Here is a 288,358-nt window from a genome sequence, read left to right on the forward strand (position 1 = left end):
TATCCGGGCAATTACCCCCGGAGGGCAATTACCCCCCGGCCAAATACTGGTTAGTGGTAAGGTAAGAGTAAAGATTAGGGTTAGGGTTAGGGTTAGGTTTAGGGTTAGGAGTTTGGGTTAGGGTTAGGGTTAGATTCAGGATTAGAATTAGGATTAGGGCCAGGGGAAGGGTGCGGGGTAATTGCCCAGGGGGTAATTGTCCTAGACCCCCTTGGATATAATAGATTTCAAAAATGAGCCCAGTTCGCTCAAATATGAGAAAACAAGAGAGAGAGAGAGAAAAAAAAAAAAAAGAACTAAAAGATCCCGCTAACCAATAATATTCCGGAAGGATTTCACGGAATACGCACATCTCGTTCAACGAAATTCACTTCACTGTCAGCGTCAAGTACGATATAGCAAGATGAGCTCACATCAGTCATTCTACATCCTTGTTTTACTCGCGAAACCGCGCCTATATGAAAAAAAAAAAACATCTTAAAGGACAAAAAATATATATATGATAAGATCCTTTTATATGCTTTTAGTGTTCTTAGTACGCTGTAATTGACATACTGCAAGTGTCTCAGGAGATTCCACGCATTCTGGAAGTGGGAGGGTCTACAAGTTTTCAGCCAACCGCGCGACCTCATAAACAGCTACGTTGGATTCGAGGATGGTGTGTAATGGAATCAGTCTTTCGTCGCCCGGCATTCCGCTGCTTATACGACGAGCACGTCAAGTGCTCTTGACTTTGAGAAGGTTCATGTATTCTACACAACTGTTATCATCCCCTAATGTATAGCAGTCTCTCCTCAACACAATTGCAAATCTAGTCCTTTTTTTTTGTATATCAATGAAGTGTCAGATCGCAAATACCAGTGAATGACGTGCATATTATGACCTTCTGGGTGATGACGATGAAATCTTGGCAAATGTAAATTGAGAATGACAGTGATTCGCAGAACATGTGAAGTAGAGATAGATCTGTGAAATTGGTCCATTGAATTTTGTCGACTTCGTGAATATATATATATATATATATATATATTTGTAATTCCAAGCACCACCGCGGAGTTATGTTTATTACAGTCGGGGCCGGCTGGGGGCTGCAGCTCCCTAATTCCCCTAGTTTGCAGGCACAAACCCTTGTTGGTCGTAAAGGAGTCTGCGCCAAGACTACTACATGCACCACTTTGGCACTGTCCCATAGGCCCTGTGTTGAAGCTTCTCCTTGTTGGGAGAGGCTGCAGTCAAGGAGCTTCATGAAGCTCCTTGCTGCAGTGTAGTGGTGCGTGTATTAGTCTTGGCGCATGCAGACTCCTATACGACCAACAAGGGTTTGTGCCTGCAAACTATAATTCCCCCACCCCCAACACCACACACACACACACACACCCACACCCACACCCACACACACACACACACACACACACAGTCACACACACATTTTCGGCTCTTCAGAAGCATAAATCGAAACAAAATGGGGGGGGGGGAGTCGAAAAAACAAACAAACAGCACAGCCAATTATTTCTCAATGCTTCCATCCGGAGATTCTGTTCTGTGCACACACACACACACACACACACACACACACACACACACACCATCATCAGGGGTGGATCCAGGAATTCCGCAAAGGAGGGGCGCAAGAAATATTTCTGGTGCCACTTCCGGGTTTCATCGGCTGACAAGCATTTTTATCTTTTGTTTCAATAGAAATAAAAGGGTGGGGCATGCCCGGGGTGCCCCCCCCCCCCCCCATAAGCCACTGCATTTACATTATTTATCAAAATTTGAATAAGTACTTTAAAAAAATTTCTAATGTGACCTCTGCTCATGGTTACAATGTAACATTATACACCAACAAAAGAGTAACCCCCTTTCTAAGAAAAGGTTTTGTGCCCAAATCACTCTGCAATCCCTCCCCTACCCCCACCCCACACACTTTAAAAAAAAATTCCATGGCCTCTGCTCATCGTAAGGATGTAACATCACACACTCAACAAAATACTTCTGGATCAAAATGACATAACTTTTCATTCAGAGAAAGATGTTGAGCACAATATTCATCTTGGCAGTAGTATTGGAGTATTCTAATTTACAAACTTGTGAGTGAAACTCAAAATCATCTTGTGAGTAATGAACTTGAGTGAGCTTGCACATTGACGACAAAATGGTCACTTTTCAAAAGTCACAGCAGTCATAATTATTTTGGGGTCGGTGAATTTTGAAGTGCTGTTGTTCTATTATCATCCGTCCTTTGACCCCCTCACACCTATCCTGACATTTTCATGTGTTTCTATAGTTATAGGTTATAACACTTTCAGGGAAAATGACTGTGTTTGACCCTCCTATTTGACTGCAAAATCCTTTTAGTTTCCTGAAAGAATTAACATCAGATATTGTGACCACCATTGTGACAGCACAATGAGCACATGGTGTGTGAACACTGAGGGAGTCATTGTGTTGTGGTTGAGCGAAGCAAGAAATGTTGAAATAAACTATTAATGTATAGTAATTAGTATTTGGGTTCAAACAACAGGTGATAAAACAACAACAGCATTTAAACATGTACCAGACACAGAATGTTTCACAGACCACCGAAAACGAACTTCTGTGACTTTGAAAAGTGAGCATTTTTCTTTAAAGGGATGGTATATAGGCCTTATGATATTGGTTGAGGTGAGGATCTTGCTTTAAACTTTCTGCGAGATACTTAGAAACCACTTTATGAATTGTTTAAGAGCATTCAATTGAAAAAAGAATTCAAAGTTTATATGATGAAAATCAGTTTTGAAATGGCTGAGATATCCAAAAACGAAGTAAAACAAAGTGATCCTAATCAAAGGTGGGCATGGGTCCCACCTTTTATTAGGATTGCTTTGTTTTGGATATCTCAGCCATTTCACAACCCATTTCATTTTCTTTTAGAATGAATTATATGCTCTTTCATATTTCATAAGATGTTTCTTATCATTATCTCCACAAAAAAAAATAATGATAAAAGAGTTGGAAACTTGATGCCCCATCTTAACCCACAATCTCAACTGAACTACCATGACTGTACCATCCCTTTAATGTGTCCTCACTCATGACTACACAGATCACTCTTATTTTCACACAAAAGTTAGTCAATAAGTGTAAAATTGCCCCTGTCGAATTATTTTGCTCAAACTGTATATTCCTTGAAGAGTTATGCCATTTTGATTGAGAGGGAATTACCTTTTTGTAGTCTATAAGCAAATGTTTGATGTCTAACAAGGAAAAGTAGAAATTACGCGGTGCGTAAAATATGTCCCCGCCGGAAGTAGCATTTAGTAGCAAAATGTACAATATCGGTAAAAAATCAAGGTCAAAGGTCACAATTCTGTGTAGAAGTTTTGAAGCCCTCACCTAGTGCCATCACAAAAAGCAAACGGAATCGAAATCGGGTTAGAAATGGCAAAGGAGTAGCATTTTGTAGCCAATGTACAATGTAGGTCAAAAATCAAGGTCAAAGGTCAAAGAAGTCAAAGGTCAAAATTCTGTGTAGAAGTTTTGAAGCCCTCACCTAGTGCCATCACAAAAAGCAAACGGAATCGAAATCGGGTTAGAAATGGCGAAGGAGTAGCATTTTGTAGCCAATGTACAATATAGGTCAAAAATCAAGGTCAAAGGTCAAAGAAGTCAAAGGTCAAAATTCTGTGTAGAAGTTTTGAAGCCCTCACCTAGTGCCATCACATAAAGAAAACAGAATCGAAATCGGGTTAGAAATGGCAAAGGAGTAGCATTTTGTAGCCAATGTACAATATAGGTCAAAAATCAAGGTCAAAGGTCAAAGAAGTCAAGGGTCAAAATTCTGTGTAGAAGTTTTGAAGCCCTCACCTACAGACTGTAGTGCCATCACATAAAGCAAACGGAAATGAAATTGGGTTAGAAATGGCAAAGGAGTAGCATTTTGTAGCAAAATGTACAATGCAGGTCAAAAATCAAGGTCAAAGGTCAAAGAAGTCAAAGGTCAAAATTCTGTGTAGAAGTTTTGAAGCCCTCACCTAGTGCCATCACATAAAGCAAACGGAATCGAAATCGGGTAACAAATGGCGAAGGAGTAGCATTTTGTAGCCAATGTACAATATAGGTCAAAAATCAAGGTCAAAGGTCAAAGAAGTCAAAGGTCAAAATTCTGTGTAGAAGTTTTGAAGCCCTCACCTAGTGCCATCACAAAAAGCAAACGGAATCGAAATCGGGTTAGAAATGGCGAAGGAGTAGCATTTTAAAGCAAAATGTACAATATAGGTCAAAGGTCAAGGTCAAAGGTCACAACTGAAATTCTGTGTAGAAGTTTCAAAGCTCCCATGTAGTGCTATCATATAAAGCAAACAGAATCAAAATTGGCTCATAAATGACAGAGAAGTAGCAAATTGAACATTTTGATCACACACGGACGCACAGACAGACGGACGGACAGACAGACGGACGGACGGACACACGGACACACACACGTACGGAGCCCGTTTCATAGTCCCCTGCTCGAACTCGTTCGGCGGGGACAAAAAAAAGAAGAGAAGTTATAAGTATAGCCAGATGTAAATGAATAGTCAATACTCTAATGTGTTAATGCTATCATTAATAATCACCTCCAATTTCGATCTTATATACAATGTCATACCTCTCTGTAAAACAATGCAGTCCAAAAATAAACGCTTTGTGAGATATCGCAGAGGTGATTATGTTATAATAAAAAAAGTCTATTTATACTGCTGGTTCGTATCTCATTGCAATGTATACGTGTCTGCTGCTATACAGTGTACCAGCAACCCTACCATTTTTTTTAAAGACAAGCGTCCATTTGAGATAATGATATAAGATATTGAATATCATCACTGTTGTCTTGTATACCAGGTAACGATGTATCCTAGACTATACAGTAAAACACAAAAGCTTTTGGCATAAAGGATCTTTGGAAAAGTTGAAGTGGCGAGATCACAGAAGGTATTCAGCAACTTTACCACTCATATACAGGCATAATGTGAAATTAATAATGAGAGGGCATTATTTTATACACTTGATATAGATCATGATGGGTAATTTGTTGCAGCAACATTAGTCCCAAATATACAGCTCCTATATGAAGCTGTGTCACCGATATGTCATTGTAATGATAGCAATGACATTTAACATGATTTGTGACTTGTTCCCTGCATGCATGGTTTCTATATTTTTGTCTTTTTTACTGGGGGTGGGGGTATAGTTAATGTCGAGTGACATAATTTCAACAACCTTGTCACAATGTTGAAAATGGTATTAATCTGGTTGTGTGGTTAGATATGGCAATCTACAGGAGCAACTCCTTTGCAGTATGAGGCTTGTTTTCATGATTGATTTGGGAAAAGCGATTTGGCAGGGAGAAGGATCATAAATCCAGTTCAAGGATATCGAGGAAATCATACCGAATATTGTAGCATTACACTGTTAGGAAAATAAGCCAACAAAAAAAACAACTAAATCGGAATCTTGTGCTTTGTCAATGGTCCGTAATGTGTTTATGGGTGTGTGATCTTTGTGTGTAAACCTGTGTGTGTTCAAGATTTTATTGAGCGATTTCTTACTAACAAAAGGCCATTAGGTCAAATTCAGCAGAGACTCGAAGAATGATAGGCATACCTATACAACAATTTGTTAGAACCAAATGAATGGATAAGGGTACTTTATGGGGTAAAAATCTAGACAGCATGCAGACATGACAAAAATAATGTTTTTCCACGGCATATTCACATTCAAGGGTTTGAATCATAAAGTGACTTAACAGGTGCGAGAGGTTTTGGTATTGCTGCATGGGCTCTGGGTATTGTGGACAGGATATGATGCAACCCCATCCTACAAAGCGCCTCATAAAACTCACATACCGGAAATATGCAAAGTCAGACAAGTAGACACTGTGATGACACTCCTGTGCAGCAATATAGGATGGGATGTCCCTTTTTCCAGGTAGTTTTAGTTTTAGTTTTTTCTTCCTTTCAGTCTGTTTTCAGTTGCTAATTTCAAAAGCATGTGATTCATTTCTTTGGAATAAGTCTGTGCATTTCATTAAAGACTCTTGGCACTCCTACTGCATTGAATATGTTTTTTCCCCTTTGTAACCTGATTTCATCCATATCAAAATGACATTGATAGTGTGTCAAAATTGATAATTTCTGTGACGTCATGTAATCAATTGACAGATACAAGTCATAATGTTTGACACAGACATACAAACACGCACACCCTCACGCATGCACATTCACACACTCTTATAATGACATGGACCCTCACATACACACACACACACACACACACACAGACACACACACACACACAACTGTTTTATCCCTGCTTTGAGTTTTCAGTCATGCACTCGGTTGATGGGAAATGGCCTTCTTATCTTGTCAAAAATGCATTTTCATCTAGCAAACTTAATCACGATCACTCAATTACTTACTTATTGCATACAGCAGGTATCAGTTCTTGGCACAAAATGGCAATAGATTGTTTTTCATATATAAAGATTATACTTGGCATCATTTGCAATGAATGAGACACACAGGTACAGACACAGACACAAAGATCTATGCATATTCCAATACAAATTCAGCCGGTTAAGAATTACATTGCAGATTAAAATTGACATAGGGTATAATACGCATACACAATTAAACAGAAACAAACATGAACACCTATAGTAGAATGTATCTTAGTTGTACTTCATTAAACAAAGTCTATATTGATCAACATTCTATAAGGAAAGCATGGTCAATTGCTGAATGAAGATTTTACATTGAAAACGAAATAAAAACTGTATGAATGGAGTATAGGCGCCAATGCAAAATAAAGTTGTACAAACTTCGACAAGAAAAGCTACTTAAGTTTAAAAGTTATATTCTTGCAAGATACCGCTAAAAGCATAAAAAATCATGGATTCCTGTTTCATGGCTTGTTCTATAGACATCACTTCATTTTCAGTCCAAAGTAAAAAAAAAAAAACTTTAATCAGTGGCAAATGAATAAATAAGTAAACAGATAAATGAACAAATATATGAATAAATAAATGCATACATACATAAATAAAATGAAATGAAATAAATAAACATATATATATATATATATATAAATGAATACATGAATAAATAAACAAATACAGGAAAGAAAGAGAGTTTCACATGAACTTCCTCCATAGCATATTTTTAGGGATAAGTTGGGATGCCAGTATTTCCCACAGTACACAATAAGAAATGTTCTTATATGTTTCATCAGATGAATGAAACAAGAGACCCGCGGGTCTAGTGCTCACCTGAGTATTGCAAGTTCACCTTTCACGCAGTCACTAATGTAAATTATTCACAGCTCTACTAAAATTTGGCCAGGCATTCTCAAGTAGAAGATGAAAATGTACAATATGGGCCCATATTTTTTAAGATTCCTTAATTTGGGGGGATTGGGGCCCCCTGGGGCCCTCTGGGTGGGGCATGGTGCCCAGTTTGATAAATTGAGATCCTGACCCCCTAGGGATGCTACCTGCCAAGTTTGGTGAAAATGGGTCATGGGGTTCTCAAGAAGAAGATGAAAATGTACAATTCAGGCCCCCATTTGGACCTTCCCAACCACCCCCCCCCCCCCAAGAGGGGCACCCCTGGATCTGCTATGAACAAACTGGAAACTACAGTCATTAATGTACTCACTCATAGTATTATCTTAGCTCTATAACTTCTGATACTAGAGAAGATTTTTAAAGATTCCTTCATTTTGGGGGGTTTGGGCACCCCTGGGGCCCCCTGGGTGGGGCATGGTGTCCATTTTAACAAATTGAGATCCTAACCCCCTAGGAATGCTACCTGCCAAGTTTGGTGAAAATGGGTCATGGGGTTCTCAAGAAGAAGATGAAAATGTAGGCCTACAATTTAGGCCCCATTAGGACCCCTCCCCTGGGTCCCAAGGGGGGCAACCCTGATTCTGCCATGTACAAACTTGAAACTACAGTCATCAATGTACTAACTCATAGTATTAACTTAGCTCTATCACTTCTGGTTTTAGAGAAGAAGATTTTTAGAGATTCCTTAGTTTTGGGGGGATTGGGCCCCCCTGGGGGCCCCCTGGGTGGGGCATGGTGCCCATTTTAACAAATTGAGTTCCTAACCCCCTAGGGATGCTACCTGCCAAGTTTGATGAAAATCGGTCTTGGGGTTTTCAAGAAGAAGATGAAAATGTAAAAAGTTTATGCACGACGGACGACGCACGACGGACGCCGGACGAAGGGCGATCGCAATAGCTCACTTGAGCCTTTGGCTCAGGTGAGCTAATGAAGCCTACAAGAACACCTTCTCCACAGGGATGCCAAGTTCAAAAAAATTTTATGAGTGAGATTTTCATGACTCGGCATCTCGGCATGCGAATGTGTGCGCGAGCGAGGGTGTGGGAGGGGTTTTTCCCCCCTGTGGCCTCCCACGGTAGGGAGCTTTTTCAATTTTTAGCTCTTAATGGTGTGATCAGGTGCATACTTAAGTGACTAGTTTTTACTTATTTTGAAAGACAAAAGGGAAATATACCTTCATTTGCAACTATCACTTTAATCTTTTGAGCTATGCTCATTATTATAGGCCCAAGTTGCAGACTTCGCCGGATGCATGAGAAAAATGGGTGCCATGCGTGAGATCGTGAGATGGCCCCTAAATGCTTGAGTCTCACGCAGAATGTGTGAGACTTGGTAGCTCTGTCTCCATGTTCCTGGGTTGGCAATTGCTATGAAGAATGATATAGATATCATTCAATGTCCAGGGCAAACCTTGAAATAGCCACTCACCACAGAGCAGAAGCAGTACCTATACTCCATCAGTGCACTTGTTTCCATGACAACCTAGCATTGTTTTACCAGAGTCAGGAAGCATGTGCTGTGTGCTCTGTAGACAGAAATATAGTGACCTTCACACCTCCATCAATATACCAATCATTTCTTATCTCAACTTCCTAGGGTAGTCTATTTCCTTGAGGGTATGAGGGTATGTTGGGATATATATTAAAAGAAAGAAAGAGAGAGAGATAGGGATAGAAAGCCAGGGAGCAAAGCAGTGTGTGTGTGTGTCTGTGTGTGTGTGTGTGTGTGTGTGTGTGTGTGTGTGTGTGTGTGTGTGTGTGATGGAGAGATATTATGTTGTGTACATTTATTTTGTATACAATGTATATTTGAATATACCTGCACATTATTTTGTTTACCTGAACATTCAATTAGAACGATTCAAGTGTATTCCTTGACAGGAGATTCTATGTTCCATATGTTAAGTGGAATCTATAGCAATGAATGAAATCGCAATCAAACATACTTTTTTCTTTTTCTTTTTTCTTTCTTTTTTTTTTTTTTGGGGGGGGGGGGGGAGTATGTGTATGTGTGTGTGTGTGTGCATGCTGCAAATCGGGGAAAAGTTAATGCCAGCTACAAGGTATAGGTATTTTCCATTCAATCATGCAGACAGGTAGTTCCTGTACTTGTTGATCCTTTTCCAGGTACCGCGGAGGGAAGAGAGACAAGCACTTGTGACAGGCATTGGAACAGCTGGTTATCTTCCACTAGGACCAACCTCAAAGTGCAACCAAGGAGGTATAGGCCTACTCATCTCGGACTGCCTTGGTGCAGGGACTCTTCCTGCCTGGTCTGGAATTATGAAGTACAAATAGATTGGTAGAAATTTTCCTCAAAATCAGCTTTAAAAATTAGGTTTTTCTGATTCCAAACCATCATGTTTTCAATGAACAGAATATTTGACATGAAAAGTAATCATGAATTCTATGATTGGCTCGGGATCAATATCACTATATTTTATGGATCGAAGTATGCGAAACTTTAATTCCAGAACATCCTTACTTGAGGACAAGCATTGAAGAAAACTTTGTTTATTTGATATTGCTGTTCTTTTTACAAAAGGAAGCCAACTGTGAACATTGTGTAGAATTGCACTTTCCCCTTTTTAGCTGCATGCTGCCTGCCTGCTGGAGGTGACAGCAACCATATACCACAGAAGCATATGAGCTTGCTACTGCAGCCCACCTTCTTCATTTCCCCCTTAAAAATTCCTTTTTCTGGAGGCAACAAACTGTGTCATAAAACCACAAAGGCTGTATATAATTCAACCATGGACCCTGCATGCACACCACCTAATCCTCGCAGGCTAGCGGCAAGGTGTCACAGAACTCAATCACATCCCACCCCCCTGATCACACCCTACCCCCACTAAAAATAGAAGGAAAAAAAAAAGAAAGAAAAAAGGTCACCATCATGCACACTTTCGATCTCTGCTTCCATATCCCTTGGGGACTCCGCTGTGGGTTCAAAGAGTACAGAGAAGTCAAGCAGACACGCCCCATAGCAAGCTGCATGGAATACCCAGCAGGAGTGTTACATTACACGGTGACTGCATGGTACACACATATATACACACAAACATATACACATATACACATATATACTACAATTCACATGTACACACCACGTATACACACATACTATCCACACACATACACACACAACATGGTGGCCTGTACTTTATCGGAAGAAGAAGAGTCAGACAGATTAATATAATACAAATACACAAGGTTGTATTGGCCTATACATACACTAACACACACAGATACATGCACAATCATACACTTACATTATATACCTCAACACACATCTACAGCTGTATCACCATACTTGTACCCACAGAGATAGGTTAATATGCCTGCTGCTGTTTTCAATTCTTTTTTTTTTTTTTTACAGACAAGTCAAGGAAAAATCCTTGAACTGCACAAGTGCATACATAACCCCTGTCTGCGCAGCTACCGTAGTAGAACAAAATGTACTGACATGCTAGTATACAATGTGTACACTGGGAGCCGTGAAATGATCGTGAGATGGCCATTGACGAAATGCAAAACATACGATCCAAAGCATACATGCACATCCTCAATTCACAAATACATGTAAGCTTATACATATTCATACATTGGTCCATAATAATACATATGCATTTCACTTCTAGCCCCCCCCCCCCCCCCCCCCCCCCTAATTGAGGAAGACAAAACATATTGGAAAAAAACAAGACTTGTCCACTCAACTAAGACTGTCAAAATCACTGGGGCCCAACAAAGCCCTGGTCTTCTGTTGCAGGACTAGAGGATTAGTATAGAACTGATTTTTTTAAGTAGCTAAACCTGAACGTCTTTCTCACAGTTCAAGAACTCTGCATTGTGTATGGGAAGGACTGGCTATGGTGAGCCTCTAGTCTGCAAATTGAGCCGGACAAAACATACTGGAAAAAAAAAAACCAAGACTTGTCCACTAAACTAAGACTGTTAAAATCACTGGGCCCAACAAAGCCCTGGTCTTGTGTTGCAGGACTAGAGGCTTAGTATAGAACTGATTTTTTAAGTAGCTAAACCTGAATGTCTTTCTCACAGTTCAAGAACTCTGCATCATGTATGGGAAGGACTGGCTATGGTGAGCCTCTTGTCTGCCTATCAGAGAACATGCTGTGACAATAACTGTGAAGCTTGACTATGTGTAAAATGTTTTACACAGTGGAAACATGTTATAAAGAGCTCTGACATAACAAACAGCCTTGGTGGTTTTGCAGGTTCCAACCCTTTAAATTTCTTTGCTTTTATACCCTGATATTGTAGTTAAAAAACTGATAATACATGGCAATCAATTGTCATGGTACTTTAATACATCCTTGTTTAATATAACCATGGCATAGTAGGTCCATGTTATAAGGTTTCCCTGCACCCCATATTGAGGCAACTATGCAAAAACTCTTCAAAAATCACTTTTTTTTTCTTTTTTCTTTTTTGCAAAGAGTTATCATGTATGGGATGATCGGTGAGATATATGACATATACACAGCACACACGCACACACAATGCACAAAAGTACTGAATCACTGCAAAAAAAAAAAAGCATGACATAAGTAAATGCATGTGGGGTAAGCAGCATTTGAACCATACAATGTACCTGTTCAATTTAGACATATCAAACACCAGCCATCACACCAGCTATAAAGCACCACACAGTTTGGTAGGAGTTCAGTGCGACTGCTTAATGGCACTCCAATTTATTACATTCAGTGTTGTCATTTGATATCTACCTATTGGACAGCACAAGTTCAATGCCAATCTTAAAGAAAGGAAAAAAAATGACTTCTTAAACAACTTACAATTTTCGTTTACACTAGATTGATAGGTAAGCACATAGTACTTTCATGCTGCCATATACATTGTCACTATACCAACAAAAAATAAAGATCTTTGGGGACCTACTTTGAAGGGGTGATTTGTAAGGATATACACCAAACAGTTCATTCATTGTACATGTCAATAAATCCACAAAAGCCACATGCTAATAGTTGCCTACAACGATTCCATACATTCACTCGCAGGCAAAATCATTTCTTGTGTTGTTCTTTTCCCATTCCAAATCGCCAGTGCTCTGCCTCTTCGACACAGAGAGTTATACATTAAGACACTAGTATAATATTTAATTCACAGTGTTCTGCCATTGAATGCAAGAACCAGATACCAATGGCAATAATGGACCAATTTATGACGACTCTATCATGGCTGCATTAATTACCTGCACTCACTTGGGAACACTACGCTATAGATATATCTGGTTTATCTTAATTTTTCAAACATATACAATGTACAAGGCTACATTCATGGCAGCAAAGAACAAAGAACAAAAACTAAACGAGCAAGAAATAAGCAAAGTATGGTGTAGGAAGTCCATTTCACAGATTCAAGTCACAAATGAAGTACAGTACTTGTTGGTAGGTCTCACAGCAGAAACATTTATTGGTGGTGTGTAAATTCTTTATGGTACCTTAATACGTACACTCATACAGCATATCCTCCGGCAGCAAACTATTTGTGCCTGAAGAATCCTCACATCTCCACTGAGGTGTTCAAAATTCTGACTTGCAATGGTCAATTTCTTTCTCAATGCATGCTCTCTGTTACATTCTTAATTCCGTTCATCGGACACAACTCGGGCAGTCAAGAAATCATATTGCATTTGCATTCGTCTCCTGACCCTTTGCTCTGCAACAATAATGTTATATGCATACCTGCATCTATGAGTGTGTACTGGTACATAATATTAGTGGTGTACAATGTACCAATGTATTCTGTATGATCTATAACACACATGACTTCAATAGGGATCCGCACACTGTTGTAGCTTGTGACTTTCCGAGCATCTAACATTGATACACATACTTGAAATTTCATTTCAAATGAATGAAAAATTAATTGATTCCACAAATGCTGTTTGGAAACAAATGAAACAAACAAATAAACAGGAAACGATTGTCCAGCACGACCTGGAAGCACAGGAAATTTCAGGAACAAGTAGAGACCCTTATCTACATCTACTACACAGCACCAGATACTTCAATCACCAACAATCAATGTCATAAAACACTCTGCATTTAAAAGTTTGGGCTACATTGCCATCAGTAGAAATCCCTACAGATTGATGAGACCACAGTCTCTGTATTTAGTATGTAGACTATATCCATGTCAAGTGACAAATACTAGTACATGTAGTTTTAACTGTATTCAATTTCCGTGTAATTTTGCCTTGAACAAACTTCATGCAATTCATGGATCATGTGTACATGCTTATACCAAGTAAATCTTAATTCTTCATTTAAGCCTCAGTGCTACAATTCAAACAGTGTTACTTCAAGGCATCTTTACTAGACATTGTTGAATTCCTCTGCATACTATGTATCATTATGTGTAAACCCAGACTGTAAATCCAACCTCTCCCATACACAGTACAGTACACATGGATGCTACAACAAGTTCACTAGCAATCTCCGTACAGATTGATGTTTATACATGTATACAGTATGTGAGCCACTATAATATTATTTCACAGAGTACTTATAACTTGCCTTCTACATCACAATGTGTACAGATTTCCATTGGGTAGCTCCATGAACAATACACACATACTTATAATAGCAGGTTTATTCATGAAAAAACAAAAAACAAAAAGAATAGGTATTTTACTGTAAATAGACACTCATACACATGTACAATGTATGTCAGGTAGATGATACAGCAACAATTATTCTTTAGTACTTTCTCGACATTTCAAAATGAGCTGTGATGTGCTTGACAATTACACCAAGATTCTCATACATGTACTTGACAGCACGAACTTTGTCAGCCTGCCCGGAAAAATTGAAAATTTAGTGTGTTTCTACGAGTGTGGCTTGATGGCAAATTTGGACAGAAATCAAAATTGGTCCCTGTGATTTTGCATACTTGGCAGGGTGCCTAATTTTGCCTTAACATGCCATCCACCGAGTGTATATGAAACCATGTTCCATTGAAGTACCACTTTCAGAACAGAAACCAATTTAAAAGCAATCTCCATTAACTATGAATAAAATGCATCAACGGCACAGAACTACATGATTGAAAAACGCAACTACAAAAAAGTGAAGAGCTTATGACTCTTTGACCACAGAACGGAAAAAGAGACAGTTTTATAATCTCAACAATCCCTCTCAACACAGGTATATTCCCTTCTTAGTACATAAAAAGATATGAAACATGTATTGCATGATTACATTTTAGGAAAGAGAAAATGCAGGCAAATCATTTGCTAAGACCTTCAGTCATGTCTATATAAACTCCATTACGAGATGTACAGAAAAGGGTAACTGAAATGAAGTTAGCTTGGAAGTTCCATTGTCATTATTGACCTTCACTTTTACTTGTAATACAATGTATATATATTAATATATACTTTTTTTTCTTTTTTTGAGGGGGAGGGTAATTTCACATTAACTTTGCTTGTGTCATTGTCCTACAGCAACGAACTTTAAATGGAATGGAAACAGTAGAATCACTGGTAAACTTGTGTGCATATGATAAAGACATGTTTTCTGTATTCCACACTTAAAATACATCGTAACTATAAATGTCTTCGAGAGAGTGAACTGCTTCTTTGCAATCATCACAATAAAGTGAGAGCAGCACACATCACATATTTTCTCCGCTTTTTTTTCCATATAGGGTTTTGAACTTAGAATGAGATGTGCTGAGCTGGTTTTCAAGGATGATATGCCCCAATGTGATTACTGCACGGGTAGTGTGCATTGAGCAAAATAGAAATGCTCCAACCCATATATTCTTGCCCATTTGCGCAGTTCAAAGACAAGTTCACGGTCCCTGCCATACCCTGACATGCACCATTCCACTCTTTGCTATAAGCACTGGGTTTAATACACACAGCCTTTTTTTTTTTTTTTTAATACCGTAGTCGCAAGGCAGTGGAGTTTCTTACCGCATTGCCAGGCCTGCCCTATATCTACGTGCAACTGTACCGCAAGTACACTGTATCTTCACATCACTGCTCTTTTGGCATACGTATGGCGAAGATTGCAGCAATCATATTTGTCTTGTCTGATCAAGTGCTTGGCTTTCATTCATTCAGCTCCGATGTCCCGCCATGTAATTGTTACAATACCAGTCATCATTAACCAATGCCTAATCACTCCTTACATGTAGACATACATTTGTATTTACCTAACCCTCCTATGACCAAAACAAGTACTGAGTACCTTCAACACTGCCAAGAAAAGAAAGTCATAAAACAGATAAAAATATCTCTATTCATATATCTATGTGGTAAAAAGTTCACTAAGCAGACATGAAATCTATTTTCTATTTTCATTTACATTGTGGAAACAAATAGTCCCAATTACAGATTCAGCACAGAATGCATGATCTACTGTACCGGGTACATATTCTTTGTGTTTTCTCTTTCTTGCCAAACTTTAGTTATTTTATAACAGGATATTGCGCACGCATGCTTATCTTACCAATAGCTCGGTGGCATAGAAATGATCAATGTTACAAAAATGCACCTCGTCAAAATGAGATCACAAGATCAAAAGAGAGTCTCACAGTCTACCAGGAGTGCCATGTCAGGAATGAGGAAAGGGCGGGGGAGGTGCTCGTGACAAATGTGGGTACTGGTAGACAGAACAGTAGAAGAGACTATACAAAATAAGCCATTTCTGGGGGCCTGTGCTGAACCGATTCCTCTAACCATCTCCCTTTCCCTCATCGTCCCGACATTTCTGCAGCGTGCAAAGACAAGCAAACTAGTGACATGACTGGTTCTCTCTAAACCAGTGAGAAACACCTCGCCTGATAAGCATTAGGTACCGGAAGCAGATCGCGCAAACTGGTCCCTCAAACAGCAGCAGCAGCAACAGTAATTTGCCAAATATTGTACACTAACAACTTCATACATTTGAACAACCTTCACTCGACCAAATCTACCACATTACACAATATCATCTCAGAATTTCCGCCTTCAAATCACCCCAAAGAATTTCGGGAATTAACTTATTTGGTAGAACATATATACATTGTACTGCTCGCAAATAGAAAATATGGGATACACATAATATTTCATAATCATTATCACAAACTTTTAACCTTAAAAAGTGGGCACACCACTGAAGCCTCGCTTGGACGGGGGCACTAAATGCGACGGCAGTTCTGCTGGGAGTTCATGGCCCTCCAGCTTGACGTTGATCAAGTGCATGGCCAGGGCAAACTCCTCCCGGTCGAATTTACCATCCCGATCCACATCAGCCAGCGTCCATATCCGTTTCAGCATGGTGTTGGGGAGCTTGGACTTGACCATTTCCGGCTTGGCCACCGTCCCCGAGATCTTGCCATCGATGGGGCCCAGTGAGTCGAAGATGGCGGCGTACTTATCCATGTTGTCTTGCACCACCCACTCCTGAATCTCGTTCTTGCCGAAGTCGGCCCCCTCGCCGTAGCCCGTGTGGAAGGGACCCTGCTCCTCGACGAAAGCCCCGCCCCTGACCAGCTTGGTCTTGTCGATGGCCTCCTCCGTGGGAATCATCTGCATGAGGCGGGTCATGTCGTGGGCCAGCATGTTGTCCACTTTCTCGATCATGCGCGGCTTCAGCGCATGGAATTTGGTGAAGTCCAGATCCTTGAGGACTTCTCGCATGCGTGCCAGGGAAGGGAAATCCCCAGGAGAGATCTGGTAGGTGCGCTCAACCTCTTTGTACACCTCGGGCAGGTTGTTGATCAATTCCTTCTTCTTGGAATCCTTGCCAAACATGGATGGCATGTCACGCTTCAGAATGCTGATGATGTATGCATGCACCTGCATGTTATGAAGACAAAACAAGAAGAGGGAAATAAATGATTTACAAGTTTACTGATGGCTTTGAGGAAACATCAAAAATACAATGATGTATATTATGCTCCATTTGCAATGTTTTTACTTCACAATCATTACTTAACACTGAATTTCACCCCAAATACGTACCAACACATGTACACATTGATGCACATGTATGGGCTCCGTGAATGCAGTAATGTCAGTAGAACACATCAGTAAAATTTGAGAAAAATCAGAGAATCCATTCAAAAGTTATTAATTTCGAAAGTTTTGAGTAAATAAATGTGCCATCATCACTGGATAAGATGGCTGTAACAATGAAGTGATGTCACAGTAGAAGAACATCGTAGAAAAATTATAAAGAGAATTCTACAATGTACATATTTCATTCTTTCTTGCATAATATAATTAAAGAGCTCACGATTAACCAATGACATACAAGTTGTACGCCAGTAATAAACCAAGGGAGCATATGAGATATGTACATGTACTGCTCGTAACAACTAACATTTTGTAGAAATCTCTTTATTATCTTAATATTCTGATATACTGACATTTGATGTACACAAGCTGTCATATCAAAACAAACATCGACACGTATTAAGAGATATAAAGCATTTCCTTCATCACTGGAGGAGGAGGCGAGACCATTGTATATTAGGCCCCCCCAAAAAAAGTTCAATAATTGCTACTGCTGTATCGAAGGGGATTTTGTCCTGACATGAGGATGCCCTACAAATAAGAAACAAATAAGTTAATATTTTTGGTGAAATCACAGAAATATCGGGAGCGCATGACGAATCAGAGCCTGCGTTATTATGATCTATCACTGCCTCAAATGGCACAACCCAATTGGTACACAGCCCTGACTGAGCAAAAGTGTTACTACAATTTACAATGCTACAAAATTATCCTGTAAATTACAGTGTACATGTTTAACAGTTCAAGTTTATCTTGGCTTTTGTTTTTTTAATGTCTCTCTCTTTTCTCACTGCACTGCGACATTTAAGTTGGGACTGGGAAAACCTGGTCTCGGCTATCAATCAATTGATAACAATAATATTAATGATACTACTGCAACTAAAATCATACTGCTACTTTCAACTCATAACCTGAAATGTTTGTTGTCGCCCCATGCACTCTCCGCCATACTGTATCAACATTACCTCTCCTTATGCATCTGTACCATTTTAGACGAAAGATGAAGAATTGGGGGGGGGGGGGGGAGGGGCATAATTAGCCTCAGACCTGAAAGTCAGAGCAAGGTCACTGTCAACCCAAAAGCAATAGCTGGCTAGATTATCAATGATGTAGCTTGCACATACGAGCAGACTTTCCAAGCTTTACATTTTTTTTTTTGCTTGTTTTTTGTCAGAAAACACCGAGGATGATTGATGATGTCTCTGTCCATTGATGACATCCTACATGTACCTAAAACAAATTTCCACAAAATCTGTCTAAGATTGTCATACAGTTGTATGTGGCTGTCAGTGTGCACACCTCAAATGTGACCTAAATGCCGCTGAATCCATAGTATTTGTGGGGTACAATCATAACAATGAGATTTACTTATTCTTGTAGTCAGTAGCTTCAGCATACTTGGTAATCACCATTCACATTAGAATACTGCATCACAGCATACACGTAAATGACATGATGAACTAACAAATAGAATCAAAACATGACCGTTGCACATTTTGTAGTTTATTCACTGATCCAGACATTAGCATTGCACCAAACTACTACCAAGGTACTTGTTTAGGCTCTTGTTCAAGTTTGTAGTTCTAGATACAGGGAAGAAGAAATAATAAAATAAGCCAATTTCCTGCAATCAGGGCAATTCCCCTAGGTCCTACAGGGAACCTCTGTCCCTGTGAGATTCCTATCACTCAGAGTGATTAAAAAAAAAAAAGTTTAATTTCACTTGATCATTTTAAAGAAACAGGTAGAAACACACACACACACACACACACACACAAATTCATGTAACAAGCACGAGGAACAGGAATAGTGGCATGACAAGCAGCATGCATTCGTAACTGGACCTGGAATTTGGTTCCAGTGGGCTCCAGATAGACTCTCAGATTCTTGTGCATGTGTATACTGTATGTGTGTGTGTGTGTGTGTGTGTGTGTGTGTGTGTGTGTGTTTATGAACATTTTGATTACTTCACAAAGGACTTGAATTCAATGCCTTTAAATTATTCAAATTCTTAAAGGTCCCGTTTACCTTTGGGAGCAGTGATTAAAAAAATGTTAAAGATATCACAATTAATGCATACATGTATGTACTTTGTAGGTCAGTTGTATCACAAAACATCCCACCATATAACATTTTCGCAATAAAGCCTAAAGCATAAGTAGATATCACTATTTTTCTCAATAAACCATAACTGTAGACGGATTTGTCTGGAAACATTTTCATTATAACTAGAATATTGTTCACATTTTTTAAACATGTAATGTATGTATCTAACAATTTACTTAACATCAATTACACTATGTAGTTCAAATCTTTACACTGGTTGTTTCTATCCCTATTGTTGTAACTCACATTTTACAACTATTTTGAAGCACTAATGCCGGATTTTTGCTTCATCTGCAAATAGTAAATTATGCCTTTAAGAGGACAATGCAACTATACTAATGGAGAGACTTTACAACTAGAATTTTATACCCTACCATTAAATAAATTGTAAATGCATAATATTCTTCAAAGTATGAAATACATGTAGTTCGTTATACCCAATACTGTACGAGCTGAAATTTTCACGGTGGTTTTATTTTCGCGAATTCCGCGAATTGCCTTTGAACTGCAAAAATAACAACACGCGAAAATATTCAACGCGCAAATAACTACGCCGAGTTAGACCCTTGCAACTGCGAAATTAACAACACGTGAAAATGTCCTCCAAGTAGCAATTCGCGAAAATATCTGTACGCGAAAATTTCAGCTCGTACAGTATAAAATCATTTGGTTCAACAACAACCCCAGAGTGAACTGCAGTAGAAGGGGCATTGACTATGTAAAAGACAAATAAAGAATGATTTCAATAACACTTTCTGACAGTTTCTTCACTGGGAACCAGATGGCCCATATGTACAGTTTGATTGCAAGACAAGTACAATTTGTGTCATGGGTTTTTTTTTTTCCAACTATCTCTTCCGTCTACACCTACAGGGTATATGTAAACCTTAATATCATTTGTCGGGCTGGCGACAGTACTATTTCCTGTGACATAGAATACATGTATACACTTGTACTCACATCACAGCCTGCTCACAGGTTTTGGGGGAACTCACAAGGCGAAAAATGTTGCACACATTTTCTCTTCCTTCTATAGTCATATCAATACACATGTATCAATACATTACATCTTTATGTATCATGTTTTCAGGTAGGATATAAAATAATAAATTTATAAAAAGACAAGATGATACCTCAATTTCACCCACTAACTGAACCAAGGAGCTATCATGTACAGTACATGAATTGCCGTAAACCCCGTACACAGATTAAATAGCATCAGATTGAAATACAAGTAGAATACTCTTCTCTCTCACTTCCGACACTAAAACCATGGAGCTACTATGAAAAACAGTCCCACCACACTCTCATGAAAAACAAGGATACAGAAGAAAAAAAAAAAGAGGAAAAAAGGGGTCAGTTCAAGGCAATAAAATTGTAGTCTTGGAGGACACTCTTCTTCCCAAGAGGCAACGTGAGACTATTGGCTACAGGAACTCATTGCTGGAATTTGGCAATGAGTCAGCACTTGACTATTCTATTTTGATCCATGTGGCACAGAGACGTCAGCACATGGGCGAGAGTCACCGGGTTGTGAAGTGCTTGTGTTGAGATATAAAGATGTGGGATATCCAAGAACTGATTGCGCGGTGAGCAAAGTTCATGATACATATTGTTCATAATAATGTATGATGTGCCTCCCCATCTATGCAGTAGCAAAATATCTAGTGTATTAGGTCATGAGAGCATTTTCTCGGTACACACCAGAGATTATTATTGAATATGACAATAGCCTGTAAATATGGCTACCACTAAATGCAGTCACGCATTATACAATCCAACAGGCAAAGTCCACTTCATGGCACACTACAATGCAAAATGCAATTCAAATGTTCATGTATTATCTTGCAAGTTAGTGGAAGAAATACTGTATTGATTACTGTAAATATTTACTGAATACTGATTCACTAGATGGGAGGAAATGTTTTCTCTGGTCAAACTAAAATAGAAAAACAAAGCCTTTGTGAGATCTGAAGATTCTCACAATAGACACACCAAAGGAAAATTTAGGAAGATTCCAGTTTGGTACTACAGCCGTAGTATTCTCATTGATAATCATATTGTGATCTAGCCTGTAACTATGGACCTACAATGTTGTAGGTCCATGCATTAAACTGTCTACAAAAAGGAACAGTGAAACCAGTTAGCCAACACCACATTCCATTTTGCTTACAATGTTGTATGACAGTAAGGCTGCGTTCATGCGAAACTAGAATTGCGTTTCTAAACACGTTTAGTCGCTAAACGTGTTTGGTTGCGTTGCGTTCATGCGATTTTTCCATTTAAACGCGTTTCAAAACGCCGATCTGAAACGCGGAAAATAGGGCGTTTTGAATCATGATTCAGCCAGAATCACGATCGCAGAAACCGCATGAACGCAACCGTGATTTCAATCATGATTCTATGACGTCATTGTGCGTTGTGCGCATGCGTGTCTCGAGGGGTATCCCACAGCTTCTTGCTCTGTTCGCGTGCTTGTGTACGTCTTATGAATCGTGTGTTTTGGTACCATACTTGCACTTATTTGTTTACATCAACGCCATACACCGATTCTATGCTAGTATCTAACGTTAGCTGTTTAATATAATAATACATGTAACTAGAGATTGTAATTTGTCATCACTGACAAATTAAGGTGATCCGATTTTTTTTAATCAATGATTCGAGTCTTGATAGTGCAAAGTCTCAGCTACAACATAAAATCTGAGAGAAATTCACCGAAGCATAAGTAAGATAGTGCTCGATAAAGAGAGTCATGTCAATTTTCACACCTAAAAAATTCCCTCCCATAGAGATAATACGTCATAGCGAAGATAGAAAAAGAAGTACATATGACCTTTGACCCCACTTTGCACAGACAAGATGGCATCTGAGCAAAAAGTGATTATTTTATGAAATGATCCCTGTAACATGGTCTTTACGTGTGCAAAATATGGGAAAGATAAGACATGTATTCACCAAGATACAGGATGAAACATCTATGACCTTTGACCCTAATTTACATACCCAAGATGGCGTCTGATCAAGTAGTTGTTATCTTATGAAATAATGTACGTGACATGAACTAAACATGTGCAAAATATGGTGGTGATAGGGTATGTTTTTCTTGAGTTATTGCACATAAAGTTGTAAAAAGAAAGAAATATTACAATACATCGAAGATAAGCTTTAATTTCAACCAAGTTTTTTCACGTGATCCCGACAACGTATGAAAAAACGAAGGGCACACTTACGATAGCCCTAGGTCTCAGCTACAACATATTAAAATCTTAGAGAAATTCACCGAAGCATAAGTGAGCTAGTGATCGATAAAGATAGTCATGTCAATTTTCATTTCCATAAAAATTGCACTCCCATAGAGATTACACGTAAACTGGTCAAATTTGACAAGGTTACCTTCAATCCATTTTTTTTGAGGTGATGTCGTCATCTAATCAAAATTATGTGATTATATTTATGAAAGAACATTTCATAAGCTACAACATATTGAAATTTGGGTGAAAATTGGCTAAGGATAAGTGAGATACGCTCGAGTAAACTTGAAATTTGATGACGTCATTTTGAAAATTTACTCTTTTTACTTTATTAAGAAATTTGATATCTTTTAATCATTTTGTCAGCATAGCCAGCCCATGAAATGACATGTACAACTCATTAGCTTTTAGAATATGTCAAGAAAATGGGGGGTCGCCGTCCATCCTGACGAGTAAAATCCGATTTAAAATTGGCGGTTTTTTGGCATAGTTGCACTGTGTATCCCCATTGACGCACGCGCGGAATTTTGAATTTGACGGGCCCGTATGACGTCATATTGAATCGGATCGACTTGAAACTTGGTAGAAATATTCCTTGACATTTTGGACATCCGATCCGTGTGAAAAAATTGAAAATTTCTATTTCATATTAGCTGTGCGTGCGAATATGTGCGCGCGCGTACGCGTCCGTCCAATTTTTTCAATTTTTCAAAAAATGCTCCAAATGGTCTGAAACGTGTGCAAAAAAATTTTGAGCTCGATTTGAGCATACAAATATTTCAACGCGCGCGTACGCGCGCGTTTTGAGATAAAAATGAATTTTGAGAATATGGGTAGAATTCCCTTGACTTGAAATATATGTGACGTAAATTTCATTGAAATATTCCATTCCATTAATGAGATATGCATGAAAATGTGTTTTCATATAATGACGTCATAGTGACGTCACGGTCGACTGTTCACTATGATTTTACTTGCGCTGTCGTCTTTGCGACATAATACATATATGGTATAAGTTTGACATTGAGAGGCAATGCACTTTCTGAGCTAACCTCTGCACAACTTTTGAGGAGAAATAAAGAAAGAAACAAAGAAAGAAGAAAGATTCAGTACAGATACAGAAGGTGATCCGAGAGGATACTCGGATCACCTAATTACTCTCCGATTGAGTTGATAAAAGTAATGCCTGCAGCGCTGTGTCTACCTAGGGAAACGATTGGAGAGACGAAGAATTAGGATTATTCCCTTCTGTGGGCAGAGCCTGAATTCCACACCTTAGTACTGGAAAGTATTCACTGAAATTAAAACGTAAAGGCCTATAATAACTGACTGATCAGTTGGCATAAGGAGGTCTGGCTCGAGTTGCAGAAACTGCGCAGTGCGCTGCGCAATGGCAAAGGATGAGCAGAGCCAGAATCAGCATTGCGAAAGCCCGCATGAACGCTCTTCCGCTGAGACCGTGATTTGAAACGCCGTTTTGAATCATGATTCATGTTTGTGATTCTGGCTATGAAATTCGCATGAACGCGGCCTAAATGTCAAGTCCATCACTTTGTTAAGCTTACACTGTACAACTGAGTTATGTGCAGATGTATAAATTTAACAGTTTCAAAACTATACTACCCATTGTAAGTCCTTGAGGAAAAAAAGTGCCCTAGTCTGATGATTGATACAGGTCTGGCAGACCTCCTATATTACAGGAAACAAAACTCCAAAAGGGCGTAGTGCAAAGCAGCATATTGATGCATGTGCATGTGCAGAAAGCGTTATAATACCGGTACGTGTTTGATCGGTTTTGAAATGTCTCAGCTGTGCTGGGAAATGGAGTGAGCAACCTTCTCACAACCTTCTCAAGCGACTTCCTGCCTGAGTTGGTTGGAAAAACAGAGGGCCAGGGGTATTAGAATGAAGGTTTCTCAAGATGGTACTGTGCATGGCAAATTCACAAGTAATTTGCATAATTTATGCTAATGTCTGAATCAATGATACTTTGTTATGGTGGGGAAGCAGAGGAAGATGGAGGCAAAAATCTAAGTTTTTACCTGAGCAATGAAGTAAAATTGTCATGAATTGCAACATGCAGACTGTAATCTTCATTAAAAAGTCATTAATGCCACTAACATACTGATTCAACAAACTTGTGTGCTTGATTCTTTTTCTACATATATTTCATACAAAAGCAATTTTGATGAGACAAAGCCATCCTACATTTGTATGACCTCCCCTTCCTTTCATCATGGACCTACAGTAGGTCTATGCTTTCATCAAATACCAGGAGTCAAAGAGCACCTCATGCACACACACACACACACACACACACATGAAGACATCACATTAAATTCCAGAATAGAGTAAATGTACCGGTAACCATATCTTCGCTTGATAGCCATGTACATTTTACTACACACAGTGTCACTGTATGCAATATGGGACATGTGCAATGTACAAGAAGTGCACTCAGCCGAGAATGTACCTGGGATATACAGTATCAGGCATGAGATACATAATAAAAACTGAACCTGTGGCCATTTGTTTATTAATCACCAAATGGTTGATGGTTGGGATCAAATGCTTGCATACAGACAGGATTGCCCGCACTTGTTGAGGAGATGTGACATATTATTATGGTAATGACAATTACCAGTTTACAACTTAAAGGCCAGTCTCTAGGCAGAGGTGTCGGGTATCAACCCCCAATACTACAATCTACCACTAACTCATACTGACATGCATGTATCATGTGACATCAACATCAATCTCATTAAACATAAGAACCTGTAAGCATTTACAATGTACAATGTATAGTATACATTGTATTGCTTGAAATAATGGCTTTGGGAAAATGAAATTAAAATTGTTTACAAGTTTTGGCCTCCTTGAATCAATACTAATTATGATTCAATTATGTTTGATGTTCATCTCTGCTTGCCATGGTGCTAAGAAATGACAGTTAAACAAATACTGCACATGCCATATTATCACAATGATGACTCTCTACCTTTTTTTAATAGTGAAACAGTGTTCAATCTTGCCTGTATTCCTCATTTTCCTTTCTTCGTTTTGTCTCTTTTTTCCCTTTCTTTTCACTTGACTGATTTGGATGAATAAATCTTCTTTCAATGACATTGGGCATTCAACCAAGCACAAGGGTACATTGTAATACAAAAGTGTATAATATGTGCTTGCATGTATGCACACACAACAACTCACTTGGTCTGCCAAAGATTTTTCATCTCCAGCATCTGATATGCCTTTGTACACACTTACAATGAGAAATATTTTCACACCTCCACACACAAGCAACATGAACAGCAAGTACTATTGCATGTTCACACCTTGCTTTCTAACACAATCAACACCCAGACCTAAGTGTATAATCCTTAAAGAGTCTAACAATCCACTGGTGACTGGTAATTGAGTTCTTGTACACATGATGACTCACAGTCTGTCTTTCATTCTTTCTTCTTCCATCTACATGTATATCTTAACTTGCCCTCAGGCTTACATTCTCAGGATGTTGAAGCAATATCCAGTGAATTACCTTGAATTTACCTTGAAGTGCCACACCTCCATCTTCACGTAGATAGATTGCAAGTGTGGCAGGGTTTAGGGAGCTTTTTAGCCCATTAATAACCCAATTTAGACAATTTCATTTTGAAGGTGAGGAGTGTCTGTGACTGGATGACATCTTCTGGGAGTTCATTCCAGCTGTCTACCACTCGTTGGCTGTAGAAGTGTTTTCTTACGTCCAGTCTAGGACCTTCTAGGACAGGTCTTTGCAAGTTTCTGGGAATGTCCTCGGGTACCTTGATATATTGTTTTCTGGAAGATGGAATTTGGGTCGATGTTGTCTAACTGTGTTATGATGCGGTACGCTTGAATGAGGTCGCCCCTCTTCCTTCTGACTTCCAGAGTGTTAAGGTTGAGTCTTCTGAGTCTGATTTCATAAGGTAGATCTTTTAGGTTGGGGATGAGTTTAGTGGCCCTAGCCTGCACTTTCTCCAGTGTTTTCTTGTCTTTCTCTAGGTATGGACACCAGGCCTGCATACAGTAATCCAAGTGTGGTCTGACAAATGATTTGTAGAGTTTTAGGATAACTTCTCGACTTCTGCATTGAAAGCTTCTTTTGAACATTCCCTGGACTCTGTTTGCTTTTTTTTGCGGCTGCTGCACACTGGGTGGAGACTTTGAGGGATTGGTGTATCAGTACTCCAAGGTCTTTTTCCTCTGGTGTTACTCTTAATGTGGCATTCCCCATGTGGTAGGTGTGATGTGGGTTGTGGTATCCCACATGCATCACTCCACACTTGTCAGCATTATACCTCATTTGCCACCTTCCAGCCCATGAGTGGAGTTAAGTTTTACACTACAGTCCTACAAGGTCATGGAACATGGTACAGCTGTCAGGGATCAGGGGGGTGGGAGAATATCATTCATATCAGAAACCCAGGGATTCTTTAGACAGTTCTACTCCTGTCTCATTCCTGCTTGCATGTGGAAATTCTGGACAAATCATGTTACCCAGTACATCAATAATGGATGGATATCCGGATATGAGACCTTGTTGAACAAATTCTGATCGCGATGTTGAGTATTACTGTCATTTCAGAGTCAGACCCCAACCAAATGCAAAATGTCAATGTAAAATGTCTGAAGAATTGAGTGTGTGTGTGTGGGGGGGGGGGGGGGGGGATGCCTACTACTGTACACAGTACAGTAGTAGGCAAACCAGACCTAAATTGAAGTTGAACCTACCCTACAAGTCCTTACTAAAACGATAGATTTGCTGATGAAATCGATAGTAAATTTTATACAAACCTTTGCCAGTCTTGCTCTCTTGATGAGATCATTCAGCTTCCTCAGAGCTGCATTCCGGGGAAGACTCTGCAGGTCCTTGAACAGGTCCATCTCCTCTGCCTCAAACAGCGCTCTGTTCATGTCATAATGAAGCTGCCTGTCCCAGAACGAGCCGATGTAAACTCTGGATACCTCTGGTGTGTTGATCACTTTACCGAGGGACCACATGAGAGCCCCATACACCCTCATCAACTGCTGATGATCTACCATATCTGACTTGTTCAGGACGATGCGGATCTTGTCATCTTGGCCTTTTAGTGCCTCAATGGCTCTCCTGAATTCATCAGAAATGTCCAGTTTATGTGCATCAAAGAGGAGAATGATCCTGTCCGCGCGCTCTGCGAACCATTGCAAGACGGCTACAAAATCGTAGCCACGATCAAGCCTCTGCTTCTCTCCAGATAAGATGCCAGGAGTGTCGATGATGGTGATGCTATCCAGCACTGGGCAATTGGTCAAAGAGCACTGGAATCGATTGAGGAATGCATTTCCAAATTTTTCCATCTTCCGAAATTGCCGCTTGGGATCAACGACCAGCGCATTTCCTGGTATGACCTGGTCAGCCTCCCCTTTCATGACGGCGATAAATCGATCTGTCGTCGGCTCTGGACCAACCCTCATTCCGGGGAAATCTTGTTCTAACAGATATCTAATGAAGGTGGTCTTACCTGTCGAATACTGCCCCACTAGGAGGATCAGGGGTTTGGCCGTAAAATCGGCCTCATCGAGAGACGGTGAGTGGAAATCATGAAACCGGTATTCATCTTCTAGAGGAAATATTATCTTCCTGTACAAGTCTTTCAGCCCGTCTACGACATTGCTGAAAACCTGCGGCTGCTTGCGCCGGTTTTCGTCCTTGTTAAGCCAGCTGAACATCTCGATCCTGATCAAGCAGTCTCACACAGGGGGAAAATAACAATTTAAAGTTGCGATGGCACCAAACTGACTGTGATAATACCGTTGTGATGTGATTAATGCCGAAGTATCGTGCTCATCATCAACTAAAACGTCCTCATTGCGGGATTCGCCTTGTGAAGAGAGTACGCCGATGCCGAGTACCCGTACCCGTGACGTGTAGGCCTTGTACCACTACCTACGTACTATCACTGTATGTAGTAAAACTAGCGCTCAGCTCAACGGAGTGTTAGCAGCTGCACAGCGGATCATTCGATGTTCTAGCTGGCAGTGGAGTTCGCGATCGCGTGGCGGTGTCATATCTCCGCCGCTGGATGGCGCCGGCGAGGGCTTCGCACACACATTATACATGTACACGGAACAGGCATTTCGTGTGACACACCTACAAGGTGTACGCTGGGCCAATGTCAACGAGAGTGCACAGCTTACTGAAAAGGCATCATCTCCAGTTGTGTGGACACCAGCGAAAGGTCGCGCAGGCGCACCGTTTAGCCAGTAGCCACGAGATGAACTCAGTCGAGTCACAAGAAAAGGGCGGTGTATCGGAAAAGTGTATGACCTCTTCCTGACACGAGAAAGCCTATAATATTGACATACTAAATGACAGTTATTTGACCTAAAGTTTGTCTACACAGAAAAAAAAATACTGCACTGATGCCTACATGCAGCATTTTACCGTAATTAGTGTCGCTTGATACCAAAACTTCTCGATAAGCAATACACAACAATATTACATAATCATAAAAAAAGAAGATGAATTATGTTCTTTCTCGTTTCTCACTTTTTATGTGATTTGCGCTGTTACTTGGAATAAATCTAGTTACCATGACAGTATCTTGCCATATGTTTTCAGTTATCCTACCTGCTGTAAAACAACTTATTGTAACTGGAAGTTGGAATATAAAAAAACATATAATTTGATATTTTTGTGATATTATTAATTATGTGGGAGATGCGTTAGATAGTAGTAGACTTTTACAGTCTCTGCATGACGAGAATCTTGGTTTCTGGGTGTTGACTTTGATTTTTTTAATGGAAACAAACTTGTCTTAGAAAAAATTAGAATATATTTAGTGCACTAGCTGCTGAGTTTCTTGTTTTCTCCAGATTGAATTCCGTTGTGTCTGCTCAATGCTATATGGGGATCGGCTGTATCATCAAAACAAACAATTAAACTTTAAAAAACCGACGAATTACTATATACAAGACAGTATGCAGTGCCATGTATTGACTGACGTATTAACCTACAATTCAAAGAGACTTGGTAGAAAGCTGAATATCAATTATCGATTTGAATCAAGGATCCATGGATTCCCCGGACAATGTTATTGGCAGCAATTCTATCACCTCAAACATTAGCACTGATTAATTCCTTTCGTGCCAATGACTCAAATGTGCACAAATTTTGCACACAAACTTATGAAGAGGTAATTAATGTGACATGCAGAGGGTTAAACACAAGACATAAATACAACCACATTAGATCTCTCACTCTCCCTCCCTCCCCCTCCCCTCTCTCTCTCTCTCCATCTATATATATACTTGTAATCAAATTGTGGAGTTTTATCACAAACGAGATAACTTCATTCTTGTTAATTTGATTTAATTGATATCAAAGCTGCTAAAAACAAAGGAAATTATTTTAAAACAGATGATGTGATATTCTTAATCATAAAACTTCGAGAATATTCCTTGCTATGTAATCAGTGAGGTTTCACTGGAGAAGTTTAATTTAGCTCTATATCTCATGATGGATTTAATCTAAAATGTTTGAATTCCGTTTTGCTATCAAACTCTTCAGAATTATATTAAGCAAAATATATACACCAAGAGCCGCTGTATTTGAAATGATGGGTTCCGAGGTGACAAAAAAAAAAAAATCGATACTAGCTTTGGTTTTTGTTTGCATAATGTAATATTATGCAGCACAGACGATCATGTAGTATATAACCGCCCGCATGCAGTGGACGTGACAAATCAGGAAACATGAGTTCATTCATGAAGAATATGAATATACGCGTTTATTATCATTATAATGCCCCGTTATATAAGTTCGGGTAGACGCCCTTGTTTCTGAACACCATTATACGTCTTCATTCTCCACCCCCCCCCCCCCCCCCCCTCCACCCCTTTTCGGCCTGCCCATGCAATTAACGGACATTCTCTGTTATTGTCCTCCGAAATCCCGCCAGGCCTTGTATGACTTCTATAACATCAGTCTCTCGTCTCCCTGGTTACGTTTAGGATCTGTGTATACGCCAGTTCAGAGTTAGCTCATGTGCACATCATCGGGTACAATCTAACGGCCTTCCTTCTTATGGTTAGGAACTTCAATCGTTTTCAAAGCGACATTTTCAAGTCCATATAATAGGCTTGTCCGACGTAACAATAAATGGAATTCATCAGTCACGTTCAAACAAAGGATGACTTGCGCCCCATGGTGACCAGAATGATCTTAACACTTGGCATGCTTGGGAAAGCAGCTATACCATCCAAGTAACTGGTAATCCGTGATTGCGTTTGCTCCATAGGGATATGAGTATAGATTGAAGATACAACTATACTTTCATATTGTGTAAGTTACGCTTGTTTACAGTCCCTTGCAACGTTTGGGTTACCCTAAATTCAATTGTTGAAAAGACTATAAAATACATTTTCCGATAATGTGTCCAAATTTCGATGTCGGAATGAGAAAAGATTTAAAAAAAATTAAGAAAACGAATGAAAGAAGAGGTATATTCATTTTTGTCCATTACTCACAGTACTGGATAAAGGACAAACAAACATAATACATGTCTCTGTGACTATACACTTTAAGTTTGGAAGACTGTGATAATTCACACAAAGCTGACTGAAATTAATAAAAAAAAACAATGTGTATTTTAAGAAAATTCAAGTTGAAGTTTCACGCCCTCAAACCTCATTTCGTTTAGTCAACAATGTATGTCAACGAAAAGAATAAAACATCAAGAGAGGAAAAACTCTGGGAGCCATAATCCAATTCATCATTCCGCCTGACTCACGGAATGTGGCATCAACCATCTAATCTCTTTGCTCACGGTCTTCCAAGTCCACACCACCACCAGCAGCCTGTGCGGAGACGGGAGGGAGAAAGTCATCTCACTGCTCTCGGATCAGTAATCTCTCAATAGCGCCATCTTCTGTTTCATGCGTGTTAGCGTTTCGTATGTTTGGATGAAATCTGCGTTTCGTGGGGCGAAAATGTCGGCGAATAAAGGTAACCTTCCTGTACAGTCATATTTCATTTATGATAAGTGGTGGCGTGTTTACTTTGCTCATACCAATTAAGGTCTGATTGTTAGGTTTTGGGGGGGTTTTGGGGTGTTTTTTAGCATGTGAAATAGCTGGATTGGTCTTCATCATTGATGCATCATTGACGAGAAGCTCTCGCCTTGTACAGTCCCACACGTTAATTTCAAAGTTATCATTCAGTCACTGCACTGTAGATCTCAGGCCCCATTTCATAAAAGCCTTCATAAAAAGTAGATACATTTGTATGATACTGATGGCAACTCTTGCTGAAATGGCAATTGTCATAGTAATGACAAGAATCCAGCTTCCTGATTGGCTGTTGCTATTGGAAGTTGCCATTCCAGCAAGACTAAGAGTTGCCATCCTAACATATTTTTAATTTTATGACTTTTATGAGGCCTCTGTCTCTGATTTTCTAACAGTTAAATCTAACGTTACAACATTTTTCTTGTTGTTTCTTCTTCCAGCTAAGTAAATACAGGCCGCCACGCCCTTTATGTATTATCGTAATTTACTTGTGCTTATCAAATGCCCAAATGAAAAGTGCAAATGGAAAAAAAAAATCCACTACAATTCAAATTCTATGTGCTGCTATAATAACGTTAGGTGTTAAAAAGACAGGAGCTATATGAAGCGGCTAACGTTAAATTTTATAAAAATTTTAGATTCTAAATCTAACACTCTAACTACAGTTCAACTTCTTGCAAAACTTAGACTACTTGAAAAGACTCTAAAATTACTAAGAGCTGCTAGACTAGGTATACTCTAGACATTCTAAATTTCTAGTCTAGATCTAACCTACGTGCATGGGAGCCGGGAGTACGATGGAAAATATATTCAATGCAGCAGCCCAACAAATTTGGTACCAATGGATTTATTTCGTCTCAGCAATACATCAACATGGTCATGGTAGCACAAGATCTCGAACAAAGATGTAGTATGACCCTGAGAAGAAATACATGTACTTTCAGTCAAAGAGTGGTCGACTCTTGATTTGAAACAGTCTCCCTTCATCGGTAATCGTAGCTCCTTCACTTAATACTTTCAAGTCGAGGTTGGACAAGCACTGGTCCTCCCTACACCAATCTCTTCCCTAAAGATGTATAGTCTAGTCCATTCACCCACATGCACGTACACCAAGTTTTAGGTAGGATCATGTACGACCCATAGGAACGACCGGAAGTCTCAACAGGACTACCTACTACCTCCATATACTGATGATGATAATGATGATGATGATGATGATGATGATGATGATGATAATGATGAATGGAAAGCTTGTCAAGGAAAGAAACACAGTGCCCTGGTCTAATAGTGATAGGGATTTTGTTTAAATCAGCTGTAGAGTTTTCTAATTATTTTATTTTACCAGTACTAGAAGAACTTAGATGTTTCACTCTTCAGATAAATTTGCAGCAGAGTCCAAGGACAAGTAGACATGATACCTTCTGACACATTTTGATAGAATGTAACACAAAGCTTACCAAAAGTAGAAATTTTGTAAACAAGATTACCCTACAGAGTGATCAAGACACTATAGTTTCAGTTGAGTTGCATGTCAAAAAGTATATTAATGTTGAAATATTACTACTGGTTGCCCAATTTTCTGCTCATGCTAATGCTAAAAACATTCATCCCACTTCTGCTGTAAATTATGTCCTGTCCTGCTTCGTGCTTCCACAGAAATGTCAGAGTGGATCAGGTTTTTCACAGCGGCTGGCATTCCCCCAGGTCCCGCTGCCAAGTATGCCGTGGTGTTCCTGGATAACCGCATCCAAAAGAGTATGCTGATGGACCTGACCAAAGAGTACCTCAAGGAGATGGGCATTGGGATCATGGGAGACGTCATTGCCATCCTCAAGTATGCAAAGACAGCTCACGTGATGGTAAGTCATTGTAAACGGGGACAGACTGATGGGAAAATAATATATAACTTACTTGTAGAGCATGTACCCCTTACATAGAATTTGCATCTCATAACTTTCTTATAGAATATATGTACCCCTTACATTGCATCTGAGGCTTTTTCATCTGTTCCATGATAGTAGACTGAAATGAATGTGACAGTATGCTATTTCGGTTTGAACAGTTGCTCCTGATCGAAAGGTCACAAAATCCAGCATTGGAGGGATTTACAGTACTGACTCTCTCAGGCCCCAAAGCATTTTTACTAATGACATTTGATGAGAATCTTGCTGACATCAAAATTGTTTGTTTCTGTTAGTGCCAAGCGCTGGTAATGAAACATTTTCAGAAGTGAAGGACAGGGGCATAGAAAAGAAGGGAAGAAAATCTTTTATAGCGTATGCAGCAGGTAATTTCATGTACATGTATATGCATGGGTATGCTTTATGTGATTTGTCATATTTCGTTTCTACTTCAGTACGAGAACGAGAAGCCTGCCATTACATCACTCTCCACTGATCCGGATGCAAAAGTGGAAGTAAAGCGACAGACGACACGTAAGAAGAATGTGAAATCACATTGACTGATTCATTACTTCTGTATAAAAGATGTCCTTAATTGCGTTAGATGACTTTTGAGTCAGAAGATTTGTAGGTTGCAAGTTTTGAAGTACAAAATATGCTGTATGTGTGCTGACTTGCTGTGGATAAAGAGGACATAAATGAGATACATTGATGAAAGTCAATTGTTTATTGGCTAGGCTAAGAAGTACGAATAGCAATTATCCAGGGTAATTTTTTAAAGTCAATGTAATGTGTCGATACACTGTATGATTCTCGCTGTTTTAATGTTTGCAAATAGATATTAATGAAATTAAATTTCACAAAATATTGCCAGACATAACACAAATCAGCTGTTTTGTTGTCTCCAATGTGGAAAATCGTTAACCTTTTTATTGAAAATGAATGATACTTCTTTCTCATTTGCTCCTTGTGGGCTACTCTTGAAGATGAATTCAACCACTCATGTAAATTATCATTAAGACCCATTTCACATAATTAACTCACAAAATACCATGGCATATAAAGTACTGTATTGTCTTTGTGCCATGAAAAACTGTCATTAGGTGATGTACATAAGAATGATGGCAACTTTATAGTCAGTTTTGCTCTTGTTTCATTAAATAAAACCCCAAAACACCTATTTTCAGTGCTGGTTGTTGGATATTTCATTGAAAAAAAAAATCATACTTCACTGTTTCTAATACTGTCAGTAATTTTATTCATATAATGCTATAATGTGTATTGGATGTCATGTGCTGTGAGTGACAAGCTGATATATTTACTGTTCACAGCTGGTAGCAGAATGCTGGAACATTACATGAGGAAAGAAGGCATCATGGAAAGTAGCAGTTCAAAGGTCACAGTCTCGCCTTCAATGGCAGTGAGACTTGGAGCAGTGCCGACAGGAGGTGAATACAAAAATACAGAAAAAAAGAGTGATTTCCTGAGGTTTATTGTGCATGTTGATTAACTATTTGTAGTAATTTCAAGGAGCATACAAATTGTAGAATCTGTCGAGTCGTATTACACTATTGTCACATTATTGAGTGATGTGACAATTGGTAAGGATGGACGTACCAGTTACTCTTTTCATCTCTTTAATCAGGTGTAGACAAAGTACTGTGGTAGTTGTATCTCCCAAGAAGGTACGTTCAGCTTTCTTTGAAAATGGGAACATCACAGCAGTATATATCTTCTATTCTACTTTTACTATCTTGCAATACACACACACACACACACACCCACACACACACGCACACACAAAACGATCAAATACATATAATGAAGTTATCTAATACAACCTGTAGCAAACTATACTTGTTAAACTTGTCACACCTTAAGCGATCAGTCAAAATGCATACTACTAAATGTGAATCCTATAACATCCAAGCTTGAGTGAAGTGATTGGAAAACACTCCATTAAAACCCATTGTCCCAAATTTCACAAAGGTACCATAGTTTAAATCAAATCTATGTTTAAAATTAAGTCCATGGACTAAAAAAAATCACTAAATAGGCATACCTTTCATGTGTCTGTGTCGGCAAGCGCTCATTGTTTTATGTCTGCTAGTGTGCACTATAATAAGTCACGTTGATTTTGGCAGTGTAAAAAAAAAAAAAAAAAAAAAAAAAAACCGACACAATCCATGGACTAAATTTAAACTACCTTTGTGAATTTGGACCACAAAGTCCCAGAAAACATAGTTCTGTGGTTAGGCCTTATAACTTTTATCACAATTTTTCTATTCCTTCCTAGTGCGAATAAAGCTAAAGTGAAGAATTTTCTTGTCTGAGATCTTTGTTGTACATATCAAATAAATATCCAGATTCTCTTTTGTTGCTAAATTAATAATTGATTCTTAGATTGGAAACACATTTTGGAAGGCTTGACAGCCTGTTTTGCTCTCTCAATTTAGCAAACTTTGTGTATTATATTTCTTCCTGATTATGTCTAGATTGCATGTATTTTACCAGTACCATCTGATATTTTATTTGTAGAAAGTAATGCAATAAAATTCGTAGGTGCTAATTGAATGATGATAGGATGAGAAATCCTCCAGCAAAATCCCCTCCCCCCCCCTCCCGCCCCAGGGCTTGATGGGTTAATTTCCTGCTTTGCCCGCAAACAGGAGCCAAGAAGGGGTCGGTGGGGCTGGCGGACACTGCTGAGGTCGTGCCCATCAAGCGACCCCGCATGGTGAAGCCAGAAGAGGAGGGCAAGTATATCGTCAGCATGCCCAAGGGCAGCACGCCCAGGACGCAGAAGATTCTGGAGCAGAAGCGCCAGCAGCAGCAGGAGCCGCTGCCGCAGCCGCAAACACCACCACAGGGCATCCAAGGTGATGATGGTGTCGGCACTGATGTTGGTGTTGGTGTTGGTGTTGAGGATGATGATGATGTGATGATGATCATGATCATGATCTTGGTTGTAATAGTCGGAAGCGGCAATGGAAGTAGTTTAAGTGACTGCAGTATTGTAACCACTCTTACCACTGCTGCCACCACTACTAGTGATCAAGATGATGATACTGATCATAACGATGTTGATGAAATGATGATTATGATAATGATGAAAATGATAATGGTAACGTTATAGCAATGATAAAAGAGAAGGTTATTATTATCCCACCCTCTCTATCTTTCTCATTATGAATTTTTTTTTTGTAGTTGGTACAGCATATCATGATTATGACTATATTATAACTGATGAATGACAGTGACTGAATGACAGTGATTGAATGACAGTGATTACAGTGTGATTTAAACCAAACATACATACAGAATATGAGGCAATCACATTCATTTGATATCCTTTACTTTTGTGCATAGTTATCAAAGCTAGGCCCTGTTATTTGAAGAGTTATAATTGATTATGTAGTTGATTTCTATTTTAAGTCTATGGCAGCATGCGTGGTGAAGAAATTTATAGTCAATTATATCTTTTGATAAAACGGGGCCCTAGTGTCACCAACAGGTAGGATATTTATTCATTCCACTTTAAATGGTTACAAGTACATTTAGGCATCAAATTGTGGATTGTTTTGTGGCATGTGTAGTACTTCATTTGGGATGCATAAACCAGTCATCAGAGAAAAACCAGTACAGCTGATGCTTCTGTGCTTTCTACCCAGTCTTATGAGTAACCTCCCATTGTCTTTTGCAGTTTATTTAAGGGATGTCTCTTTTGTGTGCATTTCTGTAATGGTTTAATATAGTGTGAAACCACTGTTCTGTTTGACCCATGAGTGAGCAACTTGGTATGGAATAGACCTTATACTTTTTTTTTCTTTTTTTCATTGTCATGCCGTGAATATGATTTTGATGTTTTTCTTTCTTTTTCTCCATTGACCAGGGTCTGTTGATGAGAAGAAATCCTCAGTGTTTGCACGGCTGGGCTCAGGAAACAGTCCCACACCCACACAATCGACTTCAAAGCAGGTAAGAGCTTCATCATCCCTAGTGCATCATTTCTGTCAGTCATACAAAGCAAAGTATGGAGGGAGGGGTAAGAAATATCAATGTACTGATCTTAAAATGTGGTAAAGATTATCCCTTGCAGACAATTTTTTTTTTAATACAATAGACACAGAATATGTTTGATTGGCAAAGAGTACCCTATATCACTAGAAAATAAGTTTGAGACCCATCAGGCATTTGCAAGTTCATGTTTACATAGCATATACCATCAGTGCAGGCAAAAATCGTAAACAACAGTGTTGATTATTAGAGATTTTTCTGTGTCATTTCTATCAACATGGCAGTGATGTGCAAAAATAATGGTTGTATCTCTACTCTTCTTCCTGTTAACATGCTTGCTACTTGCTATAACATTGCAGTACTTGTTTATATACCTCACTGTTGCACCGTTCCGATAAAGAAAACAAGACCATGATCATAGTATGTAATTTCACTTTTGAGCGATGACGGAGGAAAGAAATTCACTATCTTGTCTCATTCAGTTGTGTTGATATGTCATCAATCAAAAAATAAATCTGATGACTTTCATTGTTTATATCTGATGGGCTTGTGCTCATTATAATTTCAGGAAGGTCTCTTAAGTAATGCTTTAATCTCACAATCAGGCTGCCAGTTCCCCCTCTGTTTTCAACCGACTGGGAGGTCAACGGCAACGCAGTCTATCTGATGGTAGTGATGGCGGGTCAGTGGTGGAGTACCAGGGTGTTTTGAAGACCCTGTCGTCACCAGACGCTCAGACCACCACGCTGAAGACGTCCACAGCCAAACTGGTCAAACCTACGTCAGTGAAGGTCACCCTTGGTGCTCTGCGGAAGTCGGCGCCAAGTCCTGCTGTAACCCTGAAGTCAAGGACAAAGAGCAGTACACCAGGTGCCGGTAGTATTGGCAGCCCACCTCAGAGTCTCATGGCAAGGTTGGGCGCACCTGTCAACAAGACAAAAGGTGCCATGGGAACTGCAGTCGGTACCAAGCAGAAAGTAACTGTGACAATAGGTGGTGCAAAGAGGCTGAATCCGGGTGCCCCAAAGCAAACTGTGATGGACCGGCTTGGGGTGCAGAAAGCGGAGGTCTCCACAACAACTCACATGGATGCTGTTGGTGTCAAGTCCAAGGTGCTTGATCGGCTTGGCAGCAGTGACCTTGCAGTCTCTGGCAAAGGAACCACCTCTGCTGGCACCGGAAAGCCTGCCATAAAGCGATCGATGCAGGTCAGGCTGGGTGCACCCGCCGCAGCTACGGCTAGCAGCAACCTGGCACAAGAAACCAGCACCATGAAACAAACGGTGACTGTAACCCTAGGTGGGCGGCCGGGCTCCATGAAGAACAGGCTTACACTACAGACACCTCAAAAAGTTGCGCCAAGTCCTAGAGTTGGATCTCGCGCCACTCCCACAGAAGGGTCGAGGCTCCTGAAGAGGCTGGGCACGTCGCCCATGGCCTCGTCAATTCCGACAAAGAAATCAAGTGTCCAAGACAGACTGGGAGTCATGAAGGCAGAAGTGTCCTCCACCACTCCAAGTGTGACAGTGACCCTCGGAGGTGGCGCTTTAAAGAAGATGCCGACAACAGCTGCAGCTGGTGGACCATCCAAGACAAACGTCTTTAGCAGACTGGGATCTTAGACTTGACATGTGCCTTAGCAAAAATTGTTATCAACAAGAAAAATATGTGAATTGGAAAAAAATACAGTGAATATAGGTAATCAGTTTATGAATCATCGTTCTCTGCTTACATTCTTGGAATTGGTAGAGACTGGTTTTTAAAATGTCTGCACTCATATGTACATGAAAATATGATGTAATGACCCACAAGAATTTGAAGCTTTGCCAAACATAGAGAATTTTTGTTTCAATTGCTGGTCTCCCAGATCTTCATGCATATCTCCTGTTAATTTGACAGACCTATTACTTTGGTTTTTTTTGATCACCTAATATTGCCATTGCAGTTCTAATTTTTGCATGTGTATAAATTTGTCTTGTAGCATTGTATATTTCAGATGGAATATTTATATATGTTATGTATTGCTCTCATTTGAAGTCATTTGTATTACAGCATTCACATTTTTCTGTTTCTTAGATGAAATGGCATTTTTCTGTATCAATCTCTATTTGGAGCAAATCAGCCATTACAATTCATAGCATTGTAAGGTTGTTTTTTTTTTCTTTATGAACCTCTCTTTTTTCGAAACATACTAGTATTTGAATTTGCAGTGGTCTCATATTTTAGTTTTAAAGTGATAAGCTGCAGATATATTTTACACCCTTGGTGTGACAGTGCATTTTGTTAGTGTACTGCCATGACAGGCATCCATTGGAGACCCTGCCACATTTCTATATTGCATTTTTAATGCAGACTTTGCATGAAACACAATATTTAACAACTATTTCATGTCATAGAAAAGACAATTGTAAATCAAAATACACAAACAGATATTGAGTTCTGTTTTAAAGTTTGCTTTATTTGTAAGAGATCTCATTTTCCGTAGGATTGGTGAAAACATTGATTTTGAGGAGTAAAGGAATGAAAAGGTCTGTGAAAACAATGAATGAGATATATCACGTGTTGCATATATATTTATGATTCCCATGTGGTTTTTAGTCCTTGCTTATCACAGTCTTCGGGCTTTTATTTCCATACTCTTGATGGCACATTATCATCATTGCTGTGTAAAATACCTTGATGGGGGGGGGGGGGGGGGAATATTTGTATTGTCACTGTACTAGTCATTGACAGATTACTAATGTGGATACTTTTAAGGTTTTTCTGCTAGCTTGGTGTCTGTGTTCTCAGGAATGATATAATTCAAAGCATGTGCGTATTCATACCCAGGGATATGCATATCACATGGCTTCCTTTAAAAAAAAAAAAAAAAGCCAAAATGCTTCTGCCTCACAGTATACTCTTAACGTATGTGTACACATATTCAAAAGGTTTTTACTCTGCATTTTGAGGGGAATTTATGCCAAGAAGAAAGTTACATTGTGCTGCTCATGGTGAAACAAAAGCAGTCCAAATTTTTTGCAGCATACAATTGTAGGGGGAAACAAACAAACAAAAGTTTTTGACATTCCAATGTCATCTCGTTGTTTTCTGAGTCTCTTTTTATAATAGTTAACAAATGGTCACAATACCATCATCCCTTACCTAACAGTAATTTACTTAATGCTTGAATAATGTTAAAATCATGACAACTTGATGTAGCCAACGTAAGTTGAAAAGTACTGTCATCAAATATTCATTAAAAAAGGTGTCAGCTCAATCATAATCATTTGATGGCCAGCAACTTCTTGCCTTGACTATACTTGCTTTCTTGTGTCATGTTGCCTTGTTTGACTGAGAAAAGAAAAGAAAAATGCGACGATTGGCTGTGCTTTCTTACAAATGTCCCCCTAAAGTATATCAAGGCTTTAGATTAGCAACATCATTACTATGTACATGTACTCTTTAGCAAGGTTTCCTTTTTTCTTTTCTTTTTTTCTTTTTTTTTTTACAATGAAGTCACAATACTAGGAAATGTGATTCTGGGATGAATAGTTGTAAGAAGCTGAGGATTCTGATTTATCTATTTTTTCTCACAGAATAGACTTGAAATGGAAAAAAACATCAACTCAAATACAAATACATCAGGGCCACCATTGTCTCAAATCATTGTCAAAAAGCTCTTGTCTTTCTGCATGTGTTGTGGGAAATTTCAATTGAGGTAATTCCTTGGGATATATCTTGCCTAACTAGCCTGTACCTCATTTCCTGTTGTATCACATACAAGTTGCTGTTGAAAAATAAGCTGAAAATCAAGAACTAAACTGAAATAAGAAAATATTTAAAACACTTTCATGAAAGGGACATTTCATCTCGATGTTCTGTTACTTTGTACGAAAACAGAAAGATCAGTGAAATAGATGAACTAAAATTTTTGGAAAAATCTGACACATAAAAAAGTTAGGACACGTAGGACCAACTAGGTATACATTTCTATATGGTCTATGAACAGAAGTCTTTCTGTGATCCAATCTACACCACCGCCACCTGATTACGTGCATCTCAGTGAGTACATTCAGACAATGATTGTGTAATCGTACATCGTCACTGACAAGAGAACCATTTCCTTCACTTCAGTCTTATGTGGCCGAGGTGCCTTTTCAGACTCAACTACCCTTGAATAAACACCAACTTCTGTGTGCATTTTAAGTTCGCGCATCTTGGCTCGTGAAATTTGCGAAATCAAAATGCACGGAACATTCCTCATTTTACAGTACACTGTCTTTAGCAAAAACATAAAATACATGTACTGTACAATATGTATGCATGCTTGTCATGATATCCCAACACTTGCAATGACAGTCAAACACACACACACACACACACACACACACACACACACTCACACACACAAAAACATGTTTTTGAAGCATAGAAGAATAGAGTAACAAAGTGTGATGTTATCACCATTCATCGCCATGGAAACTGTTTCCAAACAACCTCACCTGGCCTGATGCTAACCATGCTCACATCTAATTCCAACAAAGCAGTATAAACAGATGATTCGGATATCATCACTTTGGTACTCTGTACTAACTCTAATAAGTGTTACATCCAGTGCACACATAGCTGTGTATAAAAGAAATGAACATGTGTCATTGAGATGACATCTACATGGCAAAAATGAAATACCAGGCAAAAGACATAACAAGGAGGCATGATTTAAGGTTTGCGATGAGTAATCCCCAAGATCCTTAAAAAAAAAAAAAAAAACTTCACTTTTGGTATTTGACAGGAACAAAAGACCCCAATAAACAGTTTTGATGTTACTGTAGTAAAAGATATTATTTTTATTTATTAAAAAGTGTGATCCTCACATCAACATGCTTGTTACACTGATGCACGAGACCAATAAGGCATATGTCACTGTGCAATCTCAAAGTATTGGTGTTTTATCTACTTTTTTTTTTTAACTTTTAAGGTATCAATGCACAAAGTACACATAGCTGAAATACATGTAGTGCACTATTGAAAGTATGCTCATTCTCAACAGCTTGGCCATGAAGTCAGCTGAACAGACCCTTTCTGTTACGGATGAAAGGTTTCATGGGATGGCCAGTGCTAAAGATAAGGATTAGTAGGGTTATAACCAATTCTTCCAGGGCTTCCAGGAAAAAAAAAACTGAAACAAATCAAAGCACACACACAAAAAAATAATCATAAAAAAGAGAACAACAGATGTAACTTCAAGGAGCATACAGTGAAAACATCTTGAGTACACAACATGTCGCACCCCATTTCATGAGTATCTGTATCAGCACTACAATAACATATAGACTACACACCCTTCATATCATGGTACTCTTGAACCTGTATTGGTGTTACAATGGTGTACAGACTATTACACCCTTCATCTCATGATACTCTTGAACCTGTATTAGTGTTACAATGGTGTACATATAACATCCTTCATCTCATTGTACACTTGTACCTGTATTAGTGCTACAATAGTGTACAGACTATAACATCCTACATGGTACTCTTGAACCTGTATTAGTGTTACAATGGTGTACAGACTATTACACCTTTCATCTCATGATACTCTTGAACCTGTATTAGTGTTACAATGGTGTACAGACTATAATATCCTTCATCTCATTGTACACTTGTACCTGTATCAGTGCTACCATAGTGTACAGATTATTACATCCTTCATCTCATGGTACTCTTGAGCCTGTATTAGTGTTACAATGGTGTACAGACTATTACACCCTTCATCTCGTGGTACACTTGTATCTGTACTGATGTTACAATGGTGTAGAGACTATCATACCTTTCATCTCATGGTACACTAGTACCTGTATCAGTGTTACAATGGTGTACAGACTATTACAACCTTCATCTCATGGTACCTGCGCCAGTGTGACAATCACGTATTGTAACACTGTCTTTTGTTGTGCCTGTATTTTGTGTCAAATACAACCAGTCAATGTCACTTTTAGGTGAAAGGAATGCGCCACACAAAGTTACACAGTAAATCAAAGCAAACAAGTGACTTTAAAGGAGACTCACGAAAACACTTGGCTTGTTAGAAGAAATTGTATACATATATATATATGTGTGTGTGTGTGTGTAATCGTACATCAAGTACTATTCTAACTTATTTATGAGCTTTGTTAGAAATTGGCTTTGATTTAAAAGAGAGTGCTATATCTTAGACAAGTAAATGTGCTGTTAAAGACGATGGATAAGAAATAACCAAAACGGGACTGCGTAGCTATCAAACAGGTGTTAAATGAGAGAGAAGTGACTATCCTGTAGATGTTGCTGTCACTCGAAGATTACAGTTATCAACCTGCTAGGAAATCATGACACGTATTTGTTCATTTGGCGCAGTCAGTCTGGCAAAAGATAGAGAAGTGGGTAAGATTGCGAAGTTTCAGTTTCTAGCAGTCACACTTGAAGATTGCGATCTCAAACTTCTCAATCTTTTGCCAGTCTGACCGCGCCTGTTGATCTTTATCTCCAACATACACACTGGCATACCAGTTTAACACATGCAAATATTAAAGTAAAAATCTGTTAGAATTGCCTTTCCACTGTGCCATCACTCTCAAAAATCTTATACAACATAATTGCCTTGGTCACTAAACTCCAAACTTGCAAAGGCTACAGCGCATCAACTCCACAAACTCATGCCTGAATATAAAAATGAATGAGCTTTATTCATCAAGGGTAACGCTTCTATATTTGCATGATGAAAACTTACAGTAAATACATGCAGGCAAATTGTCATTAAATTTTGTTATGATACTCTAAAATAAACAAGACTAACAAAGTGACCACATAAACAAAGACAGATTACTTTGCACTGAATTCTAAAATCAAGAGCTCTTTTAAATGTCAGATTATGGAATATACTTATCAAAAATACAGATACATTAAAAAAATTCAACAATCACAATTTCTAAAATCGGACTCACAGAAAAAGTATTTTCGACATGAACACGGCAGCCTGCGTGTGGAATTAAGAGTAACATGGTGCACATATCAGTGAGGACAAAACATGAATAGAAATGTTCAAATAGACACAAGTACTTAAATCACATGTAATGTTTTCATCATGGGAAGAAACGCTTACTGGTATACTAGACAAAATTGATACAGTCATGCTGACAAGAAAACTGAATTAAAACTCCTTTGCCTGTTTCACATCAAAATCCAAGGTAATTTCAATATAATGAAATAACAGAGGAACAATATCATACTGCTAGTTTACCATTAATGCAATATAGCACATTCTGTAGTGGAATATTCGCAACATTATGAATGAAATAGAACATGACAGAACAACATTTTTGTTGTGATTTAGCACATGACTTTATGTGACCAAGTAGTATAGCTAGAAGCTAAGTCGCACAAGATGACCATAGCTTTGGCAAAGAAACTCCCTCTTATTAAAGTCATACGACCCATTTCGGTATGCACATTGTATTTTGACTGAAAAAACAAACAAACATAGAGCAGACACTGCTTGCTAATTAATAGATTATGCAATCAATACATATCCTTACATAAAATTTGATGGACCAGCCATTATGTCACAAAGAAACTAGAAATGTCGCTACGGCGACTGGTGTATGCCTCCGCCATAATGCATGGTTCTCCTAATAGGTCTTTAGTACAATGTCTTGACAATGTGTGATGACAGTTTCACACAATTGGCAAAATATTAAAATGACAGGTTTGCCACAAATGTGCTGAATGTTCACTTTCCTAGAACTAGGTTCAATTGGATGAATGATTAAAACGTCAGAGTGCAGGTATTTGGGGGAACTTATGATTTTTACTTGACTTTTGACCCTTTTATAAGTTTATGCATTGAGTAATTTTCAAGGTATTGAGAAAAAGTATAATTTCAGTATCAAATGGTAAAATAGTATTATCTAAACCTGGCCTTTGACCTTTGACCTCACAGTTCCAAAGAGAATCACTGTTAGGTAGAACATGCATAAATATGTAAGTTTCATGATAATACCTTGAGTTACTTTTGAGATATGGAGGAAGAAGTGCAATTTAGCACTTTCACTTGACCTTTGACCTTTTGGCAAGAAACTTCCCACAGAATACATATTGGGTTATACATGCATACATCAAGTTTAAAAAAAATCCTTCAGGCATTGCATAAATATAAGGAAAGTAGTGATATTTTGAGGAGTTGACCTTGACCTTTGACCCATGACCCCCAACTTCCCTAGATAATCACTGCCCATCGGTACATGCATATATACTAAGTTCCATGAAGATACCTTGAACCATTTGCGAGATATGGAGAAAAACATGAAATTTCAACCTTTTTTTCCACAAAATAACCTGTGACCTTTGGCCTTTGACCCCGTGACCCTAAAATCCAAACAAAGTATCATCCCCCCAGGATATACCCTCATACCAAGTTTGATACAAAGCCACCTCACGGTTCTTGAGATATCGACAAAAACAAAACGGGACGGACGTACAGACGTACAACGGACAGACGTAGGGACATACGGACGTACAGACATACGGACGTACGGACGGAAAGACGACCCAAAAACATAATGCCTCCGGCCACTTCGTTGGCGGAGGCATAAAAACATGATAAAACCATAACTGACTTGCCTACGATCGCATACTATAGAAACTCCTAAAAAGGACTAGCAATGAAAGATTACTTTTAACCAATGACATTGCTATCACATTCAATATTGAATTTAACAAATTTTGCATCTGATTTTGGTCCAAACATAACACCATGTACAATGTATCTTATAATCTAGTAATATCTTCTGGGTATGTTCTCTCTCACACCTCCCTGGTACACCTTTGTGCAGATGGGGAGGGGAGGGGAGGGGGAAAGAAATTTGTTCTGAATAGACATACAGGCAAACACATGCCTGAGATGTGGTGGGTCAAGGGACATACAAACATTGGAGTTGAAGAGATAAAGTTGGCATGAAGTTGTAAATCAGGTTACATACTTTGTACGTTTTTCCCAAAGCTGGTCAAACCATACTCTGATCATTCCTGTGGGGACATTTTTATCTTGTGACTTTGACCTTGATTATAATTCACGACGAGCTGTTCACTGACAACCCACCATTCTTCATTAAGATTCATCGAAGCAGACAACACAGATATAGCGATAGAATCGTTAATGACATATTTCTCAGCCTTCTGTACCTTCCAGTGAGCTGAGTCGTCAGGATGTTTTTTCACAAATTTGCAACACAAGCCAGTACTATACATCCATATGACACAACAACTGAATCAAATCTGAATTAGAATTTCATCTTAACTTTTACAAACAAATGAACAAATGAAAATAAAGTATAACAAATGTCCACAGAAGCTATGCCATATCAATGTTTGATCCCCTGGCATATGTTCTGACACTAAAATCATGATTATACAAAGCAGATCAACTCTCAATTTGGCAAAACAACATGTCTAGATGGATGAAGAATGCTTCCAATGAACAGGAGTAATGCGCTACATGCGTATACTGAAGATGCAATACCAGTATCAAAGATATTGCAAATATGTCCATCATATTTTCTCACACAATTAGGCGAGACATTATATCATACACATAAATTTGTATGCCATTTGACTTCAAAATTTCACATATTTTTTTTTTCTCTCTCTCTTTCCTCAAAAGCAGTAGTGTTCGCCAACAATTGGGGCGGGTCACCTCACAATGACAATTCCATAATAAAACATATCATATTTTCATGATACACTAACAAAATTAAGAAAAATTCACATTAATATTTCTGTCTAATAGTACAACTATGATGCAATTTACGAACTGAAATTGATCAAAAAGGAAGTCTGCATAAACACCACTTGGTTCTCACTGCCAGATTAACACAATCCACATCAAAATGCAATCAGCAAAACACTCGCATAAAACTCTTGAGGCAATTGGCAGGAACAGGCAATGCGGGGCTGCCATCCATAGAGAAATGTGGGTCCCAAAACTTTGATTTTTTAATACAGAACTTCACTCTCCCCAATATGCATGTCTTTGAATATGCAAACATCTTTAATATGCATATATAGGCATCAGTGGTTCAAGGAGAGCTGCCACAAATGAAAAGGTTGCCCAGATATGGCAAGACGGGAGACAGCAAACTGGGCAACTGAGCTGATGCATCGTGGGTTATCATGGGATACAGTTGTTTTGCAAATCCTGCTGTTTGATTGGTGCAGTGGATGATTGCTTGTTTCATATGGCTTGGGATTCACAATGAATGAAGTACAAAGCACTCACAGCTTCAAGAAAGCCTATACTTAAAAAGCTTATTTATCCAGCCATCATGCGTACTAATTCACACTCATATGATTTTCACAATGCTTACATTCCTACAAACAAAGCACACCGACGAACAGGCATGAGTGGGACTATGTTCAACTGTGATTCCACGACACAGGACAGGCAAACGTAGTTGGCACAGATATCTCATCTTTACATGTCCTTGTTGAATCTTTACATGTCCTTGTTGAATGCACATTTGTCAAAATGATTTATGAAATGTAAACAATTCTAAATGCTCATTTTACTCTCAACACTTTTGACAGGTAGACCTGTATTGCTTTTTCTATCACAATTGTTGTGGTATTTAGCAATTACCATAGTTCCTACAAAAATATGTTCAAGATCATGTTATTCTGGAATGTTGAAGACAAGACAATTTATAGACTACCTAAATAATTTTGTGTATTGCTTTTTTTTTTACTCTGCACACATACACAGATCAACAAGAAAAAAGTTTGGGCACACAAACAGACAATTTGCTGACAAACCTAGCAGAAATACTTACACTTTTATTGCATATAAAAATAAAATGAATTGGAACATGTATTCATGGTCATTATTTGTGCTTATTACTGACCCTTAAAAATTGATATGCATCTTCATATTATGACACCTAATTTTTTTTTCAAAGTTAAACATAGATATGACTGATGGACTTAATTAGCAGTGGCTACCCTTGACAAAATCCATTCAGCAGCTTGCATTCATGCCTTTATGTCCTTTGAATAGGCCTCAACTGCATTTTTTTGTGTGTGTGCAACTGATTGACAAATTGCCCTATATCGACGTAAATAAGCACATTGATGAAGGGCAATTTGTCAATCAGTTGCATTTAAAACATCTCAATGAAAGAATTTCATGAATTTGCGTTTTTTTTTTTCTCTCTCTCATGCGTCTCTTGCATGCTAATCGTTCCAAACGAGGACTGCAGAGTGATCATAATGGACCAATGAGACGGGACAAAACATTTGGTCTCATACTGGTCACTGCTTTGTGATTACTGTACACACGGTATATCAGGTAGTGGGGTTTTAATTTTTGGAAATTTGTGAGTTGGCTGATACTCGCGAAACACAATGCGCTGTACAACAGTGTCCAAGGTGGGGAAACTCACGAACCTTTTTCCTTCAAAGGGATGATACTCTTTTTTCATTCAGGCACTCATGAAATTGTTTCACATGTCCCACTTTGCAAAATATCATACTCACAAAATATGTGGAATATACAGCAGTAAGTCAACCATCAATATGTTCATTTGGCCACTATTGCAAAAGCCCCTGGTGGCTATTCCACAACTGGCATTACTACTAAAGTGGCATATCTCAAAAAATAGAAGTATGTAACATGACAGGTTGATTTTTCATTCATCTCATTTCCACCTGTGACTCTGATATTCTCATATTGTGCCAGAGGTGAGTGACTAAAACAAAAGGAACTCTACCAGGCCTTTAATAAACCCTTGGCTTCTGACAGCCTAAGACAACCTTTTAATTCACATGCTAGAATATTGTCACGTAAGAATTCCGTGTTGTGTTTTCGTGAGCTCCTTTGCTTGTGTGAGGCATCTGTACGCGAGCGCCCTGACTGTGGTCAGAGGTCATGCCACAGGCATGTGTGTAGTGGAGAAGAGAAAAAAAGTCTCTTTGACCGGTGACCTAAAACTGATAAGTATACATTGTCTCATTTCTGTGACAAATATAACCCTGACCCTTGCAAAAGGTCATCAGGAATCATTTATAGACAATGTTGCAACAGTGCACGCCCCTTATAACGAACATAGTAATTACAAAGCAAAAATTCAGGTCCCCAAATTATCACTTACAGATATAGCTTTATGTACTTTACTTTTCAGCTATACTTAAATTTCAATATAACAAAAGAAAACTGGTGGTCGTACGAACTTTATTATAATGGGAGTGCACTGTATCTGTACCTAGCTTGACTGAATAATAGTTCATGTTTTAGAGTAATAACAAACAAGACATCTCAGATATTAAACTTAACCACTGACCTTAACCAGTTCTTCAAAAAATGAAAAACATCTGAACCACGAGCATACGATATCCTTACAGTGTATTCATTGAATGCGTCTTGACATAGTGTGCAAAATGCAAGATATCCAGAATTAAAGGCTGACCTTTGACCTCATGACCCCCCCTTTATATATTTTCACGAGACCATCCAAACACAACCCTCACTCCATTTGGCGACCTTGAGTCACTCTCATGAATTGGCAGCTGCAAGAAGTGAATGCACACAGGCGGACAAACCAACTTCACCCACGTCAGAATTTGGCAGACACTTGATATCAGAAGGAAAGAGGTCGAACACATTTGCTAAATCTAGATCAAGAAGCTTTGAACTCTGCAAACAGCAATACTAAAATATGATCTTATGAAAATACAGCACGTGCATACATGCATACAAATACCATTCACAAGAAATATTCTACAAGGCATCCATCTGAGAAGTTATACACTGAGGTCTCTATCATGCTCTACAGCTGAAAGAATTCTTCCACTGAATTTTCACATCTGTTGTTATCTTTTTCTGTCATTATCATTCTCTTTTTTTTAATCATGAAAATACTTGGTGAAGGACAATGGCAAGCAAATAAATTATTTCTTCTGGTTTTTTTTTTCCTCTAAAGACAAAGAGTATGTACATGCAAGAAGTCCAATTTCCTGAGTCTAGCCCTGTCATAAGTATCCAGCCGCTGCTGTCGACTCTGGCTGCCTGTTACCGTTGGACAGGAGTTTCTGGAAATCATCGACAATGCTGATGCTGCTCGATAGTCTGTGCGAGGGAACAGATGGAAAAAAAAAACAAACACAAAATAACCTTTGTCAAACAACAGAATGAAATTAAACATTAACATGTACTAAGATTTATTTGCTTTCTACTCATGGTCAACAATTCAGACAAGAAAAAATAATATCATGAACATTTATTTTTATATACTATACATATGTACAGTACGAATACATTATGTTCATATACTTTTATACTTATATACATGGATATACTTCCATATATCCATATATACTGCATAAGCTGTTATTTTCGCGAGGGTTTAATTTTCGCAAATCTTGTGAATCACTGTTGGACCACAAATTTAACAACGCACAAAATGTCGCCACATGCTAGTTTACTAGTGCACTTAGAATAGCCTGGGTGTCAAATCGTGAAAACAACATTTCACAAAAATGTGCATGACCTGCTCATTCGTGAAAACAACATCTTATACAGTGTGTGGCAAAAGAACACAGAATAATCTTACTTACAATCATATGTTGAATTGCCGAATAAACAATAATAACAATGACAACAACAACAACAACAACAATAGTAACAAGGAAAAGTAGAAATTACGCGGTGCGTAATATATGTCCCCGCCGGAAGTAGCATTTAGTAGCAAAATGTACAATATAGGTAAAACGATCAAGGTCAAAGGTCAAAATTCTATGTACAGGTTTTGAAGCCCTCACCTAGTGCCATCACATAAAGCAAACGGAATCGAAATCGGGTTAGAAATGGCGAAGGAGTAGCATTTTGTAGCCAATGTACAATATAGGTAAAAAATCAAGGTCAAAGGTCAAAGAAGTCAAAGGTCAAAATTCTATGTACAAGTTTTGAAGCCCTCACCTAGTGCCATCACATAAAGCAAACGGAATCAAAATCGGGTTAGAAATGGCGAAGGAGTAGCATTTGGTAGCAAAATCTACAATACAGGTCAAAAATCAAGGTCAGAGGTCAAAGAAGTCAAAGGTCAAAATTCTGTGTAGAAGTTTTGAAGCCCTCACCTAGTGCCATCACTTAAAGCAAACGGAATTGAAATCGGGTTACAAATGGCGAAGGAGTAGCATTTTGTAGCAAAATGTACAATATAGGTCAAAAATCAAGGTCAAAGGTCAAAGAAGTCAAAGGTCAAAATTCTGTGTAGAAGTTTTGAAGCCCTCACCTAGTGCCATCATATAAAGCAAACGGAATCAAAATCGGGTTAGAAATGGCGAAGGAGTAGCATTTTGAAGCAAAATGTACAATATAGGTCAAAGGTCAAGGTCAAAGGTCACAACTGAAATTCTGTATAGAAGTTTCAAAGCTCCCATGTAGTGCTATCATATAAAGCAAACAGAATCAAAATCGGGTTAGAAATGGCGAAGGAGTAGCATTTTGAACATTTTGATCACACACGGACGCACGGACGGACAGACGGACACACAGACACACGGACACATGGACACACACACGTATGGAGCCTGTTTCATAGTCCCCTGCTCGAACTCGTTCGGCGGGGACAATAATAACAATAATAACAATAAAAATAATAATAACAGTATTAATAATAATCAATGATAATGATAATAATAATAACAAATTATTTCTTCTTTCTTTTATCATAATAACTGAAACACTTGGCCTTGCTCCCATAAAAAAAAAAGTCATGTCAATAGTGGGTCTGAGTGAGAAAGCATATGTCTTTCCTCATCAACACTCACTTGCCGAATCCATTGAAAAGGGCCACGATCTCTCCTCTGTTGAGTGTCAGCTTGGATGACCCAGTGCCCCCTTGCTCAGTGAAGAGAATCTTCAGTGCGGTGCCCAGGCCTCGAATCTTTTAAGGGGAGAAAACCCGACAAGTGAGATGGTCACTGTGACGACAAACAAATAATGCTTGTTTCAGACTTATTACAGACAAATAATGCTTGTTACATAGTTATTACAGATGTAAGAGTCACTACAGACAAACAAGGAAAAGTAGAAATTACGCGGTGCGTAATATATGTCCCCGCTGGAAGTAGCATTTAGTAGCAAAATGTACAATATATAAAAAGATCAAGGTCAAAGGTCAAAGAAGTCAAAGGTCAAAATTCTATGTACAAGTTTTGAAGCCCTCACCTAGTGCCATCACATAAAGCAAACGGAATCGAAATCGGGTTAGAAATGGCGAAGGAGTAGCATTTTGTAGCCAATGTACAATATAGGTAAAAAATCAAGGTCAAAGGTCAAAGAAGTCAAAGGTCAAAATTCTGTGTACAAGTTTTGAAGCCCTCACCTAGTGCCATCACATAAAGCAAACGGAATCGAAATCGGGTTACAAATGGCGAAGGAGTAGCATTTGGTAGCAAAATGTACAATACAGGTCAAAAATCAAGGTCAGAGGTCAAAGAAGTCAAAGGTCAAAATTCTGTGTAGAAGTTTTGAAGCCCTCACCTAGTGCCATCACTTAAAGCAAACAGAATTGAAATCGGGTTACAAATGGCGAAGGAGTAGCATTTTGTAGCAAAATGTACAATATAGGTCAAAAATCAAGGTCAAAGGTCAAAGAAGTCAAAGGTCAAAATTCTGTGTAGAAGTTTTGAAGCCCTCACCTTGTGCCATCACATAAAACAAACGGAATCAAAATTGGGTTAGAAATGGCGAAGGAGTAGCATTTTGTAGGCAATGTACAATATAGGTCAAAAATCAAGGTCAAAGGTCAAAGAAGTCAAAGGTCAAAATTCTGTGTAGAAGTTTTGAAGCCCTCACCTAGTGCCATCATATAAAGCAAACGGAATCAAAATTGGGTTAGAAATGGCGAAGGAGTAGCATTTTGAAGCAAAATGTACAATATAGGTCAAAGGTCAAGGTCAAAGGTCACAACTGAAATTCTGTATAGAAGTTTCAAAGCTCCCATGTAGTGCTATCATATAAAGCAAACAGAATCAAAATCGGGTTAGAAATGGCGAAGGAGTAGCATTTTGAACATTTTGATCACACACGGACGCACAGACGGACGGACGCACAGACGGACAGACGGACAGACGGACACACACACGTACGGAGCCCATTTCATAGTCCCCTGCTCGAACTCGTTCAGCGGGGACAATAATGCTTGTTACAGACTTATTACAGACAGATGAGTTATTACAGACAAATAATACTTGTTACAGACTTATTAGACAGAAGAATTATTACAGACAAATAATGCTTGTTACAGAGTTATTACAGGCATCTGATCTTCCCTTCTCACGCCAGCGTGCAGTTGGAGGTTTAGCATCTCTCAATTCTCAATTTTCCCAAACATGACTCAAAGACATTGGTCATTGATTGGGGGGGGGGGGGGAGGAGGGGTGAAGTGTGATAAGAGCAGGGAGCAATGTCACGGTTTTAAAAGCAATTAGTGTAAATTAGGCAAAGATCTGTAAACAGTCCTATGAAACAAATTTGCCCAATCAATTACACACACATCTTCACCATCATAGAACCTTTATATCTTTAAGGAGTAAGAAAAGAAATAATAAAAGGGTGTTCTGGAAACTATTAGTCCTTTCTTAGCATAAGCATCCATATGTGTCTGCACCTGCAGAATAAAGTATGTAATGTACGACAAAGTGCCACATTTTTGTTTTTATATAAAAGCACACGAATCCAACCCAAATGGCTACTACACCAACGTGGAGAAACAAAGTTAATCAACCTGCTATATCAGAACTTACCTGAAGCTTGCCCCACAGCTTGCACTTGTCACATCCAACACAGTCCATGATTCTCGAGATATTCCTGAAATGGGTGCGGAACTCCTCCTGCAGGAATAAGCAAGAGGTCACAGGGGAATTCCCGCACATCATTCGTTACAGGGGCAACAACACCAACAACTTGCAAAATAGACTGGAGCAATTGACTGCAGTGTATGGTGTCTTCCGCTGTCTTCACATTTGATCACCATTGTCTGCACGCAAGTGTCATTCATCATTTATATTGAAATGAAGGTCTCTAATCTTGATTTTTGACCTGAAAAACTGACCTTTAGCCCTTGCACAAAGAGATTTTTTTTCTGATTCATTTTCATTAATTGAGAGGGGGTGTGCATTCTGATCTTGAGGGATTTCATCCAAATTCGGAGAGCACATTTAACACAGATATCAAATGTATTACCATTATGATCAGGATGTGGGAATTGAGACTGGAATTATCAATGATAAAAACAGCAACAATATGCATTGATATAGCACATAATAATCTAAAAGAGTCTCCAGTACGCCTGAGGTCCTGGTGGGAGATGCTTGGGGTTTGAGTCTCTTGATGTTTGAGAACATGACCACTGGTGGATGTTGGATCTGCCCTACCTTGAGCTGCAATGCCTGCTGCTGGTCACCCTGGAACATGGCGCTCTCATTAAAGTGGTCCGGGAAGGCCACGGCAATTTTCAGGATGGTCTTCACGATCCTCTGCACCTCCTGGTCCTCGACCGGCTCACCTGGTTTGCAAGACGTCCGAAAAACATAAGAAATCTAAATTGAATCCAACATTCTGTTGCACTTAAGAGTGATGATGACAAATATGACAATAATAATGATAATGATGACGATGATGATGATGATGATGATGACGATGACGACGATGATGATGATGATGATGATGATGGTGACGATGATGAAGATGGCAGTCATGACGATGATGATGGCTTTCAGGCAGAATCTTGGTAGTCTAGTGGATATAACGCCTGTCTAACAATCAGAAGGCTATGGGTTTGTATCCCACCTGAGTATGTACGCCTATAATCTTTATCATGGCTACTACTCAATCACTGAATATTCTGTGTTCATTTACGTTGATGAAAAGCAATTTGTCAATCAGCTGCAATAAAAATGATTTGATGCAAGAATCACTGAATTGGATGATGATGTTAAGCAAAAATTAAGATGACAGCAGAATGGGTTTCTCACATCAAAGATGATGAATTACCTGTGTAAAAGGCCTCTTCCTGTAGAACAGGGGCAGCCTTAGCAATGGCCTTGAGAACAACCAGGTAAGTGAAGTAGAGATTCTTGAGCCTGATCGGGCCTTCACCGTCCGTTGTTTCGGGGTCAAAGCGCTGCTGGAACTCCTCCAGGTTTGGTCCCCACTTCTCTGCACCAAACATTCCCTCTGAAAAAAACAACAACAAACAAACAAACACATCAAAACAAATATACACAGTAAAACCTGTCTATAGTGGCCACCCACCCGAGAAAAAAAAAGTGGCCGTGGTGGGTGGCCACTATAGACAGGGTCATTAACATGGCTTTTCTCTAGGGGAAATTATCTTTAGTGGTCGCATACAGCTGGTGGTCTCTATAGACAGTGAAACTATAGACAGGTTTAACAATATAATGATATGAAATTAAGCACAATCATCATTACCTTGGTGCATAACTTCATTTGTAAGGCAAGATACTACACAGTATTTATTTATACACAGATTAAAAAAAGAAAAGAAAAATGAAGGTATGAAGTATGATTCACGCAGGGAAGCTGTACCTGGTGGAAACAGAGGCATGGACCTGTGTTGAATTAAAAAGCCTGACACGTGGAAGCACAGGCTCTCTTCAGACTACTTGAAAGAGCCCTGAGGGCATGCAGTACTTTAGGTAGTTAAGTGTCAGCATGCCATGTGCACACCACATGTATTACCCAGGTAAACAGGGGGCAGACTGATAGAGATTGGGTGAGGAACAGAGGATTATCCAAACATTTCAAGACGCACAGAGTTCTGCATGCATCCACATCTTCTTCCTACAGTGGTATGTTTCTTATTACAGTATCACCTCAAATGAGTCGCATCCAGCTTACATATTAATAATCTTGCTAAATGCAATAAATCAAACAGTAAAATTCTTTCTTTGGAGTTTACTCTTACGGCATGTTACAAATCAAGTCTGAAGATATGGTTCTCCTTTAATACAGTATCACTTGATGAGTCGCATCCAATTTATATGTAAATAATCTTCCTAAATGCTTGTCATGCTGCGACACAAAACTGGACAAACGTGCAGCAGACCGTGAGGCAACCATGACAACATGTGCACTGAATGCGGCAGACTGTGACAAAACTTGAAAGGACTGTGACATGCCAGGAATACATGTTTCCACCCATTACAGCCTGCCTATAACTTTTGTTTTGGATTATTACGCACCATCACGTTTTGTTGTGTTCACGCTGTTTTAGTACCGCCCACTAGGTTTCTCATCCCCACTGTGACTGCCGTGGCAATTTTTTGCCTGTTTAAAAATTTCACCCAGCATCCATGGCTTCAAGACTTGTTATGTTTGCTCAAGTCAACACATATCCTCATGTTGTCTCAAGTCTAACCCATTTTACCCATGGTGGCCTGACACGCGATTGCTGTGGTTGCTGGGAATATGACGTAAACCTAGCATAACTGAATCATACGAATCAGTGTGGAAGACGGTCAACGTCAATTGTTCCTATGACAACATGTTATCAATGTTCAGTCTAGTCAGAGGAAACTTACTCCCTTGACTTTACAATTTTGTTTTCACAATCTAATTTAGAAAAGATTGGGGGGGGGGGGAAGGAGGAGTAAACAGTGCTCTACTATGGATCAAAGCTCTCTCTGTGAACCCCACAATCTGAAAGGAGGCAGAGAGAGAGACAGATTCGACATTTGGATGAAATGTGAGCAATTTGACTTAATTCTCACCTGAGAGGAGGTACTTGGCACAGAGGTGGATGTTGATGCTGCTGTGGAGTCCAGAGATGAGACGATAGAAGACCCTCTTCTCCAAACACATATCTATCAGTAGCAAAAGGACACAAGACCATCTTCCTTACAACTGTTAAACACAGCATCTGTTCTTTTGCAATAACTGAAACCCCTGGCCCAGTTCTAATATGACCCATCCGTCACAGACTTCTTCTGAACCATGTTTCTTCTAAAGATTCAAGAAAATTCTATTAATGAGTCTGACTTTGTGTTTTAAAAAATAAAACTAAACAAAAACAACTAGAAATGTCGCTTTGGCGACTGGTATGCCTCCGCCATAATGCATGATTTTCCCAATAGGTCTAGATAGTACATGTGGACAATGTGTGATTACATTTTCACAAATTGGCAAAATATTGAAATGACAAGTTTGTCACAAATGTGTTGAATGTTCACCTTCCTTGACCTAGGTTTAATTGGATGAATAGGAGAGCATGTATCTAGGGATCTAAGGACTTTAACTTGACTTTGACCCATTCATACATTTAGGCATTGAGTAATTTTCAAGGTACAGGTGTGGAGAAAAAGTGCAATTTCTGAATTGAATAGTAAATTGTTACCATTTTCATCTGTTCCTTGACCCTAAAATTCATAAGATAATCACTTTCAGGTAGAACATGCATAATATGTACTATGTTTCAAGATAACTTGAGCCACTTCCGAGATATGGAGGAAAAAGTTAGTTCAGCACTTTCACTTGATCTTTGACCTTTTGACCTTTGAGGCAAAAAAAGAAGGAAAAAAAAAACTTTCCAGAGAATTTCTATTAGGTTACACATGTATGCATACACCAAGTGTAAAAAAAATAATAACCCTGCTGGCATTGCATGATAGGAGGGAAATAGTAAAATTTTGAAGTGTTGCACTTGACCTTTGACCCCTGACCTTCGACCCCATGAACCCTACATTCTCTAGATAATCACTTCCAGTCAGTATATGTATATACTATGTTCCATGAAGATACCTTGAACAATTTTCCAAGGTATGGAGAAAAAAAAAAAGAAGTTTTAATATCTTTACTTGACCTTTTGACCTTTGACCTTTGACCTCATGACCCAAACTTTCACCAGAGAATCTTAATTGGGTAATACATGTATACACTAAGTTTCAAGAAAATATCTTCAGGCATTCAATAGATATGGTAGAAATAGTGAAATTTTATGTATTTGACCCTGACCTTTTGACCTTTGACCTTTGACCTCATGACCCAAACTTTCACCAGAGAATCTTAATTGGGTAATACATGTATACACTAATTTCAAGAAAATATCTTCAGGCATTCAATAGATATGGTGGAAATAGTGAAATTTTACGTATTTGACCTTGACCTTTTGACCTTTGACCTTGAGCATGTGCACCCAAAAGTTGATAGGCACAACTTCACCCCCTAATACACATACATGCCAAGTTTCATTAGGATACCTCAACAGGTTTTGATAGTTACCTTGTCCACAAAATTCATGACGGACGGACGGAAGGACGGACGGACGGACGGACGGACGGACAACCCGAAAACATAATGCCTCCGGCACCACTTCGTGGCGGAGGCATAAAAACAGAACAAAACAAAATAAAATCTCCATAATTTTGTAAAGAAGAACTTGAACTCCATTGGAGATAGTCATAGCAAAAAGTGACAAAATTATAATCATGACTATTACAACTATAGTGGTGAGAAAATTCTCAAGTATTCATTTTCTTTTTAGAAGAAGAACTATACCAAACTTTGGCTGGTGTTTCAGTGGAGATCAATTATCAATACCCCTGTTCCACCTTGGCAATGTCTATCATACTTCAAAAGTCAGACAAATCAAGTCCCGTCACAAAAGAATGCGAGGCATTCTAACAGTGTATCTTTGCCTATCTGGTTGAAGTAAAACAGCACAGAGACAAACTTTGTGCCAGAGCAAATATTATCAAATAGGAAAAGGGTTTGCAGACGACTGCTGCTCAACTGTATGCATATTATGTATGCATCTGGAGTCTTTACACCACAGAAAGTCATCACCATCAAAATATTTCCTCAATGGAACAGCAAAGTCAGCTAGTATTTTTAAAACAGAGCACAAAAACCTGACAAGAAGTGCCAAATGGCGCACTCTTTCTTCCTGCCATTTGTCCTGATAAATAGGCCTATGTGCCTGCTAATCAGATGATGCAAGTGAAAAGAAAATGTATTTGATTATGTTTCTGAAAAGAAACAAAAAATAAAAGAGACAACATCTCATCACTGAACAATCCTCCCATCTCCATCCCCCTCCCCTAATCCCTTTCTGCTTCCCGCACAAACAACATTCTCGGATAACCAACTTCTGGCATGCATTCACAATTTGAGAATAGACTCTTGGATCAGCTACCATGAATGCGGTTTGAAAAGAAAAAGTACGTATAGTAGCAATGCACAATTTGTTTTTTTCTTTTAACATTCATGAATCAAACTTCTCCATCTATGACTCAAACAAACACAAAGAGAACTGCATGAATAGTATACAAGGGAACAACTAAAGACTAAACAATTCAATCTCCACTTTAATAATACAATCAAATACAATATCAAAAATTTGAGCAAACAAACACAATAAACTGGAACTACAGATGTACGAGAAGAACATAATGCCTCTATCACCCTCTGGGATGGAGGCATACAAATAAAAATGAACAGGTAACAAAATTAAATATCTAGGTTGTTTTTTTTTAGTACACGTAGGAGCAGAGAGAGAAGTTGACAATATGAGCAATAAAGCAAAAACAATCAAGTTGCAAAACATTAATGACAAATATATTAATCTATTCATGCATAAGGGGTGTCTCATATTTGCTTAATTGTCATTGTATGTTTCAGATGCCAGAGTACAGGCACAGTCACACTGGCAAAAGATCAAGAAGTTTGGCGGGGGTGGCGTATGGAGGAAAATATCCTTAGTTGGAGTGGGAAGTTTTGAGAAAAGTTTCGTGCAAAGTTTCACAGGAAGTTTGCAGTCACACTGGCAAAACTTCGAGATCTTAAAGATCGCCATCTTAAACTTCTCGATCTTATGCCAGTCTGCCCATGCCTTATGTGACCGTGCATCACAAAACCATCAAAAAGTCACCAGATATAGATTTTTAGTTTAGGGCACATTCTGAAAGAGCACACCTTTTGCCGTAATATGACATATAACTCCATATAAATGGACTTAAATAACCATCTCAATAATGAAAAGAAATTACACCCTCTGGAAAAGTGCTTCCTGAGAAAAAGGACTTTGAAGATCAGCAAAAGAGACAATTTTCCATTCCTTCATGACCCCAAATTTTGGAATTATATGGAAGAGAGTCACAATGGTGCAAATACAAAAAAAAAGTAAAGATTGACTAGATTGACCAATTTATCTATTGAGTCCTCCAGTTAACTTCTGTCATGTGACTTTTTGTTAGTTTTGTGATACACAGTCACGTATTTACTTTGAAAACCTGCCAATATCACATTTTTAATTGTTCAACTTGTAAATAGCCTGTACCTCCTAATAAACACAAAAACAAACTATTGTAATTGTCAACTCAGTAAGTTTATCATCACCAATGTCGTGTGAACTGTGCCTTTTAAGACTTGAGTGTGACAAGCACTATTTGATTATCATTGCATGGTGAACATTAATAAGCTCTCCAATAAGTTACCATGCTTTTAAATACCTTGCATTTAGTTAAATATGCTCCCCTACAACTGGCTCTACTATGTATACATATCATTTAAGGAAACATTAATGCGAGTGAGAAAGTTGATTTTTTTAAATGTAAACAGTGCAGTACAAAATTGATAGAAGATAAACGTTGTGAAAGGAATTTGTCAAACAGGAAGTTGCAATCACAGGAGTATCATTTAACCATTTGATATGGTCAATTACAGGTCTAGTAAAAACAACAAACAAAAACAAAAGCAAACAGCCATCTTGGTTGTGGGACTGCAACATCATTTGAATGGTACTTCTCATTTGCTGTTTGTTTGTTGCTTGTTTGTTTGTTTGTTTGTTTGCAAACTTGTCTAAACTAAAGTAGTCCTACACGAGGACACAAAGTGAGGAAAGGCTTGTAACCAAGATATCAATGGTAAAGTGCAAGTTTTAAATGCTAGATTACATGAAAGACTGGCGGTCTGTCTAACCTTGGTCCTAAATTCACTCTGTTTCTGCTATACAATCTACACATTATTGTTTTGTCCCTTTATTATATTACAACCTGCATTCAACATAAAACCACTCCTTCTGGGGCATATCAACTCTTCAAATCTGGCATGTATGTGCAGCATTTAAAGCGGAATCTTGTATATAAGACAAATACTCCAGTCTGGAGGATTCAAAGCATTAAAGGCACATCTCACTGCAGAACTGTTGTAATATCATCACTGAAGTTGCAAAAATACTTCGCAAAGAAAGCAATATGTCCAAGATTTATGCCGTTCCAAGGTAGAAACAAGACAACATAATCTCCACCTGCTCATTGAGCTAAGCAATAAAAATTTGTAATTCAGACAAATGAAAAAGCAGAAAAAGAGTCACAAATACTGAACCATATGAAATAAATTGTACACCTTACATGTACTGTGTGCACTTGTTTTATTGGCTGAGCAATCACAGTTACCAAGGTACTCTTGCTGACAGCAAAAAGACTCAAATCTTCAATTTCTTCACTGCCACCATTCATTCAAAATATCACTAATCTTTACTTTCTATACACCAAATGAAGTTTTCATCGAACAGCAGCGAACTAAAAGTGCCGTGATCTCTAATTAGGAACATAATGCACCCTAATGAGCCTAACTTCCATTTGCTCTTTAGCATGTGCAAATTATATTCTTTTTAACATGCAATATACACATGACTTCTCACAGATTCTTGGTATATAAAATCATGCAAAGTAAGCATAACATAGATCAGAAATATGTGAAATTCAAAGACTGAAAAAAAAAAGAAGAAGAAGCAGAGTTCGATCGAATTGATAACTGATTTTGAAACAGGAATGCCGGAATGTGACATGAACGTTACCTTTCAGGAACCGTGACGCTGAGATGGATTGTTTAACGGAAAATTTGGACAAAGTCATGGATGTCATGTGGTAAACAGAAACAGCATAAAAAGAAATAAAAATAAAGGAGGTATTACTTGTCTTGAAAGATGCACATGTTGGTGTTTTTGTGTGAGTGTGTGTGTGTGTGTGGCTCTATGCCAGACATCATTCGTGCTAAATACTGCACTATGCAACATTGAGTCTACATTGTAGCTTTCATTCTAATAAATAGCAAGATGTCAATGATGAATTATTAATAAGAACAGATGTATTATTGCATCTACTGCGAGGGAAAATTGTACGTCATAATTTCTCAGCTAACAAAAGTTACTAAGACTTCTTCCTCTTGAGCATCTTTTTTAAAATTTTGTTTAATAGAACTTTATGCACCAGGACTGCTGCTCAAGCTTCTTCTAGGCTGTCGCTGTTGATTTACTGGGCACCATTTCATGAAAATTGTCAGCCCTGACAAGTTGTCAGTTTTGGACAATCACCATGGTGACAGTCTGACAAGAGAGCTTTTCAGCCAATCAAAACTAAGGATTTTACTGAAGTTGTCAGAAACTGACAACTTGTCGGGCCTGACAACTTTCATGAAACGGTGCCCAGGCGTGCAAAGAGGATATTTTGGTCACAGTGTATCAACATTGGTAAGAGTGTGAAAACTTTACACCTACATACATTGTACCTCCAGCATTGATTTCTGTGATTTTGGTTTTAAGAGCATTTATGTCTCTGTTGGAAATTCTAATTTGGTACCACACCTAGATTTCATCTTTAACATAAAGATACTCAAATGACGTTTGATCATTCTGAGCAAATGTCGTGCGGAAGTCCATCTACAATTTTGGAATCTTTCCAGAATTTCTCAAACCAACCCATGTCCTCTCTCTTAATTTAAATAATGCCTTCACAAAAAAAAAAAAAATGATTTTAAAATGATGAAAGCAGAATTTCTATGAAAACTCATTTCATGTACGATTTCAGTGAATACACACTCCAAGAAAATTTCCCACTATCCTTGTCTGCAAACTGAATAGACAGCTGGGTGAAGCAACCAGACTAATCAATGAGTGATTGACATGGATGCGCTTTGTAAAAGCCATTTGATGAGTTTGCCAACACCTACCCCCCCCCCAAAAAAAAAAAGAAAAAAAGAAAAAATTGCTGATTGAATGATAACTGACAGCATATCTTTTTAGCATTACTGACATCTGAACATCTCTTGCATTGCAGCTGCTGTTTCTTTAATCTCCCCTTATTCAATGAGGATATCTCTCAGTTTGGAGGTCAACTGACATGGAATCTTTATAAAATTACAGACATAAAAAAGGGTGATTTTTCTGAAGATAACACCAGAAAAAATTGTCAAAATTTGATCTCAGTCCAGCAATCACACAGAGCATAAACTCTCCAAAAAGATTCACGCTCTTAATAAAGGAAATGATGAGGCACATGCATTGCAATGTTATTTGAATCGTAATGGGAATACCCGTTATTCTACATGCAAGAAATTTTAAAAAGTATGTTCTGTTTAGTTTGTGCTGTAAAATGGTATCTTATTCTGACTGCGAGGACACAAAAATCTAAAAAGATGGTCATGCACTGTAATGTGGTTCTGATGTAATATTTCTGGGGTTTCCATTACCTCTGTCTGTTTTTTTGTTTTTTTTTGTAGAGGGAGAGGAGTGAAAAGCAAAATTTTGAACATTAATCCATAATCTCATGATTGCAAATCAGATTTTTGATTCATTCATGAAATCTGAACGGCCTCCAAAAACTCTTAAGCTCCCCTATTGCATCTGCAGTACACATAAGGCATGGCTCGACACTAACTTTTTTGTTTGGTGGCCCGATGGGGCCACCAAAATCCTAAATTTCAAATTTTTGGTGGCCCGAGAGAAAAATTCGGTGTCCCCCCCAAAAAAACAATAAAAAACATTAAAAGTCCTTTTTTTTTTAAATGAGTCAAATATTTAAGTTTTATTATAGTAAGAATTAGAAGTTAGACATATCTACTCATAAATAAACTTCAACAAACTTGCAACACTCACTCTCAGGCACTCATTCAGTCCTTTTCATACATCCTTTAAACAAATTTAACTGCTAATTTTCGGCGCAAAAAGTTACGAATTTATTGACATACTTTTCAAAAAATTTTGGTGGCCCGCCACCAAATTTGCCCTTTTTAAAAATTTGGTGGCCCGACTTTCATTTTTGGTGGCCCCGGGCCACCGGGCCACCGTTAGTGTCAAGCCCTGCATAAGGCATCTCTGCTGACTGACAGTTATTCAAGACAAAACTGTAGAAACTGCAACAAGACACATCATTTGATAGATGCTTCGGGGATCCTCTTAAATAATTCAAGAATATAAAGGTCATCCATTTGGACTTGGCTGCATGATCAACACCAGATGCGTAATTGTTCATTCCTTCTGCTTTTGAATCTTGTGAATTAATTTTGTGGAAGTACGAAAAATACTACTGCTCCAATCGACTGAAAATCTGAGCTAGGGAGTTGAGTAAAGCCCATAATGTAGTATAAATACGAATTTCACCCAATAATGACCAAAGATGTACGGTATACACCATACATTTAGCGAGTCTTATGTCTCACTAACCACGACTTTCCCAGCTATGTTGCAAGTGGTTAAATTCACAATCATGGAGTACAGTTAGGACTGGAGAAATGTACATATGCATGTCACATTTGTGTTGGGATCCGAGTTGATATTTGCGCATGTTGTTAAATTTGCAAATACATGTAGCAGCCAAGTGGTGGACATATTTTCACAACATTTTTTTAATATTTTTTTCATTTTTTACAAACATAACACCAGAGAGTCTCCGTTAGGAGCCCCACCTTCTGTTATTGGCTCTGACTAGTGTCGAATGTGCACATAATGCCCTCCACGTTCCCCTACATCAGTCCACTAATTATTACAGGGACTTACCTTTCAGTGTCTTGTTGTTCAGGAACTTGTCATAGCTGCTCGTGTGGGAGTCTGGAATATCGGGTCTGTGGCATCGGAAAGATGAACGAGATTTAGATTTAATGATACGATTACATTAGTAACAAAACTAGAACTTCATAGTTTAAAATGTGCTTATACAATGTTACAAGACTGGCAATAAAGAAGCAACTGTCACTATTGAGACACAGTCGGTGCTCTCTTCAATAGGAAGTAATGTATAGGTCTACAATAGATATACATGAATTGCTCAGGTACCATCTTATAATCAAAAGTTTCATAGCATTCCGTTGATGTCATGTTGTAGATAATTAAACATGTTCTCCTCTGCTCAGAGTGACATTCTGTTACACTGAAGTGAGAAAAGCATATTGGCCTGAATTCACGAAGGTGGTTCAAATTTAGACCACAGACTAAAATCAGCGTGAAATGGCGTACCTTTGACATACCCGTATTAACGCACGTTTGTTGCTGGACGTCTGTTGGCAAACACATTCTGTAGACCGTATTTACACAGAAGAAATTGGCATAAACCATGGTTTAAATTTAAACCACCTTTGTGAAATCGGGCTTAAGGGTTTCACGCACAAGATGTAAGTAGCCTACACACATGCACAATTTGGGAGGCCATTAATAACTGTATCAGCCATTTCACACTTGCGGAGGTCCAAGAACTCACTTGAAGCAGTTTTCGTTGTAGATGCTGCTCCATATCCGATGTGGAGAGCTCCCCTTGTAGCCTGTGTATCTTTCCGGGTTCAGCAAAAGGTCCACGTACTCCAAGTCACCAGAGTGCTCATCTGCAGATGATAGAGTGGTATGGTCAACCCTCATACAAAACAAGGCACATTTGTTTTCAAAAGCTGCTGACATCAGCAATGCAGTCCTTTCCTCATCCAGATATTGAGATTATTTCCAAACAGCTTTGTAAAGGTTTTCACAGCCTGCTTGCTGAAGTATTACACTACTGTACAACTGGTATTTACATGGATAATGGATCACCATAAAACTATAACCCAATCCTCGCATATTTTACAGAGAACAATTATCTAAACAGAATTTTGAGAGTGATGACTTCTACTTAGAATGTATTTTATAGGAAGGAACAGAAATGTAGATGTGTTCTTTGTAACTGAGAGTAACAGTCAACATGGCACCATCATGCTACAAATGTTATATCACATGAACCCAAATTCACTATGCTGTAAACATCCATATTTTCACAGGATTAATTTTTCTTGCTGAGCGGCTAAAAGACATATTTGCGGATTTTTAATTCGCACTGCACAATTGTCACCCCATTTTGAATATGCAGAGAAATTGTGAAGATATTTTTGTGAGTTTCGGAAATCACGCTAGCCAAAAGAAGAGCGAAATGAATGAAAATTAATGCACTGCGAAAATTTGTGAGTCTACAGTGGCCTCAATTCAAGTTGGGTTCATAAAGGCCTTAACACGTCAGGCTAGAGTACATTTATTATAGGATATCTGTTGGCCTTTGTGATAGGTCATGTGCATTTATGCAGTCAAATTTTGCACGATCCATGGACTCTATAAATTAAAACTACCTCATCTTCTCATCGTGAATCAATTGTCAAGAGCCAAACATTTTCTTCTTTCTATGAGTATGCGTAGCTGCCGTACCAACCTTCTTGTTCACAAAACTGGAGTTGGGCGTCGTCGTGTTCCCTCCAGGTCTCAAAGGCCATCAGGTTCTCTCGGCTGATGGTGGTATCCAGGGCACCCAACCTGTCCTCCTCCTCCTTCTCATCCTCACAAGTCTCCTCCTCCCCATCTTGCTGCTCGTTGCTGTCCGGAGTTTCATTGCCGGCCCTATTGGCGTCTTTCCCATACTGAAAACGTGGCAGAGACCATGGTTCCAACAACATGTATGAACTTGACCAACCTTACAAGGATTTGGATCTGAAGGTGGCAATCGTGATTATGTTGACAATATGCCTGGTGCCACAATCTTGCCAAATTTAGAGACTGCTAGCATCATTCATGTGTATCATTCACTTGAATACACATGCACACAAATATACAGTATTCATGTTGATGAATGACAATAGCAGTAGGGAACAGGATGCAAATGCAGAAGACCTATAGAAACCCAATCCTTCATTGAAAGAATTTGCTTGCAAAAGTAGATCGATTTTGCCGAACCTGGTGCAATCTGTGATTTCTAATCCCCAAAGTAAATGTTAGAGCAATGAAACTACCCTTGGTACAGAATAGGAATGATCCAATTTCCCAATTTTTCCTAGAATGCTTTCTTTCTTTGCTTTCTTTGCTAAAATCATATTTCAAAACAATCACATCAACAAGTGATGGAAAGTACAGTGTACCTTGATTGCAGACAATGTGATGATATATTTGGTAGCTGGTAGAAATGTTGAAAAGAAACTCTGCTGTGTTTCCACAATGTCATTAAAAAAACAGGCTTTCTTATTACAACATGTGCACAAAATGAATATAATAATCAAAGTTCACCTTGTCTTCCGTATTTTCATCTTTCAGGCCACATGGTAGATCATCCTAGTAGTGACACAAGGGTGAAAATCAAGTCAAAATGTCTTTAAAAAAAAATAAAGACAGCATCATCAAAATGAAGTATGTTAAATGATAACATTTAGAATGTCTGCTTACATGACACAGTTTACTGTATGTGCGTATATTTTACAAGGTTTTTATTTTTGAGAATTTCATGAGTCTGGAGCTATTCGTGAATTTAAAAACAAGCAAAACATTAACTCTAATCCCTGATATGAATGTGACATGCACACATATATTTCTCCATTCAGTACTGTACTACACAACCGCATATTTAACCATTCAAGAAATTGTTGGGAAATCTCGATTTGCAAAAAATTACACTCGCTAAATATACGGTGACTACAGTACACTACTACTTACAAATGAAGCTTCTTTTCAGAAAATCAGCCCCATTACCTAAGTACAACATGAAATGATCAAACTGCAAAAGAAATTTAAAAAAGAAAAGAAATGCAAACTAAAAATCCTACTTTATAAAGTTACGGTTTAATCAAACTACATTTCTGCAAGGATATACCCATTAATGAAAGGAAACTAAATAACATAAAAATATTCACTATTTCAAAGTAATGTCATGCATAAACATATTTGCATTTTTTTAATTTGATGTAGAAAAAAAATCTTGGTAGACTGTCCTGGTGCTAGACATATAATATGCATCCAATGATTGTTTCATACTGTAATGGGTTGTCAGCTAAAATGTATGAGAGACTAGAAAATAATTTATTTCTCAAAGGGCTTTTTATACATTCACTAAAATATCTATGAACCTGATTGTGACTTGCCAAGGATCTGTATTCAGGTGTCCCTATGAAACTATAAACCAGCATGTTTTCCCTATGAACTCTGAGGTATGGATAGGTTACACTTGACAGGAAAATTAGAGTGTTTGATTTCTGCAGTAAGAATGGATGATACGTCTAGAAAATTTGTGGAACTTGAACTTCAGATTACCCATACATGTTATAAATTGGGAAGCTTTGCAGCATTTAATAACACAGTCTGCACTATACTGTACTTCTGATGCATTACACCAATTTTGGAAATTTTTAGTCATATTTCTCAGTGACACAAGTTAAACAAAATGCAGAATTAATACTGCAATACCACTCAATTACTTGCACCACTTCTTCCTCATCTTCCTCTTCTTTTTCTACTTTTTTCTTCTAAATCAGGTATCAAAATCAGGATACAGTCTATATACAGGTGGCGCTTTTATGCCGATTGCCTGGTAAGTGGCATACTGCACAGTCAACATCTTCCCAACATTCCGTATTTCACTTAATCAACATTGTATATCTATCATCATCTTCAAGTTGATGAATAACTAAATCAAGTGCCAGAGATGACTAGAGAATACCACTCGTGATAAGCTCTGCTGGTCAGAGAGATGCAGTCACCGAGATCACGCACGCATCACTCACCGGTGAGCAGGGACACACGTGGCAGCCTTTGAGAGCGCACCGACTGTCGTCCGCCCAGAACGGACAGGGCCGCTTGAGATTCACCTATAATGTGTGTATAAACATGAGCATTATGCAAGGGTTAAATTGGAAGCACAGACCATATGCTTACAGAGCACTTAAAACACAAGGCAGGCACAGTATTGCCACTTGTCCATCGAACATGACATGCATCAAAGAGCTCTCAGTAATATCTAATTGCATGTCAAGAGAAGGAAGAACAGACCTCATTCTTCTTTCAAATTATACAGTAAGCTCTTGGCAGAAAATCAGCTTCTGGACTCTTAAAGGTCAAGCACTGTAAGGGTATACCCTATTCTGTATCAAATGAATTGTCTTTTATACCTATGTTAACTCAGGGTTAGTGACATATACCATCATCTATTCAACACATGAATTTTAAACATGATACTATACTGTTAACAACTGAATTATACACTGTTTCATAATTTTACTTTTCTTAATCAAAGTACCTAGTGCTGTAAACACACCATATGTTCCCATGCATTTTAATTTCGTGAATTTAAAGCATTGAATGGCAGTGAAAATTTCAAGCTGCCATAAAGGCCGTTGGCTCTAATTCGCAAAAATTTAATGCTGCAAAAATATCTTGCTTTACAGCAACAATAACAATGTGCATCAAGATTATCAAATGGCTGCAACTAGTTTGCAGCACTGAAGCCGTCTGTTGAAACAATGCAAATGTGGAAAATTACCTTTAACAGTTTCCTCAGGATATTATGGTAGATAACTCACTATATGAAATGGTCCTAAATCCACTTTTTCTCTCTGATTCTGTTTACTCTTTATTGATCTTTGGACCTCACTTCAATAAGCAAGTATGTTGTAAATAAATTAGATGCCATAAAGCCACAGAGCTTGTGATGGAAGATTATAACATTTGGTCTTGCATTGAAATCTTGCACCTGTGCTTGTTTTGGCACACGAGAGCAGCCGACTCAATTACCAAGACTTCCAACTGTGCACACTTGATTACCCTTGCTTGCCAATATTGCTCCATCATGCTCTTATTAAAGATACAACTGGGTTTCTGGAAGTTGTCCTCCTCAATACACTAAATAAAAATCAAACAGAACAAAAGTGACATTTCTCTCACTTTGCGATGGTGTTACAGAAGAGACATTAACAAAATAACTGCCATTCTTTTTAAAGGCTTGGTTGTAACAATTTGAGTAAAACACAACATGATATAATCTAAATTGTCTATCATCCAAAGTAGATGCCTTTTCTTTCTTTTGCTTTAGTTTGGTTCAATTGCAGCTGATCCACAATCAAACTTCAACAAAAATAATTTTACAGCCCTTGGGGAAAAAAAATTCAACTGGCAACCCCCCTCTGCCCCCTATCATCAATACCGTGCAAAGATGCTATGCACAGCACAGCTTACCTTGAAGAATTTGAAGTAATTTCTAGTCAGCAGGCTGTTGAGGGGAGGATACAACCTCAAGTTGTTGAATTCACTGACAGACTCCACTTTGCAGCTGCAATCGTCCACAAGTCCATTCAGCTGTGGTAGAGAGATCAAAACTTCATGATTTGCTCTGCTATTACACCAGGGCTATGAATTCAAAGTTCTAGTTTAGTACACTTGCCCAATGAACTGGGGCAAATGAATTTATTTATCTAAAGAAAATAACCTGAAGACAGAAAGGAATAAAAGTGGTATGCCTCCACTATATCACATTATTTTCTCAGTAGGTCTAGAGTAGGTAACACACATCTGAACAATGCGTGACAACAGATCTACATGACTGGACAGAACACTGACTCTCGAACTTTGACCCAGTTGGACCACATTCTCCCCTTAGAATCACTGCAAGGTAATGCATGTACATGTATACACCAAACCCAATCAAATGTAAAGTGAGTCATTTCCAATGTATGGAGAAAATAATGAAATTTCAACAGTACATTTTTAATCATGAATGTGTTTTTAGCATTTAAACCTGACCATTGACACAATGACCCATAACTTCCCAAGAGAATCATGTAGGGTAATACATGCATATATGTCCTAAGTTTCATGAAGACACCTTGAGCCATTCCTCCTAAGACTTGGAAATGAATGAAAAAAAGTGTAATTTTAGAATTTCACTTGACCTTTGACCCCATGAACCAAAACTGCCCTAGAGAATCTTTATTTGGTAATTCATGCATACATTGTACTCTGCAAGAACACAAACTAAAATTGGGAAAAAACCTCAACTTCCAGCCAGTGATACAATTTCCTTCAAAATTACATCATTAGGGTGCAATTCATGAGCAAATTTTTGATTGCTTATGACTAGGTATCTCATACTCAGATGATATAAGGAAATGGAATTTCATATAGTAAAACTACTTAACTCAGTTTTCAAAGACACTTCGAAACAGTTATCAGTAATGATGTGTGTGCCAATTACACTACAGCAGTCCCACTATCTCTGTACTAAGCTAATACCGTATCTTGCTTACATATCAGTTAATACACTGCACTATCAAGCAGGGAGCGGCAAGGCAACTTGAATGCTGGCAAAAGATTACAGTTGGGCAAGGAAAATGTAGAATTTATATCTTTTCATGCATGTTCAGAACTATAATACAACATCTGCAGTAATTATTACTTAACCCTTTCTTTGATGATCTGCCTTGTTGGATTTTGCTGTCTTCCTTTGTTTGCTAAATTTACAAGCTCAATTTTCCATAAAGATGATTATTTCCACACCCCAAATTCCTGGGCCTGCCACAAAATTACCATTTTCAGTTTGAAACATTCCCATCATGATACTGATGTTTGAAGATTATAGAAATACTTAATGGTACCTGTAATGGAGATCATATACTAAATGTTCATATACTGTACATACATCATACATGTCAAAACAGCTGTACTTGTACTGGTATGCAAATATGGAAAGAGTTTGTTGACTTCTTGATGTACTGTAATGCATCAACAAGTCATTGGAGTAAGATGAAATGTTTTGGAGGAAATGAGACAAACAACCATCCCAGATGGTCAAATATCACTGAGAGTGAGATAGGGTGTCATACCTGATATCCTACCATCATGATGGATGCCTGAACATGACACCACTTGAGTAATGCAAACTGTCTGGTGGTGGTGGTGGGGGGGGGGGGGGGGGGGGGGGGGTGGTAGTTGGGTGATTATGGTCCACACATTCAAACAACATAACTGCTTCTCTAGGTATAAAGAGACAGTTTAAAGGGACAGTACAGTTTTGGTTGAGATGAGGCTTCAGGTTTCCAACACTTTTTTATGATAATTTTTTTAAATAATGAGAAACCTCTTATAAGATATAAAAGCCCTGTTTTACTTTGTTTTTGGATATCTAAGCTATTTCAACACAGATTTTCATCAAACTTTGAATTCCTCTCAGAATTGTATGCTCCACATTTCAGAAAGTGGTTTCTACATATAAGTATCTCGCAAAAAGTTAAAAGCTGAATCCTCACCTCAACCAATATCATACCATCCCTTTGAGCTTGCTCTAAAAGGGGTTGACTAACCCGTTGCAGAGTGCAGAATGTCACCATTTGCTGGGCATCAAACAGATTTCAATGTTTTGTGACTTACCATAATTTAACTTTTTGCCAGGATTATGATATCCATAGCCAAAAATTGCAAACTCTGTCCCAGATCCCCTACTTGGCCCATCTGTACAGTCTATACTTGTATATTACACTTAAGTTTGCACAAAAGATTTCTAAGAATTGTCATTTTTCTTTCATAAAAGTTAAATACGTATGTTCAATGATGGAATGTGTCAAAATTTGCCACTTATTGAAAATATGTTATACATTGGACGTACGTGTGGAACCTTGCATACACTTGTAAGACACCTACACGTACAAAATTGTAGTCCCTACAGCTATTTTAATTATCTGTTCATGATTAAAATATGTACATTGTATGTTATCCGTATCTTACATTGCTTACAATACATAATAGTAAATGTGATTGCTGCATGGTCTTATCTGAACCTTGTGGTAACAGTGCATGCTGCATGGGATATTCACACGGTATTTGCTAAGAAGGATTAAAGTGATATCCAACCCATAACTGATAACCTTGACAGCATTCGCATGGTGTTTTATCTTCCATTTCCCCTTATTGGGGCAAAGCTGCAGAACCACGGAGTGGAATAAACAGCACTCACATTCATACATGTACACTGTTCAAAACGGTGGGGGCAGCATCAGATGGCAGAACAGCATGTTTGGGTTCTCAAGTAACACTGACAGTTTCATTGGAACTTCATGTCCTTGCTCACACTAGAATACTGTATGTATCATGAATGCAAGGCTGCCAACTGTGTGGGGCAGGAAAATTTCTGTTCAGAGCAAAGGAACTCCCCATGCCCCATACAGTGTCCATAATTTTTGCAAGAAGTGAGAGAGAGATTTCTAAATTGCTTCTGGCTTGTTCTCACATCAGTGACAAAACAGACATGTTCCACAGAGATCATTTTTTTAAAAGGGAAACTCCTGCAGTCATTCATGGCTCAAACGTGTTATAGGCCACCATACCCTAGTAATGACAATCATGACACCGGCTAATTTCAGTCAGACGTGCTCCTACTCGCTAACTATACACAGCCCAGTCGCTGTATAAATAGCTTCGTACAGCGTCAGGTCAGGCTACCTACGTAGCCTACTAGCATGTCTGGAGGCAATCTAGTGCATTGTAGTGTGCAGTTTCTGTCATGTCATGCTAACCCCGGTGCAGGGAGCTGTTGAAGGCCGTGTCACACCTTTCCGGGCAAGCCTTGCGTGCGACTTGCAAAGAACAATTTTGACTACCCGGAGGTCCCCGTAGATGATCCGCACATGACAGTACATAGCATGTATCTCAACCGTAGTCGCCCGGAGGTGCGCACGCATATTTTTTAACCCGCAACCGTGTTTAGGCCCTGTCACACTTTTCCGGGCAAGCTACTCGGGCTTGTTACGTGTAGGGATTTTCTAGCATACCAGATATTCCTGAGGGCGGAAAAGGATTTGAGCGAGTCAACGCGTGTGTCTTACTTGCTGGACGCGTTCTACTTATTATACTTGCGAGTATACTGTGTGACCTTTGTACCAGTCGCGTGGGGGTTGACAACTCAGTGGAGGAATTCCTCTAATGGAATGGCTGAAATCCCACAGAATTTCATTATCTTGGCTGCATACGGGACTGCGAAGTACCTGCATGGGAGTTGCCTGGGAAATGCTGCCGCTAAGGGCCTCCTACTGGTGTTCTGCATGGACCTCAAGCCGCAAAACTTCCCCCGTACGGTATGACAAGGCATGAATGAAAATTGCAAGCATTCTTGTTCGCCCGCTGAAAATCTTCTACGTGCTGGAAACTACCTCCTCGCCACAAGCCCGCCTAGCTTGCCCGGAATGGTGTGACACGGCCTTGACCACTAGATGTGTTGGGGTCGCTGATGTGGTAAACTGTCATGCAAGCAATGCTAAAAGTAAGACTACAATTACACCATGAAGAATATAACACTTTTTTAATCATGACATCATTCTATCTGGATATATGGGTAAAATCCCCAGTATTCGGTCATTTTTTTTTTGTGCGCTTAGAAACATTGTATTAAGCGCATTACAAATGTACCGTAATGTATTATTATTAAGCTTTTCTGTAATATTTCTTAAACTAAAATAACACATACATTAATATCTACAGCAATGTATGCGAAATATATCAAATTTCTTTAATCTCAATTTTCATTTTGTTAAATATCCCACCGAATTGCACAAAATCCCCAAATATATCACTTTGAAAATCCCTCAGAATACAGTCACGCGATATGCGCATTCAAAGTCACTGCGTGTTCACGCTGGGATCACGGCAGCTGAAAAATGTGCCACGCACTACCTTGTTGGCGCAAAATTGCATCCGGGACGTGGGCATCGCGTCGGCGCCCATTGGTGACCGAATATGGGGAATCGGCACTTGCATTCAACCCTTGTACATTGAGTCACTGCATCGGCACGTACGGAAATTTTGTTTTTCTTTTGCGTTTTTGAGGATACCATTACACTCCGAGCTTGCGATAAGCAAAAAATCCCGCAAGAGAATGGCATATTTCTCGATTTTTAGCGCTTTTTCAGTGACCTGTACTCTTAAAACTGGGCTTAATCCGCGCCGCTTTGGGAAAGACGCACCGATTCTGCACTTTTGACGGTGAAATTTGGGATTTTGAATGGATTTTTTTAGGGTGCTTAGGGATTTTCCTGTTGTGAATGAGTGTGCAGGTATGTGAATTGATGTGGTTTGCATGTGTTGTGACTGTAGAACTTACTGGCTGGTGATAATTAAGTGACAGAATTCCGGCAGGTGACCGAATACTGGTACTCTTACCCTAAAGTAAAATGATACAATCAATGAGAATCACTTTTCAAGTGAGGTCCATGCATGGCCTACCTAAAGGAACACCGTGGACTTCACTATCTATGGTTAGACACAGCCCAGTCACTGTATAGAATCTAAATAGCTTCGTACGGTGTCTGGTCAGGCTATGTTAGATCTGTCTGTCTGTCTGTCTGTCCGGAGTAGTTTATTTTTTCTAACGTTATCGCTCTCCTCAGTAGGGGATCCGTGAAGCCAGACACAGTCTCCGCGGAACATATCCCCGAAGACCAGACAGACAGACCGACGACCAGGGGGGTGTTTCATCAACGCTTGTCAGCGCTGACAATTTCAGCAAAATCTTTGGTTTTGATTGGCTGAGATGCTCTGGTCACTGACCGTTACTATGTGATTCAAGTTGTCAGCGCTGACAAACGCTGATGAAACACCCCCAGATAGACAGACCGATCTTTCGATCAAGGCTACGTGGACTGCCAGAATTCAAAATGTGGCAATCCAGGGGTTTAAAAAGGTCACACACAACGAATTATCTTAATAAATTACGATGACATTTATTGATAATTTTGGTTACACAGCTTCTAAAGTAAACGATGCCACTGCGCACTGGGAACCAACTTCGGCCATCCCATCAACAGTCATATTTTCATATTTTGTAATCTCCGCTGCAATTTCGTTCACTTCGTTCAGTTCGAGAGGTTTTAGGTAGCCCGACCAGAAGCTGTGCGAAACACAGCGACTGGGCCGGCTGTGTAAAGTTTAACGTTAGATCTACTAACTATTTTATTAGGTTTAAATCGTAACGTCGTAGCTCATCACTGTCGCTGTATCGCTGTGTCACGTACACTGTACTGTACGGTACATTTTTGTGGTTCCTGGACAACTCGACCGCGGGATAAGTCGTCCCTGGACAAGTCGTCCCTACCCCTGGACAGCTCGACCGGGTCGAGTTGTCCAGGGTCAGGTTTGCGATTGGACAACTCGACCCAACTTTATTTGTGCCAGATTTTTGCAGAATGAAACACATTTTAGTCATTAAAATGGCATAGGTTAGTGGAATGATGTATGAAAAAATGTTTTATCGCATTTTTAAGGCAATTCCTATTTATTTTCTGATGCTGCGAAGCAATATTTCACGGTATCTTCCCTGCTCTGAGAATCTCGGTGACGGAGCTTTTTCTTGTGACGACAGCCTGTATGGTAAGGTGACATTTGTTGAGAAATTTCCATTAAATGCTTATAACCAGCAAGAAAATATAGTATTTTACATAGTTATACGTGTTTTCTATCCTTAGTGACATTTTCATGAGCAGAGGAATCATTTCAGTATGAAAAATGAAACAAATGTCTACAGTATGTCGATTCGTCTTCGTTCGTACTTGTTCGGTTTCCATATCGTGGGACGCGCGCTGCTAGCTAGCTGCTAGCTGAGAGGCTAGGCTGAGCGTGGCGCTCGCTCGCTCCCTGGCCACCAGACCCCCTCCCACCGATACCAGCCCAACTTGTGACGACATCCTGTTTGGTAAGGTGAAATTTGTTGAGAAATTTCCATAAGATGCTCATAACCAACAATAAAATATAGTATTTCATATAGGTGCATGTGTTTTCTATCCTTGGTGACATTTTATGGGCAAAGGAATAATTTCAGTAAGAAAAATGAAACAAATATATCTATGTCGAATCGTCTTCGTTCGATAGGTGTCCACACCGCGGCACGCTGCTGAGAGTGGCTCACGCTACTACCGATACCAGCAGAACGGGATACCGGCCCGCGGGCCCCGCGGGCCGTAGGGCTGGCAGTCGTGGTGCTCGCTCGATGGGTGGAGCGAGCTGTGTCGCTGCGTAGCTACGAAGTCGACCGTGATCTTTTCTTCGACATTTGGACTAAATTCCAGTCAATGAAACTATTTCATACCTTTCTCTTAACTTTGAACGATGTTATACTGACTAAATGGTTTGAAAAGTGTCTGAAATTTTACCGTCACTGTATTGATTCATAAGTAAGCCATCAACAACATGACGACCAGGCTACAGTCTTTGTCTTGCAAGCCCAAATTCTCTGTACTACGTACCACACCACTACCCACAAGCTATGGAGAACCTGACTCCGTATTGATACAGTGGGGACCAGTACTGTACTACTGTACTGTCAACAAATAATGGGGGAAAAAGATAGTGACAAAAAAGGAAATAAGATTTCTCACTCTTTTTCTTTTACTTTTTTTTTGTGGTTGGTTTGTTTATTTCTGTTTTTGCCAAAAAAAAAAAGGATTGCCCTGCATGTCTTGCATTCATTAAAAAAAAAGAAAAGAAAAAGAAAAGAACAGGGAGTACATGAAGTACTGGCTGTCTTAGCTTGTCTGAAAACTTCAAATATGTAATCCTCTATTTTTTTTTTCTTCTACGCACTTCTCTCGGTCTTTGCCAAAGATACTATTTTGAAGAAAAAAAAAAATTCTTGTAACTTACACTTGAACACTTGTAACTTATATTTACCGGTGATTTCGGACAGTACTTTTCTGAAGTTGATGATATGATCTGAACTAATCCTTTTTAAGAAAAAAAAAGGGGGATGGGTGGGGGGGGGGGGGCATCCCAGGCCTGCATAGAACATCATTCTAATGCCCTGGGCAGAGTTGTGTCAGAAAAACAGAAATGTATATCTTAATTTGATTTTGTTATATGCATGATACAGGTTACATTGTCTCTGTCTGTCAAACTCACAGGTACTTTTTTTTTCTTAAAATAGAATTATGGTCATAATAAAAAAAATTCTGTATGGTACGGTACTTAAAATTCTGTCTTTGTCAAAGATATAAACTGCGAAAACTGTTTGACGTTACAGACAGTTCACTACACATCGGTTACGGTGTAACATTATCCTAAATTCCTAAGGCCACGTTAAAGTCCATCAAACCATCCAGATCTCTCTAAACCTTAGTTTCATCACAGAAAACAATGTCACACCTTTCTTCACAACATATTTTGGGTCTGGACATGACTAATTTTCATCACATTTCATTTATCAGGGCATAAACAAAGGTGCATTTTAAATTCCACCTTGTCTTATTTTATATGTCCCAGTTTGATGTGAGCTCATCAATCTACTTATCTGGTATCTAGATAGAACAACCTCAAATTTTGCTGAATAGCCCTTTAAAGACAGGAGTATAAACGAAAACCAGAAATGTCATTGTCAAAATGATTTATACCCCCTCTTGAAGTACTGGTGCCTATTTGACCTAAAAAAAATATCATAACACTTACTATATCTACAGATTGAATGTGCACAAATTGGAAAAGAATTTCATGACCCTGCATGGCATTCCTCATTTTGAGGCCATCAGAAATGTGCTGTTACCATGACACCACACTTTACTCTTTAAAAATGTATCTTGCACTTTGAATATCAATTTTTTTATGTGTTCCATATATCTGGTAATTTCTAATTGAAAAAAATGGCAAATTAAGTCTAATTTGTTAGTCCATTACCGCACTTAAAGGGTTATAATTTGCTATTGCCATGGCAACACACTTTCTCCCCAGTGCTGATTAAAATGTTATAATGTAAACAGGACTCCACAGCTGGGATATTTGGTTGCAGGTGCAAGGTGGCTAGCAGTGCATAAAGCCCCCCCCCCCCCCCCCCCCCAAATGCAATTTGGCCAAATGCAATTTGGCCTATAAGGCTGCGTTCACATAGAAGTATACTATTCGGGTATAGTACGGTACGCGTTTTCGAGGGCACGCGAATAGCTTGAATCGAACGATATGATTTTCTAACACGGGTAAGAGGGCACTATTTGAATATGCCGAATAGCACAGAATAGTAAAGCATAGTGGGAATCGCGCTTGTTCGATTTTTGAGCAGCGTATACCGTCTTTCGATTTTGAAATGGTAACAACTTTGGTCTCGATTAGCCCTTTAGCAAAAATAATCATATAGACTGACATTCTGATGCAGTTTAGAAATTGTTAAAGGACAAGTTCACCTTCATATACATGTGGATTAAGTGAAGGCAACAATGTTAGTAGAACACATCAGTGAAAGTTTGGGGAAAATCCGACAATCCGTTCAAAAGTTATGAATTTTTAAAATATCTGTGCAATCACTGCTGGATGAGAAGACTACTACAGTGTATGATGTCACATGCGTACAACGATATAAGGAAAATAAAAAGAGAATTTCACAAAACTTGACTTTTTAAATAAAGTGCACATTTTCTTGACTTGTTACTGACTTATGTTAGGGGTAATATTATTCCCCCTGACTTCTGAAAGAGAGAAGTCGAGTGTTCTTTTATTATGTGAGAAAAGTGAGAATATCTTGAATTTTCTTTATACTTTCTTTATATAGTTGTACTCATATAACATCACAAGCTACAGTAGTCTTCTCATCCAGCCGTGACTGAGCATAAACTTCAAAAATTCATAACTTTTGAACGGATTGTCCGATTTATCCTCAAACTCTCATTGATGTGTTCTACTAATATTGCTGCATTCTCTCAACCCACATGTCTATGAAGGTGAACTTGTCCTTTAATAAGATTGCTGGGATGGTTGTGTAGGAGGAAGACATTCGGATGGTGCGGGTGATGGTGTACTGGGTCGACTTGACGACGCATAGGGAATAACGAATACTGAATTCTTCTATGTTAACGCAGCCTAAGGGTATACACAGCTTTACATTGAGCCTAACATGACCAATGTGTGCTATTAAACTTATGTCATCACTTAAAAACTGGAGAAGTGTGATCTGTAAGTCTTTTTGTAATTTCCTGGGCCATCATGTAGGGCTTACAATTGTCATGGCAAACACCTTCGAATGCATTTGTATACTAATATATCTTGCACAACTTTATATTGAGTCAATTTTTGCTTGAATCTCTTGAAAACCAGCATACTACAGTGTAGTAGTTTGAGAATTCTACAATTTTTAATGATTTGTACAAAAATGTTGTTACAGTGGCAAGACATCTTTTGACACTCACACAAAAGTGTCTTGCACAACTACACATTAAAATATAGGCCTACTGATTGTAAACATACAACTGAATTGCCAATTGAGAGAATATATTTCAATCCACAACTTTAGATGCATGATTTTCATAAAGTTTGCAGTTATCAATTAATAGGGAGGAAAAGGTGTCGCGCATATCTGCCTGTGATTTAGCGGCTACACCTGCCAAGATTTAGGTTTACAATGTACAAGTACTACTAAAAAAATGAGGGTAGTTTGATCCACAAGACTTTGCAATGGACTGACCGATGGACCATCCTTTACAAAGTCTTGTGGATCAAACTACATGTACTCTAATTTTTTTAGTACCAGCTTCAGAATGGGGTGCTGTTCGTTTAATTCGCAAATTCCCTATACCTAGAGGTTCTTTAATCCGAAAATGAAAAAGGGTTCGTTAGTCTTAACATTTGTGGCATTATTCCGAAGGTCCGTTATTCCCGAGATTTGTTAATCCGAAAATGAAATTTGGAATGAAGAACCTTCAGAATAACGAATCTTAGGACTAAAGAGCCTTCGGAATAACGAACCTTTCGAATAACGAGCTGTAACCTTCAGAATGATTCCTCTTGCTTCAGGTAGTATTTCTGCTCAAAATGAAACCTCAAAATGTGGTATTACTGTATGAAGGTGATTACCTTGTATACAGGTACTCCTGTCTCCATCCAGTTTCCTTCTCTCTGGGAGGTTTTCTCTGAGTTATAATGCAACAGGCCATGACCATGTCAAGGAAACCTAGTGTCTTGCATTCTCTTATCGAGGCCAACAATAGTGGCAAAATTCATGAAAATTACTGGTATCCTGTGATAAGGTTTAATAATCATGCTTCATCCTTTATTTTTGCTATGCCATTACCATAGCAACCAATTCAGGACACTGCAAAGATGTGTCATGGACTTTTTCATATCACAGTCATCATGTGTACCAAAGTTTGAGATATTTGCCTAAAAACTATGAATACAGATTAAAATACATTCATAATTAATTTTTTAAAAGAACATACATGTACTATGTAGCTTTACATTATCATGAATTCATTAGCCTTCACCACACCTTCAAGAAACGGCATTATCTTGATAAAGACACAAACTCAAATAATGCTTGTCACATTTTCAACTAATACATTGCTGTTGTCTTGTACGACCTGATTGGAAAAATTGTTGCAACACAGGCAAACTCCTTTCAGAATGAAGTGGTCACTAAAGTTTGATAGAAATTGTGGAATATAAAGCAAAAGGGGAGATGTCTGATCTGCACAGATAGTCCGGATTCATGAAATGAAATTGAATGTGGTTCTATGCGTATTTATGCCAGCTTCAACCTAAAATGCATTTTCTCTCCCAGGGATTTTGTGTATTTCCTCCCTTTTTCATATTTATACATATTTTTTTTAATTATCATTTTTATTTCTTTCATCAATATCATTATTACTCTTATTATTAGGTCCCTATTATTATTATTGTTATTATTTTGTTATTATTATTATTATTATCATTTTCATTATTAATATTATCATTATCATCATTATTATTATTGTTATTATTATTATTATTATTATTATTGCCTTTGATATGATTGAGAACTTACATTGGTTGGTTGACACTCACTTTCATTTTGTTGCCTCCTCTTGGTACACCTTATTAAGGCTCACTGCTTGCTCAGCCCCCCCCCCCCCCCCCCCATGCTTTTCACTCTTTTCCTTTCTTTATCCTCTGTTGTTCTTTATCTTGTTTGATTTTGCCTCCTTATTCATCCTGTTCCTTCAAGGTTTCCCCCTTTGGTCCTCAGATCTGGATCATCACTGACCCTCCTCAGCCTTTTGTCTGTCAACCTCCCACTCTAATCCCCCTCCCTATACCTGTTGGGCTCCTTGCCCATGACTTCCTACCCTCCCCTTTTGTTTTCCTTGTTCTGTGTCCCTAGCGAGTCTCTGACTGTTCTTTATGGGTGAAGTCCTATTATATGATTGCTTTCCCTGCCTGTTTGTCGTTTTGCCTCTGACAGAGATTCTGCTAGGATTGAAAGCTCAGGCCCATTTGACTCCATTTTACTCCACTGGCTCTCCACAATTGGATTTAAGCAGTTTTTGAACAGCAGTTGTTGTTTTTTTTCTTCTCTCTCTCTTTTTTTTTTTTTTTTTTTTTTGCTACACTGAAAAAACAAAGTGTGTACGTAGGAGTATGCTGTAGAACTAGGAAAACATTTCATTTTATGATGCCTATAGGACAAACACACAAGCATTTTTATAACATGAGCAATTTCACATTTCTAACCCATAGGGCATATATGGTTGTTTGTTTTCACATACAATTGATAACATAACACAATCTGATTAAAAGACGATCAGTATTCTTAAAAAACTAACTAAGAAGGCTGAAAATAGATGGTAAATTTTTGGTCAAGTTATGATGTCACGGTATTTTTTTTTTTCATTTGTGCATGCACATGTGTGTGTGTGTACCACATAATGTCTTTTAGCAGCAAAGAAATATCATGTGATCATTTCAATCATCAGAATATATAACAGTCATGTTGCCCCCCCCCCCTCCCCCCCCATAAAAATGTCAAACATACCAGGCTCATTGACTTTACTATCTTTTTCCTCATTAAAGTTCATATTGCATACACACTCACACACACACACACAAGGAGGGAAACGGTCGAACAATCAGAACATTACAGTAAAAAAAAAAAAAAACTCAATCATGTATCCATAGTGTAAAGATTGCAAATGAATGTGATTTGACTACCTGACATCCAAAATGACATAGTTATAACTCACAGAATTGGTATTCAAAAACTATTTTAATCTGTAAGTGGAGGATTTGAAGGGGAGATAGAGATACAAGAGAGAGAGCCTGGAAAGAGAGATGAGGTGGTGGTGGTGGTGGTGGTGGGGAAGGTTAATACAATTTATTATGTTACCTATCACAAAAAAAGTCCAACTGTAACCTGTTTGTCCAGTTACCTGACAAAATTATACAGGGATCCCTGATATAGAATTGTGTTGACCATTGTTGATGAGACCACCAACAACAACAAAAAAATGCACAAGGAATCCATGACAAAACTAAAGATCAAAGTCATTGAAAAAAAGTAGAGGAAGTGTCTCTGATTGTACGAGTCCTTTTGCATCAATCTGTCCATGTTATGCATTTTTTTATTTACCCTGACCCTAATGGTTTACACTGACGATTTGCTGCGTGAAGGGATCGAGTCATCATCTATTTAATCAGTGTCACCTAAAAAGTTTGGTGCATTCACCTTTTATGCCATGATCATCGGTTGTCAGTTTGTTACTGTCAGCTCCATAGAAACACTTTCTTGGAATAAAATGAATGGGGTTAACACAGTTTTGTATGCTATGTTACCATATAGAAATATCTAATTATGACAATAATTAGAATTGTGTTGGCCATTGCTGATTAGACCAACAACAACAAAAATGCACAAGGAATCCATGGGGGGGGGGTCCCTTTTTTATGCACTGCTAACCTTGCGCCTGCAACTGAACATCCCATAGCTGTGGAGTCCTGTTTGCATTAGCCAGAAGAAGAGAAAGACACATTTTAATCAGTGGTAGAAAGAGAAAGACACATTTTAATCAGTGGTAGAAACTGTGTTGTCATGGCAACAACAAATCATAACCCTTTAAATGCAGTAAAGGACTAGCAAATAAGACTTAATTCTTCATTTTTTTTATTGAAATGACAGGAAAAAAGGACACATAAAAAAGATGATATTTGAAGTGCAAGATGCATTCTTAAAGAGGAAAGTGTGGTGTCATGGTAACAGCACACTTTTGATGGCCTCAAAATCAGGAAGCCATACCGACAGAGCGGTGAAATTCTTTTCCAATTTGTGCACAGTCAGTCAATAGCAATAGTGATTATGATAATTGTGAGATGCACACAATAGTCACGTCAGCCAATTATTTTGTGGGAAATACCCCATGCGTACAGTAGTGTCCATTTCACATTTAAATGTATAGCACTGTATAGTACATCCCCATCTCCAGACCACAACAGGTGGCAGTCCCCAGGAGCTTAATGTAAGATAAATCCCCTGTCCAGGGACAAACATCTCAAAGGTTGGGTGGTCTTAACCCTTAGGGTAGGAGGCTAGCAGGAAATAGAGATATACATTGCTGGTCCAGACAGAGAGATGATTGGTTAAAAGTAATTTTCTTTTGTGTTTCTTTGAATAGATTTTCAGACAATGAATAACATAAGTTATGTAAGAATGACCTTCTTTATGATTGGTCAGAAGTGTAGATGCTATACGACTCTTTATTTCTCACTCCAGACAAGAGTAACATAAGTTATGTAAGAAGGGATAGTGGTGTGATTGGTCAGGAGTTATTTTCCATGTTATGTCTTTGTGTGGAATCGAGACAAAACAAAAGTTAGTAGCAGCAATGTGCTGACTTGACCAAGGTAGTATTCTTTTTGTTTCCCTTAATGTACCCTTCCCCTTTCGTAAATGGCTGACTTGTCCAAATAGGACTATTTTACTCTCCCTTTATTCATAGAACCACCGTGACAGTCCGAGCAGAGTCCCAGGTCGCGTCAAGGGTGAAATATGGCCACGTCACTCTCCAAGAGGATCTCGATCGCGATCGCGAACTGCAGTGCGCACTGCCACGATGAGCTCCGGGTCGAGATGCTGACGTGTACACTGTTTGGAACGGGTGTTCGCCGCCTGGTCGTCGCCTGGCACTCACATCACTTAGCGCTGACACTAATGCGATTGTCAATGATGCGATCCCAGCTTGGAGATTCACATTTGCGCTAATTCGTCGTGAGCTGGAAATGGATGAAGTTCATCCTCAGTCATTGATGACAGGGTTGACAATGAGAGGAGATGCGAGACGAGCTCTGATGCAATAGCCTCATGCAGCATCCGCAAGTGTGACAGGAAGGCAACTCCTCTTCCGTAATAATTGTTCCAAAACTATTTCAAATCAATGTTGCTGGAACCAAGCACCTCACCGATGTGGTGTAAAATAGACATGTATGAACTTAGAGAATTTATCAAAACCGTCTCAATAAGGAAAGGATGTGACTCTGGAAAGTAATATTGCATCTCCTTTTTGTATTGGACGCAGGAGAGCTATGGTCTACTGTATGTCCATCTCCTTTGGAGGTTAAGGAGCCAGAGTGAGAAAAAGAGCTTTGTCCACGGTTAATGTTAGGAAAAAGGGGCTACGTGGCAAGTATTATGGGATAAGCCTACGTGTACCTTTTTACGTAACCGTGGTCAAAGGACTGGTCAGCGAAAATGAGCTCTTTTGTTTCTTTTTGCCATCAGGGAGCGTCCGGAGAGAGTAACATGACTATACTACCGATTGAAATGGCTCCCTCTCTCGGCCAGTGACTTACTGTCAAACTAACGGGGTACGTGCTGCTACAAAGGTGTGACATTGTTTTCTGTGATGAAACTAAGGTTTAGAGAGATCTGGATGGTTTGATGGACTTTAACGTGGCCTTAGGAATTTAGGATAATGTTACACTGTAACTAATGTGTAGTGAAGTGTCTGTAACGTCAAACAGTTTTCGCAAGTTATATCTTTGGCAAAGACAGATGTTTAAGTATATACCGTACCATACAGATTTTTTTTTTATTATGGCCATCATTCTATTTTAAGAAAAAAAAATACCTTTGAGTTTGACAGAGAGAGACATTGTAACCTGTATGATGCATACGTAACAAAATGAAATTAAGAATTATACATTTCTGTTTTTCTAACACAACTCTGTCCAGGGTATTAGAATGATGTTCTACGCAGGCCTGGGATGCCCCCCCCCCCTTTCATCCCTTTTTTTTTTTTTTCTTAAAAAGGGTTAGTTCAGATCATATCATCAACTTCAGAAAAGTACTGTCAGAAATCACCAGTAAATATAAGTTACAAGTGTTCAAGTGTAAGTATTTACCGGTAGGCATTTTCTTTTTTTCAAAATATCTTCGGCAAAGACCGGGAGAGAAGTGCATAGAAAAAAAGAAAAAGAAAAGAGTTTTCAGACAATATTTGTAAACGTGGAAATTTTCGTGGTGTTGAAATTTTCGTGCATTTCGCGCAACCAGAAACTAGCGCGAAAATAAAAGCATGCAAATATTTTTGCTTGCCATATGTTATTGTGCATGATGTCTGGATTCCGCGGAATTAAAAACAGGCGAAACTCTTCTGACCCGGCCAAATGCGAAAAATTAGTCGCGCGAAAATATCCACTTTTACAGTAGGTCCTACACCCGTTTTTTTTTTTTTCTTTTTTTTATGAATTTCATGCAGGACATGCAGAACAACTCTCCTTTTTTTTGGCAAAAACATAAACAAACCAACCACAAAAAAGTAAAAGAAAAAGAGTGAGAAATTTTATTTCCTTTATTTGTCACTATATTTTTTCCCCATTATTTGTTGACAGTACAGTAAAACAATAAGTGTATCAATATGGAGTCGGGTTCTCCATACTAGCTTGTGGGTAGTGTGGTAGTACAGAGAATTTGGGATTGCAAGATAAGACTGGTCGTCATGTTGTTGATGACTTACTTATGAATCAATACAGTGCCGGTGAATTCCAGACACTTTTCAAACCATTTAGTCAGTATAACATCGTTCAAAGTTAAGAGAAAGGTATGAAATAGTTTCATTGACTGGAATTTAGTCCAAATGTCGAAGAAAAGATCACGGTCGACTTCGTAGCTACGCAGCGACACAGCTCGCTCCACCCATCGAGCGAGCACCACGACTGCCAGCCCTACGGCCCGCGGGGCCCGCGGGCCGGTATCCCGTTCTGCTGGTATCGGTGGTAGCGTGAGCCACTCTCAGCAGCGTGCCGCGGTGTGGACACCTATCGAACGAAGACGATTCGACATAGATATATTTGTTTCATTTTTCTTACTGAAATTATTCCTTTGCCCATAAAATGTCACCAAGGATAGAAAACACATGCACCTATATGAAATACTATATTTTATTGTTGGTTATGAGCATCTTAGGGAAATTTCTCAACAAATTTCACCTTACCAAACAGGATGTCGTCACAAGTTGGGCTGGTATCGGTGGGAGGGGGTCTGGTGGCCAGGGAGCGAGCGAGCGCCACGCTCAGCCTAGCCTCTCAGCTAGCAGCTAGCTAGCAGCGCGCGTCCCACGATATGGAAACCGAACAAGTACGAACGAAGACGAATCGACATACTGTAGACATTTGTTTCATTTTTCATACTGAAATGATTCCTCTGCTCATGAAAATGTCACTAAGGATAGAAAACACGTATAACTATGTAAAATACTATATTTTATTGCTGGTTATAAGCATTTAATGGAAATTTCTCAACAAATGTCACCTTACCATACAGGCTGTCGTCACAAGAAAAAGCTCAGTCACCGAGATTCTCAGAGCAGGGAAGATACCGTGAAATATTGCTTCGCAGCATCAGAAAATAAATAGGAATTGCCTTAAAAATGCGATAAAACATTTTTTCATACATCATTCCACTAACCTATGCCATTTTAATGACTAAAATGTGTTTCATTCTGCAAAAATCTGGCACAAATAAAGTTGGGTCGAGTTGTCCAATCGCAAACCTGACCCTGGACAACTCGACCCGGTCGAGCTGTCCAGGGGTAGGGACGACTTGTCCAGGGACGACTTATCCCGCGGTCGAGTTGTCCAACCCTACTCACCTCACAAAAACATGGATGGACATCACCATTTTTAGGAGTTGACTGTGTAGAACATGAAATGTGGCACAGGCACAGAATAAAGCAGAGAACCTCTAGTATCTTCCACATTCTGAGTTTCCTTACACATGAAACATACGGGGACATAATCTGGTGGCAAATAGTAGACAAAACTCCCGAATGAAGGATGGATGTACCGGTCGCGTCGTTGCATTAGCGGCTCACGCTCGGCGGGCACAGCTGGCTGGCTCGATTACTGTCCTCTGCTACGATTGGGTATGCCGTATGCTGCCTTCGTAAGCGTACGATGAAAATGTGCACGGACGCGATGTTTACAAGCACAAGTCAGGGCTCATCAATTAGGCTTGTTACCCACCTCTTAAGTCGTTAAGTGAACATTGATAAAAATTTGTTATCAATCTCACACCTGTTTGTGCAATTCAAAGCCCTGTTCAAAAGCCAACGCATAGTGGGAAATATTAAACAGCATTATTTTGGTGGAATCATCATCATTTCCTTTTTCTGAGACTGTGTCTGAAAGGAGTATAAAATGGTCCCGGCTTGAAGGGAGAATAATTTCGTAAAGATACGTGTCGATTTGCAGGTCCGCCTCAGTTACTCATGCCTGCTTTTCGAGGGAACATGATGACAGACATGCACTCAATTGCTAGTTTCGTGCGTTTTGTGGCAACACAAAATGATAAATATCTGACATCATCACTCAAACATATTTATCAAGGGAAGCTGACACCAATATTGTCGTTGATTGCGGTTTCGCTTAAAGAGACACACCTTTCTTCCTCAAAGCTGAACATATTTAAAAGCAAAGAAAATTATCATCACAATTTAACTCTTCTTTTCACAGAATCTTCAGAAAAATATCATGTTGAAATCCATGTGTGGTATTTTGGATAAAATGAAATAGATATTTAATGATTTCTGCATAGTTTTCACTAATTCTTCCATCTCTTTCTATTTGAAATTAAGTTTTGATTGAAACTGTCATCACCTCAGTTTCTGGAAGCTCTCGAGTAATTTTCCTTTTTACATCAATTACATCATTTCAGTGGTCGAACGTTTTCAGTTTTCATACAGTTTTTGAGTCACTGGTAGGGGAAAATGGACCTCTCAAACTTGAACACCTGTATGGGATGACACATTCTTAATAGCATTATACCAAAATATTAGCAATCAGATTACAATAGGCCTACATGCATGTGAAAATGTTTGCCTGGGTACTTAAATGGGGGGGGGGGGGGGGGGGGAGGGGGAGGGGGGGCTGGGATTGAAGAGTTGGAATTGAGCTACCAGGGAGTGACATTTGAAGATATCAAATGTTGCAAACTCAACACTATGACTGCATGCGATCGGATTTCCACTGGTAGAAATGAAATACACTACTGTGTTTTTTGTTGTGTTTTATCTTGCTGCAGCAGCTGTTCTTTTTAAGTGTTGTCTTGTTGTTGTTGTTGTTGTTGTTGTCTCACTTCTTCATCCTTCAAAGTGCAGGCAAAGTTTGTGCTTGAAGATAAACACACTGTTTTTGTGTGGCTTTTGCTGCCACTTTGCATCATTTTACTGCATGCTGTGTCTAGTGAAGCATCATTAATTACTGGCACAATCATTGAAAATTAATACAATGTACTTGCCATCTGTGTCTGTGTCATCCCACACACATTGTATAAACACACCGGCACACACACACACATACACTGATTTGTGTGAATGTTCAATTTCCTCCCATTCATTGCATACCCTGAAAGTATATTTTTCCTACTGTATTCTATACCTCACACACATGATGAATGGAATAGAGGCAATCATTGTACATGTACTTCCATTTTAACTCTTCTTTGTACCCACAAATTAATCTACATGTATCTCTATACATGCACACACATTTCCTCTCCCACACACAAACACAGTACCTCTCTTAATATGTCAACAAGCAGATATCCAAGACACAGTATTTAAACAAATGATCACACTGAGTGATTAAGCACAACTGCACTTTCCCTTCAGAGGACAATATCCTTGTGTCCTGTGTCATAAGATGTTTCAGATGCAAAGATGTAATGTCCCCCAAACACAAAAATACACATCCACAAACATATAAACATAAACACATCAAAATTATGCACTCTAGATCTCCACCTCTCATTTCCCTTCTTATATCCAGTGAAGCTTGGTAGCACAGGACAATGCTCCTGTTTTTAATAGCATCTCCAGCACAATTTCATTTTTTTTTCCTGTATACTAGCTAAACAACACGGATAGACTCTCATTTTGTGGCATTTATGTGAATTTATTCCATAAACTCTTACAATCTTTACGGAAATATCATATTTTATATCATTAATCTGGCATGAGAAAAAAAAAAGTAACAATCATCAGTATGACAGTGTCTTCATATAATTGTCACCTAATATATAAAAGATATACCCATTCTTGCTGGGAATATGTTGCTTATTTTCTCAAAATATTAATGTGACAGGCCAGTCACTTTAAATGGTGGTTTGTCACTGCAGCAGAGCAAATATGACCCTCATTGAAATCAGTTTTATTAATTAATTGAGTCTAGTTTGGAAGACTACTTGGGTCTGAAATAGTTGACTACACATTACAATCTAAGATTGAGACCCCTCCAGAGTGACTAAAGAAAACAATACACTGTTTAAGTAAAAGCATTAAGCACTGACCATTCAGCCGGACAGTATACAGGACACCATGTAAAGATATGCACATTCTATGTTTTACATTTTACTAAGATTGTGTTGCATATAATTATGTTGAGTGGTGGGAAAATTGATCCTAACAAGAGTAACATAGGAAGTTAGTGTTTGACTAAGGACTACACTAGGTGCCCCATTCACAAGGCATCCTTGGTTTCCTGTCTTTTTTTCCCTCTCTCTCCTCTCTTTTCTGCTCTCTACCCACTACCCCCTACCCCCCCCCCCCCCCTTTCCTTTCCTCCCACGGTAAGTTGCGTGGCCAGGTGGGAGAGAATACCACCTCTGCTATATTCTGTTACACCATCATTGATAAAAGTGGTACCAGTAGTGAAATGCCGTGTCAAAGAAATTCTGTCAGTTGTGTGACTGGCTAACTATGTTTCCATTGAGAAACACCAATGAACAAAAGGAACTCTTGGACACATGAAGCCACATTAAGTGACACAAGGGGATCTTGATAAAGCCACCTCTGCCCTCTTTTGTTGAGGTTAATTAAAAAAAAAAAACACAGCCCTTATACCCAACAGAGCCATGAACTGACAAATTGCACTGCCTCAGTGTATTTTGGTGTGAGCACATTTTATCTGTTACTTCAAATTTGGTAGTACAGATGGAGTACGAGTGTGATTTATTGAATCATCCATTGGCTTCGCTATCATTGTAAGGTTACCCAACAAACAATATGAGAGCAGAAAAATGGCAACTACGGGGGAGATGCAGGAATAGTTGGCTAAGCTGACATTGGCATTGCAGCAACAGAAGGTGCTCTTTCCACAGAAGAAAATTAAGATCCACCCTTTCAATGGGACTGATGATGTGATAGGAAGACAGTTGGACAACTGACCCGGCAGATTGTCCAATAGGTCTCAGAGGGATGATTAGTCAGTAGCCCAGTTTGGCTACACTTTGTTGGGAGTTGACACCAAAATGGAAGGGGAGATGGGGGCACCAGAAACAGAGGCTGCCCTCAAAGAGCAGTTCCAGAGTGGGCTTTGCGACACAGTGCTAAGGAGAGAGGTTAGGTGCCTAGTCAGGGGCAGCTAGTCTTGGGCTTTCCTTCATAGAGGTCAGGGATTGGGCTCTGAAGATGGATGAAGGGGAGAGCGAATCATCCACCCACTGCCATCAACCAGATGCCCGTCAGATGGCAGCAACTGTCAAGATTGGGAAAATTGTGGATGGCCTCCCTGCAGCTACAACGTATCAAGCTCCAGATGCAAGTGCTCTGGGATCACATCCTAGCGGGAAATCCTACATGGAAGGTTGTCAAGGTTGGAAGATAAAGATGAAAACACACAGTGGAGATGGGTCCTCAGCTGTCAAAAAAGAAATTGTGTTTTGACACAAGGTAACTCAAGCCTCACAGAAGAGGAAATGCTCAGCCATGTCCAAAAAGGGGGAGAGTCCTCACTAAGTACTCCCATGAACTCATCTGTCTGATGGAGACATAAAAAGTGGCTTAGAAATTAGGACAAGTGCGAGACCATGACATCACAATTTATGAGAGTCAGCAATCAAGACCATTACTGTGAACTCTTCTGTAGATCGAATGAAAAACCATCAACTTTCTTCCAGCTGAAAGACTGGTTCATCTAATGGCAGTAGCCTGGTGATTAAAGAAGGAGGCATATGACTGCCAAGAAGGCACCTCCGGTCCTGAAGAAATCTGGAAAGAGCTCAAAACAAAAGGCTCGGTCTTCTACAATAAAGAGATGCAAGTTTTGTTGTCAAGTGCATGAGATTTATGAAGAAGAAAGAGTGTTCTGCTTGGGAGAGGACATGTACAGCATGCAAACAGTGAAAGCAGAACTGGACAAGCTGCAGATGCAGAGTTAAGCTATAATAGAACCTATCAATTCTCCAACTGACTGTGTGAATCAACTATCAGTTGCTACAAACGAGTCTGCACCAGTGCAACTGTCTTGATCCACAACCACTCAATGAAGCACTCAAATAGGGACATTATCCACTTCCAGTACTTGATGACATCCTGCTGTCACTGGCTTCAGTTTGTACCCTTCTCTGCTTGTGACCTCCAAGATGGATACCTACATGGTCCACTGGATGAAAGTCAAGCAGACTGACTACCTTTGCAACTCCTTGGGGGAGGTACATTAGAAACCACTTAGACTGAATGTGAGCAGCAAAGTCTTTCAGCATTGACAACACCAAGCTCTTCAAAGCTTTTAGATGGTGTCAGATGCGTTGCAGACGACATCATTGTATAGGGATCCAGTGATCCACAGCATGATGACACGCTGCACAAACTACTAAAAAGGTGCCAGGAACTTTATGACAAAGTGCCAGTTTAATGTCAGAGAAATACCTTTCTTGGCCACATAAGCCGGGTTCACACTTACAAAATGGTGGGATGACGATCGCGCTCCATATCTCAAGATTTTTTGCAACCGTTCACACGCTCCAAATTAGTGGGATAGCGATCACGCTCGGAATCACGAGTTTTTTGCAACCGTTCACACGCTCCAAATTAGCGGGATAGTGATCACGCTCGAATCACGAGGTTTTGCAACAGTTCACACATACAGAATTATTGATCAAGATAACAGCAAAACCTGCAAACTGGGTCACACAGCGCACTTCTCTATCACTGCCTGCGCACGCTTCTCTTTGCCCATTGTTTTTTGCGCGTCAGTAGTGTGGTTCGCACGCTGTTGTTGTGGTGCGCCAAAGAGGTTAAGGACCTCTTCGCAGAGGCTTCACTGTCGTGTTGTGCGCATTGCATGATGGGATATAAACACTCGAGATTCTAAACCCAACCGTTCACACGTACCAGCGCAGGGCAAATTATCCCGCTAATTGAGGAATTCGCGCAAGATTTCTTAGGATTAGCATCGCGATGCTTATTGCGCTAATTTTCTGGTTTTTTCTATCCACACGTGCAAAAAACTCGAGATACCGATGGCGATGCAAATCTCGAGATTTGTATCCCGCTAATTGGTGTAAGTGTGAACCCCCCTTTTGTATCTGACTCAGGATTGAAGGTAGACTCCTCAAAGGTCAAGGCAATACTCAACTTGGCTCCTCCCAAGAACAGAGATGATGTGCACCGAGGCTTATTGAATTACCTAGCAAGATACCTGCATCATCTGCACAACATGATGCAACTGCACAACATGATGCAACTCCATCAATGAACTTATATGCAATGACATGTCATGGACTTGGGATGCAATCACAATGGTCACAATGGTGCTGCAGGGATGCTCAGGCCAGCAAAAGAATCAATGTATTGACCAAAAAAGAATCAGGAACTAGCAGATTGGATTCAGACCTGTGGAACATGTCACACAAGAGACCATGGGAAAAGATAGGTGTACATCATTTCTGTCGTGGCAAGGGCACCTACATCATTGCCATCTGCTACCAATCCAACTTTTGGGAGAAAGACAAGCTACACAAAACCAATGCTGTGGCAGCAATACTTGCTGTGTTAAAACAACAAAGGATCTTTTTTGATGGAAGTGTAGTTCAGGCCTAAAAATTATTTAAGTACAGATCACAATCACAATGGCTCTGTGTGGAATTGGGAAAAGTAAATGTTTCGTCACTCATGACAAAAATCATTTGTAACCACTTATGTCTTATACAACCCATGAATATGTAGTTTATTTCAAAATAAAGATATACCTAAACTATGTCATGTAAGATAAGTTTCCAAACAGAAACATATTATTACATTTGGAGGAAATGGTTTTGCACATTTTGTTCATTCTGCAGCTTGTCTATCGTATCCAAAAACATATTTCCACTGACTGCTTCTTCAACTATCTCTGCATTTTTGCCAAGAATCAGTTCCTGCTTCTAACAGTATTTTCTATGGCTTTGAATTCCAATCAATTGATGCACAGAATTCATTTCACTTTGGTGGAAAATCGGATTTCCATATTCTGAAACGACTTAGGACTATATATAAATTCTGCACCCACACATCTGCAAAGTTTGAATACAAAAAGTAATATGACTGCTCAAGTTAATAACATGTTACCACAGGCAATTGAAACAACATGAATAGTTATGAAAAAAAATACCATGACAATAAGTCTCGGGTGCAGTGACATACTACTGAAAGTAGTTTATTTCTTAAAATATGCAACTCTGTATGAAACAACTTGCACTACATATCTTGCACAAAACCAAAGTCTTCTGACATATGAAATTGCACAAAGGTCATGTGACCGTTTGCTGTTTGCTAGATAAGTTTGCTAAAATATACAGCAGTGTCCACAAAAGTATGGGATTGCACATGAAACTGTAAAAGAACCTTGGCTGATCAGATAACATTTTGTATCTTTCTGTAATCTATCCACTGATCAATTCCTCAAAGAAACATGAATTTAGTTGGATTGGAATCTCCATGTTGGTGATGTGTTATGTTTCCAGCAAAACGCCATCTTTCTCTGACATGGGAGGAATACTGACAAAGCCAGAGAGGCGGTCAGCCAAATCATCCAACCGTTCTCCCTGCTCTGTCCTCAAATCTTCCAGCTCTTCCTGCAGTCGCCTCACTCCTTCTCTCAATCGAGCGATCTCTGCATTCACTTCAACAACATTGACAGGCGGCAGTTCACTATGCAATCCTCTGTGCTTGTTGGCAGCTGCCGGTTTGTAGGCGAATCTCACACAGCGGAGAGGCACGCTCGCTCGACTCCGCCCATGCTCCTTCCCGACTGCAGCAAGTTTAGTGCGGACGATGTTCTCGATTTCAGCCTTCCGCTTTGCTGCATCAGGATGATCTGGTATCTGCGTAAATATAGATATTAAAGTAAATGGCATTTTGGTGGAGCATTTAAAGACCATTAGAACTTTCTAAATGTCACAGGGAGAGTTTGTTTAGCAAAACATTGAGTGCCAAATATTACATTACCCCTAAGAGATTACATTCAGATCAATAGATGACATGAATTTAATACTGTAAATCCCATGTTTTAATATAATATGATACAACATTTCAATGTACAAATCATATATCAAAATCTGGTTTTATTATCACAACTGCAATGTCTATGTACAATTTGAATTACACACACAAGGAAAAATGATTATACAGAAAAAGAAAAATAACACTATGCTAAATCACATTAATTGCATAATGTGGTTCACGCGTGTTAGCTTGGTTCCACAGAAATGGCTGTAAAAAGATAATCAAGTTCATTGACTTGGAGAAAAGAAAGCTTTCATAAGACTGTGGAAAAAAATGCTGAGACTGTTGAAGACTGAATAAAACTTCTTTCCCTCTCATCCTAATGTCTCTAGTGTCAGCGTTATATTTTTTTGTGTTAAGTCACACCATATTTTTAGGAATGTGATGTACATTGTACCATCATCTTTTTTAGGATTTTTTTTATTAACATTTTTTAACATAATGCCCAGGAATTGTCTTCACACTCACTTGTGCCCTCATCTCTGCAGCAGTTGGCAAACTTTGGATCCGAGATTCAAGACCTTCCAGCTGCCTGCACAGTAATGCCTGGAGCCGACAGAGCTCCTCCATCTCAGGATGCCTCTCTCCCAGAGGAAGACCGGAACGGAGAACTGGAGGAACGGCTGGAAGTGTCACATTGTCTGCATCATCTCTGGCAGATATCTTGGCCTCTTTGACGCTACTCTGATGCCAAGAATTTCACAAAGAAATCAACGAAATGACTTATTAATATTCACAATACAGACTAAAATTTACAACACCTGACATGTCTGCAGTGTTTGGATCAGAGTCTCATAACCAACCCTCTTTAAGATTTCAGAGTCATTGGATGCAATTTCAAATCAGCCTACACTGAACATTGTTCTCATTCACATCAATTATCATTTGATCTTTTGTTGCCATACATACGATGACACTATACTTCATTGCACATTATGCTACATTACGATACATTAATGCATTAATGCATCAAACATACATCCGTTCTTCCACTGTGCTAAAGGTCACACTGCACATTTAAGTGTAATTTCATGTCCATGATGAGACAATGCGATATGAATTATGACAACCATCTATTATTGGGAGTCTATGTTTTCAGTAAGGGAACGTAATTATATGAAACAATATAATATCAGAAAATCTTGACTTTGCCACACAACCATGGTCTTGTAATGACACTAATCATGTAATATGTGCAACATGTTCTCAGCTATGTAGTCAATATCTCCACCAGATGGCAATATATGTGCATCAGTATTTCCCTCTCAAAAGCCTCATTCACAAAACTGTGATATCGCCATATTCATTGTAATAATGGCAATGTAATGTACTGGGCAATGTGAGTGAAGGTTCATTTATAACTGTGTTTACAATGTCTTCTTCACCTCGTATAAATGCTAGAAATGACATCTAAACATGCACTGTAAAGTGGACTTGGTTGATTTATTCTTTATTTTTCCTTGGTTTGAATTATACTGTTTCATTATCCAGTCATATCAACAGAGAGAGCACATCAAAATGCACTGAAATATCGAGTCCAGGTAGGTCAAAGCAAATAAATTACGCATGATGCATGAATCAAAATATTTAGGAGCATTCTTGATGCAAGAAATAAAAAAAAAAGGATATATGAAAGAAAGGACTACACCTTCTGGGCAGAGAACTATAACATAAGTTGTTGTTGTTACTGTTGCTGTTGTTGTTGGTGGTGGTAGTGGTGTTCTCGCTATCATTTCTGAACTGATCAAAGCCATCTCGACATCACAATCAATATCTTGCTCACAACCCGCAACCAGTATTTATGTTCCACTCACCATCCACTGCCAGAAGACCGGTTCTAGTTCCCTCCATGTCAGACAGGACTGAAGAAATGATGCATCTATCTCCATGTCTTCCAGATACTGCATTGACAGTATCCCAAAAATGTGTAATTCAAATTAGGGGGAAAATGAAATGAAATGAAGATTCTTATTTTCTTGAGGACATTTCTGAAGAAAGTTTATTTGGAAGCATTATGCAACACCTATGGCTCAGTTTCTTTTGCAGGCTTGTAGTTGTTTCATACAATGTATCATCGCCTTAGACCACTGTCACAGGCATACATTCAGCATGAGCATCTTTTTTATGTTAATTGTCAAGATTACCAGTACAGGCTTGTTGAAATTGATAGATGCATTACATAACTAAATATCAAGGTAAAGGCTAAATCTCTAACAAACTGAACAAATGTTTTCACTCTACCAGTACATGTATATCGATATATTTTTATATTTCTGAGTTTCTTCCTCTTTCTATGAATTTTCAACAAACCACTCACTCATTCATTTTTCATTCATGTGTTCCCCATTCACAGTATTCAAAATCATATATTTAATTTACACAATTAATTGGTTTAGTTAATAGGTAATTCAATAACTTTTTTTTTTCATTCACTCATTCTTTAACTTTAAATTCACACATCAATCGCCCATCATGTACCGGTAAACCTTCAAAATGAATGCATAGGAATATATATGAATATGTAAACATCCAAGTGTAATAGGAGGCTGCTTTATATTACAATTGACTTGCAACTGAAATCATAGTCTGATACACCTTTTACTTTGTATACACACAAACTTAAAATGTACACAAACAGCAACAGCACAAACAGACAGATAGACACACACACAGACATGTGCCAGTACTCACCTGTTTCATGTGCTGAGGATGTCTGAGGAGAAACGTCTCCCAGGCTGTAAGGTGCTGTAGTCGCTGGGGACAGGTGCTAACCCCTTGTGTGGCCTCGTGCACTCGATGCAGGTAGGAGCAGAGGGCCTGCTGCTCCCAGTGCAGTGACTTGATGGTGAGCCTCAAGCGTCCCATCATCCACACCAACAGCCTTGCCTGGTCTTCAGCGGAGGAGCCTTTAGAAGCCTGTGAAACAGAACAAAGAAGAATGAAACTTTCTTCTTCAACGCTTTGCATGAAACCTAAGGCTCATAGATCTTGACAAGATAACACAATTAAAATTTTACCAGCAGGTAGAAAAAATGAACTATATTGTACATCTAATCTCTTTCAATAATTCATTGTTGGTGATAAGGTGTCATCTTCTCTAATACTAAATTCAATCTGGCATGATATCTCAATGATTATCTAAAAAAAAAAAAAAAAAAAAAACTTCTTCTTTGCAAGCACAAATATGGGTTATCCACTATGTTTTTGGTTTCTCACAACTATTTGATGTATGAAGTATATAAAAATTCCTTTCCGAGTTGGTTTCTTAGAGATAAATTATCTCAAAGTATCAAGAAACTACAAAATATTAACACATTCCAGTTTTAGAAATACAAATAACTGTATATACTGTAAATGTGGAAAGAAATAAAGGAGAGTCCTATGCTCTACAAAATATTAACACATTCCAGTTTTAGAAATAGAAATAACTGTATATACTGTAAATGTGGAAAGAAATAAAGGAGAGTCCTATGCTCTCGGTTAATCAAATGCAAAGGATGTGGCAACATCAAAGCTTTGGAGCTCAGGTGACATTTGTACCGTGTCAGAAGCTATGATGAAGAATAAGTAAAAATACCTACCTCGCATGTACATACACACATCCCTTACATACGAAATTACTAACCTTATGTCCAAATTTGACAGGAGACCCATGCAAAAACAACACTCAAGATATGGCATAAGGCACAGTACACACCTTCTCTTTCTGAACCATTCTCCCTCTAGTCGATTGATTTTTGTGGAGATGTAATGTACTTGAAGGAAGAGACCTGTTGAGAAGCTGCGTCTTCACTTGGTTGTTGAGAAAATTTGTCCTTGCAAGCAGCCAGCCGACTGCCAGTAACAGCTCTCTGGCACCGATATCAGTATCAACATAGAATTCTGGGCAGCTGTACCCACTCTGAAGCATAAATGATTTTATCTTGTCCCTATTTTGATTTGATGTAGGCTCTCCTTGGCTAGATGGTATCGGTAGATTTAATTTCAAAAGTTGTCCCAACAAAGCCCATAGTGGAGGAACCTGAAGTTTCAGAGAGACACACAAGAGAAGGCACATCTGGTAAGCTCTGTTACCAAATGAACCAATAATCACGAAGGGACAGTTTCATGTTCCCACATAGTAAGCATAACTTACTCTAAAAGTTTGTGCACTGTCAATCCTTGTCTGATATGAGGCATGTATGTAATACGTAGGACTGAATATGAATATGACATTTTTTCAGACATATATTCACTACTTCTTGTGATTGTGAAATCCTTGTCAGCTTCCTCCCTCCTCATTGTTCAGATAACAGATATATGGTAATTGATATGCTGTAAAGCTTGCAATAGATGATCACTGTTTGAAATGTGCATACCTACAAGATCCTGGCAAGGATGACACAAATGAACAGTGAACATACATTTGCACATGGAGTATTTTCATTTCTGGCAAACACAATGATACAGTCTATTCAAATATCAGTAATACATTCATTGTATGTGATCATTACTTTTGCACTGTTCTAATGCACTGAGTATGTTTGTTTTTATATAAATTCTATACAAACCTTTATTTAACAATACTGTAAAAATTGATATTTTCGCGTGACTAATTTTTCGCGCTTGGCCGGGTCAGAAGAGTTTCGCGTGTTTTTAATTCCGCGGAATCAAGACATCACGCACAGGCACATATGGCAAGCAAAAGTATTCGCGTGCTTTTATTTTCGCGCTTGTTTCTGGTTGCGCGAAATGCACGAAAATTTGAACACCGCGAAAATTTCCACTTTTACAGTATAAGAACAGATGATATTACAAATATTTATCTGATGATAAAAACTCAGCAAAATAACGCAGGTACAAACACATCTTCTGTTTTCGACAAGTGTCATCGAAATGCAAATACAGCAGTTTTTGGAACATTAAATCAATAACCATGTTGGACATCAAATTCACAGACTATTGATAAACCGTGATATGTGAAAGACTCAAGAGAGAATATTTATGATAGAAATGTTCTATTCGGGGAAATAGGTATTAAATACAGAATAGGTGTAGTTGACAGGTGTTTGTCATTTATTCAACAAGCAGGAAAGATATGGAATGAAGTATTTAAGTGACCACATAAACTTAATACTAAATAATAGTGTATCTTCCAGTTTTATACCACACAAGCCTCAAATTAACTAAAATAAAAACAACCAAACAAACCACCTACTGCCTCTTGATGATTAAACTTTGCCTGCCGAAAGATCTCTGGGGTTATCTTCGTGATGATACTGTTGGAGTTCAGGATGTGACAAACAGCACCGATGGCATCTTTAGCCTGGTTGCGTCCAGCACTTGCCTGCTTTCCTGATTTCATCTCTCAGTCCTAAAAAGAACAATTTTAGAATAAATGAACTTGTTGCGAATCCAGAAGTAAGCATGATCACATCAACTGCATAATGTCACTTTTATAGTTCAATTTGATATTGACAAAATTTAATACAAAAGATTGTGTACAACACTCAGTCATTTGTCTTTCCCCTGCTACAGTGCCTTTCAAGTTCCAATGAAAGTGAACTGTCTTAACAACAGGACTTTGTGTACAAGCATTTCATTGGATCTTTCCTGCACCTTGGCCGGGTTGATGACTTGTAGTGTAGACTCTCAACATGAGTTTCAATAAGGGCTAGCTGCCACAGACATAATTACTTACTTAATCAAAGTTGACTTCCATTTAGTTACTGATATCTGATTATGTAAAATATCTCATGTTTCTCAGTATCTTATTAGACTACACATTCACACTATACAGTCAAGAGAAGTGTCATACATACAGGCTGTTATTATTATTATTATTACTACTACTATTATTATTATTATTATCATTATTATTATTATTATCATTATTATTATCATTATTATTTATTACTATTATTTATTCAGCTTGCAGTCACAAATATCACTTACATTTTCAAAAGAAACAAAAACCCAGCATCAGTGCTTTAAAATAGTTCTAAAATGCAAGATAGGGATAGAAACGAAAAACAGTTCTGTAAAAATTTGAATCCGTATAATCGATGTTAAAGGTCCTGTTTACGTTTGGGAACAGTGATTTAAAAGATTGTCAAGATATGACATTTAATGCATATGTGTAGGTCTGTTGTACCACAAAGCATCTTATCATCTAAAATTTTCACGATAAAGCCTAAAATATAAGGAGATATACTGTACTTTTCTCAATAAACCATAACTGTAGATGGTTTAGTCTGGAAACATTCTTATTATAACTATTGTTCACATTTGGTATATTTAACAATACTTAACATTGATTTTACCGATTCAAATTTTTACAGTGGTTGTTTCTATCCCTAACTCACATTTTAGAACTATTTTAAAGCACTAATGCTGGGTTTTTGTTTACCTGCAAATGGCAAATTATGCCTTTAAGTATTGCTAAATACACCCCAAAAAAAAGAGGGAACAATAGTTAGAATAAATAAAAAAAATGTTTCAAGACTATAAAAACCATCTACAGTTACGTTTACGGTTAAATGAGAAAAATACTCATATCTCGTTATATTTTAGGCTTTATTGCAAAAATTTAATACGGTAGGATGTTTTATGATACAAACAGACCTACACATAGGGTCTATGCATCAAATGTGATATCTTGAAAAATTTTAAATCACTGCTCCTAAAGATAAACAGGATATTTAAAATTACACAAAACACTTCACAACATATTTCCAATTTTATACTGGTACTTTACTACTTAGGCCCTATCTACATAAGTTTGAATTAAATCAGTAAATGAGATGAGAGGCATTGATATTTTCATTAACTTTTAATCATCGCTCAAAACATCTAATTCTTTGACTGTGTGCCTCACGAATTTGCGATCAACAAGGCATGTGCCGCAGTGTAAGCACAATTAATCTGAAACTGACTGAAGTTGGCCATTGACTAACCCCGCAGCGGGACACGGTACGTGTCACTGTTGCCTTGGGGTCCCTGCCGGACCCTGGTGCCGTGCGGTTAGCCATCGACCATCTGAATTCTGATAGACATCTGGTAGATTTTGTAAATGTAGAGTAATTGTCGCAGTTTGGAGCCGTGTGCTCGTTCACAGAAGGTACAACATATTCGGCAATATACCGCTAAACACAGCAACGCAACGCACTCTATACATGCATACCACACTACCAATAAAAAAATCAACCGATCAACACATCACCAACACAATATAGTACACATGGGACTGAGATCGCACTTTCTCACAGCCATGGAATTCCATACACATACACTGCCTTCTAAATTAATCTACTTTCTACAAGCCGCCTTTTCACTTTTTTTAAGTCAGCTACGAATCGGGATTTCAGGCGTTGTATAATGCTACATGTGCAAAAGTTTTCACTTACCAAACAGCATGAACAGCACGAGATAATGCAACTCTTTCTCTATGTTTACTACTGCACTGCATGGCACAGATCACATAATTATCACAGCAGAAGGACTAGTATACAGACAACAACAATGAAATATTAGCCTTCTTGCAGTCGTCCATACAAAGATATTTGCACTGTGTAAGTACTCCTCATTCCTCACAGCAAAATTAAACCAACATAAAGTCTGCCAAATTATACACAAAAATACAACAACAAATTATTAACTTGTTTGCATGAGGGTCAGTTGTAAAATCAATGTCTGCAGCACTCATTATACGTTAAGAAATGAAAATTACGGCTTGGAGATAGACTACTACACGCACAGTTTTGCCGCGGGAACTATCGAATTTGCGCACTGTACACTGCCATGGTACTGTATGTCCTGTCTTGATCTTCACCACACGTTCAGAAGCCGCTGGATTCGCGGCGCGTTGTATGAAACTCATCCGGGGAGAAGCGGGGAGTCAGCACTTGAGGAAGGCGCTGCTGTGGAGCTCTTCATCAGCGCTAGCTGGCCTGGTATCTAAGTAACACTCGACAGTAGAGGCTGGAGGATCCGATCTGTAGAATCGAGCTAGCAGGACAATCTCACAATGTCTGGGAAAGTGAAATCGAGTATAACAGCTGCATTCAAGATGCATGGTCTAGCACTTCGAAGGTAATTTAAACGTTCACTTCCAACTCCATCATCATTATACTTTGGTCTTTGCTTAGCCCCGGAGACCGCGCCGCCAGGCGCGGTCCTGGCGGCTTCCCCGCAGTTTCGCTTATGTTAGTTCCTAAGTATTCTGTGCGTTTGTGCAAGTGATTGTGAATTCTGTGAACATCGGTGAGCTGCTTATAAGACATCATTTTGTGCATCACAAGCAATGAAATGCATCAAACAGTCGCCGATGATAGTCATTTAGGTTTCATCGACCCATGTAAGTATTCCTAGTAGTTTCTGTTGAAAAATTAAGGAAATATAGCGCCGCAAAGGCACCCGTTTGTTCAACATGAAGATCTTTTATGGGAGCACGGCGCAGCCGCCACACGCAGGCCACACTGCGTGTGTGGCGGCTGTCGCAGTTAGTCTTTGCTCAGCTAATCCTAACTATACACAGCCCAGTCGCTGTACATGGTACGTCGCGTCGCTGTTTTCGCATAGCGTAACAGCGTCTGGTCGGGCTAAGCTAATCCAGGCAATACTGTACTAGTCTAGACTAGAGTCTAACTGTTACGTTAATACATTGTACTTTTACTTTACTTTTCTGGAGCGATGGTGCCAGGTACAGGTGTAGGTAGGTAGGTGAGAGCATGGACCTAATAATTTTACACATGGACATTCATCATATCGTTAATTAATTCATGCACCTAGCACCTGTAGCCTAGGCTGTACATCTCAAAAGCTCCACAAAGACATTTTTAGCATGCTTCACTGCTTTGATCCCATGCCATGATCGTCACCCAGTGATGCCAAGTTTTAAAAAAAAAAATTATGAGTGAGATTTTCATGACTCGGCGTCTCGTCGCTCGCGCGCGAATTAGGGGATGGGGGTGTCCCCCCTCCCATATGGTAGGGAGGTTTTTTTTATTTTTATTAAATTTATTAGCTCTTAATGATGCGATATGGTGCACACTTAAGTAACTATTTTCTACTTATTTTGAAAGACAATACAACTATCACTTTAATTCTTTGAGCTATGCGATGTGTGAGAAAAATGGGTGCCATGCGTGAGATCGTGAGACAGACCCTAAATGCTTGAGTCTCGCGCAGAGTGAGTGAGACTTGGTAGCTCTGGTCACCGCCAACAAGCCAGGAGAAGAACAAGACGCAGATTCGAGAAATATAAAACTATATGCGCAGAAGCAGGCAGTTTTTAAAAGAAAGCTAACATTTTGGCAGAATGAGTGTCATTTGTGATCTCAATATTTCACTTTTCTCCAGCTTATTCCAGAACAAAAAGGGACGGTAATGGTAGAGAACAGGTATATCTCAGCATTAAACCATTAGGCAAGGTCTTATCATATGCGTGTGCGAAATTGTGCAAATTAGCAATTACCCATCTTTTGACACAAAATTTGTCATGATCTCAGGTTTGCTGCTCCTTATCATCTGTATTTATTCAAAGACATTTCAGTCTGAAAAAAGGCACATCAGCGAAACAAGACTGAAATGAAGGAAAAGATTCTTTTGTTAGTGACGATACATGATCACACAATCGTTATTGTCCAGACACCTGAATGTGCACATAATCAGGTGTTGGAGACGATCATTACATCAAAGAAAGACTGCAGTGAACAGTCCATGTATGTTACATCCATGATACGAGCCAGTTTATCAATCAGGATTGTATTCTCGGCTGCGTACTTGTTAACCGCATCGGCGACCCCAACACGTACCAAGTCGGGTAACAGCGCCCCGCGCCAGGTACCGGGTTACGTACTGGTAGGCTAATCTCATTCAAATAGGTTCTATATACCAGTAAATTAAATCTTAAAATGATATTCTAAAAATCTGTTGGCATACACATGGCAGGGGGGGGGGTGGAAAACTGCTTGAAACCACAGACCTAAGGCTAATGCAGCAGTTACCGGTACTCGTAGTAAAATGCCCAATTCTTCCGATGCTCATCCCGCTAAAGGCATGATGAAGGCATCCAGCGAACATTCAGGTTAGACCAATCAGATCACCACGTTAATGGTCCCATGTGTTGTCTTTCTCTGTGGCTTTAACTGATGAGAACAACGTACAAGACTATTTCAATATTTGTAAACAGGGGAAGGGTTTTGTGAGTTTTGTTATTGCACGGAAATTGCATGTTTGCTTCATTGGCCCCAGTCTATCCAAATGTTGAAATTAGTGTTGTTTCTATCAGAGCAACCAAGTCTCATGCATTCTGCATGAGACTCAAGCATTTAGGGGCCGTCTCACAATCTCACGCATGGCACCCATTTTTCTCACGCATCGGGTGAAGTCTGCAACTTGGGCCTATAATAATGAGCGTAGCTCAAAAGATTAAAGTGATAGTTGCAATTGAAGGTATATTTCCCTTTTGTCTTTCAAAATAAGTTAAAAAATGGTCACTTAAGCATGCACCTGATCGCACCATTAAGAGGTAAAAATTGAAAAAGTTCCCTACCGTGGGAAGCCACAGGGCCCCAGGGGGGAAACCCCCCTCCCACACCCTCGCTGGCGCGCACATTCGCTCGCCGAGATGCCGAGCGATGCTGAGTCATGAAAATCTCACTCATAAAATTTTTTTGAACTTGGCATCCCTGTTCTATGTGAGCGCAACTGAAGTATAATTTATTTCATATAAAGTTCAGTGCTAGACCTCTATTTGTAATAATAGATCATACTGACAGATGACATGTCTTATGATTTTTTGGTCAACATATGGGAAAGACTCTTGAGTTATGGTACAGCCACCCAACTAACAATACCGGTAACCACTCTACCCTATCCTACCCTTATTAAATAGCTTTATATATCCATGGATGCACACACATTGATGCACACACATTTTGCAAGGCTGTCCCAAAGCAAAAGGAAGTCTTCCCAACATTCTTATTCCATTACCCATTATAACAAGAACTCGTTTGCCGTCAAGGACCTCAGCTTATGGAATGAAGAAAACCTTGAGACAGTTTGTGTCTTTAATCAAATGGATTTGGGTTCTGCAGAACTATGCAACAAGTCATTGTATGGAAAATATGGTTGTTTTGTACTATTTCCAGCTTTAAGTTTCAGCTAATTAGGACTGTAACTCTCTATTGTACACTTCAACTGGTTCAAGCAAGGAAACTTGGAGCGTGGTGATTTCTGCCATCGCCAATCATTTCAGCAGGAATTATCACTAAAGATAAACTATGTACCGTAAGATCAATTAATGTATCGTATCTTATATTAGACAATGATTTCCTATTCAGATCAGATTCTATAATTTGTTTTCTCTCAGTGATGCGGTGAAATTCTTGGTGGCTGCCCTGACTCCAGTGACAGATGTTGAGAGGAACGAATGGGTAGACAAGATCATTGAAGCTGTGCAGAAACAACCCTGTAAGTAGCGCATGTTTCATTTGTTTCATTTTTGACGTACTAGCGTAATCAGATGTAGAAATCCAGGGCCCCATTTCATAAAAAGTTGATATGATAGTAACTCTTGTTTGAATGGCAGTTGTCATGATAATGACAAGAATCCAGCTTCCTGATTGACTGTTGCTATGGGAAGTTGCCATTCCAGCGAGAGTTGCTATATCCTAACATCTTTTATGAAATGTGGCCCAAGACTTGTTCATGTGACAATATCCCCCCCCCCCCCCCCCCCCACAGCACAATGCACAATGTTGATTGAATGGGGGGGGGGGGGGGGGGGAACCTGCCAGCTTGAAATAACAATCCCAGTTCTTTCATGTCTTCACATGCAGTGTCATCTGCTTTGCTGACAAAGGAGACAATAGAAGCTGCCGTAGACGAATGTACAGATGGAGGAAGTGAGGAAAACGAAAAAGTCTTCAATGTCATTGATGCCTTTGGAGTGCCGCGATTCACCTACAATTCAGAGCGCAAGAAGTTTTTGCCGTAAGTTGTTGAATCTTTCATGAATTTTTCCAAGATATGCAACCATGTGAATTGTCTTGAAAGATTTTGTAGTAGAGGCCAATGAATTATGTAGATGAACTTCTTTTTTTCTATGAATATTTGAAAACAAATCAGAATGTGAAATTGGAGCTGTTGTGTTACACATTAGTCCATTCTATATCATCACGTTGAACAGAAAAATATGTACTCATAGCATTAGCAGCTCACATGCTTTATAACATTCTTAAGTTAATATCTGGAGTTCATTTCATGAAGTCATTACATAAAAGTCTTTTCATAAATCTCAGAATGACCAATGTCGCTCATGTGTAGCTATGCAGAAAAATCAAATCCATTTCATGATGTCACTCATAAGTGTGTCTTATGAGTGAAAAGTCTCTCATAAAACTTTCATGAAATGGACCCCAGGCCTTGCAGGTCTCCTGAAAGCATACATGACAGTCAGATATCGATTGTTGTGTCAGGGAGGTTAACAAACTCATTGCATAAATTGTAAATCTTGAAGGAATTCAGAGACCCCCAATCTGCATGCCCCTGCAAAGCACAAGGCAGACCTGTTCCTGGAGCGGTACACCATCCTCCACCAGAGGACCTCCAGACACAGCCTCTTCTCTCCTCCTGTACAGGGCGCGTCCATGGAGACACAGGGCAAAAAGTTTCAGGTAACAATCAGTGTTTGTCATCAAGTTATTCAATTCTCAAACCCAATTTTCGGACAGTTTTGTTAGGAATAGAATCAATGTGTTTGTATTTTATGTAATGTGGACATTTGTTTTCACCTGCAAAATTTCTTTAGAGTATCAAACAGACAAAAAGAAATCAAATGTCTTCTGTAGATGTCTAGCAAGACTTTGATGGGAATGATAAACCAAGAAAGTTCTGAGCAAAGTACAAAGAAGTTCTGGGGGTAGTCCAAAGTAAAATCCTAAAATATCACCCTTACACACCAACTGAAGACATATACTGGTATTCAAACCATTTCAAAGAACTTGAGACTTTTATGGTCCAAGACATTGCAAGTGATTGATCAACTATTAGCCAACGCATAGTGAAAGTTAGTGCTGAGAACACCAAAGAGTAAAAGGATTACCTGGTAGATGAAGCATGATATGTTGAAACCTGTTAATCAAAATTGAGATGACTAATCATTTGTCTTACATTTCCTCCACTCCATTCCTCCTCGGTAGCTTAAACCAGTGGAGTTTCTGCTAGGCAGCACGGCAAAGCTTGGAGAGTTGATTGTCCTTGGGATGCTGACACAACTGAAAGAGGTTAGTGTCGACTAGAGTACTACAAATCAAAACACTGAACGATGATTTGATATCTAACCTGAGTAAGAATTAAAAAAAAAAAAACTACATGAGTGGCTTGATATCCCACATCAGATGGTGAAATGAAAATGAGACAAGTAGTCTGAACTTCACTTGCTGTAAGCATCTGTGTGCCATGATATAATTCAGGCAACTCCCATTATAGCAAATTCCTCTGGACCGACAGCTTTCCTTTGTCATATCAAAATTTCATTAAAATCGAACAGAATTTTGCAGTATGTAGACTTTAAAAATAATGATTCAGGGACCTGAATTCTGACTTTGCTGTAGTAAATTGTCGTAATAACTCTTTTAGTTGCAACGAGAGTGCCCTGTATGTCAATTTCAAAGTCTCGGTCTACAGTGATGCATTTATCATTATTCCCTTGTCTTTCTTCAGTCAAGTTGATGCACTGCATTTACAATATTCTTCAATTCCATCCATTCAGGGCAAGTTCTATTTGGAAGATCCTACTGGTGCAGTTCAACTGGACTTATCGAAAGCTATATCCTTTTGTGGGTGAAATGACAATTTCTGATACTGTAAAAGTGGAAATTTTCGCGGCGTTCAAATTTTCGCGCATTTCGCGCAACCAGAAACTAGCGCGAAAATAAAAGCACGCGAATATTTTGGCTTGCCATATGTGCCTGTGCGTGATGTCTTGATTCCGCGGAATTAAAAACAAGCGAAACTCTTCCGGCCCGGCCAAGCGCGAAAAATTAGTCATACGAAAATATCCACTTTTACAGTATACTGACAGCCTGGTCAGTATTATAATATAGCTAACGCATATACACAGGACACCAGTGGCCTTGTTAAAGGGAAATTCCACCAGATGTACAAATTAACTTGTTGAAAGAGTAGAATCAAGTCGTAGTTAAAAGTTGTAATGAAATCATATCAAAACATGAGCAATGAAATTCTAAAGGTTTCAGACGTAAAAAAATTGATGTTAGTCACAATCAGATATGCATATTAGATGAGGTGATGATTACATGTCCTCAATTCTTGAATCTGTTTGTGAAAAGGGAATCAAAATCATTTTGGAATCCATAATTGAGCTACCATATAACTCTTATATTGAAACCATTTGCTGCTTCACAAGTCTCGAATGATTTATGATGCAAAGGATGTAGAAGGATGTGACTTTTTGTTTTCATTTCAAAAACAAATTTTATGAAGATTTGTGTTCAAATGTCTTGTACGTGTTAGTAAATATAGATAATATCTTGTCTATCAGACCTATTTGAAAGATTCCTTGACAGTGCTTTGCACCAGTTTCACACAGGGCTGTTCACTGAGAACTGCTTTGTGCTGGCAGAGGGCTGCTACGAGGACGAAGTGTTCCACGTCAACGGTTTGGGCTTCCCACCGGCAGAACCAGCTGACATCACCAGGTAAGACTGCATAACTCTTGTGTGACCTTGTGACTTTCTTACAAAGGTTAACAGATATCGTTTTTGTTTTGTTTTTCTTGTTTGTTGTTTGTGTGTTTTATGTGAGGATCCAAAACAGAATTGGTTCCATTTCAACCGATAAGTAGCAGTGTCTTTTCAAGTGTCTTCCATTTGACAATATATTTTGGCACAGTGGACAAGTTTGGTTGCTCCTTTTAGAGCCATTACCAGGTCTCCAGCTTTCAACACAGTGAACAATTTTAAGTTTTTGTACAGTTCTCATCTTCCTTTGATTGTATGAGGCAAATTCTGATTGCCTTAGAAGTGGTATTCTGTCTATTCATGCTTGTAAGTGACAGGGGCCACAGAAAAGGATCAAAGGAGGGAGTCAGCTCATCCTACAGTTTTGGCTCTTGAAATGAAGAAATCACAAAAAACCCACCACAAGAAAACCCATAACTTCCAAGTTCAGAGAGATTGTTTCCACCAAAGCAGGGGGTACCTTGACCCCAGTGGGCCACCACCATTATCGGCCCCGCAGCTTCCCCCCCCCCCCACCCCCCAAAAATGATAAATAAATAAATAAATAAAATAATAAATAAATAAATAAACAAAATGAAAATATGAATTAAAAAATAAAGAATTAATAAATTGATGAATAGAATGAAATAAAATAAATTTAAATTAAATTTCAATTTGAAAATTAAATAAAGTAAAATGAAATAAAATAAAATAAAATAGATAAAATAAAATAAAATAAAATAAAATAAAATAAAATAAAATAAAATGAAATAATAAAAATTAAAATTAAAAAATAAAAGATCTGCCGCCCCTAAGTGAAAGGTTTGAAGAGGCAATATTGACATGGTAAGTTGGACCCAACTCAAGTACTGAAACAATGTATGGGAACTGTGAGTGACAACTGGTGCACAAAGCTGCATGGATGTGTTTTCTGTATTTTCCTTCTTTTCCTTTTTCCGTCAGATCCTACTTTGGGAACATCAATTTCTTTGGTGGTACGTCAGAAACCTGTGCCAAGTCCTCCACCAAGCTGCAGGTCCTGGAACAGGAGAATGAGGATGCCATGATGGTCTTCCTGTCCGACGTGTGGCTGGACCAACTGGACGTCCAGGAGAAGCTCCGGACCTTGCTGGCGGGCTACTCGGAGATGCCTCCGACCTGTTTTGTCTTCAGTGGAAACTTTACGTCCACTCCGTACGGTCCGAACCACATCAAGACTCTCAAAGGTGTTCTTTGTTCTATTCTGTCTGTATTCCTTGTCTGGTTTGGTTTTTATCTTTTATTTTTCCTCCCTAAATATCTTTAAAGGTAGATTTACATCATTTCTATGAAAGAAATTATACATTCCTAAATGAGACTTTTGCCAATGGTCAGTGGGCAGCAGTAATTTTTAGGGTAGAAAAGTTTTATACAATTTTTGTTGTTGTTGACTTTGTAAAAGTATGTATTCATGCCATGAGATAATATAGACTATAAAGAGATCTATCTGGCAATCAAATCTTAGAATTTTGTTTTGCAAAAATTAAAATTCACTTTATACTCTCAAGCAGAACAGATTGTGTTACATCACAGTATATTCATTTACCAGAACTGATGTAAATACATGTATTTCACATTTTGTTTACATCTTTTGCCTTTTCAAGTTCAACATCATTGTTTAGACTCATTCTGAACAACACTTACACCATCCTTCTAACCACTTCAAGATTATTTAATTCATGTATTAATATACAGCAAATTGACAAAGATAGGAGATATAGAAATAGTTTTTAGAAAGGATGGTTTTGGTACCAATGACATTCACCACATCAAACTTTATTTCTTTGTTTTTGATATATTCTGAAGAACTTCAGACAGACTGCATAATGAATGTTATCCATATTCATGATCATATTAATATTCGTTTTGGGATTTTGTTGCATTTTCCACATTATGATGTATTATAATCATTTTTTATTTGTTTTCCTCATATTTTTAATTCCTTTTAAAGATTCCTTCCACACTCTTGCCAATATGATCTGTGAGTTCCCCAGCCTCCTGGAGCACAGTCGCTTCATATTTGTTCCTGGACCTGAAGATCCCGGTCCCGGGAACATACTACCAAGGTACAGACTGACCATCATGTAATGAGTATAAAACAGACCCCCCAAAATGATTACTAGATATAAAAATATTAATTTCCTTTTTATGCCTCCGCCACAAAGTGGTGCCGGAGACATTATGTTTTCGGGTTGTCCGTCCGTCCGTATGTACATCCGTACGTACGTCCGTACGCTTTCGTTTACACGATAACTTGAGTAATATTGACTGCAATTTTACCAAACTTGGTCCAAGTATAAAGTATGATGGGGCAATTATTTGATAAGTTTTTGGGTGGAATCGGCCAAAGGTCAAGGTCAAATCATGAAATTGTATCCGTTTTCGCGATATCTCAAGACTGGATAGAGCATATTTCACCAAACTTTGTCTGAGGATGATGTATGATAGGACAATTGATTAGTTTTTTAGTGATATCGGACAGAGGTCAAAGGTCAAAGATCAAGGTCAAATCCTAAAATTTATCTGTTTACATGATAACTCAAAACTAGAATGAAGCAGCTTTCACTAAACTTGGTCCAAGGATGATGTATGATGGGACAATTAGTAGAGTAGATTTTAGGGACATTGGCAAGAGGTCAAAAGTCAAAAGGTCAAGGTCAAATGCTAAAAATGTTGCTATTTCCCCCATATCTATGCAATGCCCAAAGGTATTTTCTTGAAACTTAGTGTAGACATGTACTACTGCGTAAAGATTCTCCAGAGAGAGTTTCATGTCATAAGGTCAAAGGTCAAAACGTCAAATGTTAGGTGAAAATGTTGCAATATCACGTTTATCGCAAATGGTTCAATGTATCTGCATGGAACTTGGTACATACGCATGAACTGACTGGCAGGGATTATCTAGGGAATGTAGGGGTCATGGGTCAATAGTCAGGGGGTCAAAGGTCAAGGTCAACTCCTCAAAATTTTACTATTTCCCTCATGTACTAGTATATGCAATGCTTGCATTATTAGTTTTAAAACTTAATATATACATGCATTACCTAATGGAAATTCTCCGGGAAATTTCCAGCCAGAAGGTCAAAGGTCAAAGGTTAAGGGTCAAAGGCCAGGTTTCAATGCCCCCCCCCCCCCAAAAAAAAAAAAAAAAAAAATCTATTTTGTACTCTAATTACACTCTTTCTTCATACCTTTGAAATTACTCAATGCATAAGCTTATAAAAGGGTCTGTCAGAATTCAAGTAAAAATTCTCAATTCCCCAAATATGTGTACCTGCACTCTTAGACAATTATAGCAAACCCAGTTCAAGGAAAATGAACATTCAGGACATTTCTGACAAACCTGTCATTTCAATATTTTGCCAGTTATGTGAAACTGTCATGGATCACACATTGTGAAGACATTGTACTATACACCTATTGGGAGAATCATGCATTATGGCGGAGGCATCAGTCGCCATAGCGACATTTCTAGTTCTACTACAAGGTTGTCCCTGTTTTGATTTAGTACATTACTTTTATTTATGTTTCCTTAACGCATGTTACCCCCTTGTAATTTTGTAGTTATACTGTTATGTTGCTGATCGCTTGTATTAGAAAATAATGACTACCTGTATGTATAATGTATGTACACAAGTACAACATATGTAGCTACTTTAAAGGGTTATGTAAAGTAGCTGTTAAGGCAATTATTTCATATTGTATTTGAGAAGCCGAAGTCATTCAGTACATTTTTTTTGTATAGTCAGAGGTAGTTAAACTTTGGTGGCAGCTGCCCTGATAAGGTGTACAATCAGTGTCGGGGTTTGCCATCTACTTCTGTATTTTTCTCTTTCTTTAACTGGCGGGGATTTGCTATGTTTTCCAACACAACAACAAAAATAGTGATTATAGAACTGTATTGTGAGACTTGTCAGTTTCAGCTATATTGTTCTTGACTTTTTGTCATTCAGACCACCAATCCCAGAATGCATCACTGCAGAAATCAGGGAGAAAGTTCAGTCTGCTGTGTTCACCACTAACCCATGCAGGTAAGCTTATACTACAGTACATGAAATGTATGTATGTATGTATTTATGTATGTATGTAGGGCCTATGTATGTATGTATGTATGTATGTATGTATATGTATGTATGTTTGTATGTTTGTATATATGTATGTATGTATGTATGTATGTATGTATGTATGTATGTATGTATGTATGTGTATTATCATTCAGGGTTAACCTGTTCCTCCCACAATTCTCGGAGAGCCTTCAATGCTCCAAAACAAAATTCTTTTTGCCTGTCAACAAAGAACTGACAGGTTGGTAATCCGCCTGTGCGAAAGCAGTCAAGCAGTACATGCATCCCCTAACTGTGGTCAACTGCATGTGTCATTGGACAATGTGCAATATTGATTAGATGCAAGATATGAATACAGAGTGCGCTGATGGAATCACAAATTTGTTGTTATACGTTGTTAATGGCACTCAAATGGAGTCAGCGAAAGTTAAAATCTGGTAAGCTTAGCCTTGATTGCTACATATGTCTTCATACAAGTTTTGTAGCAAAACAAGCACACTATAACATTGGGAAAAGGTAAATTAGACAAAAATATACACAGTTTTGATGGAAAAAAAGAACAGATATTGATGGTATTGATAGTATTGTAGCCAGTGAACCATCTGTTGCTCTTTCAGGTGTAACAATAGTCTTGACATATGGTCATCTAACAAGCAAATAGCAAACATAGCAGCACAAACAACTAAAACAAGGAAACCCATACCATCACCAACAACAACAAAGCACAAACAAACCACAGTGTGCTATGTGTTTCATACCCCAACAGAATATATTTGATTGTTTTTTCTGCAGATCTGTTTTTCATTGCTATATAATTTCAAACACACTTAGTCTTCTATTATCTTGACAGCTGTAGTACTTAAAGGACAAGTTCACCTTCATAAACATAAGGATTGAGAAAATGCAACAATATTAGTAGAACACATCAGTGAAAGTTTGAGGAAAATTGGACAATCGATGCAAAAGTTATGAATTTTTTTAATTTTTGTGTTGGAACCGCTGGATGAGGAGACTACTACAGCTTGTGAGTCATATGCGTACAACAGTATAAAGAAAATGTAAAAGAAAATTCAACATATTTTCACTTTTTTCGCATAATAAAAGAGCACTTGACTTGCCTCTTTGTAAAGGCAGGGGGAATAATATTACCCATAACATTTGTCGGTAACGAGTCAGGGGAATGTGTACTTTTTTCAAAAGATGGAATTTTGTGAAATTCTCTTTATATTTTCCTTATATTGTTGTACGCATGTGACATCTAAGTTATTCATACACTGCAGTAGTCTTCTCATCCAGCGGGTACTGCACAAAAACTTCAAAAATTCATAACTTTTGAACGGATTGTCTGATTTTCCTCAAACTTTCAATGATGTGTTCTACTAATATTGCTACATTCTCTCAATCCTTATGTTTATGAAGGTGAACTTGTCCTTTAACTTGTCACATTTCACTACAGCTGAGGACCCAAGAATAACAATATGTTGTGGTGCAGATTACCTGCTATCTGACAAAATAAGGAAGAACCCTGCATATATATTTATGTGTGGAATTATTCAAAGACTCCATCTGTGCAGTCTCACCCACTTTATGCTGCATCTTTTCTCCAGGTTGCAGTACTGCACCCAGGAGATTGTCATCTTCAGAGAGGACATCGTCATGAAGATGTGCAGGAACTGCATCCGTTTCCCTGACAACAATGACGAGATCCCTGATCATGTAAGCAAGGCAGATAGCTCACCCACAAATGTCTTATTCTATAAAGATTTCTCTTCCATATAAGCTGAAACTCCAGAGTATAATTACTTCTTTTCGCTATCAACATGTCTTTATTTTTTATTTTTTAGGTCTATTAAATGCCTTCAAATATCATCAAATGAGAACTTAGTTTTTCAATGATGTGAAAAAGAATAAGTGAAGGGAAAGGAAATGTCTACAATGTGAAGAAAAAAAAAACTGTTTTCTGTATCGCTATTTTCTTTCACACAATCTGAAAATCAAATTTGTTGAATCCCCTTACATTGCAGAACACCATTTCATTTTATTAGTAGTGTTTTTAAATGCATGACATAGATTCTTTGAGAAATTAATGTTGGTGGTGTGCATCCCTCTTTCTACAGTTTGTGAAGACAATCATCTCCCAGGCACACCTGTGCCCCCTCCCTCTCCACGTCTGCCCGTTATACTGGGCCAACGACCACGCCCTCCGGCTCTACCCCCTGCCCGATGTCATCGTGCTGGGGGACAAGTATGACCCATTCACCATCAGCAGCATCGGGACCGTTTGCTCCAATTCTGTAAGTGTGAAAACGTGTTGGATGATGCAGGTCACAAACAGTCATGACGATAAATGAACACGGGTACAGGCAACTCCTTTTACAATGAAGTCATCAGGACCGGCAATTTCTTCTCATTTTATCAAAATTGTGTTATAACCAAAGGGAATTTTGCACCATAGGCTCTACTAAGAATAATTTTTGGACCTGAATTCTTACTTCGTTGTGACAAAATTTCATAATAACCGTGTTTGTTGTGTATCGGGAGCCCCCTGTAGTTGTTTCTCACATAGGGCCTTTCTGCTACACCCTACTAGTGCTGAAAGGATTGCATGAGATGCCATTCCCTCAGTCACTGGAATCACTTATCAGTGCATTTACTATATTTCCTGGGGGAGCATTCCAGCCAAGTTTCCATTTTATGATGCATATGTTACGCTCTAATCCAACCGCATTAATGCTTGGGTTCTTGATGCTATTGGAAGTCAATAGGCCCTACACATAAAAGGAATTCTTACGAATAAAGTCAACCAAACATTTTCTCAAGCTGACTTTAAATTTGGAATGGAAGTTGGTGTAAAGTAATGAAATTATGTGTGACAAAGGCGTCTTTCAAATTTTGCAATGTTGCAAAATGTGTATGGTGTATTTATAATATGCATGTGATTTGTTGTGTCTTTAGGGTTCCTTCTCAAAATGTGGCTACTGCTTCAAGGTTTACTATCCTCACACTAAGGAGATGGAAGACAGGTTTGTGCCAGCTCTTTTCATCAATATTTTATACTGTTTGCACCATATTATCAATAGAAATATAGCACTTTCATATGAGTGAGCTTTGGATTCAGTTGTAGTTTTTTTCATTTCATGTCTGTTTATTAAGAATCTTTATTCAACATGTTAGTTTTGCTGCAGTCACCAAGATAACATAATGTTATTTTTCCATGTTAGTGCTGTAGTATGTAAAGTTTGCCATACGTACATGGTTACCTGTGTATCTCCCCTATTCAATGGTGAAAGTAGAATGTTTGAATAAAAGTTCAGGTTCAAAATCCCTCTTATAGCTCCAGAAAATCAACAACAAAATAATACCAATATTTAATTCTTCATACCAGTGTTGATATTGTCAAGTGTACATGGTTTCTTCCAAGTTTTTGAGATTTTGTGTAATTCTCCTCATACGTATAATCCACAGGACAGTGTATTGAAGTTTGTTTTTGCATTTTTTTCTCTCTCTCTTAAATTCCAGCAAAATTGATGATTAGTGTGCAGACAGAGTATTGACGAAACCAGGGAAACGAGTGAAAACTCACGTTTGCTGCAATGAAGGTCTGTCTTCATCAGCAATATTGCTTGTACTTGTGCAGAGAACTTGGAGATGGGACTGACATGGGCTTGCGGCACATACTTCATCATCCAAGACTGGATTTGACTTTCCTTATTAAGAGTACAGCTAAGATTGTGTCATTGAACATAATTGGACACCCTCAGTACAGGCCTCAGTATCAAGTGTTCTTTACCCAGATGTTTTGATGCTCTTCAGGTTCATCTTTCCTCGCCCCACACTGGCAGAAAGAATAGTCTGCAGTTGAAGATATCTGTTCTAGTAAAAACAGACGTTTTGTCACGTCAGTCTCTCGGTTTTCATGCCATATGATTATGATGATTGAATGTTGAGTAGCAAATACAGTGTACTGTTAACCATTTTGTGTGAAAATTACATAGTCTGACATCCAATCACAGAGATTCCAGAGCAACAACCAAAAAAAAAAGCCACTGCTCAAGCCAACATTACCCAAGTCCACCTTGCACAAGCCAGAAGTTGGCTAAGTCGAAGAGGAATTCTACCCTTGATATATATGAAGGTGTGTTAATTTTACTGTGTGAGTCAAAATTCACCAAAGTTAGAACTATTTACTCCTGGTCCCTTTGAAATCGACTTAGGTGAGGTTGACTGTAGTTGCATTTGGCTATTGCTGCATGTCAGACTGTGTGCAGTGGAAACTCAGTATAACAAGATACTTTGGGACCAAGACAGTTTGTTTTCTAGATCAGATATTTTGTTATACATGTATCAGTAGTTGATAATCAACACAAAACAAAGGAAATAAATTAATTGGTACAAGAAAGTTCAGTTTGTTATATCAGAAATTATATCAGATCTCTTTATATCGAGTTTCCACTGTATCAAGACCTTTGCAAGAGGTGTCCCAGGAACTTGTATTGATGTTGGTAATGTTTACTCACTTGCAACAAAAGTCACACACACACACACGCTATGCATCAACATGGACTCTCTCATATTTATTATGGTGAGAGTTTTGGCCCGTTTCATGTGCATACTTGGTAAACATTGCCATTTTGAAATGCCTTATGGATCTCCCTTCAAATACTTCAGCTGGACATCACTGGAGATTTGACAAACTTAGTGGTGATGTTTGATCCCTCTGTTTTAGGGCTGAACGTGGGACGTAAAGGATTTGTTGTTGTTGGGGATGGGGGGGGGGGGGGGTTAGGGTGGTTTTTTTTTTTTTTGGGGGGGGAGGGGGAAGGGTTTGTAGAAGTCAGAAGAGCAATGCAGACATCCAAGATTTGGTCTCTTATCAGGACATCTGGAACTTCAAAATTTACATGCAAAATGGAGATACAGTTTTAGCAGTACATTATTCTTCATATAAGATCCTTCTACTTTTACAGAGGTGATATTCCATGAATGGGGAGGTACATTTGCTTGGCTTTTGACCCCCCCCCCCCCCAAAAAAAAAAGAGCATCACTTTATTTGCATGTATGATTGTAGCATATACAGTATATGTTGTGTCAGAAAATTGCAAAATTCATACCATTGCTCTTTCTGTCCAATTGTAATGAAACTTTCGTTGTTCTGTTATCATGAAATTTTATTTAATTGTAGGGTAAATTTTCCCTGAAATCAAATCTTCAGTTTTGATTTGCTTTCATTGCTAACAATTTTCTTTGCTTTGTATAAACATGTGTCTTGTTCTCTATCTTCACCAGACACCAGACTTACTGTATTGTAAATATTGTCTAAATGATACCTAGGGTATACAGACTATGTATTTTGTTTTATGTTTTATGTAATAAATTAATCATTTGTATAAAAGCATTCTTCACTTGTTGATTTTCTGGTACTGTAAAAGTGGAAATTTTCGCGGTGTTGAAATTTTCGCGGATTTCGCGCAACCAGAAACTAGCGCGAAAATAAAAGCACGCGAATATTTTTGCTTGCCATATGTTCCTGTGCGTGATGTCTTGATTCCGCGGAATCAAAAACATGCAAAACTCTTCTTGCCCGGCTAAGCGCGAAAAATTAGTCGCGCAAAAATATCCACTTTTACAGTAATAGAGCATTGGAATACATTACATGTACCAGGAGGGGTGAAATAAAGCTAACCTCTACATCACAGCTGTGCAGTGCATCTGACAGATACAAATACATGTACTTATCAAACATATGGTTCACAAACTGTATATACCCTTCACTGTTAGCAATCTTGATTTGATGACACCCCTACACCCCCCCCCCCCAAAAAAAAAAGAAGAAATGAATAAATTTAAAAGAAATAAAAGGGAAAAGGAACATTTTTAGTGTTCTAAATTACATGTACAGTGTATAAGTTATTTTCGTCATAAGATGATGCTTGTCAAAGCACTCAACAAAACACATACACACACACACACACATGCGCACGCACACACTGACACACACACACACACACACACATGTATCGAGACATGGATGCTGGCTATTGTTTTTGTTTTTGATGTATTGCGTGTCCACAAACATGGTTATTTGTGCATGTGTGCGCACATTGGACAACAATCATGTGGAAGAAAAATCTCTTTGACAACGCATCATTAGACCATTATGATTTTAGTAGCATACAGGTACTTCTACATGTAATACCCCAAATATTGCCCAAATGGTACATGTACTGTAAAATACATGTACATTTTGCATGTACATACTGTAAATTCTGGAATCAACCTACACTCTGCCCCGCAAGCATTAGCATGGCTGCTCTTAATCAATTGCTTTTGAATGAGCAAATACACATCTACCCCCCCCCCCCCCCCAAAAAAAAAGAGAATAAAATGTTGGTCATGTGCTAGTTTGTATGTACATGCAAATGTATATATGCATTTGTGTAAGAGTGTGTGCATTCTACATTGTGACATATCAGCAAATGCGTCAAGGAAACTTCATAACATTCGTAGTCGCTACATTTACTTCATGGAGAGGAAATCTTCCATAATCAAATTGCTCTCAGCGTTGTCTACTGTGTGCCTTCATCTAAGATGGGCCAAAGCTCTGCTCCAGCGGGGTACATCAATTAAAAACCATGGATCCAAGAATCTAATGCCACCCTCAACAGACACCAAATTGACATTATAGTGCCCTCCCCTGGCCCAGTGCACTAAATGCCACATCAACATCACTCTCTTCAAAGTATAACATTTGTGACCCAATAAACTTTGATGCAAGCTAGTTTATTGTTAAAAATTCATGGACTATAAAAATGTTAATTGTATAAAAATGTACCAAGACACATCTTAAAAGTACATTTACTGAGAATATTTTCTTTTCTTTTCTTTCAGTCTCATTGATTGTACAAGATCATAAAAAGCATGCTGACGGATGACTTCTAGACAGAGTATCAAAAGGTTGAATACAAGATTGGTCAAACAGATTCCAGTATATACTACTACAATGTCTAGGAATTCTGGTCACTCTGACAACAGATATGTTAAAAGCATTTTCATATCCAATTATGCACTAATGGAAGGGGAATGATGTAGCAGCATGCAGCAAAAGGCATTGCTTCTAATATCTCACACCTCTATCACAGTAAGACCAAGCAATTCATCCACATACGAGTCATAAGAATAACTGCTGTAAGAATAACACATCTCAAATAGAACTTTTACATTTGGTCCTTGTCATACATGTACAATGTACATATACATTTCAACATGATGCAATTATCAATAGATTATTCTGTTCAGACTAAAATTCTTTGTGATAAATACCTTAAAAATCTTTGTGATATGATGCACTTGATGCAAACAAAATTTACGGAAACTTCATGTGAAAAATTACTAAAATATCTCTCTGTATAGTTTTGTTTTAAAAGGTTTGGTCTAAATATGTGTAAAAATAGAGGGCTCTCTTTCTTTGACAAGCACACATTTTTTTTTTTCATGGCACACTTTCTGAATGCATAGACAAAGTATTGTTAAGCAACTAGAAATGAACACACAATTTCAATGTAAGCACACAATCATATGAAGTCTAAATGCTCATGTGAATAAGTCCTGTTGTCCGGGAAACTGTCCATCCTCTTGCTAGCAGTTCAGGCAATGGACTCATCGTTATCGGGAGACATTGGATTGGAGAAGGCCTTGAGGTTGTCATCTTCCTCCCACTTTGGACCCTCGTTGGCACCCTTCTCTTCCACGACGTACCGCGGCTTGGCAGCCTCCACCGGCTCCACCTTCACCTCCGCTGGACTTGCATAGATGTTTTCCTGGAGGACGAGCAAAACATGCTTATGCTATACTCAAGAGTTTCGCAAACACTGTCACAACAAAACAAGTACCAGCATTAAAGATATCTCTCTGGCAAGTGTTTATTCTTTGGAGACTGTTTGTACCTAGAAAAAAAAAACTCACAGAAGGCTCCTTATAATGTATGACACTTCTCTCCATTAAATAGAGGCAAAAATAAAACATGGCTGCGCCCATTCAGTGTATGATGTGGGGGGGGGGGGGGGGGGGGACTACACCTTTATTGGCTGATATTTCCTATGAAAATTTTTATCAAGACCACACTGGACAGGATGTGATAGAGTATGACCTCTTCATCTCTTTCTCACATATGACATCTACACCATCAGAAGATAAGGCCAATGCAACTCATACTTGTTTGACCGTGAACCATCATTCAGAGCTGGGTGTATTGATCACCCCTAAGTGAGCGAAGTAAGTTCAGTTGGTTCCGGTTACCTTGGTGGTGGTGTACATGGGATTGTCAAAGCCCCTCAGCGAGGAGTCATAGGCCGGGTTGGAGATCTCCTGCATGAAGCCTGGAGGGAGGCTATGAGACATCTCAATGTCTGCGTGGAGGGGCTCATCCTTGGCACCAAACGAGCTGTTGGGAGGAAAACAAACAAGTGCAACAAAATGTCATGGCAACAGCATCGTAAATTTGCTTCTCTCTAATAACACAAAATGTGATTATTTTGTGTTCTGATCAGTCAAGTCACTCAAATATATATCCCTTCTCTTGTCTACATGAATACTATGGCTGTAGTTTTCTGTACCTATTGTGATATGGAACCTCAATCCTATTCAGGCAACTCCGGTTAAACGAAGTCCTCAGGACTGGCAGTTGTCTTTCATTATATCTCAATATCGTTGTAATTGAAGGGAATTTTGCACAATAAACTTTAGTGAAAAAAATTTTGGGACCTGAATTTTCACCATGTTGTACATATTTCCTACGACATAAAGCACAATACCACAGAGACAATATGTCATCCCATTCATTTTCTGTTCCCTAAATCTTCGCTGACATACTTTTCAAAACCGGGAGCATTAAAGTATGATGGGTAAAGCTCTGGACCCTTACACAGGAGGACCAGTTATTCAACCATATTACATCATATAAAGAACAAATATATGAGCAATCAAACTTGAAGACAGCACAGAACTACTTTCAAAGATGTACTTAAAATTTCTACTATGGTGCCACTAAATCAGCACCCAATCACTGCAGTTAAAAGAAAAAGAAAGATCCCACAAGGTGACCTTTCATTGGGGGAAAAATGGAAGAAAATACCAGAACACAGAATATCTTCCATTATCAAACTTACTTTCTTCTCAAGAAGAAGAAGATGAGAGTGCTGAAGATGCAGACCACCACAACCAGGCCGATGATGATGCCGGCAATACCCCCACCAGAGACTCCTGAGATAGGATGGATAAGAATATTAAAATCACTCTATCCAATCATATGAGTTAAGAGTTTCTGCATGTGCACAAGCAGCCTTGCTGGTTATCAAATCTTGAATTGTAACATTTCCTCTTTTGAAGAAAACTCTCTCAGTTAATGGGCCACTTCAAAATGTCATGAGCATTCACATGTACAATACTTCAGCAAAATGCAAGAGAAGACTTTATTTTTTTATCTTCACTGCAATCTCTCATTAATTAGAAGTATATATTCACAGGTGATCTTACATCGAATATATATCCACTGCCTAATGAAAATGATTTTTTTTTTTTTTTGAAAAGGAGAGAGCTTGGATTGCAGTGCTTTATTTATACGTTCTGTCAATACTACTACAATGAAAGGTGAGGGGGATCCTCACATATACATGCAACACAAAATAACCCACTACACAACGAGATTCTGAATCCCTCATTGACTTAACACAGGATGTATCATATTTCTGGACACTGAGTTTTAATCTCACCTCCAGATAGCCCTCCAGTGCCTTTCTCTGAACTCTGCATGTTGACATTACTGACACCGTAGTCATCAGCATCTGAGCGTGGGAGAAAATAAAAAAAGGACAGAATATTCAGAGCTTTGACAAAAGATACGAAGAGGATTTCATTCTCTGGTATGGTGGTATAGATACCATACTTATAAAATCAGAATCACCTGTTTCAAATCAATTTTGGTATCTTTGCATTGGTGGCAGCTACAAGAAGGAATCTGTAGGGACTGTCAAAAGGAATACTCACTGGGAAAATAACATAGCGCTGTCGTAAAAAGTCATTTAAATGAGACAGAGATGAAAGACCGAACCAATGACTTTTACTTTCTGAATTATGATAAGCAAATTAAAAAACATTTCAAAGGCTTTGGCAAAATTTTGACAATGATAACAGGATATAAAAGAAACTACATAAATTACACAAATAATATGGATCTCTGTACTGCAGGAAGAGCGCAAGGGGAACTCTTTTGTTGCTCAAAATTCTGCTGCAATCAGATTTCCCAAATGCTTTGCTCATGGGAGGTCCAATATCTGTCTAGAAACTGTTGCCAACATTGGAACTAACAAAACATGAAGAAGAAGAAAAGAAAAGAAAAAAAAAAGAGACCACTTACTCGCAGAAAGGTCACTCTGGACGTCTTGAGCCAGACTGACAGCTGCTTGACCACTGCTGCTCCCTGCGTTGCTGTCGGTGAAGACCATCTGGATCTTGTTGCTGCTGGTTTTTGACATGTACATGGAGACCTCTCCAGTGGCTTGGCGTTTCTTCTGATGGCCACAAGGATCATGAGAGACATAAATAGGTCGTATTCAGCAAAATATATTCCAAAACAAAGCAAAACATTTTTTTACCCTCCTGCCCTTTCCTTTGAACCGGGTACTGCCAGTACAACTTCCCCTTCTCATAAGATGTCGTGCTCAGACATAATATATGTCACAGACTCCTATGCCCCAATATGTCAACATACAAGGGAACCTCACCATAGCAAGGACCTACAAAAAATTAACATTTACCTTGTCATATCAAGTTTCTCGGGGTACAAACACAAACAAATATAGCGAGTTGGGATCGACACAATCACCTTGTATAGGAGGGTTTTGTTATATCTAACCTTTTTACAATGACATTCCATCATATTAAATAGGCACTTCAGGTCCTTGTTATATAAATCTTGATAGGTGTGATATCTATTAAGGTATGTAAAATGTGCAACAAATGACAAACTAATCACAAATCAATGAAAGGAGCTAAACCATGCACTCAATAAAGAAAAAAAATCTACGGATACTTTTGTTTGGCTGGAAAACAAAACAGCAAATGACTGCTCAGAACCATGCGGAGTTTATTTCTTAGCCCTGTCTGTGCAAAGGACTGTGGAGGCAGTGTGCATATAAACATTATAGGGTTCTCTGCACCAGTCGGTACTCAAAGCACACAAGAGTTTACTGCAATCAAAAGAATGGACCCTCTCTTGGTGCAACACAATTAAGTCGCAAAGAACACAACAAAACTCACCCTGGATGAACTCAAACCAAACTTGGTCTCAATCTGGCTCTTTGTGGCTTCATAGTTAAAAGACTGAGGATTGTAGTCCATAGTGATGAGAGCACCTGAAACAAACATTACATTATGTCACCTTATTACAGAGGAAGCACCAAAAGCACCCGCTCTGCATTCTAGGTCAACACGTTTACTGAATTCTTCAAATGTACGGTATGTCAGTGAAATTTGCTGAAATTATCATTTCGTTTCATCAACTGCTTCATGATCCTTTATCTTCTTATTAGTTTCAGCCATTTTCACATCAACCGCTTTTACATTCGCTATAGTCACATGCGACAAAATTTTTCCAGATAAAATAGAAGCTGCACAATACTTAAAGGTACTGCTTGGCAATGTTTAAAGTTTGTATAATCTAAGCTGTATGGTCTTAATACAAGCTACAAGTGTCTCTCATATCATCAAGGCCTGAAGCTATTAAAATCAGAGGTTAATAATAAATGCTAACATGCTTCTAAAAGTTAAGATCTGTCTGTGACTGGATTTACCAGACTAAGTACTTCCCATAGATAGTAGTGCCAGAAGAAACAATTCAGCAATCACCACATGTATAATGTGGTTTAGTGAAAATCAAAACTGACCACATAAAGGACAGCAACTTCCGGATGGAGTGACTGCATTCCTGCACGCTATCGCCGGACAGCTGCCACTTCTTAACCCACATATCTTTGTCCGTACCTGGAAATTAAAGAGTGAAAACATGTGCGCATATAATCATTTCAATAAGCATGTCTGTGTCATCATTTGAACAGACACACACACACACACACACAGAGAAAGTGATGACAATTTCATATCACAATGGATTTCACAAGGCATCTGTCACGTAATATTTCCCATTAACCATTCATTGGGAGATGTATCCCTCATTAAATCTTTGATAGTTGTTTTCAAGATACAATCGTGTACCCTGATTCTTGACTGCCAAAAATAATTTTCTCAAAAACAAACACACCAAACTTTAGTGACTCATGGCTTATCACAAGTATGGCATTCCTGCAAAAACTATAAGTGAAATTTTGACAATCTCAATCTTTCTTCCACAGTAGATTGCTCGCAACTGTCTATCCATTTTCAATTACAAGTTTTCTTAAACAGAAGAGACTATCTTGGGGGCAGATCTGAATCAAGCAGATGCTAGGACAGCTAAAAACATACAGGTAGACAATAACAGTGGCAATAACATGCTGTGAAAACATAACCTACAATGTAAATGGCAATGTCAATCACACTGTCAATGACAATGACACTTACAAAGTCAAGACAAAAAAAAAAAAGTCAATTAGAGAGGCAATAACTGGCAACTTCCATAATGTCAGTGATAGCGGCAAAAAGGAAAGGCATGGATATGCCAAGGACAAAATTTAAGGCATGACCCCTTACCGGTTCCACATCGTTTCCACACTGGCATCCTGTTAGGTCCCCACACTGGGTGTTCACGAGAGTAATGATTGGGTTGTTGGAAAGAGAAAACTGCTGCTGGCCAGGTGGGGAGCTGATGAAACTGGCAAAGGAGCTAGTGGAAGAGTAATCCTGGGAGGGAACAAACAAACAAACAAACAAAAATAAAGGAGTAGGAAGATCATGTCATGCTCTAGCACTTAGCATTTGAATTCAAAGGAGACAACCCTCAATCTAACAGAAGAACAAAGAACAAGAAACGTCCTTTAAACTGTCAACACAAAGATTTGCTATTCACCAAAACTTTATACTGTTTGTGGTGTCATACTATATTATTATCAATTGCTAAGATACCTAACTAAAGTTTTGGTTGGCCTAATGCTCTGACTGTATCAATTCTATCAGAAGTGGCACTTCCTTAACTGTATAAGGTCCCTTGTAAGGTTTACAATTTCACTTCAAGAAATCAGTTCAAATCTGGGAAAAACAGTAAAATATCACCACAATTCTCTCAACTATTGTTATTCTTTTTTTTTTCTATATGAAAAAATGCCACAGAGTAACATATATTCCAGTTTTCATTCTTGTATGTTTCCTTCTCATGCCGATCAATCGCCTCCTTTTGACAATTTCAGCGGGCGTAAAAAGCCTGCAGTTTTGATCACGGTCAGAGGTTGCTAATTGTGGCTTGGACAGCTGTGTGGATATGTCTCAGTTTACTCTTTGACTTTAGACATAATCAGAAGGTTGCATAATATCATCAGATGAGTGGTAGAAAGGAACAGTCAGAACAAGTTATGCACCAAACCAAACTAGTCTTTCTGTCACCAAAATCAAGCAATGACATACCACTCCAGAAAAGCTGACGGTGCCAATGGAGGTGCTGAGATCGACCCCGACGTAAAAGAGCTTGTCGGTGGGGAACACGACCCTGTCAAACTGGCATGGCACGTTCTCTGTGTCCACCGGTATGGGACCTGATGGCCCCGCCCAGTTCACCGGGTCAAACCAGTTCTCTGGAGTGTTGCTGGTGAATGTTTGCTCTGGTGGTTGAAGGGTACATACACACACAATATTTCAGGTACCCAGAAACATAACTGCATTGCTTGACGTTTTGCTGAATTTCCTTGACAAAGAAAACAAGTTGGTGTAGCAGCTTCTTTAGGATTTTTTTAATCTTAAAAAAAGATAAAAACATCATAAAGTAAACACTAAGGTGAACAAAAACATGCCTAGAGATGACCAAAAACTGTTTTAATCACATCACATCTTATAACAAAAAGAAGAGAAACAACAAAGAGAGAAGTATAAGATTTAAGAAAAAAATACTTTCCAGTCTTATTCCCAGAACATATTTCAACAAATATGCTCAACCAATAAAATTTCAGAGACTGCCATTTCATGCATAACTTTTTTATGTTCTTCCTTTACACTAGTACAGTTATCACTGTTGTAAGTAATCCTATCCCATGTTCCATACCTTCTCCAACACACTCTGGATCTGCCTCGGAATCATCTGAAAATGCCAGTCGAAGGTAATTGTTCAGCACGAGGGCGCCATTCATTGGAAGTATAATCTCCCTAAGGGTTGTGTTGGTCTGCATGAACACTGCACTCATCTGAAACAAACAATACCAGATCAAATGTATTAACTTGCAACATACATTCTCTTGAATTTATGCCCACTCATCTATAGATACATGTATCCGCACTAATAATGGTTCAAATTGTTCATTGCATACTGTAAAACATGATATATTTGCGGCATGAAATTTTCGCGAATTGGAGCTGACAGCCTTTTTCGTGGCATGAAATTTTCGCGAAGTGCCACTGGCATTCAATGCATATAGTGTAAACAAGAACTTTCGCGTGCATTTTAATTTCGCGAATCTTGGCGCTCGCAAAATTCACGAAATTAAAAAGCACGCGCAAATTCCTCGTTTTACAGTACACCCTGTTCCATTTTCTGTATTGGTGCATCATCCTAAAAAAAATATGGGCTTTATCATGGACTTCCAAGTTTATATCCATTTTCTTTACTATAGAGAGCATTTTTTAGGATCATAGTTAAAGTGAACAAAATCTGATCAGCAAATGGCCCATAAAAATAACAAAAAATGGCATCTGTCTATCAATGAAAAAAAAGAATGTGACCAGAGAATGAAAATATTATCGGTGCAACACTCCATGAGGCTTTTTCCCACCTTGGTGAAGGAGAGAAAATGTCTGCACTTAATTCAATTGAGATATGCAAGAATTCTCACAAGCAACTAGTGATGATTAACTATTAGATAAACTGGCTATAGGTCTTTTTTTTTCAGAGAATTATAATGTATCATCTGAGACACATGTTCATAATGACCTGCATAAAATCATCACAGTCACAAAAAAGAAGCAAAAAACTTGTCTTCGCTCATTCAGAAGGAATTAAGAGCACTTTTTGAAAATAAAAAAAAATTAAAAAATTGAAGCGTCACAGGCAGAAGGGCAACCAATGAAATGATTTCTTTTTTCCATGACAGATTGTACTGCACATCTATTATTTGTTGCCCTGCCATAAAGTTCCTGCATACAAAAACAAAACAATCAACAACGTTGGTGGGGGGGGGGGGGGGGGGACATGGAAAAAGTACACTGAACTCACAGATTCAGGAAATTTGATGGTGTCTGAAGCACAAGGCACTTTGCCGCTGGACCAGTTGTCTGGGTTTCCATAGTTAACATCCCGCTGCCAAGTCTTGGTGTCACACAAGCACACACCTAAAATTGGAGTTTTGGTTGGTTTGAAAAAAGTAAAGAGAATAGGCTACATTCCAAAAGTAATAGTCCTCACTACAAGTGAAAACTGAATCCCAGTTTGAATGAGTCTACAAGTAGATAACATAACTCATGCAGAGAACAGAATAAACTAGAAATGTCGCTATGGCGACTGGTATGCCTCCGCCATAATGCATGATTCTCCTAATAGGTCTGTAGTACATGTGGACAATGTGTGATTTCATTTTCACAAAATTGGCAAAATATTAAAACGACATGTTTGTCACACCTTCCTTGAGCTATGTTTAATTGGATGAATAGGAAAGCATGTATTTGGGGATTTAAGAACTTTAAATTGACTTTGACCCTTTCATAAGTTTATGCACTGAGTAATTTTCAAGGTATGGAGAAAAAGTGCAATTTCTGTATTGAACAGTAAATTGTTATCATTTTCATCTGGCCTTTGATTTATAAGAGAATCACTGTCAGGCAGAACATACACAAATATGTACTAAGTTTCAAGATGACTAAAGCCACTTCCAAGATATGGAGAAAGAAGTAAGTTCAGCACTTTCACTTGATCTTTGACCTTTGACCTTCTTGGCAAAAAAAAAAAAAATCCCACAGAATCTCTATTGGGTTATACATGCATACATCAAGTTTTAAAAAATAATCCTGCTGGCATTGCATAAAACATTTCAAGGAAAATAGTAAAATTTTGAAGTATTGCCCTTGACCTTTGACCCCTGACCTTTGACTCCATGAACCCCAAATTCCCTATATAACCACTGCCAGTCAGTATATACTATGTTCCATGAAGATACCTTGAACAATTTCCAAGATATAGAGAAAAAGTGAAATTTTAACATTTTAATTGACCTTTTGACCTTTGACCTTTTGACCTCATGACCCCAAACTTTCACTAGAGAATCTTAATTGGGTAATACATGTATACACTAATTTTCAAGAAAATATCTTCAGGCATTGCATAGATATGGGGGAAATAGTGAAATTGTAAGCATTTGACCTTGACCCTTCGACCTTTGACCTTAAACATGTGCACCCAAAAGTTGATAGGCACAACTTCACCCCTAATACACATACATGCCAAGTTTCATTAGGATACCTCAAAAGGTTTTTTAGTTACGCTGTCCACAAAATTCATTACGGACGGACGGACGGAAGGACGGACGGAAAGACTGACGGACAACCCGAAAACATAATGCCTCCGGCACCACTTCGTGGGGGAAGCATAAAAACGAAGAATGTGAATCATGAATAGTTTGGAAAATTAAGCCACCACTATTGTTTCATTTAGTTGAGGCTGCCTGTCCCCTTCCAAATTCAGAAGTAAAAGAGCCTTCACACAAACATTCCTTACTATTTGATCCATGAATAATTCTGACAGAAAGGTTCAAGAAAATGTTTCACAATTTCAGAGACATGTTTACATCCAAAGCATACATCTACTTGTATCATTAATACATTATCATCGCTAGTCATGGGACAGTGCAGAGTGGGAGAGGGCATGCAGTAGCATTGAGAATGAGATCGCATTTGACACAAGTCGTACACTTTCTACATGTTCTCTCAGGCGCCCGTGCGTGACCATAGCCACCCTACGCACTGATCAAAAACAAAAATTGAGACTTTGTGAGACTGCTCTTGATTTCCAAAATTCCAAGACTCCAAATCTTCTTACTTAGCCTTTAAAACTTCTCATGACCTAACATCAAACATCAAACACAATCTTAATGGGATCTTAGCCTCTTACCGACGACTGTAGCGAATATGATCAGGACCTTCATTTCTTCTAAACTGTCCAGGAGTGTCCTCCTACTGCTCCTCCACCCACTGAATTTTCTGTTGTTTCGATTCCGCTTCAGGGGGCGGATTCCTGTAATACAGTACTGATACGTACGCAGGTTGTTACGGAAAGGTGGTGGTACGTGGTACGCCGTACTGGTAGTGGTAATGGTGTACGGTATGCACCTGTAAGCACCTTGCATAACTGGTCGCGGACGGGAGCATGGGAGTTTTTTTTATGGTGCCAAGGACGATACGCGCGGAACATGGGGAGATGTTTGTTCGGTCGCGGAACCGGGGAGTGGCTGGAGCCGGGGGGCTGGGGGGGGGGGGGGGGGGGGGGGGGGGGGGGGGGGGGCTGTACAACCCCGCTCCCTTCTATGGTTTTGTCTTGTATGAAAAATGATAATGATGAAAGTAACAGATAAATAGACCATCGACTCAAGCAACCATGAACACGACCCCCGCCCCCACATACATACACACATAGGCTACACACTAAAAACATTTTAGATTAGTTCTTTTCATTTATAAAACATCTAGGCCTACTCGTGAGAAGGAAGGAAAGAGTTCATTTTGAAGGTTTGTTAATTCGATTTAAAAAAAAAGAAAAAAAGGTTCATTTTCCCACTGATCTCCAGGAAATATTTATAGAGATCAGTGGTTATTCCGCGCAAACGAAATAAAGTTGGTAATTCTGGAGATTCGATATAGTACTCACTTTTTTTTTCTATATTGGAACCTTCAAAATAACAGACATATCACCCAGAAGGAATGTCCTTTCAGCCGTAGCTAATATAGGACTGATTATCAAATGGGTCCTTGCATTTACGTAGGGTGCATACATTAAAAAAGCAACATTGTGTTAATAGACAAAAGTTCAAAATGAAATTAAAAGAGATAGAATAAAGTTAAATGTTTTCAATTAATATTCCACCGATATTGTGTGCACCAGTTGCACGTTGGATTTCATTCTAAAAATACAAACACTCTCTCACTTTCGTCTTACGGTTAAAAAAAAAATGAAGATAGACTAAATTGCCCCTCCAACAACATCAACCGATAATCCTAAGTCTGAATTCCTGATTCAAAAAAATGTAAAGATGCTTACGAATTCCCCACACGAGGGATCTTTTGCATTTTATTCTTGGATCTGCGGTGCACACTTTTGGATATCTTCCAATCCAAATAATTTATCACAATACTTTGCTGTCTACTTACTTCACGTTTAAGAAAGAGCCCAACACAAACTAAAGTCGATAATTAATTGTTGTGTGATTCTCTCGGGAGGCCCTATATAATCATATATCAAATGTATTAGAAATAATATTTCATTTTCTATTAAACCCAGCGACAAAACGGGGAGTGTGTGGCAAGAGGATACCGCCTCCCTGGGACTCCTCTCCCATTTTCCTACAAGAGAAAACTTGCGTTTTGAGAATTGAAGTTCAACGCTCCGGTGCACACTGTCTTTCAGTGGAATATCTGGGAAAAACAAAATATTCAGAGAAAAATGTGAATGGCTATAACATAGCATCCTATCGTTGTATGTGAATAGTACGTCACTTGCGTTTTCTACTACGAAGTTCATGTGGAGATGGATAGGCTCACCGGCAATGACAAAACAAACGACAGTGAATGAAGTGGTGGCAGATATCCCGATAATGCTATACGTAGGCTATTCTCATAATAGGATAACAATTAAGAAATGTAACATTATAATCAGCAAATAAAAGGAGGAAAACACTCAATCCTTTACAGAGGATTGCCTTTTCTTTTAGAGAGGGGGGGGGGGGATCATAGTGCAAAGAACGGAAGAGTTTGTTTGGAAAAACCTATAAGTCCATATTTGCCAAATGGAGATATTTGCGATTAAAGGTCAAGAAAAATACAGAGAATAATAAGAAAATTTTTGCTTCTTTTGACCATAACTTCAAAAATGTACCTTTATATGTAGTGACCAATATATCATTTAAAAGATATTATTTTGTACTTTATGACAGAGACCGTACTTCAAAATCGTCAAAAATGGACTTATCGGTTTTTGCGAACAAACTCTTCAAGCAGCGGCGACGGTGATGGATGTTGAGCAAAGAGATTTTCCCCAGTGACTGTGGTGGGGAGGAGAAAAATCTCTTTGATGTTGAGTAACTGCGAAGTTAAACAACGCCAGCTGCGCTCATGTTTGCATCGCTTCTTTGCATGCCCACTTGTACTGCTGCATGCTGTATCAATGCACCGTACTCCGCCACGTAAACTTTGTAGACGTTGAAGTGACAGGTGATAAGACGGTAACGGAGCCCCTTCCGCCCCCATCTCGATGATCTCCTCGTTGCGTCTCGGTACACCCGAATCGAGAGGTGGTAGCTATTAACGTAAAGAGCTCGCTAGCCTTGTACATCGGCGGATCAGAGGCGACGAGTGCATGAGGTCCAACGCGTCGCGACGTCGCAAGGGTCTCGTTGAGCTTGGAACATTCCATGACCATGTTTCGATCTTTCGTCTGATGTAGGAAGGAGTGCGCTTGAAGTTCTACTGGAACCGTGAACAGTAATAAACCTTCTAGTACAGTAGTTCCAGTTCCAGCGTTTTCAGCTCAGCGGCACTGCTTTAGTCTCGGGACTTTTTGAGAGATTTGTCTTGGGATATCAGAATCGTATGGATGCGTGCAAAAGGCATTGCTATTGTGGCTCAAAATATCGAGCTTATGACGCCCGTTGCTGAGTTGAACGCTTCAGTAAAGTCGCTGTAACCACACGTAAGTTTATTTCTTTTTTTCAATGTAATCAAGTACCAAGGTATTACTATTAAAGAAATGAATGCAAAACAAGTGATCCTCACATGAAGCTGATTCGTTGATTATGACCTGAGTCTGTCACATCACGCCCACGACCGACGAGGCAGAGAACCCTGTCCCTAACGTTATGTCGTTAGTTAGATCTAATTTCAATCATTTCAACCACTGTGACTGTATACTGTAACGTTGCTAGTTTAAATGCAAAGTGGATCTAAATATAATCGTCTATAACAACCAATCTAATTAATGTAATATAACTCTTGAGTCTGACTCCTGAGAAGCCGAGTGTGAAAATCTGAGGAGTGTGGGTAACTACACGCAGCCGCTGTCGTAAAGCGACAGCGGCTGCACGTCTATTCCTTCGCAGACGTTATTTTTCAGCGGTGGGTGTGCGTTTCCTTCATGAATATCTTTATTGATCGTGGAAAACTAAAGTATAAGGAATCCCCGTAATCTATGATAATTATTCAATAATCGGTATGCGATTTTTTGTTTAATTACGTCAAAAACTCACCGAAATCTGTGGCTAAAGTCAGGTCTGTAAACGTCCGTATTGCTTCACTCCTCATCTGCGTGTTATTTGAATGGCATTCACTCTCGTATACTACAACGTAGCTAGTTGGGGAACGGAAGTGATGAGCTAGTCGGGGTGACCCATAAAAAGGTGAAATCATTGCTGGCGCAGCACGCATGGATACGAGTGCTTTAGCTTTACGTACGTAGCACATATAACGCATGGGCGCACAAACGTATGTAAAACGCGACCACTTCCGGTTCCGCATGGGTGGTAGTTTGTTGATTTTGTGAAGCTCTCGAAGGAAAAGATGCCACCGCATAATCTACTCCGAAAAATTCAACAATAAGGTCTGGATACAGTGTACCAACAAAACGCCGAATTCAACTCAACCATCATGAAAATACGCTGTAGGTGAGTGGTAAAAATTATCTTACTCTTAAAATCAAACAAAATTTGGCATTTTATGTGATTTCGCCGTCAATAGTGATGGTCGTTTACAACGTTTAAACACTAATACATACTGGTCAGGCTAAGTGTGGGGAGCTTCATATAAAGTACTCATTTTAATACTGTGTCACTGTTCAGGCTTGCATGCTAACTATTTCCCCCTCATGTTCATTGTGGGCCATTTGAGCTAACATTACTAGTAAAATCTATAAATGTTAAATCTGAAATTTTGGTGGCCTGCAATATAATTTTAGAAACACACATAGCAATTTAAAGTGATTGTATAATTTTGGTAGAGATAATGAGAAACCTGTTATGAAGTATGAAAGAGAATGTAATTCCAAGAGAAATTCAATGTTTAAATTTATTTAACAAAAATTGATAGTTAAAATGCAAAGTGGATCTAGATAATCGTCTATAACAACCAGTCTAAAAATGGCTGAGATACCCAAAACAGAGCAATCATAATATTTTAAAGGTGCTACTGCTAGGTGGGACACATCTCTTCTATTACGATCGCTTGTTTTTGGATGTCTCAGCCATTCCAGAACCAATCTTCATCAAATAAACTTTAAATTCCTCCTAGAAAGTTATGCCCTGTACTAGACATCTATTTCATAAGTGGTTTCTTGGTATTTTTGCAAAAGTTTAAAACCCAATCCTCATCTCTACCAATACTATACCAACACCATCCCTTTAATACTAGACTATTTTTAATCTTAGCTGTCCAATGGGGCCACCAAAAGATAACCCTCTTTTTTTGTATACCAACACATTTAATGATAGAATTATAAAAACAACTTAAGTTTACAATGTTGCATGTGATTGATAGAAATCAGCTGGTGAAATCTATACATTGAGTACATGTTACATGTGACTGATTTTGCTGTAATATTTTTATGTGTATGTGTGTGTGTCTCTATCTTTCTCTTTACGTGCAGATTACTCTGATCAGAATGTTTGCAAGCAGGTCTTGCAGTAGTCTCCTAGGGAAGATACCCTGTGTATCTTGCCAGGCAAGGCAATTGTCACCATGGCACGTAGTTAGTCCCATGAACGGCCAACACTGTCCTGTACATATATGCGGCCTGCACCAGAGACTCTTGCAGACGTCCACTTCTAAGCTGCCCAGCACAAAGCAGGTAAATGCATTGGTTTTTGTAGGCTGCTTTATCTTAATTTTTTTTTCTTTTCTTGTTTATTTCTATTTGTATAATCATGTTTTTGATCTCTGTAATTCTGTTTGATGTTGTTTAATAAAAAAAAAATCGAAAGATAAAAAAAAAAGCAGGTAAATGCAGCAAACGGTATTTCTGGATGAGTACTGGTAGTAGTCACGGGAAAAAGAGTGAAGACAAAACAAAGTGTTCATTCTTTAGTATAGATCGCTTGTTAGAGTCTGAGTCCAGTAAAGAGGTGTGGTGACCTTCATAAAAAGCAGAAGAGAAATCAGTCAAGTAATCTATCTATCTATCTATCTATCTATCTATCTACTAAATCTCTATCTATCTATCTATCAATCAAGGCAGATAAAACTCCTGAGATCTGTGGATTACTGTATGCTGTTGTTTGACAGATATTTTCGGGAATGACGAGGTCATAAACATTTTCGCGAGATGTTGTTTTCGCGAACTGACGCCAATGCTTACGTTAATGCTGTCTTAACAAAGTGCAGGAAGACATTTTCCGTGTGTTGTTAAATTCGCAATTCAACTGTGTTTCGCAAAATTCACGAAAATTAAAACCTCGCAAAAGTAACAGCTTATACTGTATCACTTTCTAGCAGTCTTTGTCTTACTTAATCTCAGCAATGTCTTGCATCTCCTAGACACCAGTGTCCATCCTCAACAAATCAACACACATTCTATGTCTTCGTAGATCTCCCTCTAATTGCATATGGTACTATATCCATAGAGGGGCTCCTACAGAACTACTGAGAAACCACTGAGTGAGAGAAATTCTTCAAAGGGCATGTATAGATATGTTGACTGTATATGCCATATATTTTGTGAGGTTTTTATTTTTTCGTGATTTGGGTCACAAATTTAAAAACACAGGGAAAATATCCTTTGAAGCTCCTTGAAAATATTAACTGTGATCCTAACTCGAATGCAACGTGCACACACACATTTCTTTGTTTATTACTGTACTTCATGATCGCGAATTTAACCACTCGCGAAGTTGTCAGGAAGTTCCAATTTGCATATAATTACACATGTATGTTAAGTATAAGGCCTACACAGTATAACCCTTTCATTAATGGTCACATTATCAGCATCCAAACAATGTACAAAATACCGCGGAGAAGATTGCGTTCACATTCACTAACAGATGTTGGGAAGTCCACAATACTTTAGCAAGCTCCCGTCCTGCAATGATGTAGTGTTTCTGGTAATGCCTCCTCCAGCTTGCGCTTTCAATCTGAGCAGTTGTTGGTGTGGCATATTCACACACGCACTTTGTATACACGTGAGGAAATGCACACAATAAATCTGTTATTATGTATGAAGTCGAGTGACCTTTTGACGCAACTTATTCACACAAGACGTGAAATGCTTTCATATGTTCTCACAAGAAATTTGTATTATTCATGAGCTGTTGTTTCCCACAAAAACAGTTCTTGTCCATAGTCATGTTCGTGCTATAATTTCTGATACTATTCTATATTCATATCATCTGCATCTGTGATAACCTGATAGTGGTTTTATGTGCAGTTGTGTTTATTCACATTATCTATTACTACTGTTGGCAACCCTACTTGTATTTATCGCATGAACAACATTTTGTGATATGTGTGTGTGAGGGTACCAGTTGAGGAATCAACTTTTATCAGCTGGAAAGCCTGTAATTCTCTGCTTATTCAGCACTGAAACTTGTCCTGTTTGATAGAATACAAGAGATATTTAGTACAATGAAACGAAAATGTGATTTTTTTTTTAGCTCACCTGAGCCGAAGGCTCAAGTGAGCTATTGCGATCGCCCTTCGTCCGGCGTCCGGCGTGCGTCGTGCGTCGTCCGTCGTGCGTAAATTTTTTACATTTTCATCTTCTTCTAAAAAGCCCCAAGACCGATTTTCACCAAACTTGGCAGGTAGCATCCCTAGGGGGTTAGAAACTCAATTTTTTAAAAGGGGCATCATGCCCCACCCAGGGGGCCCCCAGGGGGGCCCAAACCTCCCAAAATGAAGGAATCTTTAAAAATATTCTTCTCTAGAACCAGAAGTGATAGAGCTAAGTTAATACTATGAGTTAGTACATTGATAACTGTAGTTTCAAGTTTGTTCATGGCGGAATCAGGGGTGCCCCCCTTGGGACCCAGGGGAGGGGGTGAGGAGGGATCCGGGGCCTAAATTGTATATTTTCATCTTCTTCTTGAGAACCCCTTGACCGATTTTCACAAACTTGGCAGGTAGCATCCCTAGGGGGTTAGGAACTCAATTTGTTAAAAGGGGCACCATGCCCGACCCAGGGGGCCCCCAGGGGGGCCCAAACCCCCCAAATGAAGGAATCTTTGAAAATCTTCTTCTCTAGAACCAGAAGTGATAGAGCTAAGTTAATACTATGAGTTAGTACATTGATGACTGTAGTTTCAAGTTTGTTCATGGCGGAATCAGGGGTGCCCCCCTTAGGACCCAGGGGAGGGGGTGGGGAGGGGTCCTAATGGGGCCTAAATTGTACATTTTCATCTTCTTCTTGAGAACCCCATGACCGATTTTCACCAAACTTGGCAGGTAGCATCCCTAGGGGGTTAGGAAATCAATTTGACAAAATGGGCACCATGTTCCACCCAGGGGGCCCCAGGGGGCCCAAACCTCCCAAAATGAAGGAATCTTTCAAAATCTTCTTCTTTAGAACCAGAAGTGATAGAGCTAAGTTAAAGGGTGTGTACAGTTCTGGTCGAGGTGTAGATTTAGCTTTTAACATTTTGCAAGATATTCAGAAACCACTCTATGAGATGTAAGGGGGAATGCAGTTCTAAGGGGTATCAAAAGTTTATTCGATGAAAATCGGTTTTGAAATGGCTGAGATTTCCAAAAACAAGGTGAAACAAAGAGATCCTGATAAAGTTGTGGCATGTCGCCTTTTATTATTAGCACTTTTTTGGATGTCTCAGCCATTTGAAAACCAATTTTCATCAAATAAACGTTGAATCCTTCTTAAAATTACATGCTCTTTCATATTTCATAAGAGGCTTTTCATTATCTCACTTAGGAATGTTCAAAACATGAATCGCTACCTCAACCAGTACTGTACAGTCCCTTTAATACTATGAGTTAGTACATTGATGACTGTAGTTTCAAGTTTTTTCATGGCGGAATCAGGGATGCCCCCCTTGGGACCCAGGGGAGGGGGTGGGGAGGGGTCCTAATGTGGCCTAAATTGTACATTTTCATCTTCTTCTTGAGAACCCTATGACCGATTTTCACCAAACTTGGCAGGTAGTATCCTTACTGGCATAGAATATCAATCTCTTCAAATGGGCACCGTATCCCACCTGGAAGGCCCCAAGGAATCTTTAAAAATCTTCTTTAGAATCAGGAGTGATAGAGCTAAGTTAATATTATTTAGGACTGTAGTATCAAGTTTGTTCATAGTAGATCCAGGGGTGCCCCTCTTGGGGGCAGGGGGGAGTGATGGGGCAGTCCAAATGGGGGCCTAAATTGTATATTTTCATCTTCTTCCTGAAAACCTCATGATGGATTTTTATCAAACTTGGCAGGTACCGGTAGTATCCCTAGGGGGTTAGGATCTCAATTTATCAACATGGGCACCATGCCCCACCCAGAGGGCCCCAGGGGGCCCCCAATCCCCTCAAAATTAAGGAATCTTTAAAAAGTTGGGCCCTTATTGTACATTTTCATCTTCTATAAGAATGCCTGGTCAAATTTTGGTAGAGCTGTGAATAATTTAGATTAGTGACTGCGTGAAAGGTGAACTTGCGATACTCAGGTGAGCGCTAGACCCGTAGGTCTCTTGTTTTTTATGCCTCCGCCAAGAAGTGGTGCCGGAGGCATTATGTTTTTGGGTTGTCCATCCGTCCTTCCATCCGTCTGTAATGAATTTTGTGGACAGGGTAACTATCAAAACCTTTTGAGGTATCCTAATGAAACTTGCCTATCAACTTTTGGGTGCACATGCTCAAGGTCAAAGGTCAAAAGGTCAAGGTCAAATGCTTAAAATTTCACTATTTCCCCCATATCTATGCAATGCCTGAAGATATTTTCTTGAAACTTAGTGTATACGTGTATTACCTGATTAAGATTCTCTGGTGAAAGTTTGGGGTCATGAGGTCAAAAGGTCAAAAGGTCAAGTAAAATGTTTAAATTTTACTTTTTTCTCTGTATCTTGGAAATTGTTCAAGGTATCTTTATGGAACAAAGTATACATGCATGTACTGACTGGCAGTGGTTATGTAGGGAATTTGGGGTTCATGGGGTCAAAGGTCAGGGGTCAAAGGTCAAGGGCAATACTTCAAAATGTTACTATTTTCCTTATATTTATGCAATGCCAGCAGGATTATTTTTTTAAACGATGTATAAATGCATGTATAACCCACTAAAGATTCTCTGGGATTTTTTTTTTTTTGCCAAGAAGGTCAAAGGTCAAAAGGTCAGAGATCAAGTGAAAGTGCTGAACTTACTTCTTTCTCCATATCTCGGAAGTGGCTCAAGTTATCTTGAAACTTAGTACATATTTATGTATGTTCTGCCTGACAGGCCAGATGAAAATGATAACAATTTACTGTTCAATACAGAAATTGCACTTTTTCTCCATACCTTGAAAATTACTCGAGTGCGTAAACTTATGAAAGGGTCAAAGTCAAGTTAAAGTTCTTAAATCCCCAAATACATGCTCTCCTATTCATCCAATTAAACATAGGTCAAGGAAGGTGAACATTCGATACATTTGAGACAAACATGTCATTTTAATATTTTGCCAATTTTGTGAAAATGTAATCACACATTGTCCACATGTACTATAGACCTATTAGGAGAATCATGCATTATGGCGGAGGCATACCAGTCGCCATAGCGACATTTCTAGTTTTTATGTGTTTCAGTCTCCTCGTTGTTGCTTTTTTTGTGGGGGAAGAAGGTTTTGTTTTGTTTTGTTTTGTTTTGCTTTGCTTTGCTTTGTTTTTGTTTTGGGTTTTTTTTATTAATAGTGTTGATGTGCTAAATTTTTTGAGTCATATTAGTCTCTGTTACATGCTGAATTTTGTAAGAAGTGCATTTTCTTCTGGTAAAGCAATACTAAGGCAACTTTTAAAAAAAAATTGTTAGTGATGTGGGCAATTTGATGTCATATAAACAGCTCTTTAACTCCTTTTTAGCTATTCACCAAAATAATTTGTACATTGTGATACAAGGCCAACAAATTGTTCTCTTTGAAATATGTGCCTAACTTGTTGGAACTAGTGATAGGAAATTTCAAAACTAATTTACAAAGACGATAAGATATTGTTACACAGTTTGTACAGTTACCCAACTAGTTCACAAAGACAATAAGATATTGTTACACAGTTTGTGCATGACAGTTACTCATGGCAAGGCATAGTCTTGGTCCTGCCTCACCTTGCAGCTACTGATTAATGAATAAACCAAGGTCTAAGGATGGAAAAACGATTGAAAAAAAAAAGTGCGTGAAACGACCCCTCTTGAGACATTGATATTAGGCAGGAGTCATCCATATGTTTGAATGCTTCAGAAAACTGTTTTACTTGTGCTTGCGTGTTCTGTTTCCATAGTTTCCTTGTGAAAGCTTGTATAATTGATGTGCTACCAAAATGGATTTGGACACTTGCCCAACTACCCCCCCCCCCCTTCAGTGGAAACTACATGAACTTGTATTTGTACAGTGCAGTATCGTTAGAATGAAGACATTTATTTACATTTATAACAAGAAACTCATTACTACAAAGTAAGAATTCAAGTCCCAAAATTATTAGTGATACATCTTGACATATTTATTGTTTGGCTATTACAACAATTTTGATGTAACTAAAGAAAAGAGCTGGTTTCAATGGCTTTGCTATCCAATGGGAGTCGCCTGCATAAAGTGTATGAGTATTTTATATACAAGTAATTGTTGTGCCATCCTTTTACCGAATTCCTCTCATGAAGTGACTCCTTTTATGTGCTACATGTTGATGTTTTTACCCAGGTCACTACGCCCAAGCACAAGTTCTTCCCAGAAGACTCATTACTTCCATTCTCTGCCTTCCTGACGGACTCCTTTCAGAGGCAGCACAACTATCTGCGTATTTCTCTCACAGAGAGGTGCAATTTAAGATGTGAGTACAAAATTCTGTAAATTCAACATGTTTGCTGCTGTCAAAGATACCAATATCTAGGTTTTGTGTGCACGGTGTATTTAGAACAGACTGATCAAATATTGTGTGAAGTTCTATTGTTCTATTGTGCTATTGTTCTATTGGGCTTGCATTGAAAAGAGAGGGACATTAGAAGAAAAGAAGGTGACAATTGAAAGAGTAGGATTTCCATTCTTTTGGGAAATGCATCTACCATACTATGATGTAATACCTAGGAACAGGTATCATGAGGTCCATAGGTTCTTCACTGTAAAAAGCTGCAGCCAGGTCACAATTTACATCACATATGAACTTTTCAGTGTCTCTACTAATGGAAGGAATACACTAATGTTTTATATTCATCTATTCCAGCGTGTCTGTTGTTTTAGATTCATCCATTCCAGCATATCTGTTGTTTTAGATTCATCCATTCCAGCGTATCTGTCTTTGGTCGTACACTAAGTGCACTTTGAAATACTGGGAACAGGGTAATAAATCAACTGACATTCAAGAGCCTGAAAGTGAAAGAGAGAGACGAAAAAAAATAAAGCAAATTGGGGGAGGGGGGAATAGGGGTGAAGGGGGGCTGATGACATTTTCGTTTCAAGTACAAACCTTTTTGTTCACTCTGATCATAAAATATGCTGTTACTGTAACTTTGATGGCATGAAAGGGGGGGGGGGGGTCTTGCACTGCATACATTGTAGATATGCCATGTCCTATTAACCAAGTCCTGTGTAGGGGGCAGGTATGTTCCCAGTCATGCAGCATACACACACACACAAAAAAAAAAACAACCCACAGACAATGCAACCCTACAATAACATGACCCTAGTAAACAAAAAGGAAAAAAAAAAAACTTTGTGTGTCTGTGCTACAATGTATGCTTTTTATGTGGTTGCATGCATGCATTTGTGTTAGTGAGTCTGTAGCATATTAAACGCAAGTAACGCAATACCCACACATGCTAATCATGTTTCTCCCCAGGTCAGTACTGTATGCCAGAGGAAGGGGTGTCGCTCACGCCCAGGGAGAGGCTACTGTCCACAGACGAGATTCTCAGGCTGGCCAAGCTGTTTGTCAGTGAGGGGGTGGACAAGATCAGGCTGACCGGAGGAGAGCCCCTCGTCCGGAAAGACATAGTGGACATTGTTGGTGAGGGCCCATTAAACAATTTGTCACCTAGTACGGACTGTTGTTCATAAGTGGACATTTGCATGACATGTAAATTTTCGTGCATTTTTTGCGACGTGAAACTAGTGCAAAAATAAAAGTGCACAATTTATTGCTTGATACATATGTAATATCAGTTTATATCTTTGATTCTGCAAAATTGAAAAACACATGAAATTCATCTTACCTTGCCAAGTACAAAAAATTACTGATATACAAAAAATTTCTGCTTTTACCATACTTATTCTTGACAATAAACATTTTTACACTCTTGGTACTACCATAGGGAAAGTGTGACATATTTTATTTTGCAGAAAATATTTCAGTTCACCATGGAAAGAGGGCAAATAGTCACAAACCAAATGAGCAAACACCTCCTCTTCATTTCATTAATTTCGTTTCATTTATTTATTGTCCGTATCATGGATATTTGTTTTGTCCACATGCTTTTTAAGCAAAAAAAAATACAGTACAATTACGTAAACAACATTTTAATGACGTACAATGTATAAGACATAAGAGAGACATCATTTTGCCAATATCATAAAACATGGAAAACAATATCATATCACATATCTTATATCAATTTCATCTCTTAAAAACATATGATATAGATTATGTTTTTGGTAAATTAGTTGGCAACAATTGGAAAGCTTTAATTTTCAGTAGGTTCTTACAATGTCACAATATTCAGTTCAAACTATTATTTTCTTCCTTTGCTTTAATATGTTGAGACATTCATGAGAGACTTGTGTCATCACCTTCTCTCATTTGCATTTATAAGACGTTGTAACTAATGTCATTGTTTTTGAAACATTTTATTAATGACATTCCATAACTTTCTCATTTTGTGAATATTTTTTTGTGCCTCCGCCACGAAGTGGTGCCGGAGGCATTATGTTTTCGGGTTGTCCGTCTGTCCGTACGTACGTCCGTCCGCTATCGTTTACGCGATTACTTGAGTAATATTGACTGGAATTTTACCAAACTTGGTCCAAGTATAAAGTATGATAGGGCAATTATTTGATAAGATTTTGGGTGAAATCGGCCTAAGGTCAAAGGTCAAAGGTCAAGGTCAAATCATGAAATTGTATCCGTTTACGCGATAACTCAAGACTGGATCGAGCAAATTTCACCAAACTTTGTCGGAGGATGATGGGGCAATTACTTGATTAGTTTTTTAGTGAAATCGGACAGAGGTCAAAGGTCAAAGGTCAAGGTCAAATCCTAAAATTTATCTGTTTACGTGATAACTCAAAACTAGATGAAGCAGCTTTCACTAAACTTGGTCCAAGGATGATGTATGATGGGACAATTAGTTGAGTAGATTTTAGTGACATTGGCAAGAGGTCAAAGGTCAAAAAGTCAAGGTCAAATGCTAAAAATGTTGCTATTTCCCCCATATCTATGCAATGCCTAAAGGTATTTTCTTGAAACTTAGTGTAGACATGTACTACTGCGTAAAGATTCTCCAGAGAGAGTTTCATGTCATAAGGTCAAAGGTCAAAACGTCAAATGTTAGGTGAAAATGTTGCAATATCACGTTTTCCGCAAATGGTTCAATGTATCTTCATGGAACTTGGTACATACGCATGTACTGACTGGCAGGGATTATCTAGGGAATTTGGTGTCATGGGTCAATAGTCAGGGGGGTCAAAGGTCAAGGTCAACTCCTCAAAATTTTACTATTTCCCTCATATTAAATACTAGTATAATGCTTGCATTATTAGTTTTAAAATTTAATATATACATACATTACCTAATGGAGATTTTCCAGGAAATTTCCAGCCAGAAGGTCAAAGGTTAAGGGTCAAAGGCCAGGTTTCAATGCCCCCCCCCAAAAAAAAAAAAAAAAATCAAATCTATTTTGTACTGTAATTACACTCTTTCTTCATACCTTGGAAATTACTCAATGCATAAACTTATAAAAGGGTCCGTCAGAAGTCAAGTAAAAATTCTCAATTCCCTAAATATGTGTACCTACACTCTTAGACAATTATAGCAAACCCAGTTCAAGGAAAGTGAGCATTCAAGATATTTCTGACAAACCTGTCATTTCAATATTTTGCCAGTTATGTGAAACTGTCATCACACATTGTGAAGACATTGTGCTAAACACCTATTGGGAAAATCATGCATTATGGCGGAGGCATCAGTCGCCATAGCGACATTTCTAGTTTTTGTCTGATATCAAAGACATTTGAGTAACAAGTGATGTTGCATTTTCATGATGTAATTAAATTGTGCAGTAGTATGAGCACACATTTGCCCTTCAACCAGGGAAACTGACACAGTGATAGTGTATTGCTGTAGGCCACTCTGAAAGCATTGCTTCAGCTCATGTCCTTTAACTTAGTATGTATCTGTGTGTGTCCTGTCCCTTGTGTGCTTTAATGTAGCTGGCCTCAGGGAACTGGAGGGGCTGAAACACATTGCCATGACAACGAATGGAGTAACGCTGGCCAGAAGATTACCAGCGCTGAAAGCGGCAGGCTTAGATCTGATTAACATCAGTATAGATACCCTCGTCCCTCAGAAGTTTGAGTTTATATCGAGACGCAAAGGTAAGGACAGTGCCCCCCCCCCCCACCCTTCTCTTTCTTCCTGGAGGTTATTTCTGTTTAGATGTGCTTGATTTTGTGTGCGAATCCTAGCTTACATAGATGATGTGATGGTGCTGGTGAATTTTGAAAGTATGTCCCCATTACTGATGGATGATTTTATGAATTGATTTCATTGCCCTATGTATTATGGAATGAATAAGATGTTGATTGTTAGGTTGGTTGGTTGATTGATTGACTGATTGATTGATTGATTGATTGATTGATTGATTGATTGATTGATTGATTGATTGATTGATTGATTGATTGATTGATTGATTCATTGATTCATTGATTCATTGATTCATTCATTCATTCATTCATTCATTCAAACATTCATTCATTCATTCATTCATTCATTCATTCATTCCATGTTTTGTAGCCATTAGTTATGTGTGGGTACTAACAGTGCTTTTTAATATGTCTAACATTCAAACAATGTACAAAGTTTTTTCGTGGAATGATTACAAATGAAGTATTCTTTTGTTAATGCAGAGAACCAGTCAGTGATAAATGTTACCAGGGTAAAAACGTGGATTATATGCAGTAAAGTCTATTGCAAATATTTATATCACAAATGCCAATTAAGTTTAACTTCACCTCCTTAGTCCCACCCCATCCCCACTCACACACACACACACACACACACACACACACACACACACAAAGTTAGTTATTTTACTGATAAATTTTGATCTCTAGTCAGTCATAGTCTGACTATGAAATGTTTCCATTTAGATCTGTATTTTTTGTGATGTTGTCAACGTGAAACCAGGGAAACACTGAGATGTTGAGATAAAGATTTTCATAACATGACACCCTTTGATTTTTATGATTGAATGATGAAAGATGTCATTGATAAAGAGAATAAAAAATATAGTGGTATTTGATTGCTATAAGATCTGAGTGGTCAAGGGAATAAGTGATGTAATTGATGTTATTAGTAGTTATCAGGGAATAGCTAATGAGTGAATTGATTTGATTAATGATTGTTTGGATAGGTGATGGAGGTTTGCTGATGGACAAGTGACAATCGGTAGGAGTCAGTCAATCTGCCACAGTAACTGACAGTCACTGTTCATGGTTGGTGACTGATTAATCCAGGGAGGTGCTAGAGAAGGAGAGACAACTACTGCTCTCCTTTGAAGTCATGTTCGGCACCGCCGAGAAGTTATGCGTTGCAATTCGCTCTCTCTCTTTCAATGTGATGACAACAATGAATTTGTGTACCTTGAATTGGAGCAGCGAATCAAAATGCAGTGTAAAACTGACAATTTTAGCAGCAAATAGTTTAAAAGCACGCTGGAACACGCTTTAACAGAGTACTTTATTTGAAAGATCAAAATATACCAGATTAAAAGATAGAAAACTAACATGCGGAAATGTGCGCATTATAGAAAAATATTAGGTTTTTAAGATGGCCTAATTTTCATTTCATTTCGATTTGCGCATTACGAAGAAACTAGAAATACATGTTTATAATATTGAATTCTTTCCTAAACTATTCTAAATCAATTAGAGTAGTACATTTAAAGTTTTACGGTGAAATAAAGCTTTTAATTCAACGAAAAGTGAAATGCGCTCTTCGTCTCCGAATTTCGTCTTGCAACTAGAGCGGTGCCAAGCATGACTTCAAAGCGTAGTGGAATGCTAGACATCCCAGTGTAACGCTTTGAACCCAAACATGTGTTTGCATGAATTACGAAGAGTTGCCACTCCATCTCTGTAACACCTCCCTGATTAATCCATGCTGCTTCGACTTCTGATTATACTCTTTTATGCCTTGGGTATGAGTAACTTTCTGCATTATTCAAACAAATGATGAGTGAGACCGAGGAGTATAGTTTCATATTCAAATTGCTGTTTTTCTGTGGAATACCTGTTAAGTAGTATTTCATGTTGCCTTAACCCATTGAGGACAAGCTGATTTTGCTATAACACAGATTTCTCATGGACACCTGCCCGAGTGTACTTGGCACTAGTCTTCAACGGGTTAAGAGGTAGTAGCACACATTGTTCATAAGAGGATCAGTGTCCATTGTGGGTTATTGAAGATGAGTAATGTATACGTACATTTATCTCTTGTCCTTGTCAGCAAGAAACAAGAACAAAACAAGACAACACAAGCAAAATAGGATTGTTATTTGGCAAACTGCACAGCTTTTTATTCATAAGTTTGTGATGAGCTCATGAGATTATTGGACGACACAAATGTAAAACTCTGCACTTTGCTTTCAAAGATTGGATGGGAATCAAATTTATAGGATGTCATAAAAAAAACTCATGCTCCTACAGTGGATATGATATCAAAGTGAATATTGACGGACTTGTAAACTTTTGTTTGGAGAAACATCTTGGGGTATGTAAATATTGGGAAATGTGACCCACTTTTGCAGAGGGTACCTATGGATCAAATGTGTTGTACTTTGCACATATCATTTCCTGTGTTGGAGACGTGTGGTCTGTTTTGTAGGTCTGCTTTTTGTTTTTATGCCTCCGCCACGAAGTGGTGCCGGAGGCATTATGTTTTCGGGTTGTCCGTCCGTCCGTCCGTCCTTCCGTCCGTCCGTCCGTCCGTCCTTTCGTCCTTTCGTCCGTCCGTCCGTCCGTCCTTCCGTCCGTCCGTCCGTCCGTCCGTCCGTCCGTCCGTCTTTCCGTCCGTCCGTAATGAATTTTGTGGACAAGGTAACTATCAAAAGCTGTTGAGGTATCCTAATGAAACTTGGCATGTATGTGTATTAGGGGGTGAAGTTGTGCCTATCAACTTTTGGGTGCACATGCTCAAGGTCAAAGGTCAAAAGGTCAAGGTCAAATACATAAAATTTCACTATTTCCACCATATCTATGCAATGCCTGAAGATATTTTCTTGAAACTTAGTGTATACATGTATTACCCAATTTAGATTCTCTGGTGAAAGTTTGGGTCATGAGGTCAAAGGTCAAAGGTCAAAAGGTCGAGTAAAAGTATTAAAACTTCTTTTTTTTCTCTGTAAATTGGAAAATTGTTCAAGGTATCTTCATGGAACATAGTATATATACATGTACTGACTGGCAGTGATTATCTAGAGAATGTAGGGTTCATGGGGTCAAAGGTCAGGGGTCAAAGGTCAGGTGCAACACTTCAAAATTTTACTATTTCCCTCATGTTCATGCAATGCCAGCAGGATTAGTATTTTTTTTTTTTACACTTGGTGTATGCATGTGTAACCTAATAGAAATTCTCTGGAGAGTTTTTTTTCTTTTTCTTTTTTTTATTGCCTCAAAGGTCAAAAGGTCAAAGATCAAGTGAAAGTGCTGAACTAACTTTTTCCTCCATATCTCGGAAGTGGCTCAATTTATCGTGAAACTTACTGCATATCTATGCATGTTCTACCTGAAAGTGATTATCTTATGAATTTTAGGGTCTAAGGCCAGATGAACATGGTAACAATTTACTATTCAGTACAGAAATTGCACTTTTTCTCCATACCGGTACCATGAAAATTACTCAATGCATAAATGTATGAATGGGTCAAAGTCAAGTTAAAGTCCTTAAATCCCCAAATACATGCTCTCCTATTCATCCAATTAAACCAAGTTCAAGGAAGGTGAACATTCAACACATTTCTGACAAACTTGTCATTTCAATATTTTGCCAGTTTTGTGAAAATGTAATCACACATTGTCCACATGTACTATCTAGACCTATTAGGAGAATCATGCATTATGGCGGAGGCATACCAGTCGCCATAGCGACATTTCTAGTTACAACTGTTCTTTTCCTGCCAATACCTGAAATCAAGGTCTGGCATATGGCAACTGGATAAAAGAATCACATTTGATCTTAAAGTGAAAACATAGTTTTGGTAAGGGTTTGAGAACCTGTCTGGCACCATTTCATATTTGCTTGCAATACATATCAAAAGAGTCTACAAAGAAACTTACCTGGCTGACGCGATTTGCCGGGATGATGAGACGTTTTGGAGTATTTTGAGAAAAATAATAAAAGTCAGAAAACTGACTTTTATTCCAGAAGGATCCAGACTAACTCGGTCTCAGGGAAAAGTCAACCCTATTTCAGACAATTTACACGCAGTTCATGATCGCCATATTCTACTGTATAATACCAAACGAGGCCTAACTGAACAGACAGGAAAGTGCGTGCTAATCCTGTACAAAACAAATGGACAGCGCGCGGTCCTCAAGCCTATACGCACATCACCTCAGTTGCTGAGACGCACTGTCTTTGAAGTTTTTGTTGTTGTTTATCAAGTTGTTTAGCCAGAACGCGACGTGCTAGTTTATACAGGCCGCTCCCATAGTACAACACTGTACAATCCAGAGGGACAACCAATACAACTCATCCCGCCATCAAAGCGAGGCGGAGTTATCCCCGAGTCCGAGTTTAGCCTGACCCCGTTTGGGTAAGTTCTGAGACTGAACCTTTTTGGTTAATATTTTGCATTTTCGTCGTTACCCATCGAATATCTTGTTATTACAGCGTTATTCCGCACATTTCCTAGGCATACGTTCCCATATTTGGGAACAAAATTTGGCAAGCGTACCAGAACTATGTTTTGGCTTTAAGCGTTTTGTTGAACAAAATTAGTATCGTGTGACAGATGTAACTGATTTTCCTAGTGAAACTGTAGTTCTATAATCTGTTTGTAAAAACCTAACAGTCTCATTGAAAATTTGTATGTAGTGGAGATTCACAGTATCAAGTTATGCTACCTCATGAATAATAAGTTGATATTTAAGTATGGAAATATGTGTAAAGTTGTATTTTATCTTGTGGGAAAGCCTCGATGAGTTTTCTACGTTTACAATTTTCAAGGCTCACAAAATTATGCATGTAGCAAGCCCATAAATCTGACCCTAAAAGTGTGGCTAAGTCAAAGTTTGTTGACAGGTTACAATTTCATTGGCTGTTGGTCAGCATTTGTTGTGTAACCTGTTGCAAATGTGTGTGAAGAACAGGAGTAACTGCTGTTTCGTGAATTTTGCAACAAGCCAACAAATGGCTGCCTATGTTCATTGACTGCTGTGCACAAAGTTTCCCATCACTAGTCTGGGGAACATTTGTAGTGCTGGCTGACTGGGGCTGTGTTGGAGATTGCTTATTTCAACCAATTTTATGTACACTTTAGTAGAAAAGAATGGTTGATAGATCAAAATGAGCTGAAAAAAAATCCACTAGATTTTGATGAAGCCAATAGAATGGCAGAAAAAATAAAGAAGTCATGATACGCCATACCACATTTGGGAGGGTTGGATGGTTTGTCAATCATGAACCTAATAACTCAATAAGATATAATTCATAAATCTTTCAGTGTGTGCCAGTATCTTTGTGGGGAAATGTTGCCACAAACAGGACTATCTAGAGTTATATAATTGATGAGTAATATTGGATCCTTGGGGTCACTCATATTTTAATCTTTATCTTTTTAAAAACTCATGCTCACGTGTAAGATGACTGTGGAGATGTTTCAACGAGACTTGTATGCAACTTATAGTCATTTGTTAGTGCCAAAGTCATTCATATGTACACGTTGTACATCAGTATGTGAAGTGATGCCTTAACTCCACATAGGTCTTACTCGTATACAACTTTGTTGGACTGTTTTAAAAGCAGCTGAGAAACATCTGTTTTGCTCAGTCGTTTAGACTGGACCGCATGCACGGATGTTATTGAAAGTGAACAATGTCAAACATTGCATGAGTGCAACTTTGTGAACCTTCCGCAGAGACAGCACTTAGTCAAAGTCATTAAATTTGACCCAAGTTTGACTCAATGATGTTGACCTTGGCACATGAGCAGATGTTGAAATTTAGGAGATTAGTCAATATTAAAAAACTGTAAGGAGAACAGTGTGATGAGAATGTGTAATGTCACATAAATTTGCGAAAGCATACATTGTAGATATGAAAGAGATATCTATCTAATTCATAAAGTTGATGTATTGTTCATGCCATGTAGACAAATATGTACAGGCTATGTAAATAAATGTTACAAGTTTGTAGACGATTTATGGTTATATTCCGCTTATTCAGCTTTTGAGTGGATAAACACATTTATTGCCAAAGATAAAGTGTATCGTTTCAGCTCGCAATTAAATGAACATAAACTGGAATTTACATTGAAATCCCTTTCAGTGTGGTAAGAGGATAGTTACAACTCTAAGTAAACTTAAGCTTTGAAGTAAAGGAACTCTGCATACAATTGTAGATCTGTCTTTGCCTTTCGATAACCCTCACCAAATTATAGGTGTGAAAACTTTGTGATTCACTTCTGCCAAAAGTCTTGATTCATTTCATGTTCTTCTTCTTTTTTATGAGGTGGGGGTAAACACATAGGGATTTAAAATCATATTTATGAGATGATTATCTAGGAAGCTTGAAGTAAATGCAAAGGACACCTCCAAAGTGTTGGTTTTATGAACATTGACAGTGAACATTGGCATACAAAGAACAAGAATGAACGACCTGCAGGTCTTTTAATGTAGAGTACAAATATTTTTGCAGGTAGTTGATCAGACATTTTAGCGAGTTGTCAATTTTGTGCTATATGGTCTTTTCATCATCATGATAATTGCCAAGATGATCAGAAGAAAGTTTTGACTTTGACAAATTGTTTTGTTAAAATATATTGTTTGTAATATATCAAATCTCTTAGGAAAAAAAAAGTACAAGTATGATCACGATGGCATCAGGGCTCTGCAACAAGGAATAGTCACTGTAATTGTGCAACTCTAGAGTGCTTACTGTGGATAGTGCTTGCTGAGCAAATTTTTGTTTTCATTTTTGTCAAATTTTATCTCATTTTTATTTTGTGATTGAGGGTCTGTTCTCAAAATTATAGTATGCATTTAGCTTAAAATGTTGCACCATTGTATTTCCCTGTCCAAAAAACAACAACAAACAAACAAACAAACAAACAAACAAACAAACAAAGATGGATAGATTGCATTAAAAAATTGTATATAAAAAATTATTCAATTGTTTTGCTAGGAAAAAACAGACTTTTATTTGTTTGAAGAGAGAAAATGTCATGTTTTTTAAACTACTCCATTGACCCTAGAGTTCAACTTGTGGCAAAATGCATTGTTGGGCAAAATGGCTCTTGCGACAGCTGACTTTGCTTAATAGTCCTACACGAGTACCTGGTATGTTGCTGTCAATTTCAAGCATCATTATTTTCAATATTTCAAATTGCATTGTACAGTCGAGAAGTGCTTCGAAGAATACTAATTTGTCAACCTGCATTATATATAAAGATTTACATATCTAGTTTCATATCTACATACCCCAATGTTTCATTAGAAAAAGACCATGGATGATTGATGGCTCTATTTTATGAAGGGGGAAAATATGATGGTTCATTATGTGATGAGAAAGGAGCCATACAAGATTCACTTTCTCCATTTCCATTCTGCGTTGATATCACATTCAGGAATGTAATGGGGGCAGATACTGTACGATGAGTCGTACTTTTATGCAAGCCGAGAAAACTTGGTCAATCATGCGCCCGCAGGGAGGAAATATTGGGTCATGAGTAGACCCTGGAGAAGTCCATTAATGTTTCAAAGTGTGTAACAAAAATAAGTTCTTCCGAGATGTCATTTTCCTCTCTGGCACTTGTCACGCAGCATTTCCAATTTCCTCCCTGCATATTGATGAGTGCGGCTGTGCAAATTTGCGCGATCATCACAAGTTGTCGTGGGACACGTGAAATGAGCGCCGCAGGCTAGGTCGCTTCACCAGTCATTATATCGCGTCCCATTACCCGAAATGACATGTGGAATGATCGGTGCATGTGTGTGTATGGGGGGGGGGGGGGGGTGGGGTTAGGATGAAATGTCCACAGAGTGCCTGGCTACTGTTACTGTTGGTGGCCATTTTTTTTTGGGGGGGGGTGGGGGATTATTGACTTTTGTCCTTGTTTAATGTCTTCTTGTGTTTCATCTTGTAATAAAAGTGTGTCTGTAGGTTATTAGATAAATGGGTTTTTAGGATGAATGAAAAGGGTTAATTTTGGTCCAGTAATGAATGAATGGTAATCATCTGACTGATGTGTGATAAAGTGAGTGTGATCCGTGCCTGTGGATTTGATTGAAGAACAAAGTGCACCACTTTTCATTTTACGTTTGATTATTAATTAGCATTGCAAGATGTAGGGCTGGCAGGTCCCTACTTGACCAGACATTTTTAAAAAAAAATCAAAAAAATCCTGGTTTCATTTATAGACAGGTTAAAGACCTTATTCATATCCATTCATAGGTTATATGTTTTGTGGGATTTTAATTTTCCATGAGTCGACCGATATTTACAAAATAAACAATTCACAAAAGTGAAATTGCCTCTATTGACAGAAATACAGTTCATACACTGTAGGACGTAATAGTAAAGTAGGAAGTCACTAGTTTTTCTCTGAATGGAAGTGATACTGATATCTTGTTCCATTGACTTGATTACTTATTCAGCTACTCATAAAATCGTCCTTCCAACTCCTGACTCCATGAATATCATATATAGGAAAATATTTGGTGCATACGGTAATGTGTTCAACCGCAGCTGGATGTGATGAAAATTATGACAAAGGGAAAATATAGCGGTAAACACTTGCATGGAATATAACACAGATATTGCCCTTCTAGAGGTGTAATACAGCTCTTGACATCGACTGGGAGCAATATTTTTCCCAAGAGAAGATATTTGCCCTGAAGCGCACAGTGCCTAGGGAAAATATTGCCTCGAGGAGAAAATATAACACTCAAGGCGCTGTCAAGTGTTACTGTATACGCTATATATTTCGTGGGGGTTTTATTTTCGCAAATTTCGCGAGTCGGGAGCTATTCGCGAAATTAACAACACGCAAAAATATTACCTTCCAAAATGAATCCCTTGCCTTGATGATACGAACATTTCAGTACTAGTATACCATGTCACGGCTTATCGAACAGACCATACTGGCTAAGCTTGTTTACGTACATTAGCACGTCCATGTCGAGGGTACTTATGAATGCTGCAGAGAGCCAATCCATTATCGCAAGGGGACCACTCGTCAGAAATCTAGCGCGATGGACTTAACCACTTCAAAAATGTTGAATTCTAACTTATTAGTTCGCAGAGTTTGGTAAATTTTTTTCGTGTAGTGTATAACTAGTATCATTCTTATTTGCTAGTAAGTTGAAAATTCACACTTTCTTTGCCACTTCATATTTTCTCTGGTCCCCCAATCGCGAATTTAACCACTCGCGAAAATGTGTGACAGCGGCAATTCGCGAAAATTTATGTACGCGAAAATTATAGCGTATACAGTACATTGTATTACTGCTACTGTATAGACAAGGCAATTGTGTTTGTGACTGGTATATCATAATAATGGTCATTTTAGATACTCATAATTTTTATTATAGTGCCATCAGCAGCCAGTCAAAGTCTTAAATTATATTACCTGATGTGACGTTACTGCTTTACGATATGACAGATTTAGATCCTCTCTGCAATAGTCAAATGATTGCATTTTGACCACAATCATCATCAGTCAGTATTCATGTAGACCATTTGATATGAATTTGTGTCGCTTATTCTAGTGTTTTTATGCCTCTGCCACAAAGAGTCACTGGAGGCATTATGTTTTTGAGTTGTCTGTCCTTCCATAATCAGTTTTATGGACGACGTTACTTAAGATCTGTATTATTGAATTCAGATTCTCTGGGAAAACTCTTTTGGCCATAAGGTCAAAGATCAAGTAAAAATGCCCAAATTCAACTTTTCTTCTTCATATCTCAGAAATGGCCTAAGGTACATTGTCTCTTTATGAAACCTAGTACATAGACCCTCAATGTACTATTGATTCTCTTTGGAAGTTTTGGGTCATGAGGTCAATGATCAAGGGCCAAAGGTCTGGTTGAAATACTAAAATTATGTACTCTTTTCTGCTGAAATTACACTTTTTTCTCCATTCCCTGGAAATGGCTGAATGCGATGGTGATATACAGAACTTTGTAAATAGTGTAGTTAGACTTGGTATACACCTGTGAATTACCGCACCTACCGCACCGTGATTTTGTCAGAACGTGTTGGGCCATGAGGTCAAAAGTCAAGTGAAATATGCAAAAGTTTCTTATGCTAAAGTTTCACCTGTTTTTCATATTTTGAAAGTGACTCAAATTAATGTCATGAAAATTGGTGTATGATTACCAGGTATTCTGTATCATTTGCCAGTCATGTGAAATTGTTGTCCTACATCGGCAATATGTACTGTACACCTACAATGTATTAGGAAAATAATGCAATGTGGCAGAGGCATACCAGTTGCCATGGCGACATTTCTAGTTGTCTACTGTATCAATGTCACACATTGTAGTGGTGCTGAGAAAAAGCACCAAGGGAGTCGGTCCCCACATGAGGTATGCAAGCGTTCTGGCCATGGTGTGCTCTTTGTGACTACTAGGGCGCGCCAGGCAATATTTCTGGTGGAGCAGGATTTGGCATGACAACCTTCCCTTGCAGCACATCCCAGAGGGTATCTGTGCCACACCAAATTGTTGAGATAGTTCAAATATTACTCGTCCAACCCTGCCTGCTCGAGGTGTAGCCCGTTCATCCTGTATGGATTCCGTTCCCGCCATATCAAATGTTGTCTGCTACCCTGGGAGAAAAGGGCAAAATCATCTCCAGCACTTACTCGTGCCGTCATCTGCACAGATGTTCCTCCAATCTAATACAGAGTGATTACCTGGGTGTTTATTCACTGGGGAGGGGGATGATGTTGTTGATGTCTTTCCACGTGAGGTCCATTATGATGTCGGTTCATCAATAGAGTCATTCTTGTTAGGCTTGAAAACTCTCGAAATGAGGGTAAAGGTTTGCCTAGCAACTTTACCAGATTCCACAGGGAACTTCGCACGAAAACTTTCAAATCAGAATTCGAAGTGTCTAGCTTTACGCAAAACTTTGCAAGGTGTTGTGTAATTAGAATTTGACACCCAAAGCAGTAAACTTCCGCAGTTGCTTGTGTTAATATTCTATCCACTTTTTCTTTAAAGCCCTTGCTGGATTAGTAAACCAGGAATGCAGAGTTTTTCCAGAAACTGTGATCTTTATTTTAGAATCTACAGTTTTCATAGTAACCAGGACACGCAGTGTATAACTATGCAAGCCTCATGTCACAATTTATTTATTTATTTTTTTTTGGGGGGGGCAATGAAAATTGCCCTAATGAATGATATAGGGTATTTGGGTGAAAGCATAATTTGAGTACTGATATATAAATTTATATGATATGAGGCCACAGGGCAATAAAGTGGATTGAGAGGAGCAGTCTTGAGCAGAAATAGGAATTCAATTTAAAGCTGACCCTCTGGACAATTGATTCAAAACTAGGTCACAACATGCAAACTGACTCAATAATTGTAGCAATAAAGAATGCTGGTTCTACTATTTCTTCTATGTTTCCTATCAAAGAAGAAAGCATTCTAGCCAATAAAAAAGCGTAAGATAGTATGTGTCATGCCACATGGGATGGGCTGTACCATTCAATACAATCAGGCCAGTGCTTATTGTTTTCTGTGGATTGCGTGATGTGGATGTGTGAATTTTCCAAAATGAAAATTGCAGTGTGGGATTGAATCTCTCATTTCTCTGACAGAGAAGCAACTTGTGTTGATTTCATTACAGAAGAAGCTGATTGGTCCTTACATCAAAATCAATAATTTGTCCTCCTCCTTCCCCTCCTCATCCTCTCTTTCTTCCCTAGGTTGGCACCTCGTGATGCAAGGAATAGAGGCAGCGCTGGACCTCGGTTACGACCCGGTAAAGTTGAACTGCGTGGTCATGCGCGGCCTCAATGAAGACGAGCTCTGTGACTTTGTGGCCCTCACCGAACACAAGGTTAGTAATTTGGGGGAGGAGGAGGAGGAGGAGAAGGAGGACAGAAAGAGGGGAAACATATATATTGGAATAGGAGCAGGGCAGCAGTGGCATTCCATACCTAAGGAAAGTTTGAGGAATGGCTAAAGAGAAAAAAACAATGCCAAGTGTTATTAAAGGACAAGTTCACCTTCATAAACATAAGGATTGAGAGAATGTAGCAATATTAGTAGAACACATTGAAAGTTTGAGGAAAATCAGACAATCCGTTCAAAAGTTATGAATTTTTGAAGTTTTTGTGCAGTACCCGCTGGATGAGAAGACTACTGCAGTGTATGAATAACTTAGATGTCACATGCGTACAACAATATAAGGAAAATATAAAGAGAATTTCACAAAATGCCATCTTTTGAAAAAAGTACACATTCCCCTGACTCGTTACCGACAAATGTTAAGAGTAATATTATTCCCCCTGCCTTTAGAAAGAGGCAAGTTGAGAGCTCTTTTATTATGCGAAAAAAAGTGAAAATATGTTGAATTTTCTTTTACATTTTCTTTATACTGTTGTACGCATATGACTCACAAGCTGTAGTAGTCTCCTCATCCAGCGGTTCCAACACAAAAATTTTAAAAATTCATAACTTTTGCATCGATTGTCCAATTTTCCTCAAACTTTCACTGATGTGTTCTACTAATATTGTTGCATTCTCTCAATCCTTATGTTTATGAAGGTGAACTTGTCCTTTAAATAGAAATATGATCAGTGAATATGATTCAAATAATATATGAAATAAGATTTGATATACTGTAGAAGTTGTTATTTTTGCCAGGGTGTGATTTTCCTGCATTTTGCTTATCACTGTTGGACCGCGAGGTAGGATTTGAGTCAATTTCCTTTTATAACTATTACTGGTATCTAAATCAAAAGGGATTAGATTTGACTACAATAGATGCAGCCAGCACTAAGGACCTACCACTGAAGGAACCCTTTAACATACAATGATTATTGCTGCTATACTAGATTGCAACACACCCAAGAGTCATGGATACGTCTTGTGTGTTGATGCAGTGAAAAGCCCTTGTTTTTCTCTCTGCTAATGAATCGTCATAGCGACAGCCGTACGTCACGTTAAGTGGTTCATTTCTTTCCCCCCACTCAAAGTAATTGCCAGCAAGACAAGATGTTCACTCAGTAGGGTGGCTCAGACGGTGGATTAGGAAAAAACAAATACTTTCTCATTTGAACTTTAAATGAAGAAGATTTCAATGCTTGCAGAGGAAAATATTTTTGGTAAGAATTTTTTTTTTTTTTCCTCAAGTCTTCATCACATGACATAATACATGTGGTGTGAGATTTCAGGATTATCAAAAGCATGATTTATATATTGATGCTGCCTCCAAACTTGCAGATACGTAAATATGGAAGAGAACAATAACACACACCTTTCAAATAATCATGCATTTTGTATGCTTTTAGTGGCATACTTTCCATAGCACTCTGTAGTACCCTGACATACTTTGTAAAGCAATCGGACTGTAAAGCATCATTTAACTAAGTGATAGAGTACATCTAGGCACTCGAAAACAAACACAAATAGCTATCTCTTTCCTCTGAACTACTGCGAACAATGCCCCAAGATCTCATGAAGAACAAACGATCAAGGCTCCATGGGGATACTCACTTACTGGCATATGTATCAACTCTATTCGGTCAATGCATAGATATACATAGCAGGGGCGGATATAGGAGTTCCACAAAGGGGAGGCGCCGTTACAAAATTAAAGGGGGTGCACCCCCATTTTTAATTTTTTTTTCTTTTGCGTCAACAAAAAATAAAGGGGGGGGGGCGCGCCTGGTGCATCCCCCTCTGGATCAGCCACTGCATTGCCATATATTTGCCATTGTGTTTGTTGTTTTTTTCCTTCTCAAACAAAGGTACCTCTCCAAGACTTGATGATTCTGTATAGCTTTTGAGTGTTGATTGATAACCTTTTGCAGGTTTTCAGTTCTTCATAAATGCTGTTCACTGATATCTTTTTGTATGTGCAAACACGTAATCATCCAGCAACATAGCTACTTTACATTTGAGTAGTGAGTCATACACTTGTATCTCTGTATTGTACATATTGCTGATGAGGAGCAAATAGTATTGATAAATTCATTTTTTTTAGTTTCTCTGCAGTGTTGATACATGGCACAATAATTTACACTTCTGTTAGGAGACATCAAAAACTCAGTTCTGGTCATTTTGGTACAAAATGATGTGAGGCATGTATTGTAATCATTGTCATTACACTTAATTTTACAATCATGCCACCCTCTACCCACTCCCCCCCCCCCCCCCTTCAAAAAAGAAGAAAAAAAGAAAGAAAATGGAACCTTTTTAAAGATTATGGTTGACCCAAAAAAGAGACCATGGATCATAGTGTGATCTTGAGTAGATAGCTGAATTCACATAAAGACCAAAATATTTGTAATCAAGTGGTAGGTATGTCAATAAACATGATATATCAGTTCAATATTTATGTAAATCCTATTGATTGTGTGTACCTACTCCTTATTATGCTGAAACGATGTTCAAACATAGAATACGGGTCTCAGTGAACTTGCTTTGTGTTATTTTTTTAGTACTGGCTGCTGCAGCTAGTCTGACATTCAATTACAAAATGCATTTATTGCATGAGTAATCATGCAAAGCACCATTTCAATGGTTTCTTTCCGTGAAGCATCATTACTGGAGTATTAAAACTCTAGCTGTACTGTAATGCAGCTGTAGGATAAATGACCATTTAGCTTTCTGTAAATGTGCAGTGATATACAAATCTTGGTGTATATACAACTATTTCACAGCCCAGTCACAAATTTAAATAGAATGAGTGAGAAAATCTTCCCCCAGCCATATTCTTTGAAAACTACACACAGGGATATTGGAACATGTTTAAAATAATGAGATTTTTTTTTTTCTGAAAAGATGAAAAATTGTTAGTAAAACATTTTTATGTTTGGAATCTCTTAGTCTGTAGACTATTCTGATGCTAAAGGGAATATTTGCTATTTTCTTTTTAAACTGCTTTCTAAAACGTTGACAGAATATCCTACTGCCACCAATTCAATATTTGAGAGGGCTACAGTTTTACAAGGATTTCCTTCACTACTATAATACAATGCATCATGCAAATTTTAACTGCAGTCTGACAAATATAACTGCAGTCATGAGAAAAATCTAAACTGCAGCAGTATCTCGGATCTCCCCAGTTTTCTGATTGCTAAAGATGTCCTGTCTGGCATAGATAAACTGTGGCTGTGTGATCCTGTGGTGTGTGTATATTATGTCCAGTCATCTTATATTGTTGATAGCCAGCATACAAAGGGACAAGGAAAAGGTCACAGTGGGAGTACTGGGAGGACAGACTCCTAGCCTCGCATTCCTTCACGGGGGTTTGCCTTCTTTGCTGGGGGACGGGATGCCTTCTTGCTCCTCCCGTTCTCGAGCTCTTCTCCTCTAGAGTTTGCGGTATCTCTGCTGTGCTCGCTTCATGGGATGGTGTGTCCATGTTCCTATCATTTATAAAGTTAAACATACCCATAGCGTAGGTAGACACTGATGAATAGATAGATGGTCGGTGGACTGGCAGTTTGGGAGTAGAAAGTACGATGCACCGAGCTATTCCTTTGGGATGGAGCTTTCAAAGTGAGATACTGGTTGTAAATAGAAAGCATTGCCCGGTGAATTCTTACAGCAATGCATGAAACTTTGCATAGTTTTATGAATTGTCTTCTTAGTAATGTAGTAATGCACTCATCTGTGGAATATCATGGGGTGGAGGGTTGGAGGGAGTTCAGGCAGAATTGGCTTATCATTACATTATACTTTGGTGGTTGTTAGCACATAGGGTTCCTATATGTTTATATTGACTAAGGACAAATTGTAATCATATATTCATTAATGGTTGTTCATAACTAGTCATAAAAAAACCTGAAAATATTTTTGATATTATATCACATTGATGAATGAAAAGAAAGAAACAAGGAAAGATACATTTGTATGTGGAATATATGTCTCCATTGGATAGAATGAACAACTATCTTCATTAGACGTTTGGACCAGTAATGCACTGAGATATTTTAAGTTAGGTTTTAAAACTTGGTTTTGTACAATGCACTTAGTACACTGAAGAAAAGTATGAGCACTATAAGAAAGTTGATTGTCAGAAGTTTTAATGACTTTCATCATTCTTTTTAATTGAAGCTGTATGCTTTGCTATATTGTCACTTGAACTTGTGGCATCCACTCCCCTCCCCCCCCCCCCCCCCACACATGCACACATTTTACAGAACCTGTGTATGTTGTACCACACCGCATCTTGTGTCCAACCATCACAGACACTTTCACATGCAGAATCAAGTCCCCTTTGCCCATTCTGCCTGTGCTCAAGAGAGAGTTGTGTACAGTACCTTGTGGCAACCAGTCTGACAGGATTACATGTGAACAGGGTAAAAAAAGTTGCAGAGGCCTTGGTGTATATTAGGAGGGAGGAGGCAGGGAGGGAGGGCCGCCTGTCCTTGCCTCTTCCCCTCCCCCATCACATATCCCTGTCACAGATGCTGCAATCCATTAGGGCAGCTCACATGCTTGATTTGATATCTAGGCACCAGTATTAAAGGGCCTGAGTGCCTGCCTGACCATGCACAGTAACCATGGCGGATTACCGATATGTAGCACATTACAACCCTGGACTTTGTCCCTGTCAGAACACAAACATAATCAAAGACTTATCAGCAAACACACCATCTCAAATGTTGGCAAATCGTAATGTGTGCAGTATAAGTAGCATTTTGTTTAGTCTGATTCCATTGATGAGTGTTTTAATGTAGTACTAGTTCATGCATCCTGTGAATCTGTATTCATTTCATGATCTTGCAGAACCCAGAGATGTACATGATAAAGGCCAAATTTTACTGCCACACTTCACAATTGGCTTTGTGAGTACTTAAATTCCAGGCAAAGGGCATAGCTGTGAATGAAAATCTTACCACAGTTTTTTTCCACTTCATTAGCCTAAACACAGTTTGAAATATCTGCTGAATCACGTCAGATAGGGACCATTTTGATGCCATGAGAAGGGATGAATGTCAACATAGCAAGCATTGTGTATACCCTCCATCACACACCTCTCTGAAATCAAACAAGAAAAGCCCCCTTTGAATTTACAGTGAATGGAATTTGTTTGTAACATGTAACATGCACAGGTTTGGGTTGTGGGTTGTTTTTTTTGCCATAGTAGTGTAGCTTTGATGTCTTTTTTTCACATAAAGCTAGGATTAACATCGTATCACTTAAAAGATGATTGGATTCTTGTTTCTGGTATCCCAGAATGTTGTGGAAAGTTAAAGAAGACTGAATTTCTCTTGAGGAAAAAAAAAACAGAGGACAGTTTGATACTTGAGATTGTACATAATGAGGTTAGCTACTTTGAAAGTCAGTAGCTTGCTGCAGTGGATGACATTTTGAATTTTATGAAAATTGCACCATAAAAAAACTATCACATAGCAGCAGTAGAGTATCAACCAATCAACTGTAAGGAGATTTTCTGTTGCTTTGGTAGTTACAAGTATTGTTGTAGCATAGGAAGAAAAACAAAGTGAGTCTGTCCATGGAAGTGTGGCCCCAAAGATTAAAACAGGAAAGAGAACAAGAAAAAAAAAATCAGTAATTTATGGATGATGTGCAGATAAGAAGGGCGTTGAGTTAGCTCAGTCAGAAACGCGTCTGCCTCACAATCCAGAGGACCCCGGTTCAAATCCTGAGTCCCACTGAGCAATGTTGTGTGTAATCATACCATCCCCTGTAGTAAGAGGCAAAACACTCTGTCCCTCAGATAGGACATAAAATAGAGGTCCCGTATATGAGAGAGTCACATCTCATGCACGTAAAAGATCCCGCTTCATTTATTCATCGCAAAGAGCAGGGTGTTTAACCCGTTGAAGTGGTCCCACCTCACATCCAACTGGACCCCATGGAAGACCAGCTATTGCAGCTGAATATAAAAAATGGGCTATCCAGCCATCTTCTCAGATGGAAATCAAACAAACAAAGCAAACAATCAGTATACTTTTCCTAGATATGCAATTTTTATTTAAGGGTGTGTGTAGACCCTGTTATTTGGAGACATTGCATTTCAGCAAAAGTACATAGACCTGAGTGTGCAGACAAAATTGAGGTCTCTGCCACTCAACACACACTAGCTGGAGTAACCCACACGGCCACGATGCACAGGGACTCCAACACAAACACAGCCTTGATGCACAAGACAAATAATTACCAAGCTCAGGAAAGTCTGCTGAACATACTTTGTGGAAACAGCACTTTACCAGCCACTGGTTCACCAGTCTCTTCCTCTTCTCTCTTTCTTTCTTTTTTTTTTTTTTTTTGTAAATGTTCTTTTCTGTAGTCTTCCTGCTTTTTTTTATAAAGGCCAAAGGTGACTTGAAAATGGTGGATTAATTGGAGTGCAGACTCCAGTCTGCAAAGGGCATGGTCCGTCCAGGTCTCTGCGATCATTAATCCCTGATTCGATGATGAATGGAAGATATCCCCAGTTTGCAAAGAGACCATCAGGACTCTTGATCAGAGTTAATGTTGTTGAATTGGCTTGGGAGACAAGGGAAGTGCTTCTTTTTTTTACTCCCTTCTTTTTCCGAAATGTATAGTATGTGAAATGGCTGCGTCAGCTATCTCAGGAGCACTTGAAATTGACTCATAGTTTCCTAACGTCTATACGATAAGGCATATATTCCAAGTGATGGGATAGTTGATCATGCTGACCTTTTTTCCCAGAGTGGAACCCAGCAAAATTATCAATTTTTGATAACCCGGCCAGGAGAATAGAGTGGTTGGTGAATAGTATCTAAGAAAGCATATACCGTACATGTACCTATGTTTGTAAGCTACACTACACTATGCATCTGTAGATTTGGATAGATACTATGTAGTCAACCTTAAATGGAAAAATAAAGTCCTGTCATGACATATACATTGTCATGAAAAGTTTTAGCTCAAATTGAAAAGTTTGAGCAGGCTCAGATAAGAGTGAAAGTTTCTTGTACTTTTTCTCAACATCTTGTCAGTTGTTATTTAATAACTTGAAAGAGTGGTTGTATTCTGCAAAATCGGAAGGTCCATCTGAGTTGCAAACTTTCGTGCTGGTACAATGTAGAATACATTCCCATTTGAAGTTTAATAGCTGTGTTTAAAAGTTATAAGTGTGTGTGATTAGAGCACGTTTTTACATGTATACGGTATTCAGCCATATAATCTTTGCGAGTTGAAAGTGTGTGTGTATATGTGTGTGTGTGTAATTAGAACATAGTTTTACATACGGTACTCAGCCACATAATCTTTGAAAGTTGTGTGTGTGTATGTATGTGTGTGTGATTAGAGCACAGTTTTACATACAGTATTCAGTCACATAATCTTTGAAAGTTATAAGTGTGTGTGTACATTGTATGCGTGTGATTAGTGTACAGTTTTACCTATTAAAAGTATTTAGTCGTATAATCTTCGAAAAACATTTCCCATTTTTCCACCCCCAATCAGGCCCTCGATGTTCGCTTCATAGAGTACATGCCATTCGACGGCAACCGATGGAACGACAAGAAGCTGTTCACCAAGGAAGAGATGGTGCATACGATACAAGAGAGGTGGCCTGACTTTGGTCCAGCAGAAAACATGCCAAATGATACGTCAGTGGTGAGTAGTAGATTGGCGCGGCATCAAACATCTGTTCAAGTACACGCAAAGACACACAGCTGCATAAACATGCAACATATGCAAACACACGCACACACATAATATATCTACATGGAAAGGTTGTCAAGTGTGAATTTGTCTTTGTGTCACATTTACACCACTAGTAGATCAATCCAAAGGTTGCTCAATAATAAGAAAAAAAAAAACACACACACATGCTGCGTCTTCTCTTAAAACTTCTTTACACACGGCTGTGTTCATTCACACCATGTAATCCCAGTACTCTTTCAATTGTTGTCTAATGGGTATTCTGAATGTATGTTTGCTCCTTTTTTATGGTGGGGGGGGGGGGGGGGGTTGGGGTTGGGGTGAAAAGGGGCTAGAGAAATAGCGAGGAAATGAGTGTTCCTAGCCTCATGTACCCACCTGCTCAGGAACTTGAGATATCAATACTTTTCATATCCATTGTTAACACTTCTGTTGCAGTATTCTCTGTTTGGACTCACACACACATGCACACGCACATGTACGTACATGTATGTTTACTTGATAAAATGCGTTTGGGTATTAGACCTTGTTTGAGAAAAGCCGAGGTCAAATCTTAATAGTAAAGATTATTTTCTGATCATATTCCATTTTCTCAATGATACAAGTGTATTCTCTCGTGGAATTTGAAAATTATTGGTGTATGTTTTGCAAGTGTATTATTTTAGCAAGTGGTTGAATTTGTGGTTAGGAATCATCACGATGGTGTTAGAAATAAGTAGAGAATACTTCGTCATCAATTTTGTTTAAATCACCTGACTCAATGAAATTGGTGAAAATGGCAACACCGTGAAGCACATGACATATACCGTAAGAAGTTCAGAGAAGTTCTGATGTTGGCACCGCACTTTTCTCCTGTAGCAGGTGCTCACTCCTCAATGCATCCTTTCTACCTAAGGTGCATAAATTGATATTTTGTAGGAAAGTGAGCCTTGTCATGTCTGGACTTTTTACATGTTAAAGTCCGGCTGAAGAGGTCCTTCTGGAGTTGTGTGTGCATGGTGGCTACGGGATTGATTCTTGTGAATATGGTAGTAACATAGAAGCACCTTTTTTGAGTGCCATGTCATGTTTGAAAGATACCATGTATCAAAATACTACCCACAATCATCTATCTGTATATATTGGCAGGCATATAGGGTACCTGGTTTCACTGGCCAGGTTGGTATCATAGCGTCCATGTCGAAGCCTTTCTGTGGGTCGTGTAACAGGTTACGGCTGACAGCTGACGGCAACCTCAAGGTGAGTCCAGTGAGCCAGCCAGCGAAAGATGACACTAATTTGTTTTCTTATCCACTTCCTTTGTTTTGTTCGAGATATCATAAAGAACCGTGGACAAGTTCATGTGCTGAGATAACATCACTTGAACGATTTCCTGTCAAGCAGTCAATCCATCAGTCAACCAATTTATGACCTGTTTTCCTTGTGATGTACAGGGCAGGCTTTAACATGCTTTTTACTATCTGTTTTACAATCTGGACTATTTAAGGCATTTAAACAGGACACCATTTCCTTGTGATGTACAGGATATGGCTTAACATGCTATTTAAAATCTCTTTGCAGTCTTGACATCTAAGCAGTAAACTGAAGTAATGAGATGATGGTGTTGAAAGAATGACATTTTGATTACATACAATTTCTATAGCACCAATTTCCACTCTGATTGAATGCTCAAGGCAGTTTTAAAGGAATATGCTACTCCATATTCAAGCTGAAATGTACAGTAAATCTAAAGGATTGAACAGTAAGCATTGCAAATAAAATCTGATTGTGAATACAAAATTGTATTGCAAAATTGTATTATGTAAACAAAGTTCAAAATTTTTCTTGAGGCTTCACCCATTGTGTTTATCCGAGAGTACTCCCTTACGTCAACTTGAATTAAGAGTGGCACTGTAATTCCACAGTGCGCAGTGCAACGCTTTCTGATGCCAGCTCTCGTGTGTTGCTATGGATACAGGTTTGTCTGTTTGGCAGCTCCGAGGTGTCGCTGCGAGACGCCATGAGGGAGGGCAAGTCGGACGAGGAACTGCTCCACATCGTCGGGGCGGCAGTAGGGAGGAAAAAGAAGCAACACGCAGGTGAGGTCATGTGACTCCTCCCTCCATTATTAGCTCACCTGAGCCAAAGGCTCAAGTGAGCTATTGCGATCGCCCTTCGTCCAGCGTGCGTCGTGCGTCGTCCGTCGTCCGTCATCCGTCGTGCGTAAACTTTTTACATATTCATCTTCTTCTTGAAAACCCCAAGACCGATTTTCATCAAACTTGGCAGGTAGCATCCCTAGGGGGTTAGGAACTCAATTTTGTTAAAATGGGCACCATGCCCCACCCAGGGGGCCCCCAGGGGGGCCCAAACCCCCCAAAATTAAGGAATCTGTGAAAATCTTCTTCTCTAGAACCAGAAGTAATAGAGCTAAGTTAATACTATGAGTTAGTACATTGATGACTGTAGTTTCAAGTTTGTTCATGGCAGAATCAGGGGTGCCCCCCTTGGGACCCAGGGGAGGGGGGTGGGGAGGGGTTCTAATGGGGCCTAAATTGTACATTTTCATCTTCTTCTTGAGAACCCCATGACCCATTTTCACCAAACTTGGCAGGTTGCATCCCTAGGGGGTTAGGAACTCAATTTGTTAAAATGGGCACCGTGCCCCTCCCAGGGGGCCCCTAGGGGGCCCAAACCCCCCAAAATTAAGGAATCTGTGAAAATCTTCTTCTCTAGAACCAGAAGTAATAGAGCTAAGTTAATACTATGAGTTAGTACATTGATGACTGTAGTTTCAAGTTTGTTCATGGCAGAATCAGGGGTGCCCCCCTTGGGACCCAGGGGAGGGGGGGTGGGGAGGGGTTCTAATGGGGCCTAAATTGTACATTTTCATCTTCTTCTTGAGAACCCCATGACCCATTTCCACCAAACTTGGCAGGTTGCATCCCTAGGGGGTTAGGAACTCCATTTGTTAAAATGGGCACCGTGCCCCTCCCAGGGGGCCCCTAGGGGGCCCAAACCCCCCAAAATTAAGGAATCTGTAAAAATCTTCTTCTCTAGAACCAGAAGTGATAGAGCGAAGTTGATACTATGAGTTAGTACATTGATGACTGTAGTTTAAGTTTGTTCATGGCAGAATCAGGGGTGCCCCCCTTGTGACCCAGGGGAGGGGGGTGAGGAGGGGTCCTAATGGGGCCTAAATTGTACATTTTTATCTTCTTCTTGAGAACCCCATGACCCATTTTCACCAAACTTGGCAGGTAGCATCCCTAGGGGATTAGGAACTCAATTTGTTAAAATGGGCCCCGTGCCCTTCCCAGGGGGCCCCTAGGGGTCCCAAACCCCCCAAAATTAAGGAATCTGTAAAAATCTTCTTCTCTAGAACCAGAAGTGATAGAGCTAAGTTAATACTATGAGTTAGTACATTAATGACTGTAGTTTCAAGTTTGTTCATAGGAGATCCAGGGGTGCCCCTTTTGGGGGTAGGAGGGGGGGGGGGGGGTGGTTGGGAAGGTCCAAATGGGGGCCTGAATTGTACATTTTCATCTTCTTCCTGAAAACCTCATAATGGATTTTCGTCAAACTTGGCAGGTAGCATCCCTAGGGGGTCAGGATCTCAATTTATCAAAATGGGCACCATGCCCCACCCAGAGGGCCCCAGGGGGCCCCAATCCCCCCAAATTAAGGAATCTTAAAAAAATTTGGGCCCTTATTGTACATTTTCATCTTCTACTTGAGAATGCCTGGTCAAATTTTGGTAGAGCTGTGAATAATTTAGATTAGTGACTGCGTGAAAGGTGAACTTGCGATACTCAGGTGAGCGCTAGACCCGCGGGTCTCTTGTTATCTTTCTGATACCCTCTCACATAGAATGACAATTTCCATCCATACTCACTGCAGTTTTCAGTAGAGGTCAATGAAGCACTGTTTAGTATTTGCGTTTAACACTTTGAGCAAGGAGGTTTAAGAGATGGATTTCCAACTAGCTGTAATTATTCAAACAGTTGTCACTTTTCTATTGATGTACAAAAGAATTCCACAGGTGCATCTGTGCCTTTGATGACGGGGTTTGATGCCGCCGTCTTGCTGAGCAATCTGAAGGTTCATTTTGAACGTTAACTTAATGTTGGCTATATTTTGCTTGTTTATCTATCAAATGAAACAAAATCTCACTTAATGATAAAGCTCATTAAACAAAGGTCAATCTTTTTCAAGAAATGTGTGCAAAAGTGTAAATCAGAGCTGTATCATGTGAAAGTGTTTAAAACTGTACACTCCTGGAAAGCCGGTTTTATCACTTTTCCACTTAATTCCTCCAAATAAAACTGATACGGAATAATCTTCGAGTATAATTCTATATTAATAGATATATCAGATTACTGGCCGGGCACGGCCAGTCGAGTAATTTTCATTTTCATTTCATCATTTTTTGCGCAATTTCTATTCACGCATCCCCTTGTCTTTACCATTACATACCACCTATCTTTTATAAGTAGGGATAGCGAAAAGTAAGTACCATCACAAAGACATATTTTCGTTAGAAAGTGGCTGATGATTATGCAATGAGAAATGAGTCAATTGTCTTCCTATCTGCGCGGCAGATCCAGTTTGCCACATGCTTCAAATACTTTCGAGTGGCGGCATCGAATGTGACTTCAAAGGAAATACGACAGTTGTGACTCCATTCTCTTGAACCTCCTTGCTTTGAGTGCCAGTTGGTACAGAAAACCCATAGCATTGTACACACTGCCCAAAGTCCCTAGCTCATAAAGGGTTAATGCCCACACACTACCCCATGAGAGGAGAGGCATTTTCATGGTGAACTGTTGTGCCCCATGTCTCTGCTAATGTATTATACATGATGAGAGACCCTGATGATATGTTGTGATTAAATCACACTGTATCATGCGTGTTCCCAATCTTTTTAAAAATACACACACAAAAAAAACCCTCACAAATTATACATGGCTTCTTCATAGATATACGAATGCTTATTTTGCTGTCCCTGCTCCCTTTCAAGGCAGCACAGAACCATGAATTAGATGTTTATCTCATTTTTTCATTGTTATGTGCCGTTGGGACCGTGCTGCCGCATCATGTCATGCATTCATGAATTTATCCTAACCCTCTGTAGTATATGAATACAGGCATGGAGATTTACATATTTCACATATTTTCAGGTACCAGTATGCAGTATTATCAGGTAACTGTATGGAAAAGGCAGCAGACTATTGGGAACCTATTCTTATCAAAATTTAGACCCCGTTTACAGGGTGGGGCCGGGCTCGGCCGCGGCCGTGCCCGGCCTCAGTTGCGCGGCCGAGCCTTGCAATTTTGTCTGTTTACACTGCTGGGCTCGGCCGCGCTTTTAATTCAAACCTTTCAATATTTTGTCGTAGTGGCGCTCTGCTTGTAAACAAACGCAATTTGGTATAGCCTGGTTTTCAGACCCTTTGCCAACTGGATTCCGTGGCGACGAAGTTGCCGTTCGGACAAAGGCCTTTGCCGAAGGAAAAATCCTTTGCAGGACAAAACCACCTTAAACTCTACTAGTTTTCCACGTTGAGGAGGTTAATATCGTGAATAGCGAAATAGTACGGGCAGAGGGTCTGGAAGGCAGACTAAAATTGGCCGCGCATTTGGCCCAGTTTGCGTTTACACCAAGAAGAGGCCGGGCTCGGCCGCGGCTCGGCCGCGGCCGAGACCACCTCCAGAGCGAGGCCAAATGCGAGGCCAATTTTGGCCTCGCATTTGGCCTTTTGCGCGTGTACACTGAAGCAGGGCTGGGCTCGGCCACGGCCGAGCCTCGCACTGTAAACGGGGTCCTGTACATGTAAGTGGAAAAAAAAATACTGTGGAAAAGAAAAATAAACAAAGGACAGAATGAAAATTAGAATCATAAAATTTGATCTATATTCACGAATGTCCTTCAGAGGGGTACATTTGTAGGCATTTTATAATAGCTGTATCTCTGTACAGACAAACCCAAATTATTGGTGTGAATTGCTGCTGGGGGATTGAAATTATTATTGTCCCTATGTTCAGACGATCCCCCGCTTCGCGGGAGCAGTTTGGAGAGTTTTACAGTCGACCGTCCACACGTGCATTGAAATTCCCCACTGAAAGGGGGACAAAATCATGGCTGGTGGTTTCAGCTGTGTGTTACGTAGGTCACCGTATGTGGCGCTGTTGGGCACGCGATTGCAAATTTATATGATTGCCTGATTCACCACCACATTTCGAGCATGCGCACTTATGAGGAAAACAGCTGCGTGAGAGATCAAGGTCAGTCCCCTGCCAGAATTTTGTTGCCAAACTCGACAAGCTCACCAGGGGAGCAGAGAATGTCCCACCGAGCATTCACACGTTAGGATTGCCGGGAGGATTGCCGGGGAAAGTCCTGGCAAACGGGACATTCCCTGCGAAGCGGGGGATTGTCTGAACGCAGTGATACGCGGTATACTTTGATGCCCTATGCAGCAGAGATTGAATTCTATTCTCATGTGCCTTATGTGCGTCTCTATCTTGCATATTGTGACATTTGTGTCAAAATGTATCATGATGATCATTGTTATGATGTGGGAAGGAATAAGTCCTCCTCCTTCTCCCGTATCATTGACCAGTTTTATGCCAGTGATGCGTGAAATACAGTAATGTGATGTCAGTTCAACATATATCATGTTGTGATGGTGTATGTGATATTGTATGTCAATATGTTTCAGATTCAGTTCCCAATTCCAATTTTTGGACCGTCTCTGTGTGTACTTGTAATATATTACCTGTTTATTTGTTGTTATGTCCAAATGTACAAAGAATTTCCATCATGGATAATATAGTAAATCAGTCTAATTAGTCTTTCTTCGTCATCTCCTCCCAGGTATGTTCAAGATTGCAAGGATGCAGAACAGGCCGATGATCCTCATTGGTGGGTGACCTGTTCCTTCATCCCCCTCAGTCTATAGGTACGGCAGGACAATGACCTCTATTAGCCATTTGGCTCCCCCCATCCCCTTCATATGCTTTTCACTTTTTGTGTTTATGTGTGTGTGTGTCATTGCCATGCCATACTTCCATAATTTTATAGTTGATGAAAATTACCTCTTTAATTTATGTTTTGTATTGTTCTTTTTTTCTAACTACATCTCTTAACTGAAGATTTTTCTCTGTTTTCTAAACAGCATGTTATATACATTTAACATGGTTGTGGTGTAACTTCTAGTGAGGTAACCTTTCGTTGTAATGATTTCATCATCAGCATGTATCAGTTGAAATTTCCTTTTGAGATTAAATGAAGCTATGCAATGATTGTTGGGTGATGAAGAATTTTGATGAGCTTAGTTTTCATTTCCCAAGTGCCAATAATGTGAAATGTGAATCAATCATAGACATTTGCTGTTCCCAAATACCAGTGATACTGTCAATGCATTTTCTGCATTCATTTGAACAAGTGTGTAGAATGATGAATTTGTGTTGTTGTTTTAAACAAAAAGCATTTCCACTTTAGAGCTCTTTTTTACTTTGTCCTTTACTCGGTAAAATAGCTGATTAAAACTCCTACTAGAAAACTATATTCATGTAGTTAAGTGTGATGATCTTTCTCTGGCACCTGGGACATAAATTTGGCCTCCATACATCTGTACTATTGTCACAGATGGGCAATGTTATGTATCATTGATTGCACTTGACATTTTTAACTGGAAAATGTTCTTCAATTGTAGCTCACAATCAAGAAAAAAAGTGGCACAAATTTTGCCCTGTTCATGTCAATTGTTATTCTGGCTTTGACATATCAGTGACGTGTCTTAATGAGAGGATATGCTTTTCTTTGAATCTCGACTAGCTATCTCATTATACCCCTGTCATGTGCTGCCATTAAGAGAGATTAACAGTTTGTCCATCCCTTGAACCAGCATCCATCCCTCTCTCTGTCCCTAATGGCATCCACCTAACCATCCGTCCATCCTTCCATATCAAGTTTATTTTAGAATGGAAGAAATATCTTTAGTGTCTAATTTGCCACTGGCAGTATAGCAGATTATTCTCACAGTGAAATGGCATGTATTTGCTAGGGTGGCATAAAGAAGTTTGAAGCATGTTGTATCTTTGCAAAACTTACCAATGTCATCTCTTGTTTATCTCTTTTCTTTCATTCGCATTAGATTTGTCTCCCAAGGAGATTGTGCCAAGAGTAACATCATACAAATTTAATCAAGTAAATTTAGCGTTAAGGAAACTGTGCCAGCGCACGCGTACCAGTACTCAGTCCCTGTTCTCAAATTGCCATGATCCAAGTGGAGTCGCGAGGCACCTCTTGCAGGCAGTGTGTTTTCACACGTCGCAAACCACAGAGACCGAAGACGGAGACTCCACCTCCGATCCTGGCCAAGCGTCTGCGAGGCTGACCCATGTGGACGACTCGGGACGGGCAGAGATGGTGGACGTCAGCGGGAAGGACGTGACGGTGCGCGAGGCCGTCGCGTCGGGGAGGATAAGGTTGGGACATGAGGCCTTCCGACTTGTCCGGGAGAACAAGATGGCCAAGGGGGACGTGCTTCGCGTCGCTCAATTAGCGGGGATCATGGCAGCCAAGCAGACCAGCACCCTCATCCCCCTCTGCCACAACATTCCCATCCAGAAAGTGGACGTCCAGCTGAGCCTTGAGGCAGAGTCCAGCAGCGTCCACATCACATCCCGGGCCAAGTCGGTGGGCCGGACCGGGGTAGAGATGGAAGCCCTGACGGCGGTGTCGGTCGCCGCGCTCACGGTCTACGACATGTGCAAAGCGGTCTCCCATGAAATGACGATCGATGGCATCCGCCTCGAGGCAAAGACAGGAGGACAGCGGGGAGACTTCCATCGAGATGCCAGGGATGGAAAGGAACCAAGTAACATGACGTCTGATAAATTCACATGAATGTGCTTTGATATCTGACAAATATCTAACACAGCCAACTAACTCTCTCAGTATGCTAGTAATAAGCAGTGCGTTTGTGTTAGGGTTAACAAACTATTGCAGGAATTGACTTCATATGCTGTGTTTCTTTCTCCCAGGCATTTCTTTCTTAATCACCCTTGGTGCTTATTTGCTGATGCAAATGATTCCGTGGAAGGGAGGGGGAATGAATACAGTGTGTGCCAACATTTTTCTGTTTTTCCAATATCAAAATGCAGATTTCAAACTATCATAAACTGCATATTGATATACCCATCATTTAGAATAAATATTCAGAAATGGTTGGCTTTATATGCAATTTTCCCCAATACTTCTGGGAAAGGTTATCAAAAGATGAGAATGTTATATTTTCTTTTCAGAGCATGATATCAGGTCATGATTCATAACCAATCAATGTGCCCAAAATAGAGAGATGTATGACGTCTCTGGTTTGCTTGTTTGTTTGAGTTTTGTGATATTTCTGGCATTTGTCTTTAGACAATTATGGAATGAATGTTTTGTGCTAGTGGTCAGCCAGCCATGGGTCAGTAGACCAGAGAGAGTGATGTCTTGGTCAATGCCACTTGAATATGATTACCCCACCCCCAGGTTCGGGTAGTAATTTCTGTTTTTATATGTCAGTCTTTTGATGTGTGGTAGAGCTTGCCTAAAGGACATAAGATGCAGTTCATTCAACAATGACAAGGAAAAATGTTTTGCTGATTGTAAAAGCAGTGAAAGCTCACCACTGTTTATATGTTTATTTTTTGTTGTTGTTTTTAGGGGTAAAGTGTGATAAAGCAGCAAAAGATAAAAAGAAAAGTTACCAGTACTCTGATTAAAACAGTACTCAGCCTAATGCATTGAAGAGAGTATCATGTTATTCTTTGTATGATAACAGTTATGACTTATCCTACTGCAGAGTATTAGACTCTGAGCCATTTTTGTAAGGGACATATGCACTGCCACACACAAAAAAGGAGAAACAATTTTGTTTTTGGACATTCTAGTCTTTCGTTGGAAGATGAAAGGTAACTGCTAGTATGTGAGCAAAAAAAAAAATTGCAATCAAAAAACACTTCCCAGGAGTGAACTTTTTTAAACTCAGCAACTTTATTCAATTTATTTATTTTATTTTTTATTTTTTTGTCTATGTAAAAGCTCGTCCTCCAGCATGTCAGTTCAAATCTGGTTTTTGGTCACATGGTATCCACCCTCGGATGGGGAATCTTCGTTTCTACACCACTGATCTCTATATAAGAATCACATTTATCACTGGCCTCCACTCTAAGATGGCATCAAGTTGCACATGTGCAGTTAACCCCCCCCCCCCCCCAAAAAAAAAAAAAAAAAAAAAAAAAAAAACAGCGGCAACAACAACAACAAACAACTAAACATATTCTTGTTTTTCCTACTGTGCATTTCCGGGGGTGGGGGGATTGAAAATTTGAATTGAAAGTGCCCCTATGTATCAGAATGCATTTTTACAGGTACAAAATATGAAATGCTGGGATTCCAGTTGATGTACTAGAATCTGTTTTATGAATATACTATGTGACAGACAGGTACGGTACATATTAAAAAGGTGTTAATTACAAATTGACAAATGAAAAAAAAAATACTTTGCTTTTATAAGTGATGGGCAGCAATGGAATGCCCATTTCTGTATATGCTCACACAAGCTTAAATCTGTGATTTTTAGAGACTGCCCAAATAGGCATACAAATGCCATGCTAAAGGCACTGAGTACATCCTGTGCATCAACTGTACTGTTTTGAATCACTGTTGGATGAGTAACTGGGTACTTGGAATAGGTTTGATTATGAAAGTGAAAGGTACATGGAGCATTACAAGAGAAATCACTTTGGGAAATTTTGCTGAGCACTTTATTTTGATAAGCACAAGACCGTGACAAAAAATGTTGTGACAGCTTGCACAGAAACTTTGGGGCAGTATTGTGCAACGAAGTCATAAAGATTGGCATCAAATGTGTGCAAAATATAGAGGAATTATTTCTCAAAGAGAAAATTGCTCCAAAAAAAAAAAGAGAAAAAAAAAATATGTATACTGTTTTTATGCCTCCGCACAAAGTGTCACCAGAGGCGATATTGTAGTTTGTTACCCGAAGCGAAATAACTTGACATTGTCCAGTTGTGGTCAAGTAAAGTTACAATAATGCTGCTTTGAAGTATTAACATATTATCTGCTTGATTGTAACATTCTGTTAGACTTTTTGTAGACCCATATGGTTCCTTGTAAGCAATGGGTTATGTAATGATGTTTTGTTTTTTTCACCTGTGTATTAAAGGTTCTTCTGTTGGTTGTGTAGATTTTGCTGCTACACAGTAACCAAAGTTAGTTGATCTTGTGCACAGTAAATGCAGTGGCATGAACAATTTTTCAGATAACCTACCTCCAAGGCTGTCAGCTGTTTTGTTTGCAAGCTTTAGCAAGGTACAGGTTAGAGTACATCCCCCTCCCCAATACATCAGCCTTTGGTGAGACTAATCCCCATATTGTAATTTCTAGCATGGGTTTGCTTCACTTCTTACATTGATGGTTACATCCCTGTACATAAAATGCAATGGACTTTCCTGAACCCCTGAACCCTGTCACTTTCTTGGTTTAAAAGAAATTTTTTAAAATGCATGTTATACGATGCATGCATGGCACGCTGTGCTAGCAGTAGCGTGTGCTTCAGTGCACTGCAGTGTAGTGGCTAGCGCCGCTAGCTCCAGCACCAAAATAATTTCCACTTTTTAGCAACCCAGTGTACAACCTTTTTAATAAAATAAATAATTCAACAAAATGGCTGATTATCATTTGGTACACTGGGATACCATTTATGTCATCATATACTAGTCTCTGTAGTAAATGTGTTCTTCTACCCTGACTTCTATTATGTGAACTATATACATGTATGAGTGGATTTTGTACAGGGAAGTGCATATTGTATTGCTGTTGACTACTTTTAGAGCTCAAATTCTAGCTGGTAGCCTTGAAAGTGCCTTCAGTGCATTTTGATGAATGCTACTATTGGTAGTCTTTACACTTGTCATCTCTGAGATTCACCTCAGAATCATGTTGTAGTTCCAGTAGCTAGTGTATGGCCGTGGTATTGGATGTCATCTGCCGAGCCCAGCTCCACTGTTCACATTTGCAGATTAGCTTGTTCGTTTGCAATTGACAAATACCAGCCCTCAAATATTATTAGAACTTGTCAGTTCAAGTATGTTGTTGGTATTTGTATTGCATATTGCAATGCATAGGAGACTCACTCACCAGTGTGTGCATAACCCATGCGAAAGCAACCCCATAGCAAACTTAAACGAATGCACTTCACATGTCTGTAAACATGATTTTTGCCTGGGAGCATTATCAAGACTACTGTACGCGCTGAAATTTTCGAGGTGGTTTTATTTTCACGAATTTCGCGAATCACCTTTGAACCATGAAAATTACAACGCACAAATAGCTAAGCTCAGTTAGACCCTTGCAACCGCAAAATTATCAACACGCGAAAATGTCCTCCAAGTGGCAATTCACGAAAATATCTGTACGTAAAAATTTCAGCTCGTACAGTATTCTGTTTTGGAGATGGATATATATGTGTGGCATTCCGATTCTTCTTCGTCATCATTTATCTCGAACAAAGTATCTGTGGTTGAATCTAATCTTATTTGACATGTATCAAATGCGATCATTTTTTTTTTTTTGGGGGGGGGGCATTAAAATTCCAGCATTGTTCCGCTGACTTTGCAGTGGTGTAAAGATTACACTAGTCATTGGAAGTGACATCAATGATCGGTTATCACTTGCGTTAAGGCCACCGCACACTACACGATCAGACTGGTCTTAAAGTCTTAAGCCAAGCTGGGTCTTAAGACCAGTCGTACGACCGGACACCGCACACTATACGACCCGACTGTAAAAGCGCGCGCACTGCGTGCGCTTGCATTTTACCGCATTGTGAATGGCTGAAAGCCTACGACCAGTCGTAGAAATTCAACATTTCAAATCTCTACGACTGGCGCTAAGACCCAGTAGTACGACCAGAAACTGGCAAGACTGTGACGTCACACTTCTAGTCTTAAGGTCTTAAGACCGGTGAATCGGGGCAAAATCGTGTAGTGTGCGGCGGGCTTTAATTTGACCGTGTGAGTTGGAGTTTGATGTACAGCAGTTATTTGGGAGATAACACCAGCACCAAACTTGAAATCACTCATTTGCAGTAGGGCAACTCCCAGCTGCAAAGTTATCCTTCTTTAACAGGTGCTAGGTCTGCCAAAACACACTCTCTTCACTGTCGTGTGATTTTGTTTTGTTTTGTTTTGTTGTTTTGTTTTGTTCTCAAGGTTAGTCAGTGTTTGCTCAGTATCAGTGTCAAAACGCCTTATCATGTGGACAGATGAGTCAGTATCGAGATGGTTTCACATCAAGACCTATGTAGCAACAGAGAGTACAGATTTGCCAATTTATAAATCATGATGATAAGATTGTCTTTATGTGACACGTTTTTAATGAAACGCCCATTAATGCACTCCATTAATGCTCTTTTACATAGTTTAATTGTTAGGACATGATTGCCATAATATGTAATTGTCAGAATGGCCGCCTCTCAGATGTAACTACTAAACTGTGTTATCACACAAGAAATCCCAGGAAGCAGAGACTCCAACTTTCCCGTTTTCGACGGGAGATCTCCCGCCGAAAGCCCATTTTTGCAAAATCTCCCGTTCTCCTGCTTGAGATTTGATTTCTCCCGCCCTGGCTCTGTGTCTCCCGTTGGAAAGGATTTCTTATACTTCTTGCTATTGTATGTTGAAAAAAATAAGCCTTAGATAGCACCAGAGAACATCTAGAACCCTAGGAACTTCGCGCTTCATAAACATCAACTTGGAGTCTCCCGTTTGGTAGGGGTTTCGGGCGGGAGAATCTCCAGATCGGAAGGTGCCTGGAGTTGGAGTCTCTGAGGAAGTTGCATGTAGAATGTGCAGACAGGCTGCATGCCTTAAGTGACACCCATGGGCACATTATAGCACTGCATGTGAGTTTGCATGTTTTGTAAACACCAAAGTGTAAGTCCAAGGCTTGTATCATGGAGCCAAGAATTAAATGAAAAATTTTGAGGGACAATTATTTACTCTTCAGTGGAAGGGTTGTAAAATCACATTGATGTGTAGACAGGGAAAGCACAGGGAATCAGTACCATAAAGCAGAATATGTTACCACCAAGCCAGCACATTGGCTCTGGTGATGTTTGTTATGTCGAGGGTTTGTTAATCCAAAAATTAAATAAGGTTTGTTATTCCAAAAGTTCATTATTCCGAAACACACAAATTCCCTGTACCTAGATGTTTGTTAATCTGAATGTGAAATAGTGTTCATTAATGAAAGCATTTGTAGTGTTATTCTTAAGGTTTGTTATTTTGAAGGTTAGTTGTTCCAAAGGTTCGTTGATTTGAAATTTGAAATAAGATTCATTATTCTTAATGAAGGTTCATGCATCTGAAAATAGTACGAGGTTCATTGATCTGAAAAATTAAAAGAAGATGCCTAATAACAAACCTTTGGGATTTCAATCCTTAATTTATTTTCGAATTAACAAACCTTTTGAATAATGAACCTTTTTACATTTTTGGAGTAATGAAACACTGGAGTAATGAACCTTCAGAATAGCAAACTGTAACCACTGACCCGATGCACATACAAGAACCATCTCCTTCAGCACCTAATCTTTATTCTATACCATATGTCCAAAAAAAAAAAATTACAACGGGACCTTCCGCAACGATAACTTTAATTGTGAATCAATCCAAATAAACTTCAGGGTACGAAACTGTAACTCAGTGCGCACATCTTACAGAAAACCCCATTTGATTTGCTTCAGTGGTCAAAGAGAAATGAGGAATTTTGTAGAGCATGTCAGGAATCTCTTCCCTCCAAGTTCTGTCTATTGTGTTCACACACAAGAGCATCCAAGTGCTAAACTTGGAAGAATCAGACTCATGACATGCTTTACAACAATCCACATTTCTCTGTGACTGCTTAACCAAATTGAGTGGGGTTTTCTGCAAAATAGAGCTAAGATGTTATATTTTATGACACTGAAGTAGCATTTAGACAATTTAATCTTATTGCATGTTATCAATGCGAACATCTGATTGTAATTTTTTTGGGGGACATACTGTGTATGCATTGCTCAAGTCAAATTGTTGCTCGGGGCAGTTGTACCAGAGATAACATATTTTCTGTCTGATGTCCAAGAGAGAGATATGTTGTGTGCCCCTCTCTCTTTTCTTATAGTCTTTTCAAGATTGGACTCTTTCTTAAAAACACTAAAACAAACAAAAACAACCACAGCTATGGCTAGCAGCAAATGGCATGAAGTGAACAAGATCAAAGGCTCGACTCTTTACATGCCATTTTGTGATGATTCGACAAGACCGGAAAAGATACATCCGGGATACTTTATGTGCCAAATGAAGTGCCAGTGATGCAAATTTTCATTTTTGATGTCTATGTATATATTCCAGGGCCCCATTTCATAAAAGATGTTGGGAGAGCAACTCTTGCTGGAATGGCAACTTCCCATAGCAACAGCCAATCAGGAAGCTGGATTCTTGTCATTACCATGACAATTGCCATTCCAGCAAGAGTTGCTGCCATATCAACTTTTTTATGAAATGGGGCCTAGATGTGGTGCTGGTCAAATGGAAAGTGTGTCTCCAGAGAAAGAATATACCAGTATAACTTTTGGAGTGTATGTTTAGTCTTATTTTAACCTGGAATAGAGTTGTAAGAATGCAGGTATTACATTTTATTTCTTCTTCTTCTTTTTTCTCCACATAGCTAACATTTTGTAATCATTTCATATTTTCTACTGTAGATCATGTGATAGGTCTTTGTAAATCCTGTAGTCATTTCAATTGATTGACAAACTGCCCCACAATTGGCATAAACTTAGAAATATATTATGTATATCCTGGACGAGTATATTTGCCCATGATTTCATTTGTCATGGCTACTTCTAAAACTCTGATCAGTTCAGTGCTTATTTATGTCAATGTATGGCAATTTGTCAATCAATTGCAATAAAAACAACTCAACAGAAGAATTTCATCAATTTGAATAATCCTATATTCCATTTTCTTATTTTTCTGTGGTAATGTGACTTCTGTAAGATTTTTTTTTTTTTTGTATCTACATTAGACATTTATGCTGAGAGTGGAATGAGGTTAGTGAATTCCAAACATATATGATGTTTGATTTGCATTAATTATTGCTTTTACATACCCAATGAAAACATGATTTTTTTATGGCCTTCGAAACTGTCCTTTTATCAAGAGAATGTGGAATTAGTCAAGTGCCTTTTCTCGGGAATGAATGTGTCTTCTATAATGTCAAGGGGCTCTAAATTTGCATATGTATAAATCAGTATATATGTGTATATTGAATTCATCAAAGAGAGTCATGAATTTTATCAATATATTTCAACAATGTTTTAGCAAAAGAAGGAATTTACATTTGGCATGCACGTGAGTATATTGCATGCTTAAAGTGTGTGGAATAAAGTGTTCATTTTTTTTTTCCAGGAGAGAAATTACTGTGTGAAACTGTGTCTGTCTTTAGCATGCATAATAACCTATGGGGCCACCAAAATCCTCAATTTCAAAGTTTTGGTGGCCCGAGAGAAAAATTTGGTGGCCCGAAAAAACAATAAAAACATTTAAAGTCCTGTTTTTTTAATGAGTCAAATATTTAAGTTTTATCATTGTAAGAATTGGAAGTTGGACATATCTACTCATAGATAAACCTCAACAAAATCGCAACACTCACTCTCAGGCACTCATTCAGTCCTTTTCATCCATCCTTTAAACAAATTTAACTGCTAATTTCCGGCGCAAAATGTTATGAATTTATTGACATACTTTTCAAAAAATGTTGGTGGCCCGAGGCGGGCCACCAAATTTGCCCTTTTTGAAAATTTGGTGGCCTGGCTTTCATTTTTGGTGGCCGCGGGCCACCGGGCCACCGGGCCACCGGGCCACCAGGCCACCGTTAGTGTCGAGCCCTGCCTAAGGCATTATATTGAGTTCCATGATGATTCAAAAGATATATATATTTTTTTCTCACTTCTGGTATCATTAGCACCTTATGAGAATGTTGTTGTTGCAGTTGCAGTTGTTGTTGTTGTTGTTGTTGTTGTTGTTGTTGTTGTTGTTGTTGTTGTTGATTGCATTTATAAGTTGGATGCATTCTTGTACAAGTCATGTGGTCGTGAGGTTAACCGTTGTCACAGGTTTCGAGAAGTTGAGCTACAATGTACATGCAAGTGCCATCCATGTTCAAGTTGGCTGTTATTGGAGGAGAATAAGACTCAAATGTATTGTGAATTTAGTTAATGCAACAGGATAAGTGGAATATGTTAGTGAAGTTTGAGGAAAATTGGACAATCCGTTCAGAAGTTCTGAGTTTTTTGAAGTTCAGGTGTTGCCATTGCTTAAAGAAAAGACTATACAACATTTCATAATGCTATGCATGGACAAGATAAATAACTGATTGATTGATTGATTGATTCAGTGATTCATTCATTCATTCATTTTTTGATAGATAGGTACTAGATAGATAGATAGATAGATAGATAGATAGATATAGATAGATACAGATGAAATAATGTATGTGTAGATTGAGAGATAGATACAGGTAAATATATACGGTATGTGTAGATAGACGACAGTTGGTAAATGGGTAGTGATTGAATGATTTATAGCTGAATAGAGGGAGAGGGAGAGAGAAATGGATGGCGATGGCTGAATATACGTAGTATGTAATGTAGCAATTTGATAATTTCAGTGACTAAAGATGGTCTTGTTTGATTATGAACAAACGTTCAGGGATAAACCTTACACGTTCTTTACCAAGCAAAATTATATGGAACAGCGAACGTAATAATCTGTATAAGTATTACGAGACCGTGTGCACCGGGTTTGGTATTAGAAAACGCGCACGCTGTTGGCACCGGGAGAACAGTGGGACCTCCGTGGTTGGCGTACATCCGTTCATCTCTTCCACTGGAAGAACCGGGCTTTTGTTTGTGTTTTTTGTTTGTTTTGGGGTTGGTTCTGCCGCTATTCACGAAGTACACCAGCATTCATAATTGTAGACATACACACATAATAGTGAGACAGTATACTCGTCACCTTGGCGTCATCTATCTCCGCCTTTCATCAGAAATGGAATGGCGTATAGGTCATTACCCGATGAGAGGTTCACCTCCCATAAACAGACGATCGTCAAACGGCGGTAAGTTTCGACGTGATGCATCGCTTGCCATACATATACGTAACTACCCCCCCCCCCCCCCCATTAAATCATCGCTACAAGCCAACTTTGGTCAAAACAAGAGAGCTCATCGGTTTAATAGTGTATTCAAAGTTTATGTATTTGTGATGACCTTTATAGTAACGAGCCGTAAAGTTCACTGGTTTCACAAGATCGTACATTTCAGTATTTTTGAGCCTAGTTCGCATGCGTTAGATTCTTGTTACTATGTCGGACAATGCGTGCTAACATTCATGGTTGTTGGACACAACCTTTGTCATAATCAAGATGGTTGGGGTATACCCTATGTCTACATAACATTGCAATCCTACTTAACTGGTGTAATATGATATTGAGCATACTTTTTTATTTGCTTTATTTATCAAAATCTGTTTCTAGTTGGATGGTTTACGAATTTACACAATCATTCTTTCCCTTCAAGACCTTGTGACGAGCTTTCGTTGCTTGATTCGTTTCTATCGAAAACATTTCAGTGCTTCGAATTCAATTTTTCGTGCAGTAGTAGTTCAGTGTGTGGGTCAGTCCTCGGATAAGCATTTATTTATTCGTTAGCAACAACCACCTTCATTAGAAAGGTATGCGGAAACCTTAATATACCTTTAAACGGGTGTATTGTCGATTCATCTTCTTTCTGATTTGTCGGCTCGTCGAATTTCCCAGTTCTATTCTTACGTATTTCTAAACTTATAACACACGCGAACGTTCACAGTCGTGCAGAAAATAAATTCGCAGAATTTCTTTACACAGGTATAGACATGTCGTCAAGTTAAATAAATTATTTTCTTCATGCTCTTGGAAAAACACATAATATGCTCACTTCATCCACCAAATTCAACGAATTCTTTTACATTGATTGATTCAAGTTTAGAGCGACAGTGAAACATCCGTAAATACAGTAGGTCTCTGACTCGCGGTTAGACTAAGCTGACAAATACGCAGGTTCCGCCACTTCTTTCCGCGACACCATAGAAGTTGATGGAGCTATTATCTCTTTGCGGATCCACCACGTTTCCGAGACCAGGGTCAAATACAATCAGAGAGGAACTCGTTTGTCACGCTTCTAATCCGGCATTCTCGTCCACGAGAAATCCTGCCTTCATTCGCTATACCAGCTCAGCTAACTTTCAAAGTATTCGCAACTCGTCGATACAGTTAGACGTGATCTGCCAGAAACCATTTTCGATCCATACAATTTATTATGATCGTTGCCATCAGACATCTTTATCACGTTTGTCGGGACATTATCAGCGAAGATTAAGGGTAAGTTCTCAAAAGATTTCTCGTAACTTATACACCACTTATATGATTACCCAAGTATACGAAACATTTTGTTGTCCCTTGTGTCAAAGAATGACACATGTCACTCCACTGTATTTGATGCACTGAGTCATAACCATTTTCATGTCCGACTTTTACGTATTGAACTTCAATAGCGCCTTACGACACTGTTCCTTTGAGGGTTAAAGTACTTCAGAAAGTTTTTTTTCCCCTTTTTTTCAAGAGCATGTTTTCTTCTTGGCTTTGTTATTTTACGTAGGGAATGTAGACATGTATGTCTACATTTTTGGCCATTTAATCTATAAACACTGACTTTTACTATAGCATCAGCGTCACAGGAGCAACGGCAATCTATGTTCTTCATTATTCCTACTCATATACCCTTCATTGTCCTCCTCCTCTTTCTCTTCCTCCTGCTGCTCCTCCACGTCCTCCACGTCCTCCTCCTCCTCCTCCTCCCCTCCCCAATCTTCCTGCTCTTCCTCCTGTTCCTCTACCTTAAAACAACAACCACAAAAATGTACTTAGTAGGTGCTCTCATCGCTTCCAAACTTTCGATCACCATTGTTTACTCCCTTTTCCCCGTCAGATTAAAATTGGAGCAGCGTTTTGAAACAGTGGAAAAGCTTAAAGATTAGAGAGAGAATCTGCTAGGGCCTATGATATTGTATAGTTCTCCAAAGTACGATTATCCGACAAGACTGTTTTTTGGCACATAACTTGTTACAATGATTGTGCCTCTGGCGGGGGGAAAAAAAAAGATCTAAAGTACTAATAGTATATAGTGTTGATACTGTAAATATAACAGATGGTACTATCAAACAAAAGCATTTTTTTGTTTCAATGATACAGAAAACTGTTCACGAGGTAGGTCAGTATTCCTTGGATAACCGTGAATCATAATCGTAATCAAAAAGATCTTTCCACACTTCCATTGTTATATTCAAAACAAAGGTGTTAATAATAATTGTTTATCCGAACGACAGAACAGTTACGTCATTATGATTGCATTAGATAGAACTTCGTAGCGATAAACAATGACGATTTGTCATCATCTTCGAAGCATCTGCTTTTTTTTTTCTTTCCTGTTTATCTTCATGTTACTTTACGCAAAAGTTTGTCATGATGTCACAAACAGAAATAAAAGAGAAACCGAGGAAACCCCGACAGAAATGACTAATCTCAAACTGACTATGACCATTAGAATAGAACTGAGGTGGGAGGTTCGTTCTCACAGTGATGGCGTCATGACAACACTGATTCATTTCAACCACTGGAATACCGGAAACGTCGGAGAAAACAGCGTAAATAATTACACCAGTACAAAGAGTGCATATAAAGAGATCGTAGGAACTATCGGACCCAAGTGTTTCTCTGTATCTCTTTACGCTAATATCATCGCAGTCACTTTTCATTTATATCCATGGTCGAGATACTGTTATTGTGCGTATATACTCTTAATAGTCGCGTGCTCACATTCTAATATTCATTTCGATTAGATATCGGATGCTATTATCTAAGTGTAAGTTGGATGCTATTTCCACCAACAGCACCATCATCAGCTATAAGATGATAGCAGCAATTTTACAACTATAATTACTACAAACTGCAGTAGGCTACAGCTCTTTGGTGGCCTTCATTGTTCCCACGTGCTATGAGAAATCGTTTCTTCTTGTGTAATTTCTGACAGTTGTACAATTTTACAGAATGATCTACAATTTATGACAATTCGTCAGTGCTATGATTACTACAGTTACTATTATTCCTTGCACTCCTGTAACTACTTTACGATATCTATAAGTCTACCTTGCAACACATTTTTATCTAACTTGCGCCTGTTTTACGTCTTGTTCCTTTTTTGTCAATTTAGTTCAAATGTAAACACTTGAAACGCTTATGAGGCATAAATAGCACATGATTCATGATTATATTATCAATAATTACACAGAAGATAACTCACAAATATTTTGTACTTAGATGTGGAGAATATCAATAACAGTGACATCAAGGACCCAACCAGCACCGAATCATACGTATGCGACCATTACATTTTGGACGCCTGTTCATCTGTTTCGTTCACAGCTGTGATATCTACTGAAGATAAGAGTGACTGTCGCCAAAGCCTACGTGATCTAAAGACTTTGCGGAAAAAAACAAACATGGCAGTCACCTCAGCAGAAACCTTGATGTGGTCGAGTGCCGCCATCACGTCGCGGTCGACGTCCACATCGTCGTCCGATTCAGAGACGAGTCCCTTCGCCTATCAACAGCAGGGCTCCCTCTCCGGTGAGGACTTGCTGAAGCAAGGCGGCAATCTCCGCGACGAGATTCGGTGCAGCATCTTGCAGAAGCGAATCCAGAAAGGACTGGGCGGGATCCGACTGGACTGGAAACAGGGTGGCCCTGAAGCGGTGAGTAGGGAATATGATATACCATGTACGTATACAACTATGCATTGAGTCACACACGTTCGCATACACTAGACAGTCAAACCTGTCTACAGCGGCCAATCACAGGGAGATGAACAGAGTAGCCGTTATAGACAGGTGGCCGCTAGACAGGTTATCTGATATATTGTGTATATTCCACACATGTACACGTACTATCGTGGTGTACGTCTATACCTACTTACATGTACATACTTCTATGGGCCTGCTCTTTGATGGAGAGTGATCGAGTTGTTGAACAGTACAGCAGCGTGCGTACACAGCAAGCAAGCTTTTCACGAGTTCATTATTACGGTGGGCGAATGCAGCGGTGGCGATCACTATCATGGTGGTGATGAATGACCAGCATGGCTGGAAGGCAGGAAAACATGCATAGAATTATCGGCTCGGCTCCGGCTCCGTATGGGTCTGTAACCGACCGCTGTAGACAGGTTCAAATCTACAGCGGGAAACAAAATAATTGGTGCCAGGTGGCCGCTATGCACAGGGTCTTTAACGTGATGGTTTTTTATTGGGGGAGATATTTCAGTGGCTGCTATAGACAGGTGGTCGCTAAGGTAGGTTTGACTGCATTTATGTACTGTCCCTGAGGGGAATGCGACAATTACCTGAAACAAGTAGCATCGTATTGCCCGTCTCGAAAACGAGGACGAGCGGTAACTATCAAGGCAAGGTGAGCAATGGATGACTTAACATGTTCATCTCCACCAAGCTCAATATAATGACTGAAACTATGTTACAGTATCACAGTGCAGGAGGTGACCATAGGACTCAACCAGATTTTTCAGCTATTAACATAATCTTATGAATGAATGTTTAATTTGATGTCGCAGATGTAGGAAATTCCTAGTCTGAAATTTATCAATCAAACCTACCAAATCAAGCTTCTCTGTAGAATCCTCATAGATTATTTCGCATGTATCAATTCTCTTTTATTGCATTCGACAATTTGAATTTACACATTCAATTTCTTGATATGTTTATGAGTAAATTACCGGTACTCGTATAAAAAACACGTGGAATATATAACAATAAACAACAACGAAAAAAGAGATATTTCTATACCTCCGCCACCATGAACGCTGAAAGATCTAATACGTATAGAACGGGATGGAAGAACAACCGTAATTATAATTATTTATGTCGCCGTTGCCTATTCCTCTAGGAATGTATTCAAATAAATTATACAAAACTTACAAACTCAAAAAGACATGTATTATAATAATTCGTAGACCTATACCTATATACATTATATACACAAATATATTACATCGAACATACGTGTTATATACATCTACACACTACATATTATACACAACATGCATTACATTTTACGACATCGTATAAAAAATCAACTTGACTCTTCCACGCTCCGATCTAAGGCCTTGCTTATCAGTTTTACAGCATAGGCCCTTATAGGGGAAAAGGTGATTGACCTCAATGTGACCACACAATGAAAACGTGACTCTCAACCGTGTGTGACGACCAACCTTAAACCGAGAATTTGCTAAATTCATAAATATTGATAACTCTCACGTTTCCGCACGTAAAGTAGATGTCCTTCACGCTCCATAAAACTCTATCCTGATAGCTGATGAATCCGACTTCAGAGCACTGTAACTTGTGGCGGCCATAACTAGGGGCTTCCAAAGAAGAACAAATGCACTTTCAATGGGTTATGCAATAAGTCATGTGTGTTGCTATGTCAGTGCATAAACTATATTTTGTTAGGCATTCTTGAAGCCCTCAGTTAGAAAATATCCATAAAAAGAACAGTACCCAAATCGAATTGGTCTATATCACGATATTTCCAGCAGTAGCTAAGGCCGCAAACTTTCATACCACGTTTATCCGTGCACGGTGTTGTCACAACAATTCCAAACTATTCAAACCTATATATACATGCTGGGGTCTTTCTCCATATTGCAAATCGCATCAAAAATAATTATTCAACGGGCCTTTCTCTTCACAGTATGTTATCACATTTTGTTGACGCCAATTCAATCGATGACTCAGATTTTAACTTTTTTATGAGATGATGAGAAACCTCTTATGAATATGAAAGAGCATAAGTTTATTTGATGAAAATTGGTCTTTAAATGGTTGAGATATCAAAAAACAAAATAAAACAAAACCAAACCAATGGGATCCTAACAAAAAGTGTTAACCTGAAGTCCCTTCTCAACCAAAACTATATACCACCCCTTTAAGGCCTTGATATAGCATCAATTCCAAGTTATTTGAAATGAAAGGTCAGAATTCTGCACGAATCAAAAATGAAATAACATGAAATAAAAACACTGCATGCTCAGTATACCATAGAAGTTATACACTTCGTATACTTATAATGTCGGCAAAATATGGGACACACCTCAATGAACCCACAAAGGAACTCTGATCAGGGAGGTGTAAAGGTGGTCTTTCCACCTTCCTGCTCTATAATTACTAGCATGGAAAGGTATAGAGATCGCGGTTTATTTGTTTGTTTGTTATTTGTTTGTTTGTGTTTGTTTTTTATATCATCTTTGAATCAACATAGAGATTGTCTTTTTTGTGATTTTTCTTCATATTTTAGCTAACCAGGGAGGAGGAGACAAAGAGGCGGCAGAGACGGGAACGCAACCGGGTGGCTGCCTCCCGCTGCAGGGAGAGGAGGCGGGAACGAACACTCGTTCTTGTCAAGGTTGGTTCATCTTTGATACCTTTGTCAGCAAACTTATCAAGTTATATGGCTTTCAGTTCCTGTGGATTTTGAACTCGCTAAACTTAAATATCTGAGTCACTACAGTCAGCTACACGTAAGCATAATATGGTAAGAGTGGACTCTATACGACATGAATGAACAGCCCAACGAGTATATGGATATGCAAATTATGAAGGTACATTATTAGATATTAACCAAACAAAATTAACTTTGGAGCCCCTAAAAGACACAAAAATGGCAGTAATCACTCATAAAGTGGGTCCAAACTTCAAGCTTTGGTGCTGTGCATGACGAAATAACGGAAACGATGAAAAACATTGAAAATTTTGCTGAATATAGCCGAATGTGTACCTTAGACTTTGTCAATCGCAAAGTGCACTGAATGAAAATAAACATTGCATCAGTGAGTGGCAGGGAAGCATACCCAGGAGAGGAGGAGAAATGTCTGGAACATTAGACAAGTAGATAATATAGGAGGAAAGATAAATGGATAGATAGATAGATAGATAGATAGATAGATAGAACAGTAGATAGATGGATAGACAGAACGATAGAACGATAGATAGATAGATAGATAGATAGATAAGTAGATAGATAGATAGACAGAACGATAGAACGATAGATAGATAGATAGATAGATAGATAGATAAGTAGATAGATATGCAATGTAAATCAGAAGGAAGAAAGAAACACCTGTGGAAGAAAGAACAAAAATTCCTTACATTATAAAATCTGAAACGCCCTTCTCGCCAATGTGATGGTCGTTCCGTGAATGATCCTTTTCTATGCACTCTCCCTCTCTCCATCATGACAGGAAACGGAAGAGATCGAGAACAGCAACCAGGAACTCATCGACGAGATCGACAGACTCGAGGCTCAGAAGGCCCAGCTGTTGGCCGTCCTCGCCGACCACAACCACAGCGGACAGTGCCACAGACACGTGCTCGAAGGCGAGCTGCACATCGACCCTTGACGTCGCGTTGGTCATGGACGATGACGAATGGATAATCATCATCAACGAGCTCGAGCTCTCTCTCGCTCGCTACGAGATGTCTTTGCCGGACAATGTCTTCGAGTATGGAAGATCGCGTCAACGTTGTAGTCTGAGATAACGGTTTACGTGAATTCATAATATCTTTGTTATTTCATGAGACCACAGATGGATACCGCGCCGGGGAAAAAAAAAGGAGCATATCGACTGTTGTCATGCTCTATTCTTTCCACTGAAACAATCGTTGCAAGTCTTTCAGATAGATCTGAATACGCAAATACTGTCTATTCAATGTTATTTCTGTAGCCATACTGTACAGTACCAATAGATCAAAAGCTGTTTATATCATCGCTATATTTCTTTTGTCAAATATGTGCCCTATATACGGAACAATGTTCCCTTTGTGTTAGCAGATGATGATCAATACTTCCGCCGACCGTGGGTTGCAAATGGATAGACACTGCTATGATTCGATTAGATGAACTGAATTATTTATCCCTACGTTATCATGCTTGGAAGAATATCTTTAATTTCTTAACAATTATTCGGATTTGATTTGAACGTAAAATTTAGTCGATGGCACTACTCGTGTCATATCAAATCTTTATTACATAGAAATGAAGGCCTGTACAGCAGCTGACACAGATGGCTTCTCCATGCTTGCTTTCGCAACAGAAAAAAAGAGAAAAATGCGGTGGTAACTTTTCTCGATTAATGTCAATCCTCCGATCCAGTGTGAAAATGAAAACAATAACAACATCCACAACCTATAGGAAACAGTCAAAATGAGATTAAGTGCGAATTAGCATAAGTGTTGCCAGCCCCCATCCAGTGCTTGAAAAGATTTGCAAGTAATGGACAATACGGTATACATCTTTTCTGGAGGACGGGAATAGTTCAACGAAGAGGTCAACACACTTAATATCTGCGGTACATCTCGCTTCGGAAGAGACCTTGAGCGGAAATAGGATTTTCCCGATATTATACAAGGATTGTTTGCTATCATCTTGATTTTCAGAGTTTACTCATATTATATCGGCGTTGTTTGTATGTGTGTGTGTGTGTGTGTGTGTGTGTAAGTGTGTGTGTATGTGTGCGTGTGTTTTGTGTATTGTAATGATACGTGTGCCCCTCCCCTTTAAAAAAAAAGAAAGTAATTGTCACGTGTTTATATCCAGGACGTCATTACACTAATATTTATAGCATCAATCATAATCCCGTGGAATTTAATGCTTCTTTCCTCTCATTGTTGTTGCTGCTGAATATTCTGTCACGGTTTCTCTGTCTAACCTCATAGACAATATTATCCAGATCATCATGATGGAACTTTGCGCACAATATACTGTATATGCCACAGATATTAGATTTTGTGCTACACACTTGGGATCGCCCTTCACAGCAAAACTGCCACTGGTAAAGATTTGAGACTTATGAATCCCCGGATGAATATCAAGGGTTTAAGACATTTGAGGTGTATAAAAAAACAAACAAACAAACAAACAAAAAACTACTGGTATAAAACACTCTTTTGATTCAATTGTATACTGTACCTTTACACATGGAATGTCTGGAATTTCTATATCAATTTCAATATCTCAGGCCTCTCACACCTATAGCAAATATTTTCTTTCTCCTTTCACTCTTTCCTCTCGGTTAATCATAACCATGTATAGTCTTATAATTATGTCTCGCTCCCCCCCCCCCCCCCCCTCCCATCTTTCTCTCTCTCCTATATATCTGTCGTTGTACACTGTACTATTGTGGGCTACAGCCATTCTGTAGTTGGAACAAGGAACAGGGAAACTAATCCAAATGCCAAACGAGAAAGTATCATCACAAAGTGTTTTCTACCACTAGTCCCTTGACGTTCGTGCCGGATATCAGCTGACGTGCGTGATGTGCAATTGTTTTTCAGCTCGCCACAGTTTGACCCGGAAATGTACTTCCTTCCAGGCAGATTATGAAGGGCTGTGTGAACATGTAACACAGTCATGTGATCTTATTATATTATTCTGCGTCTTCGTCTCCTTATGCAGTGTTGTTGCATTAAATTTGTCCATTGTGTTGGTTGCTGAAGTTTGATTTAACGTTGTGTGCAAGAAATGAAGTGAATCATGTCAGTAAAAGAGAGGGCGGTTTATATATATATATATATTTATATATAAACACGTACATGCATCTATACATATTCATACTTATATATATATATATATATATATATATATATAATACAAAATTAGAGAGGAACAGAGATTGAGTGATATAAATAGGTGCATATATATATATGTATATATATATATATATAATATATATATATATATATATATATATATATATATATATATAGGCCTAAATAATAGACACAAAGATAAATAGCTACATAGGTATAGAGATGGGTACACAGACTATATTGAAGCATGAATGGATTGGTAAAAATTAAACGTGCGAGGGAAGGATGAGCCATGGAAAGAATGGTATAACCAAGTGGCACCATGTCCATGGCGAACCAGTATTTGTAAGATTCTGAATACAGGCGACTCCTGTTATAACGAAGTCCTCATCGGGACCGGCAGTTTCCTTGAGGTACATCGAAATTTCGAAAAATCCGAACATTAATGACAAATGAAGTGTCATATAAAGATAAGTAGATGACAATTTTGGGCCCTGAATCTTTTCGTTGTATCCTAAATTTCGTTATGACCGTGTTCGTTATAACGGGAGTGGACTGTACCAGTATGTGCAAGTGCATATTGAATAACCAATGAACAAAGATTACCATAAACACAGAAAAAAACCCGATGTGTATGTGCAAACACTGTGATTTCCGTTGTTCACATATTTCCTGACTAGACGACGTAATTCCAGTGGTTCATATTGATAATCATGTGGTATCAGCGAATGAACAGATAAAACAAACGAAACAAATATTGCCGGCATCCTGGCTACCCCGTGCCGAAGCTCTGGAAAAGTGCCAGTTTTCACAGTAAAGCCGCACAAATCCGTCCATGACTGCCATAATTATGACAGTGTCGCCGAAATACTTGCGTGGCAATTATTCATTGCTTATCATTAATATTTGATTGTAAATGATTTAGCCTTGTGTATAGGACAAACAAAGCGGATCTCGAGGATCTTAAATGGCATGAATTCAGTGCTGACATGCCCTGTTATAATTATCTGACATAATCATTGGTACAGTATTAGGGGTCAGTTCAAACAGCTTTTTCTCTAAATACAATGTAGTGGGCAATTCTTTTGTGTCTGTACATAGTTGTTTTTCTGTGTGCATGCGAGTATATTATGCACACCAGCGTATTTGCAATATAATGTGTTATAATTAGACATGTTAGAAAATAGAAAACCTTATAATATACGCAATCATGCATGGGTTCCCTTTCAATACATACAAACACATCCTATAAGTTCCCCACATCCCGACATTGAGGTGATGGACAGAAATGGTCAGTGTTGAGTGCCCACTAATTTCCAAGTAAATGGCTGTTGAGTTTTTGCTTCTGAAAATTAAACGGGAAGTTATAGCATCAAAGCTATCGTGTATAGATTTCAATGAATGCGGTAGTATGGAACACATCGGTGTAGAGGTGGTGGGATATCGGACACACGCATTATAGCATACTTATAGTATAATAGTGTGGTATACTTAAAATTCTTATAGTTTTCATTGATTGTGTGAGTGTGTGTGTGTGTATGCACAACAACACAGATAATAGCGCTTAATTGTGATTATGAATACGCAAATAAGTATTGTTTGGGTGAAGATAAAGACCTTCTTGAATCGGTTACAGTTCTTTATTCCGATCAGGGTTTGTTATTCCAAAGGTTCGTTGATCCGAAGGTTCGTTAATTCGAAAACAAAACGAAACAAACAAAAAAAAAAAACAGGAAAAAAAATCGTTATTCTGAAGGTTCGTTAATCCGAGAACGAAATAAGTTCGTAAATTTCGAAGGTTCGTAATTACGCACCTTATTTTTATTTTCGAATTAACGAGCCGTCAGAATAGCGAACCTTATGAATTTCATTTTTGAAGAACGCTACAGTAATTTAATGTTCACGAACCGTCATGTTTCATTTTCGGGTTAACGAACATATAGGTATAGAGAATTTGTGTGTTTCGGAATAAATAACCTTAGGAATAACGTCATAGTAATGTTCAGATCAACGAACCATATTTCATTTTCGGATTAACGAACATCTAGGTATAGAGAATTTGTGTGTTTCGGAATAAGGAATCTTCGAAATAACAAACATCACCGCTCGAATCATGGGTTCTCTCTTTCAGTACATACTGAGTATACGATAGGCCTACACATAGTCTGTATGTCTTAACGAATACACACTAGATCAAAACTTAAACTATCATGAATCATTGAATGATTTATGTTTGTGTATAGGCCTACAACCCGGTGTATCTGTGATGTACATTGTTATGGGACTCTTGAAACGCCCTCATGAGTTATACGAGTTCTCTTTCTCTCGCTATCACACACACACACACACACTACACACACACACACACACACACACACACACACACACACACACACACACTATCACACCCTTCCCTTCCTCTTTTACTTGCTTTGAACAAACATTCACAAATCATGAAAGTTCAGACCTACTATGTTGTATGAGACAATTGATAATAAATATCATGTTTATTTATGGCATCTTGAAATACTAAATTGGAGAATTATTTACACGTTTCGGAAATACCTGAAGTGAAGTTCACCAAATAATGTCCCCTACGATAATCTAGTACCTCATTCACGGCGATATAGCGATGAAAATCAACATAAATACCCTAATACTGTATACGTATAATCAGTCGCACTATATAGCACTAAATGAATACACATGGCATTTGCAAATCAGTGACATCAGTCTATTTGTGCAGCACAGTCTTACGGTACAATAAAAGTGTATTACCGCCGATGGCTTCCTAACAGCTGGACCATAATGGTGGTACATGTATTGATCAAAAGACAAAATATCATTTAAAAAGAATAAGAGAACCTACTACATAAACATGAACAATATCAAATGCGCCTTGGCAGTGTGTTAACAAAATCATGCCAAAGGCATTCCATAATTCGTTATCATGATAATGACAACTTATAGTGATATTAACAATGGTTACAGCTATAGGAAAAATCATTTGTACAGGCTGTATGATATCAAGAATGATGATGAAGAAGATGATGATTGTAATAGTACTAATAATGACAATAATGATAATTATAATGATAATGATAATAATGATAATAGTAATAAATATACTAATGATAATATTACATGTACTAAAAATAAAGATAATAATAATGATAAGATAACGATGATAATATAATGATAATAATAATAACAATAACAATAATAATCATGATGATGATAACGACGATAGAAACGATTAAATGACAACCGTGTCTGATTTATCCTGGGCAATCTTATCAAAGATAACTCTGCTCTTCTTGCAGGCCCCTGGAATTATCAATCGCCCTGACATTGCATTGCGATAAGAACACCTTGGCCATGTATACGCACGTGGTACATCCATCCAAGAATGTCGTTAACATAGTCTACTTAATTTTCATTTACATCGACGTACCCCTTCAAATGAGGCGTTGGCAAGTTTGAAAAAACAGGGATAAATTAAGTTACATCACTCATAAGTTTCACATATACAAAATGTATTCTGTACATTTACCAAGTAAATGAGTAACGCTCCCTCGTCAGTACAGAATGTGCTTCATATTTCGAACTGGTCAGTAAGAAATTAAACTTCACAATTAGCATTGCGAAACAATTAGAGAACAATCACTTCAGTGCAAATCGAAAGAATGAAACAGAGGTCTTATTATGTCAAAGTTGTCTCACGCATGACTTCTTTGCCCCACATAAATCATGTAGTTAATCATCGTGTTGGACTACATTACTATGATAAATAAGCTTATACAATCAGTCATGATACATCGAAATCATGCCCTCTGGTAGTTTTGTATCATCTGCATACAAATCAGAAAATTGAGAACGAAGTGATTTTACACTCATCCTCCGCAAATAAGCGTAAGCTCTCAATACCCAAACAAATTAGGCCCTTGTAACATATCTGTAAAATCTTGTGCCGTACAGATCACACACAGATTCATCATTCAATAATCTATATTATTATCCATACAGAGGATTTTTAGAGCCCAAATACAAGTGTTATTTTGTCGACGCACCTCATAACCTCCGACCCACTTAGAAAGTTTGTTGAACTCGACCAACATTTTTTGCCGAGGCGACCAATATTTAAAATATTGGACGGCAAGAGGGGGTTCCCCAAAGTTTTTTTTTTTTTTTTAATAAACTGCACCGTGATTGGTTGAGATTATACGAGATGACCCGAAATATGAAGTAAATACGTCTGTGATTGGTCAATCACGAATTAACTAAAATATCGTTTTTTCTAAAATTCTGTGTTTATATTGTGTTGGTAGACTTGTTTCAAGAACAGAAGATTCGTTTTGGCCTAGTTCGACGTTGATCTAAGTTTCCTTTAGAATGTACATCAAAATACATAGATCACTGTTTTATCTGGGAATGAAGTGGATTAACTTGCACTGAAGAGTGCACCATGCCCCATGTCAAGATCAAATACAGTAGGAGACCATACAGCACTCAGAGACAGAAAGGGTGAGTGAAGATATTCTTTGCTAAAATCCTCTGTAGGATAATAATGATAGTATTATGTGTCCTATTTTCGGTCAATACAAGGAAATATTGGACTCGCTTAGCAAAATATTGGACTCGTCTTCGACTCGTCCAAGATTTGTGCATAGCTCGTCCAATATTTCATTGCATTAACCTCAAGGCCATCCAATATCATCAATTATTGGCTATGCACGGTGATTACAGCACAAAATGTAAGTCTGTCCATTTCGTTTGTACTGACAGAGAAATTCAGATCTAGATGTAAAAAATAATTCATAACTCATAACGACCATTAAGAATTTCTTACTTGTGAGACGTTTCTGCTCTAACATCAATTATTTACAAAAAACAAATACAACAATTTGCGTATACCAAAAACCCGTACTATTTTTTAATCTTTTGAGATGAATTGATATATGGGGCATCGTTCATGTTTGTGACAAGTTTATGGTAACACCAAAGTCTTAAATATTAATATATCAACCCATATCAGGAAAAAAAAAAAGAGAAAAATATCTACCAAATATTGGCACAACGGGTAGCTGTGATAACGTAGGATCACGAAAGTTAGTTTGAGACTGTCTTGTCACATTGACGGAAAATACGTCACATATACAAAAACAAACAAACAAACAAACAGACTGGACACACATTAAAAAAAGAAACGTGCGTCACTGTATGACGCAGACTGAGCTTTTGTTTTGTTCGAGAGTGGTCGGTAGGGCGGTCTTCTTGTTTTGATGCAGCCTGTCAATTACCTGTATATAGATAACGAATAGAAAGAAAGCGAAAGACAGGAGAAAAGAAAAAAGAATTAACTTTCGTATCGTGTACTTTGCCATAATTATCTCAACTTTAGTTGTTCATTCACATCACAACTGACATAGCAACATTTTTTCATATATACAGGGCAACATCTTATAGCCACAGTATCACTTTAGCTCGAGAAGCACTGTGAGTGCCGATATCTAGAATTGGGAAAATATAGACGTGGTGTATTGGGAAATATTATCTCGTTTGCACGTTTAACCTGCGTACTTTTTTTCACGTTTACTTTTCTTCCTTCACCAGAATTTTTTTCCGACAAAAACAATGGAAAATTGCTACAGCAGCCTTTTATCTATTTCCTTCGCAGACAGTTACTGTTCAAAGTTTAACATAGCCTCTTTCGAAGACCCTCTTTGCTGTTAGCGCTGACTGTCGCGAGCTCAATTCTAGTCTCTTGCGGGGTCTCTCGCTTCTCGTACGAAATCAATGCTACAGCGAGAAGGCCTTTGACAAAGACTAGGTTTAGAGAAGGGTTAATGTCTTTTAAAACGGTATAACTATCCATTCCTTTCTCCATCTTGACTAGAAGGTGTTTCAGGAGCAAAGAGATCTTAATGCATAAAAAAACCCCGAAAATGCTAGTCGTACATATTCTATAATGATTATCACGTCACAACAAACAAAGGAATTGTTACCACAATGTAATGAACACGATAGATATGATAGAATAAAGGATAGCCTGGTCTGTGCTATTGACAGCACACTGTTGTTATTACGTCATAAAAAATTTTTCTTACCACAAAGCGATACACACGTGTTTCAAACTTTTCTACGGATTGCGCTAATATTTTTTTTTCTCCAGATACTATTCATATTATCATGACACACTTTAAATATAAACTCTTACTATAAGACACTCTAAAGCAATATCCTTCCAACTGAGAAATAACTCCGTGCTTCAAACTTTTAGTCAAAGTGCTCTGACGAGAGATCTTGTTCTCCATATATCATCACCATCATATTCATGAATATATCAATCAAAATCAAACTTCGCTTACTACCAGGCACTCAAAAATTATGCAATATCACTTTGCGTCACAATATCACTTTGCAACATCACTTTTCTACACAAATAGTAAATTAATATCCACTGAAGACTCATCAATCGAGACCGAACTCCTTACCACAAGGCACTCTAAGAAATCGAGATCGTTCGAGCCGTCAGCGTCGATCTCCTTGACGATGTCGTGGACCTGCTGCTTGGTGAAGAGCATGTTGCCGCCCTCGAGGATCTTGTCCAACTCTTCGGCATCGATTGTCTGATAAAAAAAGAAAAGAAATAGAAGCAGGAATTGGTTAAATTGTGGAAAATGTTTTAGTCTGCCAAGCATGAGAGCGGAAACTCTTACATGCGATGAAGTCATCAAGGTTGGAGGCATCCCGACAAATTGACAATAATTTTGGTCCCTTCTTTCATAGTGTGGGGAAAGCATCAAGAGCACGGAATGTATCAGGCTATTCTTTCTATTTGGTATAAAACAATAAATTTGTGTGAGCATTTATATGGTGTAGTGGGAACAATTACTAGATTGTAGACAAAAATATTATTTTCCAAAACGAAGAGAACAAAATTTTTTCGCAAATACACGAATTATATTATTATGTGACGTTCGGCATCTAAAAACCTACATGACATTATGCATGTCATCTTCTTTGGGCTAAAGGCAGATCTATAATCAACATTCGAACAAATGTGCATGGGCAGTGATGATCTTTTTTTTCATATTTCATTGGATGCATCTTCGTATTCAGAGCACTGATCGTCTTTTCACAGTTTCATTCCACAAGACACCAAGAAAACTTATACAGGTATAATAAGTTACATGGTGGGAACTTGACTTACGCCATCTCCGTTGACATCGGCGTCCACGAATTTCTTTTCTGCGGCTAACAGGACGGAAAGTCGAAGTTGAGGGAATTTTTCGGCAATTTCCTGGTAAGAACGAAAATAATACAGTCACGTTTAGCTTTACCTTGCTTTTGCCTTTTTTGGCAGATACAATTCAAATGAATATGATAACTTTCAGTGAGCTTTCCAATATATTGTGTGTGAAAGGATACAACAACTAGTGCAACGTTGGTTGAGTATTTGGTATTTTTCAGACAAAATGGGAAACGACACAAACATGATACCGTTGTAATTCAGACCTCACATGCAAAAAATTATTTCGTCAATAGTCATAATAGAATATCTTTGGGTTTTGCGCTTTCACCGAGCAAATTTCAAAACAATGACCAACTAATTTTACCATTGCTTTATTACTTAAAATTGTGTGCGTATAGATGTGTATTGTGTACGTAATGTAAAATAGCATCACCAAAATATCTTTGACGGAATATCTTTGAAGTTAATTGTCATTCTGTCAATCATTTTTTTCGTTGAAATCTATATCTAGTGAAGACAAAAATTCTTTAAAATAACCACCTTATTCCGTGATTGCAGATATGTATGTGGAATAGTGCACACTCAACAAATCAACAGAGCACTCTATATGCTTATACCATGCCTTCGTCACGCACAAAATATGATTAACATTTATCGTGAGGAATATGGCATCATTCTTATTCCACCACTGAAAAGTAACCGCAGGGACAAGAGAGGGACCTCATGGGTATGGGAAAAGGACAAGGAACCACTTCGGAGTAAACTCACGTGCACATGGGTACAAATGACAGTTTTTTTTCTCATCTGCTTATGCACTTCCCTCGTTTTCAAAGTGATAAAATGCATAGGTTTGCCCAAAGTAACAATAACGGAATTCATCAGCTATGTTCAAACAAAGGACGAACTTGCGTAGGCCAGGTGATCAGAATGGTCCATCAATATAACACTTGGGGAAAGCATCCATTTCATTATTTTGCATTGAATGTGGTATCGATCTTTTTTTCCATTGATATTGACAGATATACTATACATTTGCTGTCAGGTGAATGTGCTGGAAAGCACCATTATCTTATAATGAGGATTACTTGAATTATCTTTCTCAGTGAATTTAAAAATGAACATCCTGTCCTGTTTGTACATCAAAAATGACTCTTTTCTCCTTATGCGCAAAGTAGAACCCCAAACTGGCTTATTATAGTGGGATTCGAACTCGTTTGAAAGTCAAACTCTAATCTACTACCACAGTGGCCTCAATTTCCCGCCTTCCCACAGGTGTAAAAGTCATTTTTACCGCGTAATACTTGTATGTATCCTTTTCCTTGGCCTCCTTCTGTATCTCCTGCTCAGCCTCCTTCTTCAGGTTCTTCGTGGATGTCGCTGCCTTTGTGTTCTTTCTCGGTTTCAGCCGCGCGTTGGCGTGCTTCACGGCGGTTTTGGGACGCATCTTCTTCAGCTGTGGGGAAAAATGAAACAGTCAGGTGACTACGATAACCTCATCATAATAATTGGTCCTGGAGTTGGAAAAGATGTTATAATAAATTACATGGGTTGTTAATAGAAGAAACGCTGACTTTCGGCTTCATTTATATTTCTGTAACTAATTTAAGTAGGTTAATGTTTGAGGCTTGTTTCTGTTTGTTTTCTGTCTTAGGAGAGAGAGAGAGCGAGCGAAAGACAACGTAATGTAAATTTGCATGTCTTTCGATTAACCACTTTGCCTATTACTCGTTAGTTTAATGTCATATTTCTTTCATAGATAGCTGCAGTCTATTTGATGGACGATTCGATTGATATCAAACCCATTTCACACGTATTTCCTTCGTTTCTTATTTAAACAAAATGCATGAGTGTGTCATATCATCATTTCTAGTGCCTTTTGTTCTGAGAAAGAGCTTTTACGAATACATTCATAAAACATTCAATTCAACCTCCTTGCCTACAGCCTTTTAGCACCGTTACTATAGTAATCTCAAGTTCACTATGCTCGTTATTGTTGATTCTATGAACCCGCCCGTTTGAATCAGACAGACGCTATAGTTTCCAAATTGTAATGACACAATTTGGGAACAGAAAGCTGATGGAATTTGATGGACGATTTGATATTGATATCAAACCCATTTCACACGTATTTCCTTCATTTCTTATTTAAACAAAATGCATTTTTAGCACCGTTACTATAGTAATCTCAAGTTCACTATGCTCGTTATTGTTGATTCTATGAACCCGCCCGTTTGAATCAGACGGACGCTATAGTTTCCAATTGTAATGACACAATTTGGGAAAAGCAAGTAAATAAGTGTTCTTTTAAGGCACGTTACGTCCATTGGAAAATAAGTTTTGTATCAAACTGGGCATGTAACTTACAGGCATTGAACTGAAAAGCCCTCGTTCTCACGAAAAAAACAACAACAACGCTGTGACAAACACTCGACAAAGCTTTCAATAATGGAACAGAACAAAACGTCAATCGATATTTCATTGACAAGTTGGATATACTATACATAATCCAGTTCCGTAATGACGCTATCAGATTTTGTCACGTATATCATAATGGTTTCATTGAGTGCGAGTGGGATAATAGAGTGCCGTAAAATTTCATAGTTAGTATGAATGATATCTTGACGGTTAGGGTAATTGGTGATTCTCGTGACCTGGTTCTTGGTACATTCTACCTTTAATAAAAATACAATGTATCTCAATATGATATACAGTGTACTTGAGATTGGTATAGGGAGAATATACAACAGAGGGAGCTATTACCATACCGAGACTCATGAACAGCGTGTTGCAAAGCGATAGTCTGTCGATGTATATGGAATGTGATCTTATCTGTACAAGTACAGTGGACTTGAATTTTGTCTAGATTTAATTTCCAGCTCGCTCGTTTCTCTGATATCAAAGATTTTATAGGGACCTTTGACTTCAGCACAACGATGATATCACATCTATTGACTTTTTATTACATTGGGATAAACTTTCGTATCACAAAAGTTGAATGGTTGTACACTGTATTGTTCGTTCAAAGATTCAAAGATTGTAATGTTCAAAACTATATGTATAATTATATATTATATCATAATATCATATTATGTTATATATATTATATTATATTATATTATATTACATTATATTATATTATATTATATTATAATATATTATATTATATTATAATATATTATATTATATTATATTATATTATATTATATTATATTATATTATATTATGATATACTATATTACATCATATCATATTACATTATATTACATTATATCATATTATATTATAACATATGTTCAGGTTTGCTGCACTCCATGTTATCTTTCATTTGCAATTGCAATAAAAGATAAATAAAATGAATAAATACTTTACCTTTGACATGTTTGCTGTGCTCCCCATTTCTTGAGGCATATCTTCGATGGCTTTCAGAGTACTTTCCTTCACCTTCTTCTCCAGTGCTTTGTTTTGGTCTTTCGCCTCCGCTAGCTGTTCCCAGAGAGAACATCAATATGGGTATTATGGATAAAGTCTTATAGGCGGAGGAAAAGAGAGAAAATTATTACTGAACTTTCGTATAATAACGCGTCATTGGCATCATTGACATATCCCTTTGATTATTTTGGTACTTGTTTAGTTTGTATGTGACTATCATCAGCGAAGTTTTATATTATGGTTTTATTATCAAAAGACGTGTAAGCAGATGATCATTATAGAAGACTGGGCTGAATGACCATTTTCAGGATCAATATTTATATCACTCGTTCAACTTTTTAAGTAACTACGTGGGCCTCCTTTCTTTCTACAAAATCTAATTGATCAGCTTTGACCTCACCTCTTTCTGTAGCTGTTCGACAAGTTGCATCAGCTCGTAATTCCGTCCTCCTACCCGATTCAACTCCTTCGTCTGTTCGACCAGGGCGTCCTCGGCCTTCTTCTTCTCCTTGAGGAGGTGGAGAAACTCCTTGTTGTTGGTCTTCATCTCAGCCTGAGGGTCGACCTCCTCTCCCCCCTCGACCCCGTTTTCCGTGGGGTTATCCGCCATCTCTTTAATATAACCCCGGTCAACTTTATCCAACACTTAGGATGTTAGATAATGTGTGCCGACGTAATCGAAGTCTGATCCTTTCGACCTATAATGACAAAATGAACAAGTTTAAAAGCTTATTTCATTATAATCATTACTTTGCTTCATTGTGCAATGGGTAGACCACCATTCTATTCAAATGAGTAAAAGGGTTTGCACAAATTTTTGAAGACGAGAAGTTTGACATTTTCAAATTATTTCCTACACGAAAATGTGCTCTTACACTTTTGTTTAATGAAACCACGTCGTTTTCAAGTGATAAACGATACACTTTTTACGGGAGGAAAAATGAATATCCTGCTGTCGATTTCTAACTCGGTGAAGTGAACGATTTAATTCAATCAAGAAATAAACTTTACCCTGTTGATAAGCGTGAGCTCCGATCCTACACACTGCTTTGTGACTCGAAGCAATGACGTCTGTGTGTATAGGTAGAGCTAAATATGGGCACTTGAAGGTTCACAATCAATCAATACACAAGCATCGATTCATGACACATCCCCGCTTTATAACAGGTGTGTCAAATGCTTGAATTGATCCCTTGTGCGGTGACTCGTAGTTCCTGGTTTCACGGAAAGAACTAGCAAGACGATGACGGTACTCACAAAATTATGATGTCAACGAAATATTAAAAAACGACACGATGATTCCAAATAGACAAATCACAGCCAGATAAGTATTCACTTGCCTTGGTTCGTAGTCCACAAGCACCTATAAATGGAACTTGTTCTCGACGTGGTCCCAAAACGTGATCACTCTGCTGCGTAAAGAAATCCCCCGTTCCGGACCGTGTGATAGCGCCTCGTTGCTAGGCTATAAACCCGTACTAGCAATAGAGTACAAAGGGCTCTTGAAAGACTGTTTTGGTCGAGAGCCCCAGAACAACGACACTCGTCGGAGAATAGCGCAGTCTTTTGGCAGTGGCGACTATCTGTATGTAAATCTTCAGCGTCAATAAAAACATTTTTGCCACGGGACAAAACAAAATAACCTCCGTCAAGGCGTTCCAGACCCATTAGTCAACTTTGTCTTATTTTTCCTTTCTGTGGCGCCCTTTTGACGCAAACACATTGCATCTGTATCTGCAAACACAAATCTGTACTTCTAACGAGCAAATACATAATATGATAAGATATAAAGAAATATCATATGAGATTTGTCTTATTTATTTATCTGATTATAAAATGTTATGTAAAAGAGTGCTTAATAAATGCAGTGGTATGGTGGAAGTAGTGGCAATGATTAAAATGATGAAAAGGACAACAACGATTGATAGCGATTGATGATGATGATAATGATAATAATGCTGACAGTAATAATAATGATGATTATGGTGATGGATGATAATGATAATGAAAGTTATAATAATAGTGATAATATTGACAATGACGAAATTCCACTTATCTTTACAAAACAGGATGTTGTTGAGAGACGTTTTGCAAATGAACAGCGCGTTGAAAAATGAAATGTTTGCACAGCAGACTTGCTATCTTATGCCTCAACAATTATATCTATATACTTCCGTTTAGATGCAGCAACATACACGTCAGATATGGTACTCTATGTTTACTTTGCATAAAACTAACTTGTTCTGAATTTTCCCCGTTGACCGATTAATGATAATAGCGACGGAATCGTGCATGGGAATTTGGGGCTGGGCAGCATAACCAATATTACAAATCTCTCGAGTTCCGTATGCGTCTCCCGTTGTAGTGGAAGTACGCCATCTAGTGGTCGTCTTACTCGCATTATATTGGGAGTCTTGTGGTCTTGTCGAGTACGACTTCTTGCTTGTACAAAATTTTATAGTGACTTTAATTGTAGTTCCCAATAACCATGAGAAAATCTCACTGTTCTAAAGCTCTACCACCTTTTCAAAACTGTTTGTCCAATTGTTTAATAAATTCTTAGACGTAAGTAGGAATTTGCTGTCTTATCACATGTCATAACAATTCACGAACAGAATGATGCAAAATTTTGAAATGTTTTGTATTCAGCTAATCATGTTGTGTTTATGATTGTGTATATTGTTGGAAATGGACAACATGTAATGTGTGATGAATAGAGATGAAATTTGAAATTTGCAGGTTCACAGAAACGTGTTATCGTGAGCTTGAAATCACAACGAGATTTCTAATTCACATTTTAAAAGTTCACATCTCAACAAAAAAAAAAAAAAATCATGAAATAATATAATTATAACCCCTGTTCATTTTCAGCGTCTGTGACCATTGATATCGGCGTTTGCATTGACTAAGATTGATTGATGTTGCAGAGTATCATATATAGTCGAGAACGAATCGAATATCAATTTCCAATTGCAACGTATGGCTTGCATTATGTTCTTCAGATACCAGTCTTATAATAAGTGAAAGATGAATTTTGAAGGAGGCTTATTTACAACAGATGTCTTCTATAACGGGTAAAATCTCACCTAGCGGTCAATAATAAAAAAAATACAGAAAACAGAAATGAACGGCATCTGACAGGTGAAATTCAGTCGAATATGACGATCGTTGAAGGTGTGTGCGTGATGACATCTTAGTCATATTTCTTAAAGACACGTCGACATGCTTTATACAGATAAGAAGGACGAGTTAAATGACACTCGACCTTGTTAAAACGTCGTTGCAGCGTGCCTTGAAAAGAAGTGTATTATATACGCGTGTGTGACATTTTATAAGATATCAAAGTCTTTATCACTAGACATATAAAATCTTGCGTGGTGTATGTGTTCTAATGTGACTGAAGTGCTAAAAAGAGGGGGGGGGGGGGCCGGTGGAGAGTTTTGAAGGCATATCTATTTCAACATGTTAAATATCAATCCTCAGTTTTTACTCAAACTTATACCTATGAGATATTTTCCTCCGCCCCCCCCCCCCCCCCGTCTGCTCCATGTACTTTTGGCACAGACAGCAGACTGACTGGAGGCAAGGCAAGATAGGTCGTCAAGGTGGGATATTTACGGAGACATTTATTCTAAGAGAACATGCCCATTGCATGGTTTTGAGAATAGTCGACATTGAAGCGTCAACTTAAATCAAAACTAAGTCAGTCAAAACATTGGGTAGAGAATTAAACCAAAGATCATTTTAGAATAGAAGAACAATAGAGCGTCATTCTAATAAAAGACCTTGCCATCTTTTCATAGTTATCATAAAGGGGACCTCGAGATGATGTTGCCTGCGTTAAAGTTTTAATTTGTTTCGGATGCAAAAAGTTGCTTCTTCTACTATATGGAAATTAAGATTTTCTGAGGGTTTGTATGCAACACAAGGCCTCTTATACCGTGTTAAAGGGAAATTCCGGGCCAGTTAAGAGGTCGTCTGCAGCTGAAAAGAAAGGGTAAAATTTTATAAGCGCAACATTGAAAATTTGTTTAAAATCGGACTGGAATTAGGAAAGTTATGAAATTGTGAAGTTTGGTTGATCTTCGAAAAACAGGTCTTAAGCAGCTCATATGAATATGCAAATGGTGGGCTGATAATGTGATCACATCACAATTTTCCATTGATCGCATGTACAGAAAAGTGACGAAAACTTATTTTTCTATTAAGTGTAAAACATAATATTTGTCCTTGCTGAATAACTTGAAAATTTATGATCATTCAAATATATAAGGAGCTGAGACTGGGATATAATTGCGTTAAAAAGAAGAAGAAGAAGAAGAAGAAGAAGAAGAAATTCCGAGGTTTTAATAGTGCATATATACAAACTAATTATCTTATGGCAAGTTGTTAGGCGATGACATCATTAAACACTTTTTTGAATATTCATATATTGACTGTTCAAGAGCAATTTTATGAAAATTAGCAAAGCTTCACAAATTAGACTTTCAGTCCATGTATAGGAAGCCTATCCAAGTTGAATCAAGGTTTCACTTTTGTGCTTATGTAATTTTTTTTCACTATTTTGTCAGATTTACTTTTCACTGGTGTGGAATTCCTTTAAATATTATTTTCCCATGCAGAAAGCGCCTCCTATACGCCAGCTGTCTCAGAAGCGACAACATATGGTGTATACACTTTTGTGCTCCCTAAATGACAGTGGAATTGAATTCCTCCATGATGCTTCAACAATAATCAACATGTGGTTTCTCTTACAGAGAAAATACAAACAAACCAACAAATCCCAAAACAATGACGATATGCAGTTAAGTGGAAACACGTGGCTAACACAATACGCCCACCGCACTGATATGTTGGCAGAGGAGAGCAAAACTTGGTATTTTTTTCGCACTAATAAAGTGATAACCGCTCAGTAGGTCATTGCTACTTTATTTAATTTTCGAAGAATATAACTTACTTGGAAGAAAAAGACTAGACAGGTAAACATACTTGTAGGCTTTAAAACAAAGTGGCAAATGAATCGTTTCACATTGTCCATAGAATATAATAAGATAAAAACAAAAACAAAGTTACTACACTGAAACTTTAATGATAAGTTGTTAAAGGTAATCATAGGTTAGATACATGGATAGTGCCGTCCTTAAAAACAAAACAAAACAAAAAAGAACGAATAGCACAGACAGATAAAAAAACTTGTTCATTTCTATCACTCTTTTTTGTGAAGAGTTGAGTTTGTTTGTTTGATTGTTTGTCGTGTGAGTGTTTTTTATATTGTATTTTTTTTCTCCTTTTACCAAGGAGCTGTGAGTCTCCGTTGTCCCTAAAACATCCTAACCTTTTTTCGGAGAAAATCCAAAAGAAAGTAAAAGAGAGAAGAGAGGAAGATTAGATAGAAAGAAAACAGTGAAAAATCTAATGACAAAGCGATCTCCCTCTTCCCTTTTCTGCTTTGTGATTGGCTGTTGTTTCGTGTCAAAGGTCACAACGCTGCGACGATGATTGTATCCGGTCTCAATCATGACAACAGAAAATGTCCACGGGAGGAGATGTGGAACTTCTCTCTTCTAAATATCGACTTCAAGGATCAGACTAAGGAAGTTTGTGCAGTTGATTACTTGTAATTGGTAAGAATATATCCTCCACTATTTACTGATGTGAGCAGTATGTTATATGTATGTTCTCTTTGTCGTTCCATATCATCCTTTAGAACTCATTTCCATTTGCTTTTATGTACGGTATGTTTCGTTACGACCAGTGTGCAGTGAACCTTCTTCGCTGGCGACAAGGCTGAATAGCGATGGAGCACACTGTAGTGGAAAGGAACACGCACAGCTGATCTGCAGACTATTGTTGTGTGGCCTGTCTGCGTCTGTCCAAGGAGGTACTAGGCAAGCTTGCCTAGTACCTCCTTGGTCTGTCCATGTCGTGTGGCATGATGGTAGCCGGTAGATGAGTGATCTTTGTGTCGTGGAATGTGATCTATCATCTAGAAAACCCGAAGAGTAGTAGACCTTGACTGTTTGCTGTTGCAGAGCTAACTTGACCGAGGTCCTAGATCAGTATAAAGTGCAAGTGGTGGATTACTTCAATTGTGTTACATTGCACATAACTGCGACCAGCAGCCCCAACGTACAACGTACAGTGTTGGGGCTGCGCCGTTTTGGCATCGATATTTTAATGTTGTACCAAACGGGTGCCGTTCCGGCGCTGTATTTCCTTAATTTTTCAACAAAAACTACTGGGAATACTTACATGGGTCGACTAAACCTAAATGATTCACATCGGCGACTGTTTGATGCATTTCATTGCTTATGACGCAGAAAATGCTGTCATAAGGCAAATATCTTCAGCTCACCGATGCTCACTAAAACTCACAATCACTCGCACATGCGCACACAATGCATTCAGTGCAGTGCATTGACAGCTGTATTACTCGCTACATGATGCATATTCACCATGCGATGATGCATTATTCATATCCTTTTGCGTCCGTAACGTTGACGTCATTGTTTACGCATGCGTAGATGCGTACTGATGGATATACACGTTCAAAATAGCAGCAAAGCTCTCCACTAGGGCAGACCGCCTACTCCTAAAAAATGTGGAAAATTATGCAGTTTCCAGATAAATTGGTGAGAAGGACCAAGGCAATGGGGTAGTGTATATTTCATTTTATATTGTCACTGTGTTTATGATGGACATTTAGCCATGGTTTATTTGTGAAGTTGCCGTATATGTGGCAATAGGGAGTTGTTCGTGATTCTCACTTGAACGAAACTGCGGGGTAGCCGCCAGGACCCCGCTGCAGAGCGGCGGGTCTCCGGGGCTACATTGCACATAAATTTACTGTAAAAGTGGATATTTTCGCATGACTAATTTTTCGCGCTTGGCCCAGTGAGAAGAGTTTCGTGTGTTTTTAATTCTGCGGAATCAAGACAGTAAGTACAAGAACACATGGCAAGCACAAATATTCGCGTGCTTATATTTTCGCGCTAGTTTCGGGTTGCGCGAAATGCACGAAAATTACAACACCGCGAAAATTTCCACTTTTACAGTAGGCTAGCACAGATTCACTTGTATTAATTTAGTATTAGGCCTAATTGGTCCTAAACTTAATTTTATGTTTTAATGGTCTAAGAATATTTTTTAGTTGCTTTTCCTACTATAACTAACTCAGCTGTAATCAGAGGATGAGGTGAAGGTGTGTTGTCACTTTGAAGTCTAGAGGAGGAGTCTTTTTTAAGTTTTAATCTCTGAATTGCGTAGAAAAGATAAGACATCCATGGCACCGCATAGTGAACAAGATGATGATTGTGCATGCGCAAAGTTACAAAACATCCAAATCTATTCCAGGGTAAATCTAACTATCGCTACGATAAGATGCTACATTGAACAGTGGGTTGTTCATGTAATTTACTTTTGTATATAATCTAAACTAGTACTTAGTAGGCCTATCTACAGAATCTAAATTTTCTGAATGTGTATGGTAGCTCTACTACACATCGACCACCCTTTTTTAAACCGACCGCGTAGTTTTGGCGCACAGAACGCTTAGTATGCCCTGCACTGCGCGCAGAGCACATAAAAATGTATTGTTATTGGCTTTGACCGTTGATGAGGATGTGTGGGAAAACGTGAAAATTCACCGTTCATTAATGGTTTCAATCAAGGACAAAATTTCGAATGAATATTTTAACCGAATCGTAATGTAATGTCAATGCATTTTCTAAAAAGCTTCGTACAACACGGTGTTCAATACAACTCGGTTTGTGTGCATTGTCGATGCAAAAACAGCGGTCGATCTAAAAAAAAGGAGTGGCACCGCGGGGAGCTGGAAAGAGGCAACTCAAGTTCGACAGCGACATTTTTGCACTGAAACTTCGAATTGAAAAGGGAACAACAGCATTTGATTGTGCTGGATTTTCTTAAGATTTCACGTAGGTCAAGTTTTTACATGAATTTCAGTGTTAAATATTCTTATCAAGCAAATAAAAATTAGGCGGTCGATGAGTAGTAGGTCCAACCATACATGTGTGCATGTGAGCAAGTTTGCATATAAGACTACTGTATGTGGAGTTCTACATAAAAACGTAATTGCTATACAGTGTTATACAATGTACTGACATGCACTACAAAGTATACCCACCTATGGTTGTAAAGGGAAACTGAAATTTGTTAAAATGTCTTCAATACAATTTCTGTGATCTTTCAATGTCTACCACCATGTCTGTAACAAGACAAATTAATGTGTAAAAAACAGTGTGGTATGAAATTTACAAAATAGTATGTAGTATGATACTGATAGAGGTATACAAAATATATGTGCTTCCTTTGCTGAAATTTCCTCTTTCAATCTATATAATTATTGCAGATCTGGACTTGATGTTACTTCATTGGCTGTGTTCTCATGCTGTATATGAAAATAAAGGGTAATTGTACTCGTGACTTTAGAGATTGTACCAGTATCCTGTTGAAGAGAATACAGTTTGAGTATTTGACTTGGATGACATGTACATGAAAATGTACAAAAAAGTTTGTACATGTACATGCGTCTTGAGTCTTGATGAAATACTATAATCTCTATAGCAGCTGAAATACAACTAGACTGTAATGGGTTGCTGCAGTGACAATATGTAACGGCACAGGCTGTACAGTTAAAACAAGATGTACATATTTGCAAGTACAGCACTTGTAAAAGATGCTCTTGAATTACAGGGTCCTTACAACAATGGGAGGCTTCATCCTTCTAGTAATAGTTGGAAGGGCAGCCTCCTGGAAGGCAGCAAAGGTTTGTGCTGTCACTTCTTGAGGTAGTAGACAGTTCCATATATGGATGGCTTGAGGATAGAAAGAAATCGTGTAGGGGCCTGTGATGGCTACACGTACTGTAAGCTTGAGACTGTAATCGCTTCTGCTGATGTATGGAGCTGGTGTTCTGAATGTTCTGAAATCTTTGAAGGAGATATTTACAAGTTGTTGCCGCATTTTGAAGAACATTGTGGATTGTGCAAGGAGGCTGACTCACATGACTCAAAGATGATGTGCTTATCCAGTAGTCCCGGGGAACAAAACATGCAGAGCCCTGCTTTCTGGATTTGTTCAAGGCTGTCTACATGCTGATGTGTACAAATATTTGTAGGGATTCAAAGCTTCTGAGCTTTACTCAAATGTTGGCCCAACCAGAACTTTGTATGTTATCTAGACATTATCTAGTATAAGTGTGAACTAAGACCAAGATTATTTCAGATGGAAATTGTGTATCGCCTCCAACTGCTTGTGAACTTGGGAGAACTAGTAATTTGACTCATCCTAGAAAGTGCTATTGATAGCCGTTTCCCATACGGTGGAGATGACATCACACCCAAATGTCTTGGGAGAAAGACTTCCTCGAGCTGTGGACTACACGTCATGAGAGTCGAGTCAATGCAACATTTGTTTTTGTGGAAACAGCGCTTGTACAACAGTCTTCTCTGCACCATAACGGTCACTTCTAAACTACTGCATGATCTGAGAGATTATCATGTTTTAGAATATTACCAGGATGGATATTACAAAAAGTATGGATACAGTATGTATACAGTAATTGTATGTACAGCTGTATGTTGGCAAAAAACAAACAAACAGTAAAAACCATGGTCTGTGACCACATTTCAGTGTTATCAGATGCATGGTGATGCTGATTACTGGAAGAGGACATGCAGTGTGTATCAGGACATTGATGTATTCATGGACCTACGTTGTATTACAATGTAGGTCCATGATGAATTTTAGCATTGGAAGTCTAGCATGTCACAAGCATGATTATATGCTTTAAAACTGTGATATCTGTCAAATTCTACTAGTCTTTATTTCTCAATAGTACACAAATACCTCGGTATGAGCAGACCAAAGTGAAAAAATATGTAACAATAGTTTTAATGAAATCCAAAAGTTACGTGGCATTGCCATTTAATAGTAAGAGAACCAACAGGTCAGTCACAGAAATCAGGTTGAAGCCATAACTTGGAATCGTTTGGTTAATTAATGCTTCAATCAATGATTTGCGCAAATTGTGGAAGTTAATAAATTTATTATTTATTTAAGTTGTTTTAAATTTAAGTTTTTGTTTGTCCGTCTGTTTGTTTGTTTGTTTATATGTATAGGTCTGTATGTGTTGTCCACCTTTTATATTATGTCTAGCTAATTGCTTTTTGATGTTATTTAGTCTTTTTGTCCACGAGGGGACTGCAAAATACAAGCTCAGCTTTTTAGCATGTCTCCTCCATTTCCTGCAACTTTAGTTTCAATTCAATTTTCATTGTTTACTTTGCTTTTGTGATGCGTAGTATTGTCAACTTCACATATTTTTCTTTGTTACTACATTGCATTGATGTTGTGTATTTTGTGTATGAAAATGTTGTTGGAAATGAAATAAATGAAATGAATGAAATGAAATGAAGTTATTTGCAATAGACAATTACATTCTGCATAAAGGCTGCTGCACTGTATGCTTTTAGTTACTAACAAGACTAATTCATCTCCATTTGTATCAGGCTTTTAGGAATGGTATCATAATTGTTTATGCAAGAATCTGTCAATAGTGCATGCTTTATCTATTTTTCTACAATGTACAGCTTCAACATAACAGTACATACATGTAGTGTATGTCAGGTAGCTTGTAAACTATACAGAACAGATTTTTTTTTTTTTTCTGATTTGCAATATATACAACTTATCTACTACATGTCAATGATGTCTTATACTGATCTTATCATTTCAGGATACACCTTTTTTGTGCTAAGTAGTAGGAGTGGCTGTGGCGGTGGTCCAGCAGTGACGGAAACTGGTGGAGCTCTAAGCCCGACCCAAAGATGGCGGACGTGGATCCGGAGACCCTCCTCGAGTGGCTCCAGATGGGGCAAGGGGAGGAGAGGGACATGCAGTTGATCGCCCTGGAGCAGCTCTGCATGCTCCTGCTAATGTCCGACAATGTGGACCGATGCTTTGAGAGGTAAGGGCGTGATTCATGTCAGAATGATGGTAGCTCACATGATGTTCCGTGGATTTCATGATGTTGACACGTTAAATGTGTTTAATATTGAGTGTTTTGTGGAGATAGTAACCCACATCATATTTGTGTCAATGGTATTAATGTTGTATTTGGATTACATGTGTGTCATCATATATACAATGAAGAAGAGATGCTATACACTGATTGTTTTTTTTTTTTGTGGGGGGGGGGGGGTTGGGTTGGGTGATATTTTTTATTTCCCTGGTATAGTCTCGGGGGATAGTTTTGATCTGTAATTTCCCATGAGCGCAAATTGATTAAGACACATCATGTTTGTGCAAGTGTTTTAATTATGAGTTGCAATACATGGGATGAATGTTGAGTAGTTCATGCATGTATATATGGCTGTTCAAGATATGGTCCATTATGGTGGAATTCGTTGTATGTTGGCATTTAGAGCAATTTATTTTGCTCTAAAATGGCTAGAACAATGTAATTTACTCTGAACATGGATTTTTTTATTGCTACTACAGGTAACTGGGAAAATAGGGTAGAAAGAATTTGGAAGGTGTGATAAGAATAACAATACTTGAAATATGATTTTATCTTAAAAATGCTAAAGAAGGTTGGATGATGTATGTATCTGTACTACCTTAAACTGTATTGTACAAAGGCTTCTTTAGAATGCACAATCCTTCCTTTCCCATGCATAGACTTAGTACATACACTGTACTAGTGTAGGTATACATGTACCATGTGACAAATTTTACCATTGACTGCATGATTTTGCAAACCATGTTGACTTCATGTGTACAAAGACAGAAGTATTCCCAGAGGTAACCATAAAGAATGGCATCTAACATATTTTTAAGACAGCTCTGAGTCTCTGTGGCACAAAAGTACTTTATTGCAAACTTTGTATAAATGTGTACCTTATGTACATTGTATGTGTGCATGTGTGTGTGTGGGGGGGGGGGGGGGGGGGATAACATGTTCATTTTCAGTGAACGCGCTAGCAGAAACATTCTATTCCAGAAATTAACTACCGGGTAATTAGAAAGTACAAGTGTAAATTGAATATATGACAGATTGTACTGAACAGGGATGTCAGAAGCCATTGTTCCTAGAATGACTTTCTATATAATTGTTCGCCAGAACTCAGAGCTGCCGCGTCTTCCTGAATCTGCAGAAGGATCAATGAGAAATGAAGTTATTATCTCAGCAATATTTGGCGAGGGAATAAGAGAGCCTTCCTTATATGGGAATTAGTCTTGCCTATTGAGATGCCTGTAAAACTCACATGCATTTTCCCCGAAACCTTCCTGGAATCTCCCTGATTGTGAAATGGGATGTTAGCAGCCCTGGACATTCAGCGTGACTACATGTGTATGTTGACTATACAATGTAATTAACAGTTAAATGTACACCTACATTTTGTACATAACTGTATTTAGGTAGAAAGGTACTGGTTGCTCATGTTGAATACATCTTTAGCACTTTTATTCATTAAAAATACATTTTTCTGTCAGGTTAAAATCTGTGCTAATATTATGCAGGCAGAGAAATGAAGACATCAGTGTCTGAGCTTCAGAGTTGTGCATTTCCTTATGTGGACAATGAAACAGCAACTTGGCTGTCACCGCAGTTACACATGGTCATGAGTCACAGTGTGTATTACAACATGCTAGAGGGTTTGTGAGTGAGTTTCAACTTGACACACAGTGATGCTGTGATTGTATTCAGGAACATTTATAGTACCTTTCACAGTTTAAATACATGTACAATGTAGGCATACCCACATGTATGGGTACATTATGTGAGACCCAGACTCTTTTGAAGTGTGGTTGAAAAAAAAAAAGTTTACAAGTTCATTACATTCAATTTACCATTATATAAGTCAGCTTAAAATGAAATAGGAAAACCCACCAAAATTTAATTCCTCAAAAAGTATTATGTGTGTTTTGGATCTTATAAAGAACATAACAAAAACAATTGACTGTAAGCTTGATGTACAGTATACAAAAGGTCTGGCAGTTGAAGCAGAAAATGCAGATCACTTTCCATATTTTTACTACTCTGAATCTACAAGTCAAGGGTGAAGTTGATCTACCAAAAAGTGTTATTTGTCAGTCATTTTACAGAAGTTTGCACTTACAGATTGTATTTCTGTTCTGTTACGAATAAGGTGAGTGAATTTTTCCTGACATATGAAAAGTTAAAAGAATGAAAATTTTGTGACTTCATAATATTTACATAATTGTATGCAGGATGAGGACAGATGTTCAGCTGTATCTTTTTTTTTCAGAGATCTCATCGCTATTTTCATGAAAAAGCAAACTTTGTGAATGCACCATTGTGCTAGAATTAACAGGGCTAACTGAAGAGACTAACAACCATTTCTAATCTTTTATGCCATTTCTGGCCACAGGGTCAACTCTTTCTGAGAAATTTCAAATGCCCAAGTCATTGTTGGTTTGGAAGTCATTTGGGTTACATGGCAGAGAACCACTCTCCATTGTCATGTCATTTGAACTTGGATGTCAGAAGTACCTGGTTTTGAAAGAAAATTGCCATAACCCAATAGCATTCCATAAAAGGTAAATGTACAGCAATCTGTACATGTTTATCTCAAAACAGTGCACCTGTGGCCTTTTCCTTCTCAATAATATTCTGCTGTCAAAACAGATTACGCCGTTTCCAATATGTTGTTCAGTTCACAGCAATATCGAAAGGAAATTCTGTCATTTTTTATTTCCTTTCTCTCCCCCCCCCCCCCCCCCCCCTCCCCCCAGCAAGCAATGTTGTTATAGTGAGTCATTTGGATATTCTGTATGCATTATAAAATACACTTGTGTGCGGGCCATGACTTGAAAATAAATCGAATGAAGTCCAAATTTTCATCTGGTGATTTACTTGTAGTTAGTGACATACATACTTGTGCATATAACGATGCTGAAAGCTAATGTTATGATTTTGTTTCAAACCAGATGTTTTGCATTCAGACATGATACATGTAGTTGGTTGAATCTGACAAAGATTTGATGGGGTGAGAATAATGACTGCAGTATTTGCAAGTGCTTGATTGCTTATATTGTGATATAATGTATGTATCTCTAGGTAATATTTGATAATGGATATGAATGATATCATGTTTATTCAATTCAGTTCAATTCAATATGGTTTATTGTGCAAATATAAGATAACAATCCTGCAGCTCAAAGGCTGATACTGTTGCTTTACATCAGACTCATAACTGAAATTAAAATAACACTGATAATATGTAAGCATACATGAGAATAAAATATGTGATATTTATACACATCAGACCTGAGCATCAGTATAGGGATAAACGAAGACGTGAGATGATGCACAAAGTCATTCACATTGGTCTATGAACACCAAATGCATTATTGATACACAAATCAAGTTGAAAGGCGAACCCACACATCAAATTTAATGCAAAAAAGTGTGAAGAAAGTAGAGCATGTTGAAAATACGTCCGCAGCTGCTGAACAGCGCTCTCAAAAGAATTTTGTTACATGATGGTTTAATGCTCTCTGACAAAAATATGAGGACATAGTATGTTCACAAATAGTGCTGTAATGTTGTATGCTGCTCTGTGGGTTGTCTACATGACTTTAGCTGAGAGGGGAGAACCCTGCAAGAGACAAGACACGCTCATTCTATGAAGTGATGCTGCATACAATGTATTCAATAAGTCAGAGGAACTGTGGTGTGGATTCATTTTTAAGGCCAAGGGTTTTCTTGCCAACATAATAAGCCAGCCTTTGTTAGTGTCAGTGATTCTTTCTGTGCGGCTAGCTCCAGACTTCACAGCGTTGTACACTGTGTGGGTGTGGGTGTTCCTCTTTGGGTACATGACCATGTGCTATTAATGGCATGATTGCAGGATTTCTTTGTTTTTGTGTGCAGTTTTTAAAACACGCGAAAATATTAACTCCCATCCTGATGTGACTGTGAGTATACAGTGTATGTGCATGTGTAGGCCTACATTCTTCAGTCCATTAGTATACTCTAGGATTGCGATTTCATTACAGTGTAACCACTCATTAGATTGTCAGTAAGTCTCCATTTGTGAAAAAATACATTGTAGACTCACTTAATATTATGGTGTTTACAGTCTATTGTGTTCATACCTAATACTCTGCTGGAATGAATTGCACTGTACATGTACATACAGATACATGTACATACTTGTGTGTATCTGTCACACATTGTGTATTTAAACGTTGAGTGTGTGTTTGTCAGTACTATGAGAGTATGTAAACAAGATCATAGGACAAAACACACACACACACACATGCATGCATGGAGTTGCTGACTGTGTGTATACCACAAAGCACAGGAGAACTTTGAAGCAAACAAAGAACATTGATCTATCTCTGGGACTTTCATCTTGCAGCAGGAGAGGCTAATTTCCTGTTAACTGTTTACACATTGGGGAAAAAGACTCTTTTTGTTGTTGTTTTTTCCTCTGTGAGCTTGACAAAAAGTGGAAAAAGACTCTTTTTGTTGTTGTTTTTTCCTCTGTGAGCTTGACAAAAAGTGGTGCTTACGTGATAATCCTGCAGGAATAATCCCTATAATCTGCCAAATACCAGGGACAGATAAAGAAAGGAAGAGATGGGGGTATATTTAAGCTTGCATGCTGTTGTCACATGATAAATGGTCATGGATGGCTGTATTCAATGCATATCAGGAAGGTTAAATTAGGAGGAAATGTCTGTGATGTGTTGTTATCAGTATCCTAAAAACAAAGAATTGCTCTGCACTCAGAATAACATTAGTTACGTTCAGACGGCAGGCCCTAACCTCGAGGTTAGGAAACCTCGAGGTTTAGCTCTTGCCCCCTAACTACGACGTGTGTCCACACGATGAATCTTAACCTCGAGGTTACGAAACCTCGAGGTTAAGCTTCTGCCCCCCCCCCCCCCCCGTAACTACGAGTGGGTCCCACTCGATGTTAAAGGACAAGTTCACCTTCATAAACATAAGGATTGAGAGAATGTAGCAATATTAGTAGAACACATCATTGAAAGTTTGAGGAAAATCAGACAATCCGTTCAAAAGTTATGAATTTTTGAAGTTTTTGTGCAGTACCCGCTGGATGAGAAGACTACTGCTGTGTATGAATAACTTAGATGTCACATGCGTACAACAATATAAGGAAAATATTAAGAGAATTTCACAAAATTCCATCTTTTGAAAAAAGTACACATTCCCCTGACTCCTTACCGACACATGTTATGGGTAATATTATTCCCCCTGCCTTTAGAAAGAGGCAAGTCAAGTGCTCTTTTATTATTCGAAAAAAGTGAAAATATGTTGAATTTTCTTTTACATTTTCTTTATACTGTTGTACGCATATGACTCACAAGCTGTCGTAGTCTCCTCATCCAGCGGTTCCAACACAAAAATTTAAAAAATTCATAACTTTTGCATCGATTGTCCAATTTTCCTCAAACTTTCACTGATGTGTTCTACTAATATTGTTGCATTTTCTCAATCCTTATGTTTATGAAGGTGAACTTGTCCTTTAAAACCACAAAACCGGAAGTTTCAGCCCACACTGCTAACAAGGCGTCTATTTATTCTTTAGTCCAACCCTGTCAGACTCGCTTACAGGTACTCTTTTTCTCTGTTATGGTATGCAGAGATAGCACTGCACTGATGACTTTTAATATGCCTTTATGAAGATATTCGTCGAAAACATTTTTTTTTAGCGTCGGAGAAGATATAGAATACAGTAGCGAGTTCGACGTGTTCAGTTTCAGAGATCAAGCGCATGGGAAGAAAAGATGATGTTGTTGTGTCGTGCGTCATAGGTTTTTCACGTGTAGTGTATTTGTGGTGTACGTTTGGGAGGTTGACCCGGAAGCAGAGGGAAATTGTGGGGGCTGGAGTTTACGGCGAGGTCACTCTTAACTTCGAGTTTGTTGTTTTTTGTGTCCACACGGTGCTTAACTACGAGTGGGGACCCCCCCCTCCCCGCGGCTCGTGGTTAGAGCGCTAACCATAAGATTTCTCGTGGCTCGAAACATCGAGCAAACCTCGAGGTTTGCTAACTACGAGTGCGTCTTCACGGTCCCTAACTACAAGCTCTAACCTCGAAGTTTCCTAACTTCGAGGTTAAGGGCTCCCGTCTGAACGTAACTAATGTGAAATTTGGTAGGACACAGGGGACTTCAAAGGGAATGGAATTAGTGTTCAGAAATAAGGTGATGTTGTTGGGTGTTTTTTTTTTCCCCAAAAAATTCCTTTTTCCTCTAGAGGAAACCAGGACGATTACTGTGAAAGGGTGTAAACAAGATTAGCTTGCACCCAAGGTAAGATTGGTATGTCTCCCTCAAATCATAGTACGATGTGGGCGGAAGAGAAGTTTACACCAAGAAAGAAGTTCAAAAATCCCAAGACAGTGATGTAATAAAGAACAGATCAGTGTTAAGATTTCAAAGCAAGAAGACGATGAAAAAGTTATGACTACATTGTATTTGAATGGCAGTAACTCCTTGATACTTTTGTCAACTCTCTCAGTGAGCAATTTTCCTGGTCTCGCATCTACAAATTGTAGTTGTTTGCTTTGCATTTTGGATATGACTGCTATACAAAATTTCATTCAAGTGTAGCAATTTCGTGACATAGAGTTGCATACCATTTTGCTAAAAATATGTGTCCATTGACTAAAATTGTGATCCAATTTTGAGAAGGAAATTATTCCCTGTCTCTTTCTGTTTTGTACACAAAGGTAACGAAAGGATTTGCTTCTTTATATTTTTTGTATGTGTGTTTTATTATCGATCTTCATATACAACACTTGGACATGTACTGTACCCAGTGATACAAATTGTATGTGCTGGTAAGATCGAAATGCCTCTTGTAATTTTAACGTAGGAGAACGGTTAGAAGAAAAAAAATAATAATTTAACTACAACTTCATTCAAGATGTTTTGTTATTTCTTCTTCTGTGTATGATGTCACCAAATTTCTTTGTTGTTTCCTGTATTTCACCTTTCACTCTCAGTGTAATTCATTACACTCTCTTTGGGCCATCATAAATCACAAAATTTCACAGGCATTGCTAACATGCTGCTTTTGAATGGAAACATTTGGCAAAATCAGTATGACTTTCTCAATGGGATATTTATCTCAAGTGAACAAATGCCCTAAATTAATAAATATGTTTTTGACTACCTGTAGACAGAAAAGGCAAAACTAAAGGAAAGGGAGCACTCTTTAGAAAAAAGAATAATAAAGAATACAATGCAGGTTGAATTGAGTGATTTGATCAATATCTTGTAGACCTTATTTGTCAGAGAAAAAAAAAGGAGATAATAGCAAAAAGCACATCAACAGATTGTAGATGACCTACAGATACATTTGTAATAATACAAAGTATACACAATGCTGAACACTGGCACTGGTCCAGCGGTCCCACTTCCCAGACTGATAAAAATCACTGTTGGACCAGCAAATTTTCAGGGATTGCTGAATTTAGTGGTCCGACATGACAGGTAAAATAACAATAATAACTTTGTCAGGGCAAGTTAAAAAATAAAGTACAGGACCAGTAGATTTAAGGTTTGGACCAGTAGGTAAAATGGGTTAGTTAGTGTGTAGCCCTGGTATACATCGTAGCACAAGCAGAATGACTCCACCCCCCCCCCCCCCCCCCAGTAACAGGTCATGTGAAGTTTCCATACCATATGCTTTTGATAGATTTATGTGACCAACTGCATATGAATCATTCGTTTTTGTTCCTGTCTCAAAGTCTACGAACAGGATAGTCTAGAATATCATGCTATCCAACCACAACCAGGAATGCATTGTACATGTAGTTAGGAAATGAACATTCCAAGTAGGCCTACATGTATATTTTAGATTCTTTTTTTTTTCCTATACCTCCCCCCCCCCACTACCACCATCTGCCACTAGTGCCAGAGGGTTACAACTGTACCCTCCCATCCCCATGTCTGTACTCTCATACTGTATAGCGAGGAATGTTTGTGTGCTTTTTAATTTCATGAATTTTGCGAGCGCCAAGATTTGTGAAATTAAAATGCACATGAAAGTTCTTGTCTACACTATGCATTGACTGCCAGTGGCAATTTGCGAAAATTTCATTCCATGAAAAATGCCGTCGGCTCCAATTCACGAAAATTTCATGCAGCGAATATATTATGTTTTACAGTATATTGTGATGCAATTTACATGTATGATACATTGCATTTCTGTCACGAGTGTGTGTGTGTGTGTGAAACAAAATGGTGAGGTAGGCATTTACGTAACGGCAGTGTAATAGCATCAGCTCCTGATATCGAGCCACAAAAACAGATTACCTTTAGACTCTGTGAAGTACATTGTATACTCCAAAATTTGTATTCATCTGGCAGACTGAAGAGAATTCACAAACCTGTTTGAACAGTGCCATGATGTGAGGATTTAGAATCATGCTCACATGTATTCACATTCAAAGGCAGTTGTTTTTCCCCCAAACATCCAAAAGTTGTGATGAATGCAGTGGGAATGTGAATAGCATATTTTTATACAAACACAACCACATTCTTTGAATGCCGTCATCAGGGGCAGTGCAGCGTTAGAAATACGATACTATTGTGCACTGTTATTGTAAGACATCAGGCATATCATACTAGTAAACAAGCTGTACACCAGTTCATTTTTGGCAAAGCAGGTTCATGTACAACTGTAATGCTACCAGTGCAGTGTGCATACAGTTTGTACAAAACCTTGAAATGCTGTTATCCTGACAATGCACTCTTTTCTGCAAAGTCTGTTGTTTTAAATAATAATGGTACTGCCTGATATGCAAGTGCAATGATTTAAATCAACAACAGAAAGTTTTGACATGATACAGAAGTTAGTAGAGATCAACTGTGCAAGTACTGCTACAGGTACAGCTGTATACGTAACTTTCTGTTTATATTCCCAGGGATTCAATGCACAGCAATGGCTGTACCGTGTTCATAATGATGATTGTGCTATTTTTTCATATTTTTAGTTTAGGTTGCTTTCTTTAGATTTTATTTACATTTTATTTGCTGGTACTTTACATAGTTTATTTCATACCAGTAAACTTTGTTTGATTGATATTCTCAGTACAGTCTTTTGTGCAGGGTTGCAGTAAACAATAAATTCCAATTTGTATTGTAGATTAAAGGGACTGTACAGTACTGGTTGAGGTAGGGATTCATGTTTTGAACATTCCTACAATGTAAGTGAGATAATGAAAAGCCTATTATGAAATATGAAAGAGCATGTAATTTTAAGAAGGATTCAACGTTTATTTGATGAAAATTGATTTTCAAACGGCTGAGATATCCAAAAAAAGTGCTAATGATAAAAGGCAACATGCCCCAACTTTATTAGTATATAGTTTCACCTTGTTTTTGGATATCTCAGCCATTTCAAAACCGATTTTCATCGAATAAACTTTTGATACCCCTAGAACTGCATGCTCTTTGACATCTCATAGAGTGGTTTCTGAATATCTCACAAAACGTTAAAAGCTAAATCTTCACCTCGACCAGAACTGTACACACCCTTTGTATGTCTAAATAACATACCATAAGGTGTACAAAGTATGTGTACAACATTGTAAGTGCAGTCTTTGAATACCGGAGAGTACACAAACTTTGCACATTACTCATATGCTTTATTCCATAGTGTCAGCTGGCCAGCCTGCAATCATGTTTATGTGTGCAGAGAAAGCTATTGGGGCCTGCAATTGTAAACAGTAAGCTCTATGGGGGTGTTTTCCTGGTAGAAGACCACTAGACGCATCTCATGCAGGGTTGGGCATTCCTGCCATGCTATTTCAGGTTATTTTTAGCAGTCCCACTGAGTAATAGGGGCATGGCATGCTTGGCAAGGCTGAGACCATTCAGGAGGGAGCAAAACGTGATCAGTACCAGCAGCCGCTTTTGACACTTGTCTTATGACAAGCGTTATTAAATGACAAGGGTGCAGATGCAAGGGAAAAAAGAATATTTCAACTCCCCGAAGAACCAACAATTCATGCATAGGAATGTCTTTTATTTCATGTGCTGAGCAGTGAACCTGAAAGCTGTATAAAGACTTCCCATGTCTTGCGGAATTCTTGTATACATGTGCAACAATTTATGAAGAAAATGTTGGTAGTGTATACAATGTGAAAATAGAAATGTATTGTAATTTTAAATAGATTCTGGTACATGTATATGTGTACATGTAGATGTGATATCAAATGTATGGATGAATTTTACTGTGAAGAGTACAATGATGTCATCAGATGTTTTATTTGTAACCTCATAAGCATCAAATGTCATATGATATTTCCTAGAAGGCTGTTTATTAGTAAAATCTGTATGAATGAACATAATTCCTTTTCTCTGTCACAATTCCTTGCATTGTTGCATTCATGAAGGATTTAGCCTTCATTCCCTTTAGGTTTTATGCGATAAACTTGTTACATTGTCGATATAATCCACAGTATTTCAAATCTAAATGTAATAACAAATACATTCAACTCGGTCTTTGTCATTAACATTCTAGATACAATGTAGGCTACTCTGCGTTCCAACGAGCATTGTACATGTATTTGGATGACAATCTTTGGCATGCTTTTTCTTTTTGCAGTTGTCCACCGAGAACCTTCCTGCCAGCACTATGTCGCATTTTCTTGGACGAACACGCCCCCGACAACGTGCTGGAGGTCACAGCACGTGCAATCACGTACTACCTGGACGTGTCGGCAGAATGCACGCGCAGGATCGTGGCTGTTGATGGTGCCGTTAAGGCCCTCTGCAATCGCCTCGTTGTTGTCGAGCTCTCCTGCCGGACGAGCAAGGATCTTGCTGAACAGTGCATAAAGGTATTAACACAAAGAAGTGATGATATTTTTCCACTTTTTCAGGGGCTCAAATTTGTCATGACGGTTAAAAGCTTCGAAATCCAATTTACAGCTTACTTGAATAAATCATAATAGCGTGTTTTTCTCTGTCTCAACCATTCAAGGATGTGAGTGGCATCATGTACGAAGAGTGATTGCATTTCAGCCTAAAAAGTGAAACCAAACAAATCAAATCACTCACAAGCCATTTATAGTCCAATGGACTACCACATGATAAGTTGTTTACAAATTTAAGGCCTTTTATATTGCCATGGCTGCCTTTGTGTTATTTTGAATTTCTTCTTTCGGGGGGGGATGTCATACATGTATACTAGAAGTTTTTATCTACTACGTACTTATTGCTGAAAAAAATATATCCTGTTTATGTGATGGAAAATGTGGCTTGGCAATGTAAAATTGTAGTTGTGCTAATGTTCCCATGGAAGTCGCATTTCCCTTTAATCCAAGTCTCAATCATAAGTGTTGACAGCTGTACTTCAAATGTCACAAGGTTAAACTACAATACGGGTGAATGGGCAAATAGAATGTGAATGCTGACTTCTTCAAAGCTTTGTAGGTCAATGCGGTTATGATTCCGAGTGTCTTGCTATACAATGACAAAAAATCAAATGTTAATGATGAAAATAGTGAGTTATTGTGCAAATAAGCCAGGAATAAGGACTTCCTTCAAATCCTTATTGATGTGGTATTGACTGTCAGTGACTCATAACAGACAAAACCTATCGGCCGATTGTGAACAGGGACTTTATGTATTGAGGTCATGTAACCACCATTGCATGATCAACACTTCTTCCGAGCTGCACTACACAAAATATTTTTTCAGCTTGTTGCTTCCCTGAGCTGAAATGCTGGAGTTTAAAGTTTGGTTCTTTACCAAACATCCATCTGCTCAGAATTCTCCAAACGGAGAAGCAAACGTGATACATTATAAGAAGGGTAGCAGGTTGCAATGCACAGAATAATGTGTGCAATAAAAATAAATTGTCATAGAAAAAATGAAGATTCTGTGTCCAAACTGCCATGAACCATGAAGTGATGTTCTTCAGCTTGATGTAGCCAAGCTGTTTCATGTGCAGTCCCCTAAGTTTTTGTTTATTTCCTCTATGAGATGGTAATCATTGCTTTTGTGCTGTTGTTGTTCATATCTTGGTCAGTTGTATCATTTTGAGTTGCTGTGGCATAGAACATGAATGCTATTGACACAGAGTTAAACTTGAGCCCTTTGACAACCTACAGTATTGTACAGAGGTACCTGCAGGCCCCTATATGATAGCAGTTTACAACCAGTTATAGTGAGATGTGAATCAGGGACTGGTAGTGTTGGGTCATCTAAATATTCCTGACTTGTGAGTCGCATTAATGGGAGAGTTCCCTAACATGATTTACAGAGGCTGCATGGATGGGAATTTTGTTCTGTTTTTTTTTTTTTTTTTTTTTTTTTTTTTTTTGTACTCCATCACCCATGTCCACCTTTTTAGTACAGAACTTTATGGATGCCCCCCCCCCCCCCCCCCCGAGAGTTGCTGGTGCACATCTTTGTGTATTGTGTCTGGCACCAGATTGAGATACAGTTTGTTGTACCTGCACATTGAGTGGGAAGTTGGTAATAATTGTCCTCTTGTGCTGTGCTGTGACTTTCACGACGTGCTGCTGGAAACAAAAGACAGACTGTCCTTGCTGCCGACTCCAAAGTCTTCTTTTGTCTGCCCTCTTTTACTGAGTAATACATCGTGTACATGCCCCATTCGCTTGCACTGTGAGCAGAATACGGTGTACAGAATCGATGCTTATGGCAGATCAGTGCAGCTAGCTTGGAAATGTAGGCCACTGGTTGGAGAGTAATCTGTGTACTAGAATTTGCAATGACATACAATCCGTACACAGTGTGAGATACACTTTGTAGTCTCATACACACACAGTATGTATTATTAACTCATCACATTGGTACACTGTCTGTAGGCCTCTTTGCCAGAAACTGAGTCAGCGTACAAACATTTATCTTGGCTTAGTGATATTTACCGTGCTGCAAACATACAATAACATGGGCATTGAAGAGAATTCACCCGCAAAGAGAAAGGAGGTGAAGTCGATTTTACCATTCATGATCATCCCATGTCTTCAAGCGAGCGTTTTTTAAGAGTGGAAAAGTCATGTCTTCTGTTGCAGTAATGCCAACATAAGGCTGTTTACACTCTACGTTGGTTAGCACAAAGTCAGAATTTGTTGTTGTTAATCATTGAAATGCCTTCTAATTTGAAAGGCAATTGGATAACTGCTGACACAGTTTTCCCATACTTCACTTTCACACAGTTCATACTTAGTCATGTCTGAATGAACAATGCTTTGTTGTGACTTCCTGTTTCTATTCTGAGAGTGGTTACTGTCTGGAATGCACACAGTACATAGTGTATCTGTATTGTATTCAGACTTCCCTTGTACCCCCTGTATACACTATGGGACTAATTTTGCTAATTGGCATTTCTCATTGAACTTTGGTGGAGGTCAATTTCCTGCTTATGGTGTTGATCCCCCTGAAAAGTGAAAATCTGGGGATTTATTTTAGGTAGGACAGTTTTGCTGCGGGTACAAGAAAAGTGGGTACTTCTATAGTATTAGCAATTTCCTTTTGAACTGCTTGATGACTTTTTTTTTTTCTGGCTTAAGGCAATGGTATGTACTTATGTAGTATTTGTATTAGAAAACACACACACACACACACACACACACACACACACACACAGACAATGTGCCCGTGGATATGCACATTTTTTTTTTCGCTAATTTTTAAACAATGTATTTTTTACATAACAATTGTCATTATGTGAAGGAAGAGACTTTCATACATGTAGCTTTCAAGTATTGCTAGAAATTCAGATGCTGGTCGACATGTGCAATCAAGCAATACGATTGGTTCAGGTTAAACATGAAAATCTCAAAGCTTCTTTCATGTGGTTTTGTGTACCATCAGTGAAACCCATTAAATACTCAAATTATGGAGCATTATCATACTGTAAATGATAAGGCATGCACAATATGAGAAATGATAATCAGAGTAGGCCTACATGTATATCAAAAACATTAAAAATTGTTCAAGAAGGTTCTTGCTGTATTGATTAGAATGAGCATCCTTAAATAAGCTCAATGAAACTATTTAGATAACAAGATTCTACAAAAATGGATAAAACAACACACACACAAACCAAAATAAATAATGATCAAACTGTGTCAGTGTCATCCATGAGAATGCTTTGTGAGCAGCTGATACTTTTACCAATGCTCTAAACCTATTTGTACATTTGTATGTAGAGTTGCAATAGAATACATTTCAATCATACAGTATGTCTAACCTGCAAGTTTCTATAGATGAGACTGCATGTACAATTTGTTCATATCTGATGCACAATGTCTCCACAAGGCCATTCATAGTGCAGTCACAATAGGCTGACACACATGTGAGTGAAAAACAAAGTGAACTTGGAGTCAACTTCACAAAGAAGTACATGCTGTGTACATCAGTCGCTGGCTCTCATCCGTGCTCATTGTTTACTTTGTAACTGTACAATGTAGGGGGGGGGGGGAGGGTGCACTGATTTATCAATGTGACCTGTTGTGTGTGTACTCACATTGTCAACATGTGATGGACTGTGTGCTGCACATTCTTCTAGGAATGTCAATGCTTGCTTTCATACCCACCAGCACAATAGACTGAATGCTAGCCACAAAGCTCGGTGTCAAATTTTATGCCCGATCTGACCCTTGCCTGAAAGCCATATGTTAAATGCAGTATCATTCACCGTTTGCTTGTTTGTTTTGTTTTGAGATGAGAGGAACAACAAGTTACAGTAATGCGAAGCACAGTTTATTAAGGGATAGTGTAACATTTTTCTGCCCTTCTCTGATTATGTAACAATGTAAAATAGACATAACCCTGTTGTAGCACAGAAGAATCATCTACAGTGTACTAGTAATATTTTGGGTTTTCTGTCTTGGTTTGACACAAGAAATAAATGTATTGGATTCTAGTTCAGGGTGCTGTAAATTATTATTGATGGATTGAATTTACTTGTATTTATGTGACCGCCGAGTAAGCATTGAATGCTTACAGTTAAAGCAAGCTGTGACAAAATTGATGACATTTTAGCCCCCTCTGAAGGACTTGAACCCCTTGCCCATTTGCCATAGGCAACTGAATCTCGGTGTCAACTAAATAAAGAATTGGTGCTTGCCTGTTGAAATCATGAAGTCCTTGACCGAACACATGTTGAGAAGCAGGAGAAACATCTTGTAATGTCATGCATATAAATGTAAAGATATTCATGCCAATGGGGGTCATCTATGGATTAGTTTATTGATTTTATTATTTTTTTTATGGGGGTAGAAGAGTTGATAGGAAAATGGACTAACAAATGAGGGCTACCATCTTTGAGAAATTCAGCTGTGACAGATAGGCAGGTATTAACAGAATTCTTAAAATTTTTTAACCTGTCACCCACTCCAGGTCCTGGAGCTCATGTGCACCCGGGAGTCGGGGGCCGTTTTCGAGTCCGGCGGCCTCCACTGTGTGCTGACGTTCATCCGAGACAACGGCTCCATGATCCACAAGGACACGCTGCACTCTGCCATGGCCGTGGTCTCCAGGCTGTGTGGCAAGATGGAGCCCTCGGATTCCTCGCTGGAGACCTGTGTGGAGTCCCTCTCTACCCTCCTGAAACACGAGGATCCCCATGTAAGTTTCTCCCCCCTTCAACCCAGCACCCACTCCTCCTCCTGCCCCCCTGCCCCCTTTCCCCCACAAATCTTCCCTGGCCCTGTGCAATATTAGAGAAATATATGACTGTGATAAGAGATGTCGCTTATTTCATAAGGTGAAGGGGACCTGGGGAACATGCTTTGATGTGAAGCATTTGCAGCACGGATCATGTCATTGAGAAAGCGACTATGAAATAAGCAATACAACTCCCAATGTTCAACTGGTCGATATTTGCGTTATGTATTTAACAGATACTTTGTTGTGAACATGGATACCACAACTAGCATGCTGCCTGAATGTATCGTAGTATGCTATAAATGTTCATGCCATGTACTTTTGGAGTATATACAGTATTTTTGCAAAATGTGGGCTTGACAGACAATTGGTCGAATTCATGAGTCGATTTCACGAATATCATTCGACTCATGAAATTCATGCAAAAGTAAACAATCTGTGAAATAATTGACAAGTGTGCAATATTGCAAGGTAATCACATTGAGAAGATGGTGTCTTCGCTGCCTCTAAACTTTGCTCAACCCTTGGAAAAATTCTGCACATCCACTGGTGCGCTTCAGGGCAAACATTAGCACGACTGATAACATAACTGTACATCAGGTGTCAATAACATACAGGACATAGTCCTAAACAGGACTCCATTTTCAAGTAGGCATTATCGATGATTGATACGACCAATTTGATCTTCAGATACATTGTGTTTGCAAATTAGCTGAAGTGTGAATGTGGTGTGAATGAAAGCACCGGTTAGTCGTATAAATCCGTCAACTTCTTTGGGCTTTTTACAATGAAACTTTGGCACTGCTTTTATAGGCCATGACATTGTATTCTAAATTTGCAAGTTGATGGCGTTGTTACCTTGTCAAGTATGAATTAATTTGCAGAATTATGTGAATTTAGCTACTCTCACTGATTAGTGAAAGAATATGATTTTTAAAATTTCATGTCACTCCTGTGTGTGAGTGTATTTGAGCATTTGCTGCCTTTTTTTTTTTTGTGCTTAACTTATTTTGATGTTTTTAATGTGAACATGTGGAGATCTCCAAAATTTGTTGTCAATACAATGTATTGTGAAAATGTCACAATGGCTGACGATTTGAAAATGTGGCCATGTTTTACAAGTGATATGGCATTTGGCATATAGCTACAGTACCTGGTAGGTTTTATCGACCTCTCAGTTCAAAACCCTTCCCAGCGAAATGTCATGCCACGAGGGGGCTGTTTATCACATTTCGCAGCACTCCCTTGCGCTCCCGGGTCTACAGATAGCACAACCAACATAGATACTGTAGGGAAGTGACTTGATAAATGGATTTCCTGTAGAAAGAGAAAAACAAAAGAAGATGGCTGACACCAGTATGCTGACCAATGGTCTCCTTCCCTTGCGACGACCTTCATGCAGTTGTTTCAAGTACAGCGGCTGGCCAGCGGCTGGCCGGCATGAGATTTTCTTTTAGACAGTCATTAATGTGACTTCCTGTTGGCTTGTCTCAAGTTGCCCCTGTGGTGACCTCAGCTGACCCCAGTGTAGGCCAATACATGGGCTATCATCAAGGCACTACATGGCGTGATTGAATTGTAACAGGTGTCGACCACTTGCTGGGGGCTCATATATTGCTATTCATCTATTCATAGAGACGCATGGCCAGAATGCCTTTGGTTTCCCCCTCAAAGGGTCTGGAGACGTGTGGATTGGGGGGGGGGGGGGGTGTAAGGAGGAAGTACAGTAAGAGAGAGAGAGAGAGAGAAATGAGAACCAATAGTTACTATAGTACGTGCCTACGCAATTGCCTAACTTGAAGTTTATGTTGAAAACTTAACTGTCGATGATTAGCTCCACTCGTGCATTCATGATGTAGGTTCACATGCGCACCTAACCTTTAAGTTACAACTTAATATAGTCTTTGCTAGATGACCTTATGCCCATACAAATAGCACAGCTGGAGGTTGACCCGGATGCGAACCAGAAGTGAGGGTCATGCTAACTTACAAGCTCGTTGATTATTGTGTCCACACGGAGCGAAACTACGAGTGGGGATCTCCCGTGCCTAGTGGAGAAAGCGTAAACCCAAAGATGTCTCGTAGTTGTAATCATCGACTTTAGGATTGCTAACTTTTGAGTTTGTCCATGTGGTGCTAAACTACAAGCTAATCATCGAGAGTTAAGTTTTCGACGTAAACTTAAAGTTTAGGAACAGAGTGTGAACCTAACTAATGTTATTCTAACTGTGCCAACCACATGATGATGTGAAACGTATGTTTGGGATACCTCATGCCCATGGTGCTAGTAATAGTGATATTGCAGTTTCCTTTCATACATTGATAAGATGTAACAAAATGAATGTGATGTAGGCTCTATGCTGTGGTGTACAGTGTATCTGTTCCTCAGATACACTTGTAGAGGCTGGTCTTTGTTGTTTTTTTTTTTCTTGTTCATGTTAAAAATAGATTTTGGAATTATAGATGTCCAAGGACATTTTCTTGTAAATCTTCCACTCCTCATGTGCAACTAATTGAGAATGCTCATTGCTATATTTCAGACATAAATGACAACTGCATGATAAATAAAATATTTCTGTTTTAATTGCTATGATACTGAAGTGTAGTGAAATGAGGAAAATCAAATTGTTAGGGCCTATACCGGGTGTCCCAAAAAAAGTGGAACGGTGGATTTTCAGTACCTTGCGTTCTAAAAGTGATATATTTTCTGACATCATCAGAAAGAGCATCTTCCGCAGAAGACCATGATACCAAAATCATTAAATTTGGTTTAGTACTTTTTATTCTACGCCAATTTCTGTAAATGCAGTCATTTTCAATTTTTTGCGACTTATGAGATAATAATTTGGGTGCGACACGCGTTCCATAAGGTGAATTGTGTAAGCTCGTTGATCCATGTCAATAAAAGATAACGCTTTCATATTGGGAGCGCGCGCACACACACACACACACACACACACACACACACACTGTTTTTTCCTGGCCCGTGCCCAATGTGAAAGCTGTCTCTTTTGTTGACATGGATCACCGAGCTTACACAATATTCACCGTATGGATCGCTTGTCGCACTCAAATTATTATCTCGTAAGTCGCAAAAATCCGGCGAAATTTGACAATGACTGCATTTTCAGAAATTGGTGTAGAATAAAAAGTACTGAACCAAATTTAATGATTTTGGTATCATAGTCTTTTGCGGAAGATGCTCTTTCTAATGATGTCAAAAGATATATAACTTTTAGACCGCAAGGTACTGAAAATCCACCGTTCCGCTTTTTTTGGGACACCCGGTATATCACCACTAATACTGAACTCTTCAACAAATAAGTTATCAATAAATGTTAATACATTTGCTTTAAAAAAGAAAAAAAAAATTTCTAGTTGATTTGAAAATTAAAACTCATACGAGTCAGTGGCATAAAAACAGATAGCAACGTAAATCATGGCAGGATATGGGTATATAGCATTTGCTTTTTGAAGGTTTATCTATAGTCTGTCTTGGATGCACCCTATAAGAAGGCAATATAATTACAGTTGTACATTAAGGTTGAGATGTGAGGAATGTGTTCTTGTGCAGTATTTTGCCTTTTATTTATTTATTTTTTTTTATGGGGTATGTTCGGGGTTTTGTCCATTGAGGTCAGCATGGGGTCTGTTGCTATGTAGAATTATAAAAGTGATCATTTATACACCATAAGATGAGGCAGTTTTTGTCAGTTATTGGCATGCTTGAACAGCTGTCATTCAATTCCCATTTTTTTTTTTTTTCATGCCAAGATCAAGACTCGTCAATTGTCCATGGAGATGGACAAGCATGAGATGAAGTCATAGTATTCTCGGACCAGGCAAAGTATGGTGTCTCCTTGAAAACTTACATAAAACTTGCTGCAATTTCCCCCCCCCCCCCTACATGTATGTTTTGTTATTGTCATGAAGAACACATCGTTTAGTGCACATTGTAAAAAAGAACACACAAAGCAAAACAAAACAAAACAAAACCCACCACCAGTAGTTTTAATAAGAATATCGTAAAATCCAGAATTTCAGAAATTATATCAGGAATTGCTTATTCAAGAACCACAAGTGAAAAGTATTATCTCTAGCAGTGTAGTGTTCTGTGTATCTATATAAAACTGTATCTCTGTTGCAAAATGATACACTTTTTTGGGCGGGGGGCATGCTTTTGTTATTATTGTAATATTAGCTCTTGCATAGATACATGTACATGTATGTAAGCAATTAAGAACAAATTTGTGCAGATTTCCCCCCAAAGAACATTAAAAAAAATATAAAGATGTCTCAAGACATGTAAGAGCCCTGCCTGCAAACAGGCAATCATTACATGCTTCATGAATTCTTTGTTTGGTTTTTATGGGCATTCAAACACACTCTGCATTGTTAAGACTATTGAAACAAAAATTAACATCTCAACAATTTTATAGTACTCTGTCATACATCATAAGTTTTACAATAGTCTTGCACCCGTTGCAAAATAACTTGTAATTTTCGTCTGCACTTTACCATATCATGGGCTTTTATCAGGATGGCAGGTAATACTGTGTAGAAATGTACTTGTTGTTCATTCGTTGTATCATAAACTGTAAATATAAAGCAGTAAAAAAAAAAATCTCTTGTATGTAGAGATTAGTCTTCTTTTTTTTGTGATAGTAATTCAGGGTAATTGTTCAATAGTTTGATTAATGTCAATTCAAAAAGTCCAAATAAATTCAAGATGTCATGTTCTGTAGGAATTAAGTTGGGGGGGGGGGGGGTAAACATTGTACGTCTTACATGTACTCTATTTGCTCTTCCCAATAATGAGAAGTAAAATATTAAATATAGGTTTGGGCCCGGAAAATGAAGTCCCATTTATGAAACGTTTTTGTCCACAGTTTTACGTTCCATGTACACAAGAATTAGGGTATGATAAGGTACTGTTTTGACCATGAAATGGCTGTCAAAAATTCAGTGTAAGCTGTTTCATCTGCCATTATGCAGCTTAAGATATTGGTAAACTTTGAGACTTCAAAGGAGAAACTCCTTTGCTGTTTTCCAAAAGGAATGCTTTCAAGACTCATCTGAAAATGACGAAGCATGTGATAGGCATTGCAATGAGAGACTCTGTATGTGGTCATACATGTAGCATGTTTATGAATCAGACAATATCATTTCATGGCACGTGGGCAAATGCCAGCAAGGAACGCATAGAATATTATTCAAATTATTTACGTCGATGTAGAGCAATTTGTCAATCAGTTGCAAGCATAGAATATTGTTGGAAATTCTGAGTGCAAATGCATGTTTTCACTTCTCCTTGTGGGCAAAATTCAGGTAGCTCGAGATTAAATCTGCTTCCACTCAAAGATGTATCGTTCAAATTGGGAGGGATTTTATTATCGGAGGGCAGAACATCTTATTAAAGAGGCTTGAAAGACAGATGGTAGAAGACAGCTGAGCTTGTGGCGTGCAACTGTGAATCATCAGTTTATCATATGGATGCAAAGTCCACCTCTCTTGTATGAATGTAAGAAAAATGAATTGGTACTGTAATACCGATACTCATATATTGTGCAAGCATGACCTTCATGCTATTAAGAAGATCACTGTATTACACACGTATTGCCAGAGTGTTTACTCTAGATAAAGTCACATGTCCGGAAACATGAGCCAGTACGCTTTTGTTTGTGACATGCCTGTATTGGCTGTTGTGAGTGAACTCGCGGGCAAATGAGTCTCACACAATACACAGATAAAAACAGTGAACATACAGGAAATTTACTTTACTGGAGCAACATTTGGTAAATAACAATTTATAGCGTGTTTTTTTTTTTCTTATGTGTGTGTATGCATGAGCAAATACTGTACTAGAGTGACACAGAGTTAAAAGTTAGAGTGTTACTGCATTTTATTAAAACTGGTTTTGAGGGGGAGCATGCTGCAATTTGATGTAATATCAGAAAAATATCCCCATAGTAGTATGACCTCTGAGAGCATTTTTCATTAACACTATCGCTTCATGGTGAAAGGAAAGGTCAGCCAGTGAGTAACCTAATCTACTCATTGCTTATAATGGTCTGTCTTGTCCGAAGGCTGGCGTCCATGTGTGTGTATGTGTGTGTGTTGAATGCTTGTGGGGTGTTCAGATATAATGAGGTGTTTATGTGTCTCGGTACAGGACAGAATGAGGTACTCGTTACGCACATTTTATGTGGAGAGATATGAGTCACGGACCAGAGGTCTATTACCATGATTACACTGTAGTGCCTGCAATGTAAACACATGTCTTATCCATCAGTATTGCCCCAGTGTGAGAGAAGGCTGGCGTGCCTGTAATCAGGCCATGCATAATGTGGCCAGGCTATACTCTGCGCCACTCGGGCAGCATGCTGAGCACCCCCCTTGTAGCCCAGCTGTATCTTGTGAAGGGTTGAAATCAACTTTAGAATGCATGCGTGTATACAGTACATACAAATACCTCTGGCATTCGTGCACAGTTTGTGTACCAGGACATGACAAGCCAGTGGGCAAAGAGTCACGTGTGTGTACACACAAACAGACCAAAAAAAAAAAAAAAAATTCCCTACACAGTGTTTGGACATGTACAGCTGTAGCATCACAGACATCTCATTTGTGTACGTGCAGGCATGCAGCGAGCTTGTGTGTAGGAGCTTATGTAGGAGATTATATTTCAGCTTACATTTCATTGAGTGATATTCTAGTTGCAGACACTGTATTTTTATAAATGTGTGAATTAAGAAGGTCCACGATCTTCCTTTGAAAGAGGTTTTGAAAGCTGATACTGTCCAGTAACATGGGCCATAGCCCTCGAGAGATATTTGACACGATGAATGGCATGTCAGTGACCTCTCGCAAAGACTCTGAAGTAGATTTTTTGCGCATTGATGTGGTATGAATTAGATTCTATAGTTTTGTGCTGTTAGTGTAACGGGAATCATATCACTGGGAGACTGTATCATGAAAGTTGGCTCGATTCGGAAGTCCTGTAATGCTTCGAAAAATGCTCACACAACATGCTCTTGCGAGCAGTCGTATTCGGAGAAGAATACCAAGAGGTTACAGACTTATTTTGGCCAACCTCCTAGTTGACACATACACATGCGTAGGATTCCTTTAGTAATTCACTTAGATGCACACAATCATAACGTTGTAGCAGACCTGAGCTAGTGGTGGTTTTTGAATGTACTCAGGTGGGCAGCAAATGAAGATAGATTTAATTGAAGAACCATAATGTAATGTCTGCCAGTCAGTTTCCTTTAAATGAAGAAATTCATAACAGGAGTTGGACATTGTAGGCAGACAGAACGAGCTCCTACAAACATTGCATGTAGTAACAGAAATTTGGAATCTTGTGAATAAATGAGAACCGGATGTTCAAACTAAAAAACACTATTGACACTTGAAGCACCTTTAAGTGCGCATAACATGTCAAAATTATTTCTGCAGTATCAACCATAACAGATACTCACAATTGTATAAAGTTTATTAATCCTATTCCCAGTATAAGTCAGTATAATCTCTAAAGAAGAAAAAAAAAAAGAAATACTGACTAAGTGATGTCGTTATGAAATGACCGCAGTCAAGATGATTTGGTCTACAATGTATACTGGTCTATAACTTTTCTTTGATAGATTTCAAATAATCTCCACCCTGTGTTATGTTACTTCTTAGCATTATGGCCTATTGTGCAGAAACAACTTATTATTTCCTGTAGATGCTGATGTCCCCTGTTCATTGCTGAATTCAAAGAAACATGAGCCCAAAATCTTTGTGTACATGTTTGTCTGTCTGTATGGGTGTGTGTGTCTACTGTATTCATTCAGCTGCCTTTATAACACAAGCAAGTTTACTGAAGTAGTACCTTTTAATAAAGAGGAATTCACCAGTTACTGCCTTTCTTTACACAAAACTGGAGAGTGGCCAGAATCCTTGTCATGTCATACTATACTTCATAGCAATATAATGCGTGCCATCAATACATATTGACATTAAAGGGATGGTACAAGTATTGGTTGAGGTGTAGAAGTTACCACTTTATAAAATGTTAAAGAGCTTACAATTCTAACAGGAATTCAAAGTGTGATTGATGAAAATCGGTTTTGAAATGGCTGAGATATGTAAACACAAAGAAAAACAAAATGATCCTAATAGAAGTTGGGTCCCGCTTTTTATTAGGATCGTTTGTTTTGGATATCTCAGTCATTTCAAAACCAATTTTCATCAAATAAACTTTGAATTCTTCTTATAATTATATGCTCTTTCATATTTCATAAGAGGCTTCTCATTATCCTAAAAATCATCATCAAAAAACGTTGGAAACCTAAAGCCCCATCACAACCACAACTGTACCATCCCTTTAATGAAAGAAAAGCTGGTCTACGAAGGACACGAAATAAAACAGATTGTTTCCATTGCATTTGCATGGTACCTTATTTGAAACTGTGATTAATTTGTATACAAGTACAAAATTTAAGATACGAATTTATTGTCATGCACATTTAGAATATAATGGCATGAAATTTGCATTTTGGCAGTTTTGGTTACAACTAAAAAAAATATGTATATAAATCATAACAATTTCCACATAAAGATGTAATTGCACAAATTACTTACATAATTATACATATAATGCATGACACAAATGCATAAACAAAAGTATTACAAAATGGTTTCTAGAGGGAAAAAAAGCCTACAGACTGTACCTCCATCTATCAAAAATTGAACGAAATCTGCCCAATTTGTGAAGAATTTTGGCTTTTATGTCTGTGTCTCTGTTGGTGTAGCGTGGTGATGGGACCCATTTTTTTTTTCAAAAAAAAAGAAATAAGAGTTTTTACAGAAATGTTTGTATCACCTTGCTACAAATTTATAGTGCATGTGTGCATGCTGCCATCTCGTATCTGCTCGTTCACTTCATTGTATGTTGATGAAGCAGCCATGTCGATAGATGTAAAACATGTGCGGCTCAACATGAACGGGGCCTGGTCAGCTCCAGAAGGACTTAGCGTAAGTGTCCCAGTCGTCCATGCGTTTTTCATGCTCCGCTCCGCGTGAACGACAAACACACTCTGTCATCGCGTCGCTACCATCCGTTTTTTCCTCCCCCGGACGTTGTTGCCATGTGATTCAACTGTTTTGCCAAGTGATTTAGTCAAGCCTCCTCTTCGGCTGCCATCTTCGAGTGCTCTGTTCATCATCGACTCTCGATTCTCGGCGGCCTTGCTCGTTTTGTGAATTTAGAGACCCTGGGGGCTTTTCTTCTCTAACATGAGTTCATGATGTACATTGAACATGCAGTAGTTCTATCATAGTCTTTTGTCATCTAGAGCTCTGTAGACTAGTACTCATTATCTCGCCTGCCATGAATTAAGAAAGAAAAAAAATCATTGTCTGTCAGATCCGTATTCAATTCAATTAAATTCAGGTATAGTTTGTTTCCATCCAATAAAAGAGTTGAACAAATGTAAAGCATACATTTCACGAATCATATTCTTTTGATATCTAACAACTTATGAGAAATATTTTTGGTACAAAGTGAATCTTAAAGTATGTTACAAAGTACTGTGTATGCACAAATAAATTGAATAATAAGAGAAAGATTGCATACTTATCAAGGTTGACAGGAAAGTTAAAAGATGATGGAAAAGGGTGATCCACTGAAAGGCAGAGCTTGTAAAACTTGGATCACTCAGCTGCAATACAGTATACAAATGATGCACTGGACAGAGTGGATCAGTGAGAATTGGATGCACAAGTTTAGTTTTGGAACTGTTTAAACCCACAAGCGCAGTGAGTGGGTTTTAGACAGTTTCCAAAGTTGAACGAGAGCATCCAATTCTCAATGATCAACGAAACAGGCCTGTGCATCATTCATTTTATAAAGTGGGTCCGTAAATGCATGAAATTCAATGTTTTGCCCCATCACGCATCTGGCACACCTACAACACGACAAGGCTTGAGCCATGCGTTCAAATTTTACCGGATGCATGGCTCAGTATGGATCAGTAAAAATAAATGCATGATGATTGACCAATCAGACTGCTGAGATTCTAAAGCCCATTTTATAATAAGTATAATAAGTTGGTTTGCCGTAGTGCAAACTGCAGAATATCATTGAGGGAAAATTTGATATTTGCATAGTCTAATGGCCTTGAAGCAGTACAGTGTTGGTTTGTGGGTTAAATGAATCAGGTATTCTCGAGGACCAATAGTGACATCATGATGACGTGGAATTCTTGATACACTGATATCATTTTGTATTACAGGTGGCAGATGGTGCTCTGAGGTGCTTTGCATCACTGGCGGATCGCTTCACTCGCCGCGGGGTGGACCCCGCCCCTCTCGCCAGGCATGGGCTGACCAACGAGCTCCTGGAGAGGCTGGCCAACTGCGGACAGCCCGCCTCGTTCACTGTGACAACCACCCAGTCCACCACCCCTAGGGGTGCAGCAGGTGCCACGCCCGACTCCAAGAGTAACCCCAACATCTCCACAGTCATCAGCCTGCTCTCCACCCTGTGTAGGGGCTCGCCCAGTGTCACCCACGTGAGTCACAAAATTCCTTGTGATATATCTGCAAACCATGTTTTTACCCAACTCCTGAGGTCCATTTTATGCTTCACTTCACTTTACTTTAATCCAATGATGATGTAGGACTGATTCCTTCTTATTGATCTGCAATGAAGAGAGAGAAGTTTATTTCCACTTTTTCAAACGGGAAAGAGAGTTCTGCAGCTGTATGTATACGTACATTGTATATTCAAGTTGCAATTAAATTGCAGTTACTACAGCAACCTCTTTTATGCTCTCAGCTGATTTATATTTAGGTGACATTGTATCTTGAGTGTCTTTATCAGATGGACTCCTACTTAATCACATTTCGTTCAGTTCCTGTCTCTCCAACCAAGATTATAACAGATACTTGGAAGAAACTATAAATTCCACCTCATAATCAGAGACGTGAGCCATGCCTCACGTTCAACTGGTGATGTGCTGTTCCAGAGACTTTTTTTTAGTAAAGACACAGTTGTTCTGAATAAGGGGAATTTCCATTTGATGAACAAAACCTGCAAATCCAAAATCAGAAATAGTTCCAGAACCATTAATTATTAGCATCATGAATGGCATAATGGTTGAATGTTGGCAAGTTTTCAAACATGGAGTCTTCTGGGTAAATGAAATTAACTATCATGATCAAGCGACCCTGTCATTGCATGCTAATTTTTTTACGTGCACAGGGGGCCAAATTGACTGGGATTTTCCATAACATGTCTGAGGTTATATATTTGAAATTTGAGGAAAAGAAGCCGAATTTCAGGTTTTTGACTGCTCAGAATTGGAGAGAGACCAATTTCAGTTTTATGCGAGGATGAGGAAGAGCAGATAGTATATTCATGTAAGAATTATATTCCTCTATTGCAACTGATTGACAAATTGCCCTACATCGACGTAAATAAGCGTCGAATAGACCAGTTCGTTGTTCCACTTTGCGCATGAGCAGAAAAAGTCATTTGTACCAACAGGCATTTTGGTTTGTTAATTCACTGAGATAAGCATCTGTGATGTGATAATTATTCATGTATCGTTGTATTGATATAGATAGTACTCGCCAGCACATCCACCTGACAGCAAGCCTGGTATTGGGCAATTCCAAAAGAAAATGTTGTTAATGCATTCAATACAAAACAATGAAATGGATGCTTCCTGAAATGTCAATTGGCCATTCTGGTCACCAGGGGGCGTTTCATCAACGAGTTCGTCGGAGGTTTTCACCGACAAATTTGCTATCAGCCAATCAGACGCAAGGATTTACACTGACAACTGTTAAAAGCTAATGAAATCCTTGCGTCTGATTGGCTGATAGCAAATTTGTCGGTGAAAACTCCGACGAACTCGTTGATGAAATGCCCCCCAGGGTCTAAACGCAAGTTCATTCTTTGTTTGATTATGAATTCCATAGATTGTTACGTCGGGCAAGCTTAAGCCTATGCTTTGAAAACGAGTGAAGTGCCTAACCAACTGAGAAAAAAGAAAGGTCATTTGTACCTATGTGTACATGAGCTAATTCTCGCTATCGCCAATGACGTAAAAAGTACCCGGATGTGGCTTTTTCATCAAGATGTAGTGCACTCGGTAGCAAGGGCACTTCCGGCGCGGAGCATAATTTGCACAACGCTAGCGTGCGCGTACGTGTACCTTACCTATAGCGCAGCGCCGACCACGGATACTAGTACAGTAGGCCCCTGTACCGCCCGAGCCAGCGAGTGGCCAGGCCTGTCATACTCGTACACTGTAGTCCCCTCCGGCGGCCGGCCTTGCATTAGCATGCACCACTGCACGCAGCGCATTTAAGCTAACACATAACGGTACAGCGTACTGCTTGATCATGCGATCGATGTGCACATCACAGATCAGTCATCTCTGCATACGCTGAAAATATGCTGGAAAATATTCACCCACCTGGATATAGGCCTACAGTATATCGTCATGGAATGCCCATCTTTTTTTTATTTGTTCTCTGTCGAAATGTCGCGAACACAATCGGGAACGAACAGTGATCTCGAACTTATCCTGTCTCCGAAGCAACTTCTTCCAAGTACTGTAAGTACGTACAATGTACGTAGGCACTAGGCCTACTTACTTATACCTATAATGCTACTACCACTACTAGTAAGTCGCGCGTGCACGTACTGCGCTGTGGAGTCACCCACAAACTTCACCCACGCGGCCACGTCACGTCTCGCATGCCAGGAAGGGTCCTATTTCTGCAGATTTTTTTCATTTATTGCCGTGCGAACAACACATGGCAGCTTCGCAGCAACAACCAATAGTCGTATTAACAGCAATTTCTTAAGAATGGAGAAATTTCAAATCATATTAAAGCTGTAATTCAAGTCGAGAAAACCGGAAGTACACGTAGAATACAGTCGGTTGTGTGTGTAAATAGCATTAGTCACGTATCACGCGCGTACGAACGGAAGTGACTTTGCTACCGGACTATCCCATAATGCACTGTAAATGACGCTTGAATCAACATCCGGGTACTTTTTACGTCATTGGCGATAGCGAGAATTGCGAACTGGCTTATTGATCAGTGTTTTTTAGTAGTAGCCATGATAAAAAATCATGGGCGTACGTACTCGAGCAGGATTCGATCTCAAAATCTCCTGATCTCCAGACAGGCGTCATCTCCACTAGACCACCGAGCGTCCGCCTGACAGCATGTGTTGGTTCTAATCCTTACAGCATGCAGTGGGTACTGCGTAAATATTCAAGTTCATGAAATTCTTCCGTCGAGATATTTTCATTGCAACTGATTGACAAGTTGCCCTACATCGACATGAATAAGCACTGAATTGATCAGTGTTTTTTAGTAGTAGCCATGATTTTATGAACTTGAGTAATTATATTCCTCTAATTGATCAGGATTTCTTCTCCAAATTGAGGTTCTGTCAAAATTACAAGGTTCTTGTGTGTGTATGTGTGTGTGTGTTTTTTTTTATCCTCTGCCATGTTGGTCTAAAATTATGTTCTCATGGTCATGGGTAAAGATTCAACAAAGACCAAGAGAGTGTTCTCAGTTTTGGGGTAGCAGTGAGCCGAGGATGCGTGCTCACCTGATAAGAACAAATGATAAGATGGCACACCTGTAACTGTGTTAATGAGCATCCCCTGAAAGTAAGGAGAGAGAAAGAAAAAAGAATTGAGTTTGTTCGCTCCATGATGGCCACACCACCTTCTGAGAGTGGTGATGACGACACTCATGGTCGTATCGTGTCCGCAAGGGTTGATGACTGTGTCACGAGCGAGCGTCCAGTCGTTGGCGTCATTGAATACTGAAACCTAAAATGCATAGAGCCATGCCACCCTCTGTCAGGTGGTGGCCGTGTCCCAAGTTTGATGTCATGTTTTCACCGTCATTTAATAGACCATGGAAATTGGATAACCCCCCTCCTCCCCAACCCCCACCCCCCTTGGAGGCTGCTAGCGCAAGAGGTTGCCGAGAGAAGAACAAGTTGTTGGTACACTTCAGCCGAGGTGTGGCATTACGTACTCCGCTTAAAAGAAATATTAAAATTTATGATGTCAGCCTATGCTGCCAAGCGCATTAAGAGTATTTTTGGGTACTAGGAAGTGTGCCAAAAGCCAGAAGGGGGTTTGTGGCATTCAAAGCGTGGCGCGGTAGCTACAAGTTTGAGCCAGCTGTGGCCCTGTGTGTTTGTGTGCGTGTGTTTGCATGTGTGTGTGTGCGTGTGTGTGTGTGTGTGTGTGTGTGTGTGTGTGTGTGTGTGTGTTCGTGTGTGTGTGATTGTATATGGGTGGCTGTACTGTGCTACTGTTATTTTTAGCCAGTGAAGACTTAGGCTGGGGAGTGAAGTGATATCATGAGATGCCATGTCATAGGCATTGTGGGACAAATTAAAGGAAAATGTACCCGGAGAGATGAAGACAGATAGAATCATGTAGATTGATTGATAGATAGAGAGAGAAAGAGAAAAAGAGAGACATAGCTACATCACAGAGGAGGATATGAAACCAGGAGTAACCTGCTTGATGAAGACTTGAGTGAAATCTGTCAGGAAAATTTACTCTCCTTCACATATCTGTGATGGACTCTGCAAGATAGCTCGTGGAGACCCTGCGGCAAAACATTCTCACTCAGATCTCCATAATATCTTGCTGCTTGCTCTAGACTCCACACTTTTTAATGTTAAACATCAATCATTTGTGTATCTGCTTAATGATGCTTTTTTTTTTCATTGTTTGCTCAAGATATTTCCCCAATTGTATTTTATTGTGAAGCATGGCATGATGAGCGGCAATTGAATCCTGCATGAAGGGTTCAAAAATATAAATATTTCAGGCTGCCTATGTACACAACTGACATATTATTATTGAACAGAATGGATATCTTTGTCATAAAATGGGTCAATTTGAATGTACATCCACAGGACCCGTGTGTGATGATGAGCGTTTCAATGGCATGGTGAATGTAAATAAAAAGAAAAGTCACCCCTTTTTTGTTGTGGTCAGTTTCAGAAAACTTTTTCTTTGATGCTGCTATTGTGTCGGGTCTATGTTCAAATTAACTCTGCCCCTTAAGTGTAGTCATTTTAAGGTGTCACTATTGACTCATGAATGTGCAGACAGTGTGGGATTTTGAAGATAATGTCAGTAGTAACCCTGCTATTCCTAGAAAGGATGAACTAATTGTATTTGCCCATTGATTTTTGGAAAGAAAAAAAAAACAGCTTGAGCTACAATGTAGGTGCATACTCTTCTTTAGTCAAGATGCTTCTGTCGATTACACATTTTGTAATGTGCTACTAAATAGTGGCTTTCTAATTCTATGCAAAACATGAAACTGAACCCCACCCCCCACCCCCACCCCCCCCCCCACACACACACACACTAACAAATGTTCATATTTGAATGACAAATATCTCGAGACCTTTACCTTTCTACCAGATTGAAGGTCTCTGTAGATTTTTGGAACAAATAGCTTGGGGATGGGGGAAATCATGCTGAAATTCTCACATTACAGAATGATTGATAAACAATTGATAGAAAAATTGTGATAGTGAGTGGGAATTAAGGGACTAGAACCAGATATACTTGCTGAAGATCTGTGAGTTACTGATGTGGAGATGGCTCTATAGGGCACCATATCTTAAAATGAGTGTGCAATAAAAAAAGAGGGGGAGGAGGAAAGCACACACATAATCACTGGAATACACAAAAGGGTAACTTTCAGCTATAATACAAATGTATAGTTTCATCTTGCTGCTTGATGCCTCTGATTTTAAAGTAGTAGTCCCTACCAAAACAAAGAATTGGTTTAAATTAAAGCAATTAAAACTGATTGATGATTGAGATCAGTGTGTGTTTAATTGCTGTTGATTAAATGATTAAAATGTGCATCCACTGGAGTATCTGTGAGTCATGAAATGTGTTAGTATCATCTGCAAATCAAAAGAGATGTTTGAGTCACGTGACTTAGAGGTCAGTCGCCAAGTTATCTCCATTAATTCCATGAAATTTTACTGATGTCTTTTGATTTAAGTGCCTTTATCGAGACATGCTTTAATTGATTTGTACGGTATTATGGATAGATATGTCATGAACATGCAAGATATAATGTTCTGATATAAGTGTGTATATTCTGTGTGATACAGAAAGCATAATTTGGTTAATTTCCAGCAAACCCAAGATTTTTTTTTTCTCCTGGTGTACAATGGTTGTGAAAAAGATTGTGCCAAACGTGCTGTATAGTCACATGACAATGACCAATGTATTGTGGTGCCTACATGTATTTAAGACAATGCCCAACGAGATTTGTTTACTTTCCGAAGGTTGTGACTTTCGCAGTATATGTTTAGTCTAGTTGACTCATGAAATTCATGAAAATGAAAGTCCTGCAAAATACTGTAAAACCAGAAACATTCGCGGCGTGAAACTTTCGCGAATTGGAGCCGACGGCCATTTTTGCAGCATGAAACCTGTGCAAAATACCGCTGGCATTCAATGCATTGTATAGACAAGAACTCTTGTGTGTATTTTACCTTCACAAATCTTTGTGTCTCGCGAAATATGGGAAAGTTTCATTCACACAAAAAATTTCTGGTTTTACAGTATAATTGGCGTATCCAGTATTTCTCTCTACAATCTTTTCTGTGTCTTCCCTGTGTCTCCTTTTCTCCCTTCGTTCTGTTTCCCTCGTCTCTCCCTCTCTCACACTCTGTCTTAAAATCTCTCTCTCTCTCTCTGTGATATGAGTGCACTGTGAGATTATAAGACTAAGCTGTTTGTGTCTTGTGGCTGTTTTATAATAAGATGTTCTTATTCTTTTTCACCCCCCCCCCTTCTCTCTTCCCTCCATAACAGGATCTGCTGAGATCTGCTTTGCCCGCTTCGATAGAGAAGGCGCTAATGGGAGATGAACGGTAGGTTTTGCCAGACTTTTCAGATTCCAAATGCCAAACCAGGGTAGTATCTAGAAGTAAAATGGTTTTACAGTTATTGAGTGGAGTATTGAGATCAGTTGGACAGTTGGAATAATCATGCATCGAAGGAAAAGTATTGACTCTCCACATGATATAATACAGGGCATAGGGCAGATTAATATTACACAGTTGAAAAGAAACAGATGAATCTGCTACATATGTATTTTTGAAATGACAATGTGGGAAAAGGGACTGGTAGCAGAAGTGACATATAATTTGATAGAAAAAAGTGGTAATGAAGGTAGTGATAGTTAAGATAATATACTGAAGACTTACATATTTGCTCTTAGGACAGATTTATGCCTTTTGTGTTATGCAGAGTAGACTGTGAATCATTGAAATTTTAGTAACTTTTGATTTTGAAAGTGGGTACAATTTTATTCATTATGATGGCTATATTATATTCCTTTGTTGCCCTAGCTACAAATTTGAGCAGATCTGTGTGCCTTGTGCATGTATTGCACAAGGATAAATTCACATGAGAATGAGAGATTACCTGTCAAACTATACATTTTCTGGAGGATTAAGAATTATTCTCATGTTAGATTTCACTATTGTTTGAAACTATTCATGTTATTTGTTTTTATCTGATCTGTGATACCTGAATTGTGATGCCTGTGAAAAACTAATTTTGGCATAAATCAAAGCTTTTGAGAATGTGAATATGTGTGAGCGTGCGGGGATGGGGGGGGGGGGGGGGGGGGGGGGGGGGGGTGTTGGACCTTGGAATTTCAAAATTGTGTCAGCAGGATGTGTGAATAGCTCTCACATGCCTTCCTATGCTGTTTCATTATAAAGTATAAACATATGAATATGTGGTAATATGTGACCTCGAAAAAGCAGGTTGTATACACCAGTGTCTGTGCATTGGTAGTTGGATATCCTGAACGGATAAATAGCTCGCTGGCTTGTTATTTGTTTGGTTGGTGGTAACATTTTTTTGTCACTGTACTGTCCGGTCAAGTTTTGCAGTGGTTGCTCTATATGTATATATCAAACTCACCAAACATTCAAATTTTGAGGGTTACTGTGAAGTTGGGAGAGAGAGCTGAAAAGTGTTATGACACAATGCATTATGAAAACAAGCAGAGAAATCTACAATCAGAATCTGCGATGCCTTTGACATAAAAGATATTTCATAATGTTTGAGTCCTGATTTAAATGTAATCGTTTTTACAACTAACTGTTGACTACAACAAGTCAATGATTTTGTTCAAGTAAACAGACCAATCCTCCCCTCCCCCCCCCCAAAAAAAAAAAGAAAAAGAAATAAAAACAACAGCAGAGAAATTACAACAGATGATCCCTCATTTACAAGTGTTTTCATATGCACAGAATTCCTGGTCATGAGGAATCTCTCTAAATTTATCACATCAGAGTATTTTTGGCTTTGCCTGTGCTAAAATCAATACAGTTCTTAAAAGGAATTCTATTCTAGGGTCATTTCAGTTTTAAGATTACGATAATGATGATTGACTATTAGTATTTCCTTTCTACAGGCTATGTGGGTATTTAAGCTGTGCTCCATGAAATGTCAAAGTATGTGAGATATTACAAATTGCCAGCATGCCTAGGCTTCATGGGTCCATTTATGTAGAGTTGACCTTCTAGAAACCTAGTCTCAATGTAGCAAGGAAGGGAGGAATGTTTGCATGTGAACATCATGTGATGAGACCAGATATCATTAGGTTATGAATCCAATGTCGATGTACTGTAAAAACCAGAAATTTTCATGTACATGAAACACTAGCGAATTACACAAGGAGCTAAGATTCTTGAAAGTAAAATGCGTGCAAAAGTTTTCACGTACAGTACTGTAGAATTAGACATTTTCCTGTGCATTCTAACTTTGTGAATTTTGCCAGGGCCTAGATTCCCGAAAGTTTGTGTCTACACTATAGCCATTGAATGCCAATAGTCATAGGCGCCGGAAGTGGGGGGGCAGGGGGGGCGGCCGCCCCCCCAATCCAAAAAGTGGGGGGGCAAAACGCATTTTTGCCCCCCCAAAAAGCCCCCCCCCCAAAAAAAAAAAAAGAAGAAAGAATAATAATAATAAAAATAAATGAATAAATAAAGAAAATAAAATAAATATGTATGTATATGAATAAAAGGGAAAAATATGGCTACAAACGGCAGCTTTTGGACTGTAAAATGTCAAAATTTTCAAGCTCGCTCGCTTCGTTCGCTCGCATCCAGCATTTGAGCCCGGTGCGCCTCCCCCTTAATTTCTAAAGCGAAAAACATAGCTACGACGGCAATTGTTGGACTCTAGAATGAGTCATCGAAGCATCGAATCGTTATGCCATTCTCCTAATGTTGCTGCCAGTAATTGCCAGTAGTTGCGCCCGATGCCCCCACCCCTTAATTTCCAAAGGGAAAGATAAATATAGCTACAAACGGGAGTTTGGGGACTGTAAAATGTCAAAATTTTCAAGCTCGCTCGCTTCGCTCGCTCGCATTGAATCATTATGCCATTCTCCTAAAGTTGCTGCCAGTAATTGCCAGCAGTTGCGCCCGATGCCCCCCCCCTTAATTTCCAAAGCGAAAGGTATAGTTACAAACGGGAGTTTTTGGACTGTAACATGTCAAAATTTTCAAGGTCGCTCGCTTCGCTCGCTCGCATTGAATCGTTATGCCATTCTCCTAATGTTGCTGCCAATTATTGCCAGCAGTTGCGCCCGATGCGCCCCCATTTATTTCCAAAGCGAAATATGTAGCTACAATTAAAACTCCAGTTTCGGAACTGTACAATATCAAAATTTTCAAGCTCGCTCGCTTCGCTCGCTCGCATTTTATTGTTATGCCATTCACCTTATGTTGCTGACAGTATATAATTTGTCGATCGTTTCACACCGTCATTCCATAATCCATGTTTGGAAAACTTACAATGTTCCTCAATGACTGCGCTGTTGAATGTATCACATTCCGTAATGTATTGTAGTCCAATTATTGCTCACGCACACACGCACAAGCATACAGACCGTCAAAATTACTTTATGGTTCCCCCCATGTTTCGACCCACCGTACGCGACTTTACATATATATATATATATATATATATATATATATATACATATATATATATATACATATATATACATATATATATATATATATACATATATATATATATATATATATATATATACATATATATATATACATATATATACATATATATATATATATATATATATATACATATATATATATATATATATATATATATATATATATATATATATATATATAATAGATGTGTGTGTATGTGTGTGTGTGTGTGTGTGTATGTGTATTGTGTAACATATGCATGGTCTAATCTTGAGCCCCCTCCAATGTTTGCCCCCCCAATCCAAAACTGCTTCCGGCGCGCCTGCCAATAGTAATTTGTGAAAAGTTCATGTCATGAAAAAGGCTGTCGGCTCCATTTTGCAAAAATTTCATGCCACGAATATTTCTGTTTTACAGTATGCATTGAATGCTAGTTGCCAATTAGTGAAAGTTTTATGAAGGCCGTTAGCTCAAATTTGCTAAAGTTTTGTACTGCTAATTTTAGCAGGGCCCTGTTTTATCAAAAGATATAATCGATTATAAATGTCCTTACCACACAGGCTGCCATAAGACTTATGATAGAAAGCAACTATATAATCAATTATAACTCTTCATAAAACAGGGCTCTGGTCTTACAATAAGTTCAGGTACCTGGAATGATATGGAGGTTGTGGAAGGTGTCTTTTAAGTATTTGACTTATTGGTATGGCAGGTGTGTCCTAGATACAATGCGCCTGGTCGATCTCCTCCTCGTCCTCCTGTTCGAGGGCAGGAAGGCCCTGCCAAAGTCCAGCATTGCCCCCCGGCTGCGGAGCAGCACCACGGGCCTGCGCCGGCTGGACAGCGCTGGGGAGCGCACCCACCGCCACCTGATCGACTGCATCCGCAGCAAGGACACAGATGCCCTGATCGACGCCATCGACACTGGTGGTGAGCTTGATAGATCTGCATGTACAAAGAAACAATGAAAGGGGAAATAGAAATGTTATAATTCCTCTACCAACCTGTATAAAGTAGTACTTTGCCTTTGTGTTTGTAGACATTAAAGCCCAATGGTGGTTTGTATGTAGTCCAGGCCTCGAATTAACCGACGGCCACCGACGGCCATGGCCGTCGGTGCCCCTCTCGTTGGCCGCAATGCCTTTTGTTTTTTGATCAAAGTTACGGCCAAAAAAAATGTGCCCTTTTTCTTGGGGCCGTGGTGCCCTTTTAGAATGAAAGTTATTATTTATGACGTATGATATGCCCTTTCTCAAAGTCTCTTTAATAAGCTTGAACAACTTTCCTGATCTCAAATATCATACCTTCAGTTCACTCGCGTCCCGATATATCTGATTCAAACTCAAAGTATCTTTCCGAGATACGAGACGACGTGTACGTACATGTACGCCCGACCGGCTTTTACCGTCCCGACTGCCTCCGCAGCGCAGCGGCCGCGAGTATGTACTAGCTAGGCAGCGCATATTCAGATAGCTATAGAGTAGTGAAGAGTGAACTCCAAGTTCACCAAGAAAAAAGAAAAATCCCACGATGCCAAGGTGTGCCAGACTGGGGAATGGGAAGGGGTCGAGAGAGAGAGAGACCAATCAACAGAAGAAACCGCGCGTACTGGCGCATTCTTGGAGGTCATGAACTGTCTGTCACAGACTAATCATAGCAATCTACACGCGCACGCAAATTCCTTTGCCTTGTGGTTTTGCCAGCCAGCTGTCGGAATGTGCTTTGAAGTTTCATGGCAGCCTGGCTGGCCTGAAAGGGTGTCGAGTTTCAATCAATACGGTACTGTTGTTTTATTCCTGTTTAAAAAAAATGTTGTTTCACCTGATAGAAACGCGGAGATCGGGAATGTGTTACAGCTGTAGGGAAGAGGTTTTTGTTGTGTGTTGCACTTTGTGTGTGTGTGTGTGTGTGTGTGTGTGTGTGTTTGTTTGTTTTTCTCGGTTTGTTTTTCTTCTTTCTTTTTTCATAAACACCAAACATGCCCTTTCCAATGTGGCCTTGGTGCCCCTCTGACTGACTTAAGTGCCCTGGCCTCTTGGAAAAAGTGCCCTTTTCTAAATGGCCGTGCCCCTCCAAAATCCTATTTCGAGGCCTGGTAGTCTATATGTTACAATATGTGGTGACATTGAACATGTGAAGGCATGCAATTTGTGGTTCCAACTAGTAAAACATCTAATAATCAAATTGTTTAGAGGGCAAGTTACTGTAATTTGTCACTTACAAACAGCAAGTTTGATTTAAAACCACCTTTGTGCAATGAGACTCTCTGTATTACACTCGGACTTTGTCTCATCTTCATAGTTGAGAAGGAATTAGCAGAGGAAAATTATTTGAAAATGTAATAATTATCTTGTATGTGTGCTGATAGCATTTAAATTTTCTGAACATGTAAAAACTCATATCAATGGAGGGAAATAATCCTAAGATTTTTTCATGGTTTTTAAATTTGGGTGCAAAATATGTAAATATATCACTTTGTGGCTGCTAAATTCTTTTTTTTTTTTATATGTATGCCAAAGTCAATTTAGATTCATTTGAAATTTGTTCTCTGTGCTTGGTAATGAGCATTTCTGCATTCAAACTTGTCATTATGATGACTATCAAAATGTGTTGAAATTCAAAGCTACAAAAGATCATCTACCCTAGAAGGTATCTCCATGTGTTTGGATATATGTGGGACTATTACGCTATCATTTTGTTAATGAAAATTGGGTCACATTTGTTCTAATGAGACTTTGTTTCAAAGCCATTCTGCAAATTTGACTTTGAATGTCTATGATATGCTTCCTTCATTCATATGATCTTGAGGGAAGAAGTACTCAATTTTAGAACGTAATTTTATCTTCTTGTTTTCCCCCAAAGTATTTGTGGACTGTAAGCCTTGATGTACGATCACACATGATAACTTTTAGGTTGAGGTTTTAACCAAAATAATGAGTGCACTTCCCCCAAATAAACTCATCTTTAATACTGTCATCGCAGACATGTGTGTCACATAACATACTATTTTGGGAACCATGACTCGTGCCATTGTTTTGACTAGGTATGAGCAAGGAGGACAAATATATTTATGGATTGCTTATATTTCAGGCATGTTATACCCTCATTTATATATTTGTTTGTTTGTTGTCCCCGCCGAACGAGTTCGAGCAGGGGACTATGAAACGGGCTCCGTACGTGTGTGTGTCCGTGTGTCCGTCCGTGTGTCCGTCCGTCCGTGTGTCCGTGTGTCCGTGTGTCCGTGTGTGCGTCCGTGTGTGATCAAAATCTTCAATTTGCTACTTCTCTGTCATTTATGAGCCAATTTTGATTCTGTTTGCTTTATATGATAGCACTACATGGGAGCTTTGAAACTTCTACACAGAATTTCAGTCGTGACCTTTGACCTTGACCTTTGACCTATATTGTACATTTTGCTACAAAATGCTACTCCTTCGCCATTTCTAACCCGATTTCGATTCCGTTTGCTTTATGTGATGGCACTAGGTGAGGGCTTCAAAATTTCTACACAGAATTTTGACCTTTGACTTCTTTGATCTTTGACCTTGATTTTTTGACCTATATTGTACATTTTGCTACAAAATGCTACTCCTTCGCCATTTCTAACCCGATTTCGATTCCGTTTGCTTTATGTGATGGCACTAGGTGAGGGCTTCAAAACTTCTACACAGAATTTTGACCTTTGACTTTTTGACCTTTGACCTTGATTTTTGACCTATATTGTACATTTTGCTACGAAATGCTACTCCTTCGCCATTTTTAACCCGATTTCGATTCCATTTGCTTTATATGATGGCACTAGTTGAGGGCTTCAAAACTTCTACACAGAATTTTGACCTTTGACTTCTTTGACCTTTGACCTTGATTTTTGACCTATATTGTGCATTTTGCTACAGAATGCTACTCCTGCGCCATTTCTAACCCGATTTCGATTCCGTTTGCTTTATGTGATAGCACTAGGTGAGGGCTTCAAAACTTCTACACAGAATTTTGACCTTTGTCTTCTTTGACCTTTGACCTTGATTTTTGACCTATATTGTACATTGGCTACAAAATGCTACTCCTTCGCCATTTCTAACCCAATTTCGATTCCATTTGCTTTATGTGATGGCACTAGGTGAGGGCTTCAAAACTTCTACACAGAATTTTGACCTTTGACTTCTTTGACCTTTGACCTTGATTTTTTACCTATATTGCACATTTTGTTACAAAATGCTACTTCCGGCGGGGACATATGTTACGCACCGCGTAATTTCTACTTTTCCTTGTTTGTTTGTTTTTTCTCCCAGTGGAAGTGAACTACATGGATGATGTTGGTCAGACTTTGCTAAACTGGGCCTCTGCTTTTGGAACCCAAGAAATGGTGAGAGAAAGCAACACTTTTCTTGTTTATTTTGAGACATAAAACGTAGTAGCGGCAAGCTGGAATAATTCAAAAGTTGTCACTTCCAGACCAAATATTCATCATGGAAAATGCTTATTTCTAGCTTTATTGAATAAATGTTTATCATGAGAAACAATGGACATGTGGTAAGGACAATGAAATTTGAGCTCTGCTGTTAGCCAGACAACAAACACACACACACACACACACACACACACACACACACACACACACACACACACACACACACTCAAACTAAGCAATAAAGCTGGTATAGGGGAAATCCCTTCGTGCTTTTACTTCATTGTGCCAATGTATTGTCGATGTTTGACCTTGCCTGTTTTGAGAGTGCTGTCCATTTTCACGGTAGAAAAACTCAAGGAGGCGTCCTCTATTCTATTTTCTCTCACCAACCTCTCCCCCACCCCCTCAACCTTTCTCCCAGGTGGAATTTCTGTGTGAGAGAGGCGCTGACGTCAACAGGGGCCAACGTTCGTCCTCGCTCCACTACGCGGCGTGCTTCGGGAGACCGCAGGTTGCCAAGGTACTTGAGGCATTGTGTGGGAGAGAGCAAGGGGGAGCATATAAACCCACAGTGAGGCTGAAGAGAGCCACTCTTTGGTTTCCTCTCTGTCAGCCGTCTATGGTTGTGGCTATCAGTGGGTCGAATACTCGCTCCTCAGACTCTGCGTTTTATGAGGCTCTTTTTGATTTTGCATGTTTTGTAGTCTATTATTGGTGCCTGTATAAGGCATTTTTCTTGTTTCCATTTCCTTATATTTGAAATTATTAGTCTAGGTTGCTGTTATCAAGTTCAAGCTTTCCTGCCTGAGTCTGGTGTTATGATGATATACTTGGAAATTAAATAAAATTTAAACAAAATAGAATTTGGGCATCAAAATTAACGTAAAAGAAAGCTGCAATGGAGTCATAGTGATGTCTCAGCAATTAGTCACTGTTTATGGATTATGAGAGGAAAGATGATAGTTGATAATGCTTAGTGAGTTTCAAAGACCATCATGTTTATGAATGCCTTTTGATTATCATTTTGCATTAGACCTCATGAAATCATCTCAACTTTAATATCCTTGTCTATCAATGTCTATGTTCATGCTGTCCCTAAAGTTGTCACTGACAATCTGCACGAAACTAGCTCCATATCAAGTATCAGATATCATCCCATCAGTCATGTAATGTAGTAGTGAAGTTTGCCATCCTTTACTGGCATGTCAGAGAGAAAAGATTTGTGACACGAGTGTGCTATCACCACACAGACACTGCTGAGGCACGGCGCCAACCCAGACCTCCGCGACGAAGACGGAAAGACCCCACTGGACAAAGCCCGGGAGAGGAATGACGAGGGTCACAGGGAGGTCATGCAGATTCTGCAGTCTCCAGGTAAGCTGGTGCAAAGGTGGATGTTGCTGGCACGCTGGCAGGCGTCGCCGTTGTTACCATACACATTTCGGCACACCATTCACATTGAGCAGGAATAGTCATCATCATTGTTTCGGCATACAGGAGTGGTGTGCGTGACATATGAGTAGCTAGTTTCGATTCACTTTTACTTTAGGTCATGTTTATTCAGTTTCTCTATACTCTGTGGGTGGTGAACACTTTCAACTCTATATGCAAATATCAAAGATTATAAACAAAATTGCATTTGGTAACCACTTTAGAATATCAAGGAGACTATATGGAATATATACAAGGAAACTGTTTGCAATTGTGTAGGTAAGTAATTAGAATTAGAAAGATGAAGATTAAAGCAAATAGATAAGCATTCGTAGACATGCCTAGAATAGTAAAGAAAAAGTCATTTCAGACGTGACAAGTTCCGCAGCAAGACACTAATGCAAGTTACCCCTCCATCTCCATCTCCCCCCTCTCCAGGAGAGTGGATGGTGCCGGTTTCCTCGGCGACGGAGTCCACCATCACCAGCACGGAGGACATCAAGCCTGAGGACGGGGACAAGGAGCCGAGGGGGGACCCTGAGATGGCGCCCGTCTACCTCCGGAAAATGCTGCCTACCTTTGCTCAGGTCTACAACAACACCATGATGCCTTCAGTCAGGTAGGATGGAGTGGGGGCAGTGGCCTAGGAAGATGGGGGTAGGGATGGGGGTAGGGCAGGTGGGGTGGGGGGGGGGTAGAGGAAGTTAAGTGTGAAAGTGAAATTTCACATCTTGTTGGAGTTGACTTTATTGAATGAAGCAAAATCAGACACACAGCCTGGTAGAGGTCCCATCAAAACCAGGCAGTAGTTTAAAAAGTTATGGAAGTTACGATACTTGTGTCATTTTCTTTGTCTGATTTTCCTCTATTCAGTGAAGCTAACATAAACATGGTTTTTGAAATGAGCTCTGAATATCATTGAAACCAGGAGAATATAAAGTTCAATGGCAGTACTTCAGTAGAGAGTGAAATGGAAGGTAAACCAAACTACCATCCATAATACAATTCAAGCACTGGTGCAAAATTGCAGCAATCTGCCAAATGCTATTTAGACTAGATTAGAAGTGAAAGTTTGTCATGAAAGTGACCTTCATAACCAAGTGATCAAGTAACCAAGTGGCTATAATCATATGATGAGTGTGTGTTGTATTGAAGGTGTATATTGTCATAACTGTAGTGATGAAAATGATGATGAGAGTGGTGATTGTTGTCAGTATCGTTGTCATCACTGGGGTTAAGTAATGATGTTACTGTTCATTTCATCATCCTAGTCGTAGACAAAACTGGAAATGCCATTTTTCTGCTTTGATTCTGTTCCCTTTCTTTGTGTTTATTTTGTACAAGACATCTCATTTAAACAAAATGACACAACAGTGGTATTCAAAAAGCAAAGAACAAAACAATGCATGAGAAAATACATTTTGTACTGTACATCCAAAGTGTACTGAATCAATGCATTTGGCTGGAAATCAAAACAATCACTATTACTCGATTCATAATACGCTACTTGTCGTAAACATGATGACCGCCCTTGTAAGCAAATAAAAGGGTGCATTTCTGGAAGTGAAACTGAGATTCTTTGAAGCAGGATATGATGACAATGTTCTTGTCAATGATTCATACGGCAACAGAGAAGGTTGGTGCTGTGTGAACGGGTCCTCTTCTGATTGTTTACTTTTGTACTCTGAGACTGTGACCCCGGTGTGCACAGTTCACACTATTGTTCAGTTCATTGTCCTTGTCGCGTAATTGTTGCTGCCTGTGTTGTCGTTGTCTTTTTCCTCCCCCGCCCATTTGGCCTTGATTCACACAACTGTGGCAAAGAGACAAATGGAAACCACTTGGGGTTTTTTGTAATACAGGCAAATAGACATAACCACAAACCACAGATTGGTCAGTTTGTGTTGGAATTTCCAGGGAAACGGGCTAAAATACTGAGATACGGGCTCCTGTTCACTGTCCGGCCCCTCAAAATATGAGAGCATTTGACCATGTTATGCAGCATAGAGAGATAAGAGCCTCAAAACAGTTGATCATAGACTGTTATAGCATCCTACCACAGTCGCAAATGTGATACCCAGTGAACTGTATCGGTTACAAACTGTCTAATTTGAAGCAGTTGAGTCTCTTAAAAGAACCCAGCAAATCAAACACACACACATAATGACATGTATGCATGTTCTTGCACAATGTAACATATTTATAATCATTAAATTGGCATGACATTGCCTCATAGACTTTTCTTCTGCCCCATCCTCTGCCTCTTTTCCGGCTCTGAAAAAAGACTATGATTATGATAAAAATGCATTGCATAACAGTAATGAAATAGCACGGTACATGGGTTTAGGAAGGATGAGCAGAAATCTGAATTGTTTTCTGTTGTCATCTGTAACCACTTGTAACCTCATAAAGACATAATTGGCCTCCGGGACAAAAATAACTCACGCAGGACATGCAGTCTAGTTGTAGGGAAAGCATGTGTGTGTTTATACTCTTTGAAGAAAAAAAATGTTTTTTGAAAACCAGAGCACCAGCATTGCAATATAAAGTGACTACCAGTAGTAGAGCACCGATGCCATAGACATATTACTCCAGTAGTACTTTTTTTATGCCTCCGCAACGAAGTGGCCGGAGGCATTATGTTTTCGGGTCGTCCGTCCGTCCGTCCGTCCCGTTTTGTTTTTGTCGATATCTCAAGAACCGTGTGGTGGTTTTACATCAAACTTGGTATGAGGGTATATCCTTGGGGTATAATACTTTGTGTGGATTTTAGGGTCACAGGGTCAAAGGTCAAAGGTCACAGGTTATTTTGTGAAATTTTTTTTTGAAATTTCATGTTTTTCTCCATATCTCGCAAATGGTTCAAGGTATCTTCATGGAACTTAGTATATATGCTTGTACCAATGGGCAGTGATTATCTAGGGAAGTTGGGGGTCATGGGTCAAAGGTCAGGGGGTCAAAGGTCAAGGTCAACTCCTCAAAATATCACTACTTTCCTTAAAATGCAATATGCCTGAAGGTTTTTTTTTTTTTTTTTACTTGATGTATGGCATGTATTACCCAATATATATTTTTTGGGAAGTTTCTTGCCAAAAGGTAAAAGGTCGAAAGATAAAAGGTCAAAAGGTAAAGGGTCAAAAGGTAAAAGGTCAAGTGAAAGTGCTAAATTGCACTTTTTCCTCCATATCTCGAAAGTAACTCAAGGTATCATCATGAAACTTACATATTTATGCATGTTCAACCTAACAGTGATTCTCTTTGGAACTGTGAGGTCAAAGGTCAAAGGCCAGGTTTAGATAATGCTATTTTCCCATTTGATACTGAAATTATACTTTTTCTCAATACCTTGAAAATTACTCAATGCATGAACTTATAAAAGGGTCAAAAGTCAAGTAAAAATCATCAGTTCCCCAAATACCTGCACTCTGACATTTTAATCATTCATCCAATTGAACCTAGTTCTAGGAAAGTGAACATTCAGCACATTTGTGTCAAACCTGTCATTTTAATATTTTGCCAATTGTGTGAAACTGTCATCACACATTGTCAAGACATTGTACTATAGACCTATTAGGAGAACCATGCATTATGGCAGAGGCATATCAGTAGCCGTAGCGATATATCTAGTTTTTTTCTGAGAGATTTGATCTCACAATTAAAAACTCACCAAAATGTCTGATCAACTGCCATTTGTGAAGATACCTGTATGCAAAAATATCAGCATGTTCAGTGTATCATGTGACAATTTAATATATGTAAGAAACAGAAGACATCACATGATGCTTTGAGACACAATCAAGGAAGTGAACTGATTCTATGTGTGAACAGATACTGCAGCAAGTCTAAAAAGAGATCGTCTTCCACAGAATAGTGTTTTGATTTATTAGTGTTCAAGCAACTTTGTAAAGTATGTAGATTTTGATGTATCATGAAATCATTCCTTCCTTGTGTGGTGATTCTGGAAGACATCTCTCAAACTATGCAAGACCTGTAAGCAACTGGTTCTGTTGCCCCCTTTTGCCCTCTCTTCTCCTCATCAAATGACACCAAACATCTTCTCCTCTCTGTCAACCCTGTCGCCTTATTTTTTCCAGGAAAGCCACACTGGCCCTGATCCGTAAGATGATCCACTATGCACCGTCCAGACTGCTGTGTGAGATATGCGCCGGCGACCTGCTGGGGTTCACCCCCGTCCTGGTGGAGGTTCTGGCAGCGGTCCTCGATCACGAGGTGAGCGTGCCGAGCGGCGCTTTGCCGACGTCGATGGGTCGGTGTCGCTGAAAGTGATACCTATTGAGGGTGATGACAGGAAGATGAGATTGTGCTCTGTTGGTAATGAGCGTGAGGCGATGGAAGAGTGTGAGGCGATGGAAGATGAAAGCAGTGCTTTGCCAGTGTTGAGGATGTCACTGAAATTGATACCTATTGAGAGTAATGACAAGAGGATAACATCTTGCAGTGTGGGTAATGGGTGCGAAGCGACAGAAGAGCTTCAATGCCAAGACTTCTGTGTAGAGTCAATGCCTTGTTTAGTGAAAAGTTCTGGTTTGTGATCCATTTAAATGAGTTGTGCCTATGCTTAAAGTAAGGTTGTCTCTGATTAAATTGATAATCACATTAATCAAATTAATTAAATTAATAATCACTGATGTTGATATTACAGGTGAATGCTGTACCATTGAAAGGGAATGTGATGGTGATAGAAATTCTGATGTAGGTGTATATTGAATACAGCAGAGTGAGATATGTTTGGTATTCAGACTGTCAGTCTCAAAATACATTTGTTTTATCATGAAAATATACAGTACACTCAAGCAGAGGAAGTACATTTTAGCTGTGAAATGTGATTCTTGATAAGTTGATGCATTCCAGCCAGAAAGCTCTTGGGTTCATTGAGATTCATTGATTGCATTGCTCAAGTGAAGAACAATGAGTGAGATGTGGTACATGGTGCTCAAATGAAGTGTTGGTGATTTTGTAGTGTTGTTGGTGACATGATTACACATGTCTGCATTGTGTACTAGTATGTAATGACAGACAACCGTTTCAGTACAATTCTGTCATCGGAGCAGGAGCATGAACTCATCGTTGATGTCTACTTTATCTTTCTCTGCTTAGGATGACGATGAAGGTCACCTGACCGCTCTCCAGATCATCCAGGACCTCATGAACAAGGGCCAGGACCTGTTCCTGGACCACTTTGCCAGGCTGGGGGTCTTCAGCAAGGTATCCTCCCTAGTGGGTCCCATGGAGGAGGAGCGGGAGGAGGAGGGAGCCACCGCCCAGCAGAAGAGGGTGAGGCATTGCTGGGTTGTCACAGACTTAACCCTTTCGGTGCTAGGAACTTTGGACAGTGTGTAGAGCACTGTGTGGTTTTCTGTGCCGATCAGCACTCAAAGGTCACAAAGTGTTAAGGGTTTTTTTTTTTTTTAAGTCTCCTATCCCCTTAAACACGAAGAAACAAAAAAAAAAAAAGTTGTTTCTCCTAATGAACTGATGATTGAGTTTCATGTCAAGGGCAGAAAGAGAACCTGGGATGATGTAGCATGAGCCGGTAGATGTGTTTTTAGGGGTCCTTGGGTGTATGTGTGTGTGGATGGGGAGATGTATTGTGTGTCTGTCTGTCATTAATGGAAATTAGGAGAGTAGAGTAAGGATGAATTATGTTACCAGTGTACTGTATGTTTAAAGTATGAGATTTCATTGTTTAGATTTTGTACGATTATGTATGTATTATTTTCATTGTTGAGATTATGTATATTGTCTGCTGGAAATAAATGTCCTTGAACTGATCTGAACTACAAGTAGATAAGGAGATAAACTGGTAACATTTTCATTCAGTGATATTTTTGTCGTAAATGCTGCGTTTCAATGATTTTACTGATTACAGTTTTTGTGTACATACGTTCAAGATTGATGTTATGTTGTCAACTTATCTCAAATGAAGAATATCTGAAAAACGGAAATTATGTATATTTGTGTGTGTGTTTGTGCACCAGGAACCGGACGATCAGCAGAGGATGGACGACTCAAAGGAGGTGGTGGCTGGTAGGCCCTACAACTGGAAGGACTGGTGCTTGGCCCGGGGCAGGGACTGCCTCTACATCTGGAGCGATGCCGCCGCCCTGGAGCTCTCCAACGGCAGCAACGGCTGGTTCCGCTTCATCCTGGACGGAAAGCTGGCCACCATGTACTCCAGCGGGAGCCCCGAAGGAGGATCCGACAGCTCAGGTATTGGTCTAGAGGTGCTGACTGCACATCAGCCGTGTAAAATTATGTCTTTGAAATACTTGTGATCAGCATTCATTCACGTTTTCTTTGCAAATGCATGAGAATTTTTTTTTTTAGCATTGTAGCAGTGAAATGGAAGTAAATGTAGTACAGACGACTTCCTTCATAACAAAGTCTTTGGGACCAGCAGTTGTCATTAGTTATATCGGAATCTTGTTGTAGCCGAACAGTAAAGTATATAAGGATATATTGATAATCTGGGGACCTGAATTTTTACTTCATTGTAATGAGAATTTTGTTATAACCATGTGCATTATAATGGGAGTGCACTGTACAGTGTCTATCGGTTATCATGTTTGAAATATGAGACCAATAATATGATAAATGAACTTGTCTGATTGTCAGCAAATCATTATGTCTCTTTTCTGTTGCATCTCCCCCCCCCCCCCCCCCATTCATCCAAAGTGATTTACTCTCTCTCCTACAGCAGCTAATACTTTTTAGTTACCTCCATTTAAATGTCCAGTTACTGGTCTGTTCCACCCTTTGATATGGAATCTTTCTCTTCTTCCTTTATTCTCACCCTCCAGAGAGTCGCAGCGAGTTTCTGGAGAAGCTGCAGCGGGCCCGCAGCCAGGTCCTACCGGCCATCCAGACCCAGCCCATACTGTCGACCCCCGGCCCCACCAAGCTGGCCGTGGGCAACTGGACCATCCAGTGCAAGAGGGAAGGGGAGCTGGTCATCCACAACTCAGACGGTCAGCAGGTCAGTCCTCTCGGATTTACTTTTAATTAGTGGCATGAGGGAGACAGGACTGATTGGGCTGCAGTTTGTCTTTCTTAAATGTGTGAAAGTTGCAGAGGGAATGCCTTACACTCTTAGTAGCTTTTTTAAATGCATCTCTCAAAATGCATTAATTCTTTTTTCTTCCCCCCCCCCCCCCAACCACCACCAAAAAAGAGAAAAACATATGACAAATATTTGTGATCAGTTTTGACACTAGGTGCTGGATAGCGTATTTCATGTGATGTCCACTCCAGTTTTCTCCCGTGCAGATATTACACAGGCAGTAGGTCTATTAATTGCTGTGACATTCAAATATGGTGTAGTGTGCTTGGTTGGAAACTGTACACATTTCACAAAGGAGTCATTTGATTACCACAAATTGATCAAAATTGATCAGCACTAGAAAGGTATATGTACTTGTATCTTGAAACACATTATGTGTGTTTTTCATTTCACCCCTGCCATTTTGAGCTGCTTATTACATTCTCTCTTTCTCTTTTTGCGAAATATATTCAGCAACAAGCCACAATCCTTCGAGAGGACCTGGCCGGGTTCATCTTTGAGTCCAATCGCGGGACCAAGCACTCCTTCATCGCCGAGACCTCACTGGGACCGGAGTTCTCTACCGGTTGGACCGGCAAGCAAGGGAGGAGATTCCGCTCCAAACTGGAGCAGGTGCAACAGAAGGTGTGTGACAACAACAAATCAGTTACATATTTTAGGGAGAACATACAATTGTAATCTTCCATATTGTTTAATGTCTTCATCCTGTGCATGGACGTAAAACAGTTGGTGTGAACCTGAAGTGAACTGAGGTATAGAATATGAAAGTGTTGATTTTAGAGTCTTTTGCTATAGCTTGGGTTGAAAACAGGTATGTGCACAAACACTTGGGCCAGGGTGAGGTTCTTTAGAACCAGTTTCCATGGCGATGAATGGCTGTGATGTCACAGTTTGGTACTGTATAGGGAATGGCATTCTTCAAAAGACATGTTAAATATAACCTGTTGCTTTGCAATGTAAGATTACTTGTCATTTCAACTTCACAATAAAGTCTCCCTTTTTGATTTCCCTCTCCACTCTTTCATTTTTTTCAAGGTTAGTTGAATCATGAAACTGTGTATGTTTGCCTTGCTTTATCTCTCTCATTCATTCTGTCTCCACCCTCTTCTCCTCCAGGTGAAGAGCCTTGCCCGTGAGCTCTACGAGGGTCACTTCAAGGCAGCCGAATCTCATCCCAGGGACGTGGTGGCCAAACTCCACTCCATTGTCCAGCAGCTGGAGGCGGCCTGTGACCTCTACAACGATCCCATCAAGGTGCGATAAGAAAAAAAAAGAAGCAAAATGTCATCCCTGGCCCTGAAAAATGGTATCAATAGCTTTTGGGGCAACCAAGGGCGTTAAGGAGGAGACACCTAACTAATGATGGAAAAGGTCAGGGTCAGTATTCAATAAACCAGATGAGCATGCTTAAGTCAGAGAGTGTAAGCCGTTTTTCTTATTTTCTGGCTAAGATGAAATTCTTAGCCAAGGCGCATTTTCCGTAAGATTTGTCTAAGGATTAGAATATCGCTTGTCTTTAGACAGATTTCGGGGTGTTGACTAATCAAATTTTCTTAAAACTGTTCAGTCGGTATTACATATTTATATTTCTAAGAAATTTCCCTTTAATTTTAAGACAGCTATGAGTTGTCGTAACTTTGGTTGCTGTGGTAAAATTTCATATGAGTATAACATTAACAATGTTGGAAAGATGGCAGCTTTAGCTTATATAATCCACTGCTTGCACCTCAACCAACATTAAATTAGACAGTATTTGGCAAATAAACAGGTTCTTCTGTAACGAAATGGGTTCCGAGTTTAGTGACTCGTGTGCATCTAGTTGGACATAGGGCCAGAGGGATGTACAGTGACCCCATCTAGAAGAAGACTTGGTGGGAGGTTTACTGTTTGGCGTGTATGCCCACCCTCGTGTGCTCTCAGCGCTTGATTAGAGGAGGAGTATGTTCAGCTCTAGCGCGCTCGGTTCAATTAAGGAGCAGAGGGGAGCACGCTGAGCACACAGCGCATGCTCAGTTAGGAGGAACGTGCAGTGCAGTGGTATCTGACTCATCTGTACCGTATCTACGTGTACATCTCTCCATGTTGTTGTGTACTACTAATAGTACTTTCATAGCGTGCGCTATCTTGCACCTTGTACAGGCCCTTGTGTGCGGCGATCGCAGTGTGCTAATCAAGCCAGGCGAACGCGAAGCGTCCTCTGGCATGGCTGGCCAGCAGATGGGATCGGCGAGTATGGTAATGAGGTTTCTCCTTTCATATACATACACACAATGCGTCGATTGTGATTCCCATGATTTAATGATGGTCACTCTGTGTAGTAATGTGGTGGGATGTGATTGCTGTGAGTCTGACAGAAATGTCCACAACCACAATCCAAAAAGATTCAAAAGTATAACTTGAGGAATTAGCCAGTTGCATAAAAATTACTAAGTAGACCTAAAAGAGTTCTCCAGATGTACCATATAATACAAACCTATTAGATCTACAATGACATCGATCCTAAACCTCCAATTACCGCTAGACATCTAGCACTTTTTTATAAGGCGGCTAGGGGTTTGCTGCGATTTTTGCTTAAACATGTGAAATATACAGACTTTTACTGCGGGGCAGCTGTTTGCGAACGTTGCAAGCCATATTGCTAGACTTCAAAAAAAAAGAAATGCCCTAATGTTTATATAATGTTGCTAGGGCAGTTTTCTCAGATAAGCAAACGACTAGGACAAAGTGCTTAGACTTAGGGAAAATGTCTTGGAAGTTTATTCACAGCTAGAGATGCAGCAGTCTACCAAGCTCCGATTTGATGCTATCCTATGCAGTTGTTGCCATAGCTACTGTCTAAACATTATGGAGAACTAACATCTTTCACATAATTGTCACTGAAGTAGCCTCCATGCTTTGACGCACAGCTGAGCAGCTTTTGCCACAGCTACAGTGGCAATATCTGCAGAAAGTTTTGAATTGTAGTCATTGACAAGCTTGTCATTTGTTAGTGACTGGAATTCTTTATTTGGCAAATGAATTGTGCTATTTAATTTTACTGAATGGCCGAGGACATGTTGGTTTGTTGCTAGTACATATAAGGGTTGCATGCCTCTACCAAAGCTCGATTTGTAGGTGCAGTTGCCTTTGAGACACAAGGTTGGTAGATGTAACACTTTTTATGAGCATAGACTTATTGAACATAATTCATTTCTACCTCATTTGCAGGGAATGACAATTTTTTAAAAAATTTCTTCATGTAATCCAAAATAAGTTTTCCATCTTGTACGTATCACTTGGAACATGGAACTTGATCTGGTACGGGGAGTAATTCTTGTAATGGAATGATGTTTAATGTATTATCACTCGTCTGTCAGTGAGTACTGTATTCACCAGATATTCCACTGGGTTTTTATTTGCCAATTTTGTGAGTTGGATGCTATTCACAAATTTAACAACTAACAAAAATGTAAACTCTGATCTCAACATGAATGAGACATGCACACATACATTTCTCCCTTCATTATTGTATTCCATGAATGCAAATCTAACCCTTCAGTAAATTGTCTGGAATCCCTATTTGAAAAAAAAATAAAAAATAAAAAATTAGACTCTCTAAATATATGGCATTTACTCAAATTCAAATATTCAAATATGTTCAAGTTAATGTGTACCAAGGTTTTCTTCGTCATATCAAAGAGGTAGGTATCTAATGCTTTTTCATTCATTAATGAGTCTCTGGCATTGTGAGCGTGTGTGTAGCACGGTGGTGAAAGAAGTCAACTTATAAACTATGTGATGGATCTCGTCTTCTTTCTTTCCTGTTGCTAGGGTTGTGACGACGAGCAGGGCTGGGTGGAGGAGATGAAGATGGCGCTGGAGAGCCTCACCTGTCTGCTTCGGGAGGAGAACAACATCTCGGCTTTTGAGCTCCACAGCAGCGGCTTGGTGCAGGCCCTGCTTTACTGCCTCAGTGATGTGAGTCCCCAGATTGGGCTATTCTACAATGCTTTGCAAGGCCAATGCGTTTCAGTTAAAACTTAACCCGAAAAGTGAAAAGACTTCTGTGGCTAATGCCAAAATGTCTGTGAGCTATCAGTACCTACTTATGTGTATTCTGTTGATAGAAAAAACTGCAAGCTATGCTTATTTCTTACTGAAGAATCCTGTCTTATTTTATGTAAGGACTGTACTGTAAAACTAGAAATTTTCGTGTGTATGAAACTTGGATTTCACAAGGAACCAAGATTCACAAAAGTAAAATGCATGGCAAAGGTTTTGTCTACACAATTCATTGAATGTAATGTACATGAATTTCTAACAGACTAATGCCAGGCTGTGATCTAGTGAAACTCATTAGAGTGGTTATGTGTTTGTTTCTCACTATGGATTTTGTTTGGGTCTTGTTTCGGTGCTTAGGGCTATGACCACGTGGCTCTGCATGACAGACACATCAAGGAGAGGGTGTCTCTCTTTAAAGCAGCATTCAGGGACAGCAGCGAGGAAGATGGGTGAGTCTATAGATATCATTGATGAGTTTTGTGGAAGGTTGTGGATGATGGTGCAGTATTCTTTCATTTTTTTTTTTTTAGCGAGTGTTTGTCGGATTGCAAGAAGAGATGGGGAACTAGTTACCCTAACAAACTGAATTTGTCATCGAACCAACTTCTGTGTGTGATGTAGGGCTTCGTGTCCTAGAAATTAGAAAATACAGTCGACAATGATTATTCTGACCATGGCAGCAGCAAGTTGAGATATTCAGCTATGAGCACTTAAATAGTTGCTATGGTGACTAGAGCATATGCAGTCAGCAGTAATAACAAATCTGTGAAACAGATGTGACAAAACTGTTGTTGGGTTTTTCTGGTATGAAGTGAGGCACTGCATGAAGAATGTCCTCATCTTGATTTTTTTTCTCCCTTCCACAGTGCCGTGTCACCCTCCGTCATGCTTGTGAGGAAGCTCGTAGCAGTTCTTGAATCAATTGAAAGACTTCCTCTATTCATCTACGACTCTGCCGGATCAAGCTATGGGCTCCAGGTTAGTGTTCAATCTCTTATTTACATGTTCAGACCCAATAAAAAGTATGCGTTACTCGTGTTAGCTCATATGTATTACCCCAGTGCATGAGTTTAAAGTGATATTGATGAAGCATTCTGTGTTGGAGGGAAATGACATTGTTTGATACTGCCAGGCCTCCACAGTACCTTTGAAAATGAAACAGAGAATGGTCAAATTGTGATGCTGTGAATTACAAATTGACTTTCATTGTGTTCATCTGTGTCCGTCATCAGGTATTGACAAGGAGGCTGAGATTCCGTCTAGAGAGGGCGCCAGGCGAGACATCCCTCATTGACCGCACTGGACGCACGTTGAAAATGGAGCCACTCACGACCGTGGCATGTCTGGAGAGATATCTGCTTAAAATGGTATGTTTGAGACGATAGAAATAATTTATGTAGTATTAGTGGAAAGAGTTTGTAACTGAACACAGGGAAAGCTGGCAATGATAAGAATTACAGTATACTATTTCAGTATTTACCAAATAGCTGTAGTAAGCATGACTGTCTTGATACTCGGAACATGATACTTGCTGATGTAATTCAGCGAAGCACCTCGTGGACTAAACTATGGGATGATGGAAGGTGAAGTGTCAGTAGACAGTGCTGTAAGGTGCACTGATCTTGTAGCATGTTTCCTCATGCTTTTAGAGTTTTGTTACCAGCATGTCTACATGATGATAACAGTATGGTTTTACATAAACCCGGGGTAGCCTCTTCAGTGTTAGCTCTGTTCTTCCAGAGGAGCCCTGCCATTATTATTACCCCAACATTTACCCTTACCCACCTTTGACACCTAGGTGGAGAGGAACCTCACAGGTAAAGACATCTAGTCCAAGGATATAGGCATTTGGTAGGACTCAAATTCGAGACCTCCTTTTGAAGTCAAAAGAATATTATCCACTGAACCACAGTGTGCCCCCATGATTTGACAAAACAAGCCACTTGAAGATGCATTAGCAGGGTCTGCATTGGTAACCTACCGGTGTACTTTTGAAAAGAGAGACCATCATTGTAGAAAAGTTGGCTATGTTCAGTAACCATTTTGGGGTATGCATGAATGTGTGACTTGCTCGCTTTGTCCACTAATACTTTGTCATAAAATTGTGTTTGTTTGTGGATTTTAGGTGGCCAAGCAGTGGTACGACTACGATCGGTCGAGCTTCACTTTTGTCCGACGCCTCAAAGAGGGCCCTCCCATCACTTTTAGACACACCCATGATTTTGATGAGAATGGCTTTATTCACTGGATTGGGACCAATGCAAAGTAAGTCAAACTAACGGTGAAAATCACAGTAGTGGTAATGAGTAGACATTCATTTTGATTTCTTAAAAACCACACTGTGGAGCATAGACATTTAAAAATCTCCACTTCACAGTTCACACATTGAAAAAAAAAAATATATATATATATATTCATCCTCTGGAAAATGCCATTAAAAAGAAAATGAAGACTAAGACTGACCTGAAATTGTTAAATCTCATGAAAACCATGTTCAGTAGTAAGTAGTAATGCTTAAAACCTTAGATATGAATGTTTGGGTTTTGAATGAAATGTGTATAGCAATGAGATAATCATGGCATTGTAGAGCCCTCTTCAATTTTGTAGTGCGGTATTTTTGCTCACTTGAGTTAATACTTGCTTTCTTGTGAGTGAAGCAAGTGTAGTCCTGAATTAAACAACAATGTTTTTCCTAAACTCCCCTCAGGTTGTTAGTGGAAAAAATCAAACTTAAAACTTCACATGAATTGACAAATGACACAGCATCTTTTGTCATAGAGTGCACAAGCACAATGATTCAATGTCCACTCACATTCTTTTATGCCCTTACCTTTGCCAGGACTGCCTACGAGTGGGTGAATCCCGGCCAATATGGTCTTGTAGTGGTCAGCAGCTCGGACGGACGATCCCTGCCGTATGGCCGTCTGGAAGACATCCTGAGCCGAGATGCGTCAGCTCTCAACTGCCACACTAATGATGACAAGTAGGTTTTTTCAGTGCCCAAGAGCACTCCCAAGTATTTTCAGATTTAAGATTTACGTTCTATTGGTTTCATGGAAAGTAGAACAAAATTATAGACCTTTTTACCTTTTCAAAACTACTTCATGCTGATGACTCTTTACATATTATGAGTTGTCTAGATCACTCCAAATGAAGTGGTCACTTGTACTATATTACCTGTGTAATGTCACTGAAATACCGTGATATTGCCACAAACTGACATGATATTTCTATGCTCGTCACTCTCTTACACTAGATTTACTGGGAACAGTGGTATATATTCCTGGTTGTGTGTGTCAGTCTGCATGTTCAGTTGTATACATGTTTGCTATATGTTCTGCACAGATAAAAGTTGTATTCATTACTGTTTTATTCTGTTTTTAACTTCACTGTGTCACTTTTTGTCTGTAATGTAACACAGTAATATTATCAACTTCTTTTTTCTACCCACCTCTGCAGGAAAGCCTGGTTTGCTATCGATCTGGGCGCCTGGATCATTCCCTCGGCCTACACCCTGCGCCACGCCCGAGGATATGGTCGCTCTGCCCTGCGCAACTGGCAGTACCAGGTGTCCAAGGATGGCACCACCTGGATGACCCTGCTCACCCACACCGACGACTGCTCACTGAACGAACCAGGGTGAGTGCCCTCATATGGCCAATGAGTGATAGAGGCCTTGTTCAGACTTTTATTTTTAGATTTATCCATGGCTGAGATATCTTGTGAGGAGAAGCAGCACATTGGACTTTGAATTGATGTTATCAAAGATTCAAGAGGATACAGTGCAGATGAGCAGTCCTGAGAACACAACAGCTATTATGCTGACTAGTTTAATGGGAGTCATTCTCACAATGAATGAGGATTTTGTAGCTATATGCAGACATTGCACTTTTTGTTGAACTGTTTCATTGTTATGCCAAAAGAGATAAAGCTCACCACGGTCAACTTTTTGAGGAGTTGATTGTATTACTTCAAGAAGATTACATGACAGTATATAGCCTAGTGCATTGAAGCATCAAGAGATAAAAGGAAGGATCCTTTGTTTCTTTGCCATTGCAGGTCCACCGCCACGTGGCCCCTTGAGCCCCCCACCAGTGAGAAGAAGGGTTGGCGCTACGTCCGTCTCCACCAGATGGGGAAGAACGCCAGTGGCCAGACTCACTACCTGTCCCTCTCGGGCTTTGAGGTCTACGGCACCGTCACTTCGGTGGTGGAGGAGAGCCTCAGTGAGTGTGTGATCTTGAGTCCAAAGTCAGGGGCATTGAGTACAGACTGAGTAGTCTCGAGTCCTATTTCAAGAGTGTTGCGTGCAGACTGAGTAGTCTTGAGTGCGTGCTGAGTTTTAAAAGTGTAGTTGGATTTATCAAAGCTTGTTGACTTTCTGTAAAATTTGGGATAGTTGTGAGAGTACTTACTCTCACCCCACTTCTTCCACCGTGATAACTTCTGTCATTTCTTGCTTTGCAGGTGTGGCCCCAGCGAAAGTGGTGAAAGATGTGGAGTCTAGCGTACGCAAGCAGCGCAAGCTGGTACGCTCGCAGGTGCTGCGGCAGATGGTGATGGGGCAGCGGGGACGGAGCACGGACTGGCGGTGGCGGGAGTTTGAGGGGGCCCAGCAAGCCGAGGGACTCGCGTCCAGCGAGAGGGAATGTAAGAAATTTGACAAATCCGCTAGTTTTTTGTAGATTAATGTCGTTCGTGCCTCCATTCCTTGCTTCCTGTGAATTAAGACGCTCCTTAGGGCCGTTTCTCCCATGTGGGTTTCCACATCTGACAGCTGCATTTGGAACAGAAAATTTCTCACACAAGCTATAAAGTAACAAGTCACTGCACTGCGAGCATGTCAAGCTTGTGCTCGAGCTGCAGCTCCTCTATTGTTTCTCTGTTTTGTATGTCGGTAATATCAGTAAATGGTGAGACAAGTTCTTGATAGTATTAAGTTGTAAGATAAACTGAAGTAATGTATTTTGTTGTGTTGGAAACAAGAAACTTGAACACATTCATGTCGTGTCAACTCCATCCCTTAACCCTAAAAAGGCCGGGGGGGGGGGGGGGGGGGGGGGGGGGGGGGGGTTGAATCAACCCCCCCCTCGACGTTTTTCGCGACTACTCCGCCGCGCGAAATTTTTTGACCGCGCCGTTCGCTGACTTTATACTTTCAAGTCTCGCGCATCTTTTGACACCATTTTTGCGAAAATCGTGCATATCGTTACGACGCTGCATAACGTTTTATACATGCCTGTCAGACCGAAAATGGCTCAAAAATGTGATTTTGTGTATGAAGTCTATGCAAATGGAGTTTTCTCTTCTTATTCATAAAGATATGATTATTTTCACTTTTATAGGCTGAAACTAATCAATTTTAGCATAATTATGCTTGATATAGGTTCTGTCATAAATTTTGCGAAAAAAAAATGATAAAACAGAAGGTCGAAAAAACACAGAAATACACAAGAAATTCATAAAACAATAGAATACATAAGAAATTGATTTTGATACCAAATTTTTTTTTCAAGTACATTGTTAGGAATGCTGCACAGAATGTCTTCACCAAGAATTAGGATTCTAGGAGCTTTAATTTCTGATTTAGAGCAAAATGTATGATTTTATGCATATATTAGCATAATTGATTATTATGACGAAAATTTCCATTTCTTTTTGTATAGCTTGGTAGATTACGCCGCAGGTAATGCCAAATTTCATGGCGATTGCACAATCGACGGCCGAGATCTCAGGGGGGGGGGGGGTTGAATCAACCCCTCCCCGGCCACAGAACACCCAAAAAAGCCCGGCCTGGTTAGGGTTAATGTTTAGTACATACAGAGAGAGAGAGGGAGAGTATCTGAGTTATAGAAAGAGAAAGTGAGAGATAAAACGCTTTAATGTAGTTTTCAGTAGGCCCTGGGTTGGTGTTTTACTTCATGCTACCACTTAGTTTAAACTTTGTCACCCACAACTCTTACAACAGCACTGGTTGCAGCAGTCCTGAAAGCAGCCGCCCACAACGAGCCCCTCCCGTCGAGGGAGCCCCCACCCCTCCCCCGCATGAAGACGGTCACGGTGCCCGGCACCAAGAGCCCCTCTGTCACAACTGCGGGGTCAGGCAGCACCCCCGGGGCTACGGGCCCCGTCCTGGGCCGGAACAAGAGCAACTCCACCCCGAGTCTGAGTGCCGGGGAGATCGCTGAAGCTAGTTCTGCGGGGAAAGGTGAGTGGGTCATGTGAGACTTTAATTTTACCCCATTTTATAAAACCAAGCAACTTCACCCCTGAACACTGTTGTGTCTGCTTTTCATGTTTTTAAAACAATAAATCATCACAAGAAAGAATGGAAGGAAAACCAATCACTGCATAAATGAGCTGCATGTATTACAGCAGGTCGAATAGATTGTGGAGGAGACTTACTGCTGTTGAGATCTGCATGGGCATTTTTGTCACCATAGTATTTTGCACACCATTTTCAGACAGTTTCATAAATACATTGTCAAATCAGAAGAGCTACTCTGTGCAGACAAAGACTTTATTCACTTTGTTATATTTGAGATGTGCTGATTGAATTCAATGCAGTCATTTCTGTTCAGTGAGAAATTTGTGGATGTTATTTAGGGTAGTTGACATTGCAATTGCATTCTTAGCATTTTAGACGGATTCATTTTAATTTCACATGCAGATATTTAAAAAAAAACTATTGAACTTGTGGTTTTACTGTACTTGTGAATGTACTATTGATGTACCAATCAGAGCATTTAATTCATTTGAGTGCAAAGCGTCAGCAAGGTATATCTACCAGTAGTTCAGTGTGTGCCCGATCAGTCTTGCCGTTTGTGTATCTTTATCTGTCCTGCTATTGTGTTAATGGAGGCATGCACGTAATCGTAACTGCATATTCCCTTGTGTTGGTACATCTCCTAGTACTGTATGTCAGTATTTTCTCTGTGTTTTGCTTAAGATTGTATATTTTTGTTAACTCTTTAGCAGCACTTTTGTGTATTGTACTCCATGTATATGCACCCTACATTAATTCGTTTCAGTTCTCTCTTAAAAACAAATTCATGGGTATGGCATTGAACTGAGGCCATCTGTCCGTTGGAATAACACGACTAAAAGACTAGCAGCAAATTTGACTGAAAGCCAATCTGCGCTATTAACCTCCTTCTGTGGCATAACAAAGGCTTGTCTGTGCTCCTTTGGTAATGAGCTGTGCATGAAAGATAAAAAAAACAACAACTTTAAGTGACCTTTCACTTTTGCTTGACCACCACAAAGACATTTGTTAGTTTCAATATACAATGCAAACATGTATTCTTTCGTGGAATAGAGAGAGAGAAAAAAAAAAACATACAGAGAAAAAAGTTCATGATTTTCATCATTAAAATCTTCTTTTCTAGAGTCTTCTAGAAGAAAAAAAGTCTTCTAGAAAAAAATCTGGTTGAAAAGAGTGTCATTGGCTGCATTTGAAAAGCAGTGAGTACACCTATGAGGACTGCCAATATCATCTTTGCTTTGGTTTGCTGAGAAGAGAAGGCCACATGTTACTTGATCTGCTGTTTCCTCAGCTTATTTAGCTTCTGTTTGTGTTCTTCTTGCTCTATTATTTTGATTTGTTTTATTTCTGTTTGCCTGTGTTGTGGACAATGATTTGTGGCATCTTGTGTGTACGTGTCTATCCCCCCACGTCTACCACTACTTGGCCCCCACTATTCGTCCTCCTCCTCCTCCTCCTCCTCCTCCTTCTCTTCCTCTCCCTCCTCCTCTTCCTCCTCCTCCTCTTTCTCCTTCTCTTCCTCCTCCTCTCCCTCCTCCTCTTCATCCTCCTCTCCCTCTTTCTCCTCCTCTTCCTCTTCCTCCTCCTTCTCTTCCTCCTCCTTCTCTTCCTCTTCCTCCCTCCTCTTCCTCCTCCTCCTCCTCTTTCTCCTCCTCTTCCTCTTCCTCCTCCTTCTCTTCCTCTTCCTCCTCCTTCTCTTCCTCTCCCTCCTCCTTCTCTTCCTCCTCCTCCTCCTCTTCTTCTCCTCCTCTTCCTCCTCCTCTCCCTCCTCCTCTTTCTCCTCCTCTTCCTCTTCCTCCTCCTCTTCCTCCTCCTCTTTCTTCTTCTCCTCCTCTTCCTCCTCCTCCTCCTCTTTCTTCTTCTTCTCCTTTTCCTCTTCCTCCTCTTCCTCCTCCTCCTCTTTCTTCCTCCTCTTCTTCCTCCTCCTCTTCTTCTTCTTCGTCCTCCTCCTCTTCCTCTTCCTCCTCCTCCTCCTTATCCTTAACCTCCTTCTCTTCCTCTGCCCCCCTTGCACCTGTGCTGTCCGTGTGTCTTGTTTTGTCTGTCCGCCCTTGTTACGCAACCGATCCCGCAGATAAAGATCACGCCTCCACCTCCGATCTCTCAGCTCCCAGTCTGGCCGCCGCGGCGGTGCTCATGGAGAACCAGCTGATGCGGTCCGGCCTGGAGGCAGTGCTCGCGGAGACGGAAGCAGTCGTCGAGGGTGCAGTGAGCAGCGCCCTCAGTGGCAGCCGAGGGAAGCGATCTGCCACCGACTCTGAGAAGGCGTCCATGGAAGGAATCGAGGTCCCTCTACCTGCAGGTACATATATCTCCCTCTAACTCAGAGCGTGTGTGTGTGTGTTCATATAATCGCTGGGGTGATAAGACCTTGTATCTCAATTTTTGGTGAAAATGACTTTTTTGGTTTAATGGTTAGATAGTCAGTTAAGTAATGTCTTTTTCCAATCCTAGCTGTCTTACCCCAAAAAAGAAGCCACCACGGCATGTCAAAGGAAATGCTATCCCATTTGGTATAGTGCTTTGGCAGCCGTGTTTTTCTGCTCTCCTGAACATTTGACAATTTGTAGATACGAGGTCTTGTCGCCCCAGCAATGAAATGTTTGTGTGTGTGTGTGCAATTCTAGTTAAAACCTAGACTTATCATGCTTCTAGCCTCTGTGTCCTGTCACATGACTGTAACAACACAGAAAGTGGCTGTGTAATCTGATATCTCACCAAAGTGTCCTTAGAATTGAAAGTGAAAACAGGACTCTCTGCCTTGTGCAGTTATTTTTCCAAATTTTATTGAGCATAAACCGTTTCGATATACCAGACAGGCAAAGTAGCAATGCCCAATGGAAACAGAGGCAGGATGAAATAGCCATATTTATATATTACATAGATAAATCTTCGAATCTGACTTTGTATTTTACAAGAAAAAGTACCCTACCTGCTCTCTGACCATGATACAGGCACAACCAGCAACACTGCCCTACCCCCAACCACGAGCAGCATGAGCGTGAGCGTGCCCAACCTGAGCAGCACGCAGGACGTGGTGTCCAGTCTGGCCGACACCTTCCCCTCCCTGGTCCGGCAGACCAGGGGGAGCGTCGGGAGTGGCAACAGCGCCCTCTCCAGCCGGGCCAACACCTTCACCTCCAGCTTTGTCCGCTTCCCATACTCCTCCTCTGGCCTGCCAAGCAGTGAGTGTGCCTCTTGTTAAAGAGTGATATTCCCAGATGGGTTTACCCGGGGACCAAACCTTCTATGTAGCAGCTATATTTCTTTTTCATTTCCATAATGCATAATTCATTTGGATGAGATGTAACTACCGATGAAGGAAGAAGGAAACAAATGTAGAAATAAAATCAGAAAATCGAGTGTGACATTAGTGTTGTACTTTTCATAGGAGTATTCTTTGCTGTATGCATATTCCATGCAGATGCTTAGAACCTTTATTTTCAACTTTTGCACAGCCTGGTCAGGGCCAGTCAGAAGTAAGCAGTGGATGTTGATGTAATAAATGAATCAGTGATTCTTGCCATTTTAGTACTTTGACCCAATATTTGAAAGTATTTGTAATATGAATTGATGTAATTATATTTATTTCTCAAAAGTCTTGATTAGAATTAATAAGTAGTATTTAAGAGAATCACTCGATGGGTCTCGGTAGCTCCAAACTTTGCATGATCACACCCATCGACCATTTACTATCGCCTTTCTCTTGCACCTGCGTTCAGCCCTACCTCCCATGTCTGTGCCCCTAGGTAACTACCTGAGCAGCGCCCAGAGTGCCCCCAACCTGCCGGGGGCCACCACCACCACCACCACCTCCTCCCTGCCCACCTCCACGGTGCAGACCAGCACCCTCAGCTCCGCCCTGGCCCCCTCCCTCACCTCCACCTCCAGCGAGAGCGACAACGAGTTCCTCGAGCCCTGCCCGACCAACTCCCTCATGGTGGAGCTGGAGGACGAGGAGTTTCCCGAGCCGGAGGATCTCGACGACGAGAACGAGGATGACAGTGATGGCGAGGACTACGATGACGGCACAGTAAGATTACTGTATAACCAGAAACATTGGCATCACTAGACTTTCACAAATTCAAGCCTTTAGCGACATGAAACTTTCCCAAATAGCTGCCCATGAAAAAAAGAAATTATGAGTAAATTACATGTACTGGATTGTGTAGACAAAATCATCCATGTGCATATTACTTTTTGCAAATTGTTGTTCCTCATGAAATTCGTGAAAGTTTCATGCAAGCAAAAATTTCTGCTTGTGCAGTATTAGCGGAGATGCTGCCACAATGAACAGCAACAACAAAATTAACCTCCCATGTAAGCCAGGCCTTGTTGCATAAAACTATGGTAATTTTACAATCAATGATAACTCTACAATCATGGTAAATACCACAGCAACACTATTCCATAGCTCATCAAAGCCAAGAAATCACTTATGTTTACAACTGATTACAGAGTTACCATAGGTTTATGCAATGAGGCCCTGGTTTGCAGTCTGTGTCAAAACTTGGCTGTGTGAATGCAGATTATTACTTGCCTCAATCTTCATATTTTTTCCCCTCCATGTCAGTTACAAACATTGTTTTGACAAAGAAAAGAATATAACATGTGGAAAGACAATGAGATAGATTAAGAGAGCAGTAACTTTTGTGGCACAGTACCCTCTCATGATCAGCTAGAGGTGTATGACGATGACCCCTACTGGAGACAGCTTGAAGTAAATCAACTGGTTTTACATCGCCAAGGGTCAGTGAATGAGTGCGGTGCAAAATGTTCATTTGGTGAGTTGTGCCTTTCTCTCATGGCGCACAGGAGGAGGAGGACTATGACAGTCGCGGCGTGAGGCGGAAGACGTGGGACGACGAACACGTCCTGAAGCGTCAGTTCTCTGCCTTAGTCCCCGCCTTTGACCCGCGACCTGGCAGAACCAACGTCCAGCAGACCACGGACCTGGAAATCCCTCCACCTGGTACGTTAAAAGCTCATAATGGAGGAAAAGTAAATGCTGCTTCATTAATATGTGACTGAGATATTAATCAATTTGAGCTGAACAGTGTGTACAAGTACAATGCCTACTTTCATGGCGTCTGTCGAAACGTATGACACAACCTTTGTTATCCAGCAGTTTGTCGAGAACTTTGCTCAGTATCAGGTTTTTTTAATCTCATTATTTCTTATAAATTGAGATGAGTTACAATGTAACTGTGAAATACTCAACATTTGTTATCATTCAAGCATTGCAAAGTTGCATAATCTTCCAAGTTCTTCAGGATTCAGTGAGATTCCCCTAAAAAATTTGTTTTTCCATGTTTTGACAAAAGAATATACTAGTAAAACCCTTCCTGATTTTTAATCATTACCCTCTAATGTACATGCGACACACATGTATCTCCGTGAAAGCTCTTTGAAATCTCTTTGAAGTAGGTATGGATATTCCGGAAGCCTTATATTCAGTATTTCAAATGTTCTTTTTTTGTGTTGCTCTTACCACCAGGTACTCCCGACACTTCCTTCCGGGAAGAAACGGACAGTGCCCCGTCGCCGAGGTTGGCACTGTTCCTCCGCGGGCCCGGCCTTCCAGGGGTGAGTCGCCATTCAAAGCCTAAAGGGCCACAAGTGCAGGTGGTTATACACAAGAATTATCATATTTCGTATCATGTTTTTCCTCCTCATAACAGTTACTTTTATCTCCTTTTACACCATTATAGCTTTCATGTGTATGTGGTGATCTAAAATTCATTGACTGATTTGAAATAGTGTGCCATTCTTGATGTGCTGATGTGTTAAAACTGCTCTACATTTCTTTAGCCATTAAAGTTTTTTGTGTGAAGATATTCAACATTCATAGATTTTATGCACTGATTATGGAAGCATTAGAAGAAAAAGAAAAATTTGAATGTACAGAAACATTGATTTTTATAGACGGATGAAAGAAATGTTGAAAGGAAAGTTAAAGATTCAGTTTCTGTGGAAGACATGTCATTGATTCTTGCGTTGTCAGATACACTTTAGATTAAATTACGTAATCTTGCGATCTCTCCCCCACTCACTCTCATGTCCATGTAGGTCCCTGAGACTGAGGTGTACTGCGAAGGGGCAATGTCTACAATCTTCAGATACGTCCAGATGCTGTACCAGCAGACCCCTGCAGGGACCAAGCAGGACAGACTGCGTAGGATATGGGAACCGACTTACACGTAAGGAGTCCCCTCGTTGTAGTTTCCTCATGCAGCAATGACAGTACTGAAACTTTATAAATTCATAACTTTTGAACAGATTATTCAATTTTCCTCAAATTTGACTGATGTGTTCTACTTATATTTGTGCATAGACGTAATCCACATATATCATTGGATTTCATTCCTCTTTAACAAAAGCAACAGTCTCTAAGTATAAAGGCTTGCTGAAACTTAATTTTCATAGATATGGAGACTTTTTGGTACTATAAGTTAACTTTAAACAAAGTGAGCATCTGAATGAGCAGTGTAGTGGTATGGTATATCATGAATATGATTTTGCTGTTGTGAAGGAATATCATTCATGTATTTGCTTCACAATAATGGTATTTTGTCGTTCTTGTTTCAGTGTTGTGTATAGAGAATCACGGCCGCAGGATGAGAGTACGTCCAGTGTAGAAAATACAGAGGTAAGAGCATTCCTTTTTAGTGTGATAACATGTAATGAAATAACTTCTGACTTCTGAAGAAGTGTTTTGTTTTGCTAGCTAGAGGAACCTAATAATGAATGAGAGCTGTGAGCCTTTGCTAGTTAGTAGATCCACCCCACCTTGTAAGAAGACTACTAGAAGTAGACGTGGTACAAGCAGTTCTACTGAAATGATAATCTGCAATAGAGTTTGTGTGATATTGTCAGTCACATGAACTTATGATGTTACTGCTTTACTTTTGGTTATGAAAGGGGAGAAGGAAAGAGTTTTTATTCCTTGGCATGCAAACAATGAATATGGCATGGATTCATGCTGATGTCTTAATCACTGTACCAGCAATCCTACTGAATACGTCATCTGTCGTGGAGTTTGTTTGGAGATTGTCAGCTGCATAAACTTTGATATTACTGCTTTTCTTTTGGTAATGAAAGGGGAGAAGGAAACGGTTGTTATTCCGTGGCATGAAAACATTGAGTACGGCATAGATTTCGTGCTGGTGTCACACTGTCTTAATCATTGTACAGTTTACCATCAATCCTACTGATTAGGTAATCTGCCGTAGAGTTTGTGTGGATATAAATAAGTTGGCTGCATTAACCTGTGATATTACTGCTTTTCTCGTTAATGAAAGGGGAGAAGAAACCAGTTATTATTCCGTGGCATAAAAACAATGAACATGGCATGGATTTCGTGCTGATGATTACACCCCCTTTAATCCCCGCAGGGTCCGTGGACGGTGGGCTTTGTGCAGAGGCACCTCGGCACCGAGAGGTTGCCCAAGACCGAACTCATCATGTACCTCCAGGAGAAGGCTGACCCCCAGTTCCTCAGGAGGTGGAAACTCACCAGCAATGCCACCAATATACGCAGGACCAGGAACTCTTCTAGGCTTATCGCCGCATACAGGGTGAGTGAGTGCGAGCGGGATGTTGCATGCATGCGCGCGCAGACACATATACACACATAAACACATATTTGTCTATGTCTACCTGTGAGACCAGTTCAGGAATTTACTCTTATCTGTAGACACATAAGGACTGTACATACCTGTGATTGACTAGGAATCTGCACACCATGTAGATATTTCAATCAATTTAGGAGCAACTCTGTCATGTTTACTTCTCCTCGTAAACTTACAAGCCTTCCAAGAGGCAAGAGAAGATTATGTAAAGTGGATGCAGCATTCAAATTTAGGAGGAAGTCATACCTTGAATCACTGCGTACCATATCTGGAAAGGGTAAATGAGGTTTGAACAAAAAATGTGGAAATTTTGCAATGGCATATTGATATTGGGACTAGAAGTTGTATTTGTTCTCTCTTTTAATTGATTGAAACTAAAGAGTTCAATTTGGAATGAAATTCCTGCTTGAACATCACAGTACCTTGGAAGCTTTTATTGCACAATGTTATTAAAATAAAATAATGTTGAGCATAAGAAACAAAATTAGCTGCACTGCTGCAAAAATAAGGAGAGTGTAAAAGCTCTTTAGTGACAGTGTGTGCTGAATTCATTTGACTTTGGACGTATTTTAGTCTCATGAGAGGCTCAAAATTGGATTGTACACTCGTTTTAGTAAACTGACCACAAATCTGACTCTTACTCGAGATCTAATCTATCTTCACTTAAGCATTTCAGATGTGTTATAGTAGTTCATCCATATTTTCTCTTTGATATTTGTTGGTCATTTATATGCGTTTTTTTACTCATTCATGTATTCGTACATTCATGTATTCATGTATTCATACATGCGTGTGTTTAATGCATTTATGTATTCATGTATTCTTGTGCATATTCACCGTAAATCATCAGATATTCATTTGTAATTGAGTTTCTGTATTTTTAATGGCTTGTTCAGGAGTTCATACAGCTGGGTCTGGCCAAGCCAGCCAGCCAGCGAGTGAGCCAGGACTCTGGGCACGTACTCAGTGAGAGCGAAGGGGGCTCTATGAGCTTTACTGGCAAGGACACGGCGGCCTGTAGTGTGGATGACGTGCTCCAGCTACTTAGAATACTCTACGCCATCGCCACGGATGTCTCACCAAGTGGTAAGAGATTTTGTATGCTTAACGGCGGAGCATATCAAATTTGGGTTTTTTTTAATCTCAGGAACTATAAAGACTCTTAAATTATTTTCATTTTCTCCCTGAAGGGCAACTTTGCACCTTGCTAACATGGGTGATTAAACCTGAAGTGGTCTCATCTTATCTCTCATCGTGACCTATGTGCATGTATGTATCTCTCCCCTTCATATTTGTGGTCAACCACTTTCTCTTTCGCAGATCCAGATGGTCACCACTTTAATGTCCCTCCCGAGGAGTTCTACAGCAAAAAGATCACCAATAAATTAGCTCAACAAGTGCAAGTAAGTAACAAGGCTCTTACATTTGTATGTGACAACATGTGACTCTGTTGAGACTGTAGTACCATTTGAAACCAGACTTAGGATGCTTATGGTCATATGCCATGTAAGCAAATGCGAATTAAGATGCACTTTTCAAACATCAGTTTCTTGCCCCAGTACTCTACCTGTTGTCACTTGATGTAATGTGCAGAAAAAAAACCAAATATGCAAGAGGGCCAGTTCCATTGATGCATTGGTGTAATTTTCATCTACAAGCGCATTTGGATAGAAGTTTTGTAAATGGTGAAATGCTACAGAATTGCATAGTATTGAAATTGGTTGACAAGCAGCACTGAAGCAACATGTAGAGCATGCATGTTAGCAACTTCATTTACAAATACAGATATCTTCATAATAATAAATATTTAGTATGAGGACGTGAGATGTCACACAGTGAATAAAATTACAGGATAGTCTTATTCATTCATTTGTCATATATATGCATGATGTAGATGGTTGATACCATTTGCTGACTATTGCTAGTCACATATACCAAAGTTGATAGTCCACCGATGGTCACAGAATGAATTCTAGACATGGCTAAATTTTAGACACGTCACCTTCATTGTGCCATTCTCTTGTGGTCATCTCTTTGCAGGATCCCCTTGTCCTGGCCAGCCTGTCACTGCCCAAGTGGTGTGAGAGACTGACCAACCGCTGTCCAATGCTCTTCCCCTTTGAGACCCGACAGCTGTACTTCACGTGTACTGCCTTCGGGGTGTCCAGGTAAGGCAATTGATCCTCTGATGCAGAAAACTGTCATTGGTTGGGGAGATCATACAGTGGGAGATTCAGGCTTCTATCAACATTTAGTGATTGATCCCTGTTTGTGACCACCAGATTGGTGCAGATGAGATTAAAGTGACTGTACAGTACTGGATGAGGTGAAGATTCAGGTCTATAACATTCCTAAGTGAGATAATGAAAAACCTCTTATGAAATATGAAAGAGCATGTAATTTTAAGAAGGATTCAACATTTATTTGATAAAAATTGGTTTTCAAATGGTTGAGATATCCAAAAAAGTGATGATAATAAAAGGCGGCAGGCCACGCCTTTTATTAGGTTCTCTTTGTTTCACCTTCTTTTTGGATATCTTAGCGGTTTCAAAACTGATTTTCATCAAATAAACTTTTGATTCCCCTTAGAATTGCATGCTCTTTGACATCTCATAGAGTGGTTTCTGAATATTTTGCAAAACGTTAAAAGCTAAATCCTCACCTCAACCAGAACTGTACAGTCCCTTTAATGTTCTAGCTCTGCTGTGATGTACTGGATAAGTCTCTGGATGCGTGAACATGAGGTCTAAGATTCAAAACCTGTATGGTGTGCACATCCCTCTGGGACATCCTTGTCCCCAGTAACAACATGTATAAATAGGTGCCAACAGTGCATGGACTGTGATGATGGCAGGTATGCTGTGGGAGAAAAAAGTTTGCACTGACAATGCCCTCCTAGGGTGACTACCACGTCACATGTTTAGGGCAGGTTTGGTGCATTTTGGTATATTCGTCACCAGATGATTGAGAGTCTTCCCTGTTTCGAAGTGAATACAGTGTTTTGGTGGGCATGAGATCACAAATGTGATCCAGAGCTCTTACTTGATGGACATGTGGAACTGTGCCATACTCATTTTTTGTCTTCTCGTAGTCAACACAATGCAATACAAGTATGGTAAACATGCTATTTTGGCACAACTTCCCAGCTCTGTGATATTTGATCCTCAGACCTGTGAGGTTTGTTTGTGGTTGTTGTTGTTTTTTTTTCTTGTTTTGGTTTTTTTTTTCTTACTCTTGTGGCAGTAGCTACAATTCTTAACTGACTGTCATATATCTCTTCCTTCCTGACTGCACAGAGCCATCGCCTGGCTCCAGGGCAAGCGAGAGGCCAGCACAGAGAGGGTGCGGACACCGAGCACCCGACGAGATGACCACCACGAGTTCCAGGTGGGACGCCTCAAGCATGAGAGGGTGAAGGTTCCTCGGGGAGAACAGCTGCTGGAGTGGGCCATTAATGTCATGCGTCTCCATAGCAACAGAAAATCCATACTGGAGGTGAGCCACACACACTTAATCACAACATACAGTCACATGTAAACATAGACACAGACACGGACACACTCAATCACAGCATACATTCATAGTAAACACACACACACAGACACAGACACACATATGCATATATCTACATAAAGAAGTTCTGGAGCATGACCAAGTTGCTACCACCTGTGAGAAGTAAGAAGCTATTTTGTTCGAATTTGCCAGCTCTGGTCATTTTTAATCCGTACCTGCTACTGAACTCAGCTGTGCCATTTTGGGGTTTCCTATTTTCTGGCCAATTTCTTGATAAAGCGTTACACCAGACATGCTTACCGCACAGCTTAGAGCTGCTGTTTTGTGATATGGGCTGGCAAGGGGACTGTTTCAGATCCAATGAATTGTGTGTTGTTGTTGTATTTCTATCGTCCATTTTTTCCTCTTTCCTCACATTTCCACTTGCTGTGAAAGGATGATCAAGGGAATAGTTGCTTTATTAATTGTCCTGGTATTCTCCGTCTAGGTTGAGTTTCTGGGAGAGGAAGGGACTGGCCTCGGCCCCACGCTAGAGTTCTACGCCCTGATAGCTGCCGAACTCCAGAGGAAGAGTCTCGGGATGTGGCTGACGGATGACGAGATAGCTGACGACATGTCAAGAGAGGTGAGGCTTAAAGTGATGCTTGGGGATTGGTATTGTTTTGACAGACTTGATCATCTGACAGATTGATGTGAATTGAGGGGGGTACAGCAGTGATGTTACTATAGTCACCCACCATGTGGTGTCTTCATACTCATGAGTGATGCTATGCCAGTGACTACTGAGATCAGCCAACATCAGAATTGAAGTTTGTAGTGGTCATGCCTATACATTTTAAGTTGATGGAGAGATTATCCCTGGAATCAGAGCTTGGAGGTGACATCTCCCCTCTTATGGGATATTTTAGTCATTAATAGTTCAGTCAACAGATGTCTAATATTTCAACATACGTTGCTAATCCATCTATCCCAGTATACCAAGATTGTCGTATATGATTCATACTCGCCCACAGTGGAGTGTTTGTGATCATGGCCACCTTCCATTCTTTCTTTCTTTTTTAAAAAATAAATTCAGGTTGATATTGGAGAGGGCCAGAGCCACCAGGGTTTTACATCCAACGAGCATCCGGCCTCTTCCCCGCCCCCATGATTCAGGACAGCGAGGAGATCTCCCGCGTGGAGCTCCTCTACAACTTCCTCGGCATCTTCCTGGCCAAGTGCCTGCAGGACAATCGCATGGTCGACATTCCACTCTCCGCGCCCCTTCCTCAAGCTCATGTGCATGGCGAGACGGGGGGCACCAGCGTGTACTACCTGTCCACGCAGCAGTCCCAGACGTCGCCCCGGGACTCCGAGGTGTCCTGGCCGAGGTGCAGCAGTCGGAGGCATCCCTGGAGAGCGTGAGCGAGCTCATCTCGACCTGGCCATCGACAGCGCAACGAGTCGAAGGAGCTGATCCTGGCCGGGGACCCGCCCAAGCCGTCCACGCCGGCCTGGTTCGCCGGCGTCCTCTCCTGGGCGGACTTCGAGCTGGTGGACCCCCACCGGGCCCGCTTCTTGCAGCAGCTTGCAGGAGATGGTGGATCGGCGGCAGCAGATCCTCCTGGACCAGAGCAAGACAGAGGAGGAGCGCAACAACGAAA

General features: G+C 39.1%; 9 protein-coding genes across 10 annotated transcripts in view; 5 read left to right on the top strand and 4 right to left on the bottom strand.

Moving 5' to 3' along the window:
* Positions 1–12,047: 12,047 nt before the first annotated feature.
* Positions 12,048–28,811, bottom strand: LOC139732950 (EH domain-containing protein 1-like). Its single transcript, XM_071643785.1, has 2 exons — positions 27,592–28,811; positions 12,048–17,194 (listed from the first exon to the last, which is right to left on the bottom strand). Exons 1-2 carry the CDS (start codon positions 28,504–28,506, stop codon positions 16,490–16,492), a joined length of 1,620 nt encoding a protein of 539 aa, XP_071499886.1. The 5' UTR covers positions 28,507–28,811; the 3' UTR covers positions 12,048–16,489.
* Positions 28,812–33,473: 4,662 nt separating this feature from the next.
* On the top strand, positions 33,474–39,630 carry LOC139732942 (uncharacterized protein C19orf47-like; the record flags this gene model as incomplete). The annotated part of the gene is made up of 6 exons (XM_071643778.1): positions 33,474–33,704; positions 34,202–34,280; positions 35,078–35,221; positions 36,419–36,581; positions 37,637–37,745; positions 38,369–39,630. Coding segments are annotated over 6 exons (1,743 nt in total), but the record flags the coding sequence as incomplete, so codon positions are not given.
* A 9,354-nt stretch (positions 39,631–48,984) lies between these two features.
* LOC139732951 (ERO1-like protein beta) lies at positions 48,985–88,993 on the bottom strand. Of its 2 annotated transcripts, XM_071643786.1 has the most exons (14): positions 88,744–88,993; positions 71,072–71,191; positions 69,625–69,708; positions 68,138–68,182; positions 67,293–67,497; positions 66,324–66,444; positions 65,627–65,691; positions 62,651–62,668; positions 57,567–57,659; positions 55,828–56,010; positions 55,209–55,339; positions 54,579–54,665; positions 52,599–52,714; positions 48,985–50,895 (listed from the first exon to the last, which is right to left on the bottom strand). In XM_071643786.1, exons 1-14 carry the CDS (start codon positions 88,885–88,887, stop codon positions 50,799–50,801), a joined length of 1,509 nt encoding a protein of 502 aa, XP_071499887.1. In that variant the 5' UTR covers positions 88,888–88,993; the 3' UTR covers positions 48,985–50,798. The 2 variants fall into 2 exon arrangements, with proteins under 2 accessions (XP_071499887.1, XP_071499889.1); XM_071643788.1 differs by lacking the exon at positions 62,651–62,668.
* Positions 88,994–104,307: 15,314 nt separating this feature from the next.
* LOC139732931 (DNA polymerase epsilon subunit 2-like) lies at positions 104,308–118,790 on the top strand. The gene is made up of 14 exons (XM_071643767.1): positions 104,308–104,484; positions 107,768–107,868; positions 108,237–108,390; positions 108,917–109,073; positions 109,599–109,682; positions 110,171–110,227; positions 110,998–111,119; positions 112,104–112,366; positions 113,131–113,245; positions 115,133–115,210; positions 116,851–116,959; positions 117,361–117,537; positions 118,199–118,266; positions 118,763–118,790. Exons 1-14 carry the CDS (start codon positions 104,420–104,422, stop codon positions 118,776–118,778), a joined length of 1,566 nt encoding a protein of 521 aa, XP_071499868.1. The 5' UTR covers positions 104,308–104,419; the 3' UTR covers positions 118,779–118,790.
* Positions 118,791–122,728: 3,938 nt separating this feature from the next.
* On the bottom strand, positions 122,729–132,609 carry LOC139732932 (protein amnionless-like). Its single transcript, XM_071643768.1, has 12 exons — positions 132,534–132,609; positions 130,647–130,762; positions 129,483–129,621; positions 128,852–129,045; positions 127,985–128,134; positions 127,183–127,279; positions 126,557–126,651; positions 125,655–125,808; positions 125,011–125,082; positions 124,408–124,501; positions 123,539–123,683; positions 122,729–123,060 (listed from the first exon to the last, which is right to left on the bottom strand). The coding sequence occupies exons 1-12, from the start codon at positions 132,565–132,567 to the stop codon at positions 122,887–122,889; spliced, it is 1,464 nt and encodes a 487-aa protein (XP_071499869.1). The 5' UTR covers positions 132,568–132,609; the 3' UTR covers positions 122,729–122,886.
* Positions 132,610–137,270: 4,661 nt separating this feature from the next.
* LOC139732933 (molybdenum cofactor biosynthesis protein 1-like) lies at positions 137,271–177,283 on the top strand. The gene is made up of 10 exons (XM_071643769.1): positions 137,271–137,468; positions 143,490–143,619; positions 144,625–144,792; positions 147,210–147,374; positions 159,154–159,287; positions 166,865–167,017; positions 168,194–168,304; positions 169,023–169,143; positions 173,922–173,969; positions 175,204–177,283. The coding sequence occupies exons 1-10, from the start codon at positions 137,283–137,285 to the stop codon at positions 175,956–175,958; spliced, it is 1,971 nt and encodes a 656-aa protein (XP_071499870.1). The 5' UTR covers positions 137,271–137,282; the 3' UTR covers positions 175,959–177,283.
* Positions 177,284–186,460: 9,177 nt separating this feature from the next.
* Positions 186,461–192,723, top strand: LOC139732934 (uncharacterized). The gene is made up of 4 exons (XM_071643770.1): positions 186,461–186,581; positions 188,682–189,010; positions 191,622–191,729; positions 192,565–192,723. The coding sequence occupies exons 2-4, from the start codon at positions 188,759–188,761 to the stop codon at positions 192,721–192,723; spliced, it is 519 nt and encodes a 172-aa protein (XP_071499871.1). The 5' UTR covers positions 186,461–186,581; positions 188,682–188,758.
* Positions 192,724–200,124: 7,401 nt separating this feature from the next.
* On the bottom strand, positions 200,125–206,205 carry LOC139732943 (uncharacterized). The gene is made up of 6 exons (XM_071643779.1): positions 205,996–206,205; positions 205,536–205,649; positions 203,458–203,619; positions 202,125–202,214; positions 201,406–201,540; positions 200,125–200,211 (listed from the first exon to the last, which is right to left on the bottom strand). Exons 1-6 carry the CDS (start codon positions 206,203–206,205, stop codon positions 200,125–200,127), a joined length of 798 nt encoding a protein of 265 aa, XP_071499880.1.
* A 4,902-nt stretch (positions 206,206–211,107) lies between these two features.
* Positions 211,108–288,358, top strand: part of LOC139732952 (E3 ubiquitin-protein ligase HECTD1-like) — an 81,029-nt gene continuing 3,778 nt past the window's right edge. The window contains 45 exon segments of the mRNA XM_071643789.1: positions 211,108–211,219; positions 216,355–216,585; positions 227,239–227,473; positions 232,011–232,238; positions 242,558–242,836; positions 249,176–249,234; positions 253,058–253,275; positions 256,635–256,708; positions 257,175–257,273; positions 258,004–258,127; positions 258,623–258,803; positions 262,279–262,414; positions 263,303–263,479; positions 264,184–264,415; positions 265,006–265,181; positions 265,719–265,889; positions 266,382–266,519; positions 269,076–269,222; positions 269,664–269,755; positions 270,173–270,284; positions 270,539–270,673; positions 271,432–271,571; positions 272,146–272,289; positions 272,766–272,945; positions 273,366–273,532; positions 273,774–273,956; positions 275,275–275,514; positions 277,646–277,873; positions 278,526–278,756; positions 279,321–279,604; positions 280,387–280,543; positions 281,069–281,157; positions 281,641–281,771; positions 282,160–282,220; positions 282,966–283,148; positions 284,099–284,288; positions 284,523–284,605; positions 285,243–285,370; positions 286,499–286,697; positions 287,203–287,340; positions 287,791–287,809; positions 287,812–288,072; positions 288,075–288,150; positions 288,152–288,281; positions 288,283–288,358. The exon segment at positions 288,283–288,358 is cut by the window's right edge and continues 36 nt beyond it. Coding sequence (XP_071499890.1) covers positions 216,446–216,585; positions 227,239–227,473; positions 232,011–232,238; positions 242,558–242,836; positions 249,176–249,234; positions 253,058–253,275; positions 256,635–256,708; positions 257,175–257,273; positions 258,004–258,127; positions 258,623–258,803; positions 262,279–262,414; positions 263,303–263,479; positions 264,184–264,415; positions 265,006–265,181; positions 265,719–265,889; positions 266,382–266,519; positions 269,076–269,222; positions 269,664–269,755; positions 270,173–270,284; positions 270,539–270,673; positions 271,432–271,571; positions 272,146–272,289; positions 272,766–272,945; positions 273,366–273,532; positions 273,774–273,956; positions 275,275–275,514; positions 277,646–277,873; positions 278,526–278,756; positions 279,321–279,604; positions 280,387–280,543; positions 281,069–281,157; positions 281,641–281,771; positions 282,160–282,220; positions 282,966–283,148; positions 284,099–284,288; positions 284,523–284,605; positions 285,243–285,370; positions 286,499–286,697; positions 287,203–287,340; positions 287,791–287,809; positions 287,812–288,072; positions 288,075–288,150; positions 288,152–288,281; positions 288,283–288,358 — 6,871 coding nt within the window. The 5' untranslated portion in view covers positions 211,108–211,219; positions 216,355–216,445.

Source organism: Diadema antillarum, unplaced genomic scaffold (genome assembly GCF_040938485.1).
Source record: "Diadema antillarum isolate AM-2024a unplaced genomic scaffold, OU_Dant_1.0 seq00000456_RagTag, whole genome shotgun sequence".
Classification (NCBI taxonomy): Eukaryota; Metazoa; Echinodermata; class Echinoidea; order Diadematoida; family Diadematidae; genus Diadema; species Diadema antillarum.

Bases quoted from the DNA above. Each gene is read 5' to 3' on its own strand.
- LOC139732932 (XM_071643768.1), bottom strand. From the start codon at position 132,567: ATGAAGGTCCTGATCATATTCGCTACAGTCGTCG. The intron at 129,622-130,646 runs GTGAGTTCAGTG...TGTTTGTTTCAG, and splicing joins CCATCAAATTTCCTGAATCT to ATGAGTGCAGTGTTCATGCA. The intron at 124,502-125,010 runs GTGAGATTAAAA...ATCCTATCTCAG, and splicing joins CACTGGAGGGCTATCTGGAG to GAGTCTCTGGTGGGGGTATT.
- LOC139732943 (XM_071643779.1), bottom strand. From the start codon at position 206,205: ATGGCGGATAACCCCACGGAAAACGGGGTCGAGGGGGGAGAGGAGGTC. The intron at 205,650-205,995 runs GTGAGGTCAAAG...CTCTGGGAACAG, and splicing joins TCGAACAGCTACAGAAAGAG to CTAGCGGAGGCGAAAGACCA. The intron at 201,541-202,124 runs GTAAGTCAAGTT...TTTTTTTATCAG, and splicing joins CCGATGTCAACGGAGATGGC to ACAATCGATGCCGAAGAGTT.
- LOC139732951 (XM_071643786.1), bottom strand. From the start codon at position 88,887: ATGTCCCCGTATGTTTCATGTGTAAGGAAACTCAGAATGTGGAAGATA. The intron at 69,709-71,071 runs GTAAGCTGTGCT...CACACATTATAG, and splicing joins ATTACTTCAAATTCTTCAAG to GTGAATCTCAAGCGGCCCTG. The intron at 55,340-55,827 runs GTAATTCATCAT...CTTGCAAACCAG, and splicing joins GGAAGAGGCCTTTTACACAG to GTGAGCCGGTCGAGGACCAG.
- LOC139732933 (XM_071643769.1), top strand. From the start codon at position 137,283: ATGTTTGCAAGCAGGTCTTGCAGTAGTCTCCTAGGGAAGATACCCTGT. The intron at 147,375-159,153 runs GTAAGGACAGTG...TTTCTTCCCTAG, and splicing joins GTTTATATCGAGACGCAAAG to GTTGGCACCTCGTGATGCAA. The intron at 168,305-169,022 runs GTGAGTCCAGTG...CTATGGATACAG, and splicing joins CAGCTGACGGCAACCTCAAG to GTTTGTCTGTTTGGCAGCTC.
- LOC139732950 (XM_071643785.1), bottom strand. From the start codon at position 28,506: ATGTTCAGCTGGCTTAACAAGGACGAAAACCGGCGCAAGCAGCCGCAG. The intron at 17,195-27,591 runs GTTTGTATAAAA...CATAACATGCAG, and splicing joins AGAGAGCAAGACTGGCAAAG to GTGCATGCATACATCATCAG.
- LOC139732931 (XM_071643767.1), top strand. From the start codon at position 104,420: ATGTCTGGGAAAGTGAAATCGAGTATAACAGCTGCATTCAAGATGCAT. The intron at 109,074-109,598 runs GTAACAATCAGT...CCTCCTCGGTAG, and splicing joins CACAGGGCAAAAAGTTTCAG to CTTAAACCAGTGGAGTTTCT. The intron at 116,960-117,360 runs GTAAGCAAGGCA...CTCTTTCTACAG, and splicing joins ATGACGAGATCCCTGATCAT to TTTGTGAAGACAATCATCTC.
- LOC139732934 (XM_071643770.1), top strand. From the start codon at position 188,759: ATGGCAGTCACCTCAGCAGAAACCTTGATGTGGTCGAGTGCCGCCATC. The intron at 189,011-191,621 runs GTGAGTAGGGAA...TTCATATTTTAG, and splicing joins AACAGGGTGGCCCTGAAGCG to CTAACCAGGGAGGAGGAGAC. The intron at 191,730-192,564 runs GTTGGTTCATCT...CCATCATGACAG, and splicing joins GAACACTCGTTCTTGTCAAG to GAAACGGAAGAGATCGAGAA.